The sequence below is a fragment of the Caretta caretta genome, chromosome 8 (genome assembly GCF_965140235.1).
Source record: "Caretta caretta isolate rCarCar2 chromosome 8, rCarCar1.hap1, whole genome shotgun sequence".
NCBI lineage: Eukaryota > Metazoa > Chordata > Testudines > Cheloniidae > Caretta > Caretta caretta.
In genome coordinates, this window is record NC_134213.1 from 4,460,223 (window position 1) to 4,702,243 (window position 242,021).

At 47.6% G+C, this 242,021-nt stretch overlaps 5 protein-coding genes across 19 annotated transcripts; 2 read left to right on the plus strand and 3 right to left on the minus strand.

Moving 5' to 3' along the window:
• Positions 1-21,354: 21,354 nt before the first annotated feature.
• Positions 21,355-37,886, minus strand: MRPL22 (mitochondrial ribosomal protein L22). The gene is made up of 7 exons (XM_048860823.2): positions 37,795-37,886; positions 37,665-37,710; positions 36,879-37,014; positions 33,721-33,786; positions 33,160-33,237; positions 31,207-31,276; positions 21,355-21,637 (listed from the first exon to the last, which is right to left on the minus strand). The coding sequence occupies exons 1-7, from the start codon at positions 37,859-37,861 to the stop codon at positions 21,426-21,428; spliced, it is 675 nt and encodes a 224-aa protein (XP_048716780.1). The 5' UTR covers positions 37,862-37,886; the 3' UTR covers positions 21,355-21,425.
• Positions 37,887-38,021: 135 nt separating this feature from the next.
• GEMIN5 (gem nuclear organelle associated protein 5) lies at positions 38,022-72,325 on the plus strand. The gene is made up of 28 exons (XM_048860795.2): positions 38,022-38,166; positions 39,084-39,238; positions 42,742-42,923; positions 44,060-44,211; positions 44,921-45,037; positions 45,639-45,771; positions 47,165-47,327; positions 47,966-48,178; positions 49,765-49,850; positions 50,591-50,685; positions 51,221-51,357; positions 52,872-52,945; positions 53,523-53,704; positions 54,617-54,756; positions 57,349-57,520; positions 57,794-58,012; positions 58,421-58,534; positions 59,068-59,196; positions 60,065-60,160; positions 60,452-60,589; positions 61,112-61,259; positions 62,126-62,245; positions 62,840-63,050; positions 63,821-64,078; positions 64,992-65,154; positions 65,717-66,281; positions 66,771-66,867; positions 71,671-72,325. The coding sequence occupies exons 1-28, from the start codon at positions 38,022-38,024 to the stop codon at positions 71,836-71,838; spliced, it is 4,572 nt and encodes a 1,523-aa protein (XP_048716752.2). The 3' UTR covers positions 71,839-72,325.
• Positions 72,326-73,750: 1,425 nt separating this feature from the next.
• Positions 73,751-84,754, minus strand: CNOT8 (CCR4-NOT transcription complex subunit 8). Of its 10 annotated transcripts, none has more exons than XM_048860819.2 (8): positions 84,458-84,754; positions 83,568-83,669; positions 82,518-82,644; positions 79,224-79,417; positions 77,466-77,627; positions 76,458-76,602; positions 75,451-75,561; positions 73,751-75,144 (listed from the first exon to the last, which is right to left on the minus strand). In XM_048860819.2, the coding sequence occupies exons 3-8, from the start codon at positions 82,632-82,634 to the stop codon at positions 74,995-74,997; spliced, it is 879 nt and encodes a 292-aa protein (XP_048716776.1). In that variant the 5' UTR covers positions 82,635-82,644; positions 83,568-83,669; positions 84,458-84,754; the 3' UTR covers positions 73,751-74,994. The 10 variants fall into 10 exon arrangements, with proteins under 10 accessions (XP_048716776.1, XP_048716768.1, XP_048716767.1 ...); XM_048860811.2 differs by having other exon boundaries at positions 82,518-82,659; positions 84,458-84,753; XM_048860810.2 differs by having other exon boundaries at positions 82,518-82,714; positions 84,458-84,753.
• Positions 84,755-84,880: 126 nt separating this feature from the next.
• On the plus strand, positions 84,881-110,191 carry FAXDC2 (fatty acid hydroxylase domain containing 2). Of its 5 annotated transcripts, XM_048860806.2 has the most exons (11): positions 88,174-89,315; positions 90,068-90,290; positions 96,208-96,273; positions 97,674-97,721; positions 100,127-100,218; positions 100,340-100,443; positions 102,103-102,224; positions 104,654-104,859; positions 105,678-105,783; positions 106,434-106,600; positions 108,015-110,191. In XM_048860806.2, exons 4-11 carry the CDS (start codon positions 97,674-97,676, stop codon positions 108,169-108,171), a joined length of 1,002 nt encoding a protein of 333 aa, XP_048716763.1. In that variant the 5' UTR covers positions 88,174-89,315; positions 90,068-90,290; positions 96,208-96,273; the 3' UTR covers positions 108,172-110,191. The 5 variants fall into 5 exon arrangements, with proteins under 5 accessions (XP_048716759.1, XP_048716758.1, XP_048716763.1 ...); XM_048860801.2 differs by lacking the exon at positions 100,340-100,443 and having other exon boundaries at positions 88,161-89,315; positions 102,103-102,385; XM_075131241.1 differs by lacking the exon at positions 88,174-89,315 and having other exon boundaries at positions 90,271-90,338.
• On the minus strand, positions 109,806-189,712 carry LARP1 (La ribonucleoprotein 1, translational regulator). Of its 2 annotated transcripts, none has more exons than XM_048860797.2 (19): positions 189,048-189,712; positions 142,316-142,377; positions 138,328-138,393; positions 134,828-134,996; positions 132,877-133,008; positions 132,168-132,320; positions 129,836-129,998; positions 128,745-128,889; positions 128,188-128,362; positions 127,439-127,608; positions 126,587-126,940; positions 122,973-123,096; positions 121,272-121,477; positions 120,993-121,099; positions 120,182-120,333; positions 119,107-119,251; positions 118,641-118,750; positions 117,713-117,840; positions 109,806-116,019 (listed from the first exon to the last, which is right to left on the minus strand). In XM_048860797.2, exons 1-19 carry the CDS (start codon positions 189,529-189,531, stop codon positions 115,798-115,800), a joined length of 3,267 nt encoding a protein of 1,088 aa, XP_048716754.1. In that variant the 5' UTR covers positions 189,532-189,712; the 3' UTR covers positions 109,806-115,797. The 2 variants fall into 2 exon arrangements, with proteins under 2 accessions (XP_048716754.1, XP_048716753.1); XM_048860796.2 differs by having other exon boundaries at positions 134,828-134,999.
• Between the last annotated feature and the right edge of the window lie 52,309 nt (positions 189,713-242,021).

Genomic DNA, 242,021 nt, shown 5'->3' on the forward strand with positions numbered 1-242,021 from the left:
CTAGCTTGCCAGGTGTCTATCCATCTTCCATAAGTAGATTCTGCTAGGCCTAAACTTCTGACTAACACCCCAACGCCTCTAGGGTCTGACTGACATAATCTGCTCCCTTAACTCACAAACCAGTTCCTGTTGCTTCAGGGAGTGTGTCCTTAACTCCTGCTCAGTCTTTTGATCATCCCCATTCATAGAGTCCACGTCACATTTTAGCTGTTTACCTTTGAATGGCAAAATCCCAGCACTGGCAAAATAAGGCTTGCAACTTCATTGGAGACAGCATGTAGGATCCTTGAGGCTAATAACTTTCCCTGATGTCTGGGATGTTCTTATCTAGGAGCTTTTGTCTTCTTCTTGAAGACAGCCCAGACTGAATTAAAGAAAGATAGGTGTATAACAACTATTCCACTTACCCGAAGATAGTTACACAGTCTCTCTGAGTAACAATGTCATATATAGTATTTATAAAATGATGACATAGCCTCCCCACATCTGTCATATTCCAGTTGGGGATCTCAACCGAAGGATACAATCTGCAAATTTGGTGCCTTCATTTGGGTGCCCAGTTGTGCATTTGGGCACTTAGACACTGCTCCAAAGCATACTTAAGCCAGAGGTGAAAGTAAGCTGGTACGCCCCAGTACGGCGTACCGGCAAGAGCTGGTGCACCGTACTGGGGCAGCTCGGCTTCCCCAGGGGGCAATTTAAAGGGCCTGGGGCTCCCAGCAGTGGCTGCAGCCCCAGGCCCTTTAAATTGCCTCCAGAGCCCCGCTGCTGGAGCCCTGGGGTAGTGGCTGCAGGGCTCCGGCAGCTATTTAAAGGGCCTGGGCCCTTTAAATAGCCACTGGAGCCCCATCGCCACTACTCCAGGGCTCCGGCAGCTATTTAAAGGACCGGGGCGGTAGAAACAGGGGAGCCGCGGGCCCTTTAAATAGCCCCTGGAGCCCCGGGCTGCTGCTGCTACCCCAGTGGGGGGGGGCACTTACCTTACAGGGTGGGCTGGGGCTGGCTCTGACCCCCTCAGCCCCGCCCCTTCCGCCCTAGGCCCTGCCCCTTCCGGGGGCTCGAGCTGGCTCCAGAGTACCGGTAAGTCACTCCACTTACTTTCGCCCCTGACTTAAGCCCATGCCTAACTTGAAGCCTGGGAGCAGGGCACTGAAGCCAGTCGCACTACCCATGAGCTTATAGTTAGGGACCTGAAGAAGTACCTTGTGGAGCTGAGGCCGTAGATTGGAAATGAGGGGCCCAAATGCCCATTTCAAGTTTTTAATGGCTGATCTGAGCACTAACCTGTGGGACGCTGTGCCCAAATGCGGGCTGCCGAGCTTGAAAATGGAGCTCGCCATGTCAATCACATAACAAGACAGTGCCAATCAACTATCCTCTGACAATATGCACACAACAAAAAGGATAATGACTCTGTCCCGTTCAGGTGAAGTGCTTCCTAGCAGCAAAATCCCATGTCAGAGTCATGTATTTTCTGGTCATTGTAATTATCATTAACTATTCTGCTTGTTATTTGTTACAGGTACAAGAGGCAGGGCCAGCTCCAATTGCTTGACTTGTTATTATTTCAAATGCCAGGAGGACTGCTGGGCAGAAGACTCTAGTTCACAGTGCTCATTGTCTGGTAACTTTTGGACAGGTTTCCCCCTTCCCCACCCTCATTTGTCCCCTTGGAGCGGCAGGGGACACATCTGTACATCACGCAGACATTCCAAAACGTTCTGCAAAGCAGTCAGGCCCAGTGCTGTATGCCGAAGGCACCAGGATCCTGTCTCTTCCCTCATGAAATGACTCATTAGCTACATTTCATCCGTTCCAATTCCAAAATCCTCAAATTCAATTGAGAAAATAGAATCCCTTTGATCGTTGATTGCCTGCTAATGCATAATTGATCACTCAGACTGGAAGAAAAAAACCCATCACCATTAGCCCTCGATTTAATATGTTCTGGTGCTTCAATTATGCAAAAACCAAACTCTCAGGACCTGACCATATTCCAAAATGAGAGCCAACAGGGGACAGAGAAAAACCCAGACTGAATTTTTCCAGCTGTACAGCTCTCTAAAAGCATAGATGTTACAAGAATCATATTCAGCACTGAGCAATTCTGTTTGTTTTCTGAGCTGTTGCTTTGTAGAATTCCCAGTGTGTCTGTTAATGACTTCAGAGCAGATAAAAATAGACAGCAACGTTCCCCTTTTGGTCATGGAATTGTACCAGTCAGTACAAAGATGGTTTCTTTGTTTGGTTTTTTTGGCCCACTGCACTAAAAGCCTCATGCTATTATATGGCCTACAAGGCAAGCGACTCAGAAAGAACAATTAATGAAGAGTCATTTTGTCCTTTGCTTTGGAGAAGACGAATTCTTACTTCTTTTTTTAAAGGATTCAATTATAAATGTTAAGGATGTGATAGTGGGGAAGGAAACAATGCACAGACATATTTTTCTGCCAGGGGACTTCGATGAAAGCAGTGCTGCTCCTGTGCACTTGGGTCAAGACAGCACACATGCCTGCCTGATCTCAGGTACATTATGAGCATTCAGGAGTACATACACAGGACCACAGGCACTGACTGACCTTTTGCTTTTGCCGGTGAGTACTCCTCTCTGTCCCCTCCCCCTGTGCAAGGCGTGGGCGGGGGCCTCGGGGGAAGAGGCTGAGTGGGGGCGGGGCTGCACAGCCAAACAAGGAGGGGCTTCAGGGGGAAGAGGCCAAGCAGGGGCGGGGCCTTAGGCAGAGGTCGGGTGGAAGAGGGACGAGGCCACAGGTGGGCACTTGGGCCCACAAAAGATTAATCTGGCCCTGCAGCTGCTGAGCACCCCCTTTTCTTTCCAGTGGGTGCGTGAGCCCTGGAGCACCCAAGGAGTTGGTGCCTATGTACAGCACCACAGTTGCACATGACACACACTTTAGGAATGGTTATTTGCCAAATATCCTCCTCACTTGTAGAAATCTAGATTCCATGCAACAGGAACTATGAAGGGAAAAGACTGGTGGACACAGTAACAACATACATAGCGGCTCTAATCCAGGAAGGTGCTTCACTTTAAGCACCTGAGTTGTTCCATTGAAATCAATGGGATTATTTGTGCTTAAAGGTTAGCATGTACTTAAGTGCTTTGCTGGTTCAGGGGCTTCCCCTGAATTAATGGACTTAATGAAAGAGAAGGTCAGGCTGAAGTCAAGGAATCTCCATGGTATCTCTTGGGCTCATCTGTCCTGTTTCTGAACCCAGCAATCCTTGAGAGAAATTCATGCTGGAGAATCATGGTTTTATTGCAAGACTTGCAATGTTTTGGTGACTTTTTTTTTCACCCCAGACCCCAGAGTCAGGTGGTGACCGGAGAAGCTCCGTGTGCTGTTTTGTTTTTGTGAAAAGTAGTTATCTAACCCTCATGGCTGGGGAGAAAAGATTGAAAACATGAAGAGACTCTGAGACAAATCAAAAGAACCTCATGTTTATTACATCACAGCCAACATATGTCGAACTGTCACGTGGGCCTCACCTCGTTTCTTGTCACCTTTTTACTTGGCTAGACTATTATCCGCTTACAAGGCTGAATCTGGTTTGACTGCTCCGGATTTCCCCTTCCTCACTGCTACTCGCCACTGGCCCATTCCTAGTGCACCCTGAAATCCCTGGCACACATTCACCGTTGTTATCTAGCACTTAGAAACTATGGTGATAGGTGCTATAGATATAAATAGAGAAAGACGTAACTCCCCCACCAGTGCCACAGCGCCCTCCCCATATCACTCACCCTTCCTCCATTCTGGTCACTTCCTACAACCCTACCTTACTCTTATTCCCTCCCACTGCCCCACCTTCCTTCCCAGAGTTCCCACCCATGCAGGCGACAGGTCTCGTAATTACGTAGCTCATCATTTTCCTCAGCCTTTCACAACCTTGGATCCAGAGTCCAGCTCTTTTCCTCCAGTCGCTGCATCACCATCTTTGCTGAATTTTCTCCTTTTAATTTTATTTCTCACAGACAGCTGTCAAAAGAAAAAGAAACAACCAAACTCCCTGCACTTCATATACATTTTAATAATTCACGCTGGACTCCAGTTACGGCAAGTTTGATAAACAAGCATTTAGAATCGTTTCCTCTAAGAGCAGAGGCTTTTTAGGAGGGGGAAGTACAATCATTACTCTAAGAATATGCATGAATAATACAGTGCCCTCCTCTTGCTTTTATTGTTTGTCTGATTTTCATGAAATCATTCACCATTGCTCCCTTTGCACTTGCTTTAGCAGAAGACACTGGTTTTAATTGGACTGAATAGTCAGTCGAGATAAATCCTTAATTCATATGTTGAAAAAGCTTTTACAGAGCAACCAGCTCAGCCTGGACTCCATTATAGAACAAAGGGGCATTGAAATGAGATTGTTCAAAAAGTCTATTAAACTCATAGGGAAAAGAGATTGATTGCACATCTATAGCATCTCTCTCTTCAGACGACCAAGGACACGTTCGAGATGTAGATGACAACATCCAGCCCTCCTGCATACACCTATTGTCCATGAAGCACAAACATGTGAATTTCAAAGTTAATTTCATACCTGAAAGATGAGTTGTTCTGCAGATAGACTGTAACTGAATGCCAGGCTACCTGAAAATAGATTTTATTTACAATACGGAGACACAACAATGTCTTCCATTTCTATAGCCCCTTTCATGCAAGCCTTTCTTAGGATGCTTTACAATCCCACCTGGAGTTCAATTTAGCACTACATGGAAACAGCAGAGAATGTGGGAGCTGGTACAAAAAAAAAAAAAATCCAGTTATTTTAATACATGTGTGGGGGCTCAGATGCACATTACCTTTCTACCACAAAGGGCTCACTTTTAAATCCTGGCTTACATCTCCAGAGGAAAATATTCCGGTGATCTCATCCTGATACCCCAGCAGACTCTTGGCAACGTCACTGCCCTTCAGCCTGGACCAAACCCAGAGTTCCTTACTCTGCTCAGAGCTCAGCTGTTGCTTTGCCATGAGCCCCAAGCAAGGGGCAGCTAATTACCATACTGCCCCACAAGTACCTTAGGAAGCTGCCTGCAGCTCTGAGAAGCACAAGCGGCCTTCTGGTTTTCCCCTACTCCATGGAGGAAGAGTGCTGCAGGCCTGTGCAGTGCAATCCCCCAGCATTACTATGCTAGTTGGTATATTGGCGGGGTGGAGACCACTTCCCGCCTTATCATACCTGCTCATGCCGACTTGCACAAGGTGGATATGTAGCAGACCCTTGGGCGCTTCTCCCCCCACGATGCTCCTACCTGCAATCTGGCCTTACAGCCCCATGCTCAGCCTTGCAAGCCAAGCCAAATTTTGCCCTTTCTTATTACCCAGTCTTTACTCAGACAAAGCTCTCAGTGATGTCAATGGGTGTTTCGTGAGATTTAATCCTGAGAATTAATAATGATTATGATCTATATTACAACAGGTGTCTAAAGTCCCTAGCTGAGATCAGGGCCACACTGTGCTGTACGAACACACAGTAAGGCTAACACATGGCCACCAAGAACCAACAATCTAAATGGACAAGACAGACCGAGGGGAAACATGGGCACACAGAAATGAAGTGACTTGCCCAAAGGCACCCAGCCATTTAGTGGCAGAGCCAGGAATGGAAGTCAGGTCTCTAGACTCCCAGTCTAGTGCCCAATCCACTAAACCACATTACCTCTTTTAATCAGATGCTAACTGGAGGTTACCACACATTCTACAAAAATACACAAGTCAGTAAAACTGCACTGATAATCCCCCAAAGACAAATTTCTTCCCGAGATTTTCTGTTCTGCGGCTGCTCAGCCTTGCTGCGTTGAGGGTTCCAGTTCTGTCTAGAAGATGGAAGCAAGAAAATTAAACAATACAAACATTAGTTTAAACAGTTCGGATTCCTGGAAAAGGTCGAGTTATGTGCATTTAATTTTTTTTAGTCCAAAACACCACACATAAAAAGACCAGCTTCATTTGAAATACAGAGCATTTCCGCTATTTGAAAACCTTGCATTTTTAATTCATTTCTTATCAGTAGCGTACTTCTGGGGCAAAGAGAGAACATCAAGTTTTTAATGTGTTTCAGTTGATTTAAATTAATACTTTATATTCAGATTCAAAAGAGCTGGATAATGGACGGGGCTCTGACATTTTCCCACTCTCTCTTTCTCGGGCATGCGCTCTGTGAAATGGAATGATTATTGTTCAAACCCCCGGTGCTTTGCTCCATGATGAATACCCAAAAGATGAAAATTATACACAGTTTAGTCCACTCCAATCATCGTTCAAAGGCCCAGTGACCAAGCTGGAGAGAGGGGCTGCAGGCTTTCAAGATTAAGATTTAGCAGATGATGTGTCAATCCATTGCTTAAAGTGTATGTGTGTGTGTAGGGAAAATTATTGATAATGTAGGATTTTCTCATTAGTTGTGTAATTCTAGCCACCTCTGTTCCTAGAAATGTTGAGAGCCAGCGATAAGAATGAAGCTTTTAATGAAAAGGGGCCTGAGTGATTTCTATTACATTTAATAACCACTTCATCACTGTCACTGGATGAAAGTCCTATATCGGATTCCGTCGCTGACAGCACAGCAGAGCTGCAGGATAGTCATCAGTTAGGAAGCGATACCCCCTCCTTACCGAGCGAAGGGAGAATGGATTATCTGAGGCAAGTCACCTGGAGTCTAGAGAATTATGTCTGTGTGGTGTCATGGTTTCAAAGGCCTCTCAATAAAGAGCTGCCATCATTGTTTAAGAAGGAAAATTTCAGAGGACTCTGCTAAAGAAGCCAGGAAGTATTTCTGGAAGGGCTCTGGCTGTGCGCTTTCCTCTAAGCTCTGTGCTTTCCTCTAAGCTAAGCAGCACTACACACCTACCTGTAACCTCCAGGATGCGCCAAATAGATACAGGCGTGCCCTCTATGGATTTGGATGAAAAAAAGACAGTCTCTGGTTAGTTCTTGGGGTTTTAGCTGTGCTGCTCTTATTTAGAAAATTGCAGCTAAATGTCTAATCACTAAATCAAGAATATACATCTACCTGTAAGCAAGTGGCATTCCCACTCTGCGCCTTACAAACACTATGCAGCTGCTCTAAACTTACCCCTTCCTAGAATGTGCCTTTTCATTACCCAAAACATAACATAGCCCTAAGCGTCCTCCTGGGCTTAGCTGTTTCTAGACTTGCACCCTGCAGGACTTTTCTTTCCCTATCCTATTGTATGCTTTAGCTGGAGGTAATAGCATACACCTGGTCTGGCTGTCAGAGTGAGTCAGCAGAAGAACACTGCGTTTTTGTGCAGGGTCCTAGCACCTGACAAATTAGGTCTGGGGAGGCAAATTGTTGGAAATGCTCTGGAAGAACATGCTCTTCTATTTCCTTTGTTAGAAGAGAGCTATTGAGGGGAGTGCTTTCTCTGGTTGGATGTAACAAGAGTTGCAAAGCATCCCCCCTCAGGTCATTGTAAACATAAACAGGTTCTGAAAGTGAAGCCTGGGTAATGAGGGAACTAAAAGGGGGAATGTGATTAGCATAGGGCTGACTCAACACCAAAAATACTTATGGTGGCATTGCTGTTATTCCATATTGGAAGCCAGAATCCATCTAGTCCGCTGTCCAAGAAGACCAAATTAAATTGAAACATTTTCCTGTCTAGAGCTGAGGAAGGAGGAGGCGAGTCCTGAGATGGAGATCATTAGTAAATAACTGGCTGCCTGCAGAACTTTGCAAAGCTGCCACAAAATGTTTATGCTGTCAGTGCTATGGATTATGCTAGTCCACCAAAACAGCAGCTGTGCCAAAGGAACTACCAATTGTGGGATGCTGCTGCATTTCACCTGGAAGGTATAGATGTAATATCTGAACAAGATTTCATATGCAGGTTTACTTTTTAAAATAATGCAGATGTTTATTGCGCTGCCTCAGACAAAGGGATTTAAACTGCGAGAAAACTAAGCAGAAGTTGAGAGATGTGTGTGAGCTGCAGATGTAAGTTGCAAGGACAACAGTATCAGTTTGTCCTGACAAAATCAGAACTGAAGCTGAAAAATTGACATGAAAACTTCTTTTATTTTGCTCTGGTCTAAAATTTTCCTCAGGAAAAACAATCCTGTTTCCAACCAGCTCTCATTTGAGGACTTCCTGCAAAACAAAGCTGTCTTTCCTTAGATCCCCAGAGGGCTGGGGATAGATATAAAGCTCAAACAAGCCTCAAATCAGAGCCCCCAAAGGGGGTTAATCCAGCTCAAGGGGACATTTTTGTTTCTTTGTTTTCAATCCCTCACTTATGGATCAATCCAGTTTACCAGCGGGAAATCTCCTTCAGTAATATTTGATGAAGGATCTGACCTAGCTTGGAAAGATGTGTATTACACGCTAACTTATGCAGATGATTTGTACGCAGACAAATCTTTTTAGGGCCCAAAACTGCAAGGTGCTGTGTGTCTTCTGCAAATTGCTGAGCGCCTCCAACTCCTTATGAAGTCGAACACAGTCAGCATCACTCAGGATCAAGCTCTAATCGCTATCTGATTGAAAAGCCCAACTGCTAAATGAATAAAATCCCTGCATGCTAGATCAGGACCGAGAAAGATTCCATGCATTGCTGAGAGATTAAGTCTATCAAATGAATAAATCCAGACTGTGATAGATAAAACAAATATCCATTAAAATATAAATCTCTCTTAACATTGCAAAGAGAAATGCATTCTCAACACAGACACAAAAGGCCCCCAAAGAAACAAATATCCAACATAAGAACAGATGGGGAAAGACAAGCTAAATAATTCGTTCAAAACCATCCATCCCTGCAAAAGCAGCAAGCACGGGCCCAAAACAACACAGATATCCTCCACAAAACAAGCAAAATAAAAGCAAACAACAGACATCTAAGAACTGATGGGCACAGGTGGGGAATCCCCAATTTTAAATGTAACACTCTGAAGACAAAAGCAGACAACTTCGGCTGTGAAAAACATCCGATGAAGTGGGCTGTAGCCCACGAAAGCTTATGCTCAAATAAATTGGTTAGTCTCTAAGGTGCCACAAGTACTCCTTCACTTTCCCTTAGGACACTCACCCAAGTCTGAGCTGGGGTGAGCTCTGTCATTTCCACTAGTCCGATTCCCAGACCTCATTGCCTTTAGAGACTAGCTTTGGCAAACACTCTTCCCCTCTAAGAACACTGCAATCCCAAATGTTTTGTATAGGGTAGAATGGTCTTTATTTTGGCAAGTAAGTTTCAGTCAAAATAGGAAAAGTGTTCAAGAAGGTGCCACGTTTTTCCTGTCCAAATTTCTATAGTCAAACTGCACATTTGTCTTAGGCCCTGTCTATACTAAGGAGGAAGCTGTTAGCACAGATGTGTTTAAACATGGTTGCTGCTAGCAGTGTTCTGACATGGCTTTCATGAACCATAGCTCACCTTAAGTGATCACTCTCCTTACAGTGTGTACGGTAACACCCATTGTTTCATGGTCTCTGTGTATGTAAATCTCCCCACTGTATTTTCCATGGAATGCATCCGATCAAGTGAGCTGTAGCTCACGAAAGCCTATGCTCAAATAAATTTGTAAGTCTCTAAGGTACCACAAGTTCTCCTTTTCTTTTTGTGAATACAGACTAACATGGCTGCTACTCTGAAACATGTAGACAGAGATATTTTTCTATCCAGGCTGCAGACTAGCCACAGGTAGAATACAGTATGAATCGTATAGTTTTATAATAGCTATAACAGAAGGGAAAATCCCTGGAAACAGGGCTAGAGCTTTGCAAGCTCTGTTTAAAGAAGGGCAGACTGCTAGCCAGCTCAAACTAGAGCAGATCCATTGTGTATTAGTACTTTCACAGGGAGCAAATATGAGGCCCAAATGGGTTTTTTAACCTAGAGTAGAAAAGCATAACAAGAACCAATGGCTTAAAGTTAAAGCCAGAGAAATTAAAATCAGAAAGAAGGAGCTTTTTTTAAACAGTGAGGTTGATTAACCATTGGAACAAATGACCAAGGGAAGTGGTAGATTCTCCATCTCTTGCAGTCTTCAAATCAAGCCTGGATGCCTTTCTGAAAGGATTTGCTGTAGTCAAAAGTAGGCCCTTGGGCTCAGTGTAGGGGTAACTGGGTGAAATTCTATGGCCTGAATGTATTATGCAGAAAGTCAAATTAGATGATCTAATGGTTCCTTCTGGCCTTGAAATCTGTGGATCTATGATCATCTGTTCTCATGAGTTTTTAGCTGTATCTGCAACAGAACTGGTAAGCAAACCCTTTCCCACTTTTGGAGCTGTATGGTATGCTCTAGATCCATGTTCTAGAGCATAACATAGCACATTCTAGGTCTGTTCTTGAGCAATCCTACTATTCCTCTTCAGTTCTACTGGCTCTTCCATGGGGTCTTTCTCTGAATCTGGGCAAATCCCTCACTTTCTCTGCCTCAGTTTCTCCACTGGTAAAATGCAGATAATTATATTTCTCTACCTCATAGAAGTTTGTGATCAGTAGCTTTTTAAAGTTTATTTCAAGTGATAAGTTACTCCGTTTAAAGAATACAGCATCAATAGTTTGACAATAAAATGCTCAGACTCAAATACTTTGGACCAGATTCTCAGCCGTGTAAATCATCAGAGAATCATAGAAGCCTAGGACTGGAAGGGACCTCAATAGTCCAGTCCCCGGCACTCCAGGCAGGACTATATGATAATTAGACTATTCCTGACAGGTGTTTGTCTAACCTGCTCTTAAAAACCTTCAGTGATGGAGATTTCACAACTTCCCTAGGCAATTTGTTCCAGTGCTTAACTACTCTGATAGTTAGGAAGTTTTCCTAATGTCCAACCTAAACTACCCTTGCTGCAGTTTAAGCCCATTGCTTCATGTCCTACCCTCAGAGGTTAATGAGAACCATTTTTCACCCTCCTCCTTGTAACAACATTTTATGTACTTGAAAACTGTTATCATGCCCTGTCTCAGTCTTCTCTTCTCCAAACTAAACAAACCCAGTTTTCTCAATCTTTCCTCATAGCTCATGTTTTCTAGACCTTAATCATTTTTGTTGCTCTTCTCTGGACTTTCTCCAATTTGTCCACAACTTTGATGTGGCTTCTTTGATGTCAGTTGAAGCAATGTCAGCTTACACTAAGTGAGGATCTGGCCCCCTACATATATATCAATTTTCAGCTGTATCAAAGAAAGTCCCAACTCCAGGATGGATCTGGTAGGGCATTAATATCCAACTAGAGGTGAAAAAGTTCCTTAAAGAGATGATTTTCTCCATCCCTCAAAACACCTCACCTTTGATTTCCAGACACACGTGAACAGCTGCTTGGTACTGTTCATGAGAATTAAACTTTGCACAGTTATTCACGAGAAAGAAATTGGGTTGGTCAACATAACAGCTGCTACTGCACTTGGGCTGGGCGTTGAACCTCTTGCTACTCACGTGAGTCGTCTCACTAGAGCCGCTGAGTAAAGTGCCACTCAACATGGGACATGGAGACAGAGCCCAGCCCCTATAATTGCAAGCTGCTTAGCTAGGGGTTGAAGGATCGCGTAGCGGTTAAGAGTTAAGGCTAGGACTTGGCATGCCCAGGCACAATCCCTGCTCTGCCACATACCACCTGTGTGACCATGGGCAAGTCACTTCGTCTCCCTGTGCCTCAGTCATAAGAACATAGACACGGCCATACTGGGTCAGACCAAAGGTCCATCTAGCCCAGTATCCTGTCTTTAGTGGCCAATGCCAGGAGCCCCAGAGGGAATGAACAGAACAGGTAATTATCAAGCAATCCATCCCGTGTCGCCCATTCCCAGCTTCTGGCAAACAGAGGCTAGGGACACCATCTCTGCCCATCCTGGCTAATAGCCATTGATGGACCTATCCTCCATGAATGTTTCTAGTTCTTTTTTGAACCCTGCTAGAGTCTTGCTTCACAACATCCTCTGGCAAAGGATGACTGTGTGGTGTGTGAAAAAAATACTTCCTTTTGTTTGTTTTAAACCTGCTGCCTATTCATTTCATTTGGAGACCCCTAGTTCTTGTGTTATGAGACGGAGTAAATAACACTCCCTTATTTACTTTCTCTACACCAGTCATGATTGTATAGACCTCAATCATATCTCCCCTTAGCCATCTCTTTTCCAAGCTGAAAAGTCCCAGTCTTATTAATCTCTCCTCATATGGAAGCCGTTCCATATCCCTAATCATTTTTGTTGCCCTTTTCTGAACCTTTCCCAATTCCAATATATCTTTTTTGAGATGGGGCAACCACATCTGCACGCAGTATTCGAGATGTGGGCGTACCATGGATTTATATAGAGGCAACATGATATTTTATGTCTTATTATCTGTCCCTTTCTTAATGATTCCCAACATTCTGTTCGCTTCTTTGACTGCCGCTGCACACTGAGTGGATGTTTTCAGAGAACTAGCCACAATGACTCCAAGATCTCTTTCTTGAGTGGTAACAACTAATTTAGACCCCATCATTTTATATGGATAGTTGGGATTATGTTTTCCAATGTGCATTACTTTGCATTTATCAACATTGAATTTCATCTACCATTTTGCTGCCCAGTCACTCAGTTTTGTGAGATCCTTTTGTAGCTCTTCGCAGTCTGCTTGGGAGTTAACTATCTTGAGTTGTTTTGTATCTTCTGCAAATTTTGCCTCCTCACTGTTTACCCTTTTTTCCAGATCATTTATGAATATGTTGAATAGGACTGGGCCCAGTACAGATCCCTGGAGGACACCACTATTTACCTTCTCCATTCTGAAAACTGACCACTTACTCCTACCCTTTGTTTCCTATCTTTTAACCAGTTACTGATCCATGAGAGGACCTTCCCTCTTATCCCATGACAGCTTTCTTTGCTTAAGAGCCTTTGATGAGGGACCTTGTCAAAGGCTTTCTGAAAATCTAAGTACACTGGATCCCCCTTGTCCACGTGCTTGCTGACCCCCTCAAAGAGTTCTAGTAGATTGGTGAGGCATGATTTCCCTTTACAAAAACCATGTTGCCTCTTCCCCCAACAAATTGTGTTCATCTATGTGTCTGACAATTTTGTTCTTTACTATAGTTTCAACCAGTTTGCCTGGTACTGAAGTCAGGCTTACTGGCCGGTAATTGCCAGGATCACCTCTGAAGCCCTTTTTAAAAATTGGCATCATCTGTACAATGGGGACAAACGACCTGCCCTGCCTCACCAGGGTGTTATTAGGATACATACATTACAGATCGTGAGGTTCTCAGATACTACAATAATGGGGGGCTATCTCAGTAGTTGGATAGATTCTGCCACTCTTGCACAGCGTAAACCGTACCTTGTATCCACTGCAACCACCCATGGAATAAAGTTCTACTCCGGGCCAGTAAGCGTGGTAGAATCGGGCCCTTTATCCTTAGTGCTTTAAGCAGTCTCATTGCCGACTCCACCTTAAGAGCTTTAGGATATGCACAGCATGAGGGAAGCAGGACTCGCCTGTGCTTGCTCTCAAGCTGTTTCATTATACCTGATTTATGACATGACAGTACTAGTTCTCGCTCATAACCTTGAGCTTGTACAATACACAGGGGGAAATTTACTAACTACTGTGTTCATCTTAATGCATCTGGGAATTTTTAAAGTGCATGGGGGGAAAAGACCCAAGAACTGGAAATATCTAAAATAGCTAATTATGAATAACAACCCTTTAATGGCTGGGTACAGCCCATCTCACCATCCATTCTGTTTTCATCTAATTAAAGCTTTCATTTACATGGACAGCATACAATAAGGGCTTCTGTTTGCCTTCTTCTGCAGGCGATAATCAATAGGTGATATATGGACTCATTTCGTGCTTATTAGCTGTTCATGCTGAAGCAGTCTTACTTTAGTAACATGTATAAATGCCTTCATTCCACTCTTGGCCACTCTATGGTTTTGATTAATAACTCAGGACAGAAAACTGTTTTGCACCCTCCCATTAAAAGGAATGAAAGGAGAAGATAATCCAAGCCACCCAATAATTTAGTGGTGACAGAAGAGTCCTCAATTATTGCACTGAAAAGAGGAATCAATGCTGGAATGGAGGATCCAAAGTCAGGGATCAAAGCTCTGGAGAAGAACAAATCCAGAACTGCGTCTGGCTCTGAAGTTCACTGCTCTGGTCCCCCTCTATAACAGGGATTGTGTGTGCCAGGGTACAATAGTCCGTTAACTGCTGGAAATGGCCCACCTTGATTATCACTACAAAAGGTTTTCTGCCCCCCTACCCCCCGCTCTCCTGCTGGTAATAGCTCATCTTAAGTGATCACTCTCCTTACAGTGTGTATGATAACACCCATTTTTTCATGTTCTGTGTGTATATAAATCTCCTCACTGTATTTTCCACTGAATGCATCCGATGAAGTGAGCTGTAGCTCACGAAAGCTTATGCTCAAATAAATTGGTTAGTCTCTAAGGTGCCACAAGTCCTCCTTTTCTTTTTGCGAATAGTCCGTTAGTAATTCCACTCTTGTGAAATTCCTTTGGGCCTGATTATGATCTCACACTGGTATAACCCTGGAGTAACTCCATGAAAGTCAATGGAGTTGAAATGACTTAAACGAGGGGAGAATCAGACCCTTATTTTCCAAATGCATCTATATTTAGCTGAACTTTAAAAGAAATTGAGCAAGTAGTCCAAGTGTATAGAAATAATAATCACTAGAACCTTTTGACTGTGGAACTCTTTTAAGCTACATGAGCCATGTTCTTGGATTATTAACAGGAGAGCGACTTCTCAGATTTACTGTTTATGTTCCATTCCCAGCAGTGAAACTGCTTTCATAGAGGGAGATTTTGTGCCATCCATAGTCATCCGACAGATTGCTTCAGATAGAAATAGCCCATGAACAGAAAAGATGCATGGCATATAACTTGGGTATAACCCCTACCCATTAGTGACATCTTTCTAACTACCCCCAATATGTTGCATGCTTGTTTTCTATAAAGCATTTATACTTCACATATCTATATTTCTGAATTTAACTTTTAACCCTTTCTTGTTGATACTCAACCGTAACAAATTACATCCAGATGGTATCTATTTCAGACCTGTATTTTAGCTGGGGTTGGGGGTTGTTCTAGCATCATGTGCAAACAACACAAGATCAATTCTAATGCTCTGGTGGTTTATTCCCCAAAACTAGAAACCTTTGGATAAAAATGCCACCTCGCATCATAATGAGACACACAGCTTGCCGTCTATAGCGGCATATATGAACATTCATACTGGCCAGCCACGCGTACTGGCCACACAGTCTTCCCATTGGTTGCAAGAATGCTCTACTCTTGAAATCAGCAGGGGGGAAGAATGGGCAAACAACGATTCTCCCCGAGTCAGATTCTCAACTAATACTCCAAGGTGGGCTATGTTAGCCCAACTGAACAGAACTATGAAGCTGTCCTTGGCCTGCTCTTTTCAATGGCAGCCTCCCCTGTGTGTTAATGTACGAGTTTCTTGAAACAAGAAGAGAATGTTGATGTTAGCGATAGAATACAAAATTAGCTCTCTGGTTGCCGAGTGCACCCTGGAGATCCCCTCCATTTCTTACTAGAGCCTTAATGCTCAAGAAGTCAGTCTCTGGCTGCAGTTCCAGAAATCACTCCATCCCCTTCCGTTTAAGAGATTCCCCCCCACCCACCCCCGGCTTTAAGTTATTTTCCCTAGGTAACGCTCCAGCAAAAATTAACTTGGCTAATAACCAATGCTGAGTTGATTATTGTTATTATAGACTCTTTTATTTTTGTTTAATTAGTAATTATTTTAAATTACATGGCTGAACTGCAGCTGGCTAGATGTCGCTCAGCAATCAATGGCCTGTTCTCTAGGGAGCCAGAATTATAGGGGTATTTTCAGCAAGGTCTATAGAACATATGGTAACGTACGTCACACTTTATTTTTGTTGTTCATCAAGGATATTAGGCTTAACCTTAGTTCTATTGAAAAGATAGAGTTCGGCTCACATAGGACTTTCTCATCATTCCTGCTGGCGGATTTTCATATGGCTGGCAGAAACTAAACACCACTTTCTATTTCTCTTGTCCCTTTAATCCAAGGATCTCCAAGTGCTTTATAAACTGATTTTGTCATGCCTGTGATGTAGATGGGATTATGTACCTCATATAGGTGGGTATATGTGAAGCATTCAGAAGTTTAGAGAGTGACCAGGTCGTGCAGTGAGTCAGTGCCAGATACAGCAACAGTGATCAGGGGTACAAACTCCCATATTGCAATAGAACTCAGGAGTAGCAACTCCCAGTACCTAATTAACCCCTAGACCACATTGGGCAACTCAATAAGGATAAAAAACCAGGACCCTCCTAGTTGCCTTTGCTCTCCTGACTAGACAGACAGGATTATGAGCAATGCTTGATCTACACTAAAACTATTTCATTCCAGCAGAATAATGCCCATGAACGTTGGCTAATGGCAGTCAGCATCCAGACATTGACCAGCCACTAGAGTAGCCAAAGGCAACTATTTTATAGAGTCACCTCATTCCCAAGATGGTTCTGCCATGTGCATGTTCTCCACCATGTGACCCTGCAAGCAACAGCTGTAGCTGGGGAGTCCAACAGGAACATCTGCACGGCCACCAGGCTTGCCAAACTCAGCCAAGAGTAAATCTGTGGCTGTGTATCTTATATACAGCCAAGACTAAGAATGGCATTGGCCACTATCACAGTGGTATATTGCAAGATCATATCCAGTTTATCATTCATCACCTTCAGATTGCTTTGTCTTCTATCTTACAAAATAGCAGCCTGATCTCCTGATCATGCTTCTAAACTGATTATGACTTCCCCCAGTTATTGCGGTGAGCTCTCTTGATGGTGACTATTTAAAACCAAAAGGCTGCTCACCTAGCTGAGCAGATGTTTGGCTGAAATTGAAACCACACTGAAGGGTGTTAAGTTTGACTGAAGGATAGGGAACCTTCAATTTTTCAGTGCACTGGAGAACTTGGGGACAGTTTGAAAGGTTTGCTTATTGGAGAAGGATCTGAGCAAAGGTTTCATTGTGCTTCAAATTTCCTTCCATTAAATCACATGTCACTGAGTACAGCTCTAACTTCTAATCTCTCCAGGTCCCTCTTCCTTCATGCATGCTTGCTTGCTCTCCAATGCCTGTATCAATAGATGTACATAATGCTGAGTTTATATTGTCCTATGTTTCATTAATACAATTAGTAGAGGCCCATGTATTGATCCCAAGGTAGGACTCTATTCAAGAGTATTATTTAATTAGAGGTCACTGTCAATGATCACCTTCTGCCAAAGGCTTGTTACAGTACTTAGTACAGGATTTTCTGTCTAGACCTGTCTCAGAACAACTTAACTGAAATTCAGATTATTGACTGGGAAAGCACAGTAGAAAGTTTAAAAAAAAAAAAAAGTACCCCAAAACTTTTTTATATATATCATTTGACAGCATAAAACTTTGTAGCATTAGAGATGTAGTGAATTTTCCACAGCTGATTCAGATTAACTCCTGCATTAAAGCTCTTATGCACCAAGTTAACAAAACCAATTCACTGCTGAGCCATTTCTGTCCTATTATTGGTGGAAAGATAGCAGCCAGCCACACTAATCCAGGCTCATTCTTTCCCCCAAATTATCCTGTTTATTGCATTCTAAGGTGGACAGATGCATCAAGAGCATAGTAGACATTGCAATGATCAGCTGAGAGCACGATGACCTGGTGACAATGGAAAGAGGTGTTATGGAAATGAAAGGTAACCTGTGAAGGATTTTTAGGATATTGGGCTCGTGCTTCTTTCTGATAGAGTTTTTCCCGCTTGATATTTCTTTCATGGTCTTTTTTGCTAAGAAGAAAAACGAGAATGTTCTTTCCTGGGTCTGCTGCAGGGTGCAAAGCATGAGCTTTGTGAGCAGCCCACACCTTAATTAAAAGGACAGGAACATTGACTCTAACGAAGATGTTCACCCAAAAGGTTAGTTCCTGATGCTAATACCCCTACCTAAAAGTTTTAGACCATGACTTGAAATTCCTTTCTGTAGTTCAGACTTGCCTTTTGCAATGTCACCATTTCAGTAGTTCCCCATTTATCATGAAGCATTCCAGGCCAAACACAAACAGCATTTCTAACGGGAAATAAAAAAGGAGGGTTTAGTTTAAGCTTTTGGGCTGCAGTGCATGATAAAAAAAGCTGAAAAGAATATAAACAACACTGCCCCTCGGTTTGCAGATCGCATTTAAGTAGAGCAATGACATTCATATAAGGAAACAACCTTGTATAGAGGTCAGGTGTACATCTGAAGGGAAAGTTGAGGACAACCTTTAGTGCTCAAGAGACAGTTAACTTGAAAGGATATCTGGGAGCAGACTTATTACAGTGCTTAATAAATGACAATTGGTGTTTAATTTGGAGGGGTGTACACTGTAGTTCAATGATCTTCCCTCCCCAGACAAAAGGGACCCCAAACAGATTAAGTCACCTGAATGTGATAATTTACCCTATAAAAGATTCAACAGGATGCTGCAGGAGTTTTAAAAAAGAGTTTAGTCACTTCACCTGGATTGGTTAATGGCAGCTGCTGCTAGTAGCATGTAGCTACTTTGAGGAAGGGCTTCTCCAGTGTGCATCAGAGATTTGCAGAGGAGCGTGCCTTTCCTGTTTTATTAGGGTTGTACCACTCAGGAAAAACTAAAATGGAGTCACATTGGTGATACTGTGATGGGATGCACCGGGCCCTTTAAGGCCCCATGCTGGAGGCCCTGTGGTCCTTCTACACCCTGCCCCAGGAAGGAGCAGCACAGTTGGGTCCTCCGGGCATGCCTAGAGGAGCCTTGTGGAAGCAGCTAATCAGAGCCCAGCAGGCTCAGATAAAAGGAGCTCCAGGGCATGAACAGATCAGTTCCTGGCTGGGACCAGAGCACAGAAGGGGGCTTGTTGCTGGTTACAGGAGAGCAAGAGAACCAGAAAATGGGTTCTGGTGATACTTGCTTTCAGTGAGGAAGAGGATTTGAGAACTTCAGCCCTGAGGTGAGGGTGAAGAGAAGGGGTTACATGGGAAAATGCCCAGGGAACAGCAACAGCAAACTGAAGGAAGTAGTACACAGCTGCTGTGTGCAGGGACTCAGAGTAGTGAGTGGGCCCAGGCCTCCCAGCTGCCATCCTACTAGCAAAGTGGCCTAAGCCCTGAGAAGAGGGTAAGGCTCTGTTGGGAAGCCTAGGTGAAGGGCAGGTAGAGCATTTAACTTTTTTCTACCCAGGAAGGGTTTTATTTTTGATTGAGTGGCTCAACTACTGAAGAGCCATCAAGTGAGGTTGATAGCTTACCAGGTAGGGGGAGGAAAGGCCTGCAGTACCACACCCAGCCACTAAGAGGCGCTCACTACATGAGTGACCCCCGCATCACAGATATGCTGCTCCTATTGCATGAATGCAAGACAGTGTTAGCCAGTGGACAAATGAGCACTCATTGATGGTAGCGGTTTGGGAATACATTTCCTATTTCTTCAGGACCCTTAGCACCTCATATTGCTTAAATTTTAGCACCCAAGATATGCTATGTACCACACCTCATGGCAGAATGATGCTATGCTTTACTTGAGATATTCAAGATTATAAAAACCTATCCAGGAGTTATATAAAAATTGCAGTTTGTTTGTATCCACAAAGCAATCTTTATCATCCAATTGTTATAGAAACTTAAGCCGGCAGGGGAAGACTCTTGTGTGATGGGTGCAGTATAAGAACTGAAATTGAATCTCTTCCATTCCACTCACAAGGGGTAGCTTCCAGAGGTGGAAGGAAGGTCTGGAATACAGACATTCGTGGATGACATGCTACAGATCATTCACCCCATCCCTGCCTCGTGTTAAGGTATTGAACCTTAAACTCACCCTGTATTTGGTCTTTCATGTTCAAAGCATCAGGTAGTGAGGAGAAACTTTTATTGCCTAGTAGGGAGGATATATCCTCATCTATAAAGCAGACCTTGATGTTTTCTCTCAAAGATAGAAGTGAGACACAACAGCAACAAGATGGGAGTTTTATAACACAGCCACTCTATGGATTGTATAATAAATCATTCTCCATTAAGGTCAGAGCATTTCCTTTGCCTCAGTATCACAAAAACTCTCTCAAAGGCACTATTTGGTCTGAAGCATGATATAGAAAAAACTAGTTTCCTCCTAGTGACCAACAAAGCACATAAAAACTTTGTTCCATGTTGTACTCTTGCTACCAATACAAAGCCTCCAATGAGATCAGCTGGAATTCTGTGCATGTATCCGTTAATACCATCATGATAGCCAAAGAATGAGCTTTAACACATTACAAGTTTTCAGCATCGTCCTACCACTCACAAACTAGACAGTGCCACCTACTGACTCAATTTAAAGCTCCCAAGCTGAAGTTGACTTATTTTACTCAGTGGCAGCTGATCTGAAACAGGCTCTAAAAATCATATCCCTTCTTTCTATAATGTGTATGAGCCACTGATATCCAGGGCACTAATGAAACTGCAATTCCCTGCCAGAGACCTCCTGGATTAAGTCTCTCAACATTCTCCCTCCTCTAATCTCTTTTGGAGACTTAATGACAGAGGTCATTATGTACAGGGCCATAAGCATCCAGTACAACTGAAGGGACAACAATCCCATCAATTATCTTAAAGATGTGCTTTAGAAATTGTCAAAGATGCTTCAGAGTAAGGGACACCCATCAATCAACAAATCCACTTAAAGTGCATAGTTGAGACTATCTTCTACAGAGCTTTCCTGTGTGTCAGAAGCTGCTAAGATAGACCAGCACTAGATAAACAGATTAATATTAAAAGTAAATAAAATGGAAGATCTGAGACTGAAATTATGAGCTTGTCTGATTCTGACTCTACACTTTAGTCACATTGTTGTACCTATGCCAGATTAAAGACTTTATGTACATTTCACTAATTAAGGCCCTAAGCCCACAACCAGACCTGCACCAGAAGTTCCTTGTACCCATGCAGATGTACTTACAGCATGAGAAACAAAAACAGCTACTATACAAGGCACTAGTGGATCATTTAAGGACAGACAACTGAATTTTCTGATTTCTTCCATTTTCAGCATAAAATTCAGAGAACAGAACTGGCAATTCAAAGGCTGAGAAAAATTGGTAAGACAGATACCAAAAACACGTTTAAAGAAAGTATCATTGTGTGACTGCAAACTTCTCAGGAGAAGGGATACTCATTGCCTTTCCATGGGTTACACATCTATGGTGCTATAATTAAACAGTAAAAAATAAGCTTGTGAGCCTCCTTGCATCATGCAGTGGATCTTGAATAAGCCAATAGCAAACTGAAAACCAAACAATACAAACTGTCTTACAATCTTATTTTTATTTACACATTTTCAAACTATGAAGAATATATATACAGCTAGATTAGAGTGTCATAGTGTATGAATAATGGTTCTGTTTCGGAGCTGCTGCACATATTCCTTAGCTTGGTCAAATCCAGTCTGTGGTGCTTCTGGAGGGGGAGGTGGGCCTTCTACAAGCTTCACAAAGTAATGGCATTTGACTTTCTCCATGATGCCAAACATGCCTCGGCCATGGTAGCGAATCCGTTTCAGATAGTGACCTTTTCCAGAAAAGGAGTCAGCTAGAAGAAGAGAAAAAAAATGGGAGAGTCTCAGAGTGAATGAGCTACTGGAACCTTTAACTGGACATTGGCAGGATATTTTTTTATAAGCACCCTCAAATTCCTTTCCCTCCAGACATTTTTTCCCATTTTACTGCATGCATAATGAATTGTTATAGAGTAGCTCATGACTGAGAGAATTCTTTAAGACCACTGTAATATTGATTATAAAAAGCATGCACATGTAATTTATTCACTTTCCACAAAGTGAATGAAAACACCAAAAAAGAGAAGCTAATTTGAGGGCCAACCAGGTTTTACAGTGTCCCTTTAATGACTGCTCCAACTTCTCATCAGTAACTATTAACACAAGTTTCAGAGCAGCAGCCGTGTTAGTCTGCATTCGCAAAAAGAAAAGGAGTACTTCTTGTACCTTAGAAACTAACAAATTTATTTGAGCATAAGCTTTCGTGAGCTACAGCTCACTTCATCGGATGCATTCAGCAAAGTGAGCTGTAGCTCACGAAAACTTATGCTCAAATAAATTTGTTAGTCTCTAAGGTGCCACAAGTCCTCCTTTTCTTTTTATAAACACAAGGTAACAGATTCCTGTCTCCTCCATTCTTTGTGAAGACTTAACAGATTCCATTTTGTCGTATCTCCTCTGCCCACAGCACTCACTGTACTTACCAGATATTTTCATTATTTCAACACCCAACCATGCACTCATAGAATTGTAGGACTGGAAGGAACCTCAAGAGGTCATCTAGTGTAGTTCCCTGCACTCATGGCAGGACTAAGTATTGTCTAGACCATTCCTGACAGGTGTTTGTCTAACATGCCCTTAAAAGTCTCCAATGACAGAGATTCTACAACCTCCCTCGGCAATTTATTCCAGTGCTTAACCACCCTGACAGCTAGAAAGTTTTTCCTAATGACTGACCTAAACCTCCCTTGCTGCAATTTAAGTCCATTGCTGCTTGACCTATCCTCAGAAGTTAGAGAGAAATTTTTATCCCTCATAGGTCATGTTATTTAAACCTTTAATCGTTTTTGTTACTCTTCTCTGGACTTCCTCCAATTTGTCCACATCCTTCCTGAAATGTGGCACCCAGAACTGGATACAGTACTCCAGTTGAGGCCTAATCAGTGCGGAGTAGAGCGGAAGAATTATTTCGTGTGTCTTGCCTGCAATACTGCTACTAATATATCCCAGAATGATCTTTACTATTTTTGCAAGTGTTACACTGTTAACTCATATTTAGCCTGTGATCCACTATGACCCCCAGATCCCATTCCACAGTACTCCTTCCTAGGCAGTCATTTCCCATTTTGTATGTGTGCCACTGATTGTTCCTATGTGGAGTTCTTTGCTTTTGTCCTTATGGAATTTCATCCTATTTATTTCAGACCATTTCTCCAGTTTGTCCAGATCATTTTGAATTTTAATCCTATCCTCCAAAACACTTGCAACCCCTCCCAGCTTGGTATTATCTGCAAACTTTGAGTATACTTTCTCTGCCATTATCTAAATCATTGACTCTTCTTGACCTCGGTAGCCTGGCTGGGAGTCTTTAGAGCCTATCTGCTATGCAACTAAGGTCACTTTAAGGTAACATGAGGAAGATCTTATGACATTCCCTCTACAGCACCTTCAGTCCAAGGACTAAGAGTGGCTTAGAGCAGAGATCTTGGGTAGCTGTGCAATGCACTAACCACAAAGCAATAAGGATTGGAGGATTGGGCCAAAAGAAATCTGATGAGGTTCAATAAGGATAAGTGCAGGGTCCTGCACTTAGGACGGAAGAACCCAATGCACAGCTACAGACTAGGGACCGAATGGCTAGACAGCACTTCTGCGGAAAAGGACCTGGGGTGACAGTGGACGAGAAGCTGGATATGAGTCAGCAGTGTGCCCTTGTTGCCAAGAAGGCCAATGGCATTTTGGGATGTATAAGTAGGGGCATAGCGAGCAGATCGAGGGACGTGATCGTTCCCCTCTATTCGACATTGGTGAGGCCTCATCTGGAGTACAGTGTCCAGTTTTGGGCCCCACACTACAAGAAGGATGTGGATAAATTGGAGAGAGTCCAGCAAAGGGCAACAAAAATGATCAGGGGTCTGGAACACATGACTTATGAGGAGAGGCTGAGGGAACTGGGATTGTTTAGTCTGCGGAAGAGAAGAATGAGGGGGGATTTGATAGCTGCTTTCAACTACCTGAGAGGTGGTTCCAGAGAGGATGGTTCTAGACTATTCTCAGTGGTAGAAGAGGACAGGACAAGGAGTAATGGTCTCAAGTTGCAGTGGGGGAGGTTTAGGTTGGATATTAGGAAAAAAATTTTCACTAAGAGGGTGGTGAAACACTGGAATGCGTTACCTAGGGAGGTGGTAGAATCTCCTTCCTTAGAAGTTTTTAAGGTCAGGGTTGACAAAGCCCTGGCTGGGATGATTTAATTGGGGATTGGTCCTGCTTTGAGCAGGGGGTTGGACTAGATGACCTCCTGAGGTCCCTTCCAACCCTGATATTCTATGATTCTAAAGCCTGTCATCAGAAAGTAATTTATTCAGTTATGAGACCTCCAAATGTCCTCAAGGGCTACAGCAGAAGATGTACACAGCTCTGTTGGCTACGGAGTGCTGGGCTTCTAATGTGTCATTTGTGGGATTCGGAGTACTTTCTGGCATTTGGCCCAACACAATGCTTTTTACTATGGCTGTCAGGCGATTGAAAAAAGTAATCACAGTTAATCGCGTTGTTAAACAACAGAACACCATTTATTTAAATATTTTTGGATTTTTCTACATTTTCAAATATATTGATTGATTTAAATTACAACAGAATACAGTGCTCACTTTATATTTATTTTTATTACAAATATTTGCATTGTAAAAAAACAAAAATAGTATTTTTCCAGTCCCCCACTGCACTACAGTACTTGTAATGGGAGAACTGAAAAATACTATATTTTATCATTTTATAGTGCAAATGTTTGTAATAACAAATAAATATAAAGTGAGCACTGTACACTGTGTATTCTGTGTTGTAACTGAAATCAATATACTTGAAATGAAGAAAAACATCCAAAAATATTTAACAAACAATAGAATCCCAATTGAAATTTAACAGTGTGATTAAAACTGTGATTAGTTTTTTTTAATCACTATTAATTTTCTTTAGTTAATCACATGAGTTAACTGAGATTAATCTATAGCCCTACTTTTTACATCTGGTGTTTTACCTTGCTGCCAAGTAGCACATGCAGGAATAAGGTGGAGCTATGATGCAAACAAAATCCCACAACACACTGCACTAGCAACAACAAAAGCTGATTTTGCTCAAATTCCACTCAGCTTTTTAGCACCTCTGCTCCTGAGTACCAGGCTTTGCCAAAACGGACCAGCCAGATACTACAAACAAACTGCATGGATCTGAAGTAGAATATGCTGTTTGCTACATCTGGCTAGAGGTGTGCTAAAGCCACAGCTTCAGGATTTGCCCTAGAACATGTGTGCTTTTATCTCATTCTTGATTTACTTTGCTGTAGATTTTTTCCTTAAGGAACTCAATGGGAACATAAGGGAACACAGTGTAGCACCTTATGAAGTGACTGAGGAGTAAGCAGGACCTGCGTCTCTGGGCAATAAAGGAACTAAGGTGGAATACAGTTTTAAAGCAGGTTTCAGAGTAGCAGCCGTGTTAGTCTGTATCCACAAAAAGAAAAGGAGTACTAGTGGCACCTTAGAGACGAACAAATTTATTTGAGCATGAGCTTTCGTGAGCTACAGCTCACTTCATCGGATGCATGCAGTGGAAAATAAAGTGGGGAGATTTATATACACAGAGAACATGAAACAATGGGTATATAAATCTCCCCACTGTATTTTCCACTGCATGCATCTGATGAAGTGAGTTGTAGCTCAAGAAAGCTTATGCTCAAATAAATTTGTTCGCCTCTAAGGTGCCACAAGTACTCCTCCTTTTCTTTTTGTGGATACAGACTAACACGGTGGCTACTCTGAAACCTGTCATTGTGCAAGGCACTGAATTTAGCTGTATGGAGTGGAAATCTATCAACTTCATGGAAAAAAACTCGTACAGATACAGACAGACATTATCTTCCTTTCCAAATGCAAACAGATGGACATCGTACCAAAAGGACTGAAGGTAAAAAATCCATTACAATCTACATACCACACAGACTATGCTGACAGCTTGTGCCACACACTCTCAAAGAAACTGCGGAACCATCTGATCAACATCCCCTACAGCAAACAGGGAAAGATTAAGAATGAGCTCTCAAAACTGGACACTCATAAAAAACCAACCTTCCACACAAACTTCCTCGTGGCTGGACTTTACAAAAACTAGACAAGCCATTTACAACACACACTTTGCTTCTCTACAAAAGAAAAAGGACACTAAACTATCCAAACTACTACATGCCACAAGGGGCCACAACAGTGGTTCCCTTAACCCACCCAGCAATATTGTTAATCTATCCAACTATACTCTTAGTCCAGCAGAAGAACCTGTCCTATCTCGGGGCCTCTCCTTCTGCCCCTCCACCCCCACGAACATGATACAGTTCTGTGGTGACCTAGAATCCTATTTTCAACATCTCTGACTCAAGGAATATTTCCAACACACCTCTGAACAACATACTGACCCCCAGAGACCTTCCTACCAAGACTACAAAAAGAAGGATTCTGTGTGGACTCCTCCTGAAGGTCGAAACAACAAACTGGACTTCTACATAGAGTGCTTCCGACGACGTGCACGGGCTGAAATTGTGGAAAAGCAGCATCACTTGCCCCATAAAATCAGCTGTGCAAAATACAATGCCATCCACAGTCTCAGAAACAACTCTGACATCATAATCAAAAAGGCTGACAAAGGAGGTGCTGTCGTCATCATGAATAGGTCGGAATATGAACAAGAGGCTGCTCGGCAGCTCTCCAACACCACTTTCTACAAGCCATTAGCCTCTGATCCCTCTGAGGGTTACCAAAAGAAACTACACCATTTGCTCAAGAAACTCCCTGAAAAAGCACAAGAACAAATCCGCACAGACACACCCCTGGAACCCTGACCAGGGGTGTTTTATCTGCTACCCAAGATCCATAAACCTGGAAATCCTGGACACCCCATCATCTCAGGAATTGGCACCCTGACAGCAGGATTGTCTGGCTATGTAGACTCCTTCCTCAGGCCCTATGCTACCAGCACTCCCAGCTACCTTCGAGACACCACTGACTTCCTGAGGAAGCTACAATCCATCGGTGATCTTCCTGAAAACACCATCCTAGCCACTATGGATGTAGAAGGCCTCTACACCCACATTCCACACAAAGATGGACTACAAGCCGTCAAGAACACTATCCCTGATAATGTCACGGCAAACCTGGTGGCTGAACTTTGTGACTTCGTCCTCACCCATAACTATTTCACATTTGGGGACAATGTATACCTTCAGATCAGCGGCACTGCCATGGGTACCCGCATGGCCCCACAATATGCCAACATTTTTACGGCTGACTTAGAACAACGCTTCATCAGCTCTCGTCCCCTAACACCCCTTCTCTACTTGCACTACATTGATGACATCTTCATCATCTGGATGCATGGAAAAGAAGCCCTTGAGGAATTCCACCATGATTTCAACAATTTCCATCCCACCATCAACCTCAGCCTGGACCAGTCCACACAAGAGATCCACTTCCTGGACACTACGGTGCTAATAAGCGATGGTCACATAAACATCACCCTATACCAGAAACCTACTGACCATTATTCCTACCTACATGCCTCCAGCTTTCATCCAGACCACACCACACGATCCATTGTCTACAGCCAAGCTCTATGATGCAACCACATTTGCTCCAACCCCTCAGACAGAGACAAACACCTACAAGATCTCTATCAACTACAGCTTACAACTACAGTACCCACCTGCTGAAGTGAAGAAACAGACTGACAGAGCCAGAAGAGTACCCAGAAGTTACCTGCTATAGGACAGGCTCAACAAAGAAAATAACAGAACGCCACTAGCCACCACCTTCAGCCCCCAACTAAAACCTCACCAATGCATTATCAAGGATCTACAGTCTATCCTGAAGGACGACCCATCACTCTCACAGATCTTGGGAGACTGGCCAGTCCTTGCTTACAGACAGCCCCCTAACCTGAAGCAAATACTCACCAGCAACCACACACCACACAACAGAACCACTAACCCAGGAACCTATCCTTGCAACAAAGCCTGTTGCGAACTGTGTCCACATATCTATTCAGGGGACACCATCATAGGGCCTAATCACATCAGCCACACTATCAGAGGCTCATTCATCTGCACATCTACCAATGTGATATATTCCATCATGTGCCAGCAGTGCCCCTCTGCCATGTACATTGGTCAAACTGGACAGTCTCTACGTAAAAGAATAAATGGACACAAATCAGATGTCAAGAATTATAACATTCAAAAACCAGTCGGAGAACACTTCAATCTCTCTTTGGTCACTCGATTACAGACCTAAAAGTGGCAATGCTTCAACAAAAAACTTCAACAAAAAAACTTCAAAAACAGACTCCAATGAGAGACTGCTGAATTGGAATTAATTTGCAAACTGGATACAATTAACTTAGGCTTGAATAAAGACTGGGAGTGGATGGGTCATTACACTAAGTAAAACTATTTCCCCATGTTTATCCCCCCCCACATTCCTCAGACATTCTTGTCAACTGCTGGAAATGGCCCACCTTGATTATCGCTACAAAAGGTTCTCCCCTCTCCCCCACCCCGCTCTCCTGCTGATAATAGCTCACCTTACCACTCTCATTACAGGTGTATGGTAACACCCATTGTTTCATGTTGTCTGTGTCTATAAATCTCCCCACTGCATTTTCCACTGAATGCATCCGATGAAGTGAGCTGTAGCTCACGCAAGCTTATGCTCAAATACATTTGTTAGTCTCTAAGGTGCCACAAGTACTCCTTTAGTTTTAAAACAGCTTGCCTTGCCCATTAGTACTCCATTAACAAGCATTTCAGTTAAATGTTTCCCTTAAAACTTTAACATTACAAGACACCTTTCTTTAACCCTCCCCCAGAAAGGAGTAACTCACCAATCAGTTCAGTCACTTTCTCCCAAACTGTCCACTTCAGAGGTCATGAATATTATGAAGTGACATGCTAGGGAGGTGGTGGAACCTCCATCCTTAGAGAGGTTTTTAAGGCCTAGCTTGACAAGCCCTGGCTGGGATGATTTAGTTGGGGTTGGTCCTGCCCTGAGCAAGGGGTTGGACTAGATGACCTCCTGAGGTCTCTTCCAACCCTAATCTTCTATGATTCTATTTTTCCCCTTGTTAGAAGCCAATTCCATTGCCTTTTTTCATCATTCTAAGTTCAAAAGCAAAATGAACATTCCATGGCACTGATCATGCCGTGAGAGGTAATAGCAGAAATTTGATAGGGGACAAATGAGAAGACTGCATGTAAGGCTGTGTCTAAAAGCACTTCATTTAGAATCTCTATTACGTTAATGAGAGGTTGACAGAAGTTCAGCTACTCAAAAGTAAGAGAACTGTTGGCTAGTATTCCACATCTAAATGTAAGTTACACACTATTGGAAAGGATAGATCCTTGAAAACGTGACACTACAGCAGTCATACACAGAAAAAAACCCCCACACATTACTACACACAAGACCATCATTGATAAGTATTGGAGTTCAGTGTCCTGTTAGAAACACAGTTACAATTCCACAGTTGGGGGGGTTCAGATTTGCACTTAAAGTGGGATAAAAATCTGGTTATTTCACACTACTAAATTCAGTCTCCATATTTAATTCAATAACTCTTCAGAGGACAACTGAATTTTTCTGTGTTTTTTTTTGGGGGGGGGGGGGGTGTTTGTGTGCAGAATGTCCAGAGAGAGAAGGGCACCAGCTGACTAGACAGCACATGCAAAGGAGAAGAAAACCAAGCAATAGAAAAGACTGAGGAAGAGACGGGACTGGATCAGAGGCAGAGATGGCACAAAGAGTTGGACAGACAGTGCAATAAACGTTTTTAAATAAAAATGTTTTTTGCCCAAAAGACAATTAAGGGTATATAAATATTTTCCTAGCATTTTCCCATGGAAGCCATTGCTGGAGTTTCCCTAGGCCTGTCATGTGATTGTGCATGGAGAAGGACATGTTCCACAAGCAGTCTTAAGATGTGGTCCACACCATAAAAATGTGCCTGCTCTTGAATAAGACGTTTCTAAGGCAAGTTAAAATTAATTTGTTTGGTGGATTACAGACATAGGTGTTAGCATGAATACTGAGGGTGAATGGAAACCTGCTCTCTACTCATCCAGGATTGTCAAAGCTACCTGGTAGCACTGAAACAGTACCAGTAAGACAGACTGAATTCTTTTCTTATTTGCTAAAGTCAAGCCTCCTCCTCCAAATGAGACTGTCCGTTTGTATACAGCTAGTAGAGATTCTATCTGGTATTTTGATGGATGTTTGTCTCTCTTCCTAAAAATGGTGTTAAACGCTGTAGAAAGTGCTGGTAACTGCAAGTACTGACTAAAGGCTTGATTGCCTAATTCTTAACTGCTCTGGGAAGATGGAGTACTGAGGTTCTCTGGTTTTTAACATTAGCATTTTGCTAAAGAATAAAATTTGTAGTTGTGATGGTGTTGGCCCCATGCTGGCCTGTAAGGGCTTAACACAGAGGTGGTGGGCAAACTATGGCCCATGAGCTCCTGGCTCGGGAGGCGAGCTCCTGGCCCCTCCCCTGCTGTCCCCCCTCCCACGCAGCCATGCTGCTGCACGGGCAGCGCGGCTGGCTCTGGCCAGTGAGCTCCTGCGGCTCTGAGCTGCACGGTAAGGGGGTGGGGGGGAGGGGCAGGGGGTTGGATAAGGGGACAGGGAGTGGTTGGATGGGGTGGAAGGGGGTGGGGTCCTGGGGGGGCAGTCAGGGGAGAAGGAGCAGGGGGGTTGGATGGGTCGAGGGTTCTGAGGGGGGCAGTCAAGGGGCAGGAAGCGGAAGGGGGGCGGATGGGGAAAGGGGCCAGGCTGTTTGGGGAGGCACAGCCTTCCCTACCCAGCCCTCCATACAGTTTCACACTCCAATGTGGCCCTCCGGCGAAAAAGTTTGCCTACCCCTGGCTTAACAGAACCCTGGGGATGCTGCAGGAGAAGCCGCCAATGGGAGAGGGGCTGTGAGGAGAAGCCAATCAGGGCCCAGCAGGCCCATATAAAAAGAGCCTCAGGGAAGAGCAAGGTCAGTAGCTGCCTGGAATGGGCTGCAATGCTGTAGCACAGTGGTCCCCAAACTTTTTCAATCACACCCCCTCCTCCCCTCTTCACCCCCCCCGGGAGCCAGGGCAGGGTGGCGAGTGGGGCAGGACAGGGGGGAGCCACGCTCTGAGGGGGGAAGGAGAGTGGAGGGGGAGAGTTGCGTTGAGCAGGATGGGGAGCTGTGCTCAGGGCAGGAGCGGAGCGCCACTGCTACCTCTCTTGCCAGAGCAGCCACTGAGTGCTCCTCCAGGCTCCAGCAGAAGCAGTTTTAAAAAAATAAGAAACAATTTTACCTATGTATAAATTTGATTTGAATTCTACGTTGTGATTTCTCACTGCCATTTCTTGAGCTTCCAGAAGAACCTAGAGCAAAAGAAAATAAATGGTGAACATGAATTAAAGCAATGCAATTTCTCATCTCCATAAAGATACCCGTAATTGTTTCCATTTTTAAACCAGTAGTAGAAACGGATTCTAAAAGGATGAGACTACAAGCAGGGGGCCTCTTTCTCTCTTTCAGAGAAGCTTTGAAAATGGCAGGGATGGTCTCTGGTGTAGTTGTGATACAGGTGCAGATGTAGGGCTAAACTCACCACTGGTGGAAGTGGTCATCTCCATTAGCATCAGTGGAGTTGTGCATGCTTATGCCAGTGATGAATTTGACCTGTACTCTAGAAGGGGGTTCTTTTCCTACATATTTGGATGCAGGTTCAGTTTCAACAAATTAAACACAGACGTATTTTAGCTAAAGGGGAAAAGTCGTAAGAAATTGAGATATAAAGTTTGGAATTTAATTTAAAAGTTAAAGATTGCTTCATGGGATACTTTTTCACTGTTCATGCTAATGCTGTTACTAGGATGATCATACATAAGCAACAACCCTCTCTGTAGCATGATGTAACATATGGGTCCCACAAAAGTATTTAAGAGTTCTTAAGTGATGTAAGCCCAGATTTTTTTTAAAAGGTACTTAAGCATTGCACCACTGAGTGTTGCAAAGCCTAACTGATTTAGGAGCCTCGATCTCATTTTCAAAAGGGGCTGCAATGTTTAAATAGGTTTAAAAATCTGGGCTTAACAGATTCACAAAAACACTAAAATAGTTACAATATTGTGCACTTTCCCCAGAAGTAACAATTTAGAGGGATGTTAAATTTGGGGCACAAACTGATGGTGACCAACTTCTATGCTAAATGGAGATAAAGATTTGCCGAAAATAAATCTTCACTTTAGTTTTTTTTCCAGCAAGTGCCAGCTTTAAATCTTTTTTCTTTTTTTAACCCCTTCACACAACACAAGAAACAGGGGTCACCTAATGAAATTAATAGGCAGCAGATTTAAAACAAACAAAAGTACTTCCTCACACAATGCACAGTCAACCTGTGGAACCTGTTGCCAGGGGATGTTGTGAAGGCCAAAGCTATAACTGGGTTCAAAAAAGAATTAGACAAGTTCATGGAAGACTGATCATCTTGGCTAAGAGCCATTGATAGACCTGAGATGCAACCTGATGCTTTGGGTGTCCTAAGCCTTTAACTGCCAGAAGGAGTGGATGACAGGGTTGGATCACTTGAAAATTGCCCTATTCTGTTCATTCCCTTTAAACACCTGGCACTGGCCACTGCCTGAAGACAGGATACTGCACTATACAGACCATTGGTCTGACCCAATATGGCTGTTCTTATGTTCATCTTCATGAAGGGTCACACTCTAGACTAGAAATGCAATTTCTGAGGTTGTGCAGGATTAACCACTGAAGTTCACTGTTTCAAGGTGAAAAGTGACATGCTTTACTTCAGTATTTTTGTATTGAAAACTGATGCCCCCTCTAGTGAGCAAGTGGGTCACCTGTTTAAGAGGCCTATGACATTTGCAACATAAAGCCAATCATAGAGATTTTCATACAAGACTCAGGTGTTCTCCCTTTTTGTACCCTACAATTTATAAATTCAAAATATGTTTTAAGCTATAAGCTTAGAGACATGAGTTTAAATGTTTTTGAAGGCTGCTCATTATGAACAGAGAACACTCACGCACTCTGCTACCACTGGTTACTAAAATATTGTGTGCAGAGGTCATTAATGCCTGGATAAATTAGAGCAGAATAAATTAATTAGTGTAGCCAATATGACTTGATCAAAATATTCCAGGTGGGCTTAATGGAAAGTCTCTTGAAACTCTGATATAGGTATGAGTTTGAAAAAGTCTGTTTGGACACTGAAGTGCTAAAGAATTGCACAATATACCTCTTTGATCACCTTTGCACCCTTCTTGTCATTGAATTCCAGCTGAGCAAGAGCCTGATCAATTGACATTCCTTTTATCTGGAATTAGGAGAAGTTAACAGAAAAATTAAACCCTTCTGAACAAAAGGGAGAAAAAAAATGTTATTTAAGATTGCAGTGCCAGGAACAATGCTGATATTGTAGTTAAATTTCAAAGATTTTAGCACCCCATTCCCATCCACCACACAATAAAACCTTTAGTGCAGAATTTTTATCAGTCAATTGCCGTACAATTTTTCATAAGGGAAGGATGGTCCTTGACCAAAATTCCTACCACTATCTGCTGCTGAACAGCAGTTAGTTGGCTCTACAGAAATGCAAATTATTAGTCATCTGCACTAGATGAGCAAGCTTATACAAAACCATGGGAAGAGTTTTCCAGAGATTTTACAACGCAAAAGCTGAACAAACTGGCTGAATCAGGCTTCTGCTTATCCAAAGCAATAAGTTAGAAATATAGGAATTAAAAATATTTACACTTTCCTACCAAGAACATTGCACAAAGTTAAAATTTTCTCTTACCAGTTTTGCCAAATACCACATCTTGTCCTTACTGTATTTTATGTCCCTTCGACAGTGGAATATTTCCTAGGGAAAAGAGATTTTTTTTAAAGCTATAATAGTGGTGATTTGGCTGTGAAAGTGAGAAGATGGAATGTTCATAATATCTTGGGAAGAAAAAATAATCTTACAAGGCAAGATGACCACTTCTGCTATTACACTACAAGAACTCCAGGTCAAACATATCTGGTCAAAACATTTTATTAACGCTTCTACACACTGGTGCTATAAATGAACTTAATTAACCCTTCAGAAGCAGGATGGCTTCTCAATCAGTGATTGATAAGAAAAGCTGTCTCCAAAGAGCCACTTGAACACCACTACTGCACCTACAAGGGCTAGAAACAGCAAGTGGAATTTAACACATCAGTGCAAAATTTTAAATAAAAGAAGATGATTTATATTTTAATAAATTATATAATTAACGTTTCATTCATTTCATTACTCACTGCACATATTCTTAAGGCTTAAGATCAAAGGCTCCTGTCCCACACAAAATAAAGTGCATTTTTTTTTAAATCAACTATTCTTTTGAGATGCAAGTGCTTTTCATTTAAGCTTTGCTGAGCAACAATCCAAACACTTGATACTAAATTCATTACTTTTAAGTAAAGAGTTATAAAAATACAGGACTACAATTTTTAGTTCCAAGTGAAATACTTGGAAGAATTTTAAAATGAACCTTCCAAAATTTCCCATACATCTCAGTGCAGGCTGCTAATTTTGAGATCTTAAAGGTAGTACTACTCCTTCCTCCAGTGCCCAGCCTTTCAATATTTAGTTTATCTAGTTACACATTAAACACAAGCCGACAGAAAAAAACCCTAGCATATCTAACTACATTTCCAGCAGGGTGGATTCGATTTAAATGTGCATTCTTGTTGGTTGTTATAACCTTAATACATATTCTTCACAACTCAGAGATAGATGTAGGTTTCAATTTTAGAAGATACACACTATACATTTTTTAAGTGATTTTGAAAACTTTTCAGATTCTTTTACAGATATATCAGAAAATGAATGACTGTTTGGTTATTTCATTTACCAAAGGTAACTGAAGCAAATTATTTATGAAGTCATTGGGAGGTGAACCATCTCCAATTCAAAAGGTTAATCATTAATATTTGGAGAATTTTCTTGGCATGCTCTATTAGGAGGAGAACATCACCAGACAGACATTTAAATAGTTTTATTTAACTAAAACAACAACGTTATATATTCTGGATTTTTTTCTTCAACAGCAAACATAATATTTTAACAAAACAAGCATATGAATTTTTGAATTTAAACATTCAATTTTTTTAAAATCAGGTTTGTTTTTGTTAAAATGGTTTTTAACTAAAATAGTTAAATGAAATATTTAAAAAAAATTAAATCGACTATGTCAGCCAAGTCAACATGAGAAACTTAAAATATTGGCTTCTGCAGCTAACTCAGTCGTCTTCACCTTCATTTTCCTGTTTATTCATATTATGAAAAAGAAAAAACAAGCTTTCCTGCTTTTTCAGGTTCCAAATGATTTCTCAATTTGGAATGAATTCGTCCAAAGGAAGAAAATATTCTTTCTACATCTGCAGAAGAAGCTACTGCTGTTAAAAGTGAGATATCACTTCAACAGTCTCTGAATCCAAGTGCTTAAGTGACTTCCACCAGTTCACTGGTTTGACTTTCTTTAAAAAAAACATCAGCAAATTCTTGAATAGTTCTTATTTCCAAACTGGGTCTCTTTTACGGCCTGCTGCCATTATAGGTTTTCCCTTCTAGTGAAAGAATGGTATGGTAGATCTCAAATCAATGAAGGCTACACTCAGAAAGAGCTCAGGACTTCCGGAATATGCTGCTCAAACAGTTTCACTTTTGTTTCTATTGCCTGTTCCTCCCTTCTCACATTTATCTCCAGACTTCTTCCCCCGAGTCCAGACCTATTCTGCCCCCAATAATCTTTTATTCATTGAACTTTTTGAAACTTTGCACTTTTAGAGAGAGGTAAGGGATTGACTCCCTGTACACAAATTTGCAGAGGGACAATAGGGTTGAGGTCTGTTATCTCTCACCTCCTATACATTATGTATTTATTTTAAAACAATTTTGCTGTTAACAAACATGTTATCTCTGGAGACACAAATCCACAGTTTGAGAACTGCAAAACTAAGCATCTCTGATGGTATCTTCTAGACTGAGCACTGAGTCCCATTGGGCAGATAGAAAGATTAACCTAAATAATCTATACAGAAGCCCCTGAAACCTCATAAGATTGGGTCCCTAACCCATGAACTACTGGGACTCATTTACAAAACTTTTCTTAAACGTTACATGAATATATTGGCTCACACTATAGAATTAAGAATTTATAATCCTTATTCCATGATATCTTTGAGCTATAATACATCTATCTTTAGATAGGTTTTTTTCCCTCAAAAAGCATTTTATCAAAAAATCCAATTTAAATTAAAAAAATGATTTTTAAATTTTTTTTTACATCACTGATTTTTATCCACCCTGATTTCCAGCTTTTAAGTGCCCCAAAGAAGCAAGGTAAGAATGTAATCACGTAATAGGCTTATTTTTCCAGATTTGAAATTAATTGTGAACTCAACTACATAAAACATTATTCTATTTTTCTACCAACTGAATTTGACTCAGCATGCACATAATTAAGCTAGCTTTTCCCACACTATCTTGACCGAGCAGCAGAGGAAGGCAATATTAAGGAAATAATTAGAGAAAGGATTCTCATGTTGCTTTCCTCAGTCAGTTCAAGGCTCAGCATTTAGTTAGCTTGGCAGAGTGACCAACAATAAGTAAGTTAATCTGTAGCTTTGTATTATGCAAAACACAAATTAGTTGGGCAATCAAATTAAACAATAACTGAGGTCCAAGCTGAGACTTGAGGATTCCGTAGCTCTTTCCCATTTCTAAATTCTAAGATTAAATGAACCTCCTTTGCTGATACAGTTATGAATAAAAGATGCCTAAAATACCCAAATCTTGGACTGAGTCTACTAACTAGTTATACGTGATTGCCTTGTGGAATTAGCCAGAGATAGGCAGCAGTCTGCTTGGAAGCAACTATTTGCTACATATAAGTAGGTAGAGAGATTTCACAGGTGAATTCTTACTGCTGGTCTTCGAGGCTCTCCTGGCAGCTGCGGAGGGTAAACCATTCTGTTCTTCTTCTCCCATCTCCCGACATTCTGAAGATACGTTCTTGTTTGGATATTTGACAGAAGAGAAATACTGCAAGATGCTAGTAACCTGCAAGAAACTATATTTTAATTGTTTTGCTGCTGGACCTGTGCAGTGTGATCCTATCCAGATAACTGAAACTGACTGTATGCTAAGTCACTGAAACATCAGCCTGTACCAGATGAGTTTAAACAGCAAAGAAAAATGTGAGTTGGGTAAACTTACATGTATATTTAACATTGGCAACTAGTAAAAGGAAGTTATAAGAGATATGCCTTTATGCCAAGGGCATTTCTCCTGTGTTTTTGAGAAATCTGGGACTCACTGAGATGAGCAGTGAGCCTTCCTGTACAGCTATTCCAAACGTAAGTGCCCATCAATGCCGCCAAAGTACTTCAGTCCTGGTCAGTAACACAGCCAGCACACCCCATTCCAGATTGAAAGACTTAACCCATTCATTTGTCCCTGCATATAAAAATGAACTGGCCTGAAAGAATCCTATCATCGAGCAAGGAGACACTACCGTCTGCAATTTAACTAATTCTTGCCCGCTTTTCGGCTATTGACCTTATAGCGCCGCCCCCCCGCCCCCAGCACACACCCTCCCGAGAGGCGGGGCGGGCCGCCCCCCAACCGGGGCGCACCCTCCCGGGGGGCAGAGCCTCAGCCCGGGAGATCCGACCCTGCCTGCGGGGGGGGTTGGGGGGGGTCAGACTTACCTCTCCGGCCGGGCCCAGCTGAGAAGGCTCCGCGCCCAGGCAGCCCCTACAACGGCGAAGCGGGGAGTTAGTGAGGAAGCGGCGGACAAACGCCTCCCCCCATCCCCGTCCCACCTCCCCTCACGCTCACCAGCTCCGACCACCACCGGCGCCGCCATCTTCTCCGGCTCGCCTCGCAGCAGCTGCTCTCCACGCATGCGCAGCGCCGCCCGCGGCCCCGGCCCGGCGCTCGTGCGCCGGGAGGTCAGGGGTCGTGGTGCGACAGCGTGCGAGCGGCGCTTTGCGGCAGCGCCTGGTAACGCTGCCCGCGGGCGGGTGAAGTGAGGGCGGCTGAGGCCGGCCGCGCTGCCGGGGGAGATGGCGGCCGAGCGGGTGCTGCCCGCCTCCCCCAACTGGTACTGCAGCCGCTGCTGCGACACCTGCGGGGCCGGCCGCCTCTTCGGCTTCGGGGCCAGGAACAGCGTCTACCTGCTGGAGATCGGCGCCGCGCCCGCCTTCCACGGTAGCTTCTGCCCCTCGCGGGGCGGGGACCCCCGTTCCCCTCCTCCCCCCGGGGGGGTCACCCGCCTCCGCCCTCACCCGGCGGCGTGGGGTCCGCGCCAGCCTGCCCCGGGCTCTGAGACCGAGAGCCTGGGACACCTCAGCCCGGGGCCGCGTGGGGGGCACGGGGGACCCCCGGCCCTGGGGCCAGTGAGCTCGCAGTGATCCCCTTCATGGACCTTGCCCCACACCCCGGCCTCTCACTGCGGCTCTGGCCCTAGCCGCGCACCCCCTTCGTCCCTCTCTCTGGAGAGCCCGGGGCACGTGGGAGACGGGGTGGCTGTGCAGATGCATGCACCCTGAGGGCTTATCTGCACTTCAGACGCAGTCGGGTGTGAGATTAAAGGGCAGGCGGTATTTCTGCCCAGCTCTGTATGTGGACACACTTGTTCCAGAGTAACTTGTTCCTGTTCAGCTTAATCCAGGTTTATTCCAGAGCGAGAGGGTCCACACGTGGAGTTACTCAGGAAGGGTCCCAACTCATGGGGTGTTAGAGCCCAGGCCGAGCCTAGGCGTCTATACCGCAATTAAATTGTCCCACAGCCCGAGCCCCACAAGCCCGAATCAGCAGGCCCGGGCCAGAGAATGGTTTTTAATTCATGTAGGCTTTCAAAGCACATTGGATGTCACCTGGGCTTGAGAAACCTGCCCGCATCTGAGCTCGCCAACAAATTTGGTATCTGTTGTGGTGTTCTCATAATCATCCTGCTTTAAACAGCTTTCGCAGCAGTAGTCAGTGGATGTTGCAAAGAATGATGTTTTGACTTCTGTGACATTTAGAAGCTACATCGAAAATATTGTTGTCTAAATTTAGAAGAACAGTTGTGTTTCTGAAGCTGGAATTTGTTTTGTTTATGTCTTCTGCTTTTGCAATCCTAGGGGAACTCGTAGGCCATACTGAAAGGGTTTCTGGTTTCACGTTTTGTCGCTATCCTGGTCAGAGCAACTTCTGCGCCAGCAGCTCTGACGATGGAACTGTGAAAATCTGGGATACGCAGACGCTGACTGTCGTGACTGAGCATACGCTGCATCAGGTATAGTAGCCTATCCCCGTGCCTGTGGAAAAACTCTAAAACAAGGTTCCAGAATCTTTTCTTTTCTTAGGCAAAGACAAAGTTGCACCAGTTTCTCAATGCCTGTCAGACAGCTAGAAACCAGAAGAGGTCCATGGACCAGTTTGGAAACAGAAACTGTAGAATAGAACTTTGAAAGCTGCATTTGTTTAGAAACTCGTTTAAATACCAGCATTTGCCTTTCCTACTGGAAGCAGTAAAGAGCTGTATGTTTTGGTGTGTTTGTAACTGTACTTCAGTCTGTGAAATAACCTGAAATCAAAATCAGAAGGTCTCTCTAATTCTGATTTCTAGGTAGATTTTCAAAAAAAATTATATATTGTAGTAAGATTCCAGGATTGTCACTTTGTGTGTCACACCGAAGCCTAGAATGTCTGCTGAGTCAGTGTGAAGTAATGAAACTGCTACAAGCATGTTTGAAAGCACTTTTGGTTTATAATTTCACCTGATTTAATTATCACTGGGATTTGCAGTCTGTTATCCAGTATTTAAGTTCTTGGCCATTTTGACTTTACAGATTATACCTGTGCAGTAAGACATGTATCTATCCCATGCCAAGAATCCTAGATATCAGAGGTCACTCAACCACCCTTACTCTACAGCTAGTTTGCACAGAATCATAGAAGTGTCTGGTTGGGAGGGACCTTGAGAGGTCATCAGGTCTAGCTCCTTGCACTTAGGCAGGACTAAGTAAACCTAGACCATCACTGTTAAATGTTTGTCGGTCCTGGTCTTAAACCCTTACAGTGAGGGGGATTCCACAACTTCTCTGGGAAGCCTATTCCAGAACTTAACTACCCTTACAGTTTGAAAGTTTTTTCCCTTGCTGCAGATTAAGCTATTCCATTAACGTAAGACAAGAAGTATATGGAAAACAGTTGATCACCATCCTCTTTATAGCAGTCCTTAACATATTTGAAGACTGTTATCCGGTCTCCTCTCAGTCATCTTTTATCATGAATAAATATGCCTGGTTTTGGTTTACTCCCCTACCTTTCCTCATAGGTCTGGTGTTCTAAACCTTTTATCATTTTTGTTGCTGTCCTGTGGACTTTCTCCAGTTTGTCTACACCTCTTCTAAGGTTGGCGCCCAGAATTGAACACGGTACTCCAGCTGAGGTACTCACCGTTGACCAGTAGAGCAGGACAATCGTCTGTCGTGTCTCTTATATACAGCACTTCTGTTAATACCCAGAAGGATGTTAGCCTTTTTTCACACCTTTTTCATATTGTTGACTCGTATTCAACTTGCGGTGCACAGTGATCTGCGCTGCCCCCTCCCCCCCCCCCCAAGATGGTGAGTACCTTTCCAGCAGTACTACCACCTGGCCAGTTATCCCCCATTTTGTAGTTGTGCATTGGATTTTTCCTTCCTAATCCTAAGTGAAATACTTCACACTTGTTTTTATTGAATTTCATCTTGTTGATTTCAAACCAGTTCTCTAAATTGTCATAGTTGTTTTGAATTCTAATCCTATCCTCCAAAGTGCTTGCAACCCCCGCCAGCTTGGTGTAATATATATAATAAACATGTTTTCCACTTCATTATCCAAGTTATTAATAAAAATTTTGAATAGTACCAGACCCAGAACTGACCCCTGCGAGACTCCATTAGATATAGCCTTCCAGGTTGACAGCGAACCATTGATAACTTTTCTTTGAGTATGAAAGAACTCTTCTTTCTTTCAACCACTTGTACACCCACCTTATAGTAATTTCATGCGAGAGTTTCATTGGTTGTATGAAGGAGACTGCATATATGGTGGATTTCTTGGCCCGACTGCCACATCAGCATGACATCAGGCTTTCACCTGCTAGTAAGTTTATATATATTGCATCCTTGACTTCACAGAGGCCACAGTGAAGTGGTTCTCATATTGTGATTATACAGTTGTAGGACTGGAAGGGAGGTCATCTAGTCCAGTCCCCTGCGCTCATGGCAGGACTAAGTATTATCTAGACCATCCCTGACAGGTGCTTATCTAACCTGCTCTTAAAAATCTCCAGTGATGGAGATTCCACAATCTCCCTGGGCAATTTATTCCAGGGCTTAACCACCCTTACAGTTAGGAACCTTTTCCTAATGTCCAACCTAAACGGTCTTTGCTGCAATTTAAGCCCATTTCTTCTTGTCCTATCCTCAGAGGTTAAAGGAAAACATTTTTTCTTCCTCCTTATAGCAGCCTTTTATGTACTTGAAAACTGTTATCATGACCCCCCTCAGTCTTCTCTTCTCCAGACTAAACAAACCCAATTTTTGCAGTCTTCCCTCATAGGCACTGTTCCCTCTAAGCTGTGTGTGTGTGCGCGCACACACGGATCCTAAACCCCATGCACACGGCGAAACACCACACGCACAACAATTTGCACAGAAGAAATGTTTTCCACATACGGCCTGTCAAAAATTTGCACAGAAGAAATTTTTTGCGCACACAGCCTGTGAAAAATTAGAGGGAACATTGCTCATAGGTCATGTTTTCTAGACCTTTAATCATTTTTGTTGCTTTTCTCTGGACTTTCTTCAATTTGTCCACATCTTTCCTGAAATGTGGCACCCAGAACTGCATACAATACTCCAGTTGAGGCCTAACTGTGGAGCAGAGTGGAAGAATTACTTTTGGTGTCTTACTTACAACACTCCTGCTAATACATCCCAGAATGATGTTTGCTTTTTTTTGCAACAGTGTTACACTGTTGACTCATATTTAGCTTGCGATCCACTATGACCCCTCAGATCCTTTACTGCAGTACTCCTTCCTAGGCAGTCATTTCTCATTTTGTATGTGTGCGATTGATTGTTCCTTCCTAAGTGGAGTACTTTGCATTTGTCCTTATTGAATTTCATTCTGACCATTTCTCCAGCTTGTCCAGATCATTTTGAATTTTAATCCTATCATCCAAAGCATTTTAAACCCCTCCCAGCTTGGTATTGTCTGCAGACTTTATAAGTGTACTCTCTATGCCATTATCTAAATCATTGATGAAGATATTGAACAGAACTAGACCCAGAACTGATCGCTGCAGGACCCCACTCAATATGTCCTTCCAGTTTGATCCATGGAGTCTTTCCTGGCCATCTAGCAAACAAAACACTTGTGAACCAAACAGTGGGGCTATAGGGGAGGTGGCCCCATGAAAGGATCGTCCTCTCACAGTGTTGTCTACAATAGTTGATGTCAGTGGTTTTCAACCTTTTTTTCATTTGTGGACATTTTCAAATGAATGTATGCACCCTTTTGGAAATCTTAGACATAGTCTGTGGACTCCGAGGGATCTGCGGACCAGAGGTTGAAAACTCTGGTCTACTGCTTCTGCTACCTTCTAGCTGCTTAAACAGACTTATCCATGTGCTTCCTGCTATTGTGTGTTTGTAAATTATTCCTTTAGACAAAGGGCCTACAGAACAAGCCTAAAGACAAGGCTTCAGTAGGCACCCTTGATCAGTCTGCATTCTATTTTTTCAGAATACAATCTCAGCCTTGCATTGGTCATCCCACGTGAAAGATTTGGTTGTGTCCGGTGATGAAAAAGGCACAGTCATTTGTTACTGGTATAACAGAAATGACAGCCAGCAGTTCTTCCCAGAGCCTAGAACTATATTCTGTCTAGCTTGTTCCCCGCATCATGAGAACTTGGTGGCCATCGGGTAAGTACTAGTTACATTGTGTCTCCCTTTTATTTTGCAAGGTAGATATTGTGTGTTTTGCCTGTAGTACAATTTTAAGCTTATTCTTTCAGAAGTTTCAGTAGTTTGGGGATTTGGCCAGTACACCTTAAAGGATTTTTTTTTGTTCTAGTTGTTTAAGTATTTTATTGACCTGGTATATGACATAGTGGCTTCTAACAACCCGAAATGACATTTATGGTATGTCTACACAGCAAGCGAGATCCTGCGGCAGTCATTCTCAGACCACAGGTCTACAGACTTGGGCTCACGCTATGGGGCGAAAAATAGCCGTGTGGATGTTCGGGCTTGGGCTGGAACTTGGCCTCTGAAGTCTACGGGGATGGGTGGGCTGTAATAAACTAACTGAAGAAATTATTAACTAAGAAAAGAAATGAATTATTTACAAGGTTAAAACGGGAAACATACACACACACACACACAAAGGAGTTAGTGTTAGATTTAAAAAGGTAATATAAGCGTCTATAATAAGCAACTCTATATGTCCTTTAGGGGTGACCCATGCCAAGCAGCATGAAGATCTCTTGCTTTTTTTAGGAATCTTTGCCTCTCAGAGTCCAGACAGCATAAAGGCCCAGTTTCTCCTTGTAAGGGATTTTTAATAATCCCTTGTAATTAATTTTAATTATTAATTATTTATTTAATTAATTTTTAATTAATTTGTAATTTTTAATAATCCCTTGTAAGGGATTTTTTAATCCCTGTTCACTCTAGAATCCAAACTGATGATGAGTTCATGCATAGGCCTCTCCTTCCTGCAGGGAATGAGGCATGCAATCAACAAACTCTCAGTCTTTTGACGCTACACACATTCTTATATCACTAATATCTGTTTTAACTACACTAACCCACAGGCAAGCCAGACTGGTTTCCAGCTGTGCATTTGTCAGTGTTCAGTGATGCTCTGAGCCTTGGCATGAGCTGGCACCTGGTCTGCCAGTGCCTCAGCACTGTCAGCCCTGGGGGCTAGATCCTCATTTGGTGTAGCTCCTTTGAAATTAGTGGAGCTGTGCTGATTTACACCAGCTAAGAGTCTGCCCTGTGTGTTTATTTGAGAATCCAAGTATTTCTCCATGAATTTAAATATTTGTCTTTAGCTATAAAGATGGTATGGTGGTTATAATCGACATCAGCAGGAAAAGAGAAGTTGTTCATAGACTGAGAGGCCACGATGATGAAATTCACTCTCTGGCATGGTGCCCTGTGCCTGGTGAAGATGTGTTACGCAGTCGGCAAGAAGAGCTTCAAGGTAAATAAACGGTTAGGTGCTTTCAAAGTATCTTGTAGTTCATATGGCTATCCAGCTAGTAGCCAGATAAGTTCCTTATTTCATTAATAAAAATACACTAGTGTTAGGGAAAAAGGGTTTCCCTCCCTTCTAGGGTTGGGAGGGTAGCCTTTCCTGGGCTTCTGGTATTAGCCAAACAAACACAGAGTCAGGACTCTTAGATAAAATGAGGCACTTTAATGCTAGCAAGTACGACAGCTGAAGGGCTCACCAATTCCTACACCGAGGAATATGGCAAAGCCCAGAACAAAGAACATGGTAGAGCTTTTATAGCTTGGTTCAACATACTTTGTGATATCTCTTCCAGTTCAAACTGGTCAACCCCTGTTGGTCTGAGTCCTGAGGTATGAACATGGAGGCCCATCTGTATAAGGAATTCTTTCCCCAAACGGAGAGTACAGGTTACACATAGTTCAAATTCTTTCTACCCATAAACATAGGGAAAGGACAGATAAGCATAGAAAAAAGACAGAAGCCTAGCTGTACATGATTATAGGGTTGTTTTCTGGTTCTTTTCTTTATCACTAGCTGATCGAAGGCAGCCAAAGAGTTAAAAATAAAGTTTATCTGACACAGGGCAATGTAATTGCAGTTGTTAATATTTACAGCGCTGTATGTTTTTCATATGCTTTGCTATCATTTCAACACCATTTAATCTTCCCCTTGGAAGAAGGTGAGGTTCTAAATGGAGAGCTTATGCAGGAGGCAGCTGTAACGAAAGGCTGTTACCTGGCGTCAGGAAGCAAAGATCAGACCATCCGAATCTGGAGCTGTGCTAGAGGCAGGGGTAAGTCCAATGGACCTTTCTAGAGGAAATAATGCCAGTGCATGTGGCATGATAAGTCCACTCTCTGTCTGCTAGCCTGCTAGTTCAGCAATGTGATGATGATTCATTTGTATGTTAATAGTGTCTAGATGCTCAAATGTGATCAGGGCCCCATTGTGCTGTAATATGCTCTGCCCCTACTGTACTAAATCCCAGGTTTTGTTGTCAGTCTAGATACTTAGTTTCCTAGGCCACCCAGGGCTGGAGTAAGTGGCGGAAGGGGCACCCTCCTCCACCTCACAAAACATGTTTTACTGAAAGTAAAGAAATCCTGACCAGTTTTGGGGAATGGTGGCTCTGACCATCATTCGAGGGATTCCAAGAATTGAATCTAGAATGCAGAGGACTCCACTCTGAGGAACTCTCACAGTACATTGTAGATTTTAAAAGCAGGGGGACAGGCACTGACATACTGGGAAATTGTTAAAAATCAGTTGAAAGGACACATGGGGATGCACTTGGGGCTTTAGTCTGAGGCTTCGTGTTAGCAAGGCCTGGCAGCCTCTCAGAGGACTGCCTTGTGCTCAGTGGCCAGATTCTAATTAATCTCTTGATTCTGTAGGGGTGATGACCCTGAAGTTGCCCACTCTGAAGAGAAGAAGTGGAGGTGTTGACCCAGCTATTAAAGAGCGCATTTGGCTAACTGTTCACTGGCCCTCTGGCCATCCCACGGAGATTGTATCCAGCTGCTTTGGGTGAGCAGGTTTTACCAGCTTGGACACGTTTTACAGCTTTGGACATTTTAGTTGCTAGCCAAGAAAGCATTGAGTAGGAAACCCTGCCTCCTGCGTGCTGGGGAAGAAGTGATATTGGAACTAGTGTGGGGACAGGATTTTGGCCTTATCATGTGGGTTAACCTTTATAAGACTGGTTTCAGAGTAGCAGCCGTGTTAGTCTGTATTCGCAAAAAGAAAAGGAGTACTGTAGCACCTTAGAGACTAACAAATTTATTTGAGCATACATATTGGACACTACGGTGCTAATAAGCGATGGTCACATAACACCACCCTATACCGGAAACCTACTGACCGCTATTCCGACCTACATACCTCCAGCTTTCATCCAGACCACACCACATGATCCATTGTCTACAGCCACGCTCTACGATACAACCGCATTTGCTCCAACCCCTCAGACAACCCCTTATTCTTTTACGTAGAGACTGTCCAGTTTGACCAATGTACATGGCAGAGGGGCATTGCTGGCACATGGTGGCATATATCACATTGGTAGAGGTGCAGGTGAACAAGCCTCTGATAGTGTGGCTGATGTGATTAGGCTCTATGACGGTGTCCCCTGAGTAGATATGTGGACACAGTTGGCAACGGGCTTTGTTGCAAGGATAGGTTCCTGGGTTAGTGGTTCTGTTGTGTGGTATGTGGTTGCTGGTGAGTATTTGCTTCAGGTTAGGGGGTTGTCTGTAAGCAAGGACTGGCCTGTCTCCCAAGATTTGTGAGAGTGATGGGTCGTCCTTCAGGATAGGTTGTAGATCTTCGATGATGCGCTGGAGAGGTTTTAGTTGGGGGCTGAAAGTGATGGCTAGTGATGTTCTGTTATTTTCTTTGTTGGGCCTGTCCTGGAGTAGGTGACTTCTGGGTACTCTTCTGGCTCTGTCAATCTGTTTCTTCACTTCAGCAGGTGGGTACTGTAGTTGTAAGAATGCTTGATAGAGATCTTGTAGGTGTTTGTCTCTGTCTGAGGGGTTGGAGTGATCACTCTCCTTACAGTGTGTATGGTAACACCCATTGTTTCATGTTCTCTATGTATATAAATCTCCCCACTGTATTTTCCACTGAATGCATCCGGTGAAGTGAGCTGTAGCTCACGAAAGCTTATGCTCAGATAAATTTGTTAGTCTCTAAGGTGCCACTAGTACTCCTTTTCTTTTTATAAGATTGTAACTTCTGTGTTTCCTGGGACTTGTCCAAAGATCACTGCTAATGATACATGTTTGTCCATGAGATCTCTGAGGGAGAAAGCTGTGCGACTCACTTTAACTTTGGTTTGCCACAGGTCGGTGGGTGTACATATATGCGTAGAGCTATTTCTTATGCAGAGGAAAATAAAGTGTGCACTTTCCTTTCACAGAGGTGAGCTGCTGCTATGGGATTTGACCCAATCTGGGAAACGCAAATGGACGCTTCTGGGATCTTCTTCAGAAGGGCAAAATCACACAAGGATTGTGTTCAATTTATGTTCAGTGCAGGTGCACGGGAGAGAGCTACTTCTTTCCATTTCAATGGACAGGGATGTAAGAACCACTTGTCGTCATACAATAGCATAACAATATCTGAGACCGTTCGCTTCAGCTAAATCTGAATATCCCAAATTTTGCTCCTAAGAATTGGGTTGAGCTGGGGCAGGTTGTATGTATTTATGTTGTTGACTTACGAGCTCAGACTTTTATAACAATGAGGTTGATGAATCTCGCTCTCCCTCTGGGCTTGAGGGAGAAGTATTTAACAGTGGGACATGTCAATTTTTCTCTTTATATATACATTTCTCTCTTTGTTTTAACAAGACCCAGTTTCCTTGCTAAAATCACATATATTATCGCTGTAATATGTGGCTAGTAGAGACTAGATAATTTTAAAGTGCTGTCTTGACGGGTGCCTTTCTTAAAGGAGCTAAGAAGTCTGCAATTTTTGGAGAAGGGCCATGAGGATGAGTTAATTTATCCATATGGACTGCTCACCTTTAATGAATGGGCACTCTCTCACATGATACAGAGACGTCCCTATGTTGTGTACTTCTTAGAAGGGGGACCAGGCATCCTTGGTATAGTCTTAAATTTGACCCTTTCAGTATCTGTCTTGCTCAAGTTCTTTTTATTGCCATTGCATTACTAACTCATAGCCTTGGTGTTTCTTGTTTCCCAACTTTCTCCAGGTAAAGTGTTGGGACCTGATGACTTTAGATTGCTGCTGGACTCTGCCTTCTCTTGGGGGCTTTGTCTACAGCCTGGCCTTCTCCCCTGTGGACACAGGCTGCCTTGCGATAGGTGTTGGGGACAGCATGATCCGGGTGTGGAACACCTTGTCTCTGAGCAATACTTACGATGTGAAAACATTCTGGCAGGGCATCAAATCCAAGGTCACAGCTGTGAGTGCACTTCTAGTTCTCTTTTCTCTTGCATTTTGTTTCCTGCTGTTTGTTACAGTTCAGGGCAATTGCACCTGTATTCTCCCTTTGTGGGCCAGCAAGGACACCCACTTTAAGCTTCCAGCTCCTAGCCATCACCTCTCTTGAGCAGAGACCCACATCTCACTTCCTCCTGATTAGGGATTTTAAGGCTGCATCGCTCCCTGCCTACACCGGGATATCCCCAGCAAGCTAGACAGCATAAAAAGGACAGTGTCTGTGCTTTGCTTGCTTTCCGAGGGCTGTGATCAGTGTGTTGCCTGCAGGTATAAGTTACCCCACAGCTCCTTCTAATCAAGCACATGTATTGGTACGGTAAAAAACATTCTATAGAAAACATATTGTAACAGTAAAAGGGCCTACACACTTGCTGGAAAGCTTATCAGAGGTCATCCCCAATTCCAACCTCAGGCTCCGGTAGGTTTTAGTCCATCAAAGCCCATAACTGGGTTTTCCCTGTGGTTATAAGTTCATCTATCTTAAATCCAGAACCAGAACAGAGATTGGGCAAATCAACCATTTCTTTATGCAGCTCGGGGCTTTTGATTTTGGCCTTCTGTAACAGCTAATCAGCAGATAACTGCCCTCTTCTCTGGGCATAGCTTCAAAAGGCTGGGTTTTTGCATTTGCATTAACATCTCCCTGGGGATTCCCCATGAAATCTACTTCACACTTACTGTCCCAAAAGTCCATACTTGTCTGGCACGTTTTCAGTTTAGTCTTTTGAACTCTCAGGTTTTATATCTGTCATATCTCCCCACCCCGAGGATTTACATACAATCCTGGCCCACAATAATACATAAACTTAATATAAAATGATCTTTCAAGTCTATTGCTGGAAATTGCCCATATCTGTCACACTTACTCATTTATCCCTCCCTTCTGGAAAATGTTTTATCCAGCTAATAGATACATAAAGGCAGTATATTGCCCAGGTTCTCACGTGTGGATTCATTTGCAAGCAGCATATTTCTTCGTGTCTAGAGACAGAATTCTAGACACTGATGCAGCTACAGGTGCCTGTGTGAGATGTAGGGAAAAACTGACAAAGGTCCATTTATATAGCATTGTATTTCTGGCCGTTTTTTCCCCATTGTCATCTTCTAACTCTGTCGCTAGGCTTTCCTTTCACAGCAGGGTGCCAAGGCATAGTTAACTGCGGTTATAGTTCAACCACAGCTTAGCAAGAGGTACCTGCTCTGTGGTGAGTGTTAGGGTCACTGATGGCAAGATAACGGTATATGTCTTCAGTAGAAACTGCTTTTGCCACTCTGAGCATTCTAATGCCTCCAGCTCTGTTTCTCCCAACCCACGATAAACGGAGAGGGAGCCTTGCATATTCTCAACAAGAGATCAGTTTAAGTGTCTAGCTGGTGGGCCTCGTAGCAAGGGGTTGATCTATTAAGGATGGTGCTACCTCCCCAATTTCAAGATTTTCCTTTTTTTTTTTTTTTTCTAGATAATCCCTGGAAAAAATGCACTAGGGGATAGGAATTAGCCATATGCCTGTATGGTTGTTTGACCTTTTATTACTATTTTGTTTGCAGTTATCCTGGCATCCGACGAAAGAAGGCTGCTTAGCCTTTGGAACAGATGATGGAAAGGTTGGCATGTATGACACCTACTCCAGCAAGTAAGAAACTAGTTTTCAAGTTGATCGGTGTTTTGATGAGCAAATTATAGTTGCTACAGTGATGGGAATAATGGAACCTTCTTAAACTCCTGGGCAGTTTGAAATGACACTTTAACTTCTTACTTATTGTGATGCTTCTAGTGATGATTTTTCCATTGCATGCATTCAATAGCATTAGATAAAGATAATAAGTATCACTGCCAAGGCTGAAACTCAAGCCTTTCCTACTCAATGTACATTGACTGTCTTCTCTGTTGCAGTGTCCTTATCTTAGGCAAGCTATTGCTCAGAGAGTAGGATTAAATTACAAGTAGCTGTAGAGCATAGTTGGTTGGATTTGGGGTGTGTCCATCTTGCCAGTATCTACCGGCTGTGCCTAGTAGCTGCTGATGTAAGTTTGCTCCAATTGCCCAACCAAATATCACTTATGGGTGCAGACCAGGCATAGAAAATTTCAGCCAGAACTTTCCAGGGAACTAGGAGCATGTGCAAATGTGGCATACAAGAAAAGTCCTGCTATAATCTTAACTTTAGCAAGCAGTGTAGCTGAGGATGCAATTGTGAGGTGTGCTGCTGGTTGCATTTCTGCTTTTTGGCCTGTTGAACTGCTGCTTGTCCATTTTCACTCATGGCCATTGTGCTTTGAGCTTTCTCTGTATGTGAGATTTGTCTGGGGATGTTCACTACACCTCTCTGAAATCTGACTTATTTTGCTCTTCCCTGCTCCTCTCCCTATCTAGCATCAAAAATAGGCCGCCTCAGATCTCCAGCACCTATCACAAGAAGACTGTGTACACGTTAGCCTGGGGCCCTCCGATTCCCCCTCTTTCTTTCGGTGAGTCTTGGAACCATACTATAGCAAACTGGAAGTCCTTTCACTTGTGGAGGATGTGGATGCTGTGGAGATGGCCCTCCTGCTGAGACGGTGTGCACTGGTATGATGCCTGTGCCCTTGGAGATTTTTTAATAGATTCATTCTCAAGAAGGAATGAACCAATAGTGACATATACACATAGACCCTGCAGTCATCACTGAGGATCAAACCTAGGACCTGTAGCACCAAACTCACCAGCCCGTACCACTTGAGCTAGACGAGCAAATGAGTTGACTCTTGTTAAATAACAAGCTCTTAATGTTGCTCAGGGCCAGCCACTAGAGGGAGGTAAACCCCATGCACAGTCAGTGTGTTAAGAGAAGTAAACATCTAGTATTGAAAGTGGCCCTTTTAATGGGTTATAGCAGGAGAATCTCTTACTGCCAAATCACATATGACTCTTTCAATCAGAGGTTGTATTTTTGTTGGGAGCAATTACCCCTACTTAGGTCTGTGTAGGAAAAGGCTATATTTAGCTTTTATCTCTGTTGTATAGGAGGCGATGGTGACAGGCCCTCTGTAACATTATACAGCTGTGCAGGGGAAGGTATTGTCTTACAGCACAATCCTTGGAAGCTTAATGGAGAGGCAAATGACATCAATAAAGTCATCAGAGACACTAATTCAATCAAAGTGAGTATAATTCTTTATGGGTCATGGAGTAGAAATTACTTGCATGTTAACATTCCATCCCTGTTTTTTCTTTTCTGTCCTGCTGATGAATCTATAGCAAATAAAATAAAGCATCTGAAATCCTTAATCTTCCTAGATGCATTTCAGAGACATTTAAAGCATCTAAATACATACACTTTTGCCCCTGAAGAAGTTCTTTCTCTTTCATTAAGGCAAGACAGCAGATCTTCTCTCACAATAAAGCTATCACTAATTGTTTTTCTGTTTTTGTAATTTATTTCTTGTTTTCAGAGAAGTACTTGTTTTTCTAAAATTAATACTTGGTTCGTATAGTGCTTTTCATCTTCAAAGCATTCGAGACATTAATTAAAATCCACAATGCCCCTCTGAAGCTGGCAAACAAGTATCCTTAATACTGTTCTACGGATCAGGAAACCAAGGCAAAGCACTTGAAGCACAGCTCTGCGATTAAAATGTGAAGCTGTTAGCTCTAGGTCCTGTACTCAGACCACACCTCAGTCTCATTTCTGCATTCAACTTCCTTGTGAACTGAGGGAGAGTTTTGCAGAGGCACAAATGGCAGTTAAGACTCGAACATCTGAAAATCTCCCCCAAATATCTTGGCTGAGATCACATAGTGAATGAAAGAGGGTCAGCCACCTGAGAACTCAAAATGCTCCTAGTCCTTTGCTCTCATCATTGGACCTATTAGATCACTACCTCTCTGAGTGCAGTTTACTAATTTTTTTTAATGAAATGCTGTTACAATAAGGTTACTAAGCACTGTGGAGAAGTTCATCTCAAACCATACTGCAGCGGGAGCAGAGTAGGCTAATGTAAGTGATCAGACCTGGGAAGAGGGGTGGTTAATTATGCCTTGGCAAAACAAAGAAGTAAACACAGTGGGCTACTTCCTCACTTGGTATAAATCAGCAAAGCTCCTTTGACGACTTGGAGCGTTGCTGACATACACCAGCTGAGGCTCTCGTCTAGTCTTTCAGACCAAAAGCATCATTAGAGATAAAAGGGGGGAAATCCATGCCCAACAGGAAACAACAAGCATCTTAAATTGAGAATTACCAATAATGTAGGTCTGGATTGGGGGAATTGTAACAATAGTTAAATTCTTTATAAACTCGAAATAGCAGTTATGAGTTTGTTCACAAAGGCTGGGATTTTCAGTGGGGTTAGGTGCCCAGATCCCACTGGATCCCAGAGAAACTTCCTTTGAGATTTTTAGAGTCTGAACTGATAACCCTGAGTCACCATTTCCTGCAGCAATTAGTCCTGCTATTAATAGGACCTATTTTATCATCACTCAAGCACACATCTCTGTTACAAAATATGCTCTGGAAATCAGACATTGGGGATTCTCTTTTTATGGTCTTTTTCTAATTGCAAACTCCCAAGTTGACTACTGGTTTAATTCTCTTGAATTTCATGGAAGGAAAGGGTTTGCAGCAGTTACTGCTAACAGCTCTGTGTTTTTTCTTTGGTATGTTTTCTTTCTTCAGTACAAATTGCCTGCACGCACTGAGATCAGCTGGAAACCAGATGGCAAAATGTTGGCTCTTGGTAACGAAGATGGGTATGTTTTCTTTAAGGCCTAGGTTAATGCTAATGTCATATATGCAATCAACAGCTGATTACGTCAATTCATCTAGAGTCAGCATAGTGACTGCTCTGGTTTATCTCTGACCTTCAGCCCTGTCAGTGTATCTGAGGGAGGAGGAATTTCTTGTTTTCATGTCAGTGAAACAGTTAGCTCTACCTGGAACCAGTTATGCTGGAGGGCAGGTGCTTCCAGCATGGCACTGCTCGTGCACCTCAGTCCTGATTGGTAATATTCTCTACCGTCCCAGAGCTGGGTCTCTCATGAGCGCACACAACCCATCATTCCACTGTGTATGTTGATTTTTACAAGTGACTGATAAGGTTCAGGATGCTTATTTTCACCTGTGACTTAAGCCAGGATTTGAGACAAGTTTATGGAGGTGAAAATCTCATTAATTTCTTGAACCACTCCAAGTCACATTCTGTCATTATACCCTGTTAATGTGCAATAACAACAGAATATTCACATTATGGATGAAACATATATCCTTTAGCAAATCCCAGTTTTCCCTAATTTCTCATGTTGTGTTTTTTGTTTGTTTTAATTTCAGATCAATTGAAATATTTCAGGCTCCTACCTTAAAATTGCTCTGCACCATCCAGCAACATCATAAACTGATTAATGCTATTCGCTGGCATCATGAGCACGGGACCCAGCCAGAGCTGAGCTACATGATAGCTTCAGGCTCAATCAATGCCATCATTTATGTGCATAATCTAAAGAGTGTCATAGGTAACTGCCTGGGCTTATACTTTCAGATGTTGCAGGAATGTGATCCCCCCCCCCCTTTCTGTATTTTCCTTTCCTTACACTCCCTAGGGAGCTCTGTGACTGAGTTTCACTCCTTGACTCCAAAGGGAGTTGATTTTGTTCTTTTCCTCACCTTTTTAACAACAATTAGTTGTTTTGGGGTCCCATTCTCATGTTTGCTTCCCCAGGCAGCAGGGCTTGGGACTGTTGGCAGGGACTGCATGCATAAGCCCTGAATGAGGAGAGGCACCTTGTATCTCATCAGGGATCCTTCCCAGGCCTGCGTAAGGAGCAGAGTTGATAGGCAGCTGGCAACAAGGTTCCTATGGGGTGTAGTACACCCCTCTGATGGCAGGGGGCTCGCTTGTTTCAGTTCTCTGAAAAAGTTGCCTTTTGCTTGTGTCTTGAAATACATGAAAAAAAGGCAGAGAAATCTGAGACACGTTGAACCGTGAGAAATCTCAGCTTAAAAAGAGCTCGCATGTGTCACAGTGCTGCTCCTTTACAACGTGCACGGAATGCGAGGAACCTGTGAGTTGCAATATGGGGAGATGTGAATTAGTGTGATTATGGTATGAATGCAGCCAATAGAAGGCAACTTTATTTTGCTTAGTCCTTTGTGCACACCCTCTCCCAAAGCTCTTGACGACAGAGGTCACTAATAAACCAGTGTTGAACGTTGTAAGCCAAGCTTTCAGTACACAGGGTTGGGGTGCATGTGCAGGGATTCACCTACATCTGCACGTGCAGTTTTGTCCACTGCTTTGTTCAGACAAAGAAAGGCATGCCCCAGGGCTCCTTGCCAACTGTGAGTGTGGCCTGATGTGACAATTTCCATTCTGTTGGAGTGACTTGTCCTCCCAGCCTTACCTGACCTCCATTGTTTGCTTTCAGAGAGCTCTTCAAAAACTCCTGCGATGCTAACAGAGCCTTTTCGAACTCTGGTGGGGCACACAGCTAAAATCACCAGTCTGGCCTGGAGCCCGCACCATGAGGGGAGATTAGTATCTGCTTGCTATGATGGCACGGCACAGGTATGGTTATGGAACCACTTACTATTACATTTCTTTTGCTTTCTAATCCTCCTTCCTCTGCAATGTTTTTAAGTCTGAGTTGACAGCAGAGTATGTGGGGATGACTCCTTTGCCAGATAAACAGTGGTATTGCTGAAAACTTCTCTGCGATAGAAATCTGCCGAAAAGGACAGCATGATTTTCCTCTACAGGATAAAATTGTAAAGTGATAGATTCCTTTGCTTCTTTTGCAGCACCAGAGATGAATGGTGTGGAGAAAGTGAACAAGGAAATGTTATATAAAGGGATAAATAACACAAGGACCATGGTCACCCAAAGAAAAAATTAATAGGCAGCAGTTTTAAAACAAACAGAAGGAAGTACTTCTTAACACAACTCACAGTCAACCTGTGGAACTCATTGCCAGGGGATATTGTGAAGGCCAAAAATATACCGCGATTCAAAAAGAATTAGATACATTCATGGAGGATAGGTCCAGCAATGGCTATTAGCCAAAATATAGTCATGGATGCAAACCCTGTACTCTGGGTGTCTGTAAACTTCTGACTGCCAGAAGCTGGGACTGGATGACAGGAAATGGATCACTTGCTAATTGCCCTTTTCTGTTCATTTCCTCTGAAGCATCTGGCACCAGCAACTGTTGGATACTGGGCTAAATGGACAATAGGTCTGACTCAATATGGCTGTTCTTATGTGTGTTTTTGGTTGGAAGAGAAAATGAAACAGTACAAGTAGTAAGGACTTCCTAATGATGCCTCTGGCACTGAAATAATTGCGTAGAATGACAATGCAGAGAACTGCACGCAACATTTTGGAGAAAGTAGACATCTAGGACTGGTTGGAAATTGATATTTTAAAATTTATTTTCTTCACAAGTTGGAACAGTCAAAATATCAAAATTTTCTGTGGAGTGAAAATTTCTAAAAATATTGATTGAGAAATGTAGAAACTAGACATTTCAACATTCCAGAATCAGAATATTTTATTTCAGTTTGTTGAACCGAATTGAAACATTTATTTTTGTCTTGAATCAATATTAATCGAGTTCTCATAAGCTGCTGCTGTGCCTTTTTGGAAATTGTAGTTCCAGTGCCTACATGTGCCCAGGCTCCTCTGGGCTGCACTCCCTGGCTGAATTACATCTTCCATGATAAGGAGGACTTGTGGCACCTTAGAGACTAACCAACTTAAATTGCTCAAATAAATTGGTTAGTCTCTAAGGTGCCACAAGTACTCCTTTTCTTTTTGCGAATACAGACTAACACGGCTGCTACTCTGAAACCTATCTTCCTTGATGCATCATGGCAGTTTGAGCAGAGGGAAGACTGCTGTGGATTGCGTGATAAATGTCAGACAAAGTTAAACCAAAATGTTTCGATTTGTTCAACCTGACCCCACATGGAATATTTTGCTTAAATTTTCAAACATTTCTGGCAAAACCTGAATTTTTTTATGAAAAATTTTAACTAAATGGGAACTGCATTTTCCACTAGAAAAAAATATTCATTGGACAGTTCCCATCCAGCTCCGTAGAAATTCTGCAATGGAAATGCAGAACTTGGCGCTATCTTCTTATCGATCAGTACTGCGCAACTTACTTATGGGAAAATATTCACACTACACTGATTCTACATTAAGAAAATCACCACCATGATGCCTTAAAGATTAACTAAAACATCTTTAGTGATCTTTAGCCCATGTGATGAAGAAAAGATTTTGTTTACAAACATTCCTATTTTAGAGTCAAATATTTGAACATCATCTCCCTTTCACTTACTTGTCAGATTTTGGACCTAAAGAGGAAAGAGAGAGACAGAGACACACACGCACAAAACTATCTCTGTTTTAGATGTAGGTGATCACATCTCTCAACAGAAGGAAAGTGCAGAATCCTGGCCTGAGAGCAAGGGAATGGGTTTTCGTAGTCTGATCATGCAGTCAAAGTCTGAGTTTACACTGTGGATAACAAGCTTTGATCTTAAATTTCAAAACACATCCAGTTTCAAGTCTGCAATGCTTTGCATAGAGTGAGACATCTCTAACAAATAAAGGCTTCTTAATTTGCCATCCAGCCTTCTGAAGGTATCCTCAGTTTTGACACTGAAACTTTTCAGATGTGTTGTGTTTTGAATTATTAGACTCAATCACTTAATCCTATTAGAGAACTCCTTAGCTCTAGGGTTCTTTATGGGGTCTTTTTCATATCTATTAAAGGATATTCTGTTGTACAATGTTTCTGGACACTGCTTAATAGTTGCTGTGTTTTAAAGCCATAAGTGACTGCATTTCAGTAGTGGTAAACTGATTCACAGCTTCAGTTGATTGGGTCTTTCATCAGCACTTTTGGATCCTTCAGGATGAAAGATGTCACATGAATGTACAATTGTTATCAGTAGCAACAAAAGGGACTATTCAGAAACTCCTTCTATGTGTTGGGTTTGGGTTACTGGTTCTTGAAACATACTAGACTACTTTGGAGACCTCTCAATGTAAAGCTGCTGGTGATGGGTGAAGATGATGATACAGAACATTAAAGGAGTATCAGACTTGTTTAGATATTTGGTTTCCCTAAAAAAGGGCTTTTGTTTTTAGGTGTGGGATGTTCTGAAGGAGGAGCCACTGTGCAATTATCGAGGGCACCGGGGCCGGCTGCTTTGTGTTCAATGGTCACCAGTGGATCCAGATTCTGTTTATACAGGAGCAGATGACTTTTGTGTTCATAAATGGCTAACCTCAAAGCAGGAGTATACCCGGCCCCCTCAAGGTCAGTCTACCTGAGCAGAGGATTCTGTACTGGGGAGGTGTGGGGATAGGAGTAATGAAATAGACAGTGGTAATGTTTGTTCTAAATTCAAATCTGCCCTTTAGTTCTTAGGCAGATCCTCCGTGTCCAGGATCAAGTGGAGCTGTAGATGAGACCTCCAGTGTTATAGTCTAGGAAGTTAAGCCAAAATGGGAGCTCTGATCTCCAGAGGTGACATGCTAATATCTAAGCAGATTGCTCTCTCTTAGACATAATTATTGCAATCTTTTCCAGGCAAAAAGAGCGCAGACTTGGAGAAAAAAAGGAGCTCTCAACCCAAACCCAAAGCTAAGAAGAAGAAAAAGCCCGTGGGGAAGGTTCCAGCAAAGCAGGATGTGAGCGACACAGTGAATGGAGAAGAGCTTATAGACAATTTGTTAGATGAGAATGGGATATCAGACCATGAGGAAGAAAAGGAAGCGCAGGAGTTCTCTGACAAGGTCTCCCTGGCAGGTAATTACCAGTCCCAAGATTGTCTTAGTTAATGGAAGAGACTTAGTAGCCTGGAGAGCTAAGTTGAGATCATAGTCATGAAATAGCATGCCCATGGACCAAATTCTCCTATGTGCCTGGGACAGCTGGAGAAGAGAGGGTGACTTTGTGCCACATTCATGCCCCTCTCAAGTGATCCTGGAATCAGCCAAGTTCTGGTTTCTCCCTTGACCAAACTTGGAGCAGCTTTTGCAGATTCCTTCTAGATTACTGATTTCAGTTAATACTTCAAGCACAAGAAGTTAAACCTACATTGGAACCAAGCTGCTCAACCTGTCACTGACACTACATTAAACCTTGACACTACATCTTTTAATGTCTTTGGCTCGTCCATAGCTTCTTGTTTCTTTCATTCATTTAATCCCACAGTTTCCAAGGAGCTCCCTTTGCATCCACGTGTTTGTTCTGTATCTGACCTGCCAAAACCTTTCACGAATCATAAAACCACTCCTGTGAAAAAGGATCACCCTAAAGAGAAACCAGGTTGGTACATTTCATGCACAAGTGTCATGACACAGATTGGGTTTCAGGGACCAGACAGAGCCACCACACTTTGAGGCTTGTTTCCTGTAAAAGAGCAGCATCCCATATTAATGTTACATCAGCTAAGCAATGTCTGGAGAGAGAGCTCTCAGAGCTATTCATCATATTAGTTCAAACTACTTTTGGTTTAACTGACCCGCCAAGCAGGAAAAATGGCTAAGTTTAGTGTGATATGTGAATGTCTCAGTACATATAGTTGCTATCTTCAGTATAAACCGGGAACATATAGTTGCTATCTTCAGTATAAACTGGGAGGTAGAAAAACATTTGGTTTGTGCATAGTGATTAGTATTCATAAGGCAGAAATACCCTAAAACAGGTGTCTGTGGTGCTTAGACACAGTTTCTAGAGCACCCTAAGTTTCCATTTCTTACTGTGTCATAAGTTGGTTTCTTTTGTGGGAGGGAGAAACTGGTTATGGCTAGTGCTGAAACTATGCAACAATGCCTAAAATGTGACTAACTTAATTCCAGTCCCTGATGCCTCTGTGAAGAAGAGAAAACCTCGGTCTATCCTACCTCTCAGCACATCTATGGACCAGAGGTCGAAAGACGAATTGCATCAGGACTGCTTGAGGCTGGCTACATGTCTAAGATCCAAAGGTACAGGAGATGAGCTGCAGCTTCCTCTTCCTGCTCAGCTAGGGCATCCCCCTACCTCACCCAACCCCAGAAGCATTTTGGCCAAGATTTTCACAAATGGGTGTCAAAGATAGGGCTCCTGGATCCATATCGAGGCACCTAAATATGGCTTTTGGAAATGAACTTTAAGAATCGCCTTGTGAAAATCTTGGGCCATTACATAGAAATGGGTGAACAAATCTTGTTTTATCCTTCCCATAACGCTTCATTCTTCTGCCATTGTGGCCACTTTTTGAGGCTGGGGGATTGGAATACCCTTACCAATACTGGGCACATTCTAATCTGGGGTCTAAACAGTGTAGGGTGGGATAAAATTTTATACCCGTAGGCATGAAAATTCATGACTTTGGCTTTCCCCCTTAACCTAGTCTGTGTTTGTGTTACAGATTATATTATTTATAGCAAACTCAAATATTTATTGATTCATAGCAATGGATTAGTGTCAAACACAAGACTATCACTTCATTGCAGGAGAAGTTGGGCTCTGAGGGAGATGTCTGTTCACACAATGATTTCCTTAGATGCAAAGGGCACAAATCAAAATACTAACTGAACTTGGGTTTGGATAAATATTCTTGCTCCACCCTGAAGGTCCTTTAAATCGGATATAGATGTGGTGTGCATATGAGAACCAATTCGATCTGTTTTGTATACAGGACAGGGAGCAGAAGCTACCTTCAAAAATACTTATAGCAGATAAAGTGGAGTGTAATTATACAATGGATTTAAAGGTCTTTTTCTCCTTTCCGCCCCCTGTTCCCTGGTTGCTCCTGGTTATGTTCACTGCATGTAGATAGCTCTTACTCTCTCTTTATTTTCTCTCTGGTAGGCCTGAGTGAGGGTTTGGCCCCAGACTCAGGGGATCACGTTCATTTGGGGATGTTTACAGATAGAGCTGCACTGTACAGGATGATGGAGGTGGAAGGTAAGTGGGATAATGAATCAGGTTTGAATCATTTCTGATTGTTTCCATTATCCTCCATATATAGAGAGAGACCTGAATCTTGTTTAATTGTGAATTTAATGTCCATTAAAACAAGGGTGCAAGAACACTGGCTGGAGCCAGACATGGTGCCTGGATGAAGGCCTTGTGCTTGCGTCTCTCAAATGCAGACCTCTGTTTTAGCCCTGGGTGAACGCACTTTCCCCCCTGTGCGGCGTAGCACTATTGCAGTCATGCTGGTATCGAACCAAGAGGCGTGTTTGTTTTAAATAGGAAAAAGCCACTTGGAGAATGGGCAGTCGGAGTTGTTTCAGCAGCTAATGTTGTGGAAAGGAGATCTGAACGGCACCCTCCAGTCAGCTGCTGAGCGGGGAGAGCTGACAGACCAGCTGGTAGCAATGTCACCCATGGGTATGTTCTGCCGACATGCAAGCAAACGGGTTTAGCTCTTAAGGGTATCCTAGTGTTAGTTGTGCAGGACCCAGAAGCAGGTCTTGTTCTATAACACTGTGCTAACAATACCTGGATACAAAACAGACAGAAATCCACACAGACAATCTCTGGGACTAGGGGAGGAGGGAAGAGTGCCCAGTGGATTCCTTCTGGGTTCCCAGACAGGGCAGTCCTCTTACTTCCAAGCACAAAAACGAATTGTCCTCTGACATGTGATGGTCCTTTCAGTCATTTGATTTTTGTTTAAATAAACTTGTAAGAACTGATCCTGGTACCATCTAGCCCCTTGGTCGCTTCCAAACCTGTTCCCTGTCCCGTTGCTTAGATGACTCAATTTAGAAGGCTTAAAACATAACGAGCTATCCTAAGGCAGAAAAGGTGGGTATGTGCAGAAGTCACTGAATTTAGAAGTCAGTTTTACAGGGAATCCTTCCTAAGTGTAAGTCCTTGTCGTTAGCTGTGCTACCTTCTGTATTGCAGCTGGCTATCGGGCCTGGGTGTGGACAGTAGAAGTTTTCGCGAAACAGCTGTGCTTTCAGGAACAGTATGTCAAGGCTGCCTCCCATCTCCTCTCCATTCACAAAGTGTACGAGGCTGTGGAGCTACTGAAAACGAACCATTTTTACAGGTCACTACCCTGGACCATTTTGACTGTTTTTAATGCAAATGGAATGGTCTGACTGTTGTCAATTTCACTTCTTGGCTCTGATGTACTAGTATGGTACTGTAATATCTGAATCACAGACACTGCGGTGGATTATTTAAAAGGATCTAGTCAACTTAAAAATCAGACTTCTGTCTGAATTTATTTAACTACTGCTACAGGTAACTCCTAAGATCAATGTAACTGAAAAGGATTAGAGAAAATATATATTAATTTCTTTCTTTTGTGAATTTGGCAGTACTTTGCTTTCAGTCAGTCCCACTTTTTCCCTGGTATAGCCAGTCAGTTTTTTTCTTTTGTTTGCTTGACTGAGAAAACATTTTACAAAATAGAGAAAAAGACAAAATCATAATACTTAGTGGGCAAGGGGACTCGGGCAGGTTTTGTATGTGAAAATACTGTTTAGTTTACTGGATTTCAAAGTGGTGTTCCTTTTTTAAATTAAATAGGATGCAGTGAAATAACAATGAGTGGAAACATTCTCATTACCATTAGTTACTGTAAACAAGATACATATTTTTAAATAAACTTTCCCCCTAGGCACACTGCATTGCATAGCTAGCCAGGTGTGTTAGCATTTTTTGGTTTCCTCAGAAGCATCAGGTATTTGCAGCTACTGGAGGTGGAATTCCGTAATTAATTGAACCAATAGCTTGATCAATTGAGATAAGTCTCTCCTACATCTTGGGCCTAAAATACTTGAGCTAGTTTCCTTTTGAAACCCCAGGGAGACTGCTGCGGTGAAAGGAGTGGGCCTAAGTGTGTGGTCTTGTATGCAGGTAATATTTTAAACTGGACTCTCTCATAAGAGTTTCTCTTGTTTGCCTCAGGGAAGCGATTGTAATTGCCAAGGCCAGGTTGCGTCCAGAAGATCCAGTCCTGAAGGATCTCTACACCTGCTGGGCAGCAATACTGGAAAAAGATGGTCATTATTCCACGGCAGCCAAATGGTAGGTGCCAGCAAAAAGGGAACAACATTGTCTTACTGGCTAAAAGACAGAACATTCCTAGCTCTTCTTGAGAGACTATTCTAAACATAATTGCTGAGTTTTTTGAGAAATTGACTGTTGGTTTTGGACCAACTTCTGTTGGTGAAAAAGGCAGGCGTTCGAGCTCCACAGAGCTCTTCTTCAGGTCAGGGGAAAGTACGGGGAGAGTCACAGCTAAATACAAGGTGGAAGAGATTGTTAAGCATCAGGAGTTAACATGTGTTGCAAGAGACCATTCAAAATTTAGTTGGCATTTTGCAGTTATAGGGCATAAGTGGGTTACAGACTTGTAATGAGCCATAAATCCAGTGTCTCTGTTGAGGCCATGGTTTCTGGTGACTAATGACATGGCCCTGATTACCTTAGTGTCTGAGCACCTCAGTCTGTATCCTCACAACACGCCTTTGAGGTAGGGAAGTGCTGTTAACTCCATTTTACAGACGGGGAACTGAGGCACTACTCCTACAGCGCAGGTTGAGGCTGCTGCAATAAGGAGTGGGAAAATGACATCTTAATACTAACCTGTTGCTAATTAGTTTTCATCTCTCTCTTTAGTTACCTGGGGGCTGCCTCTCCCTATGATGCAGTTAAAGTGCTGGCAAAAAAGGGGGATGTGGCATCCCTTAAAACGGCTGCGGAGCTGGCTCAGATAGTTGGAGAAAAGGATCTGGCGACAACATTTTCTTTCAGATGTGCTCAGGAGCTGCTATCGGCCAGGAATTGGGTGGGGGCACAGGAGGTCCTTCAGCAACAGGAAAGCTTATTGGTGAGGTTGCTTATCCCTATAGCAACAGGCTCCTTCCAGATACAGACCCATTTAGCAACCATTCGCCTTGCATTAGAACAGCCTCCAGATACTGCTATGATCCAGCTGAAGACTCCCTTTGGGGTTCTTCCTGACTGAAAGGTTTTGCCCGAGGTTTATTTCTGTAGCTCTGTGTATGTGATACTTTGCAGAGATAAGCAAAGTATCCCTGTCATTGGTAGTTTGCAATCTAAGCTAGACAGGTATGCATGAGGATATCTTAACATGGAGGAGTGAAAGGGAGAGAGATGCCAAAACACACGAAGGGGGAAGAACTGGACCCTGGGAGAGCATATGTGTCTTTTTTAAGTTATGCATTACCATTGTTGAATTGTCCTGTGACTTTTTAAAAAAAAATATACAGCTAAGATCAGGTGCTGCAGTGGGGTCACTCTACCAAAGCAGAGGTCAGCAGTGGGAAGAATATGTAGCTCAATATCTTCGTAAAAGATACACACTAGCTCAAGCCAAGCCTTAATACAGGAATTAGTGGGCGAAATTCTCTGGCCTGAGTTCTGGAGGAGGGCAGACTATATGATCATAGGGGTCCCCTTCTGGCCTATAAATATCATCCCACAGTAGCTATGTCTGGAGCACGGAACTTGTGAAACAAGATTTCACTGAACTTACTTGTCAAGGGGGTTTATTCAATCTACTCTCGTATCGTTGAAGGTTTTTCTTTATCTTCGGATTTAGCAACCGTTCAGCACATTCTTCCATTTCGCTTGCAGGGACAAAGACTAGTTTTCTGCCTTAACGAATTGCTGTGCAAATGCCTTAGCAAAAGGAATCCAACTGAACGGAAAAGCTGCTCCCTGCCCTGCTACCACAGCTGGGTTGTGAGGAACCAGGACTCTTTCCTGGAGATGGTGAGCGAGGTGTGGCGGAGCGTGTTTGGTGTGAATACCACTGAACAGACCAAGACTGTATTTGAGCAGCTGCACAGTATTGAGTATCCTCCTGCCACCAGCAACACACATCCCAAACAGGTAATTTATCTAGAATCTGTGTGTACTAACACTCACACCTCTGAAAATGGGGACAGGATGAGGTAATAGAATAGAACCTTGGTTTTACTAATGCTGATCTTATGACCGAGCAGTGATATGAACCATTTTTCCCAAGGCTGGGGGGAGGGACGAATCAGACAATGAAAATGATGTCTATGAAAAACAAGTCTTCCCGTTCCAGTGCCTTCATTGCTGTGGTGTGAAGGGCAAGAAGAAAGTGAGGCAGTGCCCCGTACTGCACCTTGTGCAACAGACGTACTGTAATTTTGAGATGTTCCTTTTTATTAAGTTGTTGATTTTTATGAAATCCTCAATCTCCAGTAGGGAAAATAGGGGTTCTACTGTAATGCAAACACAACTGTAACTATAGGGCTGGGGTCACAACAACACTAATCATTCACTGTGTGGCAGACTGGATTGGTTCCCACGACCAGGTTGATGGTTCAAGACCGTATAAAGAGATGTTAGGAGGGGAAGAGTGCTCTTAGGGTTGAAGTACTAGACTGAGACCCAAGAGATCTCAGTTCAGTGTCCAGCTCTGCTCCAGGCTCCGTGTGACTTTGGATGAGTTACTTAACCACTCTATACTCCCGTTTCCCCAGCTGTAGAATAGGGTGCATGCTTGCCATTGTAAAGCCTATAGTCCTGCTTGTCACTCTGAAGTGCTTTGACCTCCTCAGCTGAAAGAGGATATGTACATTGTAGCAGAGTTAAGTGGGGCAGATGTTAAAGTTGGCTGGGGTTAAGTGATGTGTTTTGAGGGACTCTACTGACTTCCTTTCAAAATGAAAACAACCTGCAAGCCTTGCATATGGCTGCACTTCTGTTATCCTGAAGACCCCTTCGTGGCTTGCAACAAAACTCTTAACAAGGACTCTGCTGTTTCCTTTAGCTCCTGTTCCATATCTCCCATGATCTGACCCTAGCAGCGCTGAGCCATGAGACAGCTTCATGGGATGAGGCAGTGAAGGCTATTCTTGGAGCTGTGACCCGCAGCTATGATGCCGGGAACTTTATTCTTATGCAAGAAATCTGCAATCTCCTCCTTCCCAAAGGTAAATCTCCTCCTTCATTTTTCTGGCGTTGTGAGCAGCTCTTCAGTGCGGGATCTTCATAAACTCCAGTCCACTCAGTGGGCTTTGGAGTTCTACTAAGATCTAGCAAAGAATGAGACATTCCCATCAGCACATCCACGCTCACACTAGTTAGGTTAAAACATTATGTAAGGGAGATATAAGATGTAAACCAACCACTAACTGCCTAGGGTTAGGAAGAAACTTCCCCTATGACACGGTTAATCCATCATTGTCCTCTGCAGAGTTACTTACATCTTCCTCTGAAGCATCTGGTACTGCCTGAGCAGGATACTGGCTAAATTGACCCCAGGGGTGATCTGCTACGGCAATGCCTATTGTATAAATTAGCTTCCAAAACATTGGAAGTTGTGGGGTCTCTGTAAATGTTAGGAAGCTGTCCCTATCTGCTCACTTCACTTTGAAGCTAACTCCAGAGTGAATCTGGACCGCTGTATAGCTTTGCAAAATATGTGCATTGGGCAGTTCTATGTATAGTTTTGGAGAAACCCTTTTAACACGGCTTTTTTCAATCCCCTTTCAGGCTGTGATCATCTGAGAGACAATCTGGACAGCACAAACACTCAGAGCATGGCAGCTTACAGAAGTTTAGAGGGCTTTGTGGCTTATGGGCTGCTGTATGATCTATGGTGGAACCTACCCAAGGATTCCCTTGTCTCAGAACAGGCTGTGCTGGATTCTGTGCCATGTCCTAGTGAGCAGACAGCTGTTGACCAGAGCCATCTCACACCTGTCTCTTCCCCTGAAGAAACTGCTAATCAAACTGCAGCCGAGCTGGAAGGAAACCTACCCAGTGCAGACCATAACAGTAGGACAGAAAGCAACACAACAGCTAGCTTAAGTGATTTGGAGGAGAAGCAGTTGAAATTGAATGGCTATAAAATGCTCCTTTCCGAAGTGCATGCTGCTTTGCAGAGCACCCAGAAGGACGTATCTGAGGTCCAGCAGACGTTGGCAGACATGATCCGCCAGCACCAGAGAAACAACCTCCAGGAAAGCGTAAAAGATGGCGCGCAGGAAAGCAAGATGCATGTGAGCTCCGAGATTGAATCGGACAGGCTGGTGTCCCCAACCATCCAGAGCCAGTGGTAGGTTTCAAAACAGCGAGGTGCTGAGTGAGATCAGATTCTGCTTTCTCAGTTTGCAGTTGCTCTGGCCTCCAGCTTAATTCACTCACTGTACGAATCCTGAGAAACTAAAATCACTGAAGCTGTTCACAGGCCATTTCAAAAACTTGAACAAATGAGAATTCACATCCGATGGCAAAGGATTGTCGGAGATCTCCGAACTGAACTGCCACACTCCCAAGCTTACTGTAGATGAATAAATGCCCTTAAAATATACAATGCCTTAATGCTGCCTAGCTTAAGCAATGCATTAGGAGGGTGGGAGAATGGAAAGGGCATGCTGGGTAGAAGAATTTCTGTCTCTTTTGGTGCATGATTTGTTTGGCCTTTGTCATTCAAGAGTTGTACGTGGCCATGTTTGGTTTAGTTCACCCGTCTGCCCTGCTTTGAGGGTGGGGACAGTACACTTAGGTAAAGCAATTATTGTAACGTGTTATATTCTCTTGACAGTAAAGCAGCAGCAAAGGAACCAGTGTCCCTGCCTGAGCTGATAAAACAGCTTACAGAGGCAAACCAGAAGCTGGCAGAATTTCCGGAGAGTTTAAAGGTAAGGTTTAAAGTGGGGTAGTACTGGTCAGTAAGATGACAGTCTTTGGTGCTTGCTAATAAGGTGGTTTCTTGGCCAAAGAAGATAGCACTTCAAGGGCTATGCTACCATTGCGCTCTCCAGTTCTGCCAGTTAACGGCCTCTGACTTCTGTGCACCAGGGAAGCAGCAGTCTAGATTTAGGCTTGCCCAAGTGTTTCATCACTGCACTATCTGATGTCGGTAGAGGGGCAAAGTGCTGCTTTTTGCCTGGATATACTTGTTTGTGCCACTTTAAAGAGACAAGTACTCCATCATGTCTGGACAGGAGAAACCACTTCACTGCAGTCCAAAAATGAATGATAGACACATCGCAGCTTGCCATTGGCTCTAGTCACAACACAAAAGTTGCATTGAGAGAGTTTGGTTGGTTACAGTCATCATCTCGTTGGTTAGACTGTTTGCACTAAACCTGAGAAAAGTTTCCTGGGCCACACAACATGAGTAGCTTCCCTAGTTGGGTGAGGTGTTGTAGACTGTTGTGATGTAATTTTCCTCCTCAAAACATGACGTCTTCAGTGTAGTTAGAAGGTCTTTGAGGAGTCTTCTCACTAGCTAGAACTTTGAACTACACTCCTGTGTGACTCTTTCATGTACTTTTAAAATATTCCTTACAAGTTATGGTGATTATGTAAGAGCATAAGACCAGTCATACTGAGTCAGAGGAATGGTCCGTCTAGCCCAGTATCCTGTCTTTGACAGAGGCCAGTGCCAGATGCTTCAGAGGGAATGAACAGAACAGGGCAATTATTGAGTGATCAATTCCCTGTTGTCCAGCCCCAGCTTCTGGCAGTCAGAGGTTTAGGGACAACCAGAGCATGGGGTTGTGTCCCTGACCATGTTGGCTAATAGCTCTTGATGGACCGATCTTCCATGAACGTATTTTTTTTTTCTTTTGAACCCAGTAATACTTCTGGCCTTCACAGCATCCCCTGGCAAGGTGTTCCATAGGTTGACTGGGCGTTGTGTGAAAAAGTATTTCCTTTTGTTTGTTTTAAACATGCTGCCTATTGACTTCATTGGGTGACTCCTGGTTCTTGTGTTAAGTGAAAGAGTAAATAACACTTACTTACTTTCTCCACACCAAAAAGAAAAGGAGTACTTGTGGCACCTTAGAGACTAACCAATTTATTTGAGCATGAGCTTTCGTGAGCTACAGCTCACTTCATCGGATGCATACTGTGGAAACTGCAGCAGACTTTATATACACACAGAGATCATAAAACAATACCTCCTCCCACCCCACTGTCCTGCTGGTAATAGCTTATCTAAAGTGATCATCAAGTTGGGCCATTTCCAGCACAAATCCAGGTTTTTTCCACACCATTCATAATTTTAAGATCTCTATCCTATCCCCCCATATTTGTCTCTTACTAAGATGAACAGTCCCACTTTTTTTAATCTCTCCTCACATGAAAGCTGTTCCATACCCCTAATCTTTTTTGTTGCCCTTCTCTGTACTTTTCCCAATTCTAATATATCTATTTTCAGGTGGGGTGATCAGAACCACATGCAGTATTCAAGGTGTAGACATACCATGAATTTATGTGGAGGCATGATGTTTTTTGTCTTATTATCTATCCCCTTCCTAATGCTTCCTCACATTCCGTTAGCATTTTTGACTGCCACTGCACGTTGAGCAGATGTTTTCAGAGAACTATCCCCAATGACTCCAAGAGCTCTTTCTTGAGTGGTAACAGCTCATGTACACCTCATCGTTTTGTATGTATAGTTGGGATTATATTTTCCATTGTGCATTACTTTGCATTTAGCAACACTGAATTTCATCTGCTGTTTTGTCACCCAGTTTTGTGAGATCCCTTTTTATGTTTTTCAGTCAGCTTTGGACTTAACTATCTTGAGTAATTTTGTTTTGTTTGCAAACTTTGCTACCTCACTGTTTACCCTTTTTTCCAGATCATTTCTGAGTATGCTGGACGGCACTGGTCCCAGTTCAGATCCTTTAGGGACCCTACTATTTACCTCTCTCCACTGTGAGAACTTATCATTTATTCCTACCCATTGTTTATCTTTTTAACCAATTACTGATCCATTGAGAGGACCTTCCTCTCATCCTGTGGCAGCTTATTTTGATGAAGAGCATTTGGTGATGGACCTTGTCAAAGGCTTTTTGAAAGTCCAGGTACACTATATCCACGGAATCACATTTGTTGACACCCTCAAAGAATTCTAATAGACTGATGAGACATGATTTCCCTTTACAAAAGCCATGCTGATACCCTGTTCATCTGGGTGTCTGATAATTCTGTTCTCTTCTTTAGTTTCAACCAGTTTGCCTGGTACTGAAGTTAGGCTTACCGGCCTGTAATTGCCAGGATTGCCTTTGGAGCCTTTTTTTTAATATCAGCGCTACATTCGCTATCTGCCAGTCACCTGGCACACAAGCTGATTCAAGCGATAGGATACATACTCCAGTTAGTAGTTCTGCAATTTCATATTTGAGATCCTTCAGAACTATTAAGTGAATACCATCTGGTCGTGGTGGCGTACTGCTGTTCAGTTTATCAGTTTGTTCCAGAATGACTTCTATTGATACCTCACTCTGACAGATTTGTCACCTAAAAAGACTGGTTCAGGTGTGGGAATCTCTCTCCTATCCTCTGCAGTGAAGATCGATGCAGAAAAGCTAAATGAATGATCTGCAATGTCTCCCTTGAGTGCTCCGTTAGCACCTCAATTGTCCAGTGGCCCCATTGATTGTTTGGGAGGCTGCCTGCTTCTGATGTACTTACAAAAACAGCAAGTTTTTTTTTGTTGTCTTTTGTTGGTTGCTCTTCAGATTCTTTTTTGATCTCCCTAATTATACTTTTACAGTTGACTTGCCAGAGTTTTTGCGCCTTTCTATTTTCCTCAGTAGGATTTGACTTCCATTTTTTAAAAACTGTTGTTTTGTCTCTAACTTCCTCTTTTACTGTTTTAGCCATGGTGGCTTTTTTTTTTCCTGTCCTCTTACTGGTTTTTTGTTTCTTTTAATTTGGAGTATACATGTAGTTTGAGCCTCCATCATGGTGTTTTTAAAAGGTTTCCATACAGCTTGCAGGCATTTCACTCTTGTGACTGTTCCTGTTACTTTCTGTTGAACCAGCCTACTCATTGTGCAGTTTCCCTTTTTGAAGTAAAGTGTTACTGGAGTTGGGTTTTTTTGGTATTTTCCTCCCTCTGAGGATGTTACATTTAATTACATTATGGTCGCTATTATCGAACTGCTCAACTATATTCACCCCTTGGACCAGATTCTGTGCGCCGCTTAAGGCTGAACCAAGAATTCTCTCTCCAAGATTAGCTGCTCCAAGAAGCAGTCACTGAAGATGTCTAGAAATTTTATCTCTGCTTCCCATCCTCAGGTGACATGTTCCAGTCAATAGGGGGTTAGTTGAAATCCCCCATTATTATTGGAGTTTTTTGTTTGTGTAGCTTCTCTAATCTCCCTGAGCATTTCACAGTCATTACCAACCACCTGACCAGGATGGTGATTGCATATTGCTACTGCTCTGTTCTTCCTATTCAACCAAGGAATTTCTATCCTTAGAGATTCTATGGTACTGCTTGATTCATTTAAGATTTTTACTATATTTGACTCTTTCACAGATAGTGCCCTTCCCCACGAGCACGACCTACTCTCATTCCTGTATATTTGGTACCCTGGTATTACCATGTCCTATTCATCATCATCATTCTACCACGTTTCTGTGATGCCTGTTCTATCAATATCTTCATTTAGTACAAAGAACTTGAGTTCACCCATCTTTGTATTTAGACTTCTTGCATTTGTAGACAAGCACTTATAAAATCTGTCAATAAAGCCTGCCTTCATTTGATGTAATTGAATGGAACTCTTTCATTTGACTGTTCCTTTTCAGCTCCTACCTGTACTTTTTATCAGCTCCTACCCTCTCTGCTTTTGTAGGATACAAAGTATCCTCCTTAATAAATCCTCCCCTAAGGGATGTCTGTCTTCCACACCTGTGAGCTTTCCCCTATGCTTTAGTTTTTAAAAACTTCTGACCTCTGGTTCTGTTTTGGTTTAGATGGAGATGTCCTTTCCATCTAGACTCCTCCGTTCCCAATAAACCTAAATCCCTCCTTCGAACACTATCGTCTCATCCATGCCCTGAAACCCTGCAGTTCTGCTTGTCTAACTGGCCCCACACATGGAACTGGAAGTATTTCAGAGAATGCTACCATGGAGATTCCTGGACTTCAATCTCTTACCTAGCAACAGCCTCGAGGACTCTCTCTCCAACCTTTGCCTTATGTCACTGGTTCCTACGTGTATCATGACCAGTGGCTCCTCCCCAGCACTACACATAAATCTGTAGATGTCTCGAGAGGTTTGCACCTGGCAGGCAATTCACCATGTGTAAATAAACACTTCTTACTAGCCCAGCACTAACTGCTAAAATTAGATGATTAATTAAGGTGATATTTTTAAAAAAATCAATATAAAGCCACCTGTGCTTGTCCTCATCCCCTACCCTTCTGTATTAAAAGGAGAAGTTAGCCGTTCTGATCCTGAATACAAGCTCAAGAAGGAGGAAACAAACTCTGCTAAACACAAATATATTCTGTATTAGAAAATGGAAGTGCATAAAACTGCAGCAAAAGATTTGTTTTTCCCAAGTGCTCTTCCACTTTGTGTCACTGTCAGCAATATTTCCACAGATGGTTTCCCTCTCCTGAATTACTTTACGTGCTAGTACCACCCTGTTTAAAGAGCAGCTAACATCTATGGTTCTCTTTGCAGGTCTTCCCTTTCCCAGATGTGCTGGAGTGTGGCCTTGTGCTACTTCACATTGGATCCCAGTGCCCTACAGAACTGAGTCCAGAACTGCAGCAACAGGCCTTGGACCTGGTTAGGAAATACAGCAGAGCTAAAGTTTATGAAAAGATCAGCAGAAAGTTCTTAACGTGAAGTTATATTCAAGCCCGGGCAGCCTGAGTTACCAGCAGCTACTCCAAGCCAGGGCTGTACTGTTCTTTTTGAAGTGAAGGACTGTCTCTGTGGTCACCATACTTTGGAGGATGCTTTGTTCTAGAAAATGGAGTACCAAAAATCAAGTTTATATACAGACTCCCCCTAACTGTCAGTTACTAATGGCCCTTTACAGCTCCATAATTGATACTTTGTGCTTGTAAAGGTGAAAGCTATGGCCCTTAAACTTTTGGGGAGGGGAAATTATGCCAGAGAAGCCCTTGAATTTACGTAACACTTGTAACACCAAATTAGACATCAACATTTTGGCAGTGAAAAGGTAGCAGTTGCCATCTAATTAAGAGCAGTAACTTGATTTAATTTTAAGCAACTTACTACTTAACCAGTTTGTCTTGGGCACATGAGTTTTTTGTTTTTAGGGGGAGAGTGTTTTGCTTCCTCTCTGAATAAAAGTCTTACCTTTTGAGCTTTGAATTTCATTTGAAAGGTGATTGGGGAGAAAGGAACCAGAGGTTATTTTTGGAAGTGTATTAGAATTTAGCTGACAGTCAAGTTTTATTCACATTGTGCCATATGCTACTTTAGGTTCAGTTCTGTTAAATGATAAATTTTTCATGACTAAACCAAGTCTCATCATCTTAGGGGAAGGTAGGAGTGGCAACCTTTTGTGAACATTTGCTGAAGAGGAAAGTAGCTTCCTCCTGCTACTACACTGATGGTATATTTGGCCCTAACAGTAGTTCAGGTGGGCAGTAAAAGATCAAGGCATTTGGTATGTGTAATCAGTAAGTGTTAAAGGTGAACCAAGTAACTTGACCTGTAATATTTCCTGTACAGCTAGCCTCAGGATTCACATAAGGCTTTGCTTATTTAATTTGAAATGTCAGTTCTTCCCTCTCAGCCTCTCAAGTTTTGCTGAGTAAGAGCACTGCACGCAGCTCGGGTAACCCCTGTAACTGAGACCAGCGAGTGTTCAGAGGGATGGATTTCCATACATGGTGCAGCTAGGGCAAGGAAATTCAAGATGAGAAAAGCTGGAGCACAGGGAATGCACTACTTGTTCTGGTCCAACATGTAAGCTTGACTTAAAGAGAAAGCTGAATAGGAGAGTATTAAAGCTGCTTTGGCAGCATATTCATTATATTCAGGAAAAGATTTATAGAACTGAAGTCCCAAGAGGTGGTCTGATGAACCCCTTGTAGGTAGTCTACGGAGAAGTGGGTAACCCGAGAATCATGGTGCTTGTGTGCAAGGCAAGATACCTGGAAACCAGAAGAGGGTGCTGTTGCTCCATAAGGAAGTCCCTTCACCCTCTGCCAAGGCAGGCATAGCCATGCCATGGAGGAAGCTGCTGCCATCACCATGAGACATGATATAAAAGGGAAACAGTCACCTTCCACTGCAAACTGGCCTTACATGCTGGCAAAGCTCCAAGAGAACACAGCATAAGAAAACTCTGTTCTGTTTTTCACCTCAACAGACCTGGGAGCCAACAGCCAAACTACTTCAGCTGCCATTAACAACCAGGCTCTTGCTTAAGTATTTAGGGCTGGGGTACAGCTACCCTCTAATCATGTATTCATTCCCTTTTCTGAACCGTAGAATCCTCCCAACATAATCGGTCCTAAGATACAAACTAGCCGTCTGGAGTTGGTTAATGGGTATCCCAGAACTGGCAATGTGCAGCACATGAAGATCCATTAATTGTTGGATGAAGCACAGTTGCATTATTAGTCTGTCTGGTCAGTGCTGCCATGCTCATATCCTGCTGCATTTACCTGTAGAGAATTTAGGAAGAGATTAAGGTAGAACTGTTAGTTGCTCCCCACGAGGTGCTGCTGCAAGTTCAGTAATTTCAGTAAGTGTTAGAATGAGGTAGAAAAACCGAAACTTATAACTGGTTAAAAAAAAATCTTTATTTTACAAAATTAAAAACATCAATAGTATTTACATGCATTTTAAATACCAGCTTATAACATTTTAATCATTGCAAAAAATCAAGAATTTTTATAAGCTTGTTAAAATGCAAGACTCAGAAATAGTTTTAATTTGCTCTAGGCAAAAGTTTTGGGGTTTTTTTTAAACATATTTCCAAGCTGTTCAAAAATATAGGTGTGTACTTTTAGAATATCTAATTTTAAAAAAAGTCAGAATTGTGAACCTCCCACCCCGGGGATATTATCTCTATAAAAGGGAAATCCAATTGCTTTGCCAGGCTGTTAAATCACTAAAATATAAAACTAGAGCCACTTTTTACACATTTATGCACCTACTAATCTTGCTCATGCTGAAATGAAAAGGGTAAAATCTTCCATGTTATCAGGTAATACCAAGTGGCTGAAGTCAGCATCAATTTTGGTCCAAACTGTTACAAATCTCTTCTAGAAAAGGCAAACTTCTAGGCCATTTTAAACTATTGCAGAACAGTTTATTGTATTAATATCTATGAGAAGATAGATTAGTCTTACAGGTGGGACACACCTCTCTGGCACAACCGTCCTAAAGAAAGTGGGAAATTGTACAAAGTTAGGAGCTATGAAGGTGGTCAACTCAGCTCCAAATACACCATGTCTGACTGTTACCAAGACACAACTATTTGAATGTTTTAGCTCCAGGGAAAGTCTCTTACATTATCCTATCCAAAACTCTGCCATGAACGAGTGGGTCACTTCTACAGAATACCAAAGATAAAAACAAGCAAAGGGTGAGGAGCAGATGTCAACCTTACAGCCAACAAAAAAATTTAAAATAAGCTTCTTAAAGCACAATCTGCAAATGCGTTTGTGTGTCTGATTTCACTGGCATTTCAGAACCTCAGTTCTGCTGAATGTTCTGGAGTAAAGTCTTCCTTGCAGATTCAGTACATTTTAAAAGGAAGAAAACAGAGGTATATATGTTAATTGTGTCTCTCCTGTCCTTGGTACTAAAAAGATGGCAAGTCATCAATGCTGGCATTGTTATAAACTCCCCTCTTCTAAGTTTGAATCAAAATGAAGAGCATCTTTTGTCTTCAGCAAACCTCTAGTCCTCATGCCAAATGCATACTGTTAGACGTCATTTGCATGAGAGAGACTGCTGGAAACAGATTAGGACTGCAGCTGCCGGGAACATATCTTGCTGAGTGGTACCCAGTTATCACTGCTGCAAGTTGTTGATAATAGCCAAGATGCTCATCTTCTCTTGGGCTGTGTCCACATCCTCATTCTGTTTCTGTGCCACTCCGGTGCCAAGGCCATATAACCGCCCACAGTACTTTGCATCATCAATCGTGTCCTCAAAGAACAACTGTAGGGGAAAAATAATATTTCTCCATTTCTTATAGTGCCTTTGACGCCAAAGTTCAGCTCTGTTAAATGCCACCCTCCACCCCAGAAGTGACTGCAATCAACATACCCACGAGGAGGGGATAGGTGGAGAAGAAATTTTTGCCAACACTACCAAGTCTCACGACTGCTAGTCTAAGGCCTAAAGGGCTGACAATAAGGATTCAAAAATGAAAGTGCCAGGGAGTGCATGCAGGGATGGAAAAGTCAGGCCATAAACCATGTTCCCCCTCATCTTGCTGTTGGAAGGAGAGGGAGCCAGGGATACCTCTTTCATTCGGAAGAATGCCATTCCTGTGAGCAGAGAGTCTGATCCTGCCTGATGCTGTCGTCCAATTCGTTGCAAATCCAGCTGGTCTGCAACTTCTTGAAGGCCTCCCTACAATGAGAGAAAAAACACTGATTTAATAACCTGGAATCTCTCCCCTCCCAGTGCTACCACATACCATGCTTCCTCTAGACGTGAAGGTTAATGGCTGCCTTTAGAGTTAATCACAGCTGATGTACCAATATTGATTAAAAAAACAAAAGAGCCTGAACTGAGTGACACATGCTAGGTCATCTGAGCACCGGAATGCCCGAGTTCTCAGTTCAACAGCATAGAAAGAGTAATATTTAGCAACTAAGGGGCTATTTATCTTCCAAGCACTTTGCAAACACTAATACAACCTCAATGCAGCTGGGAAGTAGGTACATGTTCTTCCCATTTTGAAGACAAGGGAAGGAGGCAGAGAGAGGTTAAATATTTGCCTAAAGCCACATTGTCAGAGTTAGGGTGAGAACTTGGGCATGCCAGTGCTCAGATGACATACCACAGGAAACAACAACTCAGCTCTGGAGAAGGGAAAAACTCGGACTGTAATCCAAACAATGCTTGGAAGTTGATGAACAGATTTCAGCATTTAGCAGTTATCCAAGTCATGCAATAATTCATTTAAAAGGAAAATGCTGATCCACATCTTTTCAAAGACAGGAGAAGTATGCCCAGTCTAAGCAGGCTTCAGAAATAAGTACCCTATGAATCCTGTGAACTGTTCCCTAATTGATTAGTCAAAAGAGCAGAGGAGGTAGAACAAACCTTTCTGTCGTATGTACATAGTGCCATTACATGGCTACAGCCAGAGGAATTATCCCTCACCACTAAATTTTAAAATACTGTACATCTGCAACCAACCCCTGTTTTGGCTTATTACACACTTATGTATAGAATGTTATAAACAAGGCAAATTCCAATACGTTCTTAGCTCAGCACAGTTACTGACAGGAACTAAATACCTTAAGGTTTTTGCAGCTCTTCATTAGGTATTTGACATCATAGATGGATGGGAAGAAAAGGTTCAAGATATGGAAGAACTCGTGTTCCTCCTCTGGAAGCCTGGAGTCCGTTAGCAGTTTCACCATGTAGCCAAAGTCATAGCCACTGAGAGAGAATTGTGCAAAATCTGGTAAGTGAGCAGCAGCCACAACCAAAAGCAATATCCCCCTCCTCACAGTGATGGCTCTCTATTGCATATCATTCAGACCCTAACATCTCAGCTGCTTATAAAACTTCACTAACTTCCCCACATGGAAGCGTAGGGCTCACCTCAACCACCAACGATAAGGTAGGACCCCCTACCACTTGCCTTGTCTACACTAGGATTGTACAATGAGAGAAACACACAAAAAAGCTATATTGTTAGAAGAAAAACACCCTTTTTCCTAGTGTAAACTTGGCCTCAGTGGCTGGAGCAACGTGCAATAGGTAAGAAGAGAAGGCATAAAGCCTAGGGTCCCATGCCTTGCATCCTCACTTCCAGGAGGGATACTTGGGTGAGTGACAGATCAGAAAGTGGCTATGCAGTTAAGTAGTTCAAGAGGCCAACTACAAGAGGGGCAATTCAGCTACACAGACCTCTTCCCCTGTCCAGTAAACATACATCCTAATGATACTCATAAAAGAGAGAAAGCAGTACTGTGGTAGGGTCAGAGAAAACAAAACCTTTAGTTTACAATGCACATGAGTTCAATAAACAGTTCCTTATTCTTTTACTTCAGTTTTCTGTTAACTCCTGCTTTCAAAGGGGAAAGTTTTAGAAGTCCAGAGTTTGCCAGCACTGGCTACAATCAGGTTTACCTAGCTGAAAAACTGAAACTAGAGTGTGTTAGTTATAAATTCATCTCCTTAAAATCTGTGTTTTATTCATTAAGATCAAAGGTGGGAGTAAATCTGACAAGATTATTCATTTTGCTGCTTCAATATTCTCTGATAAGCAACGCACTTTCAATTCCTCTTGCACCAACCTGTGAAATGAGAGCCATTTCACATTCTCGCAGAGGACCACCCCTGAAGTCATGAGCAACTCTGCAAAGTGCAAGGTATCAATCCCTTCATCCTCATGCTTCTGGAACTGCAGCCCAGAGTTTGCAAGGAGGTCTATGGAATCCTGTGAGTACATGTCCTCCCTAAAAGAGAAAGGCAGCTTTGCATTAGATGTGCTGATCTGGCAGGCTCCTAGCTACAAAGAAGTATTCTCCAAATACTTCAGTTCAAAACACTGACAATGGCAACACTGGACTGTTTTTTATGTCTCAGGGAACTTCGTATCAATTCAGATTACAGGTAAAAATGTTCTCTAAACTGCTGGTGCAACTGCAACCGCCACCTACGATCTTTCTGGCTTGTGCAGCCCCAACAATAAGCGATTCTGCAATTGTAACTTTGTTATTAATTCCACTGCTGATGTCCAAGCCAGAAGAACCCACCTTTACTGTGTCGGCTGACAGTTTCTGAGCATTGTTCCCTCTGCAGCTAGCAGAAGCAAAAAACAGATTTTTGTCTCAGAAGTGCGCAGATGTGGCTCAAATACAGTCAGCAGAGTTGTTATAGTAAAGGCCATTGCACATCTCTGCATGTATTACTTTCCTTAATCTCCAATGCCATTTGAGAAATCAAATTGTATTTTTTTTCACTCCCAATTATTGCCTATTCTGTGGCCTCTCAAACAGGACCAGGAAGGGGGAGAAGGGATGTATCACACAGAGCTCGGCAGGAACAGGATTTTCTGTTTCACAAGTTAATTTTTTTCCCCCCTTCTGAAACAGAACGAGAACAAAGTTTTTGAAGTTTCCCACAAAATGAAATCTCAAAACAAATTTGTTTTGGGTCAATCAAAATGTTTCTTTCATACGGACATTTTTAATTTTAAAAAATGTTAATATTAAAGAAATATCAAAACAAAAAGCAGTTTAAAAAAAAATACTAAAACATTCCATTCCAAAAGTGACAAACCAGAACATTTTGACATTACTGAAAGGCTTTTTTTTTTTTTGTTCAAAATTAAATTTTGTTGGAATTGATGCCATTTAGCTTTTGACAAATTGCCATTTTCTGCAGAAAAACATTCTGTCACAAAATTTCCAGCCAGTTCGACTATCGTGCACACCCACCCTTTCTTTATGGCTAGATGTGAAAGGGTCCTGAAACTTATTTCAGCTGTTACATGGAGTCATGATATGGAGAAGATTGAGAACCACTGCCCTGTTCCATTTGACAAGATTAGTGCTGCTGGATAGCTAATGGAGTTTGGTTAATATTTCTTGGCTTAGGTCACATCTAATACTCCAGCACAGCTCTGGGAAAAGGTATAGATTTTAAGTGTTGCAGAACCAGAAGAGAGAGCAGATCTGTTATTTCTGGACAATGGAGATGGAGTTTAAAGAAAATCATAACCTGGAAGAGTCCTTCAGGTTCCAAAAAGCAAATGTAAGGTACCTCAAGGTCTGGACCTAAATTATCTAGTGGTACCATCAAGCAAACAACATGTTACAAAGCTCGGTTCAAGAGCAACATTTTAACAAGACTTGTAATACTCCTGAAAGTCAAATATCTTCCATGGTGTCAGAAAGGCTCACAACTTAGTCCTTTTATGCTGAGATCTGAATTTTCCTGGTGCAGCCTCAATTGCTGGCAATGGACACGCTGAAACATGCTGTCGCCTGGTCGAAGTATAATGGGAAGAGCGGGGAGTAGTGGATTGTTCTCTGACTCAGAAGACTTACGTAAGGTTGAATTTGAAGTTAAACTGCCAGGTGTTGATCCCAGAAGGATATTCCCCCTTCTCATTCGTGAAAGTTAGGCCCAGCTGGATGATTTTCAGGAGATCAACATTACACCGAAGAAGTTGATACTGATAATCTATGGAGCTGCGGAATTCACCAATTGGCCTAACTACGACTCCTGGAAACTCTGTGTCCTAGGAAAGGAGCATGAAAAGTTAAACCTTGCTATAGTAGTAAGTTGCACATTCAGTCTGACACTAGCAGCTCTCATTACTAAACTTCCCATCCTTTATTTATTTATTTATTTATTTTATATATAATTACAGTATTTGCTTTGCCAGCTTTTTCTCAGTGCTGTTTGCTACACAACCTTAAACCTCTATACACAAACCATGAAATCCATACTTGGCCCCCTTAGCAATACAGATGCAGTACAGCGAGCAGGAAGGAATACTAATACATAAGATCTTATAATATTTAGAACCAAAATGTAAACTCAGACAGGATGAGAGAGTAAGGTAAAGAAAACTTCCCCATAATTCAGCCATCCTGAACCTAGAACGATAGCTCCACGTAAGAAATTTTGCCTAGCCTTAAGATATACCTGCTTTTACAAATTAGTAAGTGTTAATGATTCCTCACATTAAACAAAGGTTAAACGTTTGTATGAGGGAGGTAAAGAATACTTGAGCTGAACAGCTTTTACAGCACACTTTGGAAATTCTAGGGGAGAAGTGTGCACACACAACCCCATCAACACAAACATACATACACAGACCAAAGAACAGGGCCCTTAATCTATTCTGGGTACACATACTCAAAGTGATATTATATATCACATGATTCAAGTATTCCCATGGGATATACAAAAATGGGATATTTTTCATTGACTGTATACACCCATATTAAAATTTGGGGGATGGATGATGTAGCTGATAAATCACAGGATGCCCACAGCTGAATTGTTCATGTCTACTGCAAGCATTTCATCTCAGAATTTTACAGGCATTCCCATCCATAACAAAACTTTCGGTATGGAATGGTAACACTCGGGCCAACGCGTACAATACACTGACAATGCAACAATCACTCCGTATTTCTGTTTCTAATCTGTCTCTTCATTAATAATAAGCAAAAATCACTTTTTTTTTTTTTTTTTGGTTTGGAAGTCAGGAAGCTGGGAGATAAATTCAGGAAAACCACACTCAATAGGTTTACACTCATTTCCTAATGAAGAATTTTTCTTTTCTTTGCTATGTTTTTGAAACCAGCACCACACACCGCATACACTACACTGCTACTGATTTAAACACTTGTAAAGGGAAAGTACAAAAAATTAAATACCCCTCCCTGAATGGTTTTGGTGCTTCTTAGGGAGAGCTGCCATTTTACTTTTACTTCCCAGCCAGAAGGCTAGTCTGCTCACAGTTTTAAAGTCAAATCCCCCAATTATATCTAACAACTAGAACACCTGATGGACAATTTATATCCTTTGAACAACTAGAATAAAACTGGATTAAGTGAACAAAAAGTTTAGAGAATGCTAAGAGAAACTGCAATTTTAGACAATTTCTATTTCATTCACAGGCCTCCGTTAAAAAAATAATCTTTCTGTGGTGATACAGTTTGTTAGCTCCTGATACTATTCACTTATCAATGGTGCCCTTTCTTTCAGTTTATAATGTTGCTGCATATATCTTGAGACTTTTTCCCCCTCCTGGAATAAATCCTTTATCTCCCCAATATTTGCTAAAACCTATTTTATATCGGCGGACTGCGTATTGTCCTCAAAACACTTTAAAAATCAGTACAGTGGTTATTTGTTGTGTGATCTCCCATGCTGTGGCCGATAATGATTGCTTTTGAGAGACACTACTAGACAACACCCCAGGTGCCCTAAACTGATAAGAAACTTCTGTATGAACAAAATGTAAAGAAAAAGGGACATTAATAATGGAGAAAATATATATGAAAAACAGTTTATCTGGCCAGTAATGTTTTTGTGTTCCCTACTATTATTTCAGATTTGTGGGGTAAATTCCACCCACAGATATGCTCATGAATCTTCTAGAGTCTAATTTAATGGGAAACGCAAGTGTATACAAGAGAAGAACCTTATGTATACAACCTTATGTATTTGACAATCTCCCTTCTGCCTGATTCTACAATGGCAATCATGCAGAGGAGACACCAGTGTGGCCATGGAATTGTCATGTAACAAACTTCAACTTAAACTTCAACTTTGAAAGCTCAAAAAGGAAGAGGTTATAGATGGGAAAGGAGGAAGCTCCTGCTTCAGCACCTTTACGATCCATCCAGACGTGTGTGCATTTCAGTGGTGATGGAACTGATTCATATTTACACACTTGCATAGTGAGGGTCATTAAAAATTGTCTCTTTTCTGTACCACCGCATATATGGAGCTCTCTACCTTCAAAAGGCAAATATGGCTACTGATGGTAATTATCCCATTTCTAAGTGGCTACTACTGTACTCAGAATTGAAGTATGCATTCCTAAAGGAATTTGGATACCTTGGGTTTTAGAGACACTAAGTGAAGATAAAGGTTTTTTTTGTAAATACTGTAACTATGACATATGTCATGAAGTAAAACTTACAGCTGGGGGAGGAGGAAGGGGGGGGTTTAAGGGTCTGAAAGTTCCCCCTACAAAACGCCCCTCCTGAAACTGTTTCTCCACAGGATTCTTGGGCCTTTTTAAACAAATTTATCTGAACAAAAAACAACAACATGAAATTCAAGCCCAAATCATTTCCTTTCCTATAAGGCAGCAGTGCCTGGCCATTATAAAAGGTGACCAATCCTATTAGCTAACAAGTTGTGACTTGTGTGCCTATTGCCATATACCAGCATGAAGCCAATATGAACTAGCCATTCAAAAGAAAAATATGCTAGCTACATTAAACAGCTTATAACTAACTAAGCATCTTAATTATTTTTAAACTCTATAAAATGAACAAAATACCACATTCCTACTTGTTAAGCATTAACGGATCTCAGCTGCTCAACATGGCTTCAAGCCTCACTGTATACTTATGTGATTTCACAGAGAATCTACATAAATGCTAAGCAAGATATTGAAGAAAGACCATATATTAAAAAAAAAACAAGTAAAATTTTAAATGCCAAGCAGCTTTCCAACTGTTCCTCCACTTACTATTTAGCTTAAATTGACATTAGAATACACTTATATTTATATACGAGCAATCAAGTTACCCGCATTGAAATTCCTCAGTTTAGTCAGGTAGGTGATCACTGAAGTACAGCATATTTACCATTGCGATGTAGCTGTAGCTGAGTACTATTTCTCTAATTTTCCTCATTTCTTCTTCCAGATTGTTTGCCCATACTTCACAGATCACCTGACTGTTCTCCACAATTGCTGCTGGCATCTTGCAGGAACTGGAGTAGAAACACCTGATGTCAAAGTTGGATGGTAAGTAGGGTAGTGTAGAACCGCAAGCTGTGTAACCTAATCAGCACAGTGCAGTAAGCACACACACACACACATTACTTTATATTAATACATCTCGACAAATCAGATCACAACAACAAAGTTAGAATGGCATGTTCTTAGTTTGGGGTATCAGCTTCAGGTGGCATATTTGAGTTATTAAACTAAATTCTTTCCTGATTTTAGAATATTCTTGCAATACGCAGTAAGAGAAAGAAGCAAAACCTGTTTTAAATTGGCAGAAGGTATCTAGGACTACTAAGTCCAATTGATACAAGTGAGTGTCTCTCCTTTTTTAGGTCTGCACTCCAAGTGTAAGGCCTATTTCTACAAGCCTAAAAGGAACTAATACCTTAATTCTGTACAGCTTTTGCAACAGTGTTGTTCTGTTAGGGCTAGAAAGTAAGAGTAAATAGCTCCCTACTGCAGTGTTATTGAAAGATGTGTGCTGCTCTGTTTTAATTCCCCAAGGCCTGTTCTACAAAGATTTTGTAGAAGTTTAACTATTCCGGTAAGGAGTGAGCTTTTATGTGGATATAGTTACATAAGTACAACCTCTAGTGCGGACAGTTATAACAGTAAAGATTATTCTGATACATTTATGGGGCTAAACACGTGGGTATAACTGCACTCATATTAGGGGATTGTGCTGATAGTTAAAGCAGTATGAAAACCACGTGTAGACAAGCACCAAGATTATAGCAAGTTACAACATGAAAGGCATCTAGAGTTATTTACAGAAGCTGCAGTGAAACTAAACAGTCCACCAAAAACTTTATGAAAGCACGTGCTGATCAATATTGTTTTACCTGCCAAGGAATTAAACTTTTGTTAAGTTTAATATCATCAATGTAGGCCTTTTGGTTCTTACCAACTCTAGTTTTTCCAGAATGTCCTTACTGCCATGACAGATAGAAGAGGAAACACACCACCCTTGAGATTATGCTGTTACCATCTTTGGCTTTTTGGCAGCCTATAAGAGATGAAATACTATCTGTGCCTCGTTTAGGGTGCCCAGATAGCAAGAATGAAAAATCGGGACGGAGTGTGGGGGATCATAGGCACCTATATAAGAAAAAGCCCTGAATATTGGGACTGCCCTTTTAAATCAGGACATATGGACACCTTAGCCTCATTATTAGTGGGCAGGTCTCCACGTAAATGGCAAACCTATTGGCAGCCTCAGCCTTAGCCTCATTATTAGGGGGCAGCTCAGGAATGGGGTACACAGCCGAAGAGGAAGTTTGCACCTACTGCTTCCAGCACAATCTGCCACCAGTCAGAAACACCGTGTTTACTGTTCCCGAGAAGAGGGCAGGCACCCTTGTGCTCTGGGACGAGGCCTCCACCAAACGATCTAGCAGCACGCAGGAGACGCTCTTTGCCTGGGACTGTCTCGTGGAGGGGCATGCAAATCCCCTTTAAGAAGGGGGGTGGGGGGCTAAATCAGGCCACGGGAGGGCAGCGAAATAGCCCCCAGTAACCTCCCACGTTCCTTCCAAGAGAGGAGGTTACACTTCTCACAACGGAAATAAAAAGGCACAAAAATAATCGAGAGGCTCCCGTCACCCCCCCTGACAGCACCCATCGCTAGCCACGGGGGGCAACGGGTGGGGGGGCTCTGCTCCCCACCCAACCCCTTTCACCCTGGCAGCCCCCCCCCCTCTTCCCCAGCCCCGCCTCTTCTTCCCCTCCCCCTCCGTCCCTCTCCCCGCTCAGCTCCCCTCAGGGAGCGTCTAACGGGGCCTCCCCGCACGGCACCTGCTCTCTCCGCCAGGGCCGTCTCCTCACAGGCGCACAGGCAGGGAGCGAGCGCGGGCTGGGGAAGGGAAGCTGGGCCCTGAGCCGCCACTTCCCGCCGGCCGCTCTAGCCGCTCACTCGGCCGTGGCTTGTCTGCTCCTTCCCCTCCCTTCCCCCCGCCGCGTCCCGAGGCGGGCTGGCGGGCGGCCGGACCTCGCCTGCGCAGCTGCGCCAGCGCCAGAATTTCTCGCGAGAGTTGAGGCTCTGTCGGGGAAGGGGGCACGCCGCCCAACCGCCCGCGCGCGCAGCTCGTTCCAACGGCGGCGCGAGCTTGGTCAAGCGATTAGGTAGGGCGGCAATAGGCTGCCCGAATGCGCGTGCGCAAGGGCGTGGCGGGGAGCAGAGCGTCTTGTTCGGAGGGCGCATGCGCAACGGTGGGGGAAAAGGGCCACGGCAGCTTCCGGCCGTTGCTTTCCTCAGTGGCTCCGGGCTCCTGCTCAGCGCTCGGGGTGGGGCAGAGCAGGGTGGCGCCTACAGCCAAACGCTTGGGGGGCGCGCGCTGCTGCTGCCGTCGCCACAGCGAGTGGGCGGCCCGGCCTGGAGGGAGGCTAGGGGGCCGGATCCCAGGTAGGTGGACCCCTGGGGGGGGCCACAGGGCCCACTCCCCGCAGCTTCCAGCCGGGGTCCTGGGGACCCCATGCCCTGTGAAGAACATAGGAACAGCCCTGCGGGGTCACACCAAGGGGCCATCGAGCCCAGTGTCCTGTCTGCCGACAGAGGCCAGTGCCAGGAGCCCCAGAGAGAAGGAACAGAGCAGGGCATCACCCAGCGATCCGTCCCCTGTCGCCCAGTCCCAGCTTCTGGCAAACAGAGTCTAGGGACACCCTCCCTGCTCATCCTGGCTAACAGCCACGGGTGGACTTGTCCTCCATGAACTTATCTAGTTCTTTTTTGAGCCCTGTTATAGTCTTGGCCTTCACCACATCCTCTGGCAAGGAGTTCCACAGGTTGACTGTGCACTGTGTGAATAAATACTTCCTTTTCTTTGTTTTAAACCTGCTGCCTATTAATTTCATTGCGTGACCCCCTATTTCTTATGTTATGGGGAGTAAATAAGGCTTCCTTATTTACTTTCTCTACACAGGTTGTGATTTTATAGACCTCTGTCATATCCCCCTGAGTCATCTCTTCTCCAAGCTGAAAAGTCCCAGTCTTATTAGTTTCTCCTCATACGGAAGCCATTCCATACCCCTCATCATTTTTGTTGCCCTTTTCCAATTCCAGTATATCTTTTTTGAGATGAGGTGACCACATTTGCACACGGTATTCAAGGTATGGGTGTACCATGGATTTATATAGAGGCAATATGATATTTTCTGTCTTATCTATCCCTTTCTTAAAGACTCTCAACATTGTTAGCTCCCAGCTGGGGCTCTGGGGGTGACAGGACCCAGTTCTCCCCTTCCTCTGGATGTTAGCTGGGGCCCTTGGGGCAATGGCAGCACATGAGGGTATCCATGCTATGCTCCCAGCTCGCAGCCATCACCTCTCTTGGGCACAGACCCTCGTCGCTCTCCGTCCTGATGGGTGTCCAGGCTGCGCAGTGCCCTGTCTACACTCAATTCCTAAGCAAGCCAGGGGATGTCTGTACAGGAAAAAACCCTCATGGGTAGCGAGTCTCAAGAGCCAAGGTCAGCTCACCTGGGCTTATGCCAAAACGTCCATGTAGATGTTCCTCTAAGGAAGTACATTTATTCCTAAGGTGAAAAGTATCATGCTGAAAACATACTGAAATAAGAATATACACACATAAGCAGCTTACCAGAGAGCACCTGTAAGGGCTCTCGCAGGTGATCCGTCTTTCAAAACTTGCCACGGGGATTTTCTGTGGTCACAAGTTTTTAACTCGGAACAAACACCCCCGTGAATCTCTGATTAACTCCTTTATACAGTTTAGGCCTCTGATCTTGTTCTCATGAAACAGGTGAGCAGCAGACAAAAGTCCCCTCCAGATCCAGCTGCCAAAGCATAATTCCTGTCCGAGAGGACTGTGCTCTCCATTTTGCCTCTGGTTTTGCTGCTCTAAACTGGATTACGCTTGAGTCTGTCTCCAAAGCAGATACCTGCCTCTCTGCGTCTGGCTTTACTGAAGGAGCAGAGGCCCTTGAATGACAGGATCGATGGGTCCCATAGTTGTTACAAAACATGACAGCAGTTGCTGTTCTCTTCCCACAATTCAGGGTTAGGTGGCTTCTTTTCTCCCACTGAATCTCCGATCAGTGCCTTACTTGGACAAAAAGAAAAGGAGGACTTGTGGCACCTTAGAGACTAACAAATTTATTTGAGCATAAGCTTTCGTGAACTACACTGTGAGCTGTAGCTCACGAAAGCTTATGCTCAAATAAATTTGTTAGTCTCTAAGGTGCCACAAGTCCTCCTTTTCTTTTTGCGGATACAGACTAACACAGCTGCTACTCTGTTACTTGGACAAGTTTCTGGAATTTGTTTCCTTTCATGTCAGTTTTATTTCAATATCCCAGTCCTAACGTTGACCCCTTCATACAGATATCTCTTCAAGCATTATGAAAGTAATTTATTTAACTATCCCCTTCCAGCAAGCGACCTCTTCCATGTCATCATATTCTCATGGTGTCTATCTCTTGCAAAGAAATGGAGTTTTTCTAACTCAGTGTTTATTGAACTTGATCTTTGAGGTTGTTAGGGATTCAAACCTTATCTTCCAGATTAGTTGTTTTTCATTCCCTTTTTGCTTTCTCAGCTGCAGCATATAGACTTTGAATTGCATGAGTTATACATTACATGCACTATGTACTCCTGGGGGAATTCTGTGTCAAAAAAGTAAGAATTCTGCACATGATATTTTAAAATTCTGTATATTTTATTTGTCAAAATAACATAGTATGATTACACCAGTTTCAATTATTTTGGTAATTTATTTCAAAATACCTGTCAGCGAGTATGTCTGTAACAATACAGACCAAAAAAAAAAAAAGATTCAGAAAATGTTTTTTGACAAATAGATTCCTTATTAGGCATATTAATACAGAACTTTGAGTAATAATTCATTTGAACTACAATACAGAACTTTATATCCTTCACCCCTCAGAAGCCGTGCAAAGGCTTGGGGGAGTCAGGGGTACTGAGGGAGAGGGAAGTAATTGCTGGGAAGGACCCTGGGTGTGGGTGGGAGAAGTCTGGCACAGGTTTTTTTTTGGGGTGGGGGGATTGTTAGGGAGTTGGAGAGCCTCTCCCATGCAGACCCTGGCTGACTCCTAGCCTCTCCCATTCAATCTGAGACATCTGCCCCTGTCCCCATGTGTCCCTGTATCCCCCCGTCCCCATGTGTCCCTACACCCCTACTTAGCCACCCCCCCCAGTCCCCAAGTGGCACTGCATCCCCACTCCCATTCAGCCATCATCCCAGTGTGTCCCCCCACTAGCTCTTTTGAACCCCAGTCTATGTGACCCCCTCCTAGCAGCCCTGTGTGCCCTGTTCTGTCTATTCCCCCCCCACACCCCATATCCTGTGCCTCCTCCCCTGGCCCCATGGGCAAGGTGCTGTGAAGAACACACTGTCCTCCCTATCCATGGTTGGCTGCTCTGGCCTGTGAGCTGGCTGCCTTCTGTGTTCTGGCACCACAGCAATCCCTGGTGGGTGAAAGGCATAATTGCAGCACCTCTCCAGTAGAATGTATTTTCTGCAGAGAAAAAAAATCTGCAGGGCACATGAATTCTGTGCATACGCAATGGCACAGAATTCCCGCAGGAATTGGCCCTGCCAAAACAGAACCGTCACAAGCAGTACTGAGTGTATGTATGGCTGTATGAAACCATTGCAAGGACATAAAACAGCCAATCTTTTCATGCAAATAGTTTCCTACATGGGTCCAAAGTTTGTCAGTAGCAATGGCAGTTTTTTGTGATTTGGATACCTGTCCACTGGGAACCAAACTAATTTCAGATGGGACACTGAATAGCTAAGAAATAGGAGATGCTTTTGGTTATTGTCAGCCTGGATTGGATTCAAACTAGCAACTTAGAAAGTGAAAAGTCTTTATCTTGCCCATTACCAACCCCCTGTACTATCCAGTCCTCTGTTGGGAGAGTGATTCATTCAAAAACAATTTCTTCTTTAAGTGACAGTTAAAGGAAAACACCAGAGTCTGGAATTTGGTGAGATTCCAATGGCCTTTCACCTACTTTTTCATGCATGCAGGATAACCATCCCACTACAAGAACCAGTCATAATGAAGCTCAGCTCAGCGACTCTGTTCTCACTCAGGCTGTGTATTTCCATTCTCTGTGCTGTGCTTCTGCTTGTGAAATGCAGCATCACTTCTCCTAGAGTCTACGAGGCTACAGAAAACAACAAAAAGGAAAGAGCCCTGTCCCACCATGGAGAAGTTAGTGTCAGTCAGTCGAAAATGTTTTTGAAATGTTACAGCAGTTTAGCGCTGAAATAAAGTCACAGCAAGTGACTGAGGTACCAAGTGGCCCTCTAGGGGGAATGGAGTTTGAAGAGGTGTCATGCCCCTCCTCACCCCCCCGAACATGGCTTGGTGAAAAGTTCTGTGCGGTTATGAGTACCAGGTATTAGCCACAGACTATGGGACATTTGTGATTCTCATACTTGTGGATCTCTCTGAGCTCTAGCCATCATTAACCGAGAGGCTGTTTACTTCCTTGCAGACCTGGCAGGGCTAAGTGGACGTGTGTTGTGGTGTGTCTGTTTCTTCCTCATATAGTAAAGCCAGAAAGTGGTGATGGATAACAGCACCTCTCCTAGAGCTTGGATCAGCTGCCACACTATCTACTGGAATAAGTCGCATTTTCTGGGACCACACCTGCATACTAAAAGTGAGGGCTGCCACAAGTGACTTCTTACCAGACCTGCAGTACCCAGTGCTCTCATGTACACTACAGACTTCACTATGTGTAAATACTATTGTTAAGAACGAGGGAATGCCAATTTAATCTGTTCTACATAGATAAGACCGATATGCTATAACCCTTTTAAGTCATTGTTTTCTAGTCCCACTTATGCAATGTGAGCGAACAGTCATAAGAACATAAAAACAGCCATACTGGGTCAGACCAAAGGTCCATCTAGCCCAGTGTCCTGTCTTCTGACAGTGGCCAATGCCAGGTGCCCCAGAGGGAATGAACAGAACAGGTAATCATTAACTGATCCATCCTTGTCACTCATTCCCAGCTTCTGGCAAACAGAGGCTAGGGATGCCATCCCTGCCCTACAAGTCAGACTTGGGGGCCAAGACAGAGGGCCAAGGACTTAAGCAGCGTTGCCCAATAACTCTCCCTGGTCCCAGTAAATACACTTTTGACCTCTTGAATTGCACTGGTTTTAAATATTTGTGCTTAGGGCACTGGGTGAGGGCAATATGCATAATCTGCAAACTTATTTATGTGTAACTAATGAAAACAAAAGTGAAAAGATTTTTAATGATGTTGCTAAATTACTTTTATAGCAAAAATAAACTCCTTGAAGAATGTGCTCCTCTCAATCACACACATACAGTCTTTCTCTCTCTCTCTTTCGGTCATACGCACACACTGTTTCTCTCTTTCTCTTTAAACTGTCTGACCAAAAGGGTGTAACAGTTGCCAGCACCAGTAATGACCTAATGCTGGCTTCACATGACGTGCCTGGGAGGAGACAATCAGCTGCTCACTTATAGACACACCTCCCTCTTCCTTTGCCTGAGGATGTGATAAAGGGACCGACAGCAGTGGTGAAGAGCAGAGAGAACTGAGTTGTGGATTGGGCTCTGGCCAGCGACCCAGGGCCCCCTTCTAGGCTGCAGCCAGCAGGAGGTGAGCAAAGAGGGAGCAACCAGCACCTTGGGGCACAGTGGTTTAGAGGTACTTGATGGACACTCTAGGGATGGCAACTCCATTAAGAGACTTACAGCCAGTTGTTAGTTCTATGAATGCATTTATTTAAAAAAAAATATTTTAGGCTTTTCAGAGTGGGGACTGCGTCTGTCGTTCTGTTTGGACAGTGCCTGGCACATAGCAGCACCAGAAGCACGTTAGCTAGCTCTGTGTCTACCCTTAGAGAGAGGGTGTCTACTAAGCACCTTTTAAGGTATGTGGTTCCCCAAGGTGGCCAGTGTATAGCTGCATCCTGTGGTGTCACAGATAGTCATCGTCTTTTCACAGGTGAGATGATTGTTCCAGCAGCTGACTCTCAGCCTGTGCTGATGCCAGAGGGATCAGGAGAGGAGGGCTAAGGGAAAGGAGGTGTGTTACGGAGTGAATCCATTGCCACAGACATGCCCAATTATTCAGCTCCTGCACCTGCCAGCAGCAGCTGGGTCTCCAGTTGGTGTCTGCAAAGAGGGCTGAATTGCAGGCTCAGTGTAATTAGAAGAGGGCAGCTGTTCGACCTCAGGTTGGAACCTAGGTTGGTAACAGTAAGTTGGGGTGGAGGGGCGGGGATCAAACTGATAAAATAAGTTTTTGAAAAAGCGTCACTGATGCTATAGCTTTTAAAAGTTTTGCTGGCCGGTGTCACTGAGCCTGTGTCTGGCCTGCCACAGCTTCCTGGCTGCCCAGCTCTTCCCCACCTGGGGAAGTGAGCATCACTCTGGCGCCAGCTGGCAACCCCAAGAGGAAGCAGCAATTTTAGAGCTAGCACAGCAAGGCTAAGTGCCAGGGGGAGCATGATCCAGATGCACTGTGTGAAGAACATCATCTAGTATTTCCTTGTGATCTTCTGGATGGAATCAGGGATATCCGTGATGGACAATCTTGCAGCTTGTCTGCAGAGCTATACCCTGACTGCCCAGCTCGCTGAGATCATGGGGTACATGAAGGGCAAGCTGGGGAACAAGCTGATGCATCACAACACCCACCTGATGGAGGCCCTCAAACCACCACATAAATACATACCAGAGATCGTCCTTGCTGGGAAAGACATGGACTCTCTCCAGGGCTGAGCATAGGTCACTGTGTTCAAGATGGTTTGACAGATGTACAGGGAAGAAAAGCCAACTGTCTGCGAAGATAAGGGGCTGAGTCCAGCTGTCATGAGTGTCTGCCTGAATTAATCAGTGGTTGAGGGCTACTCCCTGTACACCAGAACTTGGCATTGCAGTTGGGGTGACCAGACATCCAGAGCCAGATGGGCATCTCTTTTTGCCTGGCGTGATTTCAGTGTTGGGTCTATGCCCAGAGACTAGGCAAGAGTAACATAGTCTGCAGTTAGGGGCAGTGCTGTTGTGAATGTGGGTGGGTATGATGGGAGAAAAGGCACAAGCCGGTTTGAATCTGGAGATGGGAATGCCAAGAATCCACTCCTGAAGGGTGTCCTGGGGAGAGCAGCAGCGCGTGCCCTGCCGATGGGAGGGAGCCTCAACAACTGGAGAGTTGGCTATTGGGTTAAGAGAGCCAGTTCTGCTGGATAGAGACATCTGGTCTCCCTGGCTGAGCCATCGGTGTCACTGGCTGGGAGGGGAGTCTGATCCTTTAGCCCAGCATGTAAGAGTATTAAATGCACAGCATTGACTTTCCAGGAGCGCCTTTCCACATCAAGGCAGTTCCCAGGCCGCCCTTGGTGCACTGCCACCTGGGCTCTGCAAAGCTTCTGCTAAATGAAATAAGGATGATACATTCTGTCTTGGGCTCCCTGGGAGCGGCCCTTTCCCTGGGCTGGCACCTGCATGTCTGTCTGATAGTCCAAAAGAGGGATGGGACCCCCACCCCCTCTTCTTTGCCATGGCCGCCTCCAGCTGCAGGAGTGGCTGCAGCTCTGCGAGCCCAGTCCCCAGCTTTTTCCTTATGCTGCGCAGACATGACACAGGGGGGCTGTGCCCAGGAGGGAATGAGGCTCAGATGCAGCGGGCGGGGCAGGATATGTTTAGTGAAGAACACATGCCCCGTTGCCCATAACTGATGCCGTATGCACACTAGCTCCTCCAGCCCCTCCAAGCACTGACTTCTCTGTCCCCAGCCCACCTACCCTGCCATCCGATGGATGTAAGTTGCACACAGAGATGAGGAGAGCTGATCCTGTTTTGCTAGACCCGATGCCTCTCTGCTTCGCTTTCCGCCCAAACAGACTGGTCCCGCTGTCTCCCCAACCTGATGTGCGCTCACTTTTGTATTGGTGTTGCAAATCCAGCCTCATGGGACTTAGGAGCTAGGAATGTCCTGCCTAATGAATCTCATGGAGTTACTTCCTGGCCTACTTATTTCTTGTCTTGGGTCTCACCTGAGTCTAGCCCCCGAGAGCAGGTGGGAGGAGCTGTGATATGCGAGGCTGGTGTGGGGACATTGGTACCTGCCTCTGGCAATATCTGCACTGGGGAAATTTACTAAAGAATTTCCCTCTGGCGCAGCTGCTGTCACTTCCACAACGGTCTCCTTGCTAACACTTATCACGAACATGGGGATTAGCTTTCAACTAAAGAGTGCCTCATGGAAGCGCCCCCGCCCCCCGGAGATGCTTTTTGCTATGGCAGTGCCAGCCCGTGGCGTATGAAGACCGGAACAAAACTGTGTGTATGGCGTGAGAAGAAAGCTAGCCAGCTCTGGAGGGGCTAGGAGCTGTCTCCGTGCACTCTGTTGAGCTCAGGAAATGTGCAGTGTATTTAAGTCTTGGCTTCAGTTTGCTGTGGGTTTCACTGCAGTGGGTTTGGATTTGGCTAACCCGTGTTGCAGTATCTGCTGAGCTCAGCTGACTAACAGCAGCTGCCCTTTGCCGTCTGTGGTGTTCTTTGCAAGGTCTTGCAAAATGAAGTTAAGCTGCTGATCAGGGCTGGGCCCTTGAACTGCACATCTGAGTCTGGCTGACCCTTAGAGGCCTATCATTTGGGGGCGTGGCTGTCCCTTCTCATTCCCCCGCCCCATTGAGGGGGACCCACTTTTCTCTCTTTGTTTGCTTCCTTCCACAGCCAGTGCAAGAGGAGTGGAAGCGAGATGTGTTCCAAAATGGTTGTGAGCAGAGACTTAGGGGGCTGCTGTGGGCAAGCAGGTGCTCAGATGCCCCAGAGGTGGTGCAGTATGAGAATCTAAAGCACAGACTAGCAGGCAAAGCCAAGCACGTCATTCTGCTGCCAAAAGACCTGCTGCAATTCCAGGCCAGGAAATTCTCCTGGGTATCCATGTGCCTGCAAAGAATCACACCATAGTATCACCTTTAATACATAAATTGGATGCCTGGGCCTCTTTCAATGGCTGGAATGGTAAATTCTGTGAATATGGACTTGTTGGTCCATAAATGGCTGTTGTAGAAATCCAGACCCACTTTGCAGGAATAATTATTCAGATTATTGAACGTTTTATAGACTTTTTTTTAAGTTTGACATGTGATCATTAGACATGCCTGTGGCTTAAATTCTCATAGTATATTTCCCAGAGGGCCTCCCCCTGCATGCTCTGCCTAAAAGCCTGTGTGGGCGGGAGCTCAGGGCTTCTGCCCCATGGCAGGATGGTGGGGCTGGCGGCATCTGCTGCAAGGAGCGGGTCTTGAGCTTTAGCCCCATGCGGAGGGGGCATGATGGCTTCTGCTCTGCATGTCTGAAAATATTTACTGGAGCTCTGCTCCAGACAGCTCTGGCTGAATTTCAGCCCTGGCTGTGCCAGTATTTTACTTCAGGGGTTGAGGACTTGGTGCTGCTGGCTGGGATTGGCTTGGTTTTAATAACAGTCTCAAACGCTTTGTAAAAATTACTTTAAAAGGCGGATTTAAAAAAATAAACCAGCGGCAGTTCTGGCGTCTCATTTCACATCAGACTCTGCTATGACTGCAGCCCGTTGAGAGGGCTAATGTTTGTTTGATTGACTACTGCCTGGTTTATATGCTAGTGCAAATTCAGCGGCCGGTGGCGTCATTATTTCTCTGTTTAGTGGAATAGCCCCAGCTCAGTGGCATACGTCACTGTTTAGTAGGTGCGTCCTGGGCCATCTCAGCAAAAATACTGTGTTGTATGGTGCTGGAGCAGAACAGGATCTCGCTAAATTTGGCTTTTGCCTTTAAATGTAATACTGGATCTCGCAGTACCCTTAAGTCAAAGAGGAATGCTGCACTTTGATTACAGGGCAGGAGGGGACCCGGCCGTGAGGCATACCAGGGGTTCTTTTAACAGTTCCCCCAAAGCTCAAGAGATGAAATGATGTTGGGCAATCCTGCTGCCTCCTCTTAAGGACTCAAAGCCAACTTGCAATCTTCCTGGCTTTCCGACTTGTTGGAGACACAGTTTCGGGGGCATTTAAGCCACTGGATCAATATAGAAGACATGTTCTCAAGCACCAGCTACCAAGCAGGCTGTTGTGCGTCAGGTCAGAGCAGTGAGGCTCCCCCTTTTATACACCTAGCTATCTAGGACCTTATAAAATTGTCCATCCCTGTAGCATCTGAGCAATCCTCAGGAAAGACTTTACTCAGTCACAAAAGGCCATTGGGCTAATACTATACTGTCCTAGTAAAACGGTTTCAGTTAATATGTTCTTCATGGAGCATCCATTTCGAAAGGGTTTGGGTTTTGACCATTTTCCTGTATGAACAGCATTGAGATGAAGTGAAGTGTCAGAAAGAAATTGCTTTTTAAGCATAAGCTATTTATTGTACAAGCTGTTTCACTAAGGCCAGTGCGTGCAGCTGTACAGATAGATAACATTACAGAGATAATGGGGCTGTATTTGGATGGTGCATAACAGCACAACGTGGCTTGATAAGTACATTACAGAGGGCAAAAGGCGTTTTGCAAAATAAGATAATTTGATCGTGCGACAAAGATATTTACACTTGTTATTCTCAAGACAGCAGGATCATAGAATCATAGGATATCAGGATTGGAAGGGACCTCAGCAGGTCATCTAGTCCAACCCCCTGCTCAAAGCAGGACCGATCCCCAACTAAATCATCCCAGCCAGGGCTTTGTCAAGCCTGACCTTAAAAACTTCTAAGGAAGGAGATTCCACCACCTCCCTAGGTAACGCATTCCAGTGTTTCACCACCCTCCTAGTGAAAAAGTTTTTTCTTCTGCTTGGTAGTCTGAAATACCAACCATTTAGTGTGTTGATCAGAACCATTAGAATCAAAAGTCATTTCCTTTTTTCAGAAGAGCCCTAGCTAGCAAACTAGGCTGCCAGGTTGGAAACAAACAGCATGTTGAAGATTTTACAGATTGGAAAGAATAGCGTCCCATGGCCCAGGAGGGAGTGGGGAGTTTGAATTCAGGAGGAAGAGGCTAGCAAACGGGATGAAGACACTAGTTTAAAATCTAAACAGCTTCCTCTTATGATGCATCTTTCAATAGCTCTTTTGGGTCAGCGCGTCAGAGCTAGCTCAATGCATTTGCAATTCTGAGTTTAGAAAAGGCTGGTTCCCCACGGTTAACACTGAGCACAGCTAGCTCATGCCCTTGTGCTCCAGCTAAGAGGCGGAGAGGTAGAATTGCTGGATTCTCGTCCCACCCCCACCACAGTCACTGGGCAAGTCATTTAGGGCCGGATTTCAGTGCTGCTGAGTGCCTGTAGCTGCCGCTGAAGTCATTAGGAGCTGTGGGCATGCAGGAGCTCTGAGAATCAGACCTTCCCTTTTTAACCTGTCGGTAAATAACACCCCAGACAGAGAAGTGGGTCTGATTTTGGACTATAAACCTTCAGAGCTGAAACACTAACAAGCTTTAAGGGGGAGCAAAAAAAAAGGGCATTAAAGTTTTACAATTTCAAAACAGAAATGTTGTCTCCAAGCTAACTGGTTGATTTTTGTGCTTGTTGGCAGTGTGGTCCTTTGCCAGGAAACTCTACAAAAGCAGCTCCCACCAGAGGGAATATTAGCATCATAAAGGTAATGCACCATCACCTTCTGAATTATTTATTTTGTCAGCACTTTGTGCTCTGTGTAATATAGCCTGTTTCCTCCTACCATAAAGGAGTCAGCGTGTCACAGTCCATTCCAGTTGAACTCCCCTCTTAAGAGCTCTCCTTGCGGATCTCGGGGGTGTGGGCATTTCTCCAGCTTATGCTAATGGGCCTTGGATGGCCAGATCCAGGAACAACAGCATTGAGCTGAGGAACTCTACAGAACCCTCTGTACTAAACCAGTGACTTCAGCTGGGCCCTGAACGCAGACTAACCCTTGCGTTGCATCTTTTACTGATGCACTGGCTGTTCTTGCCTCATAAACAGACAAAGCTATGCTGTTCTTTCTTTGTTAGGGGCTTCTGTTGGTATTCTGGAGAATGCAGTTTAGAGAGTTTACTGTGCACTCAGACCCTAATCTTGCAGGTCCAGCAAAACTCCCATGGACTTGGCTGCAGTGGGGTTCTACCACAGTAAAGATTGGAGGGTACACCAGAAGACCTAGTAAAAAATAAGGCCTTTTTCTTGGCTACATTGCTTTAGTTCTAAAAGCACAAGGAGCTCAAATTCTGCCCTTTGTTCCAGCCATGCAATCCCATTAATATCCCTGGGGTGGCCAGGGTTTAACCAAGGGCAGAATCTGGCTCATGGTGTCTATGTACCGGGTGTTATATTGTCTTTTATTTGAACATTGAAGAAGATTCAGTGAAGCTGAGGTGAGATTAATCGTAAGGACTATTTTGTTAAGCAAATTTGTTGCTGGGAAAGGTTGGCCATCTAGGAAATGAAAACTCCCCAGCTTAGCCCTGCTGTAGACACTGCACGTGCACCAAAAGTACAAGGTTCCTCCCGCTAGCACCTGACCTCTAGGAGTGCAAGGTAGTTCAGGCTCTCTCTCTTGATTCAATCCTTGGCCTCTCTGCTGAGCCTGTCAGCAAGGGGCCTGGTTAGAGCCATGGGCCAGGCTGGTTATGATGCTGACACCTGCTTAGCTTGTATTTGAAGAGCCAGCAGATAGTAACGATTTTCAGTTATTGCCCCCTGGGCTGGATCTGAAGCAGTGACCTAAAGGTGAAAATCTCCCTTATCATGTTACCAGTGTTTGGTGCACATGTCCTTAGGGGCTGTAATGTAAGGGAACAGGGTGATCTATCATTTTAATCCCTCGCCCCCCTGACTTACTCTGCTGTACCAGATTGTTTTGTCCCGAAGGCCTGGGACAGCCATTGAACACAGCACATTCCAGACCAGTCAGGCCACCGGGAGACAGCTGTATCCTAACATGTGAAAACTTCCTTGGGGGCTGCTTTCCCATCCTCTTTTCCTCCCCCTCCCCTTTTTCTTTTCAGCTCCCCATTCACTCACTCGCATCATTTATTATTTTAGATGAAGGGAGATGCTGCACGTTCCACGGGGGGCTCACGGCAGAAGCAGGTAAAGACTCAAAGCTGCTGTTGTCTCAAATGTTATATGGTGGCCAAGTGCCAGGGAGCTTCCTGATTGGCTCCTGGTGATGCTAAGTGAATAGTCTCTGCCCTGGCAGATGCCCTGTGGCTTCTGTCACTTACCCCTGGACAGGGCAAAGCACTAGAGAACTTAGAGGAAGGAATAACCTGGCGCGGAGATGGATTAGATGAACAAAGAAATCTTTCCCACAACGGCAGCTTCATAGATTCCGTAGCTGACGCCGCTCTACGCTCGTACTGTGGAGTGGTTCTGTTAAATTTAATTGATGTCTCCTTTGATATGCGTGAGAAAGGGACAGCCATTAAACAAGGCCCTTTCTAGTCAAAGGGCCTCTTAATACAGATATAAAATCATAGAATATCAGGGTTGGAAGGAACCTCAGGAATACACAAATTGCTGAATCTCTGTGACTGAAGCCCAGGACTAGGAGTTATACACGAAAGGTTACGTTTGTGGATCAGTCCCGGGCTTGCAGTATAACCTGGGCAAATCACACACTTTCTATGCCTCAGCTCTAAACTGAACAGTTATTGGAGGGGGTGTTGTTCCAAGCAAATAAACAAGATTGTGTCAAAGAAAATACCAGGTGCAATCATCAATTTCTACTCCCAGCCGCAACCACCTACAAGGCCTCAAACTTTGACTAGCCCCTTGGACCGAAAGGGCTAACACCATTTCACTTGGGAGTCTTCAGTGCAAATGACCTAAATTCTATCCAGTTCCAGCTAATCATTTCCTAAGCATCCTGGAGCAGGAGCATTAGAGAGGCTGATGTTGTCTATTTCTGTTGGAGCGACAGCCAGGCGCATTGCACTGAAGGCTGCTAAGGAAGGGGGACTCGGGGTTGTTACCTTACACCACATATCTGCATTGATCCTGTCGTAAGGGATTAAACTTCTCTTGTTGTTGCCTGTCTCTTAGCAATGCCACAGGACCAGATGAGTAGGGAAACTAATGACAGGTTTCAGAGTAGCAGCTGTGTTAGTCTGTATTCGCAAAAAGAAAAGGAGTACTTGTGGCACCTTAGCGACTAACCAATTTATTTGAGCATGAGTTTAATAACATCAGCCACACTATCAGAGGCTCGTTCACCTGCACATCCACCAATGTGATATATGCCATCATGTGCCAGCAATGCCCCTCTGCCATGTACATTGGTCAAACTGGACAGTCTCTACGTAAAAGAATAAATGGACACAAATCAGATGTCAAGAATTATAACATTCATAAACCAGTCGGAGAACACTTCAATCTCTCTGGTCACGCAATCACAGACATGAAGGTCGCTATCTTAAAACAAAAAAACTTCAAATCCAGACTCCAGCGAGAAACTGCTGAATTGGAATTCATTTGCAAATTGGATACTATTAATTTAGGCTTAAATAGAGACTGGGAATGGCTAAGTCATTATGCAAGGTAGCCTATTTCCCCTTGTTTTTTCCTACCCCCCCCCCAGATGTTCTGGTTTAACTTGGATTTAAACTTGGAGAGTGGTCAGTTTGGATGAGCTATTACCAGCAGGAGAGTGAGTTTGTGTGTGTATGGGGGTGAGGGGGGTGTGAGAAAACCTGGATTTGTGCTGGAAATGGCCCACCTTGATTATCATGCACATTGTGTAAAGAGTTGTCACTTTGGATGGGCTATCACCAGCAGGAGAGTGAATTTGTGTGTGGGGGGTGGAGGGTGAGAAAACCTGGATTTGTGCTGGAAATGGCCCAACCTGATGATCACTTTAGATAAGCTATTACCATCAGGACAGTGGGGTAGGAGGAGGTATTGTTTCATATTCTCTGTGTGTATATAAAGTCTGCTGCAGTTTCCACGGTATGCATCCGATGAAGTGAGCTGTAGCTCACGAAAGCTTATGCTCAAATAAATTGGTTAGTCTCTAAGGTGCCACAAGTACTCCTTTTCTTTTAGGGAAACGAATGTTATTTAATTATGCAAGCCCAATGAATGAAGTGGGCCATAGCTCACAAAAGCTTATGCTCAGATAAATTTGTTAGTCTCTAAGGTGCCACAAGTTCTCCTTTTCTTTTTGCTGTTTTGAGCTATTTTATCTGTTCATCATAATGACCTGTTACACAAGAGAAGGGAGGAAGTCACAGACTGATTGCTATCTGGATCCAGTTTAAACATGTATTTCTTTTACCATACAGATATAGACTGTAACATATATTCAGAAAGTCTCATCCTGACCCACCTAGCATCTGTGGACAGGGTGGATAACAACTTGGCTCTACTCACTTCTGTAGAGTGCTGGTGACAGAAAACAAGGGATCCTAGGACTGGATCATCCCTTGATCTCCTGTGATTTAAAACACAGGCTACTCCATGACATAGGTGTAATCACTTCTGTTTCCTGCTCTCAGGCGGGGAAGCTCTGGGACTCTATGAAGATAACTGGCTTCATACTGGGCACTGGCCTGCTGCTGTTTGCTGCCTTCAGGAACTCTGTCACCTGGTAAGACCACTCACCTGATAGCTTGAGAAGCAACATTTCAGTGGGTGGGGAGATAAGACAGATGTAATTTTTGCAATGAAAAGCTAAACGCTGCGTGTAATTCTTGGGCCCTTCTCCCCAGGCACTTGCAGAAGTTCTGGGGGGCTTCGGGCAATTTCTGGCAGGCACAATGGGAGAAAGTTCTCCACCTGCTTGGAGGAAACCAGTGGGCAATTTTCCTTCTAGGTGAGTTGTTTTGAATGCCAAAGCTCGGCTGCAGGAAAGCCAGATTCCAGCTCTCCCAGAGCTCTGTGTACCAATGGCGTGCATTGCCGCCAAATCCATGCCATGCCTCCCCAATGATCAGGGTCCAGCTAACATTTTGGGACCACCCTTTCCACTGCAAGTATTTGTAACTGCCAAACCATCCAGGACTGATGTAAGGTTCCCACCTCCCTCATTAGGCTAAAGTGAAATTACACCCCAGGTCTCACTGGAGTAGTTATTACCAAAAGGATAGAACTGGCTTTATTGTAAAGCTAGACACCTTAGTAATATTCTAGCTGGGTGGCACCCGTATTACAACAGGAGGAAACCTGGCTGCAGCGTCGACAGCCTGGCGATAACGACTTGGTGGCAGGGGGCAAGGTGCCTTGTCCCTAGCGCAGGCCTGTATTATTCTAATCTCATCCCCACTCTACCCTTTTATCCCATTCAGGAGCTGTGTCTTTGCTCTGAAAACCTTATGCCCGGAGACACTCATTTCTGGACAGTGCCTAGCCCCCAGTGCCCTGGTCTCTGTTCGTGTCCTCCAGGCACCACTGCAATATCAATCATTTCTGATGGACAAAGGCTCCCCTTTTTTCAGCAGTATCATAACCATAGGGGTAGCCTAAATTCTTCCTTACCTGTAAGGGGTTAAGAAGCTCAAGTAACCTGATTGGCACCTGACCAAAGGAACCAATGGGGACAAAAAGAAAAGGAGTACTTGTGGCACCTTAGAGACTAACCAATTTATTTGAGCATGAGCTTTCGTGAGCTACAGCTCACTTCATCAGATGTAGCTCACGAAAGCTCATGCTCAAATAAATTTGTTAGTCTCTAAGGTGCCACAAGTACTCCTTTTCTTTTTGCGAATACAGACTAACACGGCTGTTCCTCTGAAAAATGGGGACAAAAGACACTTTCAAATCTGGGTGGGGAGAGGTTTTGTTTTGGGTGCTTTGTTTGTGTGGCCTGTTCGCTCTTGGGACAAAGAGGGACCGGACATCAATCCATGTTCTCCAAATCTTTCTGAACAAGTCTCTCATTTCAAACTTGAAAGTAACAGCCAGGCAAGGCATATTAGTTTATCTTTGTTTTCTCAACTTGTGAATTTTCCCTTTGCTAGAAGGAGATTTATCCCTGTTTTGTTGTAACTTTGAAACTAAGGCTAGAGGGGGTTCCTCTGTGCTCTTTGAATTTTCTGCTACTCTGGAAGGTTAACTACCAGCCTAAGTTTACAGAGGTGATTCTTTTACCCTTTTCTCTTTAAATAAAATTCTTCTTTTTAAGAACCTGACTGATTTTTCCATTGTTCTAAGACCCAGGGGTTTGAGTCTGTAGTCCCTTTGTAACCAATTGGTGAGGATATATGTTCAAACCTTCCCCAGGAAAGGGGGTGTAGGTTTGGGGGAATAGGACTCCAAGTGGTCCTTTCCCTGATTGTTTGTTAAATCACTTGGTGACAGCAGCCATCCCAAGGCAAGAAAGGAATCTGGGCTTTGGGGAAGTTTTAACCTAAGCTGGTAAGAATAAACTTAAGGGGTCTTTCATGCGGGTCCCCACATCTGTACCCCAGAGTTCAGAGTGGGGAAGGAATCCTGACAAGCCATCTCTGCCCATCTCTCTCTCCTTCTACCACAGGCACGGCCTTAGTTCCAAGCCTTGTTTACTGGTGCTTCAATGGACTCCTGATGGTGGCAGATGGGACCGGAAAGCCCAATTTCATCACCCGGTACCGAATTCAGTTGGGCAAAAACGACCCTGTAGGTATTTCTCGCCGTGCCTGCCGAGCTGGACGAATACCACCTGCATTTTCTTAGAGGAAGAAGGGAGGATGGGGGAGGCAGAGCTGTCAGTCTCCTTCACCCCACCCTCCCAAAACCTCATGCTCTTCTACACTGGGGGCTGGCGGAATAGAATCAAGGCAAGAATTCTACATGGCATGCAAATGTACAGGGGACAGATGGTTCTGTGGTTAGGGCAAGGCTTAGGATGCAGGCCAGCTGCGGTCAGTTCCCAGCCCTGGCACAGATGCCCTTCGGCAAATGTTTTAGGCCTCAGTGCCCCCCATGCAGTTAGATGTTAGGTGTCACACTAGCTATGTGCCGAGAAAACTCACTACGATGTCCCAAGTCTGAGTTAGGCACCTTAGTCTGTGATCCACAAAAGCTAGCTGGGGTTGGGAGAAAGGGGGCTTCCTAAGCTAGCCAAGGGGAGATGCCAGGTAGAAGCACGGCTGTATGAGCTGTAGCAGATATGCTTCCTCCAGCGACGGGAGGGGTTTTCCGGTTGATGTAGGTAATCCACCTCCCTGAGTAGCAGTACCTAGGTAGACAGAAGCACTCTTCCATTAACCTAGCTGCATGGACAGCAGGGGTTGGGGCTACATAGCTACAGTACTCAGGGGTGTGAAGTTAAGTCAACATAGCTGCAGGCAGGGGTGTGAAAAACCCAGCCCCTGACAGACATCACTATGGTGACCTAGTCCCCGCTGTCAACATAGCAGAATGCTTCTGTCCATGTAACTAATGTCTCTTGGCAAGGCTGTGTTCCTACCCCATTAGAAACACCCCTTCCCAGCAGTATAGGCTACAGCGACACCACGGGGCTATACTGGTGTTGCTACGCCAGCATATAGTCTCCATAGAGTAGAGACAGCCTAAGCCTGTGTCTACACTACAGAGCCCACAGCAGCATAGCTCTGTTGGCAGCCTGCACTAGGTCACCGAAAGCCATGAGCGAAGGCACCAGAAGCTATGTCTACACTAGGGGTTTTGTCCACATTGCTAGGGTATGTTTCCCCCCATACACACAACTCTAACTTATGCAGTTGTGATATTAAGCATAGACCATGGCTAACTCCTCCTTTCCCCCTGCCTTTGACAGTAAGCAATCAGTTGCCCCAACGCCCCAGTATTTTTCACTACACGCAAAAAAGGCAAGCACCTATGTCAGCGTGAGTTGATTGCTAAACTGAACAGCGGTTAATAAGCGTATGTTGTCAGACTTCAGTGTTAACGCCCCAGTTTGGTAAATGGGAAAAGTTTCATACCTCGGGGCACTGCCAGGTTCAGGCAGACAGCAGCTGGCTGCTATTCATATCACATTTGGAAGGTTTCTTCATAACTGTGTGGGCTAAAGAGTTCTTTCAATGTCATTTCAAATGCTGGACTGTAGTTAGGTAGCACTTTAAAGCAATTCACAGTCACGCTGCTGTATAACTGCACTGTGCACACAGCCCTGGCCACAGTGATCAACAGGACATGGGGAACTAAGTCAGAGAAATCACCGCCAGATGCAGGGAAGGGTTCTACCCCTTTCCTAGAGCCGTGGGGCTGCAGGTTAAAGCATGTTACAGCTTTTGTGCAGGTGAGCTGAGACATATTCCTGTAACACCAGACTCAGACCCCTGGCCCTGGAGATGACCTCAAATTGTACACTAAGGTCTTTAATTAAGATTATAGAAAGGAAAATTGCAGCCACAGCCATTCAGCTGTTTGTCCAGGGAGAGCAAGCAGGATCAGGAAGTCATGGGGAAAGCTGGAGGGAGACCATTCAATCGGGGACCCATCAACCCTGAGAAGGGCACTTGGCTTTTTTTATTGCTCCTCCTTGAAGCAAGGTGGAGCAATGCACCCCGGGGGCTGTGGTTGGAGACAAGAGTCGGTATCTGCCACTGCCAAAAGATGTCTTTACAGAGAGAGAGCCCTGACTCACTATAACACACCCACCTTTTTTGCAGTGAAGACAAAGCCTTGAAATAATAGTGGTGTCTTACATCAGCGTGGCCATGCTGAGCCATCAACACCGGAGATGTGCTCACTTAATTCCAGCCTTGGAGCTGCTCAGGCTGGCGTAGGGAAGTATCCTGCTTAGACAGCAAAGGCTGATCAGCTGCTGGGTACCGAAAGCGTGTTTGTCAATCCTACCTCTCGCCCCTCTCCTTCAGTTGTGTGCTTTGCCAACAGCAGAGCCAGGCACTCAGCTGCCAACGACACAAAGAATGAGGGCGCTGAACTTTAGGCAGATCAGTTTCTTGGTTATTTGCCTACTTGTGAAACTTGGTCCAAAAAACCCAAAACAAACTAACTTACCAACATCCAAGGCCTGAGTCCTGGAAAGGTTCCCTCTCCCCAGAGCCCAGAGCTGCATGGCTCCATGGCTAGCATTAGCAGAGTCTCCTCTCTTGCAGGTGGATCCAGCGAAGCTGCGGCAGGCTGTTCACACAGTGCTGTTTAATCAGGTTTTCATCTCTCTCCCAATGATGATGCTCATGCTCCCCATCATGAAGTGGCGGGGACAGCCCTGCAGTGAGGAACTACCCACCTTTCACTGGTTTCTCCTGGAGTTGTCCATTTTTACCCTGGTGGAAGAAATTCTCTTCTACTATTCACACCGGTGAGTTGGGCAAGAGAACTAGTCTGTCCTGCAGCTGCTTCTTCCTCCTTTAAGCTCCCTAACAAATGGGGACCGCTCTGTCCTGAATTATGACCGTTCCCTCAACAAAACACCTCCATTAACCTTGGCCAGTCAGTGGCACCAGCCTTTCCTTTGGGAGCTCTTGGTGGTGTAACGCTACCAGGGGCCGTGTTTAACCAGATTATGAAAGTAAGAGGATTGAGATGGACTAGCCCACAGGCTGAGGGATGGAAAAGGCAAGTTGATTTTATAAGTAAGCTATAATCTAAAGCAGTCGAGTTGGAGGGAGGAGGCTGTAACTATTGCTTATAGGAAGAACTATACACCAGCCAAAGAAAATCTAGAAAGAGTGTATTGTGTATATGTAGACCAAAAAGACTGAACTCCCTGGTCAAGGACCATGACCTCCTATACACGTGTACAGCGCTGGGCACGATGGGACCCAGCTCCCAACTCTCCAGATCTCCTGAGCACTACTATTACATACACACACACACAAAGATGCAGAGTAAAATCAAAGAAAAAAAATACCTACCTCATAAAAAGAGAGAGGCAGTTCAACAGCAAACAAAGCAATTGCAGGAATATACACAGGCTGGGTGAATTGCCCAAGGACACCTGGGTTCTATTTCGGGTTCTGCCTTGACTCATGAGTCCTGACGGCTAGCCCTGGTCTTTAATTCACTTGGCTGCTCTAAAAACCTATAGATTAGAAAAGTACTGAGGATGCACCCGGAGTGACATTGGTCTCCGGGTTGACTGGACTTGAAGACTTTGTTCTGGTTCTCTCCATGCAGGCTTGTTCATCACCCGCTTCTGTACAAGCGCATACACAAGAAGCACCATGAATGGACCGCTCCCATTGGTGTAGTCTCCCTCTATGCTCATCCGGTCGAGCACCTGGTAAGCAGGTCCTCTTGGGGTCACTGCCCAGCAGCCTATCAAGTAAACCCAACCCGTTGCTGTGGGCTTTGCATTTCCACTCGGTGAGGATTTGTGGGAAGGGAGGAGAGTAGCTACACTTCAGACTCTTCCTGTTGGGAGATGAAGCTGGGATTTGTGGCATCTCCAAAAAGCTGCTGTAGTAGAAGTGTCTTGTGGCTCCTTGCAGTGGGACTACAAGCTCTTAGGGTAGAGCCAGGTACAACAGGGTCAATCTACTGTCAAGACAAACTTTTTGGGAGCCAGGGCCTCTGGCAGGTTGGGACTTGATGGAATGGGGCCTCCTTGAGGCTGGTGGAAGATATTACTGCATAGACTGAGTTACAGTGGGAGTTGGCCTCTGTCACCTCCTTTATCCCAGTCTCTTAGGTGCATTGGCAGAACACTCCCAGGGACTCCCACAGCAGCACTAGCTAACTTACAACACCTCCACAAGGCGCTCAACTCCCACTATTCCACTTCAACCAAGTTCAGCAACAGCAGCACCGGGCTGCACTAGGTTCTAGGTGCTCCCATAGCACAAGCAACAAGAGGAGACGCCGGTTGCGACCTTATGAACAGAAGGTTTGGGTGTGCATGTTAACGAGGCAGGGCTTGTGTCTGAATTCCAGTTTTCCAACATGTTGCCTTTGCTGGTGGGTCCGATAATCCTGGGATCCCATGTTGCTTCCATCATGGTGTGGCTCTGCCTTGCTATTCTGACTACATCCATCTCGCACTGCGGCTACCACCTGCCTTTCCTCCCCTCGCCAGAGTTCCACGACTTCCACCACCTCAAGTAAGGTCACTGGACACTATCCATATAGCTGCTCCTCCCCCCATGCTCTGTGGACTGGGTCAGCCCATCAGTGGTGGGGATGGGCCGTAGCCCATTTGTGAGGGCCAAACAGTCTGACATGACTGCTAGTCAATCTCTACTCTGGGACTCCATCTGCCCCACCTCAGTCTGGTTCCCCTGAAGGCAGCTTGAATGTATCCAGCCTCCTCACCCTTTGTAAACAGGAAGCACTGAGAGGTCAGAGCAGAGGACTGGGCCTTGGACAGTTCCTGCTTTCTTACCTCAGCTCAGCCACTGACCTACCGTGCAACCTTCAGACAAATCACTGACATTTTCCTTTCTGTTTCGCGGTCCGAGGAGCTGGAAAACTGGCTACGAAGCAGAAACCCAAATGCTGAACCTGAGCTCAGGTTTCTTGGGTGGATTAGACAGAGAAAATAATGTGTAGGGTCCAGAGAAGCAGGCATAGCCTGGTCTTCCCTAGCAGTGATCTAGGGCATCACAGACAATGCTCCGTGGAGCATCTTTCTGGCTGCTTAATTCCTTCTCTGTCCAAAGGCAGCAATGGAAAAGCCAGACAGACATTCTCACAGCTGAAAAGCCTGACACAGCAGGAACCTGGCTTCGCCTGGTCAAAGTGCTGTGACACATAATTGTTAACTCCCACCCCCCAGGGGAGGTGACGTAGGAGCACCTTTTTACAAAGGTAGCAGAGCAAAGCAGTGTCAGGCCTGCAGGTAGAGTCCCGAAGGAGGTCCTGGTTCCCAGGGCTCTGCTCAGGTCCCTGACCAGGCTCCTTGGCTAGCATCGCTTCCTGAGCACTGCTTTCCCTTTCCTGCAGGAATGGGGAGGACAGTTCAGTTCCAACCTAAGGATGGAGTGATACCTGATGTATCAACCAGTGCATATCACCCCATCTCTTCAGGACACTGATCATGCTGTATGCCAGGAGCACGGATCACTGGGGACATCAGACCCTATGGCTCATAGCCAGCTCATAGCTTCCTTGGCCATAGGTGCGTGTACAGGCAGTCTGGTCTTCCTGTGGCCACAGGAGCTCATGTAGCTTGGAGTTGTGGCTGTCTGGCAGAGTCCCACTCTCTCACTCCCTGGCTGGTGATGGCTGCAAAGGCAGCCCGCAGTGCCTAGGGATGGAGAACACCCCTGGCTCAACACCTTTCCTAGATGACTAGGTAGCGGAATGGGCAGGTTCTGGGCTAAACCCCATCCAGTCCTCCACAGGCTGCAGAGCAAAAGGCTGGGAGAGACAAAGAACGTAAAGCAGGATTGGCGGGGCTCTGATAGGGACACAGGCTATGGGAGGGGGTGAAAGGGAAGAGATCTGCATGGCCTACCTTGTTTCTCGACTGTAACCTGCAGTACCCTGCGTGGTCCCTTTGTGCTTGGCTGCCAGGTTCAATCAGTGCTACGGAGTCCTGGGGGTGCTGGACCGCCTGCATGGAACAGACACGCTCTTCAAGCAAACCAAGGCCTACGAGAGGCACGTTATCCTGCTGAGCCTCACCCCTCTCACGGAGAGCATTCCCGACTCACCCAAGAAAGCCAAGTGAACCCGCCTCCCCTGCGGCTTGCACGGGGGAATCATGAGAGCTAGGAACCATGATTATGCCAAGTAATTTTCTAATGAGAAGCAGGTTATTGTTCATCCTAAGTATCAAAGACAAAGCGGAACCATAACCCGTTGCTGGTGACATTTGAACTCGCTTCCCTTCAGTCCCCCGCAGCCTGGAGTGCAGAGCTCAGCTCCAGGCAGCAGCCCTACAGCTGGGGAGCCTCCTGAAGTGAGCGTAGCGTTTTTTTAGTCCCCTGGATCAAGCTGCCCACAGACTGCCCCATGCAGGTTTCCTTCCAGCCCCACAGAAATGGCTGCTGTTCAGATCTCCCATTTCCTGCTTGAGGCTTTTGGACCCAGGACGAAATCTCACCTGCATTGCATGGGGAGTCACAGGGGAATTCAAGAGCACTGCACTCCAGGCATTCAGCCTGCCCTGATCTCATCCCAGCACTCTGGGCCTGGGAGAATCAACCCGAAGACCACATGGAAACACGCTTGTTGGGGCAATGTGGCCCTTCGTAACCACTTCACCAGCACCATCAGCCCTGAGAGCTCAACATCCCACAGTACGGTTACTCCCCATACCTATGAGATAAGGGCTTCAGGCTTCAAACCATCACTGATCACCAGCAAGGGTCAGGCAGATGCTACCCCCACACAGCACAGTGCTACATTACTGGGAGCACGACACAGGTTTTATCGTTTTAACAATTAATACGGAGGATGAAACCAAAATGCAAGTCACAAAGGGAACTTTCTAGGACGGAGGTTCTGGGGTTGAAGTCTCATTAGCATAGCTAGTAGGGGCTGACTGCTCCATCCCACCAAGACTCACCTGAATTCCAACACAGCAAAGTAGGCAAAGGGAAACCCCTAGGATTGCATAAAGTTATACGTGATGGAAGAGCTCCCCGACATCACTGTTCTCCTGAGCTGTTTGGTAGGGAGAGCTGCAAATCCCTTAAACAAAATGGTCTCCCTGTCAGAAAACCACTACACCATTAGGACACAACTGAAAGTATCACAGAGCACCCAGAGCAGCGAGTGCTGAAAATCAGGCCTGAGGTGTGTTGGCAGAGCAGCATGGGGGCTTGGGACAGGAACAAGCAAGGGAAGAGTGCACGGGATTGAGACTGAGCAGTCCTACAAGAGCTCTTCTGCGGAGACCTTGTATAGTGCCCCAGCATGGGGGCTTGGGACAGGAACAAGCAAGGGAAGAGTGCACGGGATTGAGACTGAGCAGTCCTACAAGAGCTCTTCTGCGGAGACCTTGTATAGTGCCCCAGCATGGGGGCTTGGGACAGGAACAAGCAAGGGAAGAGTGCACGGGATTGAGACTGAGCAGTCCTACAAGAGCTCTTCTGCGGAGACCTTGTATAGTGCCCCAGCATGGGGGCTTGGGACAGGAACAAGCAAGGGAAGAGTGCACGGGATTGAGACTGAGCAGTCCTACAAGAGCTCTTCTGCGGAGACCTTGTATAGTGCCCAGCTGCAGCGTACGTGTCGGGTGCCATCCGTGTCTCACCTTCACGAGTATTCATTCCCCATGAGACGTGTCTGATCTATAACTCAGACCCTTAGACCCCAGAGCAAGGAAGGTTGCAGGGACAGGAGAGTCCATACCACACGGTCTTTTGAGGTTTTTATTTTTATACGTTTTTTTGTATTAAAAAGGGAAAAGCATAATGACCACAAATTACAAAGGACTAAAGCGTTACTAGAATAATGAATCACAGCAGCCTAGACAGCAGACACTCCGAATAATATTACTGTTATAATACAAAGCTCTCATTCAAGTATTTTACATTTTTTTGTTGTTGTTGTGGTTGTTTTTCTTTTCCTTTTAAATGGGATGATGATCCTGGCACACAAGTCAGGATTATGTACTATTAACAGAAGATGGATCACAGAGTGGGTTGTGTTAACAAGATTTTCCTCCCCAGTGATGAGTGGTCTGATAAGTCATTTTAAATTTGTCTCGACAATAAAACGCAGCTGAAGAAGGTTGCAAAACACTTTTTCTCTTTCGTTTTTGGGAGTAGAGGGATGAGGTTGGGACAGAGACAGGGCCTGGTTGGAAAGGGCAGCCAGATCAAACTTATATCCCCTTTTGTTCTGGCTGAGTGATGAGCATCTAGACAAAAACACTGGAAAACCCAGCCTGCCCCAACCACCACCAGTTAAACTCAGTGTCAATTTCCAAGTCAGAATCCATGGGCTGGGGTTCCAACCCCAATGGTAGTACATTCCACAGGGACCCCCCAAGGCTGGGATTGGCAAGGGAAGAGAGTTCAGCCATCCTTTCCCACAGGCACACAACACTATGCCAGGAAGACTCCAATGGATGAAATGATACCAAGCCCCCGTCTCCCAGGGATATCATTGGTACAAGCCAACCTACTGTACAAGACTGATATTCTGGAGGTGATGAGAAGTGGGAATGTACCACTGAGGAATAAAGAGGAGGGGTTGGGGTGTTAGTTGAAATACATCTAACGTTTGACATGAAAAAGCGTCTATAAAAACCGAAATGGATAGGTTTAAGCCCATGCCCTTTCACGCTCAGAGCTTCCAACAATAGGGTGTGCTTGTCACAGATACGTCGGTCCTATGTTCAAGTGTCTTCAGAAACTGAAGATGTAAACGACTCTTTGAAACGTTACCCCTAGAATTTTTTTTAAGTCACTCCACCCAATCCACATCAGAGATGAAACTGTTTTCAAAAAAAAAAAAAAAAACAAAAAAAAAAACAACCCAAAACCCACACCCACTCTCCTCTATTATTATAGGAATTGGAAATTAAAACTAAAAAGTCAGTGAGGCATTTAACATCAAGTGTAGCAACCCTCTCCTTATTAAGAGCCTAACGTTGATTCCAAAAGAAAGCGAGCTGACAACCCAAGGTCTCGGAGAAGAGACACACGGAGGATATAGAGTGTTGCAAACAATCTGCTACATATACAGGTTTGTGTGTGTGTTTGATAAAACAAAGTATAGATCAGAAAGGCATTAACAGCTAAAAGGCTCCCCTCCGCATTGCCGTATTGTACATGTACAGAAGTATGGCAGAGTATTGAGGTTAATATGTCATTTGTTACAGTACAGTCAACCAATCAGAAGCAGAGTGAGTGAACCTGGACAGAACCCAACAATTACAGATAACCACCGGGAGGGGGAAACAAGCCACGAGGAGCAGACAGAGCAGCAGCTCCCTATACACATTTTCCTTTAAAAAAAACAAAACCCCCAAACCACCCGACCTCTGTAAAAATCCTGAACCACAGTGCTTTGGATCCTGCCACAGCTGTCTGTCTGTAAGATGGACACCAACGTGCAGGGCCCGAGAGAGGAGATGCACATGATTTAACAGACATTTCTTCCACCTGGAATAGCAAGGCCAACTGCACCCCCACCTGGGGGCCGTGGGGCAGACTTGGCTCTGCATTAACAGCTGCCTCTGCCGCAGACATGGCAACTGCAAGCTACAGAACCCATCAGCACATGCGAGAACCATTTTTTTTTTTATCTGTTTTTTTAAAAGGAGGTGGGAGAGTCAAGATGGACCATCCCTGACTAGAAGGGAGTTAAAGTTCCTCTCGGGAAAGCCGTGGTGGGGGAAGGAAATCAGGCCAATGCAGAGGTCAGACCATCTGCTCTTCTCTAGACGGGAAACCAATTTCAACAGCCGCCACCCCTCCTCGCAGGGGCGTTCAGACACATGCAATCCTCTAGCTGTAGATATATTCTACATAGCAGAGGTGGGTCTCACTTAGCTTTGGGAAGGTGCCTCCAGAGACTCACCCCGTGTGCACCATGAGGCATGGCAGACCTCTCTGGGGTCAATTTTAGCATTCAGTCACCCCTCAGCCCTGGTACCCACTCGGCAGGCTGTGGGGCTCTGTGCCTGTGGACACAGGCTAGAACCCTATGGGGTCAGCCCTCATCTGAGCAATGCTGCCATAGACTCGTACTCCTGGTGCCAAATACTTCATTGTCCTCCCCCCTTTGGAAAGGGGTATACATTGTACACTGCAGGGAGTAAAGAGCAAAAGTCCCCTCTCCCTCTAGAGCATAGGGTGAAACAGGACCTTGCTGCCTTGATTTATTTCAGTCTTCAGGACCACACGCATGACGCAATGCAGCTGCCTCTCTCGGGTTCATTTCCACATCTCCTCTCCCTTCCCCGGGGATCTGGGCCTGCCTCACACAGCAACATGCAAACACAGCTCACACTTGACCCTATTGTAATCTGCTACAATTCCACAGCATGTCAATCCTGGGCTGTTGCACAACTGCTGGGATCTCTCCTCTGGGCAAGCTTCTCCTGCAGAGACGTCTTTCTAGGCAGGTCCCATTTACACGGACGACAAATGACAGACCACTGACTAAAATGGGAAACAAACTGCGCTGGGCTGAAATTTGAGAGGGTGTCGCACAAACAAAGACAGAACAGCAAATCAATCAGTTTGGATCTCTGAAGCTCTCTGGGACGTTCCTGGGCACTTCTGCCATCTTCAATGGCTCCTTTAGCCTGTTGGATTTCACAAGCAACCACTCCTCAAGGCGAGCCCATTTCTCCTAATTCCTGGTTTGAGTTGTTCAGATGCAAACAACTGGTAACAAAGAGACCATGCCCCCCGCCCCAACAACAGAGACAGCGGTGTCTCCGCAGTCATTCCTCAGTGTCCTCCAGGCTCTTCCCTACCACCCCCATCTAAATCCCAGCACACCTGCAAGAGTGAGGGTTTGGCTCCAGCTCACAAGACGAGGGAATTTCAAAGTCAAGGCTGACACGCAATAGCGCTGCACCTGCATGTTGCGGCTCACATGGCCAACTGGGCACTCCGTGCTATCCCAGACACGGCAGAATAAGGCAAGGACACTGGGGCAGGCCTCTGTGTTTAAAGCATTAGCAGGCTTTAGTTGCGGAATATACCAGGATCTTGATTTGAGGGAACACAAAGTACCAGCCACTCAGTTCCCTTGGCTCGGCTCTAGCTAGCGACAGCAGCCTGGCTGTAGAGTCACCCAAAGCTGCTCTGAAACAACCAGCATCTCTGCCCCCGCTCCCCACAGCAGCCTGTTTTAAGCAGTATAACTCTGAGAAGCTGGTTGCTTTCGCTGGACAGGGCCATTAGCAGCTCACGGACCTCTCATTACCTGCCTCTGGCGATGCTGATACCCAATGGTGACAAACTCCAGGTGATCCACCCAGCTTGCTGTACTGAGCTTTGCTCGGAACTGCTGCCCTCCAGCCCCCCTCCCCCAGCACCGCTGGGCTTCCTGTAGGTACAGGGCAGGGTTCCCAGCTACTAAGCAGCATGCAAGTCCTAGAGACACCCCCCCTTGCCAGGCATGGTGCCCTAGTATGTGACAGCCCTAAATCAGCAGGATGCTCAGAAGTGACATGCCATTGCACTAAAAGCTGATGGGGTGACAATGAGCTGGGGGGGAAGGTTCCCCCCCACTACCCAGACAGCAGCGGGCCAAGGCAGCAGCATCTGCAGACAGACATTGTTTTCAATATTTGTCGAGCAAGTTCCTCCCTGGCTTGCAAGGCCAGCACACGCAGGAGATGCAGCACAGAACCCAGCAAAGCACACGCAGAAACACATGGAGGCGGAGCATATTACCAGCAAGGGAAGTACCCCTTCCCCTCCCAGGGGATCCACCTCTGCCTTCAAGCCTGAATTCTGCACTGCCTCCTGGCTGGGATGCAGAACACCTGTGAGCCACAACTTCCTTCTGCGCCATCTCAGCCCCGTCTGCTCCCCACCCCGGCCAAACCCCACCAGGCTCAGCTTGTCTTCCGGAGAGTCCGAACGCACGCGCTGGGGGATGAGGCGCCCCCCGAAGCCGGCTCCTGTAGCGCACCGCTGAGTGTGATAAATGCCCCAGCGGTGCTGTGGTCGGGCGAACAAAACCCAGGGCTTCGCGACAGCTGGAGCATGGTGCCTGCCGTGCACCCTAACGGGGGGAAAGAGGAAGTTTGAATGCACCAGTCTGTAACAGGGAAACCCGCACTGAGACCGCATTTCGCAGGCAGCCTGCTGAATTGAGACCAACCCCACCCAGCCAGCCCCTGGGGTCAGCGCTCGTCCAAGATGGGTTCTCGGTATCCGCTTTCCTCAGCTGCCATGGCGTAGCACGAACATGCTCTGGGACCGTCACGTTACTCTTGGCTCCACGTCTCCCCTCAACAGTGAGAAATCCGGCCACTGGGGCTGTCCCCCTTCCTGCTAGCCTCCTACCCTCCCAGCTGGCCGATAACCAACCTCTCCCACCCCACCCCCCAGCGCTCCCCCTGCTTGTTGGGCTGGCGGAGGAAGAAAGAAAATGACAGTGCACCTCTAAGTCTGAGTGAGGCAACAGCACGGACAGTTGCTGTAGCAGGAAGGACGCTACAACAGTATATACATCACATCGGCTTCAACTACGTAGGCTAAGTCTTAGATTAAGCTGCGTCAGCACGGCGTCCTCTCCAGAGCGGGGCCTACAGCCCACCTCCAAGGGAAGGGGATCGTCCGGCGTGGTTCCTACAGCGTCCCTCTCGGCCGCAGGGAGCAGCTCCGGTGTCTGTGTCAATGCAACCGGGTCGCCCGGGAGACCGCCAGCCGTTCCCCGCAGGAGTCCCACAGGGAGGCGGTTACGAAGGGGCTCTTGCCCCACGCAGACGCCACGCCCCGAGGCCACGTGAGGAAGTCCGGCGGGGCACAGAACTCCCACTCCACAATAAGGCAACAATTATTTTCAAGGAAGAAAGCCAAGGGAGAGCAGTCTGTGGAGAGGGTTTGGGTTTTTTTTTTGTTTTGTTTTTTGTGGTTTTCAAAGGGGGAGGAAGAGAAAGCTCCTGCTTCTAGTGCAGTCAGCGTTCCTGCACGAGCCTGCAGATCCCGTCATCGCACAGAAGGGTCGAATGAGCCCACTGCGATGTCTGGTCAAGGTCCTTTGGTTGACTTCCAATTGTCCATGATGGAAGGGCTAGTTGGGTGGAGGGAGAACCCACCCTGGGAAATGGAACTGGCGGGAGGAGGGGCAAATACAATCAAGTCTTTCTGTATCGGTTGGGTTTTTGTTTTTAAAACGCATCCTTGTATCCGGAATGGGTGAAGTCAGCCGGGTCAGGAACGTCAGTGGTTCCGCAGGCCGACTCGACGCGGAGCTTCGTAGCTTTCCGAGCAGGCTGCATAGCTGACCCGAAGGGGTGCGTGTCGGGTCGGGGAGGGGTGAGGGAGGTGGGAGCTGCGTAGCGCAGAGTGATTTTGGTAAATCCAGACGAACTTCTATCAATAATTTAAAACTTGATATATATATAATAAAAAAAATATCTCCCCCTTCCCAACCCACCCAGAAAGAAGCTAAGACATGAAAGTGGGGGCGGAGGGGGTCCGGCTTCAGTCAGTGACAGACAGCAAGCAAAGGATCCTTTTTGGATTGGGATCGTCTTGTTTTCCAGCCACAAGAGAGGTTGTGTGCGTTGAAGTTTCCCCCAGCAGCCTATTCTTGGACACCCACGTTCCAACTCCCTTGCAGTCCCTCCCCACCGCACTTCTCCCCTCCCCCGGTCAAATTCCCCACCAACCCACCCCTTCCCCAATAGGAAGCAGAAGCTCCAGCTTCTCTACTTCCCCAGTGTTTGAGATTCCACAGCCGCTGTGGCAAGGGCATGGTGGCTCAGGTTTTTGGCATCCTCTCTCACAGGCTGGCTGGGCGAGGCATGGGCTTGGCTGGATGGGGAGTGGCTGACCGGTTTGCTGGAAGACTGGGAGGGGTAGCGCTTCCTTCCGTCTCCTCCCAGCGTTGATGGGAATCTCTTGTGACCACCTTCCTCTCCCATGGGTGGCTGAAAGAGAAAGAACCCTGGCATCAGAGCAGCTATCTCAAAGCAAGTCACCCCCACGCACGCTGCCGCGGTCTTGCCTCCACCACCCCCTCGTATCCATATTCTGCACCTGTCACCTGGGAAGCCCCATCGACAGGTACAAGAGCCCTCCCTGGATCCCAGGGAACAAGGGGGACAGGGGAGTTAACCTTAGCTCAGCCTCTCCATCTGCTCACGCAGGTGCTCAGGGGGAGGGCTGCACTCTGGCTGCATTAGGGAGCCAGAGGGAAGAATTCTTGTGGGGCGAACTGGCTTCAGGCCTAGGCCGATCCTCGGCCTGGGGCAGTTTTCGGCCTCCCTTTCTTGTTATAATCCCCAATTCCTCTCCCCAGGAGGCAGCAGCTCGAGCTGCTTTTGCTTCCTGCTGAGTCATGACAGCAGGCAAATCATTCGCGCTTCCTGACACGAGGTCCCACTGGGATGCGGCCTGCTCTAAATACACCGATGGTGCCAACCCACCACCGCCAGGATTCATCCCCTAACTGCGTGCAGGTACGGCATCGGGGCCTCCAGCGAAGCTCAGCTTCGCAGGTTCCCCCTCTTTGCCAAGCCTCTCTCAGCAGAGCAGTATGGTCCAGCAGTCCGGTGCAGCACGAGGAACCAGCTCTGACTACCAAACCTGGCTCCACCAAGCAAGCCAGCTAACTGGGTGCTGGGTTTTTCTCATGGACACAATGGGGAGGAGAAATACTTACCTGTCTCCCTGGGGACGGGGGGGTTAATAGGGTTAATGTTTGTACAAACAGGCTTAACCTGGCTCCCAATATGCAAACCCAGTGGCACCCTCGTGAGTGCTGGGCACGGGCTGGCAGGTACAGAGGAGTAACTGATCCGACGCAAACAACTCCTATCGGAGAGGCCTGTGATAACCCCTGAGAGCTGAGCAACATGCCAGTGGGGCAGGGTTAGCTTTCCTGGCTCCACCATACCAGGCAGGCCCCTCTCTCTCTCCTTATCTAACACTGACTGTTCTTCTGTCCTGCCCCACCTCCAACACCCATACGCTATCTGTGCAGCAGCCTCCTGCCCAGCCCCCCCTTATTTCAAAGTTCATCTGAAATTCTCTCTCCTATCTCCTGCCCCTGACATTCGCACGCATGTGCTGCCAGCCCCTAGGCGCTGTCGAGCTGTACATCAGCTGCTCTGAAAGTCACTGACTCCTCCTCAGAGATCTCGGGAGAAAACGAACCTTAACCCCATTCACAATGTGTGGGGGAGCGTCCTCCGGCCTCCCCCACACACCGCCTGGCTACAAAAGAGCATGTGGGATCAAAGCAAGGCCCATGCTTCTCTCCAGCAGGGAAGCAATTCACAGCTGTCCAGAGCCGGGGAAGCAAAACCAAGCTAAATATTATTCCCATGGAGACCGAGTAGCCAAGGAACAGCCCTGTATTCAGGGGGCCCTTCGACACAGAAACAAGGGGCGTGTCTTTATTCCCCCACCCAGCTGCGATGACCTGAACCCCACACTAGGGGTTGCTGCTGAGTTAAACCTGGCCCCAATTCTGACTGAATTTCCACCCACCGCCCCTGCCCTGGGAGAAGTGGTCAGGGATAGGGATGGAGATGGGGCGGGGGGGGGGGAGAGAAGGAAAAAGAGAGGAAGAGCTGGGGGGGGCAGTGGGAAGAGCCATCAGCCGCAGCGCCTACTCACGTCCACTCGGAAGTCCTCCAGGCGCTTGAACTTGCTGAGGTATTCTTGCAGCTTGCGATCAATGTCCAGGTTTTTGGCTTTGGAATATTTTAAGTAGGCCCAAAACTTTTCCAGCCCATAGAGCTGCCCTGTTACGAGACACAAAGCTACAGTCATCAGAGCGGTCCACGAAGGGCTCCCGAGAGCCTAACAAGCACCCTCCACCCGAACACAGACACTGTGCGAAGGGGCCTCTCAGGCTCACTGCGATACACTGGATCTCCGCCAAGGGCGCACGGGATTGCCTGTAACCACGTGGCACCCACCCATCGGGTGCAGAGACGCCTCAATAAACCCTTTGGGTCTGGCACAATGACCGCGTGGCACCAAGAGTGTATCTTGAGGTGAAGTCGCAGAGGAGGGCCTGTCTGCTTTCCACACACTGAGACCGCGTTGGCCTGTCGCTCCCTAGGCCAGCAGGGGCTGTGAGCACAGCACAGACGGCATGGCTGAACCATGGGAGAGGAGAGGACCCCTCTCACTACTGGGTCACCCACTCTGGGAGACAGTGACTAGCTCTGGGTGCAGGGGGTCCTGTTCAGTCGGAGGGTTGGGTCACTGCAAGCCCTCAGAGAACCTGGAGGACCTGGTCCCACAAAGGGTGAATCTGGAGAACATCGACTATAGCCTATTTCCATTAGCCTTCCCAGCGCCAGGCCCCCAGCCACCTCCGTGTCCCGAACAGCCAGATGTCCCTTTCAGCCCAGAGTCACCGACGGTTCCCATGTGCTCTACTCCACACAGCCCTTGGACGGTTACAGCCAGCGCTGCTCCCCGGTCACCATTCCCACAGTAAACCTGGAGCACGGCTGGACTTCCCAGAGGAAGCCCGTCACAGAGAGCAAGGCTGGATGACAAGCTTCAAGGATCGGCCGAAGGAACCACCTACCTGCTTCGTAATCCTTGATGGTTTCTTCTTGGAAATCCTTAAATATGTCCGGCCGGAATTTCTTCTCCAGCCCGTAGCTGTAGTATCTGAAAAGGCACTCCAGGCCGTACCTGCAGAACACAGCGGCAGCCACCGGCTCGTGAGCGCCACGTGCAGACACCAGCTCAGCGCAACTGTGTGAGAAGCCTAAGCTAGCCCCGGGCTCCTGGGCCCAGCCCCGTGTCAACAGGGAATGACGCCATCTCTCAGGGCTGGGAACACTCCCGAGGGACACACCGCAGCTGATACCCTGCTTCTGTGTGAGGTGGAGCTTGAGCCTCTCCCCTGTTCCTTCCCCAGGGTTGCACCCGCTCCCTCTGCTCTAAGACGCACCAGCGTTTACTCCCCGCCCCACTCACGCGCTCTCATCCCGAAACCTGAATGCGGCCTCCCGTCCCAACTCACAGCACAGGTGACCATGCCCTACCTGTATCCCTCCTTGCCATCTTCCAATGCCAGCTGCTTGAATTCCTCGTACATTTTCTTGTTAAAATGATCTCGGAGGAAAAACGACCAGAAGCGGAAGAGCGTGTTCATCTCCTGGGACTGACCGATGCCCAGGCGTTTGCGCTCTGTTGGGGGGGAAGGAAAGCAGTGACTCTGGGTTCCAGGCGGACGGGTAGACTACCCCTGCCAGGAGCAGCAGCACAGGGATGAAGTGGGAAGATGCCCTGGAGAAGCTTACGAGGGCATCCAGCCCTAAACGTAACCCACCACTTAGGAATAGCCATAATGGGTCAGACCAACGGTTCATCTAGCCCAGTGTCCTGTCTTCCGACAGTGGCCAGTGCCAGGTGCCCCAGAGGGAAGGAACAGAACAGGGAATCAAGTGATCCAGCTCCTGTCACTCACTCCCAGCTTCTGGCAAACAGAGACTAGGGACACCATCCCTGCCCATCTTGGCTAATCATAGAATATCAGGGTTGGAAGGGACCTCAGGAGGTCATCTCGTCCAACCCCCTGCTCAAAGCAGGACCAATCCCCAATTTTTGCCCCAGATCCCTAAATGGCCCCCTCAAAGATTGAACTCACAACCCTGGGTTTAGCAGGCCAATGCTCAAACCACTGAGCTATCCCTCCCCCCCAGCCACTGATGGACCTCTCCTCCATGAATTTATCAAGTTCTTTTTTGAGCCCTGTTATAGTTTTGGACTTCACAATATCCCCTGGCAAGGAGTTCCACAGGTTGACTGTGCTGCCGGTTGGTGTAAGTTCCACAAAGTCAGTTCCCTCTGCGTGCACGGAGACGCGATGCTAGCTACCAGTAACCCGGTGCCCTCTTTAGTCTACAATGCAAGGTGAAGGAGGGTTAGGTTTGGTTTGTCCGTTCCATGTCCCTGCCCTGGTTTAGGCAGCAGCAGCGTCTATTATGCCAGTGCAGAGATAGGTCACCCGTGCAGTTACGGTGTGTTGCTGCACAGGGGGTGCCCCCACCCTCTGCTAGGCAGAGCGAGAGCTCCAGCAGCCCTGGGGTGAGCTCAGCGGGGCCTCCCCCAACCCACCATTAAGGCAGCGCCGACGGTACTTGTGATACACATGTTGCGTGAAGCCGTTCTCCTTGAGCAGCTCGTGGGAAGGATGCTGGAACTTGGGCAGCGACTGGGGGGTGCAGCCGTAGCTCCCGACGGCAGGGGTTCCTTCCGAGGGGCTGGAGCTGAGCACAAGACACACCACTCAAACCACCTTTTCTTCCTTCAGGCACCAGCAGGTGCAAACCCGAGCCACAGCATCACTCGTGGGATGAGAGGCTGCAGCCCAGCGAGACAGGGAGCGCCCCGGGGCCGGACAGCACAGCAGGAGGAAAGCAAGGTTCACGTGGTTTGCACAGTGGCCTGCAGCATCCTGCTACCTGATCGTACGGGGGATGGCATGGAAAGGGGCTGTTACATGAACTCCTCAGGCCAGGGCCCTCCCTTGTCTTCGGTCTATAGCCTTGTACACACCCAGAACACTACAGAAATCAGACACTATTCGGAGCAGGCCCCTCTGACACGAGCGCACGTTGGTTTAGCTTCCCACATGCATTTAGCTGCTCTGATGAGTCCGTCACGCAGACGGGGGACAATTCTTTTCCTTCCCTTTAAATGGAGCCCCAACCCTGTCACCAACCGTCCTGCAAAGGCAGCTCCACTGGGTGAGCGTGCTACAGAGGGAAGAGCCCTTTAACCCCGCTGACCGCCATGCTTCTCGGGCCAGAGGGCGCTAAGGCTGCACCAGGGCCAGACAGCGCCTTCCCACCGCACTGCTCCTTGGTTGTCAGCTCTACAGGTCTCTCTCTGGCCCCTTCCCATCCTCCTCGGCCCTTCTGAATACCTGATGGAGGCAGTGCGAGGCCTGTGTTCCCGGGAATCCATCACCCAGCCAACATGGCATTCCATGGGGGGGTTTGAACTGTGCCTCGTCTTCCTCTTCCGGGGGGTCTGCAAGGGACAGCGGCGTAAGTGTCTTTTCTCCTGGGTTGACCCCTTTCCCCCCCTGCCTCCCCAACTCCTGTGGCCACCCCAGACAGGAAGCAGGAGTCCCAAACACCTCCCGGGTAGCTGAAAGCATCGTCACCCGCACACGCAGCCCGAACCCCCTGGGACATCTCACCTTGGCATCTATCGTCCTGCCCTCCTTCACCACGGGGTAGAACCGGGGCGTCTGCGTTGGGTCTTTCAGCTGAGGCGTGCGAGGGGTCCGGGGGGTCCTGGCGTTGCGATAGTTGGGTGATTCTGGCACAGTGGTTGGCAGAGATCGAGCGATGGTTGAAGGCTCCGGAACTCCAAATAGCTTATTGGCCAAAGCGTCGGTAGGAACTGCAGGAAGGAGAGGGGGATGGGAACAGCCCCCAAAAACCAGCTCACACCGAGCTCTGGCTGAGGGGAAGGGGCCCCACTGGTTGTACTTGGAACCACACGGTGGAGCTCTCTCTCTCCAAAGCCTGTTCAGGAGATGGACCAGACATGCAATCTGCTGTCCCCTGCTCCTGGAGGAGCAGCCTGCAGCTCAGACCTTTCACCGAGCGCCTCCAGAAAGACAAACACCAAGCACCAGGGAGAAGGCTGCTACGACAAAGCGGCAGCTGCCTCGGGTGGAAAGCTGGGAAGAACCATGTGGGGCTAAGAAGAGTTTTGGGACTAGGGCTCTGTGGTTCTGCCAGTCTCCTCCTGCAGACCAGGGAGAAACCCCTTCCTAATGAGAACCCCATCCCCCCCCCCACACGGCGGGGGGAGGGAGAGGAGACCCCATCTACCACTTCCCCGGCCAGAACACTGGACCCAGCTGCACCTTCAACCTGGTCCTACATGCAGATCCCTTCATTTCATTCATAGGAAAGATACAGCCAGTAAGTCCGACTGTGAAAGTCACCTCTCCCTCAGTGCAACAGAGGTCACCTGGCAGCATGACCCACAGGCGAGACCCGTTAAGACCCTACATTGCCTGGGAGACCCCTGAATTTGGGCTCCTTCTTCTCCCGGGACCCTGAGTGCTCTGCTCTGTGTTTCATGGGGCAAGCGGCGTCACTAGACCGGGGAGGCGTGCTAGGCCACGCCTCTATGGGGAGATTCCTGGAAGGATTCTGCAGCATGCACCACCTCTGTCCCAGTGGAAACAGGGAGAGGGGAGCCGGAGGGGACAGGACACTTTGCTCCTGGTTGAGGGAGCAGCTCCAGCCTGAGGAGTTGGGCGGCTGGTGACCGTGGAGGGACCCATCTTGTACTGCAGACGTGACAGGTGGGATGCCCAGTGCAGGGCAGGGTCCCCCTCTGGTTCAGAGGCTCCCGGGCAGGATGGTTGGTGAGCAACCCCCCCACCCCAAGACACACACACACACCCCCCCCCGGGGTCACTGGAGCACTACGCTATGCCCTTATCCCGATCCCCGGCTCGGCAGCATGCCAGCCCCAGCGTGACTGAGGCCCCCGTTCAAGGTGCTCCAGCTGGCTGGCCAGCAGGGGATGGGTCCCAATAAGCACAGCTCGTTACCCACAGCACCAAGACACCCTGCCTCCCCTGCCCACTTCTCATCAGCTGCTATGGAGCCTGCGACTGCTCAGCGGAGTCACTCCAGGGACAGCTGCCAGGTCAAAGACACCAGGCTCTCCGCAGCAGATCAGGCTCCAGCTCTGGTAACGCTTCCCATCATTTAGGTGTATTGGGTAACGCACATTCGGCAAACGTGCTCACGGCGGCACAATGCCACCGGCGCCCTCTCTCCAGATTTCAGGACCTGGAGCAGGACCAACCAGCTTTGTTCCCTAGAGTTAGAAGTAAGTTACACAAATACGTCCTTAATACCGCATCTCTTACCTTGCTGGAATCTGGGGGGTCCAGGCGGGACTTCCTGGTTTGGATCGACGGGGGGCTCTGGGGTCAGAGTATCAAACTGCTCCCGGCTGATCATATTCACCTTCTTGAAGTTCTCAACCTCTTGCTGCATTTAAAGATGAAGAGAATGGAGTAGCCAGCACAGCTGCCCTGCCCACGACAGGACGGTTCACCCCGATTCAGCTGAGAGCCTCCTCTGGGGTTCCGCGCTGGCCCTGAGCAGACACTTCATCTGTGGCTCATCCCAAATCTATCTGTTCCCTCCCGTTGCCAGCACAGCCTGGACATGCCCTCACCACTGCCCTCTCCCAGCAGGTAACTCTGGTGAGAGGTCAGTACTGCAGCGCCAGCCCATTTAGACTAGGAGGGGGAATCCGACTTAGCCTAGGACTTGCTTTTAAAGGGGGCCCCACCCCTTTGTCCTGGTGCCAGTCACGGAAGTGCCAGCTCCGAGCGCTGAGGGGCACGGCTCACCCCTCTGTGCCACGGACAGGACGAGGGAACCCTTCCATTTCCTCCCTACAGGAGCGATTTGCGGTGCATGTGACACCCAAATCCACGTGCACCCCCCGGGCTAGAGCAGCTCCCTGGCATCTCTCGCACTTCTGCTGTCCCAGCTATGCATTTCTGGAGACGGGAAAGGGAAACCCGCCCGTGACAATGTCCTGCAGGGATGGGGCCATCACCTGCTCTGTCTCATTGCTCTTAGCCAGCCCAACTCTCAATCCAACCTGGAGGAGCTCTCCCAGAGCAGCGCCATGCTCATCTCTAGGAGCGACGGCCTGGTGCCAGGGCACAAGCCGAGGCCGCAGGAGATCCAGGTTCAATTCCCAGCTCCGGTCACTTCCTGGTGACCTTGGGCAAGGCACTGAAGCCTCTCTGTGCCTCAGTACAATGGGGACCGTAACAACGCTTCCCTACCCTCTTGGGGTTGCTGTGAGGATAAATATACGAAAGCGCTAGAAGACACTGGCATTACCACCCCCTTCCTGCTCCTTTCACACTCACCCACTTCAGTTACCTCTAGAATGTCTTACAGCTCCCCTGGGTTCCCAGGCCACTCAGGGACCAGCCTCCCCAAGGCCTCCAGCGCCTTCTTCACCCCCCAGCCCCTCTCCTCTCTTGGGGTACTAATACAGGCTCAGCATGCTCCCAGCAAGGGCCCAGGTGTCCCACTGGACTGCACGCACCACACGCCACCCTCTTACTATGTGACTCTGCCCAGGGCTGCCCAAACAGCACCTCCCTCGGGCCCTCTGCTCCTCACCCCGACCACTTCCGCCTCCCCATTCTCAGCTTCAATTTGCTCCCCGTGGCACAACTCTATTTCCCCTCATGGTGTAGTACCAAGCACGGCCCCGCGTACGCCCGGGGAAGCATCACTGAAGTCCAAGGCAGTCATTTCTGTGAGCATTACTCAGTAAAACTGTTCTTCTGCAACACACTGCAGACTAAGGCCTTCTCGGGGGCGAGGGAAAGCATGTTCTTATCCCGAGTGAGGTAACCTGGGTTAAAACAGCAGCGAAGACATGGTACCTTGGCTTCTAACTCCAAGTCAAGCCCACAGGGGAGTCTGGGTTGAACTTGAATGGCTATGGCCTGGTCTCCACTACAGAGTCAGGTCGACGGAAAGCAGCTTATATCAACCTATCAGTGACTACACTCCGCCGTTGCTCCCGCCGATGTAAGTCACCCACTACACCGACCTGGTAACTCCACCTACACGAGGGGTCCTGCTTAGGGTGATGTTGTTTGGGCGAGGCAGCGTCCGTGTAGACACGGTGTTGCTTACAATCGCCTGTTGGCTGTCAGCCCCGGGGCAGGGAGGCTCCAGCTGTCAGCACCCCACACAGTTAAGTCAGTGGAAGTGGTGTCATGCACCACCACCAGAGGGGGTGTAGTGTGGACATGAATCACAGCAGTGACTGTACGGAGACCTAATTTAAGTCTACTTAATTTTGTCGTCGAGACAAGGCCTGGCTTGAGTCAAAAGCCAAGTTCTGGGTCTTCTCTGCTATTTTAATCCCCGTTAGCTAACCCGAGTGAGAAACATGTCCCCTTAGTGCAGTAGCAACCCACTGACGGCATGTGCTGGCCACCGGCTTTCGCCCCCTGAACGGTTGTGCTGCTCGCTGGGTTGAAGAGAAAGTCTTGGAATCGGCTGCCCACAACGTGGCACTTCAGAGAGAACAGAGACCACCTATAAAATGCCAGAGTCTCCGGAGATACGACAGGTCCTTGTGGCAACAAAAACAGAGCAGGGGCTATGGGTCGGGGGGAGGGGGTCACTGGAAAGAATAGTGACCAGGATTGTATTACCAGAGACGCGGTAGGATACCAAAAATAAAAGCGACCACAACACACAGGCATAAGGGGGCGCTTTAAACTGGCACCTCCTGACTTCCGAACACTGCAGCCTCCACGCAGGAACGTTTTGGGGGGTGGAATGATCCTGACCTGGCTCCCATGTGCATGGGGAGACGAGTGTGGGGTGGTCTCGGACAGCTAACGGTACTGCACCTGCTTTCCTGCAGAGGCGTCGGCTCCTCCGACTTCACAGAGGAGCAGAAGCACTTTGCAGCTTGCTCTCCTCAGTCCCTCCCTTCCCAGCATCTAGCTGCCTCTCCCTCAACAATGTCACCCTGACTTCCGCAGCTACAGCCGGTACTGTCACGTCAGCTTCCAATCTGGTTTCCCACAGCCCAGAGTTCCTGGGCACCAGGCCCCTAGCCACGTCTGGAGGGCAAGCCCTAGAAAGGCTTACACACCACCAGAGATGATGTGATGCTCTACAAGGCCTGAAACAGACTCCAAGGTGCAGGCCACTGGAGCGTGAGGAGGAAGACAGAACAGGGGGATGGGAAAGCGTGAGTTTTAAGGAGCAATTGTCAAGTACAGAATGCAGCATGAACAGAGATGCACAAGCAGACAGTGGGAGCAGCCCAAAGGAGCGAGGCCGGGACACAGTGAGAACAGAGGTGAAGTGGGGAGGAAATGAGAGAGTCTTGGGGGAGATGGCCAGGAGCACAGATCTGCTGTAGGTCGAGAAAGGAAGGGGGAGATATGGTCCAAGTGGCAGGAAGGGACAAGGAACTGGTGTGGCTGGCTGGTTCCTGCCCAACTGCACCCATCCCTCTAACTAAAGCCATTTCCCCTCCCAGGTGCTGTGCTAGGGCAGGATGAAAGAGAGCCTGGGAGCCCTAAGGGAGGGCTCTCTAGGGCAAACTCGGGGCTGGGGGCGAAGCTAGCCATGCTGCTACCTGTGACCCTGTTCGGCGGGTAGGAGTCCCAAATCCAGCACTGTTGGCTGGACACCTTTCATGAGCACCATGCGATGCCCTCGCCCAACCCTGTCGCAGGGCTCATCTGTGATTTTCAACCAGCGCAAGACACAGTACAGTCGCGCCTGTTTCAGTCTGAACCAGGTTTATTTCGTTTCGCATGAGCTGGTTAGGAAGAGGTTTTAAGTCCAAGTGAAATAAGCCAGCTACTCAACCTGAAATGAGCGCGCCCCCCACGTATGGTTCGCATTGGATTAACTAAGCCAGGGGTAGGGTCACCCAGACACACGCTGGGACACAGGTTCTAGCTCTCACCTTGATCTGCGAATATTCAGGCTCAAACTGCTCCGTCCACAGGTCCTGCTCATAGTAATACAGCCCATCATTGATGACCTTGGCTAGCTCAGAGCTCATTTTCGCCCTGGAGGTGTGATTGCCTGTGCGATCCCCCCCGGGATGCCGGCGCAGGTAAGGGGGCGTCTGCGTCACAATCAGGATCTTGTTCACATCCCTGTCGTCGATTTCGTAGTCAGAATCCTCATCTGACCAGTCGGTGAAGGTGTTCTTACGGCCGTCTATCTGCTCCATTTCCTCGTCAAACAGGAAGTCCAACTCCTCAGGCTCGTCTTGGTCCTTCTGTTTCTGCGGTGCTTTCGACTCCTCCACTTTCTAAAGGCAAACGGAGGAGAGGATGAGTTGGAGGCCCTGGGGGATGCAGCTAGGGCTCCAGCAGAACAGTCACCGCGAGGCCCGCTGGGTTTTCAGGTCAGGAGCCAGGGAGAACTGCACATTTCTGCCCTGGCGAGTTAATACTGCTCCAGCAAGACCCTGGTGCTGACTCAGCACAACACATGGAGTGACCCTGCCGTCCCAAAGGCTGCTGGTTCTGTGCTGCTGAAAGAACAGGGTCACCTTCAGCTCACTGCTTTTCCCTTCTAGGCCACACGAAGCTGACAGCCCACGTTCAACCAGGAAAGCCACCCACGGGAGTCATGCCCCAGAAGCCAGTCAAGTACTAAATCTGCTCCTGCCTCATTGCTAGAGCTGGCCAGACAACTGCCAGCAAAACCCAGCCATTTCCCAGACACTGCCCAGCGCCGTTCCCGCCCCGTGGCGTTTCTCAGCTCAGCCTGCTACATGGGGAGAGCCACACACGCCGCACAGTACCTTGGGTCTGGCTGGGGAAGGCCTAGGCCTCTTCTTCACTTCAATCCACGTCTCCGAATCCAAGTCCGGTAAGCTGGCAGACAGGCCTTTGGGCATTGTCTTCAGGTTACTGACCTCCTCAGTCTTCGTCGGCACAGGGCTGGCAGAGCGGGGAGAGCCGGGGGCAGATTCTAGATACATTTCGGGACAGACAAGGGTTTTATACATGGCATGTAAGTGTTTGCACATCCACCCACGCAGGTAAGGACGGCCCCAGGGCAAGTGGCATGAGTCTGTGCACATTCAAGGGTCTTATTCTCAAAAACCTGGAAGGAAAGTCCCAGAGAAAGCTGCCTCCACAGCAGCAAACACCAAGTCCAGAGAAGGGAAAGGCCTTGCAGCAAGGAGAGGGCTGCTACGGGGAACCCTCTTGCCAAAATGCAGGATTGCTCCATGTGTCGTATTCTCCACAGTTTGCCATGTCTAGATTGAAAGGCTGAGATTTGCAAAGCCACTCAGGGGATCTGGACACCCACTGAGTTTACGCAGCCCTGAGAAGTGTCAGCCCAAAGGGTCTCGGGTGCTTGGGCCCCCCTCCATCCTCAGCAGGACCCTTCCTGGGAGAGTCAGGGTCGCTACAGGACAAACTGCCCCAAAAACACCATCCACCTGCTATTAATTACATGAATTCGTGACAGCACTAGATAGCTTCGCCTCCCACACTCTCCCCGGTTACACGCACCCACTCACCCCAACGCTCCCCCTCTTACCTGTCTCCTTTTGGAAGCTCTGCCGGGGGACGAACTCGGGGCAGTTGATGAGCTGAGAGAAGTCAGTCTGTGTGTAGTCTGCCATGGGGGGGCCAGGGAGAGGCCATTTTTCTGGCTGCTCCTTTCTCCTGATCTTCTGGTCCACAATCTCCACCACCTTGCTGTCCTTCAGAGCCTGGAGACCAAGCCCCCCGAGCGGTGTTAATTCAGAGACGCCCCTCAAGGGGCGGCTGTGAACCCCAGCCTGGAGGCTGGGGCTGCCTTTGCAGGGAGGTGGAGACAGAACCCTGGCGTCTGCACCGGGCAGGGAGCAACGTGCTCCCATTAGCTCACGTACCCTGGGGTTCCACCAGTGGGGCAAGGCAGGAAGTCCGACTTGCTTGGCCTCACCTTGGGCAAGTCCCCCAGTGGCCGCAGCATCTTCCCGGAAGTCAGCGGGAAAGTCAGGTTTGAGAGAATCGGGGACTGGACAGGAGGGGAACGGCCCGAGCCGAGCTTTGCCCAGCAGCCCCGCAGACCACCCTGTTCCCAGAGGCGACCCCGTCAGGAGCCCTCACCTTGACGATGAGGCCAACGTCCGTGGTCAGGGCCTGCACCCGGTGGAAGCTGGCGATCAAGGTGATGGGGAGGAAGCCTTCCGTGTCCATCTTGCGCCGCAGGAAGAAGTCCCGCTCCAGGTTGTCCACGCTGAAGTAGTACTCTCTGCACGGAGTACCGGCAGCGAAGGAAGGAGATACAGACTATCACCACCTTGCTCAGGCACCGCAGACCCCACGAGCCACCCCCACCCCCGCCAGGATCTCCAGCCTTTCCTGTGACAGCGGGCGCCCTGGGAGCTCAGGCCAGGCCCTGAAACCGCAGAGAGATGCTGGAAGCCAGCCCTGCGCGGCTGCCACCTGCACGAGGAGCAGCTCGTTAGTGGCGCTGGGCAAAGAGGAGCTCAAGCACAATCTCTGAAAGGGAAGTTACGCGACTCTCTGGTAGTGGCTCAGCTCTGAGGGGGCCTATCAGTTCATGCATCTCCCCAAAAGAGGGCTGGACGCCAGAAAAGGCACCACCCTTCTACTTCTCTGCCCCCTCGCCTCGATAGCCAGAGTCCTACACCTGCAAGCCGGCTGCTCACAGCCAGACTGTTAGCTCTTGCTTGTATCCCAGGGTACCTGAAGGCCCCAGCTCAGCCAGGGGTCCCGTCAGACTCAGTTCTCCGCAGAGTCCCTGCCCCACAGAGTTTATCATCTAAACAAAGACCATGGGTGGGCAACAGACCCAGTTTACAGGTGGGGAATTGAAGGGCACAGAGTCAAGAGCCTTGTTCAAGGGAGTCTCTGGCAAAGCAGGGAACTGAGCCCAGGTCTGGAGTCAGTCCCATGGCCTAGCCACAAGCCCCTCCCCCCTTCTGGTTTCGGTAACTCCATGGCAGACAGAAGCATCGACTCCCAGGCTGCAGCCCCTCCCAAGGCTACGTCTGTTGAGTATCCCAGGTAAGTTGGGTGCCACATTTTGAGCTGAGTTCAGCCCCCAGTGCGGGCTCATGGAGCTTCGCTGCCCCATGTTACGCCACAGCACCACATCAAGAGAGGACAAATCCCAGTCCCTGGCTCTGCTGGCTAGGGACGCCCCCGGCCCCCAGGGAAGGGGCAGCACTTACATCTGCCGCTTGATGTAGTCCTTGAGCAGCTCCTGATCCACGCTGTACAGCTCCGTGCTGCTGACGTTATCGAAGTAGTAGGTGATGTTACTAGCATACTTCTGGGTGCGCGAGCCGTCTGAGCTGTCAAATTTCCGGTAGCCATACTGGTAGTCAAAGTGTGCTGAGAGAGAGGAAGAAAGGCAGGCCTTTCAGGGGGCACGTGACATCTACTGTCCCCGGGTCTTTGTGATCTTCCTGAGGGCGTGGCAAGGTGATACAACCCAGGCATTACTGCCATACAAACAGCAGCGCTCTACCAACAATCCCAGCTTAGGGCCCAGAACACAGCAGCAGTCAGGACAGTCACAAGAGAGAACTGCACAGGAACTACGAAGGGGGCCCCTCCAATACGGATTCCTGTCCCGAGGCAATTCCCTAACTCTGTAAATACCACGGCAAACAGAACAAGGGCTGATGGTAGGTGTCCAGACACTGCAGCGATTCCAGAAGAGACACCTCCAGCTTTGCAAAGCCCCTGCTGCTACCAGCCATCTCCTTAAAGAGCAAGGACAGGGACCCAGACAGCATGGGGAGCTTGAAACCCCCCCCACCCGCCCTGCTTTAGCCATCAGGAGAGCGTTCTGATTCAGCTGGAATGCTGAGCCTTTCGGGTGAACAAAGCACTGGCCGTTGTCACAGCAAAGTCAGCTGGATTTTCGTGGCCCCAGCAAATGACAACTCACCACCACGTGAACTAACAGGCTCATGCAGCCCCATCCCCTGGGGCCTGTCCATTAACCAGGAGTCCTCTCTCCCCATGACAAACATAAGGAAGAGGACTGAGAAGCGAGGGCCAAGAACTCCTGCGCATCCCTGACCCCCAACCCCACCCCCCTCCATGCGGGGGGATACAAAGGAGGTGGGGCGAAATCAGGTGCAAACAGCGGATGTGGGGAAAAAAATACTAAATGTTCATATTAAGACAAGTGCAGCCAGGCATCCCCTGGGCTTAGGCTGCGTTCACACAGAGGAACCCCAAGGGGGTGTCTACGAAGTCTAGGAGCAGCTGCAGCTCTGGGCTGAAGCTCTCAACAGCACAACTCACGGCAGCTCTGTAATTAGGGGCACCTCGCCACGTTTTCCTTTCACACCCCGTCTTCTGCACTCCCTGGCCCAGCAGGCCTGCCGGGGGTTTGGAGCCTCTTGCTGGAATGGGCATGGCTGGCTCCTCCGGAGCAGCTGTCTCCTCCCCACCCCCCCAAGAGACCCCTCACTGGGAGCAGCTATTCCGTCATGCTCATTGCACAGACTGGCACCCAGCCAGGGGTTGGTGAGGAACTCATTTCTCCGAGTTGGGCAGTGCTCTGGCAGCCAGAAAGGCAGGGGATCACAGAAAGTTCACAGCGCTGTATCTCAGGGCCTGAGGACGACGGGAGGAAAATTTAACCAAACTAGTGCTTAGGCTCATACTCAAAGCAGATCCAGCCATGCGCTGATGGAGGAGTTAGCCTCCTGCTGAGAGGAGGCCGGTAATCCAATGCCGGCCTGGGTTTTGCCGGTACCAGGTTCAAGTCCCTGCTCTGCCAGGCTTCCTGTGTGACCTTGGGTAGGTCAGAGTCTCCCTGGGCCTCAGCTCCGCACTTACAGAGGAGGATCACCTGGGCGTTAGCATATGCATCCCCCTGATTGTGAGGTGCTCACGCGTTACCGCAACGGGCACCGTATAAACGCTTCAGGAGGGCCAGTCCTTAACCATCACTCGGGATGCTCATCCAGACGTGGCTTGTGGATCCCACGACACTTCTCAAAACACCAGGCAGCCCTGGTATCCTGGCCAACGTGCCCTCCACATCCAAAGCCGCGTCCGAGGGGGAGAGTTACTCGTGACCCCGCCCCAGTGCTGCACTAACCGACGGTCCCTGAACTGCCAGGACCCAGGTCTGTCTGGAGAAACGCCGAGGTACCCAGAGCACAGACGATACTTTTCTCCGTCTGTGCATGATCCATTTCCGTGGCTGACCTGTACCAAACTAGGGCTGTTTATCAGCTGCCACATCTACCATTCCACGTGATGGAGTTACGGTATTTTCTAGCCTGTGGTGAACGCTTGCATCACAGGTGACATGAAGACACAGGGCTGCGAGGAATGAGATATGCCTGACTGTTCCCATGAGCACTCAACCACCATCACCCGCAAATACTTTCCCGAAGAACAAACCAGCTCCAAGCCCCACTCACTCCAGCAGCCAGTCAGTCACTGGCCCCTTACAAAAGGGCTCCGAGAATAAGGTGCAGTCCGCTGCTGACTGCATCTTGCCCAGTTAGACACCCAGAGCAGGGCTATACGTACAGCGAGTGCCTCCTCTTCCTCGGCTCCGGCCCCGGCCCCTGCCCCTGCCCCGGCCCCGGAAGGCTCCTCGCACTGCTCCTCCCTCGCTCTTGACACTGGAGGTTTCGTCGTGATCAGGCCAGTTCCGCTCGTGCTTGTTATCCGGGTGCCAGCCTGCAGGGGAGCAAGGGGGACACTAGAGGTGAGGTGAAAGCGCCCTCTGCTGGCTCCGATGTGCAATTAGGCCTGGGGATTGCGCCCCCATTGCCCTCTGTCCTTCGGCAGGTACCAGAGTGCCCTGGAAGGAGTCTAGCATCTAAAGCAATTACATCCTCTTTGTAATGCTCCCTGAACAAGTGACACGGCTAAAGCCCTTCTCTGCGCCCAGATGAGCTCTTTACCTTGGGGGGCAAATGCTTCAGAGTCCAGGCTTTCCCCGACCCTCTCCTGCGTTGGAGAAGAGTGGCTGGGAAAGGGCCCATCTGGCATTATCGTACCATGACCGACACGGTCCCGAGAGCTTCCCTTGGGACGTCGTCCGTAGCACGCCCTTGACCGCAGCGTCCAGGCGCCGCTCCCTGCAAGCGCTCAGATCCAGCGATGGCTGGTGGAAATGCCACGGGGGAACCCCAGGTAGGCTGGGAGTGCTGCAGCAGCCATGCCACCAGGTGCCGAGAGGGGGGGAGCTACCGCCTGCCCCTGCCCTCCACCCCCAGCCCAGCCCACCCACCTTTCAATTCGCTGCGGTTGTTGGAGGGGTGCCTGTGTTGCTCATTCTGCCGGTTGTTCCGAGAGGCCGTTTTGTCCCTGGGCGCCTCCGCCTTCATGTCTATTTGCAGAGGGACCCACTTGTGCTTGTTGCCTGAACGAGGGACAGGATTTGGGCATGACACAGCTTTAAAAGGAAGAACAAATCTTTGCTTCCACCTCCGCCCTCCCCTTCTCCCTGCATGTTCAAGCAGGGACAAAATCTAGGGTGCATCCAATTCCAGGCCAGAAGGCGCTTGGGCCTCTCACACAGATCCCCCCCTCTGTGCGGCTCCTGCTGGCCCGCTGCCCTGAAAACAGCCTCAGGGAGACTGCAGAACCATAGCACAGGAGGGCTGGGTGTGGCTCCCCTCTGGCTCACCAGTGCTGCTCCCTTCCCCACAGTCTCTGCCGCTCTGGGGAGCTCAGGGCCATGGGGCTGCTGCTCGAACCACTGGACTTCAAAGCTTTCTGCCCCATGCGTTCGGCGCTTGCACATGGCCCCAAAGTCACTCGTAGACCTCAGACCAGACCTGGTGAACCTCAAAGCACAAGGAGGAGACCGAGACGGTTCTTGCCATTGTGTGCACTCCGCTCATGGCCGGATTTCCTGTTGCGCCCTGGGATCGAAGCAGGCTTCCCCCTGGAAAGCCATCTCCTGGGGTCGAGTGCAACAGATGTCTCCCCACGCACAGCCAGCCACCGCCCCAGGAAAGATGATGAATGGGGCCAGTCCGTCCATCCGAGAGGCAGGCTATGGTCTTCCCAGAACTCATCGAGGTCGAAAGAAAGCACTGAACCCAGGGGTCCCTGTACCCACGGGATGGGGGCGCCACGGTCACGCTCCTTATGTTCTAGTTCTGATGCTTTTTGCAACCTGGGAAACTTACATGAGCATAGCTACATCTCGCAGGGCTGTGAAAAATCCACTCCCCCGAGACCCAGCTCTGGTGACCTAGTCCCCATGCAGAGAGTGCTAGGTCGACGGATGAATTCTCTCAGGGAGGTGCATTAACTGCGTCAATGGAAGAAGGGAGTCTCCATGCTGAATGATGCAGCTGCGTTGCTGTAGCAGAGTAAGTGCAGACATCCCCTGACTCTTTGCTACCCCAGCTACCCTGAGATGGAACAGGAGAGACGCCAAGACTCCCGGAGGGCAGAGGTGGCCGATGCACAGATTCCAGGCCTAGCACCGGCTGCCGCCTCAGATCCAGGGACACAGCCTCACTCCCTTCCATGCCTATCCATTATCTCTTGTTTACAAGCAGCTACAACAGAGCCTAGACCAGGTTCCACGTGCCTCTAACATCGCCCAGCAATAGACCCAGCTCGCCAGCTGATCCCCAACAGCAGTGATGAGCGAATGCCCTCTCCCCAGAGGCTGTAGAAAAGGAGAAACTTCCCCTGGAGATCAACCGAGCTGGACTATTTTGGATCAAGCAGAGTAGGGGAGCGAGTCCCAGAGCAGAGGGACCCTCATGGGAAATACCCCTGCAAACAACTGATGCGGATCCAGCACCCCACTCAGTAGCCGTGATTGCACTGGGGGGGGAGAGGGAAGAGGGAATCGGTGGGGGGAGAGGAGGAGGGGAGTCTCAGGTTGGCAGGTGCCAGGCCATTTAGGGCTTCATAGGCCAAAAGCAAATCAACAGTAATTCTATCCAGAAGGGCAGCCGGGGCGGATGGTGAAACAGCAGGACTCTCTGCTTAGCAGGCGCCACCCCTTGCTTCTGCACCAGCTTGTGAATGGATTTCAGATGCAGCCCGAGGGACGCAGGTTACAATCGCCCATCTGGAGGTGGCCAGAGAACTGGGACAGCCAGGGCAGCATGACATCAAAGGTCATGACATCATGGAAGCTGGCTCGGCCAGAACCAAATCCCCAATCTTCCAGCAGTCCCCTGGAATCTCACCCACCCCTCTCCCATTCTCACCTTTCTTCTTCTGGGCCAACTTCTGGTTGTCGTCGTCCCCGTTCTTCTCCTCCCCAGACTCATCTGATTTGGTTTTCAGGTTCTCTTTGCCATCGCTCCCATCCCCTTTCTCCTGTTCTTTCATATCTTTCTTGAGGGGCAGCTTCCGGAGGGGCTGGGGTTTGGGTGGCTGCTGGAGACAAGAGCCAGGCAGGTGAGGCAAAGGATGGTGGGAGCGGGCTCAGGACAGACAACGCAGAGCTGGTCAGATCCACCTGCCAGAGCCATGCCCATCTAGCCCCGCAGAGGGGAAGCGGGAAGGACAGTTACTAGTCTGGGGATGGGATCCCAGCATCTCACCCTGGGGAGACGACAGGCCCCGGTAAAGAGCAGCTCAGCTAGCAAGGGCTTGAAGACAAGTCGGAGTGAGCTTTGCATGCTCTCTCGTCACCCCCAGTGCACACTTGGGCACGGTACCGACAAGAGTTCATCTGGAGGGGGAGCAACAGTGGGGAGAGGATTCCTAAAATCAGGGAGTGGACATAAGGGATGCTCACAGGTGTCTGTTGCATTAGGATGCTGGGTCTGGTAAAGATTCGCACCACAGAGGGGAGAAGCTGGGTAGCAATGGGGCACTGACTGACAGCAGCTATTGCATGGCCAGGAAACTAAGGCTGAAAGGAAAGTGCCCAAAAATAGAACAGCTTTGACAGCTCCTGCATCTGGGCTGCAGCAGCACGGGGCCATGCCCCTCATGAGGGCCAGCGTTAGCAGGCACCAAGCCATGGGCCGTTCCGCTGCTCAGCCAGGAGCTCTCCGCTTTCACCTGGGTAACTCGACCCCTGCACCAGAGATCCAGCTTACTGAACTTCCCTGCCCAACTCACTGCGCCCAGGGTTCAGAACAGGATCCAGGCTCCCCGTCCCAGAATAGCACCGCTGAGCGAGGGAGCCCAACATGCAGGGAATCCCTAAAAGGAAATCCTCCGCACCCGGGGCCACAGCAAGCTATTCCTGGCTGCCTCCTGAGCCGATGCCCAGCACCCCAAAGAGTCGCTCAGCTGGAGCTTCCAGCGCTACAGCAGGAGAGAGGCAGTGCCCACAAGGCCATGACCTGAACTCCAGCTCTGACACCCCCCCCCCCACACACACACACAGAAAACACCGAGGAATGCTCTTGGCTGAGATTCCCCTGGGGCCTCCTGCCTCCGAGATGAGCAGTGCACAGAGGGGCTCTCCCCCATAACATACCGTCCAACACGCGCTAACACATGGAGAACATACGTGGATTACAGCTAGGGAGCAACCTGGAGGGCGTGAGCCATCCTGGCACACTGGCAGCTCCAGTGGCTAGACACAAGCTTTGCGGGGAGCTCTGGTCAGGCCCTTCTCCCAGCAGAAGAAATATCTGTGCTGCTACACCGCCGAGGGGGCTGGTTAAGGCAATCATGAAAGTACCGTTTTAACCAGCATGAGGTCACCGGCTTCACAACCGGACCACATCCTTCTGGCCTGCAAAGGTCCCCATCTCTCTCTGTTTCTGAGAGTAGTGGGCAGAGGGAACACAGGAAGAAAAACAAACAAACACTTTCAGCTCAAGGGTTAATTCTAGAGGACAACAGGGCAGAATTGGGGGGTCAGGGAGGAACTCCAGGCTGAAAGAGGAGCTGGGCTAGAGGAGAGATGCCACCTCAGCTCCACTTCAGGAAGCAGCATGTTGTGATACCAACTTCAGAACAGCCGCACAAGCTGAGGGCATCCGGCTTCATTCCTCCCTTGCTTGAGAAGGCTGCAGGAGCCTGGTACGTTGGGAGGTCGGGTTTATAAAGCAGCATCCATCCCCCCAGGCACAAAGGTCACTGTAATTGTGCTGAGTTAGGGTATTCTGAACAGCCAAGTGTCTTCTCAGTGGGTAGATGAAAGTGCTTCCAACTCACACTTTGCACAGCATGTTCCTCACTGACTGCTCAACCTGCTCCTTTAGCTTTTTATTATTATTAAAGGGACAATCCATGGTTCAGATTTGAGGATGGACTTGTAAAAGCAATCTTTTACCCAACCTAAGCAACACACCCAGGCTCGTGTTTTGTTTGCAGTTCTGACGAACGGAGGTTTAAAATATCCATTCCCCTGCTCTTCCAACCCAAACACTGCAGCCTCCAGAACTGGAAGGCAAAACCACCTAGGAAAGTAAGTGAAACAAGAGCTGCATGATCTATGCTTTAGCTATTTATTTTTAAGAGGAGATTCTAGCTCTTACGGTTGCAGGGATCACCTTTAAACATCACTCTAGCATAAACCTGATGCAATGCCATCTTGGTGAGTCTGCCCGCAGCCTCAGCACCACCACTGCTGCTCAGAGCTTTGCTCAACAGCAGCAGCCTGAAATGAATAAGTGCTTGGGTCAATTTCATGGCAACAATTCAGAACCTCCCCCCCCCCGGGTTACAAGGAAAGGGCCAATAACGGCCAATTTCATGTTGCTGCTGGGAAAAGCAATGAGCAGCTGAGACATGTACCAGTGCTTTTTCCCTGGGCAAAAGGTCTTTATAAGAAAGGAGGCTAAATTTAGCACACAACACCGCTCCTCTCCAGTAAGCAGAGGGGGCTTCAAACTCAGGAACCCACTAGCAGGAGACTACAAATGATAGACCATGCCCCAAGCAGGGTCCAGAGGCATCACCTTGGTGGGAAGCTAAGCAAGAGCTGGTGAGAGAGGTTGGGCTTGAGGGCTGCCTAAGGGCAGCTGGGCCTTTTAGTACATTTAGTTCTCTGGTTACTGGGAGGCTGCCAAATTTGTCAAGAACCAGAGGGAGTATAAGGGAGGCAGAGGGGATCCATTAAAGGTGAGTGGAGTACACAGAGACTTAACGGGGGTGGAGATAGAAGGGAAGCAGAGCAGGAGCTGAAGGATTATGGGGCAGGTGGTAGAGAACAGTATGAAGAAGAAACAGAGAGTGAGAGCGCAAAGAGGAAAACAGACACTGAAAACAGCACAGGGAAATATACACTGGCCTGTTGTGACAAAAGAAAAACGAAGGGAACAAAGAAAGCAACTCACACAAAAACTTGCATTGTATAGGCATTAGAATCTGCCCAGAGGACGACAGTTAAGAAAGATACACAAACAGTACACAGCTGTTTATTGCTTGCATTCCGGGGAGTAGCAGCCTAGCTCTGTCCACTGTGGCTAGCAGGACTAGTCCATCAACTAGCAGGTCTCAGGTAACTTTTCCAAACCCTGCTATAATAATCTGTGGTGTTATTGGTAAAATAGGCACTGAAATGTGATAAAGGAAGATTTCAGCTGACAGTGTCTATTTCAGCTGTTTTAGGGACAGAGAAGCCCTTAGGAGACCTCGCTTCCAAAGGAAAAGCCCACAGGACGTCTTGGTCTTGAGTGGTCAACTTTTCTAGAGTTCTCTGCCCCCAGAGAGAAGAGGGGACATCGCTCGTTCGCCAGGGAAAGCTCGGATGCTGCCGCGTGGTAGAGTGTTTTGTTTGCAGGGTCGTGCTTCTTACCTGGATGCTCTTGTGGGCTATTTCTCCAGGGGTCGGCCAGTTCGTGGCATCACCAAAGTCACCCACCTTTATTCAAAAAACAGAGAGATCTCGTTAGTACAGTGATCTCAAGCGCTGGTTCTGAAGGGCTGCTTCCTCGCATTCAATAGGCCAATATCCCTTCTCCCCCTTCCAGAGCACAGGGCCTGGGCTAGAGGATCGGACTGACAGCCTCTCACCCCATCCAACAGCATCCAGTACCAGATGCTTCAGAGAAAGAGACAAGAAGCATCCTCGTGGACACCTATGGACTAACATGCCTAAAGGAGCGGTTGCTGCCTACCTCAGGGGGATCCGAGGTTGGTTTATGCCCCGAAGCCTCAGGGTATATAGCCCTTAAAATCCACGCTTCTTAGACAGGATAATTATTATCCACATGAAGTGTCACCCTCTTTAAAATTCTGTTAAGCGCTTGATCTCAACGACCTGATGGGCAACAAGTTTCATGGGCGAGTTATACACAGCGTAAAACATTAATGCCCGGTGGTTTTAAATGTACTGCCTTGGATTTAGTTGAATATCCCCCTATTCTTAAGTGACGGATGAGCGTACCCCAGACCCACTCTGGGCGGTTCACTGTACCTTCCGACTGCTAGCTGGCCACAGACAGTTTGATGACCCTGCTTTTAGCTCTGGGTCTTTCAGCTCAGACAAAAGACGGTCACGTGTTCAGAGCCACAAGGGTCAGGTTCAAGCCCCGTGGCCAACAGCTCACCCAGATGAGCGGGGTAGTAAAAACAGAAATAGCAGCTGCTGATACCCCTCTTTATACACCTCACTACTGCGTGGAACAATCATCTCTTCCCTAGGCTCTTTCCAGACCCCCAGGCAATTTCATTGTCAGTCTCTAAATCCCCTCTATTTCTACAATCAAATGTCTGGAGCTGAACTCCTACATCCCGGGGGGAGGGACAGCTCAGTGGTTTGCGCATTGGCCTACTAAACCCAGGGTTGTGAGTTCAATCATTGAGGGGGGCCATTTAGGGATCTGGGGCAAAAATAAGGGATGGTACTTGGTAGGATGATTTAGTTGGGGATTGGTCCTGCAGGGGGTTGGACTAGATCTCCCGAGGTCCCTTCCAACCCTGATATTCTAGGATTCTATGATCCTGGTGCCGCCTGGTGAGGTCAGACCACAACTGCAAGGCTCCGCGGGGTTTCAGCACAGCCCCGTTTCCCCCGAAAGAGGAGCAGAAACAGCACCAGGGCCTTCGGTGCTGTTAATCCAGCTGGGATACCAAATTCACTTTCAAATTCATTCTAAAAGCTCATGCCACCTGGGGGCAGATGACTGCAGGGCTCACTCACATTAAACAGCACAACTGCAATCAAGTGCTGCCAGAGCTCTGTGCTCAACTGACGGCAAGAACAGGCATCTGGTTTCCATTCAATCCACCCAGAGCAGCCTCCAAGGCCACTCACAACACACCATTCATGCGCCTTCCCTTGTGAGGCTGGAGCTTGCCGGTGAAGCTGTTTGGTTTGCAGGGCAGTTATAACACCATTTACTGGTGTCTCCACTTGATCTAGTTTTCAAACCTGATGCTTTGAGAACGAGAGGTGTTTCCAGGGGAAAAAAGGCAGAGCGTGGATGTCGCTTCCCAAACAAGCAGGGGAGGAACATTAACGCTCAAGAAAAAGGACCAGAAGATCATGCTCTGGGGAAAGCACAGTTGCCCTTTGGAGAGGAGCAGTCAGTGATGAGTGCAGGCCCCCGGCGTTCTCAGGGGGAGAGTCACACAAGACGTTATGCTATTCTGCTTGCAGGGCAATTTTCCGTATTCTCACCCAACAGAGGATTTGTATTGGCTGGTTGGTTTAAAAGGAGAGTTGAGTGGCATGGTCCAGCTTCTCTGCCACCACACCGTTCACTTCAACAGCCCATTCCTGCATTCAGCAGATCCCAGCCCGCTCCCAGGCCAGGGGGATTTCAAACCTGCTACCCAAGGGCTGTGCCACCTTAGCTCAGCACCGGTAGCGTCAGGATCTCCTGCCCTGCCTGAAGGATCTCAGGCATCGACAGGACTTCGAGTTGACGGAGGCCCTCGTCACTGTCCATTGTGGCAAGCTTAGTTAGGGAGGGTCTCGACATGAGCTGGGGCCCGACTCCCTGACGGAGGTGTCGAGCTGCCCAGCACGGGTCCGGGCTCTCCTCCGGCCCTCTCCTTCCCCTTATGGGAAGTAGGAGATCTTCCCCTCGCAGACCTCTTGGGCTTCTTGGCCAGGGCCGGGGATCGGCGCCAACTCGTAGATGGCACAGGTGGGGCGCTCCGTACCAACACTGCAGTGCTTGGGGCCGACTCGGACTTCTGCTCCAGTGCCGGGGTCAACGCCAACTCCATCAGGAATGTTGTGAGATGGAGGACTCTCTTTTTTCGTTCTGGGTTTGAACGACTTACAGATGTGACAGTTGTCACTTGTGTGTCCTTCTCCTAGACACCTTAAAACAACCGATGTGCGGGTCGCTGATGGGCATGGGCCGTTTACAACTATCGCATGGTTTAAAGCCAGATGATGGGGGGCATGCCCCATAGGGTGACCAGATGTCCTGATTTTAGAGAGAGAGTCCTGATTTTGGGGTCTTTTTCTTCTTATATAGGCCTCTATTACCCCCCACCCCCGTCCCGATTTTTCACACTTGCTGTCTGGTCACCCTAATGCCCCGTCCCTAGGCTGAGTCCCATCCAGGACCAACGAACGAGAACGAATACGAAGGGTGAATACTGAACTATACACAACTATTTTACAGAGAAACGCTCGTGAGACACACTGAACTAAGCAAAAGCTAGCCGAAGCAGCAGACATTCCCACACCGTCACTGACGGCAAGAAGGAACTGAGGGTGGGGGGGAGCCGGTGGCGCCCCGTATACCGTGCCATGCGGGCACCACTCCAGGGGGCGCCAGAGCCGGTCCCCTACAGATACTGCTAAGGAAAAACCTTCCAGCACCGGTGCATGCGGCGAGCACACACACCTAATATGGAACGGACATGAGCAAGCTCTCGAAGAAGAAACAACCGTCTCCGACGGACAGCATGGAGCAGGTCCAAGCGGGTGGGGAACGGTGGTTGTTCTAGGCACCCACACGGCACTGTGCATCGTCCATCCACATCACCGAAATCGACCCATCCGCACATGCATGTGGGCTCTCACCCACCCCCGGGAGGCAGGCAGACATTGCACCCAACACACAGGTGGGCGGAGGGCACCTATTTAAGTTGTTCCCGTCACTGTGGCATCGAGGCACAAGACGGGCACGAACCCTGCCTCTCCGGGTGCTGAGAAGCTCCGCTGTGGGAGAGCCCTAGGAGATGCTCTGACGACAGGGGCTAGGCAGGTGCCGAGCAGGACTGACAACCCCAGGGTCGCAAGCTCTTGTAAACACAGCAGCTGGGAGAAAGGTGCCCTCTGCAGCACTGCCACGGCCAGAGCTGGGCACTGCCACGGAAGCACCACACGCTGTGGGAGGCACGCTAAAGTTTCCAGCGGCCACCCACAACCGGAGGCTGTGCACAGCTGCGGGGTGCGTGGGTGAAGAGTCATCCCCAGCTGCTATGGAGTGGAAATGCATGCACCACCCAGAGAGCCAAGTTTGCTCCCCGGTGAGGTAACAAAAATACTGCCTTAAGTGGCATGGGAGGCAGCGTGGTCTAGGGGACAGAGCAGTGACCTGGGAGTCCACGAGACCTGGGTTCTGGTACCAGCTCTGCCACTGAGCTGTCAGGTGACCTTGGGCAAGTCACTTCCCCTCCAATGCTTTGCCTGTCTTGTCTGTTGCGGCTATAAGCTCTTGGGGGCAGGGACCGCATCTCCTTAGGTGTACATACAGCACCCAGCACACCGGGTTGAATCTCGGCTGGGCCTCTAGGTGCTGCTGCAATACAGAAGACAAGCAGCGAGAGCCAGGTAATACACCACCAGAAACAGGAAGATGTAGAGGCAGACATACCTTGCTTCCTTTCCGCTGCCTGGGGTTTGCAGCCCTCACCACTTTGGCTGGAGTCGTATGTTCTGTGAAAAATAGAACAGAGGCGTTAATACGCAACACCAAGGGTTGCTAGAGCGTTCTCTCCACTGTCCATTGAGGTTGGCAGGCCACATGCTGGCACTGGTTGAGTTCTCTCCCTACCTGGGCCACAGTCCCTCTTAGATCTTCCCAATGACCCTTCTCTTCCCCACAGTGCATCCAGGTGAGCTACCCTTCCCCTCCTCCTTGCTAAGGGCTGGATGGGTACTTCCATCCACACATCAATCAACCCGACTCAGGTCGGCAAGCACTGGATCTTAGGACCCTGCTCCGGGGTGGGTCAGAGCCACTGTGATTTGGGTCGAAGCCCTGGCATTTTGCAATGTGGAAGCAGGGCCAGCTGCATCTGCACACTGCAGTATGGACACGTTAGCACAGCTGTGAGACCAGATCCAACCACTGTAAACGCAGGTTACCAATGCAGTGCAGACAAACTCACCACAGCCTTGGAAATCCCGAGTCCGCAAGCCCAGGTCCCAGTGTCCTGGGCTTAGCACGGAGCACAGGCAAACCCTACGTGGCCACTTCTGGAAGCTCCCAACCCCTCTTGTGGGAGAGGAGGAGGAGATCCCAGGAGGAAGTGTAATAAATGGGACAGGTTGGACTGATCTGCCCCAGAACGTGATTCTGAAAGGAGCGCGCCTGCTCTCTGGTGGATTGGCGGAGTGCAGCGTCTCTCTGACTATTCGATCCGGAGTCCACCCTTCTCCGCTTTGACCCAAATCACTCAAACGGAGAGTCCCCATTTCACCTCTGGGGGCCAAACCGCTGCAGATGTTGAGCCATAAAGACTTCACCTGCCACAGCCACAATCATGGAGGCTGCAGACCATGGTCCAATTCCCAGCACCACCTACCCTTCCCCAATCCACTCATCACCCAGCTCTGCAGGCAGGGAGAGTTACGCTCCGACTGACAGCCAGTGTTTCCTACAGGCCAACACACTGTTCTCCACCTCTACACTGCACACCCCACTTCAAGAGGGCTCCGTTTACATAACAGGATCTCTCCCTGCAACGCACGAATCAGGGTCAGTCTCACGAGTGCAGCTTTGCTCACTAACGGGGTGCCCAGTCCTGCCCCAGCCTGCTCAGCCCAAGCGAGAGGTGGGAAAGGAACCAGGGACACTAGCCCTTGGCCACCTGCACCCTGGTGTCTCACCTGAATTTGCAAGCAGAACAGGACAGCTGGGAATTGTGTGTGTGTGTGTGTGTGTGTGTGTGTGGGGGGGGGGGGGGGGGGGGGGGGGGGGAGGAGAGAGATATTTAATACAGACATCTAGGAAGTGTGAGCACACAAACCAAAGACAGCGACATTACTGTATGGCGGTCAGTCAGGGCCCTTCACGTTAACATGGAGGGACAAAGGCTCAATGCCACCCCCGGTTCCAAAAGGCTAGTAAATACGGACACGCCTGCAATGGATATTACTGAGAGAGCGAATGCCAGGACGGGAAACAAGGCAGAATTACACCCAGCACGGCAGGGCTGACAGGAACGATGACCAGGGAGCGAAGGAACACAATGGCAACTGAATTCGGAGGGCTTTATGGTACCAGCAAAGCGCTCCTAGTGTGGAGGAAGAGAAACCAGCTTTCTACCGGTGCAATAAACCTGCCTCACCTCCCAAATGAAACACCTATACCTGTATGAGTGCACGGTTTGTCAGTATAGCTATATCCACGCTAGAGACATCTGCAGTCTCGTCTCTGCCGGTCACGGATCGCACCCCTGACCACATAGCTATGCCTATATTCCAATCTGCAGAGTTTGAAGTATCCACACAAGGGCCCACCTGAACAATGAAGCTAGGGGACCCTGTTAAACTATATGCAGGGATGTGCTACAGTCTCGTACAGTACAAACAGGATTCAGCCAGGTTCTGCCGTCCACCTGCAAACCCCATCACAACCTAGGCTACAGCTACAAAGCTTGTTCGCATGGTTAGCAGACACGACCACATGGTGGTTTGAGCTGATCTACGCTGCAGGACGGCACACCACTGGCTGTATTGCAGGCAGGGGGGATTATCCTGCTGCAATTAGCATCTGCAGCAGGACTGGTTTCTGGGATGGAGACCAGCCGGGAAACCTGTCCTCAACACACAGCCCCTCCCACACTCAGCATGACTGCCAGCTTGCTCAACTTGGACGCGGCTCTTTGGAGGAGGGGCAGTTAAGTGCCACGCAAACTTAAATCTGCTGCTTAAGCAGCAAAACAAGCGTGCCCTTGAGCAGCTGGGCACCAGCATGGCTTGATGAGCTTGACTTTTCCCCAAGAGGGTGGTGGAGAGCTTTTAATGAGGGACACGTGGCTCTTGCTGCCCGGCATGTTGTATGTGCGCCCGGCTCCTTGCAACTGCTCTGATCTCGCACAGTCCCAGCAAAAGGCAGCAGCTGTGCGAGCGCCCTCTGCTAGGCAGCAACTGGAGAGACAGAGCTCCACAAGAAGGGAGCAGCTGAGTCTGCTCCTCCACCTGCCAGACAAACTGCTGTCTCCACCGGCCCTGCTTCCATCCCCTCCCCAAGCAGGTGGGCAGAGGGAATCAGCTGCCCTGGACTGGCCATGACCATTCGGATCGGGACTGCAGAGTTTCAAATAGCTGCCCCACTGGGAGGGACTGCAGCACGGCTCTGTGGGGGATTCCTGGCACCACAGAAGCTGGTAATACCCCCTTCCACATTGCATGCATGGACCCATGGCGCAGCCGTGTAAAGACCAGCATACGAGCATGCAGATGCATCCGCTGCACGCAGAAGCCGCAGTATTGCAATCACAGGACTCTTTTGGGGCTGGCCTGGAAAGGGAAGAGGTTCAGCCATAACCTCTCCAAAGGCATGCCGGGTGAGCACTACCATGTGTCATGGTTGCCACCATTCATTTCACGGTGCCGGTAGGATAACTATGGTCTCCATTCATTAAAATGTCACAGAAGGACAGACCAGCATCCATGACCCCCTGCACAGGTGAGGAAGGATGGGCTTGTGGATAAGGCACTTGACGGGGGCTCAGATCTGGGTTCAGCTCCTGCGTCTGCCACAGCCTGCCTGTGTGACCTTGGGCAAGTCACAATTTCTCTGTGCCTCAGTTCCCCATCGGACATCAATCATCAGCTGTAAAATGGTGACAATGCACCATGTGTGTTTCTATGTACAGAACCTAGCACAATCGGGTCCCGATTGTTTATGTTTCTCCCACCCTTTGTCTATTTTGAATGCAAACTCTTTGAGGCAGGGACTGTCTCCCAGCACTGTGGGAGCCTGGCACCTCTGGGCACTAGCATAATGACGACAAATAACTGCACAGGAGCGAGCGAGGGAGGCAGAAGAGACTGTAGGGGGAATTAAATGCTTTTCTTCTCACCTACACTTGGCATTTCCCACTCCTCCCTCCCCCCCCCGGGAGAAAACCCTGTCCCCCTCTAACATCCAGAAGATGCCCTGGAATGCCCTGCATTTTTATGACTTCTAGATGGTAGGACAGCACTGGGGAGGGGTTTTTCAGCTCCAGCTTCTCTGTGCCACTGACCCCGCAGCAGGTTTACTACAGCCATACCTGGGCTTAACTCCAGCTCCACCCCTCACCTTTCGCAGGTGCGGGTCCCAACATTTCACCCCTAGATGATTTTCACCCGCCAAGTCCATAGAACTATATCTGCACTTCCTCCCGGGCACTAGCTGTTCTGCCCAGAGGAAGGCTCATGACCCAGCACTTGAAGAATGTTTTTAAAACTGTTTGAAAACGATTCAACATCTCGGAGTAGAGCCTGGGCCAGGGGGAGCATAATGCCGCGGTTGTAACATCTGGCTGGAATTTCAGTTGTGAAATTGTTTTACAAGGTTTGATGCGAGCTGGTTCAGAGAAGATGGCTTTAAAAGCAGGGCGGGTCACATACGCGACCTCATTCATGCTCGCAACCATGTTATATTGTACGTTGATAGTGTCTCTAAACCTAAATATTTTTTTTTTAAAATGACTTAACTCCTGAAATTTTGAAGCTGGTTTCCCGTAGGGGGGTTATTTCCCTCCCCCCGCCTGCTCCCAATGGGTGTTGTGCTAAAAGTGGGATGGCTCATATGTGGCACATGTGTGCACTTAACTACAAACGCACTTCAACTCTATGCACCCTGCTCCCTGCCAATACTTCTCCCCACCCCTCTGCCGCACACTCCCGGTACCACGCACTGCAGACAGCCAGGGATGAAAATGAAGGTAACCCCTTAATTCCGTTTTACCACCCTGCAAGCTCCATAGCAGCCTCCCAAGCAGGTAAGAGTTCACTCAGACCAGAATCAGTTCTGCAAATAGCAACCCTGCACGTCCATGAGACAGCCAGCAGACACCCCCCCACCCCCAAATCCCCAGGAACCGTCCTCTGCCGAGTGAGGGGAAAGCGAAAGGTACTGTGCACTCGGCAACACCCATTCCGGAGATGAGCCCACGGGACGATGGTCACTGGTACCCCTGCAACACTGGCTCAGTGGCTTTATTTCAACACGGGGAAGGGCAGTAAGAGAGGGGGCTGGAGGAGCACGAATATCCCATTAGCAGCCCCAGGCGACTGCAGATTAGAAGTGGCCGGGGCCATGCCGCGGGAGCCGCGCTGCGTCACAGAACGCCCCGCCTGGTTACCTCTGGACGCTCACTGCTCCTTGGAGCCAGCCTGCGTTACACAGGTGCTCAAACCAGGACCAAAGTGGTCCTTTTCAGGCCATAAAGCCCAAGAGCGGGGCCAGGACGCCGAGCTGTGCACATTGAAATGCCAATGAGCCAAAATAAGAAGTGGCAAAGCAGAGTTTGCCCTGTCAATTCCCCCTTCAGAGGGTTCCCGAGTGGGATTTTGCATAGACAGCAGCTCCCTGGTTCTGGAATTCTCCTTGCTAACTGGCGCTCATCCACCGCCCTCTCACAGATGGCGATGCCAGAAAGCGGAGCCTGCAGCATACGTACCCACCCGGTGGAGCGATGCTCACCATTAGGCTTAGTGTAGGAAGCAGAACTCTTTCCAAACAGCCCCTGAATTCCCCACTCCACGTCCACAGATGTCACAGGCTAAATATAGCCTCTCTAGGTGCCTTTTGAAGGGACAGAAACCCAGGGCCTGCTTTTCAACAACATCTGGAGCTCTCCCTGACTTCAACAGTAGCAGCGAATGTTCAAGCCCTCTGAAAAAAAATCAATCCGCTAACACATCCAATTAACTATAGGGCACAGTGTCTTCAATTTACACTGTTAGCGGGAGTGTCTGAGGGTCAGGGAGACCCCCTCCTCCCCATCCCCTTCCTGCTGCCATTGTAATAGATATAATCCATCCAGCCCTCCCCCAGACTTCAGCTCTCCCCCCACACTGCAATCCTGCACCTACAACTCAGTGAGACACCCCAAGACAAATCTGGTCCACCAATTTCATAGGTATGTCCCCAGGTACACTCAGCAGCACGGATGAGGACACTGTGAGGCAAGGCCCTCTTCCCCAACTAGCAGGAGAGGGAGGCATGGTCGAAAGGAATGAACACAGCACTGGGAGCCAGGAACTCAGCTATTCTGGCTGCCTTGAGAGCCATCATTTAAACTGTCATTTGCTCATCTGAAAGACAGGAATACTACTCCCGTATCACATGGAGGTGCTGAGAGGAACGATGTTTGTGGGGCCCTTGAAAAACAGAATGTGCCGAGCATGGTCTTGCCATGAGAGTTTTGAGCACTCTGTTCCGCTAAAATCCAAATGGAGAGAATACACAGGATGACAAGGAGGTAAATTGTTACCTCCGGACAAAGGGATCGAGCATGAGTTTCATTTGGCATAGGCAAGACCTGAGTGGATCGCACAGAGCCCCTTCCGACAAACGAGAACACAGAGGGAGCGTGACCCAGCCAACTGTTGCATATCACTATTATCTACACACATATGCAGCAGCCGGGGAGCCTGCCGAGCCACTACCAGGATAAGCCAGTGCTGAGAGTATGAGCAGCTGCACACTTCACCATCCTCCGCTCGTTTAAATCAGCCCGGCGGATCCATGTGCCACCAGGAACAGGCGTTTGTGCCAGATATTTTACTCAGTCGCTTGTTGTGGCTGGTTTGCTCAGCTTACTGCAAAGGCTTCAGCAGAAAGTAATACTTCTTTTTAAACCAATGCATATGGAGAACTATGTACCATAAAGCTTTTTGGAGAAGACATTCCAGTGAGGTCTTTCCTGCCTGCACCCACGCATAGTAAAGAGCCCACGACACAGGCCTGACAGAGATCACCAGCCTGGACGCGTCTGCACTATGAATATCCCCAGCTTATTCCTCGGCACATAAAGACTGCTGCACTTGTCTACGCAGTCCCTGAACCACCCGTAAGCAGCTCCTGATTTTGCAAATGGTATAAAGGGCCTGCTAACAGAGTCACTCGTGAATTCCAAATTAAACCCCGGCCTGAATCACTCCCTTTCACACGGCCCTTTCTGTGCCTTTATCATACGCCCAGGGAACGCTAGAACCCCCTAGGAACATTCGCGGCACTGTACTTTGTCCAGCTCCATTACGCTACAGCGTGCACAGGGAGAAAGAAAACCAGCACAGCAAAAATGCCGGAGGGTGGCAGACCCCACCCAAGCTGGCCCTGCAGAAACCTACCCAGCCCAAACTTGGTACACTGCAGGCATTGATAGGGCAGCTTGCATGCTGAGGAGGGGGTGGAGTGTGCGATCTTTAGGGAGGAAGATACCTCAGATAGAAGCCTTCACTAACTGCCTCATGGCTGGACTGGACACAGGTACCGGGGGACAGGGAGGAACCAAAGTAACACAACTGCAAACCTGATTTAAGAAGTCAGGAGACTTCTAGCAACAAGATGACAGCTCCCTGGCGAGGGTGGAGCAGAAATGCAGCTTCCTGGGAGCCCTATCATTTGCACCAAATGGACTTGGCTGAAGCTGCACTAGACTCAATTATTGCAAGTGACCTCAAAGCCACAATTCCTTTCCAAGTGTATGTGGGCAATGCCTGCTTGGATTACCATGTGCCTGCTTAGTATTAGCTTATTACTGGTGTTCCCAGAACTAGAGGCCAGAATAGAGCTACGACCCCATTGTGTTAGGTGCTGTACAAAACACTTACTTGAGAGAGTCCCCACCTGGAAGAGTTTACAGATCAAATAGACAAGACAAAGGATGGGAAGGGAAGCTGAGGGCCGGAGATGTTGCTCAAGGCCACAGAACAAGTCAGTGGCAGAGCGAGGAATAGAACTCAGGCCTCAAGCCGCAGCCCACGTGCTATCTACTTCCCCCCCACGGTCTCGCTCCTGGGGAATTTCAGATCCCAGTACAGCCTCACCATTTCTGGGTCTTGCTGTTTTGCAAGCTGGTCATTTCAGTGGGCTGGGTGGGGGAGAATGACACAAAACTGGTTTGGCTTCCCTAAATGGTTTGAGGAGAAAGTAGCATTGTCACAGGCAGACGCCACAAGAGGGGAAGTCCACCCAGGCTTGCGGGCTAATGAACGCCTTTCAACTGTACGTGCCAAGACCACCACTGGAACCGGTACCAAGCACAACGCAGCGGCACAGCTCAACTCAGGCTCACCGGCGTTTGCAACACGCTTTGAAGATGAGCCGCGCGACGGAATGGCGAAGCATTACGCTCAGGCTAGGAGACAGGCTGGCTTATTACCTGCTTGGGGAAATCAAAAACAGAGCTTCAGCCAGCCTGGCTTCTTCGACAAGCAGCTCACAACAGCTTCCTAAGGGGTCGAATCGATCCGCGAAGTCCAGCTGGGGCCAGAGCACAGGCCGCCCAGCTAGATCACGGCCCTTTGCCACGCAGTTCCTGGCAAACTATTCCGACAGCGCGGAAAAGGGCCACCACCACCCAGGTATCTGCTGAGACTGGGCATTTCAAAAGGAGCCTAAGACAGACAGGTGTTCTTCGCCCACTGAATGCCAACAGGAGCTGAGCACCTTGCATACCTAACTCCCTTAGGCTCCCTTGAAAAGACCAGCACTTTAGATGCTTAACAAGATTTCTAAAATCCAGACATTTAAATGGACAGAGACCATCCCATCACCACGACTGCCCAGGGCTTCAGGGAGCGCTTACTCCACACAGTATCCCCGGGGCGGGGGCACTCATGTGTACATGAGCCACCGGTGCAGAGCCGGGGGGGGGGGGGGCTACAGGGCTCAGCTCCCTCCCCCAAAAAGCCCAGCTGCCCTGGCGTCCCCAGTGCAGTAATGTGCTGCCGTCAGCCCAGCCCGAGGAGGTCAGGGATTCTGGCAGTCTGCCACGGCTGTCCTAAGGAAGGAAATGGTGATTTTTAACAGTTCATCTCTCAGCCAAATCTGAGCAGAATTTAACTGGAGAAAGAAGAGGCACTTCTCTAACCCAAGGAGCCTTCCCGCCGTGAACACCGCAAGCCTGCTGCAAACAGTGGAGGTGCAAGAGCTTCTTGAAGAATCCTTTATAACGGGAAAGTGTTAGACAACCTAACCCTAGGTCAAATCAGCTCTCCCATATAATACAATACACAAATCCTCATGGGTCAGGGCACAGGAAAGCAACCAACGGGGGGGAGAGGGGAAGGAGACGCTCTCTATGGACAGCTTATTCCTTAACTCTCTATTCAGAGGAGGATGCAAGAATCCCTGAAAGCAGCTACCAGATGCAGGACAGTGGACTCGAGGCAACACTGGATATTCCGGTTAGACAAGTACTGGGCTTTGCACTGACTTGACACCCACCCTTGCCAGGCAATTCATGCAGCAGCTGCAAGCACCAACGCTGGGTGGAGTGTGGGGGGCGTGGAACTTGCCCTTTTTTTGTGCACGAGCTTTTTTAGGTGGATTAAGAATCAGCCTGTTTATTGCTGGTGATTTTGTTTGTGGCACTGTCTACTTTACTTCAACAACCAAGGAACACTTTGGAGAAAGGACATCTTGGTTAAAAGTGAGGAGAGGCTTCCCTCCCGCCCTCCATCTCTGCAATCCAGGTAATGCCGGCAAGACTCCTGCACATGCAAGGAAGAACCGATCCCACACTGGGGATATTTCTAAAAGATAACAAATTTTTTTTTTTCCCCAGAGTCTTAGGTCAGCTTTATACATTCTAAAAACAAAATACAGTCAGAGCCCCAAGGTTTAAAAATTCTTTAAGCACATAAAGTCAGAACTGAAACCTTCTTTAAACTGCCAATTTGCCCCAGTTACAGTCATCAGTGCAAACCCTTAGGACAGACAGGCAAAGTTGCAGTTATTTGCTCAAGTGCAACGTAGCTTAGTTTCATGGGAGCGGCAAACTACACCAACACAAACTGTGGCCTGGCCCATCTACACTAGCAAATTGCACCAGTGCAGCCACTCCGCTGTCAGAAATCCCCAGTAAATGAGGTGCGACAGTCCTAGAGAATGAAGCTGCCTATTCATTCACACAACAGATACTGCACAACTACAGAACTAGCTAACTATTGTCTAAATCAGCCTCTGTATCAGATGACTGGAGGACAGGTAACGTAATGCTAATTTTTTAAAAAGCCTCCCGAGGTGATCCTGGCAATTACAGGCTAGTAGGCCTAACTTCAGTACCCAGGCAGATTGGCTGAAACTATTGTAAAGAACAGAATTATCAGACACACTGACAAACACGATTTGCTGGGGCGGGCCGGGAGGGTGGGGGGAAGTCAACATGGTTTTTGTAAAGGGAAATCATGCCTCACCAAGCTATTAGAATTCTTTGAAGGGGGACAAACAAACATGTGGACAAGGGTGAGCCAGTGGACACAGCGTACTTGGAGTTTCAGAAAGCCTCTGACAAAGTCATTCATCAAAGGCTCTTAAGCGAAGTGGACAGCTATGGAATAAGAGGGCAGGTCCTCTCATAGGATCAATAACCGGTTAAAAGATAGGAACCAAAGGGTTGGAATCAACAGTCAGCTTTCAGAACGGAGAGAGGGGTAAATAGTAGGGTCTCCCAAGGTCAGCACTGGTCCCAGTGCTTTTCAACATGCACAGAAGTGATCTGGAAAAGGGGTAAACAGTGAGGTGGCCAAGTTTGCAGATGAAAATTATCTTGAGGTTTTCGTAAGACCAAAGCCGACTGTGAAAAATTACAAAGGGATCTCACAAAACTGGGTGACTGGGCAACAAGACGGCAAATGGAATTCAGTGCTGATAAACACAATGTAATGCACACTGGAAAACATAATCCCAACTATACCAACAAAATGATAGGAAGTAAATTAGCGGTTACCACTCAAGAAAGATCTTGGTTTCACAGGATAGTTCTCTGACAACATCTGCTCAATTTGCAGCAGCCGTCAAAAAGAGATAACAGTTAGGAATCACGAGGAAATGGACAGACGAGACAGAAAATATACTGCCACTGTATAAATCCATGGTACACGCATACCTTGAATACTGCACACAGTTCTGGTCACCCCATTTAAAAAAAAAAAAGTTTAGAATTGGAAGTAGTATAGAAAAGGGCAACACAAATGATTTGACATATGGAACTTGAGAAGAGATTTCTAAGCTGAACAATCCCGAGTCTTTTTAAAGAGATGACTCAAGGAGGATACGATGGAGGTCTATAAAATCATGACTAGTGTGGGGAAAACACATAAGGCATTATTATTTACCCCTTCACATAACACAAGAACCTGGGATCACTCAATGAAGTTAATAGGCAGCAGGTTTAAAACAAACAAAAGGAAGCCTCTCTTCACACAACACACAGTCAACCTGTGGAACTCACAGCCAGGGCATGTTGTGAAGGACAAAAAGTACAACGGGGGGTTTGAAAAAGAACTCGATAAGTTCCTGGAGGAGGATAGGCCCATCAATGGCTATTAGCCAAAACGCTCAGAGACACAACCCCATGCTCTGGGTGTCCCTAAACCTGACTGCCAGGCGGTGGGACTGGATGACAGGGGATGGATCACTCGCAATTGCCCTGTTCTGTTCATTCCCCCTGAAGCACCTGGCACCGGCCACAGTCAGAAGCCAGGATACTGGGCTAGATGGACCATTGGTCTGACCCACTGTGGTGGTGCAGGCCGCCCTACTACCTACCTCCAGAGGGGAGGGACCCGTCGTCACCTCTCTTTTGTGACCACCAACCAGCTTGGTCACTCGTTAGTGCCAGATACAGCGGTGGCGAATGAATGCTCACACTGGGCTGTAGAAAGTCCAGTAAGCCTAACGGACCAGAGAGAACCTCATTCTCACCAGCCTGTGATTTGGCTGGAAGTCTGGCTCTGTGCTGAGGAAGGGGATTGTGGGGCGGGGCAGAAAGACAAGTGCCGGCTCCCACCAGGCTTGGTTTCCTGGCTGCCTGCTCTCAAATAGCACTCAGTGCCTCCAGCCAAGGTTTGCAAGTTAACACCTCACGCGGGTGTGGAGGGTGCCCTTGTTTGGCTGCAAACAGACCCTGCTCAGCAGTGGGAAGGCTCTCTTCCCAATCGCAAAAAAAAAAATAGTAAAAAAACCCACCCATTTTCATTCAAAGAAAAAAAGCAGCAATGTGCCAGGAGACCTTACGATGACAATGCTACTGTCTCCCAATGATACTGATCCAAAGGGGAAACAGAAGGCCTACAAAGCTTGGGAGTCACAAGATATGGCTTAGAAAAACATCTCCAGTTACACTCCTAGGATTAAAAAAAAAAAAAAATAAAGGCAAGGCATATATAGCCTTCCGATTCAACGCATACATCAACAGTGGACACAGGCTCCCTTCCCTACAGGCAGGTTAGTCCAGAACGATCCCTTACAGAATTTCTTGCACCACCCTCTGAAGCTTCAGGAGGCGGTCACTGTCAGGGACAGGATAGCGGACATGATGCACACCTGGTCTGATCCAGTCTGGCAACTGCTATGTAACTTTAAAGGAGAGTCTAATGTAAAGAAGCAGACACAGGAATATTAACAGGAGAGCCGCTGGGAGACATCTGCAGGGAGCATGGGTGCCTCCTTCCCCCCCCCCCCCGATTATACAAGAGCTTTCTGAATCCCAAAAGCACCTGTGTCTCAGTGATCAACGCTCCTGTGGGAAGCCGATCATTTGGGCCAATTTCCAAAGGCTAAGTGCTGCATTGTGGGATGCAGTCCGGTGCCATCTGCAATGCTTGTGGCTTCCTGTACATGCAACACACAAACCTGTGTGTGGCAGACCCAAGGAAAAGGCTTTGCCCGAAGCATCAGAGTGGAACAGCGCAATCAAGGCTTGGAGAACACCTGTTAAGCAGCAGCAAGCAACAAATGCTGCAGGCGCTGGAAGCTCACAGCATTAAAACCGATTTGCTGCAACTCCGAGGGTAGACGGATCCCTCTCGCAAGTCCTAATGTAACAGCAAAATAAGCCAGGAGCTGCCTGCACCTCTCTACAATGTAGAATTTAAATTATGCAACTGCTGCAAGGATCACCTTCTAAAAATAACTTCAGAAAGGGTATCGGACAGACACGCAGGGAGCATGTGGGAGGTCTCCTATCTCAGCGCCCTGGAGCTCAGAGATCTCAAGCGCCATGACAACACGGTGGAATCGAAGTTCCGAATACAGTGCAACGATCAGACCCGGGGGGCTGGGAGCAGGCCACCGCAGTTCTATCCTCAGCTCTGCAACAGACTCTCTGTATGGTCTTGGGGAAGGTGCCTGACTGCACCCCTTTCTTGCTGGGCAGGCTAAGCAAGGGCTTGCCTACACTGCCGGCCCTGTAGCGCCATAACGTAGACCAAGGGTGGCCAAACCATGGCTTGCAGTCAAAATGCAGCTCACAGAGGCCCCCCCAGGCCCTCAAGCTCCACCTACCAGATGTGGGGGGGGGGGGGGCGAGCGGCTTGGGGCTTCTGCCCTACGGCAGGGTGGTGGGGCTAGGGGCTGCTGCCAGGTACAGCTGGTGCCTGCTGAGAGCGGGGGGCTGGTGCTTGCTGAGAGTGGGGGGCACAATTTAAAGGTTCAGCCGTCCCAACAGCTTGAGTCATGCCCTCCCCCCCAGGCATGTCCCTCCCTTACCCTCGGCAGCCCCACCTTGCAGCTCCCAGGTGACCCTACATGTACCCTGCCCCCCATCACCTCTGGTTCTGCCCAGCAGGGAGGGGAGGTCTCAGAGCTTCAGCTCCACGGGGCATGCCTGCCGGGGCACAGCTCTCGAACTTCTGGAAGCATGGCCTACATTCCTTGTTCCTAAAGTACACGTTTACATTTAGCCGTATTAAAATGCCTATTGTTTGCTTGAGTCCAGCTTACGAAGTGATCCAGATTGCTGTGTCCATGATCTGTCCACTTCATTATTGATCAGTCCCGCAATGTGTGTGTCATCTGCAAACTATGATTTTACATTTTCTTCCAAACCATTAAATAAAAAATGTTTAAAAGGCATAGGGCCAAGAATCAATCCTTGCAGGACCTCGCTCAAAACGTACCCATTGATTGGGTGATTCTCTGCTTATAATTACATTTTGAGACCTAACAGTAAGCCAATTTTTAAATCCATTTAACGTGTGTCATGTTAATTTTATATCTTTCTAGGGGTTTTTTTTTGGGGGGGGGGGTCAAAATGTCATGCAGTACCAAGTCAAATGCCTTACAGAAATCTAAGTATATTACATCAACACGATTACCGTCATAAACCAATCTTGCAGTAGCAAAAAAAAAGATCCTGTCAAATTAATTTGACAGAATCTATTTTCCACAAACCCATGTTGATTGGCATTAATTACATTACCCTTCTTCAATTCTTTGTCGAGTCCCCACATCAGCTGCTCCATTAGCTTGCCCAGGATCGAAGTCAGACTGACAGGCCTATAATTACCCAGGTTATCCCATTTACCCTTTTTAAATAATCAGCACAACAGTAGATTTCTTCCAGTCTTCTGGAACTTCCCCCAGTATTACAAGACTTATTGAAAATTAACACTGATGGTTTAGCAAGTTCCTAGGCCAAGTCTTTTAAAGCTCTTGGATGCGAGTTATCAGGACTTGCTGATTTAAAAAACGACATAATCCCCCCCTCCCCCCCAAAAAAATAGAACAGAAAATGTATGGAACACGTCTGCCTTTTCTGCATTATTAATTCTACCATTTCCATCCAGTAATGGACCAACACCAACATTAGCATTCTTTTTATTCAAAATATATTTAAAAAACGCCTCCTTTCTGTCCTTAGCTCCTCTGATCATAGATTTCTCCTTGATTAAGATTCCTTGTTCATTCCCACCTCTGCACACATTCCTGGTGCCCCTCTCAGAGCAAGCGATAGACATGGCATAGCTAACAGAAAGGCTGTGTGTGTGCATACACGTACATGCAGTATTTGACCTCGCTTAATCACAGGCCCCAACCTGCACTGAAGCAACAGCAGAGGTATCAGGTAAACCACCTTTAACTTATTTACTCTGCAGAGACCCATCCATGTATTCTGATAACTTTAAGGTGCATTAAATAATTCTGTAAGTAGGTACTTCTCAAATCAACAACGTACTGGCCCCAAAGAGATATTAACTGTATCAACAGCTACTTTAACACACTAGTAAAGAGAATCCTCTACCTAATATCTATTCATCCTATGGGTAATTCACAAGGATCATATGGACAAGATTTCAAAATGCATTGGAGGGGGGGGGGAATGACAGGGGAAAAGGAGGACACAAAAGAGTCACATGCACACATAATATGCTCATTTGTTTCCTAGTAGTACCCCCATACCCCAGTCAGGACTGGGGGCCCATTGTGTTAGGCACTGGCATTGTACAACACATGCATAAACACAGCGTCTGCCTCAAAGTGCTCACACACAGAGTTTTTAAAATGCAAGTAACTTAACTACTGCAGCACAACTTTACACACACACACAGGCCTGATCTCACATTATGAGCCAAAAACCTGCCCAAATGCCATTAAGAATCAAATGCCTTGTGAGCCAGTGCGTAATTACTGTTTTTTCTGCTTTCTGGTGGGGAGCAGAGGCGCAGGGAAGATGACCTCAATTGTACTGAAGACACATTTAAAAAAAATAATCAAGTTATCTCCAACTCAGGACAGAATCCGATGAAGTTACAGGCACATTATAAACCCTAAATATGTGGGCTAAGAATAAGAAATGCAGACAGGTTCCCATAGCTGCTGTGCTACCGAAAGCGTGGCTAAGAATTAGTCTGTGCACATGTAGGAGGGGGAAGGGGACAAGAATAATTTTTTCACTGCAGCAATCTGGAAAAAACCTTAAATTCTCCCTTCCTCTACCACCCCATTCTACAACTAAGCTCTTCACCAACCAGGATTTCTATGAATCTTTACCCATAAAGGTGCACACAGCACGTGCCCGCCGCTGTGTCCCTCCTGCGCCAATCCCCGCGGCACTGCCATCACCCGGGGTGAGATGTGTCAGAGAAACTCCGGCTCCTGGAAGAAGTCCCCCTGTCCCCCCCCCGCCAGTTTAAATAAATCAATGTTTTTCCAGGAAAGCTCACATCAGCTGCAGTGTGTGGTCCCCAGCAAGTTTCCCGCTGGGTGTGACAGAAGAGACAATGCTGTCGCTGACTTTCCCACGGTTATTCAGAAAGTCAATGGCTCAGCACAGGCTCCATCAGAACTGGGGACCCACGCTGCACCCCAATCACTCTGAACCGACACACCACAGTAACTGCTTTGGGAAGGGGACCGGGTGGCCCTTGTGGGACGAGTCTGAGTGGGCAATTCGAGCATGCGAAGGACAGAACGTCCAGCAGCAGTCAATGGCGGCCTGGACTTTACGAACGTAGATGAATCTCTGGTCAGCAAGTTGTGCAACCGGCAGGGTTCTCTGCTGCCACGACAGGCAAGGGATCGAGACACACCAGCGCCCGTGGCCTGATGCCTTGGAAGGTACCTGGAAAAGCTCTCCTGCCAAATGAAGAGTTAATGAAAGGGGGGGTAGGGGGAGAAGTTGGATGGCTCTTTTCACCCCTGGAAGAGGACTGTGCTCCCGGCTGAATGCCACATTAGCCCTCCCACCTGTGGCCATCCATCAGGAGGTGTGCTGGGGCTGCGGGACAGCTCCTGGGAAAAGCCAAGTGTTTTTTCAGCCGTCACTCAGGGAGCTGAGGAACCGGGAGGACACAGCCACAGCATAACTCAAGACAGCGATTGTGTGGGTGGGAGGGAATTCCTTGAGATGATCCTACCCAGAAAAGAGGAAACCCCCATCCCAGGGGTGTTCTCCCCTCAGCACTCCGGCAAGGCTCAGGGAGGGAGCTCAGAGACAGAGGCTGTACAGAGGGCAAAGTCACTGGAAAGTCTAAGGGTCAAATCTTCCTCCTAGCTGACAGTTCACAACCCAAGTGAGCAGCATGAGCCAGCAAAACCCCAGCCAAGGGCAGGACATGCACACAAGACCACACTACTCCAGGCCTCCCTGCCACACGGAGAACACCCAATTTACAAAGGCTTTAAATTTAAAAAAAAAAAAAAGGGGGGGGGGTTTGGGAGAGGGGGGAAGAAGGGGATATGACCAAACAGACTCGGCCTCCACACTCTGGGGGAGGCGAGGGGAGACAGTCTCCTCCGCTCTTGCCTACCTCTGCAGAAGCCCACACTGCTGGTGTCTGCCAAACTCTAATGCAAAGCTAGTTAATAGTTAATTATTACCCATTCAGATACCCGATCCCAGCGCGGACTGACGCCCAGGAGAGGATAAACAGTCACGTGACTTGAAAATCCTCGCCTTATGTCAACTATATTTAGTTCTAAAAACCATGACCTGACAGGACCACCCCCGAGTGAAGAGAGTCAAGCTACTGTCTCATCAAGATCCTGCCACTCCATGTGCAAAGTTAAATCAGCCTGAGTGGAGTTAGGTGCAGAGAACTGCAGACTTGTTACATGACTGACAACAGCCAGGGTGTGGTTTCTGCGACACAAGGCTACGCCATTCCACTGCCCAGAACGTGGAAATGGGAAGGGAGACAAAGTGGGCTGTGGCAAGGAATCATGCAGCAGATTCTAAGCAGGGGAGACTAAGGGGCATAACAGATGGTACTTAAATTATGAGCCCAACCCAAGCTCCCGGGCCTCGGCTACTGTGACCCACTCTCCCCTCTGTGACCTGCTGCAGCAGCTGTATTCAAAGATGCTTTGGTTTCTGGGCCCCAGCATGCAGGGGGCTTGCAGTGACAAAGCACTCAGTACTGGGGTATTCACTCCTGCCAGAGACCAGGCTGTGCCCACCCTCTGGCTCAGAGTCTTCGCTTTGTGTGGGCATTTGCCAATCTTGTACCCACTCAGCGCAGACCCTAGTACAGAAAGGTGGCAGCTCTGAGAAAGGAGGGAAAGTCCAAGGAGCTGTGCAGAGGTCATTTGTGCACCACAGAATTACCTAAAGGGTGCCCAAGGTGCGTAACAATAAAAGCTAATTCTCCTGCAGCCAAAGGGACTATCGTAATTTCCCCCCCAGGAGCACGCTTCCAAGAAATAAAGACTCCGACCCGGATATTATTAATCTCTTGACACCACAAGATGGGTATTCTCAGCCCGCATTCCTCTGCAGCTGATGGGACACAGCACAGCCATCGGTGCCCAGAAGCTACATGTCAAGAGGTCACCATATCACACAGCCAAGCCTGGAGCGCGACACAAATTCAATCCCTTTAATGGCCGTCAGACCTCCTCTGGCGCTGCAACAGGGGAACTTGCAATTCGACAAAACCTTGTTCTGAAGCATCCCACCTTTCGCCGTTAAGTATTTAACCACCACCGTGTTTCCGACAGAAACAGAATGCGCCCCATGCGAGCGGCACCACCAGGTCAAGTTGCTCTTGGAACCTTCGATTCTGCAGCTCTAGACTTTTCTGAATTAGACGGTGCGACTTGGGCATTTATTCCATCACCAGCCAGAAAAAGAAAGCACAAGGTGTAAAGAAGCGGGATTCTCCCCAGAAAAGGCATTTCTAAAGAAGGGCTTCAACTCTACCCCCTTCAGTAAGTGCCCCTACTTTTCCAGCACTAATACTTAAACAAGCACAGAAAAGGAGGCCACTTTCTGAAAGTCATGCCCCAGATCTTCTACATTCAGGATTCAGCTGCACAATCACAGGTTACTAGTAGATATATTTGTTTCACTAATTTAAGACAAAACTGGATTGTGCGGTAAGCATATACTTACACAAAAATAGCGCATGCTCTCATATCTGGGACTGAATAATTTTACACCCATCCAACACCCAGCACTTGACTCTTGTCCAGAAATAAATATAGCTAGACCAAGGGGCCAATGATCATTTTAAAAAGGTCCAAGACCATTATCAGCCAAGCTATGAACATATGACTGCCTCCCCTTAACTCCTGCCCTTTTTAAGGCAGATCCCAAAGCACTGATTTCTAACTCGGGGGCATGAAGTAACTCATGTTACTCATGAAAAGTCATGTTTAAATTGAAGAGGGAAAGAACTATCTGCCCACCTCCCCCCATCTAGACAGAATAATTTCTAGAGAACCTGCTCTCTTTTGTGTCCCCCTGTGTATTTTGGGGGGAGGGGGTTACTCTAAGAGTGATTTATGAGCTTGTCACACAAAAAACCTGCACCAAAAATCATTTAAAAATAGAATTAAACCAGTGCAGACTCCTTCATGAACTCTCAAACAGATATAAACCTGGTTTAACAGCATTCACAAAGGCCCTTTTCACTGCTTTCATGAAAGCTGTATGGCTACACCAATTTAGTTAAACTGGTGCTAACTCCTGAGTGAAGACAGGCTTACAGAAGCTCGGGAGCAGACTTGTGTAATTGTAGTCATACTTTATTAATATTCTGTCTCTGTTCTAGTGGCTTCCTTGGCACTCCAGTGCAACTAAAAATCCTCTTTTGGAAAAAAGATTTATGAAAGAGTCCTAATGAAATTTCTGTACAGGCTGTGACATAAACTGAAGTCCTGGCTGCCTCATGATAGGTTGCTGGACGATGTGACGCTTCAAAATCAGTTTCATGGAGCACAATGGCATCAACATGCAACACCACACTGTAGCATTCAAGGCGGCGTGTCTCGTTGCTGAAGCGAGTCTAGATCCCCATAGGGGCAGGAGCTTCAGTTATTTGTTCTTCAGCCGTTAATCTATTGGGACATTGTTATGCAACTTCCTAGCTCTGGGGAGCAGAATTTTCTGACACAGGCATTACCAGACACCCTAAAAATATAGCTGGAACATTTTCTCTGCAGCTTCTCTAACCGACTGGCAGCTTTGGTTTTCCAGCTTCTCGAAAATCCTGTTTGGGGACAGAAGCGGCTTGAGGGGGAAGAGAGGGAGGAGCATGGGAAATGCAAAGTTACTACACAATGTGTTAACTCGCATGCAGGAAAGGATGTGCTGTCCAACCATCATTTATTTGCCACTTAGTCCTTCCTGCAGATAGTCATCAGTCACTTTCCAGCGAGGAAGTGGAATAGGTACAGCTCTGAGCTGGGGCAGCAACTGGCAGGCAGACAAGGACCACAGAGTTTGCGCGGGGGGGGGGGGAGGGGAGATTTGTAGTTACTGTAAAGATAAAAATAAAGATTCTTGTTAAAAAGCTGGTGGGAGGGAAGGGAATTGATTATTAAAAAATGCGCCATGAGGAACAATCCTGCAAGGACAGGGAGAGAGATTATCTAGTCTAACAGGCCTTTAAACTTCCATGGTTCGAAGGTGCCCACTACTCATCTCTCAGATTGCTTTACAGAGAACGTAGCAATAGCCTATTTCCCATTGGCAGCTGAAATGGAGAAGCTACTTTACGGCTCTTTTTAAAAGAAAAAGCTTTCAAAAACTGTTCCAGGTTTTTATTATCACTGTTAAGAATCGCCCGCAGCCCCAAAATTGGTCTGGATTCTTTAACCACTGTGAGCTGCCTCCACAGCGTGCAGACTTGGCAGAATTAGATTTTTTTTTTTTAATAATTTCCACTGATAGAAAGAATAACCATTAGCATGTTCAATTTAAACTTTCACTGCTGTGGGAAATTATAGGGGGTCAGACAATAACTCTTAACAACAGAAGACGCTGAGATTCAAAACGTTAAAGCTCTCTGAAGGCTGCATCATCATCATCTGCAGCTCCAGGTTTGTGACAGCCGGAGCCAGCTGTTTTAGCAGAGCTGTAAATATGTGCTTTATGCTGTACTCATTGCAACTTGTTTTCTACACATTAAAGGTGGGTCTCTAATAAGTTCTGAAGAAGCATTTTTCTTACTTTGATTACAATCAAATATTTTTCCATTTGTCTCTGCGCATACAGTGGAATTGATCTTTACCGACACTTGTCCCTAAAAATCTAACCTTTTCAACCCTATACATCTTGCAGCAAGAGTTCCGAGGCCATGGACACCTGTAGCTAAGTCACAGCCACGCTAGTAACCATAGCGGCAAAGGAAGTGCTTGTTTTCGGACACAGCTTGCACTCAGGAAGAGATGGTTCAGGATTTCTGAAACTGCAAGATCAAGATGGTCATAGTGAGCCGGACAAATGATATAGACCAGCAATGCAGTAGGTAGGAGGGATCTATACTGCACTTCAGGTCACTCAAACCATGTTAAAATTTACTTCACTGTACATAGTCCTGCACCCAAATCCCACCTTCATTCCCTTTTGCATTTCCAGCCTAAAATGCAAGGTCTCTCTTAGGTATGGCCTCCCAGACCAGACAGTTCAGATCCTCTGCCTTCTTCTTCCTCTTACCCAAAGTCTTTGTTCCTTCAAAGGAAATGCCAGCATGCAGCCTCTGAACAAAAGTTTCCTCTTATCCTTAGCAGGTTAAGCTACTGAATTTGCCTGGAGACACAGAGGGGTCAACAGTAACACCCACCACTGACCCCAGGGTCAGCAACACCTAATGCGATTCAGTGCATTTGGGGTGAGCACAAGAGAGGGAAGGACGGGGAAGGGTTAACGTCTGACTCACCTACAAAACCTGCTGGAAGTTTAGTACATCTCCTTGAACTAGGCCACCTGGGTAAACAAGGTGCTCTTCCCAAAAATGGGATAAAAACACTCATCTTTAGGCCAGTAATTGCAGGATGTAACAGGAAGTAGCACTAGGACTTTCTCCTGCCGGTGAATACAGAAGCATGTCTTGCGAGAGACTCAGTCAGTGTTGCACCTGGGAGCTGTTCCACCCTTTTGCAGTCTAAGCAACGACAGGGAAATTTAAGGATTTTTTAAAAGAAAAGAATACGCTTATACAGCAACATCCCCTCATGGGAGGCGCTCCCCTGGGTTTCACTGCCATCTTACTGTCATCAAGCATACTCTCAAACCCCTCATGTCAACAAACCCCAAGAATGTAGGTGCATCTCTTGCAAACACACACCAGAAGCCATTGCCAGAATTACAGGAATTTAAAGAGGGGGAGAACAGACAGTTTAAATAAAGACAGATCTTTACAAAACATGAAGAACATGCTAATCCTTTCTTGCAAGGCGGCCACCACCCACATGTCCACACACAGAAAAGTCTTCAACTAACTCCAGAGCACGAAGCTAACAGGAGTTACTCACTGCAATATCATCAATATGTTAGTAAAGGGAAAATCCCAGCCCTCCTGTTCTGGCAGACTAATGCAGTAGTGCGCAAACTTTCCCAGTCGTGCCCTGCCTCACCATTAACCAAATCTGTCCGTGCCCATGACTACACAGCCAAGGCTTCCTCACAACGGAGCTTGGGCTAAAGGTGAGCTGGGGATGGGCTGGGGCAGAGAGGCAATGAGGGCATAGTGGGGCTGGGGGCAAAGCGGGGCACTCCCACCCCGCCCTCCATGGGTGCTGGCAAGGGCCCCTCCTGAACATCCCCATCGGTGGGTGCAGAGGAATGTGCCCCACAGTTTGGGGACCACAGAACTAATGCTCAAGTAGCACGTACCCTCAGTGTGCTGTGCTATGTCTAAATTGCTACAAAAGACCTGCAGCATGGCCGCAGCTGGCCCAGGTCAGCTGGCTCCGACTCATGAAGCTGTAAAGCTGCAGTGTAGATGTTTGAGCTCAGGCTGGAGCCTGGGTTCTGATATCCTGTAAGGGGGGGTGGGTTTCAAAGCATGGGCTCGGGCCAAATGTCTACATTGCTATTTTTTGCCCCACAAGCCTAAGTCAGCTGACCTCAGCTCCCAGACTTGGTGCCACGGAGTATTTAAATTGCAGTGCAGACATACCCCCAGAGTACCAAAAACTGAACCCAAACCTACCAGGTTTACATTTCAGGAGGGGCCATTTCAACTCAAAGATTCCACCCACCTCAGACATCGACACCAGTGGCTATGGGAAAGGCTCTATCCACAGAAGAAAAAGCTAGAGATATGGCACAAAATGGAATAAAGTGGGAGGAAAAATACTCCACCAGCCCATGAAGCGTTTCCCCTGGAACTTTAGAGCAGTTTTATTTCCAAGCACTATTATTAAACAACCAGGATATGGGCACCACCACCCACCCACCTCTATTGTGCTTGTGACACTAGGTACAGGGCAGAACGTCTCCAGAACCCATATATTATCAAGCACACACACGGGAACATAGTATGTTGCTGTGCCTATAAAATGGCTATTTTAATATTTTGGCTCAAGTTCCAAACCCATGTGGATTATGCGTCTTGATTATAAGAGTTCAGAATTCTTGTCAGCCAAATCAGACGGGCTCCTCAGCCTAAACCAGAGTGCGAATGCCAGATAGCGAGGAACTCCTGGACATGGAATTATCCTTGAAGATGGGTACCAATATATTTCAAAGAGACATTTAGTGCCATGGTATCATGGCTAGTGGCCTTTATGGAGTTAATCCCCTGGACTAACCTCAGCAATGCTAGTTTGGCTCAGACTGTCCCGGTTAGTCTAACACCCATGTCCCCATTCCGCCCACCCACCCACAACACACAAAATAAAAATTCCACCAGTGTTAGGCTGGTACACATTAAGCAAGTTCCAAGGAGACCCTTTCCCCACAGCCAGAGGTTCTCCTTTTGAACTTGCTGCATTTACAGTTCTGGGAGTTTGAAGATAGCAGGGTTTCAAGATAAGCTTAACACACAGAGAAAGTATAGCTGCTGTCTTCAAGGACTTTCTGAACGATGGCTTTGTGTAGGTCCCCGACTGGCTGCCCAGAGAGCGAAAGACACGGCCAGACACAAAAGTAGCAATGTTTTAGGGCTGGCAGATCAACCTTTTCCCTATTCATGGTTTTTAACAAAAGTGAGTGAGTGAGAGTGTGTGTGTGTGTAAAACCCAAAAATTTAAACCGTAGGTTGCATTTTAGGCAACGCTACTTTGTCAGATAAGTTCCATTTACAGAGAAGCACATATTACTACTATTTACTGCAAATATGTACTTCTGCCCCCCCGCCCCCCACCCCACCCCACCCTCTACAGGGTCTCTGATACATTCTGTTGCAGGCTACTAGAGCAGAAAGAATGAAATGTCTAGCAAAGCAGCTCTGCTAATCTGTGCACCCTCGATGATTTGCACTAGCACCAGTCCAATAAATCAACTGAGCTCTTGATCATGCCCTAGAGAAGAATCCTATGGAAATCATGTCCTTCTAATGTTGTCAGATGCATTATTATTTACGTAGTGATAGCACCCAACATCTCAAATCTGGACCAGTGATCAAAAGTGCTAAACACACAAGACAACATGACCACCACCTCCAGCAGCGCAGTCTACAAAGTTCTCAGTCTCCAGCACATTCTGAAAGCGAAGGAAAATGGGTTGGGGGAAAAAACCTGCAAAGCCAAGGTTTACATCCCAGTGCCAAGACCAGGATCCGTGATACCCTGCAGCAACTTATCCTCGCTGGAGCACTGCAGAAGAAAAAAACAACTTCTCATTTTCTTTTCTTTTGATGAAGCCAACAATAAATTTGCCCCAAATGTTAGTGATACAGACCTCGAAAAAAAATAAACTTTGGTTATTTCACTAAAAATCACTTATTTTTTAATACACTGAGGTCTATCCAGTACTTATATAGCCCTCATCACTGTAACAGAGACCTTCACAATCATTAATGGATTTTATCCACACACTCCCAGTGAGATAGGGAAGTGTTATTATCCTCATTTTACAGATGAAGACTAAAGGCATAGGACAGATTAAGTGACTAGCTCAAAATCACACAGGGACTTGGTGGCTAAACTGGGAACTGACCGTAGGTCTCCTGTGTCCTAACCACAAGGCCACCCTAATGTCAGCCTCTCGCCAACATCCAGATTTCAGGGGCTGTATTTGGTATTTCTAGCAGAAGACCAGTCTTTGCTCGCCAGAGACACCACGATGGAGCAAAAGCCACCAGCAATTGTGAAGATGCAAGAATTAAGACGCATCTTAAGTACTCTCTTGCCCTGATGATTACAGCCTCTCACTTCCAAGAGTGGAATGCGCCCTCATACTTCCTCAAACTTGCTTTCTTGCCAAAGCCTGTCTACACTGCTCTCCTCACTACTTACTAAGAAGTCCTCACAGCTCTCTCTCGCCTCAGTCACATTTGTCGAGTTATACTGTGTATGTTCTTTGGGCCAGGCGAGCTTCGCTTTCATGTGTTCTGTCAAGTGATGTGCACGGCAAGGCAAATACCCATGCCATTATTAATATATGTACATTGGAAATAGCAAGCTTTTATTGCAAACAAATCAGTTAAAAACTTAAATTGAGTGGACAAGGAATTTCACTTTTTTTTTTTTTAAAGGAACTATGAGATCAAATATACAGATTCATGTACCTAGAGATCTAATAATGTTTGTGTTGGACAAGTGAAAAACAACTGCATAGTATAAAATTCTCTGAGCTACATTTTTATGTTTAAACTTTAAAGTAATGTGTTGAATTATCTTCAAAATAATAATAATAAAAAAACTCACTACACACCCAAAATTGTTACATTGGAAAGCTTCTTTCAACCTGGATCCTAAGATTTGCCATACTGCGGTGGTTTCAAGGGAGGCAGCCTGGCCTTTATTAGGATTATACAGAGGTGTTTGAACATGTCAATAATATATACAGAGTGTGTATTAAAGGGGAGAGAGAGTCAGAAATCAGAGCTTTTCTTTTTCTCCTTTTTAAAAAACCACCCACAAATGCTGATGTAGTGGAAGCGTATATGTTTTTGCTGAGTCAGCCTTCAACTGTAATCAATCTTTAGAAGTGTAGTTTTGGGGTGGTGTCCCCCCTCCCCCACAACAGTGCAGCGGGTCTAGTGTACACACACCAGAATGAGCTACAGCTAGGAGAGGTACTTGTGAAAAAGGAATCTACGATACAGCTGGGGTTTGAATTATATTTAGAAGGTTTTGGATTTATTTGGGTTTTCTTAAAACTAAAAGAGAGGAAGTCCTTTCTTCGCACTGCCAAGTGGAAATTGAGGTCAGTGTGTCACTGGCTAGAACCCTTCATCAGTTCAATCACTTTTCATATGAAAGCAGGATTGTTGGGGTATTTTTTGGGGGGAGCAAAAATAACTGAAGAAAGGGAATTAACAACACACAAGCCTGTACTGGTTGGACACTGTCGTCATTTCTTACTTTTTAAACTGGGTTCTACAAGCACAGGTTGTGGGGACAAGTCCTTTTTGTACCAGCAGACAGCGGGAAGAGAAAAATACACTTGCAATTTCTCTCCCTCTGTGCAGGGAGCAGGTGGAGGGAGCCTATTCAGACCTGCCAAGCACTACAAGTTCTATTAAACTGAAATCTGCCCTGAAAGTTTGAGAGACCGTTCTAACTCCACCCGAGCTTGGTTCCGTTGGTTATGTATGGGATGACATGGAGGGACTTGAGGAAACCAAAACAAAAAGAAACTTGCATTTTCCAGTGTCCCTCCATCTGCAGAGACACTGGGGTCAGCAAGAGCCAGGCCCAGCCCCAACAGCAACGTAGCATGGGCACCTGGAAAACCGGCCGACGGTAACACGAACAACCTGCTAATGGAAGGCAGCATCCAACGTGTACCACGCCACATCCGACTGACGCCCTGGTACGCCTTGCCGAGCCCTGGAGGGGGAGCAGTCCCTTTCCCAGTCCAAGAAAGGGACAGAAAGCAGCCTCTTTGCAGGGTCCTTCCAACTGAGCTACTGAAGTCTTCAGAGCCTGCTAGGCCACTCAGACAACCGGGTCACCCAATCCCTTCTTCCCCTCCTCCCATGAATACCCAGGCTCCTTTCAGCCACAGGCAAAAAGCCCTCTTCACACAACACATGAAGACCCTGAATGACTTTGAAGGGCAGGACAGAGAAAAAAAAAGTTTCCTGAGGTACAGTGGAAAGGAACAGGTAAATCATTAATTCCTCCCTAAGAGAGGAGGCATGGGTCCCTGTCTGAAAAAGCTGGAGGCTCTGGCTAAACACACAGCTACCAAAAAAGGCATTTTGAAAGGTAGGGGCCCTTTCAAACTCTCCTGAGGTACTTCAAAATAATACAGGTGGGAGCACATCAAGCCAAGGTTCTCCCGGGACGGACACACACACCCCGACTTCAGCTGGAAAGCCACCAGAGTGCTGCAGCTGGGTTATTATCCCTTAAAAGGGCCCAAACACTGGCTTGTCCCCAGCCCATCTGAAAGACAGCAAGAATGTACCAAACAGGTTTGAGTTTTCTATCCTTGAAGCACGCCCTGAAGGCGCCCCAGATTCAAGCACAAGGAAGAGATGCCCCCCGAACTGCACACAGCAGGAGGAAGTCACCCTCATGCCAGAATCCCCCCCTGCCTTTACATGGGGTAGGGTCACAGGAAGGGTTGATTCAGTGAGAGCAGCATCTCTGGAAATGAACAGCCTCCTGGTCTGGTCCGCACCCACACACAGCTTGGGGGAGAATCTGCGATCCTCTGCAGGTCTTTGCGATCACCAGGGTTAAGGAAGTGAAGAGACTTGCTAAGGATTTATTTAAGGTCTTCTATAGCTCATCTTGCTGCAACGTCTAAGCACAAAGGTCAGGCTCCCACAGGTGAACAAAAGCACCCATTACCTGGGTAACAGGTTCCAGTTGAGAGAAGAACGCTCCACTTCTTTGCTTGGCTGAGGCCATTAGGCCCATCTGGGGCAGTTTAATAACCCCCCCTTACGGTAGGTCAGGGGAATGTTGGCCCAGCCAGTCTGCACTGGAGTGCAGAACCCAGGCCATTTAGATGCTTGCAATTAATTCTTTCACACACCAGCTGGGGACTCCAGGCCTTGGCAACCATAGTGGCTGCTGGATCACTGGCACATGCCACACTAGTGGCAAAGCCTGCATGGGATCTCAGGGGATTGCCCTTCGGGTTCCTCATCCAAGTGGCCAGCTGCATGCTGGTCAATCAGCTGAGTTCTCACTGCTCAATGAGGTAGAGCCAAAGGAGATTCCTGGTGGAAGCACTTGTAATCCCAGAGAGTGGGCAGGAGGGAACTTCAGCACTGGGGATAAGGATGGGGCAGGGAACCACTGGCTCCAAATCTTCAGTTTCTAGAACCATAGAATATCAGGGTTGGAAGGGACCTCAGGAGGTCATCTAGTTCAACCCCCTGCTCAAAGCAGGACCGATCCCCAACTAAATCATCCCAGCCAGGGCTTTGTCAAGCCTGACCTTAAAAACTTCTAAGGAAGGAGATTCCACCACCTCTCTAGGTAACACATTCCAGTGTTTCACCACCCTCCTAGTGAAAAAGTTTTTCCTAATATCCAACCTAAATCTCCCCCACTGCAACTTGAAGGTGGTGTGCATGAAAATGCATTCATGGCAGTAGACCAAGACATGCCCTCAAAGCCCAGAGTGTGTAGAAACCCGCAGGCTGCCACCTTTGTTCAAGCAGCAATTTGCCTCTTCAGTTGTAGGCTCAGTGTCTTTAAATACGGTGCTCTCCCAGCCCACGGTAGACTGAAACCCTTGACAGAGAAAGGGACAGGACAGACTGACCCACTAAGTAGAACAACAAAACCATTTAAACAGCACCATTCATTCCTCTTTGTAAGTACCACCTAGAGCAGCAGAAAGCCCTGCTTGGTGTTACTATTTGTGTATGGTTTTTGGTTGTCCTTAATGAACACATTACTGTACACTGACAAATCCAGGATCAAGGGAGGCACCTTGTCCTTTCTCTACCAGAAGGCACCTGGGGGACAGAGTTTTAAAACCACGGAAGTGCAAAATATACATCAAATTTGCATGCACAATTACTAACAGTGAACTGAGATTATAAAGGGACCAGAACTGTCCATGTGCTCAATTACCCATCTGAAATCCTATGAGGTGCACAGCTGAACGCCTAAGTTACCTGTAAACCTGATTTCTGAACTAGATGTTGGAGGACTGAACAGACTGGAACCAACAAGAAACTAGGTAAGCCACCACTGCCATAGTCACCACTGTTCAGAGGATGTGAAAAGTCGTGCTTATTTTGTAGTGATTTCCCCCCCATAGTCCCACTTCTGCACTTGGAAGGAAGTTAGGTGGTCCTGCTAGAAATCTGCCATATTGGTCACTGTTTAGGCCGTTCAATTTTAAATCCGATCTGCTGTATGGCTGGCTGAGCAGGTGGGTGGCAGGAACTGCCCAACAATTTATGCCCCTTCAGAATAAGGGCTCTTTGCAATGGCCAAAGGCAGATGTCGCTCACATTTGCCCTGGCACAACTCTGCCAAAGAAATGGCATCTGTGCTGCAGCACTTCCTCATTTTCCAGTTCTCAGTACCCCTTGATTTGCAGCCATTCATCTGTAGGGAAGCTGAGAACACCAAACTCATTTCACCTGTGACTAAAAGGCAGCCTTGAACTCAGCTTCCCAGAGCGAAGAGCCAGACTTTGAACACAAACAGCATCTTCCTCCTGCCCACGGTAGAGAACAGCCACAGAACTATTAGTCAACTGCACTTGTTTATTTGCAAAGCTGAATAGCAACCTGCTTGGAGGACATCTGCAATCCTGAGGCATGGGAAGCCAAAGGCTGCCTGACAGGATATCCCTCTGGGATGCACCTTCCCCAGCTCCTTCCTTCAAGCACAACTGACAAGATTAGAAATTAGCCTGCCAATTAGGAACAGCACCTCATGCACCCAGAAGAGTCTAAATCAGGCAACACTTTCTTTTTCCACACCTGCCACAAGGGGAGGCAAGCACAAACGCAGGTGGCTGCTAGGTCAAAGATGAAGACAGAGGCTGCTCTCGGAGGAGCATGCTTAGCAGATTTCCAAACCGAGGTTTCTGGGAGAGTCAGACTTCCCCTTGCCAGCCCACCTCCCAACACACACAAGGTAGATTAAAAACAGGAAGCACAAAAATACAGAGACATCTCCAGGTTTTCACAACCATCTGAAACGGCAAGGGCCTTACCAAGATGTTTGACCCAGACAGGCTTCTTAGCCATCATTTTTTTCCTTGATACAATTAGATGTCTGCAATCCTGATCAACACGCTTGTGCCACACCACATCACGCCAGGACAAATAATCAGCAAGTAGTGGGTGGACAACATCCTGAAGCCTGCGAAGTGAGGAAGCACCAGGAAATTTAGGCCTCACATTTCCTTCCCCTTCCTCTGCACCTGCACCGGATTTTTCAGCTAGGGGCCACAACAGCCCAAGTGCCGGCTTTCAAAAAGAAGAATTACATCATTGCAGGCACCAAGGACGCCTTTTTAGTAGCAACAGCCATGCCAAAGTGGGCATTCAAAGATGCCAAGCAAACTAATATCCTACCCTATTCAGGGTCTTATACTGCACCAACCAATGCAGTTATCTATGTGCTTGCCTCTATGATAGGAGTGTAGGATAACTAATCCCTAGTTTATGAGCTATCAATGATGGAAAGCCAGCACTGTAACTAGCAAGAGCTTAGGAAGGGCACTCCACATCACTTACAAGACTGATGTATAAATGTATGGACATGCATGTACACATGCATCTTGTATCTGTTAATGTTTGTACACAGCACCAAAACTGGCCACACCTCCAGTGGCCAGCACCAGAGACCCAGGGCTGGGGCTAATGGGAGTGCTATAAAATTTAAGCAATCTAGGAAGATCTTTACTTTTTAGCGTGTGGTGGGTGAAGGGGAGGGCACTGATTCCCAATTGTTGTCTGCAGGTTTTGGTTTTTGCCTTTTTTTTTTTTAAATATAAATAGAAAGAGCTTGTATGAGACCTAGGGCAATAGGGCATTGAAAACAAAACAAATGGAGTCAAAAAGGCCCTTCGCCAGTGCTGCTCTCTGGCCTCCAGAAGAAGCTGACAAGTCCAGGAGGACACCCAATCTGCAAACGTGTGTTACAAAAGGCAGGCATATTCTGTGTGTTACTCCCCTCCTTACTGCAGGAGCAAGCTGCCCATCAGGCTTGTTCAGAACAGTCACTATGCTCCGTTGGCACCCTGGTGCCAAATTCAGACACCCTTGTTTGGTGTCTGCTTTCCACTCACTTTAGCCGAAAGGTAAGAGCTATAGCACAATGGGCCTGAATCACCTGGTGTCTGTCCTCCTCCTTCCCTTCTGCCTGGAATCCAGAGAAGTGGGATCCATTTGAAAGAGAACATGAAGAAGAAACTGGGGGATGGGAGTGGCTGAAGAGAAGCTCATTAGGCCTGATGCAAGAGGAACACACCGACTCGTTATTACTGCAATCCATGATTGTAACCGTCAACCTGGTCAACATTGCCACAAACTACGCTACGGGAAGAGACAGGCTAGTTCTGTACACTACACAGGCTCCCAGACTTGCCGTTACCTTTCCATCCCATAGGGCAGAAAATCTTAACACACCTTATCTCACCTGGGTGTCCCCGCTAGAAGGCACACGCACCTGGTGGTACCTGGGACCTGCCATAACATCAGCATAGCAACACCTCATGCAGGTGGCACAGCTATAAGGTCCCTGCATCATACAAGAGTGCGACAGAGACCCACACACATTCCAAGTGTCAGCTGCCATAAGGATGAGAGTTTAAGTATTTCGCATTTACACACTTTACATCGTCACACCACCTAATTTGTCCTCGCTATATGCCTGGTTGGTAACTAAACCCACATTTTGCAGAAGAAGGAAGACACAGAAAAGCACCTCTCTTGGACTGCACTGCCTTACTGGGACAGGGACTTGGAAGTAAAATCCCATGGAGTGGTGGGAAGCACCCTGGCAAAGGTGGTGACCAGGACCATTATTTTCTGCAGAATAGATTGCATTTAAATTTGATTTCGTTCCTACTCCTTATGGCTGTGAAGACAACCTTTAACAATGCAGTTACAGAGAAGCTTCAAGTTACAAACAAACTCTCCCTCTACAAATAGGCAGTGAGCGTCAGTATTTTTTCAGGGTACCACCTCAGCTTGGATAAATACCACTTTGCTTCTCCTAGAGAGCCAGGAACAGATAAACATCATTGCTGCTAGGGATGTAAAATATTAAATGGTTAACCGATAAGTATTAATCTTACTGTTAATATATTGCAGTTAACATTTAAAACAGATTGGCAGCAGCCCCCAACCCCAAACCCTGACTGCAGCCCCGACCCCCGTCGTGTTAACGATTAAATAGTTAACAGATATAATTTTAATTGTTTTTAAAAGTACCTGTTTAAACTACATTTACATCCCTAATTACTTCAGCAGCATGGTTTGTGCCTGCATGTTACAAACCTCTTCAGAACAGTGCCCAATCGACAGGGGGGCAGGGCCTGGCAGAGGGCAAAGCAGGAAACCCAAACCCTAAAGGTTAGCGTAACCGACTCATTTCCTTTTGGATTCCCTGTCAGTTTCCCACTCCCCTCCATCATGTCAGAGACTCGCCTGCCATGCAGTCTTGGGCAGGGTCGATTTAAGGCACAGAAGCGCAAGGTTCCATCCAATTCATCCCTAATTTTGAAGAGTCTTGTGGGTGGGGGGAGGTGGGGGGGAAGAGGACCTTCACAAAGTATTTTAAAATTTTCAGAGGATGTTAAACACAGTACATTTGACCCTTAGCTGACAGTTGAAATTCAGATTATGGCCCTGAGGTGAAAAGCAGCCTGAATAAAGAGCCTCAGCCCTCTGCTCAGTCATGGTAGGGCCACCATCTTGGCCTGGACACCAAGACTGAAACAGTGAAGGCAGTGTCCGCACTCGAGTTAAAACCACACAAACCTCCCAGCTGCTCCCAAATCTCTCCCCTTTCCTTCCTCATTGTCTGTCAGAACTTGCAGGGGACTGCTGGATCCCCCACTTATTTCCTGGCCTTCTCGAAAGGAGGATTAACTCTCACACATGCAAATTCTCAAGTTGTCAGCCCCATGTTCAAAGCCAACGTGGTCATTCATACCATTAGAAGAGTCTATACCAGCGCACAGGTTTCCAATTACCTATTGGAAAACGTTACCAATTTCCTATTGACAATGCAGGAGTAGGAGAGAAAAAGGATCAAATCTATTGGACACGTTTTTAATCTAGAAAGGACTTTGTGGTGTCATTCCTGCATTCTTCAGCAACTACCTCTTTCCTTGAGTCCACCTCCCGAGAGCCAAGAACAGCTGAGGTACTCAAACCAAAGTCAGACATTTAAATAGGAGTATATGCCTACGCAGGGGAGGTCTCACCTCTGAAACGGAGGGGTTATCTACACATGCCGTTATTCAGGAACAGCTATTCTGGAACAACTCTACCTGTGGACACTCTTATTCCAAAATCCTGTTTAGCTTAGCCCACTGGGATTCCAGAACGAGAGTCCACATATGGAATGACAAGAATAGCTATTGTGCTTTAAACTCACCCTCCACCTTAATCTGAATCAATTTTTAAACAGAGATAAGCCCTTACTAGGGTGACCAGATGTCCCAATTTTATAGGGACAGTCCCTATTTTGGGATTTTTCTTATATAGGCTCCTATTACCCCCCACCCCCATCCTGTCCCAATTTCTCCACACTTGCTGTCTGTTCACCTTAGCTCTTACTGCCCCTGCTGGTGATCTTTTCAAAGCCACTCCAGGAGGGAAACCACTGTGCAGGGGTGGATGTTTACTTAGGACCATTTGTTAATGGAGGCTAGTTGCAATTCTGGCAAGCAGTATAAAAGGTGTTCCCCCACAGTGCACTATGCACCTCAAGCTTCGGAGAAGTTAATTATAAAAGCCTTGATGAGGAAAAGGCAAAGCAAAGACAAAGGTTTTTCCACTGCATTCTAGGGGCTGCACTGATTCCATTAAGGTGTCTCCAAACAGATAACCCTGTAATTCCAGCACATGCCCAAGAGAAAGTAACCGTACCGTCACGGCTGCTTTTTCTCCCAGCCATTTATCAGTTCTTGTACTGGAGTGTACCGACACTGGATGTTCCCGGAGTTAACCCCTCCCCCAGTCCAGGGCCGATAAGACCTGGCAAACTGGATAAGCAGTAAAACCCTGCTGCCCATGCCACAGAGACAGAGTGCCCCTCTATCAAGACAGGAGCTGAAAAGCTGCAGGGAAAGTATAAGGCAGCTTAGAGGGAAGAGCAAGAGAAAAGGAATGTCCGATTACCACTGCCATGAAGCAGCTGGTGGCCCGGCTCCCTGCCTCAGTCCTTTAATCACCCATAAGCCTAAAGTGATACCCTTTGAAACATGCAGCCATCCAGCTGGTCAGCAGAAGGCGGTCCCTGTAGGGAAGCTGGGGAGAGGGATGCCTAAGGGGGAATAACACTGCCTTAAAAAGAAAAACAAAAGAAAGTGCCACACTGGTCGTACTACTGCATATTAAAAAGGAAACAAAATTATGAGGCCGCCACGGCTATTCCCAATAAAAAGGGACAATTTAGGACCAATCCAGTGGTTTTCAGGGCCTCAGTGGCGGGTAAACTCTGGAGATTTATCCCACCCCTCTGATGCCAAAGGAAGGCTTGCCAAGGAGACAGCTAGAAAGGGCTAGGGGGAGAAAAAATGGGGCTGAATGGAAGGGAATCTTCCAATCTCAAATCCAGTCGCGTGGCTAGGGGGCAGTAGCTGCTCCCCCCCCCCAGCATTTTGGCGTCGGGTCCTTCACTCGCTCCGGGTCTTCAGCAGCACTTCGGCGGGGGGGGGGGGGGGGGGGGCGTCCTTCAGTGCCACCGAAGACCAGAGCGAGCGAAGGACCCGACGCCGAAGCGCCGCCGAAGCCCCGGAGTGCCGCCAGGCGAGTACAACCGGGTGGTGCTTTTTTTTTTTTTTTTTTAAACCCATCTCCAGTCCCCCTGTTTTCTCCACCTGGCTACATCACTGCTCAAATCCCTGTGGCTAGATTTCCAGCATCCAAATAGAGTTAAGATCTGTTCATAAGCACAGCCAATTACCCAAAACCAAAGTACCATGGTCATCTCATGGCCTAGGACGGTCTGAGAGACCCACTGGTACGGCTGGCATCAGACCATGCTTCCAAACATCCCTAGTAGACAGTTAGTATTCTGCCAGTGACCTGCCCAGGAGCCGAAAAGGGCAGAGCTCATTGCACGACCCGTGAAAAGACCACCTTCTCAAAACATAACTGGGGGGTGGGAAAGCCAAGGGGACTTTCAGGCAGGCAAGGCAACCAAGTAACCTTCATCTACAACCACCACTTGTGCTTGTTTTTACCGATACCCCGAAGTGCTACAACGCCACTGTAGCATTGGAGACACTTGCTACAGCAACAGAAGGTGCTTTTCCATTGCTGTAGTAAATCTCACCCACCACCCCCCGAGAGGTGAGAAATCTTCTGTTGGCCTAGCAAGCATCTATAACCAGGGCTTGGGTCAGCTCAACGCTGTCTCTCAGGGGCGTGAAGCCATGCAGCAAGGTCGACCTAAGTTTCAGGTCGAGACAAGGACTCAGATAACCCTCCCTCTTGTGTGTGATTTCTGGTTCGGCTTTAAACCAAGTTCTGTAGTATCTCTGAATTATTTCTCCATTTTGTCCTTGTGTGGTTCCAGTTCTGTTGTTGTTATTAATTAGTTCAAGCCAGATTTCCACTGAGACTTCAACTGCAGGGTTATCAGCCTATAATCTGTCAAGTCCCTCTGAAACTTCCTTCAAATTGCTTTTGTAAATTTAGGCCCTTGCTTAAAATATGGGCCACATTTGTATCAAGTTCCTTCTCACCATCAGTGCAAATGTCAACACAAGTATTGTACTATGATGCATATGAAAAACACACACAATCTTCCCATGCACGATTGCAAAGGTTGTTGGGAAGCCGACACAATAATCCTCTTTTCACACAACCAACTGTAAGGCCAACGGTGGAATTTCTGAACTTCCACAACATGGTTTAAGAACTTTGATGTATTATTTCTCTGTCAAGGTTTAGACAGCATGCAGGGCACCCACACCTAAGCAGCTCAGAGTGATGATTGCACCTGTGAAAAGTTACAGGGTTTTTATTTTCGTTGTCCATGCAAATGACAAAGAAATCCCTGATCTAACTTTTCTCTGCCTTTCTAGCAAAGAAAGCGACTTGTGCACAATATTCTGCCATTTCCTTTTCAGATAAAAAGGAACAGCTTTAAGTAGGAATGTGTTTCCCTTCCGTATTGATGGTGGCCACGACTAGGTCATTTCTCATGTTCAACTAACTATCTTCCATTAACGTCATCCTTTATGCTTTTGGTTCTTTGCTTTAATTTTTCTGCCATTTCTTCATTTGCAGTAACTTGAACACAACTTGAGTTTTCCTTGGACATACTGCTCCAGACAGGTTCAAAGTGCTTCAGTCACGTCTTAAAACTTCATCTTGTGCTACACGGATGGCAACGTTATCACAGAAGAAGAAAGTTGCAACTTTCTGATCAAGTTCAAGTCTTTACTTTTCAGTAGCTTTTACGATACTTTATCTTTTTCCTGTTGGGGGATTCAAAGACGAGCAGACATCGCTTCTGAATTAAGCTAATTTTTATGAGAAGCTGGAAGGCCTAGAACAGGGACTTGAAGATACCATCATGGCTTCCTTTCTAGCATGGTGGTATAAAAAGTGTCTGGCTTGCAGGAACAAATTCGAAGTTCCTGTTCTTCCAATTCCATAGCTGATGTTCCACTTGACCATGAAGAATCTGAAGCAGCTCATTTTGGAGATGAGCACAAATCCCTTCATCTCATTACTTAACATCTTGAATTTTACTTAAAACTATAAATCAGTTTTCGTTACTTCACTCCACTGAATCACTTGTTTGTTTCAACTTCTTCACCTTCAGGCATAGTGAGCCAGATTAGTGTAACATTTAGGTTTGGTAATCACTAATTACCGTTTTGCAGTATTGACCAGCAGGTTTCACGTTTACTACAGTTGGAATAAGAACCCCCCATGGGCTGAATTCACAACACTGTGAAGACTTCGAGGGGGTGGGGGGGGGGAAATCAATAGTGAACTAGCCAGTTTTGTATAGAATCACATCATCATATGTCCTACTCACATTCCCATAGCTTTAGTTTAGCAAACTTTGCCCCTCTTACAGCACGCAACTCCACCTAGTCGCTATCACCAACAACCTGACCCACTCCTCTTCTCCTCTAGGTTTCTGGAAATTCTGTAACTTTGTCTCCTAACATACTTTATGGACACAGTAAGAACCTTGATGTTCTCCACACTCGCCTTTTAACCTTTTAGAATAGCTCCAAGTTTTAATTAACAGAATTAAATTATAGCCTAATGCATCTAGTATTAAAAAACATGTTACGTTCATACAGGTACTAGACAGCGAGTTCAAAAAAACCTCTACTACTACTGGGAAGGTGGTGGGCAGGGAGGACAGAAGAGAATCTGCTGGGTCTTTTCACCAACTTGGGAAGGAGAAGGGCTTCCACAACTGTTTATTAGTCAATAAACTATTCTGTTGCACAGGTCCGCTGCCAGTGCACCGAGGACTGTGAAGTGACTCTGTAAGAGAGGGGCACACATCACTGCTCAGCTGGAAAAAGTGTGCTCCAAATGTACCCTTGACCCAGACCTAGTCTTTCCCCAACCCTCCAAAAGTTAAGACTGATGCTTTAACCCCAAGATACCCAGCTGGCAAACCAAAGAGCAGAAGATAAGAGTCTACAATTGGCATGAAGGTCAACCTCTTCCCAGCACTTTCTACAGATGCCATTAGAGTTCAAATTTCTCTTTGCGTACAGCCCCAAACCCATACCGAGCAGTCAGCATCCTGCCCATCCTACACCAGACTCTTTTCAGATCCAGCCAACACCACTGTATTTGACTGGAAGGGTAACTGTTGAGCAACAGATCAAACATTCCCCCTCCATGACCTTCACCCCAGGGGAGCGGGAAACTGACAATAACCCAAGTTTCCCCACACAGAAAGTCTCCCGCCTCTATCGATTACCGGCACTCCACCACCGCAGGACAGGAAGCTAGGAATGTAAGTAGGCACACATGGCTAGGGAGAGTAATCACACCAGCCACACATTTTTAAAGCACTGCACCATCCACCACAATTCAGATACTATAGAGATGTGCAAATCAGGGACTTGACTGTGCATACCCAAAAGCACATGCAAAGTTCACAATACTGGCATTCAACACACATACAGCATACCTACTCAAAGGCTGAAAAAAAGAAAAACAGACCCTATGTTTCTAAATCAATGGAACTAGTCTAACTGCGGCAACTGCTGACATTGCCAGCATCAGCTCATGCTCCCCATGGTAAATCCCAGGGCACAGGAACTACTGCATTAAACGGGTCTTTTCCATTTCTAACGGATTTGATTCTATCAGATCACCCAGTCCAAAAGCGCCCAAAGCCATAGGGAGGTCTTGCAGTGGCAGCTGCTCTTCATCATTTCCAAGTGGAGATCAAAAAGGATCAGAGAAGAGATGACAGAAAATCATCTGCATTTTAAGTTTTAAAGTACACTCAGCTGCCAGCCATGTTGTTGTCCGACAGCACCCCAAATGCAAGAAAGCTTTGGGGAAATTCCCACTGCAGTGAACTTCTGGAACAAAGCCGTATTAATCAGCTACTAATCTGGAGGTAAGGTACAGGTCTGAGACCAAGGTCACTAATTCTCAGCCGCCCTCCCTCTCCTTGCGTAACAGAATACCCCTAGCCAGGATTCCACTAGTTTTTCCCCCACACATGTGCAGAAAGAATTTTGTCATGTGCACCAATATGGACATGGTATGTGACATCACCTCCATACTGGTGCACATAACAAAACTCATGTGGCGGGGCTGGGGTTGAGGGGTTCGGAGCCTGGCAGGGGGCTCAGAGCCGGAGCAGAGGAGTGGAGCCTGGGATGAGGGGCTCAGGCAGAGGGTTGGGGGTGGGTGGGCTCTGGGGTGGGGGCTGGAGACGAGGGGTTTGGGGTGCAGGCTTCCCCGGGGCTACGGCAGGGAGAGAGGATTCCCCCCAGCTCTCACCCCATGGCAGCACCTGGGCTGGGGCAGGGTGTGGGGGGAAGAGGGGAGCGCCTCTCCCCGCCACAGCAGCTCCAGGGCTGGGGCTAGACACCTCTCCCCTGGCTGCGGCAGGTCCGAGCCAGGACTGGGTTGGGGCCAGGGCTGGGAGAAGGGCGCCTCTCCCCTAGCTGCGGCAGGTCCGGGGCTGGGGCTGGCGGGGAAAGGCATCTCTCCGTGTCGTAGTCTGAGTGCCCGCGCAGCACTTAATAGGCTGGTACGTGGCCACACAGTTTAGAGGGAACCGAGTTCCTAATCCAGTCAGCGTTGCTTTGGCACTGCATGCAGAGTTCCTACCCCACGTGACAGGGACTAATCAAAATACAATGAAGGGCTGGGTGGGGAAGAACAGACCCCTTTAGTTTTTATACATTATAACCCTCAACAGCTCAGAGCTGTCTTGGAACTGGCATGCTGCAGCCTTCCAGCCCCCAGAGCAGACATTCGCCTGCTTGGGAAGGGGCCCGTGCAGGCATCGATCCACACTAGTCCTCCACAAGCCATCCCATCACAGTGCAAACGATGTGCTCTTTGCAAATTAAGAGGAAACCCCAGCTAGGATTTCAGAAAAACACAGCAGTGACATTTTCTGAAAACTTGCAATTAAAGGATGGGCCATGTGTTTAGAAACATGTTGACACTGAATATGGCCACAAACCAGCCTCCACAACCATACCTACCAAGCCAGGCATAGGAAGCCATACACCCTGCACAGTCTCAGTACAGCCACCAGTAGACCCAGTTTTCCAACAGGCTAATCCCAATTTTCACTCTAGGCTGGGACAGCTTTTCAACCTAGCAGCCATTCTGACACACACAGACACCTTCCATGAGCCAAAACTCCCTCTGCAAAGAACCCTGCTACCCGGCTTATTCGACAGCCACATTCAGCTCCCATTCGTTCTGACCAGAGATGTTCAAACACACAAACAGCTGTTTTAAATAAGCTCTTGCTGTGTCACATTAACTTGTTACAGACCTCTCATCTGCACTCTCCCCCTCGCTTACCTGCTAAGCGGTTATGAGACTATCACTGGCTACCGGATTTTACTTCAGCAGCTTCCCCAGATTTACGGTTGGGAATACGCTCACCAGGTACAAAGCTCTGCATAGTTTTTCAGTAGAATTTTAACCCTTGGATTCAGAGAACACAAAGTTGGGACCAAAACACCGATCTGAAGTGAAGCACACAGCAAAAGCAGATGGAAACACGAAGAAGTGGAAGATCACACATTTGCACAAGGCATCCACACCTCTACTTTAGGCCAGGTAACAGCACAGGAGATGTCTGCGGATGTTGGAGTCTTCATGCTACCAGCATAACAATGAGATATCCTAGCACATCAACGACAGAAGATTTCAGCTCTACAGTAACTGCTCAGCCTGCCCAGGGGATTCACGAACATGGTTTTACAGCACACCTTCCATACCCAAGAGAGCCTCAGTTGCATACCAAAGTCGGAATTAGAGCTGCAGAGAGTGAAACCAACATATAGGTGAGCAAATATGGCAACCATTAAGCACTCAGCAGCTGGTCATACAGCCTTGGGCATGAGAGCCTGTAATATTAAAACGGGGGGGAAGCAGGAGTGTCCCCCATGGCCACAACAGAAGTGTATGTCAGAGCTAGGAATGGATTAGAACCCAAGTATCCGGATTCATTGAGGTCTTGAGGTTTAAAAAGAGCACAGAATTGGGAGACCTTGTTCTCTTCCTAGTTCTCCTAGAGGTTAAATGCATGGCCCTCAGCAAGACAACATCCATGCCTCGGTTTACCTGTCAGTAAAATGGGGGCAATACTTATCCCACAGGAATATTATGAGGCTTAAGTTTCTGTTTATAAAGCCTACCAAGATCCTCTAGTGTCTGGAGTTAGGCAAGTACTAGGTTTAATTTTTCACTAAGGTTCAGAACTTTCTAAAAAAAAGTCACCCTATTGACAGATGCAGGCATTATCTGCAGCTGGAAATATGGTGGCTGTGCCCTTTAAAAAAAATTTACAGTAAAGTGAAAACACATGATCTGCCCTTATAACAAGTTCTGGTGGAGTTGGAGAAGGGAGGTAGACTTGGAACGTTTAACAAAAATGATTGAAAAAAGGCAGCCCTGTATTTCAGCCACTTAGCTCTGTCACTGCACCCTGTCTAGGGTGGTATGTGGTGTGTCCCAAATACAATTTCACATTACTTACTGGAATGCCAAAGGATATGGGATCATAATAGGGAAAGGGTGACAGAACCCTGCAACCCATTGCCCTTGTTGCCCATTTAGTGTTGCAGACATGTCTGTGCTCAATTCATTTGTGTGTGTGGATATCAGAAATATTACTGGGTAGGATTTTCAAATGGGCCTAAAGGAGTTAGGTGTCCAAGGCTAATCTCAGCCTGAATGATCACTAGTTTCACAATCTGCACATACCACAGATGCAATGCCAAAAAAAGCTGGAAGGGTTTAAAGCAAAGATTGATAAGAATCACCTGAATTAATTCCTTAGTACTGGACATCTAGAGCTTAGCATCATATCAGGGAATTCTCGACTCCCAGCAACAAGGGGTTATGAATCAGCTCACTGAATACACTGCATTCCCCAACCTTCCCTGAAACAAACAGTGCCGAACAGAGCAAAGGTCCAGAATAAAGCTGAAGGGCACAGGTGTGTGGGGGAGGAGAAAAAGCCCTTTAACCTTTCAGGGCAGGAAGTTCCAGTCCCCTCACACAAAAAGTTACTCAAACCTGAGTTGTGGGATCAAGACTAAAGGCTATTTCAGAAGAAATGAAATCAAGGGGAACAGAGCTCTTGCTGTGACGTTAGGTCTTTGTTGCAACAAAGCCAACAGCACTACACAGCTACATGCCGTAACAGAATAAGAGTTGCCCAACACCTTGGAGATCAGCGCGTGCTGGATTACCAAGCATTGGCTACTCGGCACAATAGCAGTGACTAACTTTCTAGAGTCTAATGAAAAGTTACCTAGATGAAAGTGCCAACGGCAAAGCAATCTTCTCACTTGTGTCTCGTCTCGCTGGTGGGAGCTGGTTCCAAGTGCTTCTCCCCACACCTTTGTGGGATGCATCCCCACGGACAGTCAAGGAAGGATGAAAGGGAGCGTAATTGCAGTGTAGGGTTATGCTACCTCTTCCCGCACCTCTCATGTGGCGAGTGAGCCTCAGCTGTGCTTACCCACACATTATTTTATGCCCTTTCCAAACAAGAGTCAGCGGACATTGATGCTTGCTACAAGGAGCTAAGAGGTGTCTTTTGGAAAGCTTTACTTGGCCTTCAAGATCAGCTAGAAAGAGGGCATACACCAGACAGTGAGCTAGAAACTGCATTAAAAAAGAAACAAAAAAAACCAAAAAAAACAGACCACTACATGCTATGTCTACACTAGAAAATGCTGTACAGATTTTCCAGCAACAGTGCACTTGCACCAGTGCAAGTAATAGCATTAAGAGTTAATGTAGACAGAACTCAGCCATTTTTGGCACTGTCATGAAAACCCAGCGGGTCTTGGTTCCAACAGAGGCTGTAAAATATAGTAGTGCTTAAAGAGCAATAAGTGCCTTGATACAATGTTTCTTTAAGCATGTGCAGCAGTTTTTCCACAACTGGGTGCTAGGAACACATGAAGCCTGTCCACCCGAGCGCATACATCGTTGCAAACACCGATGCAGCTGCACAATTGGGGGAAGATTTACACAAAATATTTTAGGAGGAGATTTGTTAAAGGTTTCTCCTCTGGTCATATTCCTCTTCTCCAAAAAATTACCTAGAGATAAATAAAATCTCGATACATTGTTTTTGAAATTTATATATTAAAACTGGTGTAGAGCCACCTCTGGAAACAAAATCACTACCCTTTTCCTTTGCAAGATATTTTTCCTTTCTTCTGTATACACTCTATTATTATAGGGTCGTCTAGGCGAGATAAGCTACTGACTTTGTTTATTTAGACTATAACAGTGAACACATAGTAAGTTGTGTACCAAGGGGCTACAATTACCTGGATCTTGTTACAAGACCGTAATAAGGAGAAAAAGGAAAGAAACCATTACCAGTATCCATGTAAGTTATGAGACCATTCAGATACAAGTCTTCCTGCATTTGACAAACATTACCACTGTGCTAATCTTTAAGAGCCCAACTAAATATTTCCCCGGCTTCCTTATACCTCTGAGTCACTCCCCGAATACATAACTAAACTAGTCAAAATTCTAGGCAGAGAGACTTTGAGCATACAATACTAATGGAATCTCAGCAAATTCACTGCAACTTCTTCTATGCCATCTCAGCAGGTGCAGTAACCCTTCACCTCTGGAGATCCTGCTGTAAGTCCTGCTTTACAGTATCCTGCCAGAGTCCCAGTACACATACCTCTCAAAGCCACTATACAACACGGGAAAATTACCAACTGTGTGTGGGGAATGCCCAGAACTGGAATTGTAGGGGTATTGCAAGTCTGAATTCAAATACCATCAGCACAGAACAGTGTCGAAAAGCTCAGATTCTGAGCAGAGGCCTTTGCCTAAAGAGCATCTTTAGTCACTTAATTCTGTTCTACTGGCTTATAGCATATGCATGATGGAGTTTAATTTTTTTTTTTTTAAACTATTTAAGGCCCCAAGTCTGCAAAGGCAATTATGTGGAGGGAACCTTGTACCTCTGCAGAGCTCTGCTGATGTCCACAGGTCTCCACAAGGGCTCACACAAGCAGACTAACTTGCAGGGATCAGGTCTAGGATACTTTACACTTCTAGAACTTAAATGCAGCTTTGAAAGCAGTTCTACAGTAAGTTCTTAGTCATTCTGGGTATTTTGAAAAATAACTTTAAACTGCCTCAAATATTTGAGCTTTAGAACGCCACCATTAAACATGTGCAAAAATCAATTTGCTTGGAAGACCTTTAAAGACTGTTCTAACATGCAACTTAAAACTTTACCTAACCAACATGTATCTGTGAAATGGGCATACAAGCGTTGTAACTTTCCAGGAGCTTTTGGTGAGTGTAAGAAACCCTCTACCTCAAGTAGTTAAAGAACTTTTCTTGCTGTGACTGAAACCTACAAATGAAGGAAATATATTCAAGATGGAGCCCATCAGGAAGCTCAGCCATGAATCTGTCCATTTGGGTAGTTTATGACAACCATGTTTGTAAAATAAACACCTTTTTTCCTCCTGTTAATTAATAGGCAGCAAAAAAAAAAAAAAAAACACAACCAAACAATGCCCCAAGAGCAAAGAGCAGAATAATATTGACAAGGCCTGTATTGTGTGAACTATAGACAAGGCTGCCAAGCTCCAGAAAATGCCCTACTAGTCAATTTCACTGTTTAACACCTTAAGGAATACTCTGACTGAGTGGAACAGAATTCAGGTTGTTACAATATTATTTCCTTTCAACAACTAATTTTCCCCACAAGAATAAGTTGTGGAGTTTCTTCCCCCCCCGTCCCCTCCAGAAAAGCCTAGTAGTGTTGCAATTCAAGTGCTGAACACTGGTTGTATCTTTCTTGAAGTACATTATTTTTTCTTTGAAAAAACAAAGATTTTCCCATCCTGATAACAGGACCAGTTCCAAAACATGCTGTCTTTTGTCCTTTAAAACCTGAAATATTAATGCATAAGAGATGAAGGCAAGTCAAAAGACTTTTATTGCAGACCTTGGGTATACTTTTAATCCATTCTCACCGCAAGTCTGTAGTCCTATAGCTTTGGAGTTTAGGATAAATATTGTAATTCACAAAGCTCTACACAGAGGATATGCGCAGAAAGTAACAGATGAAGTCTTTTCTGCTTACATCACAACCAACAAGATCAGCCTCCTGAATCACAAAAAGTTTGTACTGCACTTTGAAAATGCTAGAAGTGCTAAAAACTCTGGCTATTTCAGAATGCGGCCCACCAAAGCAGCATTAGGAATCCTCACCGCTGCACGAAGGTGTGAGGAGATCAACTTTAGGTCATACAACAAGTTGTAAACTGAGGCAGCAAAACAGTCAGAACTTTGTTAAGACAAGTCATTCTTATATCATTCCATGGTTTCACAGACTAGAGCAGTTTGCCTCCATGGAGATTTTTGCTGTGCACCATTAAGTTATCTCCTATATGCTCTTTCCCACTAAAAAAAGTATTCCAAGCAGATACTGCAGAGTTGTCCATCTTTCAAAGATCAATAACTATGATGATACATCATGTTAGATGGTACCAGCTTTTGCAAAATGATGGCACATGCACTGATGAGAAACCAGATGTCATAGCTGGGAATGTAATTTAAAGTTTGCAAGGGAAGGCTGAAAAATTAAAAAGCCCTCATAAATGAGAGATCAATTTAAAATTCTCGGTATTTTCTCCTGGCAGGGGTTCCCTTCATGCTAAAACAGTTTATTTCTCCTGATGGAGGAAATATCTATTACAACGTGCAAGGAAATGCAAAGCATTCAGCATTTCCAATCTTGGCCTAAAAAGAATGGTGGAAGGAAGAATTCACAATGTAAAAGGCAGTTGTTACTAAACTACAACTGAACCACCCCTCCCTCCCCCCAGTAACTTTTGGGGGAAGAGGGGCTGAAGTTACACCACAGAATCAGCATTGCAACATGCACGATTACCAGAAAGCTACTCTGAATTTCCTTTGGGCCAAGGATTTATTCCAAAGGAGGGGGTGGGGAGAGAGAGTGTTGTTTGTCCAGCATATTCACCCTCCCTTTCCCATCCTCCACACAGATTCAATGCTGGGAAGGGAGGGTTACGCACTCCGGCTATGGAACTGCACAGAAATGAAGGATTGAGGCCTACATGTCACCGTGCCAGCAAAGCAAGGGAGACAGGAGTCAAGGGCCCAGCCGCATTAAGCTACAGAGAAATATGCACACGTGGGGAGGAGGAGGAGAACTCCGTTTCCCCACACACCGCAGAGCCGCTGTGAGAATGGAGAACACGTGGGGTTCGAGGGGAATCCCCCCCCCCAAAAAAAGACACAGCGTGCTCCGATCAATGGTGCACTGGATCAGACACATGAGAGGCAGGATAGGGAGTGGGGGATGGGCGAGGGCTGGCAGATCCCCTCCCCCCCCCCCAGCACAGCTTGTCTGTCACCCTCTAAAGCTTTGCAGATTCTTGCTGGGGCGCAAATCGGCGGGAGAGGGGGCGATCCGTGCCGGGAAAGGGGGAGAAGAGGAGAAGGCCCCGCGGCGAGCCGGGGGGGGGGGGGGGGGGGGGGTAGAGAGAATCACATGCTCGCAGCAGAAGAAACCACGTTGTCTTTACTGCTGCAGTGGAATGCCGGGAAGGGGAGGAAGCGCCGAGCGCAGCCACCCAGCCCCACACGCGCGCTGCCCGGATCGAACGCTCAGTCCGCCGCCGTGGAACGTCCGCACCGCGGCCTGGAACGTTGCAACAGCGCCGTGGAACCTTGGGCACGAAAGCAGCCGCCCTCCCCTCCCCTCCCCCCCCGGGCCCCAGAGCCGCATGGCCCGGCCGGGCCGCTCCGCTCCGCCTGGGCTGGGCTCCGCTCCCCCTCCCCCGCACACACATGCTTCTCCGCCCTCATGGCTCCCACAGGCTGCAAGCCTCCTCTTTTCCCAGAGAGCCGGGGCTGCTACAGAAATCATAAATCCACGTTCCCCAGATGACCCCCGCCCCCCGGGCACCCTTCCCCCCCCCCCAAAAAAAACGTGCGCCCGGCGAGGATTAAGGCCGAGAGCGGCGGCGTGCGATCGGCTCCCCCTCCACGCTCCAAGGCCACATGACACGTTTAGTTCTCCCCACGCCGGGTCGCAGTCAGCGCGTCCCGATATTCGTAGCACCCGGGCAAACTTTGGCACGCGAATCCAGGCAGCCAGCGAGGGCACGGAGGGCGCTTTCTGTTTCTGGCCCGTGCCAAACAGACTCATTAAGCATTTACAACGTGGGAAATACGGCAACGCTAAACTGGGGGGGTGGGGGGGGGTGATCTATGATCTATTCTGAACAAACCTCCCCCCCTCCATACACACACACACACACACGGGGCCCCCTTCTCAGCATTTGTGTCACGGCCCCGGGGGGTGGTGGTGGAGGGGGGGAAGCCTTTCATAAAAAAAGGCAGCTCCCGTGTGCCCTGGACGAGCGTGTGTGTGAGCCCGAGGCCTTCGCGACCACGCTTTCCTCCGGCCGCCCCCAGCCCCACGCACCCCACCCGAGCTCACTCCCCCAGCTCGTGCGTGGGGGCTGAGCGGGGACAGGACCCCGAGGCAGGGGGTAGATGAAACAGCGACGGGGCCAAGTAGGGTGGGGTTGGAGGACACACAAAAAAAAAAAACCCAGAGTCACCGTACTGCAGACCAGAGATCCCGCCCCCCCCCCCAACCGCGCCGCACCCCGCCCCGGGGTCACCCCCGGACCCACCTGGGGGGGGCTGTCCGTTGACTGTGACCACGGCCACCGGGGCGTTTTTAGTCCAAGGGTTCACCTTGGGCGGGGGGGCCTCGATGAATTCCTTGCGCCCGCCTCCTCCCGGCTCGCCGCCCTCCTCGCCGCCGCTGCTGCCCCCCGCCTCGCCCAGCAGCCGGTTCTCGCCCCCTCCGCGCTGCTGCAGCAGGTTCTCCTTCTCCTGGTTGTTGCTCTCCTCCTTCTGCTGCTTGATGCTGGGGGGCTTGGGCGCCGCGCTCCGCCGGGGCTGCTCCCCCGCCGGGCCGCCGCCGCCGCCCCCCTTGGGGCCGCCGTCCGGGGCGCCCCCGCTGCCCTCCTCGGCGGTGGCCTTCTCCCCGTGGGGCATGAGGGGCTCGCCCTTCTCCCGGGCCCCTTCCTGGGGCTTCTTGATGAGCAGCCCGTGCTCCTCGGCGGGCAGCAGGCGGTTGCCGGGCAGGAGAGCCTCCACCTGGGTCGCCATCTGCGCCGCGCCCCCCCCCCCGGCTGCTGCTCCAGGCGCTCCCCCCGCCGGGCGGGGCCCTGCTCAGCCGCACGCCGCCCGGAGCAAGTCGGGGGGCTCCCTGCACCAGCTCCCCCGCCCGGGGCACCCCTCCAGCCGCAGCAATATGGAGAAGCACGGAGACCACGCGACTGGCACGGGAGCGCGCCGGCCGGCGGGCGCGCGCACCCCCCCCCCCTCCTCCTCCTCCTCGCTGCCCGCCGCCGCCGCCGCCGCGCGCGCACGTAGCAGCGCCAGCTCCGCCTTGGCAAGGGGTGGGGGGGGGGAGCGCGCACGCCGAAGGGGGACGGCCCGGGCCGGCGGCGCGCACGCGCCTGATGCAATTCGCGGCGGCGGGAGGAGCCCCTTAAAGGGGCAGCGCCTGCGGGGGGGAGGAGCCCCGGGGGTGCGGGGCAGCCTGCGTCTGCGGGGGGCCTGGCTGCTGGGCCGCTCCGCTCCGGCCTGGGTGCTTGCTCTCCTCCTCCTCTTCCCCCCCAGCTCTGCACCTGCACCCCAGCTCCCCTCTGTGCAGACCCCTGGCTGCTCCCCAGGACCCCCCCCCCGTCCCGATTTTATAGGGACAGTCCCGATTGTGGGGCCTTTTTCTTATATAGGCTCCTATTACACCCCCCCCACACCCCCTGTCCTGGTTTTTCCACACTTGCTGGCTGGTCACCCTCCCTCCCGCCCCAAAGCTCCTGGGCCCTGCACTCCCCAGCCCGTAGCTGTCTCCATATTCCCAGCACGCCCCTTGGCATGGCCCCTGGGGACACTTTTAGGGGCAGGAGTGGGAAATACAGCATGGGATTTGAATAGCTTGTCATCCTACTTTAGTATTCTCCCTTGTATACAGGTACATACGTTTGAGGCGGTTCTGCCAATTATCAACTAATCTGCAGTATTTTCCATACCAGACATTTCAAACCACTGTATAATTTACCTGTTATTGGTGGTTGTCACCATGATCCTCCCAAACTCACATTGTTTCCATCCAATTTAATGTAGTTCACGGGGGGGGAGTAGGACTTCAAACCAAAAAACCCCTAAGAAAAAGGATGGCGTGGGGGGCTGTCTCCTTTTTATTGCCACAGCCGACAAGACCGGTCTAATACCGCAGTGATTCTCAGTCAAGGTATCCTATATTCACGACAAGCCTCATGCGATCCCATATTCTATATTTAATAGCTAAGGCAATGCTTTACTTCTCTCCAGCACTACCTTCCATCTAGAAGAACTGGTATTTAATGTATAATAGGAGCTGCACTCACAGAGTCGAGACACCCCTAGGAATATTGAAAGCACGACAAGCTGCAGCTTCAAGGTAGTGGTGCATGGGAAAAAGGGAAGAGGGGGGTTTTAAAGTTAGCTGTTAGGAAGAAAAGGGAAAATGAAAGAAAAGTCATGAAACAAAAACAGGAAAGAAAAGACATTAGACAAAGTCTTGGATGAAGAGATGAACTTTGCACTTTTTTATGAAGGACAATAGGGGTTAAAGTTCTAACAGACCCCCAGCCGGAGTTTCAAATAGCCAAGACCCCTCCACGGAGAATGTTTTGCCTCCAGCCGTCAACAGTACTTGTAACTCGGTCATTATGTCCCCTTCTGTGCCCGACCCACAGAGCATGCAAGTCCATTGCAGCCTCCAGTTCAGAACCTGGCTCTTAGCTCAAGCTGTAGAGACCTGTGCTTTCCACTATGCAGGTCTCCAATTCAATTCCCCATGTGGTGTTTGTCAAAGAGAGACAATTAGGTACTGTTGTCAGGAGCAGTTCAGATATCATGGTGGCCCATGGGGCAAGAGAACAGTCCTAGGGGTTCCTCTAATCTACCTTAGCTGGCAATTGAGTGCACTGTGCTCCCACCATCCTAGAGCTGGATGTGGGAATGGTGCGGGACCCAGCTATGCTGGCTCTGGGCCAGCTGATATGTCGTGTCCCCCCCCACACACACACACACACATTGGGATAATTTGCAGCTGGCCAAATCTAGATGATTTCTGACCCCTCTGTGCTGCCAAAGAGGCACAAAAGAATCAGAACCCAGGGGAGAGTCTGGTTTGTGGTCTCTAAGACAAATAGGGCATTATAGATTAAAACCAACAACTTCAATAGTGTTTAAAACCAAACCGGAAGCCATGCAGTGTGTGGAGCACAGGGATAACATGCTCATGTGGATCAGCTGCATTTTCCCCGCTAGCTAAAGGTTCCCAGTTATCTCAAGGATCAGCCCTAAGTAAAGTTCACTGTAGCAGTACAACCTAGCGGTGCCCAAGTTGTGCATGACTGAGGTGAGGTCCACATCAGTAAGAAAAGGTGGCAACCTCCCAGCTAGCTGCAAATGGAAAAGAATGTGGGACCAACACTGTTGCCATCTAGGAATCCAAGACCACGCGGGTGGTTGGACAAGCAAGAGGCACAGAAGTGCCCCAAGATCATCTTTGAGCATCTTTGGCACAGAGCGGGCAAACTCCAGCAAGAGATGGAGTCATTACAAGGCCCTGTCAATTTCTTTGTTTTTCCTTCCCCAACCCCCCATTTGACCATCATCACCTCTCTCTTGTGTGGATGAAGTCTCAGCCAGTTCATTCTTATTGAAGTCCTTGGCCAAGCACTGGAAAAGCAAGGAAACTGCCAAGTCTGGATCTGATGAAAAGGACACAGATGTGAGTGTCACCAGCACTGAAAATTTCTCAGTCTGCTCTAGCTGCTTCAAACAAACAATAAACAGGAGGGGGATGACAAGATGCAACCATATGGGGTCCCACATGAGAAAGCCATTGGGGCTGGGGGAGAAGGGAAATGAATCCTTACCCACCACCATCCTCAAGAACCTGACAAGTGACGCCTTCCTGATGAGGCCACATATAGAGAGCTCACGTGTAAAACCCTGCCTGTCTATGTGACTGTCCAGGTAGAAGCATCAGTCAAATTATAGCTACAAAATTGCAAGGAATGCCTACAGCCACTGCAACTGGTCCTATTTACCCTTCCTTAATTCCAGCCACATTGTGGTCCCCTGTGAAATATTTGTCCTGTCCATGCCACACCTAAGCTTGTCACGGTAACAATCTGTCTGCTCTGCACTGTACAGTCATTCAAACCCACCCGCGGGGAGAGGGTGCCATTCGGATGTGATTATTTCCAGGGCGCGGTGCAAGTGACAGATAGGCATCTACTGCTGCTGCTACCACCCCCTCGTTTCTGCTTCTGTCATACTTACCTGTCAGTGTTTTTGGGGCACAGCTGTTTCTATATTTAGTCTGCAAAACTGACGCCTGGATACCAAAAGATGATATGTTTATGATTCTGCTTTCAGGCCCAGAAAAGAAGGAGCATGTAGACACACGTGCTGGGGTCCTTGCCCATACCTAGGGCTGTAGGCACTACAGTAATAACGAATAATAAATATAGGACAGACACACTCAAACATACATTATGCCCAAAAACAGTATACAGAAACACACAACTAAGTCTGCACTGGCATGCACACACCCACGAGGATGCACAATACTTGCACACGTTTTATTTCAGTCTCTTCCTCCTTTAGCGGGATGTTCAGAAGATGCGAGGTTACCACCCAAGCAGCACCTCTATATTGTAAGCTGTCATTTCCATTGCAAACTTTGGTTTTCAGCGGATTAGTTATTCAGCAGGTTTTTTTTAATTTGGACCGACATGGCTGGGTTTTCGCTTTATGGAGTTTCTATGGTAAGAGTATAAAAATCTGAAAACATTTCGCCCTGTACAACCTGTGTCTATTTACAGAGAGTATATTATTTACAGAGCACCTTCTGTGTCTCTGTTATTGGCACTTAGGTCTTTTACCTGCCTGTTCTAATAGGAGGAGACGGTCTATGATAAATTGGATTGCTCTAACCCATGTGGACCAGCCAAACAGCTGCTCTCGTCTTCATGGTTCTGCGAGTGATCACCTCTGAGTCCCTGTAAAGCAGCATTATGAGACTGCTCCAAGAAAAACTTAAATAAGGTTTGTTAAATTAAATCTTAGTGAGGCTTTGTAAGGACAAGCGGAATGGCGGGGGGAGAGAGAGCGGCTAACATCTTAATGCTCAACAGCGATTGCTGAGATGGGGAACGTACCATCAATACCACTGAAATGCACTGGACTCACCACGTGGAGTGGAAAGATGAAATTTGAAGAACTAGAAGCTGTGCTTTCTTTGCTGTATTTCAGCACAGAATGCACACAGAATGGCAGCATTCCCTCGGAAGTGCCGGGCTTTAGAGAGTTTATCTGCCGATTTCACTGATATTTTTAGGGCCAAATTTGCAAACAGTGGTGCTCAAGTGGTACATTCAGAATCCGTAATAGTGCTCTCAGTTACCTGTTATCATGTGTGAGTTAATGCAATTTTGGCACCAATCTTTCAGAATTTGGCCTTAAGGATGAACTGTAAAGCAATGAAAAACGAAGGCTAGATTTAAGTACTAAATGACTCCATTAACCAGGCTGTGTGGGCCATTCAGCACACAGGCATATTTTACCTAACTCTTTAAAATCATTTTTTCCCCTCTCTGAGATTCTCTTGGTCCTTCTTGAGTCCCTGAGGGTTTCCCAGATCTGTGAGGTCACAGTATGATGCAGCCTCGAGGATTGCAATGAGACTTCTGATAGTATGTGTCACATTCTGGGATAGTTTTAAGAAACCAGGAAGTAAATCACGAAAGTTAGTTACAACTAGATAGACAGGCCCAGGCAAATGTCAGAGTATCCAATCTAAGCTTCTCCCAAGGTTCAAGGATGTTCATATATGGGATTTGGTTTGCCCCATTTCTGGCTAAAAAAACCCACAATTCTCATTTTTGCTGTGCAGGGCATCTGAATTCTTGAAAGCCTAGTCTGGCATGCTATGCAATTCCTATTGGTTTTAATTGGCAACATCGCTAAACACCCATGTGATGCTTTGAAAATGTATCTCAATATAGTTCAGCAGGTGTTGTGTGTGTGTGTGTGAGAGAGAGAGAGAGAGAACATTCTTCCTTGGGAGCCACTTTTACATATCTATGAAGTTGATACATGGCCTTGGTCCAATTACTGTGCTTTGCTGGTCTTCTCTCAAGCATCACTGTTCTTTAAGGGAGGAATGTTCTGAGCCCATTGGTTGAGGAGAGTTCCTTCTACCTCTCTGCAGGTGAGCTGTGTTCAGAGCAGGCAAAGACTAAGTTTAGTGTAAACAGACTCCTAGCAACCTGCCCATACTCCAGTTCTATCTCTATTTCCTCAGCTCGCAGATGCTAGTTGAGTTCTTCTCCTCCATCCCCCACTACCCAGCAGGGAAGACTGACTGTGCTACAGTGGAACCGAACTAGGCTCAGTCCGTTAGCAAACCCAGTAGGGCTGGGGCATATGCCAGGAGCCCGCCTCCCCACAGCAGCACTGTGGCAAGGTGTATGGAATGGCCACAATAACACTACTCCTTCGGCCTGAGCGGCCAGCCAATATTTGGAGCTCTGCCAGGTTGTTTCCCATAAGAGGAGAAAGTGATGTTCCGATGAGTCAGGTACTTCTTTGGTACAATCCTGTTTCATTACAAAGAATGCACACAAAGCCCGGTTTCCCTGAGCACAGGAGAGACAGACCACAGCAGGCAGTTTCCTTGCTCATGATTTTCAAGCCACTCCTGTTGCCCCAAGGAACTCCTGTCTGCGCTCCCACTCAGGGCCATGTTCACAACTGCTTCTCTCACTGTCTGCTGGCTTTTTGCCTTTCTTTCTGCCTCTGACACACAGAGACCAAGGCTGAGCCACTGTATTTGCAATCAGTTGCCAGCCTTGCATATGGCCTACTGCCTTGGATGGTGGTTTCCATTGTCTTCAGATATCTTAGTCCATATAGGAGCTTACTTTGGTAAGTTACTAAATGAAGCTGTACTAGGGTAAATCCCAATTTGCCCTGGTCCAGCACAGCTGCATTAGGGAGAGCAGTGTTGCCATCTCACAATTTTATTGGGAGTCTCATGAGATGCAGTGTTTTTCTTAAAATACCCCAACTAACATGTTTTAATTAAACAGGATTTAAAAACACGTTATCATTTTAGGCCTTGTTTAGAGTTTAAAAAAAAAAAAGGTATTTTTTTTAAATCAAGTTAGCTAAGATGACTTGAAACACCCCTGGATGCCCAGTGTAGACACAATTTAAACACCTTTACAATCATGTTAGTTGGTGGTGGTGTAGCCTAGCCCAGTCCCTCTCCTCTCAGAGTCGATCATTAACACAGGTTTTTTTAAGGAATTAAATGGTGTCTCCACTAGGTGCTATCTGGTGTTCTAAATTGTTAGATAATTGCATTAAAAAATCCCCCAAACCCTGTTTTTTCCTAGTCTAGAGTCTAGACAACACCTAGATTCTAGGGTTGACCATGACATCTGTTAAATGTTGTCTACATTAGATACTAACACCTTTTTAAAACACCACTTGGCTACCAAGTTTTAATTAACACAAGTGTTGTTTTTAAAAGTGTTCTCATCTTGGGTGGACAGTGTTTAACACTTGTCAGCTGGTCATGGTCAACCTTAGGGCCTTGACTAGACTAGGGAACAAAGTAACAATGTGTCTGGTGGTTTCTTTTTTTCCCCCTCCAAATTTTGCCAAAAATTTTCAATTTTCTCTCTGGAAAATCTAAACAAAAATGTTTCCCTTTGGCTCAGGAAGACCCAAATCAAAACATTTTGAGTGTTGAACCACACTGAACCTTTCATTTTGAGTTAGTTTGATGTTCAACTGCCAAGCTGCAATGGTGCATGATGGAAGATGTATTTCAGTTGTCTCATATGCCTCATTCTTCCCTATGAGCCAGGCTCTCTGGCTGGACTACATCTCCCATGATGCACTGCAGCTCTCCTCTGGCTGGAATGACGCAGGGTGATGTAGTCTAGCAGGAGAGAATAGGGACATGAGACCACGGCTCAGATGCAGATTAATATTGAACTGGCCCAAAATGAAAGGTTTTGCCAACTCCAAATAGAAAAATTTCACAGTATTTTGTTCCAGAAAACATTTTGATATTCAAATTTGTGTCCCAAATCAGGATGAAGACACAATTTCCTGTAGGACAGAAATTCCAAATTTTTTATCAGCTCTAAAAAACACAAGCAGGTGCAAGCAGATGTCAACCTCAGACACTGTGCCATGCTGCAGGGAGCTGCGCCAGGCGTTGTAGAATAGGTGAAACAATCCATGGGCCCCATAATGCTACCAGGGAGCGCCATGTGTGGCTGCAATGCACTGTGGCCACCGAAATCAGGATGGCTAATGTTTCCGCAGCAGCACTGTGCTTTCATTTGTGCAGTTCCATCAGTTAGTTTCCCACCAGTTCATGTCTCCAGTCCAGACGCAGCCATGCACAAAAGCAAAATCAGCAGCCAAGCATGCACACAAGTTCTATTCTGCATTTTAACACCAATGCACAACAGGCAGATTATAACTGGCACTCCCATAAAATTCTTTACCTGCAGCCATGTGATTCTCAGAAAGGTGTAAAATTCTTCCCTATCAGATGAATAACATTGCTTCCATGCAGATCCTTATAACTCAAAACCCCTCTGATCACCTTGAAGGGCAACCGTATCCAGACCAATAAATGGCTTTGGGAAAATAATTTTTGATCCATGGAATAAGAGGATCACTGCAAATGAATCCTGTTGTATTCCCATAGGCGGGCTTTTGCTGAGGGGGACACCATGGGCCAGGTTCTCAGCTTCGCAGTCTGAGTCTTCCAGGCCAATATCTAGATGTGTTGCACGTGCACTATTCAAGAGACCCGCTCACACTTCCCCTCGCTCAACAAGTGCACACATGGCCACAGTTCAACAGGCCATTTACACGCAGCTAGAAACAAGTGTTGTAAACAACCTCCTTCCCTAGGGAGAGCAAGTCGGGAGGATCCACTGCAGCTTGCAAATGTTTTCCCTGCCACTAAGAACGAGTCACCAGGACAGCAGTCAGCGAGCATCCCAGGCGTTGTGTATTGGAAAGCTGCTGTGTAATCTTTGCCATTATTTTGCTGTAACTGGACTGGGGAACACGGGACAGGAAGGGCCCTCCTGGGTCATCAAGTCCAGTCCTCTGCTATCGCAGGCAACCCCCTAATATCATCCTGTTAATAAATTTACCAAGTTCCATCTGAAAACTAGTTTGGTTCCCCCCCTCACCAGTAGTCCCACTGGAAATACTGTTCCAGAACCTCCCTCCTCTACTTTCCAATTTCCAGTCTAAATGTATTCCTGCCCAGTTTATACCTGGGGTTGGGGGGAAGCGTGACATAGGTTTACACTAGGATGTTGGCCACAAGGTAGCTGTGTCAGTGCAAACCCATAATAAAGGTGCAGTTTAATCCATCAGTTTGGCACCAGATGATGCTATATCCCTCTCTGAGCCCTGAATGATTAGGGGTGGTGGGTGCGAACTGGTTACCCTACACTTAGGGAGCCGAAGGATGCACTGGATGAGCCTGGGGACTTGTGGAAAAGTAGCATGTGATCATGTCATCAAAGACGGTATCAGGTGTATGCCAAGGGGGCTGAATTAAGCTGGCACAGGTAACCTGAAGACTGGTATTAACTTTTGAATGCTGGCTTTGCAACCACAACGTTCTTTTAGTGTAGGCTTTTTAAGTGTTATATGGATGGAGGATGCAGTTCAGGAAGCTCCTGGAGCTCTGATGCGTGGGTGGGGTTTTTATTCACTGTACACTGGTATTCTCTCGTCCCTGCTCCAGAGGTCCTGCGCTAGGCTCAGTTTTCCAGCTTTTTCTTATCACAGACCTCTGGGGCCGCACACCCAGGAGCTGGACTGAGGAGGACAGCTGGGGGAGAAGGGAAAGGGACACTCCCACTTCAGCTAGCTTTCCCCCCGCACTGAAATATCACTGAGTCATCGCTGCGTGCTCTCCGTCACTCTCTCTGGCCTGAACATGCAGCATCTCCATGCTCCCTGTTTAGCTGCTAGGGCTATTTCAATAAGAAAGCAGGGGAAAGGAGATCAGACGCAGCCCTCAAAACACATCAAGCCACTCTGGCTTTTTGGGCTCTAAATGGAAGTGTCCTGCACTGGGTTCGACTGGAGGGATCAGGGAGGTTTGGGTGGGAGATGAGCTACCTCAGCCTCACAGGCAATTCATTTGCTTCCCCAGACATTAAGCTCCTGCATCATCGAACCCACCAGATCACTGAAGTGTGAGCTGATCCACGCCCCCCTCCCCCCTATCCCTGAAATTGAAGATCCACTAAGCTAAGTGTCCCCCCCTCTGACCCTTATGACACTGTGGCATGCCCAGCTAAACAACTCCAGCCTTGCAATAACACCCTGTCAGCAACTGGTCAGTGAATCAGAGGTAAAAGGGTTTCAGTAATGAAGTAAAGTGCAGTGCCAGCAACAGGCCATGGGCTACTATTGTACAATCACAGGCTATGGTACACAGAGCAGGGATTAAGAGATCTATGTCAACAGCGTGCCTGTATACATAAACATTGCAGTGGAAAGGGTTTGCGTTGGTGCATTATCCCCAATGAAGTCATCTGTGATAAAAATTGAGCGTGGAGCAGGTTGGCACACAGTGAGTAACTCCATTTTAGCCCCACCCACTGCCCCACAGGATGGCAAGAACCCTGGCCTGGCGTGGGGGGAGGGGCTCATTGGGGGGCGCATCCATCCAGGGGGAAGCCAGCACACAGGTACAGTGTAAGCCAACTTGTCCACCCTGCACCAAAAACTTCCCCCTCCAAAGAATAAGCCCCAGTAGGCCAGATTTTGCCCGGCCCCACACCCATGCAACCCCTCTGAAGGAGTCAGTGGTGCTGCCTGGGATCAAACAGAGCAGAATTTGGCCCTGTGTACTTAACTGGGGTCATGGTCGCAGAAACGTACAAAACCAAATTCTGCCACCTTCAGTTGCACTCTGGCAGCCCCCTTTAATAAACTGCACAGAGGTAGCAGGCTTTGCTTTGCTGACTTGGCTTGGAGGCCTAATCCAGCACTCTGCATTGCCATGCAGAAGAACCTCTGAGGAGCGACTAGACTGAATAGCTCCGACAACAAGCCCTGCCCAGTCAACCTCTGTTGGGAAGCTGAAAGCTATAACACAACTGGAATGGAGAAGAGGAAAGAGACCCTAACACCCGGACCTGCCTTCCTCCCTGGGAATGCACTGAACAGTGTGTGTCTCCTATGAAATGTTTAGCTCATCCCATTTTTGGCCATGCTAGCTAATGTGATATACATTCATTCCATAATTTCAGGGTCGCATTGTTCATGTCTATCACAGCATGAACATTTAGTAGGAGAAGATTCCAGCCATGGACTCTGGGTTTAGAACAATGACACAGCACCTGAAAAAATGTAAGCAATGTCCTGGCTGTACACGGATACTTAAAGAGCTCCAGAATCCAGCCTGTCTGCAGAGGAAAGCAGTTATTTAGTGAATGCGTTTAAGCGCTGCTGTAGCCATCCGAAAATTGTCCCTGCATCAGAGAAACGCCAAGCACAGTAGCCACAAAAGCACAAACCAGGGTATTTGTAATTAAAACCTCAATGTAGTGTGCAAACTTCTAGAGCTTCGAGAGGCAAACAAGTTTAGAGCACACTAACTAGCATGCAGCGGCAAACCCACTGGATACAACTCTGACTCAGCTTTCATACAGAACTGGCATTAGGATGGTGAAGGAAAAGGCTTTTCTGCGCATGCAGAGGCCCTGTTTATGTTGTTGTTATTGTTATCGGAGATGTACCAAGGGTTAACGCAACTGAAGATGACTTTGTCACCCCTCTGCCTCCACACTTCCCCAACCCCTGGGACCTGACAGCAAAACGAGGAATGGTCATATCTTTGAGAATAAACCACTGCGGGGGACTTCCTCTGGTTCAGAGTTGTGTCAGTGGAAATTAACATGGTCACAGGATGGCATTCCCCAGCAGCTGACTAAATACCCAGGCAAGGCCGAGAAGGCTATTTTCAATGCTGGAAAAAGCGATGCTGGGACTGTAGTCTAGTGCAAGCAGTTTATTTTTAGTAACGCATGTTAAATAACGGACACAGTCAGCTCTGCAGCGATGAGTTACTGTACCATTATTCAGTAGCTGCATTCTGATCCAGCCAATCAGCGAACACTTCATCCCAACAAAGCACAGTTTTGGACCCAAAGTTTACTCTCAGTTTCTCATGGGCTAACCGTAGTTTGGGGAAAAGTTTCTGCACAACACTAGGCAAGCCACTGCTATGATGCTAAAAGAGTTATGGATGGTGCTGATACATATGGTAATGGAGAAGTACTAGAAAAGATTCTGGGGGAGATAAAAACAAGGCATCGGGAATATGATGCTACAGACAATGCTTGTTCACTGGAGGGGTAACTAATAATGACACACTTGAGACCACTGCCTGCCATGCTGACCAGTATGATCTCATTGTTTCCTTGTACTCCCCCTTGGTTTGTCTGTATCCATCTGTTGTCTCTTGTCTTACTGGTACATTGCAAGCTCCTTCGGGCAGGGACTGTATTTTTGTTGTGTTTGTACAGCGCCTAGCACAATGGTGTCCTGCTCCATGGCTGCAGCACCTAGGCACTACTGTGAAATGAAATGAAATGAAATAAAATAATAATGGGCTCTATGCCCACTGCAGGATGACCTAGTGGCTAGAGCACTGGCCTAGGACTCAGAAGACCTAGGTTCTATTCCTGGCTCAACCACGGTTCTGCTAGTGACCTTTGTAAAGTGCTGTGAGATCCACAGATGAAGCGAAGGGTAGGTACTGTTACCCATCACCACACCCAAGATGGGTGTCTTCTTTCAAAAGCACAATACTCCCCATGGGTTTTTCTTTTCAATCTCCTTCCTCTGAAACTGCAACACAGATGTGCTGCTGGACCCGAAGGCAGGATGCCATCAGTGCAGCATTTGTTTGTTTTGGGTTGGTCTACTAGGAAGGTACCAGGAGAGCAGGAGAAAGGGATCATTATCCCACACTATGCGGGGAAAGGCTCACGCAATGAGTGCAGTAGCTGTAGGCCAACAACTCTTGCTCTGTGTTCCTGGACAAATCCTCACACTGGTCTTCACTCCGCTCCACCCTCTCCTTGTGAAATGTCCTCTCCCAGAGCAAGCAGGGTGATCTACAATAGATGCTACACTTGCTCTCTGTCTGTTATCTGAGATCCATTGTGAAGTCAACTGGCCTTTGACACCAGCACACGTAGACGTAAAGGTAAACCTGCATTCAGTCAATAGGGCTGTCTTGTGGAAGGCCCTACGAGGCACCAGTGTTCCCAACATCCTCCTGAGGCTAATTCAAGACCTACAAAGTGGCCCAGGGATATGGGTTCAGTGGGGCACCTATAGGCCTGTCAAGTTTTACGCTAGTTCCAAGGTGAAGCAGGACGTGTTCTGGCCTCAGCCCTGCTCCGTCGTGCAGTGGACTGGCTCCTTGAATATCTCCACAAATATCAGTATAGCGGTCAGTTCCACTTCTGTCACCAACCTGGATCATGCAGATGATGTTGTCCTCTGCAGGCAGGATGCAAACGATCTCAGAGGCACACTAGAGAGCTTCCAGCACGAGACAGTGGCTCTGGGGCTAGGGATTTCTTGGGCAAAAACAAACATCCAGCGTGTCAATGCAAAAGTTGTGATACAAGACATCTGTGCTGCTGGACAAACCATGGAAGTAGTGGATGACTTTATCTGCCTAGGAAGTAAATGGTCATCAAATGGACGCATCCTGCCAGACATCCTAAGGAGAATGAGTTTAGCAGCCTCAGCCATGAAGGACCTGCATAGGGTCAGGAGCCAAAAGAAGGTGAAGCTATATACACAAATACACATTTATCAAACCTGTGTACTTCTGATCCTCTTATATGGCTCTGAAACATGGACTTTGCTTAGACAACACATCAGGTGGCTGGAGGCATTTCAGATGCGTTGCCAGCGCCAACTACTAGGTATAAGATGGTTTGACTTTATTAGTAACAGGGATGTATCATTGAGAACTGGCCTTGAGAGGACTGCAGTCATCACCGACCGCTGCCAGCTGGGCGTTTTCACTCATGTTGCCCACCTTGGAGACAAAGTCCCCACACATCAAGCCCTGCAGATCAGATTTTGAGATCAGAAGGGGTCAGTCACTGCTCAGCCACAGACTGGCGGCAGTCATGCGGTTGCCTGTGATTAACTTGGCTGCGCCAGATCAGTATTAATCCTGTGGAACTCGTAGACGCCTGGAATAAAGCCACACATTGTGATCTCTGACACTCCGTGCTATGGACCTCCACTGTCTTAGCATATTATTGTTGTTTCTCTGAAGCATCAGGAATGGGCCCAACTAGAGATGAGCGATGGATAGGGTGGGCCAGGTCACCACGCATTCTCTCTCTCACGGGCTTGGCTGGCTGGTTCTTGCCCACATGCTCAGGGTGTAACTTGTCGTCATATGTGGGGTCAGGAAGGAATTTTACCCCAGCTCGGATGGGCAGTGACCTCAGGGGCTTTCCTCTTCCGCTGTAGCATGTGGACATGGGTTGCTTGCCAGGGTATCGCTCACTTAATCATTTCGCTGCTATTGTAGGAGCTTCGGGCAAAAAAGCTGCCTTTTGGTGCTGGAATAATCAAAGCCAGGGCAGAAGGTTCTGGCTTGTCCCGTCTCTAGCTCTAAAACCCCATGGCAAGGATTTCCATAATGCAGTGCAGTCAGACCTGAAAAAGCAGTGCCTAGCTAACAGGCTTGTGTAATCTACAGCCTTATATCCCGGTCTGAGAGAGAGACAAATGCAAATTGAGCCATTAAGCATCTCCTGTAGCCATCTCTGCTTGTCTCTGTAAAGCCACAGAGAGGCCCAGGAGAAAGCAGTCACTTCTCCCACTCCTTGAGGTAGCACCTCCCAGACATACACAACTCCCCCTGCAGATGCACTGTTTTCCAGCACACATATTTCCCTGGAAGGTATTTTTGGCTGTTTCTTTTCCTAGTATCAATTTTATATTAGGGTAGGAATCAAATTAAGAAAAATGAAGACGTGGGGACCTACCCGTGGGCTAGGTGCGTGCGACTCTTTTTATTCTCTTCTCCGCTGGCCATCTGTTTCATCGCCTCTCTACTTGGGGACACTCTCTCTCCTGCTACAGGATTATCGATGCTGTACAGAACAGGGCCCCTTTGGGCAGAGATCTTGTGTTTCAGCTTTCCTGTAGAGCACCATGTACACTTACTGCATGTCACCGTATAAAGAAGCAGTTTAAAGAGGACTCGTGAAAGACTTTTTGTGCAATTTTGATGCCTGAAGCAGCATTGTTTATGCCAGTGGTGCCCAGCCTTGTTACAGAAGAGGGCCACGTAAACCTAAGCACAACCGTGGGTGGGCCAAACAGAGTCTACGTATTTTAATAAGATTTAAAGTCACCTGTATTGATTTAGATTTTAGTTCAGCTCGTTTCGTATGTATTTAGATAGGTTGTTTCTATGTACAGTATTGACTATTTACACGCTTGTGTAAACTAAAATGATATAAACACAACGACAATACACTAATGAATTGGCTGTTAGTATGTTGTGTTGAAGCAGGCCGTTGGCTTTATGAAACGCTCTGGTGGGCCGTGTGCGGCCCATGGGCTGTAGGTTGAGCACGCCCAGCTTATACAAGAGTGGTGCAGGTTGTTTGCGTGTGTGTTTTTCTACTTTCTTTTTAACCTTAGAAATCTCATGATTTGAAGGCTGCTCTTCCCTGGTTTTGCTGCAGGACTTCTTGGGGTCTGATGTGTGGACTGGGAGAGTCCTTTTAATTGAAGCACGAGGGGGGACTGTCTCTTTAACAAAGAGCTCCTTCCTCCAAATTGGTTGAGACTTTTAAGGTAAATCAAAATGAAGCGAACGCAAAGGTCTATACAGTCCGATGAAAATCTCCATTCTTCAGCTTCCCATTTCTTGAGATGTCATAACCCCACTAGTCCTCCAGACCCCAGAGTGGTCCCAGGCAGCTAAAGCCACAACATAAAAACCAGCAGACCAGACCAGCAGCTTTCAGGCCTTCCTTATGCACCAGAGAAAAGGAGAAAAAGGCGCAAACCTATTTCCACTGCAGGCTTTGTAGGTTACTTTTACATTCTTTACATAGCCAATTAGTATTGATTGTTTAGATTACAGTAACAACCAGACTATGGTAGGGGCTTTCCAAACACAGTCCCTGTCCTAAAGCGTTGACACATTAAACCAAAAAATGAAGTGTTCTCCCATGAACTGAGGGGAAGGGGCCACCTTCCTCACAGCCTGCAGGTCTTGTGAGAGTCTCTGAGATATTTGTGAGAGTCCCTGTCCCTGGAGAACAGGTGGGAAGCACCACTGCTTTTCAAGAGTGGGTTTATTGTCTTTTTTTTCTTCCCTCTCCTGCACATGCACCAAAGCCTTGATCACACTGTTACATCCCTGGGTCTTTTGAGCTCAGAAGAGCTATGCACCCTGCAGGGAAGCCCCAGAGAACTGAAATGAACCGGCCAAAAGGGCTGGAGGGGAAAGGAAAGTCTTTTAGAGGGAAGACCCAAGTACAGCTGGCATTAACTTAAAGCTGGGGACAGAAATCTGTGCTGTAGACAGTGAATGTTCATAGCGCTACGCACTTGGAATACACAGTGTCTGAAGCAGTGACTCTCAACTTTTCCAGATGACCGTCCCCCTTTTAGGAGCCTGATTTGTCCTGCGCACCTTCAAGTTTCACCTCACTTAAACACTACTTGCTTTACAAAATCAGACATAAAAATACAGAAGTGTCCCAGCACATCGTTACTGAAATATGGCTTCCTTTCTCCTCGTTACCATACCATTATACAACAAATCAATTGGAATATAAATACTGTACTTACATTTCAGTGTATAGTCTATAGAGCAGTATAAACAAGTGAGTATCTGTACGGAATTTAGTCTGTACTGGCTTCCCTAGTGCTTTTTATGTAGCCTGTTGTAAAACTAGGCAAATACCTAGATGAGATGATGTACCCCCTAGAAGACGTCTGTGAACCCCAGGGGTACACGTACCTCTGGTTGAGAACCACTGGTCTGAACTTAAGGAAGTAGAAGACTCTGTGAGGTGCCTGCTAAGTGAACAGTCTTGTGAGCTGGCTTCTAATTTAAAAGCCCTGCTGGCCAGGTTGCAACAGGCGCTGTGTGTGTTTTATACTTGTGGGGGTGGGGAGCGTCTATAGAGGAGCCTGGGCTCAGCGCACAAGTGGAGGAAGATTGGCCTGCGGGGCTGGGACTCCTGGGCTCATTCAGCACCTTTGCCATGGGCTTCCTGGGAGAGGCAGTATTGCCAATCCCATGCATGAGTCAGGTTGGGGTGAGGAACCACACAAGAGAAGGGGCAGGGATGGGGAGTGTTGTGGTGTGGCGAGGGCCCTGCGGCGCCTTAATCCAGCCCTGCATGCACAGAGGTCGGTCCAGGATTTACCTACCTCCGAGGGTCAAAGGTTTGTAATAGGACCGAGGTTCTTGGAGGGAAGGGGCGACAGAAGTGCCATGTTATCCTTAAAGCTGCAAAATGCTAGTGTTATTTGTGTTATAGGCGAATGGTTATTGGAACACCTCTGGGTCACCCTGAACTCTCCAGGGCCTCCTCACACGTCCCCCGGAGTTTAATTAAGCTGGAATACTGACTTTTACTCAGTGGCTAGCACAGCTGGCTTGCCCCGGGCTGTGGCTATTCCTTCTTGGCTGTGGACAGGGAGCTTGTTGGTCTGCACTGGGTCATCGAACCGGCCTCCGACCCCAGACCACCGTGCTTCCTTCGCAGTAGGGTCTGACAGCATCATCCTGGCCTCTCGCAACCAGTGCACCAAAGCTGGGAAGAGTAAACCACCTTCTCCTTTCTTTGCTTATAGTAAAAGCAGGTGTGCCCTTACCAGTTCCCCAGCATACCTCACACTGCTCCAGGGCTCCGACATGGTCAAAGCACGCCATGTTCATTGGGCTGTTCTGAACAGCTGCAATATCTGGGAAGCATGGAAGACTGATGCTCTAAGAATCGTACATCTGTGCTAACACTTGCTTCGCTTCAAACACATGCAGGCATGTGCATCACATGGCAACTCTCCTTGTGTTTTTTTCTGCTCCTCTTATGGTCACTGTCCACTCCAGAGCATATGTTGCACTGGGCATGGCTAATTACGATGTCTCACTAACCGTCTGCACAGCCTTGCTCCTGGGAAGAATGTCTCTCTCACACACATACACACACACTATGTATATTGAACCCTCACAAGCCCAGTAGATCATCAAGTCTCTGGTGTCAGAGTAACAGCCGTGTTAGTCTGTATTCACAAAAAGAAAAGGAGGACTTGTGGCACCTTAGAGACTAACCAATTTATTTGAGCATAAGCTTTCGTGAGCTACAGCTCACTTCATCGGATGCATACTGTGGAAAGTGTAGAAGATCTTTTTATATACACACAAAGCATGAAAAAATACCTCCTCCCACCCCACTCTCCTGCTGGTAATAGCTTATCTAAAGTGACCACTCTCCTTACAATGTGTATGATAATCAGGTTGGGCCATTTCCGGCACAAATCCAGGTTTTCTCACCCTCCCCCCCCCCAACACACACACAAACCCACTCTCCTGCTGGTAATAGCTTATCTAAAGTGACCACTCTTCTTACAATGTGTATGATAATCAAGGTGGGCCATTTCCAGCACAAATCCAGGGTTTAACAAGAACGTCTGGGGGGAGGGGTAGGAAAAAACAAGGGGAAATAGGTTACCTTGTCTCTGGTGGAGTCTCTGTAACTTGATGTCTTTAACTCATGATTTGAGGACTTCAGTAATTCCATTCTGTGGCCTGCGACATGCAGGTCAGACTCGATGATCATGATGGTCCTTTCTGCCCTTAAAGTCCCTGAGTTTATGATTCTTATTGCAGTGGGTTTGAAGGCTTTTGTTAGGCAAGTTCCCCTGAGGATACATAAATAGTCCTCTGCAGTAGTGTGATTAGTGTTCCAGCCCTGGTCATCCATTGGGCTTTATTGCCTTAATTTTAAATTTAATAATTTAGTTTATTAGGCCTTGTTAAGGCATCCAGATGCCTTTGTGCATGTGGTGACAAACATTTTTGTCATCAATAATCTCAGAGGTTCCCAGCGCAGTAATGGCGCACAGGCTGACAAAGTGGTGTCTGGCAGCATCTTTGGGTCAATCTCCAAAAGACCATGGACTCAGCTTCCCAAGAAGCTTTAGCCAGAGATTCCCTCCACAGGGCGTTACTCCTCTGGCTCACCCACTACACAACCCTTCCAGGCCAAATTCATCCCTGGTGTAACTCTCTGGGCTCCACCAGAACCCAGCCTCATTACTCAGCCTTCCCCACTTTACTGTTTGCCTCTATTGTTCCACTGTTTATCTCAGTGATTGTTCAAGGCTGACTAGTCAATACTCGCCCCCTCCCTTCGTTCCCAGATTGTAGGTTGAGAGGTTTTGCGCTGGCTGGCTGAATCCCTCTCCCCCTTGACCACTTTTCAGCCTTCGCTTTTCCCCAGTGATTGAACTTTCCCTTCGTGCCCTTGAGCCTAAGGATAGAATTTGCAAAAGTGCTCATGTAACTCAGGACCGCCAGTCCCAGGAACATCCTTGGCCCCTGTGCTCCTGAATCATTTAGGCCTTGCCTATATGGGGAAAGTTAGTGGCAGAACTAGACCAGTATAATTAGACCACTCCAGTTCTATTGACATAACTTGCCACAGGGATGCTCTTATTCCAGATTAAAAGTGCCTTTTCCCACTTTAATTATTAGAGCTGAGTGAATAGCCAATATTTTTGGTTCTCTGGCAAGGCTGAAAAATTAAAAATACAATTGTTTCCGATGGAACCAGAAAGAAATTTTCAGAGCATTTTGGCAAATTGAAAAGTTAAAAAAAAATATTAGCTTCAGGTCCAACAAAATGTTTCATTTCAACCCCAAATGAAGCCTTTTGTGTAGATGTCGAGCATTTTTTAATTATTTTAATTTCTTAAAAATAAAACTAAAGGAAATTTTGAAACAAAACGTCATTTCAAATAGAAAAATCGAAAAACGCTTCATTCTGGATGTGTCGAAACAAAACGCTAGGATTTTTTCAGAATTTTTGTTTGTTTTAATTTTAGCTTCAACTGAAACAATTCAACAAAATTGACACACAGTCACAAAATGTTTCCTTGGCACCAAATCCCCATTTTTCACCCCCCAAAACGTTCCATTTGAAAATTTTCTCCCAGCTGTAATAATTACACCGCTTTCAAAGTGACATAAGCAAAACCAGAAAACAGCAAACCAGAAAACAGCACTCAGATTCCTGAATCGGTGCATCTACGTGGGGAGCCGTACTGGATGGCTTAGGCAGTGGTGCTATAAGGAGGGCTTTGGGATATATGGCCACTGGGAGGCATTCATGGACAGAGGACAGTTCTCTCGGGATGGACTTCATCTGAGTAGGGAAGGAAATAGACTTCTAGCATGGAGGCTGGCACAACTGATTAAGAGAGCTTTAAACTAGGGATTTGGGGGAGATGGTTGGGAGATCTCCAGGTAATCTCCACGCCAGATTTTAGCATTGAGAGGGAAGAAAACAAAGTAAGAAAGGATACAGCCATGGGTAGGAGAATGGACATAAGGGGGAAGGCCAGTGTGGATACCAGTCTAATAGGTCATACTGGCTGTAGAATGACCGTGCCTAATAGGGTACAGAATGTGAGCGAGGCCAAACAGCAAAAATTAAGATGTTTGTACATCAATGCGAGGAGCCGAGGTAACAAAATGGAGGAACTAGAGCTACTGATGCAGGAAGTGAAACCAGATATTACAGGGATAACAGAAACATGGTGGAATAGCAGTCATGACTGGACTACCGCTATTGAAGGGTATGTTCTGTTTAGGAAAGACCGAAATAAAGGTAGATGATGAGGTAGAATGATGAGGTAGAATGTAAAGAAATAAGAAGCGATGGAATGGACAAGACAGAGTCCGTCTGGGCAAAAATCACATTGGGGAAGAAAACTATTAGAGCCTCCCCTGGGATAGTGCTTGGGGTGTGCTATAGACCGCTGGGATCTCATTTGGATATGGATAGAGCCCTCTTTAATGTTTTTAATGAAATAAATACTAATGGAAACAGCGTGATCATGGGAGACTTTAACTTCCCAGATATAGACTGGAGGACGAGTGCTAGTAACAATAATAGATTTTCCTAAATGTGATAGCTGATGGATTCCTTCACCAACTAGTTGCTGAACCGACTAGAGGGGATGCCATTTTAGATTTGGTTTTGGTGAGTAGTGAGGACCGCATAGAAGAAATGGTTGTAGGAGACAATCTTGGTTCAAGTGATCATGAGCTAATTCAGTTCAAACTGAATGGAAGGATAAACAAAAATAAATCTGTGACTAGGGTTTTTGATTTCAAAAGGGCTGACTTTCAAAAATTAAGGAAATTAGTTAGGGAAGTGGATTGGACTGAAGAACTTGTGGATCTAAAGGCAGAGGATGCCTTTAAATCAAAGCTGCAGAAGCTATCGGAAGCCTGCATCCCAAGAAAGGGGAAAAAGCTCATAGGCAGGAGTTGTAGAACAAGTTGGATGAGCAAGCATCTCAGAGAGGTGATTAAAAAAAAGCAGAAAGCCTACAGGGAGTGGAAGATGGGAGGGATCAGCCAGGAAAGCTACCTTATTGCGGTCAGAACATGTAGGGATAAAGTGAGACAGGCTAAAAGTCAAGTAGAGTTGGACCTTGCAAAGGGAATTAAAAGCAATAGTAAAAGGTTCTATAGCCATATAAATAAGAAGAAAACAAAGATAGAAGAAGTGGGACCGCTAAACACTGAGGATGGAGTGGAGGTCAAGGATAATCTAGGCATGGCCCAATATCTAAACAAATACTTTGCCTCAGTCTTTAATAAGGCTAATGAGGATCTTAGGGATAATGGTAGCATGACAAATGGGAATGAGGATATGGAGGTAGATATTACCATATCTGAGGTAGAAGTGAAACTCGAACAGCTTAATGGGACTAAATCGGTGGGCCCAGATAATCTTCATCCAAGAATATTAAAGGAATTGGCACATGAAATTGCAAGCCCATTAGCAAGAATTTTCAATGGATCTGTAAACTCAGGGGTTGTATCATATGATTGGAGAATTGCTAACATAGTTCCTATTTTTAAGAAAGGGAAAAAAAGTGATCCGGGTAACTACAGGCCTGTTAGTTTGACATCTGTCGTATGCAAGGTCTTGGAAAAAATTTTGAAGGAAAAAGTAGTTAAGGACCTTGAGGTCAATGGTAAATGGGACAAAATACAACATGGTTTTACAAAAGGTAGATCGTGCCAAACCAACCTGATCTCCTTCTTTGAGAAAGTAACAGATTTTTTAGACAAAGGAAACGCAGTGGATCTAATTTACCTAGATTTCAGTAAGGCGTTTGATACTGTGACACATGGGGAATTATTAGTTAAATTGGAAAAGATGGGGATCAATATGAAAATTGAAAGGTGGATAAGGAAGTGATTAATTGGGTGGGGGACGGATAGCTCAGTGGTTTGAGCATTGGCCTGCTAAACCCAGGGTTGTGAGTTCAATCCTTGAGGGAGCCATTTAGGGATCTGGGGCAAAAACTGGGGATTGGCCCTGCTTTGAGCAGGGGGTTGGACTAAATGATCTCCTGAGGTCCCTTCCAACCTTGATATTCTATGATTCCATGAACAGGGAGACTACAGCAGGTCATACTGAAAGGTGAACTGTCAGGCTGGAGGGAGATTACCAGTGGAGTTCCTCAGGGATCGGTTTTGGGACCAATCTTATTTAATCTTTTTTTACTGACTTCGGCACAAAAAGTGGGAGTGTACTAATAAAGTTTGCGGATGACACAAAGCTGAGAGGTATTGCCAATTTAGAGAGAGACCGGGATATCCTACAGGAAGATCTGGATGACCTTGTAAACTGGAGTAATAGGATGAAATTTAATAGTGAGAAGTGTAAGGTTATGCATTTAGGGATTAATAACAAGAATTTTAGTTATAAGCTGTGGACGCCTCAATTAGAAGTAACGGAGTAGGAGGAGGACCTTGGAGTATTGGTTGATTACAGGATGACTATGAATCGCCAATGCGATATGGCTGTGAAAAAAGCTAACGCGGTCTTGGGATGCATTAGGCGAGGTATTTCCAGTAGGGATAAGGATGTTTTAGTACCATTATACAAGGCCCCTGGTGAGACCTCACCTGGAATACTGTGTGCAGTTCTGGTCTCCCATGTTTAAGAAGGATGAATTCAAACTGGAACAGGTACAGAGAAGGGCTACTAGGATGATCCAAGGAATGGAAAACCTGTCTTATGAAAGGAGACTCAAGGAGATTGGCTTGTTTAGCCTAATCAAAAAAAGGTTGAGGGGAGATATGATTGCTCTCAATAAATATATAAGAGAGATAAATATCGGAGAAGGAGAGGAATTATTTAAGCTCAGTACCAATGTGGACACAAGAACAAATGGATATAAACTGGTCATCGGGAAGTTTAGACTTGAAATTAGACAAAGGTTTCTAACCATCAGAGGAGTGAAGTTTTGGAATAGCCTTCCAAGGGAAGCAGTGGGGGCAAAAGACCTATCTGGCTTTAAGATTAAACTCGATAAGTTTATGGAGGAGATGATATGATGGGATAATATGATTTTGGCAATTAATTGATCTTTAAATATTCATGGTAAATAGGCCCAATGGCCTGTGATGGGATGTTAGATGGGGTGGGATTTGAGTTACCCAGGAAAGAATTTTCTGTAGTATCTGGCTGGTGAATCTTGCCCATATGCTCAGGGTTTAGCTGATCACCATATTTGGGGTTGGGAAGGATTTTCCTCCAGGGCAGATTGGAAGAGGCCCTGGAGGTTTTTCGCCTTCCTCCGTAGCATGCGGCATGGGTCACTTGCTGGAGGATTCTCTACTCCTTGAAGTCTTTAAACCACGATTTGAGGACTTCAATAGCTCAGACATAGGTGAGAGGTTTATCGCAGGAGTAGGTGGGTGAGATTCTGTGGCCTGCATTGTGCACTAGGTCAGACTAGATGATTATAATGGTCCCTTCTGACCTTAAAATCTATTAATCTGTGAGTAACTATAGTAGTGTAAAAAGAAAAGGAGTACTTGTGGCACCTTAGAGACTAACAAATTTATTTGAGCATAAGCTTTCATGAGCTACAGCTCACTTTATCGCATGCATGCAGTGGAAAATACAGTAGGGGGATTTTATATACACAAAGAACATGAAACAATGGGTGTTACCATACACACTGTAACAAGAGTGATCAGGTAAGGTGAGCTATTATCAGCAGGAAGGGGAGGGGGAACAAACAAAAAAAACCCCTTTTGTAGTGATAATCAAGGTGGGCCATTTCCAGCAGTTGACAAGAACATGTGAGAAACAGTAGGGGGGAAAAATAAACATGGGGAAATAGTTTTACTTTGTGTAATGACACATCCACTCCACTGTAGTTCCGCCAGTAAATTTCCCTTGTAGACAAGCCCTTAGGTGCTTTTGAAAATCGTGCCCACTACTGCTGCAGTTGGACTCTGCAGATTGCCCAACTCTCTTGAGGTTGGTAGCTGTGTCCTGCTGTCCTCCTTGGTGATGTCCTAGGCTGGAGAGGCCAATTCCCCAGGGAATGGGACCAGATGCCACCAGCCAAGCTGGCAGAGTCCAAACTGAATTACAGCAAGCACTGGTTTATGGAGGGCTGCCCCTTTAATATCTCCAGTCTCGGGCCTGACCCGCATGAGGGCAATACACGCAGAGGCAGCTTCTCGGGTTTGGCTTCTCAGGGACAAGCCAGGGGAACAGAGCCAGGTTTGTGCTTGGCTTTTTGGTTAGGCTCTGCTGTCTCACTCAGTCCAGCCATGTGAAGCTCTGCCACTTTCCCACTGAAAAGCACCATACAGCTAAATGTGTCTCCTGGGTGCCGTTCAAGCTCTCCATCTTGCCCCCCAGATTGAGGCCCATCCACCTTGAAACGAGACACCTCCCTGCCTTGCCTGCTCAGCCATCCACCTCGCTCTTCCCTCCTGCAGCTGGCTGGATCAGACAATGCTCAGCTTAGCTGAAATGACTGAGATTCAAGTTTAACCCTGCTATCGCTGCCAAGGGCTAGGGCCCCGAAGGGACACAAAACCGGGGCAAAGTCACAGCTCCCAGCCCTCCCAAATGTGCTGACTCACCGTGAGGATAGCAGCCTTGGAAATTCCTGAGGTAGAGCTGAGAGATCAGGGCAGGAGATAACGATCCTGTACTGACAGCTGCCCTGTATTTTAATAATGAATAAAACAGTGTGAGGCACCTTTCATGCAGGGAAATCAGTGCATTTTATACACATTCATTCATTCATGCTTGTAAGACCCCTCGTGGAATTGGTATTAATAGCCCCATTTTATAGATGGGTAAACTGAGTCACAGAATCACCATGTCAGAGCTGGGAATAGACCGCAGGGACCTGATCACTGCATTCCATTCCATGCATGTGCACAAGTCCCAAAAAAGTCAAATCCTTTGCCAAGGTCTCCCCACTCCCAGTCGTTGCCCTGTAACTTTTATGCAACGTCCCCTGCATTTGTGAGTTGATGCTCCTGAATCTGGCCCTTATTTTTCATCTTCTCTTTCTTCTTGGACTCACCCTGGGGAGGAAGTGAAAAAACCACCATGGGCCCCAGAGTACAGACATGGCCCCAGGAGTAAGCTAAGGCACCAATTAGGTGGTCAGATGTGGGATAATGAGAACTGGTCAGAGAATGAAAAGTGTTTCTGAGAAAAAGTTTGACAGAACAAAAAATATCTGTTTTTTTCTTTTTAATTTGCAAATTGTTTTTCAATGAAAAGCTGGGAAAAAATTGGTTATTTGCAAACCAAATTTTCTTCATGCTACGGTTGGTTTGTTTTTTAATTAACCTCCCCCCCAAAAAAAATTTCAGATGAAACAATTTCCCCCGAAAAGTCCATTTTTATCAGAACAAAGTTCTGATGGAAAATTTCTGACCCCCTTTGGCAATAACAAGCCTTCCACGAGGCAGCGACAGCCGAGTCTGCACACAGACTTGCACCATTTTAACAAAAAGTGTGGTTTTCAACTGGTTTTGCTAAACGGAAGCAAGTTTGTGTGCGGACGCTATTAAATGCTAAGAGTGCCTCACAGCGGTTTAGCTCAAGTCAGGAAGAAATTGACTGAAGGTTAGGGGGTGGATGCATTACGAAAAAAGCTGGCTTGATTTGGGTTTTTTTAACTGAATGTTAGCAAACAGGTGAAAATCCTAAGGTGGGGACAAGGCTAACTTGCCATTTTAACATGGGTTAGCTGGTCAAGGTAAATCTTAGGTTCCCCGCACCTTGACTATGTTAAACTGCAGCTTGCCTTGTCCTGATTAAGACTATGTCTACACTTACACACTGCAGCTGCAGCCCTGGAGCACTTCAGCGTAGTTCTCTGAGGGCTCTCCTGGTGCTGCAATTCATCCACCTCCCCGAGCTACGTCAATGGAAGTGCCCTGTCTACACTGGAGGTGAGGTCATCAGCTTAACTATGTTGATCTGGGTGTGGATTTGTCACACCCCTGAGCAACACAGCTGGGTTGACATAAGTTTTTAGTGTAGGTCGGGCCTAGGATTTTTAACACGCAGCAAAGACACACGGTCTTTCCTAGGGTGGACGTGGCCCCGTGGAGCTTCTACCAGTGTAACCAAATCAGCGTGGACAGGGTCTAAGTCTCATGAGAGGGTAATAAGGGAGATGTCAGGAGCTGCCCTTGGGTTTCACCAGGGATTCAGCCGGAGGTGTCCAAGGGCAATGCCTGGGACGATGGTTCCATTCCGAGGTGAAAGGGCTCCATGGTTAGAAAAAGAGACAGGCCCACGCCCAGACAGGCCTGGCCCCACGTCTGCACCTTGCTGCTTGATGAGCCTCTCTCCGGAGAGCAGCGATGCGCGGCCGCTCCCCCGATGAGAGGAAAGCCCTCAGTCCTGGGAGCCTTTGGGCCTGACTTCCGGTGCCCGGCCCATTGTGCAGCCATTGACACCCATGCCAAGCGGGCGTGAAGTGCCGCCATCCCAGGTGAGTGGCATCCTGCATTCGCTCTGGGCAGGTTTAAGGGACAGGATAACGAAGAGCCAGGCCTTTCAGTTTCCACGACGGCATCCTCATTTATGGCCTGCTCCGGCTCCCAACCAAGTCAACGGTGCCGGCCTAGGAGCCTGGTTCTCGTCTCAGGCCAGTTAAAGTCAGAGGTCGTCCGCTGAGGTCAGTGGGGCTCCCCCAGTGACAAGTGGCACAAATGAGCTCAGGGCCAAGCCCTGTCACTGCTGGCCCAGCCCACTCAGGCAGCACCAGTCCCCTAGCAGCTTGAGCATCTTCGCAAGCAGGCTGACTAACCTAGTGAGGAGGGCTTTAGTCTAGGTTCACCGGGCGAAGGAGACCAAAGCCCTGAGGTAAGTGCGGACATGGGATACCGGGAGGAAGCATGAGCAGGAGCGCGCGAGAGGGGAGGGCTCCTGCCTCATACTGAGAAAGAGGGACGATCAGCGAGTTATCTCAAGTGCCTATACACAAATGCAAGAAGCCTGGGAAGGAAGCAGGGAGAACTGGAAGCTCTGGAACAGTCAAGGAATTATGATGTGATTGGAATAACAGAGACTTGGGGGGATAACTCACATGACTGGAGTACTGTCATGGATGGATATAAACTGTTCAGGAAGGACTGGCAGGGCAGAAAAGGTGGGGGAGTAGCACTGTATGTAAGGGAGCAGTATGACTGCTCAGAGCTCCAGTATGAAACTGCAGAAAAACCTGAGAGTCTCTGGATTAAGTTTAGGAGCGTGAGGAACAAGAGTGATGTCGTGGTGGGAGTCTGCTATAGACCACCGGATCAGGGGGATGAGGTGGATGAGGCTTTCTTCTGGCCACTCACGGAAGTTACTAGATCGCAGGCCCTGGTCCTCATGGGAGACTTCAATCACCCTGATATCTGCTGGGAGAGCAATACAGCGGTGCACAGACAATCCAGGAAGTTTTTGGAAAGTGTAGGGGACAATTTCCTGGTGCAAGTGCTGGAGGAACCAACTAGGGGCAGAGCTCTTCTTGACCTGCTGCTCACAAGAATTAGTAGGGGAAGCAAAAGTGGATGGGAACCTGGGAGGCAGTGACCATGAGATGGTCGAGTTCAGGATCCTGACACAGGGAAGAAAGGAAAACAGCAGAATACGGACCCTGGACTTCAGAAAAGCAAGCTTTGACAACCTCAGGGAACTGATGGACAGGATCCCCTGGGAGAATAACATGAGGGGGAAAGGAGTCCAGGAAAGCTGGCTGTATTTTAAAGAATCCTTATTGAGGTTACAGGGACAAACCATCCTGATGTGGAGAAAGAATAGTAAATATGGCAGGCGACCAGCTTGTCTTAACAGTGAAATCCTTGCTGATCTTAGCCCTGGTCTACACTAGGACTTTAGGTCGAATTTAGCAGCATTAAATCGATGTAAACCTGCACCCGTCCACACGATGAAGCCCTTTATTTCGACTTAAAGGGCTCTTAAAATCGATTTTCTTACTCTACCCCTGACAAGTGGATTAGCGCTTAAATCGGCCTTGCCGGCTCGAATTTGGGGTACTGTGGACACAATTCGACGGTATTGGCCTCCGGGAGCTATCCCAGAGTGCTCCATTGTGACCGCTCTGGACAGCACTCTCAACTCAGATGCACTGGCCAGGTAGCCAGGAAAAGAACCGCGAACTTTTGAATCTCATTTCCTGTTTGGCCAGCGTGGCAAGCTGCAGGTGACCATGCAGAGCTTATCAGCACAGGTGACCATGATGGAGTCCCAGAATCGCAAAAGAGCTCCAGCATGGACCGAACGGGAGGTACGGGATCTGATCGCTGTTTGGGGAGAGGAATCCGTGCTATCAGAACTCCGTTCCAGTTTTCGAAATGCCAAAACCTTTGTCAAAATCTCCTAGGGCATGAAGGACAGAGGCCATAACAGGGACCCGAAGCAGTGCCGCGTGAAACTGAAGGAGCTGAGGCAAGCCTACCAGAAAACCAGAGAGGCGAACGGCCGCTCTGGGTCAGAGCCCCAAACATGCCGCTTCTATGATGAGCTGCATGCCATTTTAGGGGGTTCAGCCACCACTACCCCAGCCGGGTTGTTTGACTCCTTCAATGGAGATGGAGGCAATACGGAAGCAGGCTTTGGGGACGAAGAAGATGATGATGATGATGAGGTTGTAGATAGCTCACAAGCAAGCGGAGAAACCGGTTTTCCTGACAGCCAGGAACTGTTTCTCACCCCGGACCTGGAGCCAGTACCCCCGAACCCACCCAAGGCTGCCTCCTGGACCCGGCAGGCGGAGAAGGGACCTCTGGTGAGTGTACCTTTTAAAATACTATACATGGTTTAAAAGCAAGCATGTGAAAGGATTACTTTGCCCTGGCATTCGCGGTTCTCCTAGATGTACTCCCAAAGCCTTTGCAAAAGGTTTCTGGGGAGGGCAGCCTTATTGCATCCTTCATGGTAGGACACTTTACCACTCCAGGCCAGTAACACGTACTCGGGAATCATTGTAGAACAAAGCATTGCAATGTATGTTTGCTGGCATTCAAACAACATCCGTTCTTTATCTCTCTGTGTTATCCTCAGGAGAGTGAGATATAACTCATGGTCACCTGGTTGAAATAGAGTGCTTTTCTTCAGGGGACACTCAGAGGAGCCCATTCCTGCTGGGCTGTTTGCCTGTGGCTAAACAGAAATGTTCCCCGCTGTTAGCCACAGGGAGGGGGGAAGATTGAGGGGGTAGCCACGCGGTGGGGGGAGGCAAAATGCGACCTTGTAACGAAAGCACATGTGCTATGTATGTAATGTTAACAGCAAGGTTTACCCTGAAAGAGTGTAGCCACTGTTTTATAAAATGTGTCTTTTTAAATACCGCTGTCCCTTTTTTTTCTCCACCAGCTGCATGTGTTTCAATGATCACAGGATCTTCTCCTTCCCTGAGGCTAGTGAAGCTTAGAAAGAAAAAAAAACGCACTCGCGATGACATGTTCTCCGAGCTCATGCTGTCCTCCCACACTGACAGAGCTCAGACGAATGCGTGGAGGCAAATAATGTCAGAGTGCAGGAAAGCACAAAATGACCGGGAGGAGAGGTGGCGGGCTGAAGAGAGTAAGTGGCGGGCTGAAGACAGGGCCGAAGCTCAAATGTGGCGGCAGCGTGATGAGAGGAGGCAGGATTCAATGCTGAGGCTGCTGGAGGACCAAACCAGTATGCTCCAGTGTATGGTTGAGCTGCAGCAAAGGCAGCTCGAGCACAGACTGCCACTACAGCCCCTGTGTAACCAACCGCCCTCCTCCCCAAGTTCCATAGCCTCCACATCCAGACGCCCAAGAACGCGGTGGGGGGGCCTCTGGCCAACCAGCCACTCCACCACAGAGGATTGCCCAAAAAAAAGAAGGCTGTCATTCAATAAATTTTAAAGTTGTAAACTTTTAAAGTGCTGTGCTTAAAGTGCTGTGTGGCATTTTCCTTCCCTCCTCCACCACCCCTCCTGGGCTACCTTGGTAGTCATCCCCCTATTTGTGTGATGAATGAATAAAGAATGCATGAATGTGAAGCAACAATGACTTTATTGCCCCTGCAAGCGGTGATTGAAGGGAGGAGGGGTGGGTGGTTAGCTTACAGGGAAGTAGAGTGAACCAAGGGGCGGGGGGTTTCATCAAGGAGAAACAAACAGAACTTTCACACCGTAGCCTGGCCAGTCATGAAACTGGTTTTCAAAGCTTCTCTGATGCGTACCGCGCCCTCCTGTGCTCTTCTAACCGCCCTGGTGTCTGGCTGCGCGTAACCAGCAGCCAGGCGATTTGCCTCAACCTCCCACCCCGCCATAAACGTCTCCCCCTTACTCTCACAGATATTGTGGAGCACACAGCAAGCAGTAATAACAGTGGGAATATTGGTTTCGCTGAGGTCTAAGCGAGTCAGTAAACTGCGCCAGCGCGCCTTTAAACGTCCAAATGCACATTCTACCACCATTCTGCACTTGCTCAGCCTGTAGTTGAGCAGCTCCTGACTACTGTCCAGGCTGCCTGTGTACGGCTTCATGAGCCATGGCATTAAGGGGTAGGCTGGGTCCCCAAGGATACATATAGGCATTTCAACATCCCCAACAGTTATTTTCTGGTCTGGGAATAAAGTCCCTTCCTGCAGCTTTTGAAACAGACCAGAGTTCCTGAAGATGCGAGCGTCATGCACCTTTCCCGGCCATCCCACGTTGATGTTGGTGAAACGTCCCTTGTGATCCACCAGAGCTTGCAGCACTATCGAAAAGTACCCCTTGCGGTTTATGTACTCGGCGGCTTGGTGCTCCGGTGCCAAGATAGGGATATGGGTTCCGTCTATGGCCCCACCACAGTTAGGGAATCCCATTGCAGCAAAGCCATCCACTATGACCTACACATTTCCCAGGGTCACTACCCTTGATATCAGCAGATCTTTGATTGCGTGGGCTACTTGCATCACAGCAGCCCCCACAGTAGATTTGCCCACTCCAAATTGATTCCCAACTGACCGGTAGCTGTCTGGCGTTGCAAGCTTCCACAGGGCTATCGCCACTCGCTTCTCAACTGTGAGGGCTGCTCTCATCTTGGTATTCATGCGCCTCAGGGCAGGGGAAAGCAAGTCACAAAGTTCCATGAAAGTGCCCTTGCACATGCGAAAGTTTCGCAGCCACGGGGAATCGTCCCAGACCTGCAACACTATGCGGTCCCACCAGTCTGTGCTTATTTCCCGAGCCCAGAATCGGCGTTCCACAGCATGAACCTGCCCCATTAGCACCATGATGCATGCATTGGCAGGGCCCATGCTTTCAGAGAAATCTGTGTCCATGTCCTGATCACTCACGTGACCGTGCTGACGTCGCCTCCTCACCCGGTATCTCTTTGCCAGATTCTGGTGCTGCATATACTGCTGGATAATGCGTATGGTGTTTAATGTGCTGCTAATCGCCAAAGTGAGCTGAGCGGCCTCCATGCTTGCCTTGGTATGGCGTCCGCACAGAAAAAAGGCGCGGAATGATTGTCTGCCATTGCTTTGATGGAGGGAGGGGCGACTGACAACACGGCTTACAGGGTTGGCTTCAGGGAGCTAAAATCAACAAAGGGGGTGCCTGTACATCAAGGAGTATTTCAGGCAGGACTTCACGGAGGGTTCCAATAAGAAATAGTGCACCTAAGTTATTGTTCTTATTGGAACAAGGAGGTTAGCCTGGCCTCTGATTGATACATGGCTAGATTTACCTCGCTGCACCTTCTCTGTGAGTGACTGCAGTGTGACCTAGAGGAATGAGTCCCCTAGACAGGGGAGGAGGCAAATGAGTACAAAACAAATCTGGTCTATTTCTTGTTTTGATCCACTCCATCTATCTTTTACATCTTTGGCTGGCAGCAGACGGTGCAGAAGGACTGCATGCCATCCACATCTCATGGCTGCTCGGCAGAAGATGGTACAGTACGACTGCTAGCCATCCTCATCTCTTGCCTGCCCGGCAGAAGATGGTACAGTACGACTGCTAGCAATCCGTATCGCCTGCCTGCTCACCATAAGACGGTTCAATAGGACTGACTGCAGGACTAAAGAGAATGACCTGGTCAAGTCACTCCAAATTTAGTCCCTGCGCCCATGTCTTCCCAGGCGCTCCCAGCCGACGTGGCCAGGAGCACCTCGGACACAACGAGGACAGCTTCCAGTCATACTGCACCGTCTGCTGCCAGAAGGCAATGGGTTGCTGCTACTGTGTAGCAAAGCCGTACCACATCTGCCAGCACCCAGGAGACATAGGGTGACGGTTACCTGAGCGGGCTCCATGCTTGCCGTGGTATGGCGTCTGCACAGGTAACTCAGGAAAAAAGGCGCGAAACGATTGTCTGCCCTTGCTTTCACGGAGGGAGGGAGGGAACAGGGGCCTGACGATACGTACCCAGAACCACCCGCGACAATGTTTTAGCCCCATTAGAGTGCTCCATTGTGACTGCTCTGGACAGCACTCTCAGATGCACGATTGCATCACTCTCAGATTGTTTGCTATTGCTCTGACGCAGGGAGGGGTGACTGAGGACACAGCTTACAGGGTTGGCTTCAGGGAGCTAAAATCAACAAAGGGGGTGTCTTTACATCAAGGAGTATTTCAGGCAGCACTTCACGGAGGGTTCCAATAAGAAATGGTGCACCTAAGTTATTGTTCTTATTGGAACAAGGAGGTTAGCCTGGCCTCTGATTGATACATGGCTAGATTTACCTCGCTGCACCTTCTCTGTGAGTGACTGCAGTGTGACCTAGAAGAATGAGTCCCCTAGATGGGGGAGGGGGGGAAGCAAATGAATACAGAACAAATCTGGTCTATTTCTTGTTTTGATCCACTCCATCTATCTTTTACATCTTTGGCTGGCAGCAGACGGTACAGAAGGACTGCATGCCATCCACATCTCATGGCTGCTCGGCAGAAGATGGTACAGTACGACTGCTAGCAATCCGTATCGCCTGCCTGCTCACCATAAGACGGTTCAATAGGACTGACTGCAGGACTAAAGAGAATGACCTGGTCAAGTCACTCCAAATTTAGTCCCTGCGCCCATGTCTGCCCAGGCACTCCCAGCCGACGTGGCCAGGAGCACCTCGGACATGACGATGATGGCTACCAGTCGTACTGTACCGTCTGCTGCCACAAGGCAAGGGGTTGCTGCTACTGTGTAGCAATGCAGTACCACGTCTGCCAGCACCCAGGAGACATAGGGTGACGGTTACCTGAGCGGGCTCCATGCTTGCCGTGGTATGGCGTCTGCACAGGTAACTCAGGAAAAAAGGCGTGAAACGATTGTCTGCCCTTGCTTTCCCGGAGGGAGGGAGGGAATGGGGGCCTGACGATATGTGCCCAGAACCACCTGCGACAGTGTTTTAGCCCCATCAGGCATTGGGATCTCAACCCAGAATTCCAATGGGCAGCGGAGACTGCGGGAACTGTGGGATAGCTATCCACAGTGCAATGCTCCGGAAGTCGACTCTAGCCTCGGTACTGTGGAAGCACTCCGCCGAGTTAATGCACTTAATGCACTTAGAGCATTTTCTGTGGGGACACACACACTCGAATATATAAAACCGATTTCTAAAAAAACGACTTCTATAAATTCGACCTTATTCCGTAGTGTAGACATACCCTTAGAGCATTTTCTGTGGGGACACACACACTCGAATATATAAAACCGATTTCTAAAAAACCGACTTCTATAAATTCGACCTTATTCCGTAGTGTAGACATACCCTTAAACACAAAAAAGAAGCTTACAAGACGTGGAAGATTGGACAAATGACCAGGGAAGAGTATAAAAATATTGCTCGGGCATGCAGGAGTGAAATCAGGAAGGCCAAATCACACCTGGAGTTGCAGCTAGCAAGAGATGTTAAGAGTAACAAGTAGGGTTTCTTCAGGTATGTTAGCAACAAGCAGAAGGTCAAGGAAAGTATGGGCCCCTTACTGAGTGAGGGAGGCAACCTAATGACAGAGGATGTGGAAAAAGCTAATGTACTCAATGCTTTTTTTGCCTGTCTTCACGAACAAGGTCAGCTCCCAGACTACTGCACTGGGCAGCACAGCATGGGGAGGAGGTGACCAGCCCTCTGTGGAGAAAGAAGTGGTTCGGGGCTATTTAGAAAAGCTGGACGAGCACAAGCCCATGGGGCCGGATGCACTGCGTCCGAGAGTGCTAAAGGAGTTGGTGGATGTGATTGCAGAGCCATTGGCCATTATCTTTGAAAACTCATGGCGATCGGGGGAAGTCCCAGACAACTGGAAAAAGGCTGATGTAGTGCCCATCTTTAAAAAAGGGAAGAAGGAGGATCCTGGGAACTACAGGCCAGTCAGCCTCACATCAGTCCCTGGAAAAATCATGGAGCAGGTCCTCAAGGAATCAATTCTGAAGCACTTAGAGGAGAGGAAAGTGATCAGGAACAGTCAGCATGGATTCACCAAGGGCAAGTCATGCCTGACTAATCTAATTGCCTTCTATGATGAGATAAGTGGCTCTGTGGATGAGCAGTGGACGTGTTGTTCCTTGACTTTAGCAAAGCTTTTGACACGATCTCCCACAGTATTCTTGCCAGCAAGTTAAAGAAGTTTGGGCTGGATGAATGGACTATAAGGTGGATAGAAAGTTGGCTAGATTGTCGGGCTCAACGGGTAGTGATCAATGGCTCCATGTCTAGTTGGCAGCCGGTATCAAGTGGAATGCCCCAAGGGTTGGTCCTCGGGCCGGTTTTGTTCAATATCTTCATAAATGATCTGGAGGATGGAGTGGATTGCACCCTCAGCAAGTTTGCAGATGACACTAAACTGGGAGGAGAGGTAGATACGCTGGAGGGTAGGGATAGGATACAGAGGGCCCTAGACAAATTAGAGGATTGGGCCAAAAGAAATCCGATGGGGTTCAACAAGGACAAGTGCAGAGTCCTGCACTTAGGACGGAAGAACCCAATGCACCGCTACAGACTAGGGACCGAATGGCTAGGCAGCAGTTCTGCGGAAAAGGACCTAGGGGTGACAGTGGACGAGAAGCTGGATATGAGTCAACAGTGTGCCCTTGTTGCCAAGAAGGCCAATGGCATTTTGGGCTGTATAAGTAGGGGCATTGCCAGCAGATCGAGGGACGTGATCGTTCCCCTCTATTCGACATTGGTGAGGCCTCATCTGGAATACTGTGTCCAGTTTCAGGCCCCACACAACAAGAAGGATGTGGAAAAATTGGAAAACGTCCAGCAGAGGGCAACAAAAATGATTAGGGGACTGGAACACATGACTTATGAGGAGAGGCTGAGGGAACTGGGATTGTTTAGTCTGCGGAAGAGAAGAATGAGGGGGGATTTGATAGCTGCTTTCAACTACCTGAGAGGTGGTTCCAGAGAGGATGGTTCTAGACTATTCTCAGTGGTAGAAGAGAACAGGACAAGGAGTAATGGTCTCAAGTTGCAGTGGGGGAGATTTAGGTTGGATATTAGGAAAAACTTTTTCACTAGGAGGGTGGTGAAGCACTGGAATGCGTTACCTCGGGAGGTGGTGGAATCTCCTTCCTTAGAAGTTTTTAAGGTCTGGCTTGACAAAGCCCTGGCTGGGATGATTTAGTTGGGGTTGGTCCTGCTTTGAGCAGGGGGTTGGACTAGATGACCTCCTGAGGTCCCTTCCAACCCTGATAGTCTCTGATTCTATGAAAAGGCCCCTGTTTGCTCCCAGGGCACACTCCAGTGACCCCACCTAGCGCTCAGTGCTGCCCGTGCGATAGGAAGGCTGCAAATAGCTCTGTTCCCGTGACCTGGGGAGATAGCACAGTCAGCATGTCCGCTCAGGGCTCCGGGGAGGATACGGCCAAAGAGAATGAATGAGCCAGCAGCGCTCTGCCCACGATAAAGCCCGCTCCGCATGCTGCAGGACCGGAGCGCGTAATCAATGTGTAGCAGCCACAGTTGTTAACTGCATCTGCCCAGGCTGGGTGGGGCGGCAGAGACACCGAACGGGCAATGCACCAGAGATAACTCGGAGCCCTAGAACACAGGCAGAGAGAGGCCACATATAAAGCAGGGCAAACTTCCCACTGTTGCTAACACTGGTGAAGCTCTGGGAGGAAGAGGGTTGAAACCCCTAGCGTAGACAAGGCTCCCTCCACTGCCAGCTCTTAGCAGGGTCAGACAATGTGGTGTTTGAAATGCTGGCTGCTGTGGGCGTCCGTGCTAGGCCCCTTCCCCATTGCTACCATAGGGAGAGCTAATCCAGCATTAGCAATGGTGGGAGACAACTCCCTGCCCCCAATAATGCAGAGCAGGCTGGAGAAAGAAAGAGACTCAGGGAAGACCAGCGTACGTTGGGGCGAGGGGGACAGAGTAGGGGGGTTTCCAGCTTCTCTCCAACATGCAGCTGGGGTTCACTGCAGGCACCCAGTAATGGGGTGGAAGCCTTGCCCAGCGGGTGTAGTGCGGAACTGGGTAGCAGGGCTCCTGTCCTGTATTCACCCGGCCCACCAAGGACCCCTGGGTAAGTCATTTCACCCCTCGGTGCTCCTGGCTCGCCATCAACAGACAATAGTAGCTACCTCGCAGTGAGGTGACATGTGCTGAGATCCCATGCTCCTCGGCCGGGGCGTCAGGAGGATCAAACGCAAGCTCTGTCGTTTAGGAGCAGGAGACCATGCACGAACCCTGGGCTGCGCTCTCTGGTTTGTTATTGTAGGGTTGCTGACAAGCCCAAGGAAGCGCACACTGGTCTGATGTCAACAATAACAATATTGTATAGTTGATCGTATGTCCAGGGCTACACCTCTGCTGACGAGGGCGGGTGCAGTGCTATGTGGATGTCTCTGCAGATCACCCCAGAGATGAGATCCATGACTTCTGTAAAATCTCGACGAAATCAAAATCTGCTTATACCAAGATACTGCCTCCACCATGCTAGAAACTATGGGCCGAGTCTTACTCACACCATGTCAATCAGGAGTAACGCCGCTGAAATCAGTGGAGTTACCCTGGGATTAAAATTGTAAAAGGCAAATTAAAACCTCTGGATGAAGTAGGGGCGACTCAGGGATTAGCCTGGATTTGCTGCCCCCTGCTGTCCAGAGGGAGCCAAGCCGTTTGCAAAGAGCCAACTCCTCCCATTGTGAAACTGCTCTCTGCACAGAAAGGCTCAGAGAGACAAGGAGATTTTCTCAGTTTGGAGCTGCTGTTTGGTCTCCTCAGCTAAAACAAGCCCTTTCCTCTCTGGCTGTGCAAGCAATTTGTTAGCAAAGCCAAAAGGTTCATTCGCAAGCCAGCCAGTCCAATGCAGGTGAACAATCTCCTTTCACAACAGGGCCCGCGATCTGAATGCACGAAGTCCCCAGCCTGGCTTCCATCCAGAAACAAAGCTCAGGGATCTCCTAAGAAACACACTAGGACATTTGCAACCTGTCCCAAGTAATGTATTTACCTGCACAGTACAGGTTGAAACGCCCTTGTTCTGTCCAGTACGGCACTCGCAGCTGGGCAAAACATCCCAGCCCCCGCAGGAAAGGGAGAATAAACAAACAAATAAATCAACCTTTTCATTGGGTTCACGGAAAGGGAAACATTAAGTCATTTTTTGTTGCCATGTTTCCTGCGCAAGCTATTCTGTCCCCTCCTCCTCCCACCCTACTTTCAGCTCTGCGAACTCCCCTGCTGGCCCAAACTACCTGATGTGGCATTCAGAAAAAACTGCAGGTAAAACTGTCCCTTTTGGGGTGATTTTGACAAAGCTGATGAGGCACGCAGGAAATTGCTTGTAAGTCTCTGAAGTGCCCGAAGTCTCACACATAGGTCAAGGCTTGAATCCCAAATCAGCACCACCAGGTAGTTTGGCAGTGCCCTAAGGGTCTGTAGCTCATACATCTGCCCAGAGACAGCCCCTTGCTCTAAGGTGGCCCCCAGCGCCAGAGTATTTGAGCTTCTCCCAATCTGTAGTGTATTTATCCTTACAACATCCGATGAGGCAAAGCAGGGCTATTGCTCCATTTTACAGATGGGGACCTGCAGCACAGAGGCTGAGTGACTTGACCAAGGTCACACCGGATGTCACTGGCAGAGCAGGGACTTGCTCCAAATACTTGGCCAGTGTCCTAACCACTGGACAATCCTTCCCTTCAACACACACACACACAGAGAGAGAGAGAGCGAGAGAGAATGCATGTTTGAATGTACATTTTGCACTTGATTCATTTCAGTCAAGACCAGACTGGTCAGTTTCACACTATGGCTCTCATGCGCTAGACCAGGGGTTCACAAACTTTATTGCACCGCGACCCCCTTTGGACAACAAAAATTACTACATGACCCCAGGAGGGGGCGCTGAAGCCTGAACCCGCCCGAACCCACCGCCCTGGGTAGAGGGGCCAAAGCCTCAGCCCCGCTGCCCCGGGCAAGGGGCGCAAAGCCAAAGCCGGAGGGCTTCAGCCCCAGGCAGGGGGCCTGTAACCTGAGCCCTGCCACCCCGGGCTGAAGCTCTTAGGCTTGGGTTTTCGGCTTCGACCCCGGGCCCCAGCAAGCCTAAGCCAGCCCTGGCCACGTTGGGGTCCCAACCACACAGTCTGAGAACTGCTGCACTGGTATAAGGCAGCAAACCTTCTCAGAGAGGCATTTAAATCAGAAATTCAAATTAAGCCAAGACAGAATGCAAAGGCCGAGGGACAGCAGCACCACCGTTACTACCTTAGGTATAATAAGGTATAATACAAGCGCTTTTATTGCTAGATTTCAATGTTCATTACCCTTCGTCAAGCCCAGCCCTGGAGAGAAGGGATTAGGTGGGAATCTCAGCGGTTACTCTGAAACCTGTCATTAAACAAAGTCAGTTTCTAACCCTTAGAATTCAGATAAGCCCTTGAAAATGTGACCTGGATGAGCGTACACCCGAAAGGCTCGTAAACCAGAGAGCAAAGGAAAAGAACCACCCAATATTTATTTTTTTAAAATAATAATGATGATGGTTTTTAAGCCAATCACATGATTTTGGGGGCCTGAATCATGATTTTTAAATGCTGGGCAACCCTGCAGCAGGCTGTACATCCTGCTCCCTACCCCGCCCAGGATCCCCAATGGTTACTACCAGGCCCCCACTCTCTGACTCAGCTTCCACACGTCCCTTAAACAGGGGGACACGGCTTCCCCCACGTCACTTCTCTCACCCATGGCATGGGGGACCTGAGGCAGCTACTTTGCTGCTGAACAGGGATTGGTGGTCATGAGAGCCTAGAGCGGGGCGTCTAGCTCCCCACATTTCAGGCCTGTGCTGCCCAAGAGTGCCCCTTGCCAAGCCATCTCTGAGCTACATGAGCAGGAGAATGGCACCTCCAAGGTCTCGTTGACATTGAGCCCCACTCCAGCAGAGTACCGCTGCCCAGCAAACGCACTCCCAGGGACATGCCAGCAGATTCAGTCACTGCGCTGGACTGAGCCCATGAGCAGCCACAGACAGAGCCATTGTTACGGGCACGCAGGCCAGGGGGGCGCAGGCAGTGAGAACCCAGAGCTCATCATGGGACCCTTGCTTATCCACAGGAACAAAGCTGTTTTCCCTTGGGAGAGGGCTGGCTCAGCCATGAACGCTGCTTTGCCCACTAGGGGAGTGTGGGGTCCTGTGAAGGATGTGATAACTCTGTTAGAAGCCACCAACACTTTGTAGGGGCTGTCTTTACGCTGCTCATCTGCACAGCATCTGGCTCAACAGGGCCTTGATCCTTGGTTGGTGCCTCTGACTGCACGACCACACAGAACACGACACTGGTTAATTTCATTTGCAGTGTCGTTGCAGTCTGGATGATTTTGCATTTTCATGAACGCTTTATGCCTGCAGCCCTTTGTATAAGAGGGTATGTCAGGCTTGACAAAGCCCTGGCTGGGATGATTTAATTGGGGATTGGTCCTGCTTTGAGCAGGGGGTTGGACTAGATGACCTCCTGAGGTCCCTTCCAACCCTGAGATTCTATGATTCTATGATCTCAGCCATTGTTTGCCTGGGATAGATGTAACAACCATGTAAACAGACACACACCTCTTATGGACTTGCTAACGTCTCCAGAAGGGTGGGGGTCCCACCTGGGCGGGCCTCCTGAGATCTGTCAGAGCAGAGCTCCCCTCCTGCAGACCTTATAAGCCAACGCAGTGAAACTTTTGGTGCTCAATTAACTAAAACACAAAACGTGGAACTTCCTGCAAAGAACTTCTTTAAGCTGCATTTCACTGGAGTCCAGCTAAGATCTAAGCGCAAAAATTCACCGTCTTAATAAACAAATCCTACACCTTCAAAAGAAAGCCATGGTAGGAAGTGTAGAAATGAACAAGTCAGGACTCCGGGCAGCCGCTGCAAAACCCCTCATCACCCACTATCACTCCCCCAAAGGTGTGTACGCTCCATTGGACCAGCAAGGGAAGGGCAGATTTTACTAATCTGTAATTCCCGCCCCGCCAAAATGAATATTTCTAGGATCTTCTCAAGAGCTAATTCGCCACATGTAAAGCTCCCATTAACGTCAGCAGGAGCAGCAGCCATGGAACTAAAGGCCCAGTAGATGCCACCAGCCCAGGCGTCTCATGAACCCTCCAACCACACTACAGCTATCACCCATTCATGAACACACTTTCAGTGAGAGAACACCCTGCTGGGGCCTTGAGGAGAAAGGGTGAAGGCCTGTGAATCTGAAGCTGTGGGATCCAGTTCTATCTCGGCTACTTGATCGGCTGGGTGATGGTTGGCAAGTCCCTTCCCTTCTATCTAGATTGGGGCAGATGCTGTCTCTTACAACATGTCTATGCAGGGGTTAGCACAGTAGGGTGCTGCGCTCATTGGGGGCCCCTCGATGCTATTATAATACCAATAATAATGCCTAATCCAGCAATGAGGAGCCCTCTATTAACCAAGCAGTGTGCAAAGCTAAAGGGCACCCTACCTCAACAAACTACTATGCCTGACTCCGCGGGTGTGAGTCACCACACAACAGCAAATCAGCATGCAAACACAGAAGGAAGTTCTGTCTTCGGTTCCAGTGTGTTAAATCTAGAGTCACTCCGCTCAGGCCAACTGGGTTCACACTGGCAAAACTGAGCAGAGCATCTGGCCCACGCGGAGGAGAAAACAATTTTAAGGGAACAGGATCAGAAGGAAGGGGAAGCAGACGCCAGTTTCAAGCTGCTCTGTTGCTATCCTAGAGGCACCGTTGAGGCTGAGTTGAGTTTTGCACTTAAGGCAGGGTTCAGTGGTAAAGCAGGAGACACACACCGTTGCAAAGAAGGAATCGAGTCTCAAAGCTGGTCCCTCCCCTTTTGGCTTCACTTGAGCTCACGATGGGACTTGCGGGTTGTTTCTGCTCCCCGCCGTGGGGGTGTCCCGCTGGTTTGCTTGCTCGCTGAGTCTCTCCACTGTCTGTACGGCAGCATTGTTCCTTCCAGCCACTGCCCCAGCCGGAGAAACAGCAGTTCTGCTGCAGTCCCACCAGTGGGACAACAGCACCCCCATCACCTCTAATGCTAAGTGCTTCAGGAGGGGAGGGGAGGGCAGCTGTACATGACACCTGAGGTCTCACCGGCAGAGGCTGCCCAAACATGTGTTGTTTCAGCCCATCTCCTGGCCTCACCTCTCCGCTCAGCGCTGGGCACTTCCAGGTGCTCCTGGCAGAGGGGACGCTGCAGGCATCTTGTGCCAATGCGAACCCCCTCCACCTGGCTTGGACTCTCTGCCTCTCTGGGGGCCCTGCACGCAGCTAGCGGATGCCAGAAGAACCCTGGGCTAAAGCCACCCCCTTGCCTGGACTGGCATGTGGTGCTTAAAACATTTTTTTGGAAACTGGTTCACAAACATTTTTCATCTCCCCCCACCCCCCTTCAAAGGCAGGTTGAGTTTGAAGCTTGGCCACTTTGGCACCAGTCTTTTCATAAGAGGGCTCAGCAGAGCTTTTCGTTTAGAGACGTTTGCAGCCTTCATCTTGCCCCCACAATCCTCCTCATCCTCCCAGGCTGACCTGGCGTGTGCAACATTATAACCCATCGTTACAGCTCACAGAACTGGAAGCCAGGAAATTCTAACCCCACCTGGCAGTGACTCCGTCTGCAACTGGGGGCAGATCATTTATGCGGCTGGCCTGAGGGCCCTTACTGGTTTAATTTGAGCAGTGATACTGACCGACCTTACTCACCGAGAGCGGGTGAGGCTGCCCTTTGTTAATATTTCCCTTACACTCTGGAGAGAGAAACCCACAGCTAGAGAGTCTAGTGATGTGTGCAAGTGATCAGCCAATCAGGCGATAGGTCGGGTTGCTCATGTGATTGCTACAGGTGCATGTGTAGCAGGGGCAAATGCACGTGCAGATTAGGCGTGCAGTGGGGTTTTGCAGCTGTGCACACATCTTTCGTGAAAACAGAGGCCAGCAAATATAAGGGCTTGTGTCACTAGCTAGGTGAGGTAAGGGCAGTGCAGGCAGACCCTGCGGTGTGGGGAAGTTGCGTGGGGATGATGCTGCGGGGGAGGGGATACACGTCTGAATGATCTCACGGAGGTCCGGGACGCACATTTCCGTGTTGTGTTTAAGCAGCCAAGCAAGAGAACAATGAAGCCGCTTCCAGGGACTGGCTTGGCTGGGGCAATAGCCTTGGGCAAAAGGGGCTGTACCCAGGGTTCAGGTTGCACTCCAGGCCAGGTGGGCTGCTGAATGTAAAGTGCAGTAAGAGAGCGAGGAAGCGCAGGTGTTACAGGCACACGGGGGAGGGTACAGCCCCTGTCTGCAGAGGCTTCTGAATGGCAGCGATGCCAGCAAGGCGTAAGCAGCCCTGCCTCCCACTAGAGGACATTGTGTTCCTGTGGCCTATGCCCTCGCCTTTGATCCTGCACTGCGGTGCGTCCTGTGATGCCCCCTGAGCCCGCCCCTGAAGACGCAGTTTCTCCTCATAAATCTGCTCTCTCGTCACCTGCTCCACCCACGCGGGCAGGAGCAGCGGAGTCCGAGTTCAAAGCGGTGCTAGGAAGTGCGATTTGTCCCGCTGCGGGTTGTCGTGGCGTCCTAGGACAGTGCCTGGCCCACCCACTGCAGGACAGACCTGGGCTTCTTGGTCTCCAGAGCCAGGATCTGCCACTGCCACTGTGGGCCTGTGGCTCACAGCCCCATCTCAAAGGCATTATATTATCTTAATCAGCTCCTCCCCACACAAGACTCCTTCTCAGAATGCGGAGCCAGCAGCTTCCAAAAATCCTCCTCCACTCCCCATTCTAAATTTTCCCAGGAGCCCTCTGGCTGGGCCAGATTTTGGAGCTGTGCAATGAACATTAGCAAAGAAGTGCAAGCACTGGTTTGTTATTGTAGGGTTGTTTGAGGGCTTGGCGGCTTGCATAAAGTATTTTCTTGGGCAATAGAGCAGTCATGCTTTCTACTAAGGGTACACAGGGAAATACTTTGTAAAGGGTTAAGAAATGGTTAATAAAGTTGTAATAAATGGTTAATCAGTCATTGCAGATTGTAACAGAATCTAGTAGGTTGCTTATAATCATCTGTAGCACCTTCTAGTGACACGGAGAGACCCATCTGCAACATACTGCTCGTGTCTGTAACATGCGTCTATCACCTGTTAAATATTTATCAACTCTCTATAAACGGCACCCTTCATATAAAGGGTGACACATTTGCTTTGTAACCATATTTAAACAAGTACATCAGCTTTTTAAACTGATATCGGTATGGGGGGTGGGACTCTGTTGAAGTCAGGGGTCTCCTATGAATCTTTAGGGTCCCTTTCATTACTGGGGAGGGGAATTCTAGGGGTTCATGGAGGCGAAGCTCTGATCACACTCACCAAACTCAGGCATAGTAGGGGCGGGTGTGAAAATGCCCACTGCTCATCACAACTCTGATTCCTGAGCCAAAGCCCCCTCTGCTATTATAGACCTGATCTCCCTGCCCCCCAACTCCACCAGCATCCCTGAGCCCTGCTCTGCAACACCTCCTGCTGTGGTGCCATAAGCTTCTTCTGAGAAGGCAGAACCATCCGTGGCAAATTATGCGGCTCCAAAGTTTGGACAGGGAGATATGGGAGGATGTACGTTGGTATTGTACAGGGAAAGAAGACACCAATCAAAAATGAAGAGACTAGACCAACACGCAGGCCTGTGAAGAAGATAATGAGGCAATGGGTTGCCCATGTTACCTAAAGAAGGGATGGCAGATGGAGAACAGGAGATGGATCATCAGGTAAGGAGATGGGAAGACACGTGGGGGCTTTGGGGGACCTCTGGTCAAGTCTGGCTCGGGCGGGCAGTGTCATAGTGAGCTCCATCTCCAGCTGTCATGCTGGCACACATCCACGTTCCTGGCACGCACAGAGCTCGGGTTTGGATAAAGACAGTACAGAACGCACAGCTCACCCTTTAAAGGCGAAAGGATCCAGCGAATCCATTGCCATTCAGCCACGCTGCTGGGGCTGTAACGCTACGTCACCATGCTTGAATCCTCTCTCTTGGAAGGGTCAGATCAATGACCAGAGACCTGGTCTCGTGATGTCCTCTTGCAGTAGCATTTGTGTGGCATCATCACACCCTGACACTGGGCCACGACTCTGAGAGTTAACCCTGGGATCACGTGATATGGGACAGACCAATGAAAGGTGGTTCTGGCTTGCAAGTTTCGGGTCAGGTGCCACCTGCAGAACAAGGCTAGCAAATGGAATTGTAGACTTACCAGTCCTCTGTATACCAGGGGCCTGCTTCTCCTCTCACCTTCACTGGTGAGAATCAGGAGGGATTCTGCTGACGTCACTTGAGTTACACGGATGCTGGTGATGGGTGAATCAGGCACTCGTCTTGATTCCCATGGGGGTCACCTGCCTGACAGCCCTGCTGTAAAGACACACAATGAATAACTAAGATACCCTGAGCCTTTCCTGCACTGACCCAGCAATTTCTTCCACTCATTTACAGCAGGTGTCCACTGGGTGGCACAGAAAGCCTGCGGTGAGCTGGCTGAACAGACTCCCCTAGCTCAGCAGGTCTTCAGCGCCTGCAGTTGCGTATTTTGGCTGTAGCTGGGGCTGCTGCGAGCCCCAGGACTGACTCTGTGGCCCAGTGAAATGCGAGGTAAATCAGCCATGGATAAAGGTAAATGGGAGCCAGAGACTAGCTGAATGCAGGAGCAAATCCCGCTTGGTGCTGCCAAGGTCACAACTTCAGAACCCCCATTAGTGTTTGGGAAGAGGATCAGTTACTGCCTGTGGATATCTCATCTCAGACTGCCAGCCCAGATGGTGGGATCTCTCCCCTCTCCTCCCCTGTGCAGATGATTGGAAACACTCGCTGACGCTGGGGCCAAGGTTTTCAAAGGCAGGCGCCTAAAACTCGACTCTGGGGGCACAGAATTTTCAAAAGCACCTAGGAATGGGAGTCCCTTTGATTTTCAGTGGAGCCTGTGCTCCTAAACCACTTAAGCACTTCTGAAAATTTTCCCCCTTTCAACCCTTCAATCCTTATTTAGGCTCCTGCTGTTCAAGGGTCCTGAGTCTTGTTCTAGTCCCCGAGGCTGCTCTAAATTACGCCAGAGGTCAGCTCAGTCCCGGATTAGCCCTAGGGCCAGGGAAGCAGAATGGTGGCTCACAGCCTCCTTTCCCCTGCACTGGGTCCGATGCAAAGAGCAGCATGGCCAGACCCAGCGCCCTGGCTTCTGAACCCACTGGATGCTAGCCAGACTGACGAGCATGGCTCCGGGGCATCGGGTCTGGAACGGCTCAGCTCCGCTGCGCAGGGTAAGTGGTGAGCACAGGTGGCGTTCGCCAGTGCCTGACGCTTCAGCCCAGGGGGCTGACTCAGCAGAAGGGAGTCCAGGTGCAACAGCCAGGGTCCCACCCCAGGGACCCAGCATAGCTCCAGAAATCAAAACACACATGCAGGAGCCAAAGGAAAAAAGAGTCCGAGAAATGTCTCTCCTCCAGGCTGCAGTTCAGCCCAGGGGGAGCTCAACTGCCCCACGGGTGCCAATTTCGAGCCCTTCCCCTGAGCCTCCGCCCACAGGTAGGGGGCAGCTGAGCTGAGGTTAACCCCTTATACACCGGGGACCAGGTAGTGCCTCCAGAACCTGCTGCCCCAGTAGCCTGCCCCGTTCTAGAAGGAAGTGGCTGAGGTGGCCGAGAAGCCAGGCCTGCGAGCTGTGGTGGTGGCTTTCCAGGCCAAACCCGAGGGCCCGTTCTCTACGGGAGTTTACATTTACGGCACCAGACCTTGGAGCCTGGAGCTGCTCACTGAAGATCCACTGGCTGGGATATTTGGTTCCTCCTGGGTCATGCTCTCCAGCCACTGAGGGACAAGCCCCTTTTGCTCCCAGACATTTGCCAAGTGTCTGAGCCTTGCTCACGCCTCCTCTCCCCCTGCTGCTTCTCAACCTGGCCTCCCAGCGTCGCTCCGCGAATGTCCAGAGCGCCAACCTGCAGTACCTCGGCTCTTCCCATCCGGAGCCCCTTTATCGCTCTCCCACTCACTCCTGATCTCTTCCAGGCTTGGCTCCCCCCTAGCTCTGACCTGTGGCCACTCCAGATCGCCCCTCCCCCACGGCATATCCACGCATATTGTGCTGACATTTGCCCCCAAACCGATCGTTCCTGTCCAGACGCACAAACGTTCAAACCGCCACATGGTGCTCCCCTTCCCCAAGTGGACAGTGAAGTCGCCGGGCTCCTCGGTCTGGATAAAGCCAGCAGGCTTTCGCCCACTGGCTCACATTGGGCTCTGACTCACCACCCAGGCACACCCAGCGCATTCATTGGTTGGCCTGGCACAAGACAGGGCAGAAGTTTGCAGGGGGAGGGAGGTTTCCTTGCTGCGCAGCAGACACCTGTCTCCATCAATGACGTTCACTGCAGTTCCCCAGGGCCCTATTCCAGGGGTTGGCATCCAGAACTTGCTTTCTGCTTTACAGGTAGGTGGCAGTCCAGATTTAACCCTGCCAGCCTGCGCGTGGAAATGGTACTTACCACCCCCAGCCTGTGCTTGCTCCTACTTTGATCAGTTAGTGATCCAGAGCTCCATGGGCTGCATCCCAGCTCCTTCCAGCCCCTTCCTCTAGTGAGGGATTTTCCATGCGCCTGCATGAAGGGTTACATTGCTCCTTGCAGCCTTCGCTCACTTTCTTCACCTGCTTCTATTCTTTTCACCAGCTCTCCAGAAATAGATTTACTTGGGGCCCTGAGAGTACCAGGCCCTGCCCCAGTCAAAGGGTCTTTCTATGAAGTAACGAGTCACAGGAGCTCGGTTACTTTCCCCAGTGCTAGTGAATTGCAACAGACACATAAATCCTGGGAGCAGCAAACTGCAGTGACAAGGTACATTTCCCTTCCCCGGCCGCCCTGCAGCTGGGACCATAGTAACCAACAAGCCTTCCCCTTTGGACAGTCGCGTCCCTGGGGACTGCAGTGTTTTTTACTTGGGTTGTTGATGATTCATAACTATAGACAGCAAGGACCCATCCACGATCAGTGTGAGTGGCAGCAGAAGGGGCCAGTGCTTTGAGAGCCATGGTGGCCCAGTCCAGGGGTGTGGGCACAGGGTGGTGGAATGAACAAAGGGCTGTGAAGGAATATGCATAGGAAGAGCACATGCATAGGAAGAGTCCCTGGAAAGGGTCATTTCTTTAACGTTGGATCAGCTGAGGCTGCTGGAGATGTATACATGGTCCACAAGGGACATTACCCCCTTCCTGCCCCGCCCCCAGACTACTGCTGCTGGGAACTAGGAGACAAGAAGGCCTCTGCAGCCTGTTAACGCAGGTGACTAAGTTCCTTGGGGTGCAGAACGGCCTTGCACCCTGTCATGATCCTTCCTGCAGTCAACTGAAGGTCAGTGATCGCTCCAGCCCTCTTCAGTCCTTGGTCAAGACAATCTGAGAATGCACGTAGATTTCAGAGCGATTTGAAACATCAGCGCTTAATGCAAACGCTCAGCTCAGTCTTAACTACGGGGTCACTAGTGCTCCTCTTTAATATAGCACTGGAGAGCATGCAGCCAAATTCTGCCACTTGCTCGGCAGCACAGAGACGATGCTACTTTATGCAGGGTGGATCATGGAGGGATGCAGTCAGGCTGCGGATGGGGAGTTTTGTGTGAAGCACCCGTGGGTGAGTAACAAGATTTCAGAGCGCTCACAGGGTGAGGGCTCTTTTGACCGGAGTCAGCTAAGTCCTGGAGCATCTCAGCCCCAGGTGAGACACAACAACTGTCTTCTCCTTGCAGCCCTCTTGAGCTCACCCAAGGTGCCCTGGTGACACGGGAGCCAGCCAATCATACCAGAACTTCCCAAAGTTTGAGGGCTTGATTCTCCATGGCATGGTGATGGCTGGACAGTAGCGCAACCCGCCTGAAAGATGGGGCAGAACCGGGCCTTGGGCGCGATGGGAAGCCAGGTTTGGTTCAGGACCTTTTCACTGTGTTGATCTGGAACCCCAGGTGCTTTCTTCCTGAGGGAGAGCCTGGTCTAGTGTGCATAATGCAAAGGGGAAACCGGACGAGAGGGAGAGGAAGGTAGGGCTCAAAGGGAGGCAGCTGTTGCTTCTCTGTACCTGGATTGTAACTAGAGCTGGGTGAAAATACAGACAACTCAACAGAGGCCTGGGGGAATCTCATTTCAGGTCTTGTTATCAACCTTAAATCCACACCAGGTTCCCCAGGCTTTAGCGGGAGCCTGAGACAAGTTGGGAGCGAGTTTGGGATGATTTATAGATTGAGGTGGCATCTCCCTTCCCCCGCCCTACATTCTCAATCCTCCAGTCCCTAGCTCTGCCAATGCCCCTCAATCCTGAGCACAGCTTGGCCAAGCCGCTGAATTTAGTTATGAGATGCTGGGTCTTCTGATTGGGGAGGATGGCTTGCAGGCCTGTGAGGAGTGAACCCCAACAGTTGGCAAATCCCCCTCACCACCCAGCAGGTAAAAACAGCTGCATTTCAACTCGCCCTGTCCTCACAGGAGGCCCTCTGGCTCCCATCTGCTTCCATGCCCATCTAGGAGGGCACCGCCATGGCTTGTGAGCATCCATGACCAGCTCCTTGCCAGCTGATGGAGGTGTGGAACTCCAGTGCCATAACGTAGCCAGACAGGAAATTCCTTCTAAAGAGGTGTGATTGCTGGAAACGTCTCCCTGAGAGATGCCGCAAGCAAACATTACAGCATTGCCAACCCTCATGATTTCATCCTGAGGTTCACACTATTTGGTGATTTTTCTTGAAGCCCCAGGTCCTGGAGTCATGTGATTTCATTAAAATTTCCTCTTTCACTAAAAAAAAAGAAAAGAAAGACATTTCTAGCTCTCATAGTTGGGACATAAAACTTTAAGCCGTGTCCCAAGTGCCCTGTGACACATGGGGACTCGTTAATAATATTGTAGCTGGATCTAACACAGGTGAGTGTCTCTGTCCCATGAATGGGAATGGACATTTCCCCCTTGGGCTGTGTCTGGATAGCAGAGCCACCCATCCATGGAAAGAGAGAGGATGCCCTTTCTAATAGTCACTCCAGGGTTGCTAAGAGACAATGCCAGAGTGAGTAGCCTTGATGTACAGCTACACTGCAACAAAAGACCCGCCGCACAGCCACGGCTGGCCCGGGACAGCTGACTCAGACTCTTGGGGCTCGGGATTCAGTGTAGATATTTGGGCTCAGGCTGGAGCCAGGCTCTGAAACCTCATGATGGGGGTGGATCTCAGATCCCAGGCTCCAGCCAAAGCCCAATCATATACACTGCTATAAGCTGAGCCCTGGGAACAGGAGTCATTTGGCCCAGGCTGTGAGGCTTGAGTCCGTGGGTTTTTTATTGCCGTGTAGATGTACCTGTCACGCTGTCTGGAGTGGCTTAGGAGCATGCGTGCTACCTCAGGGCAGACTGTTCAGGAACAGGGCACAAGCCCCAAATTGTCTGTGTGTTCTACACTTCGGTTTCACCAACCAAGAAACAAGTGTAAACTCCTCCGGCAGGCTACAGCCTTACCAAGGCAGATGGGCATTCCGCTCCATCTCGTCACCCAGGCAAGCCTGCCTGAGTTGTAGATGGTCACTTTTCACCAAAGATCACAAAAGATTCAGGTTACTCCCAATCCCAAAAGGCCCGTCACTGACCCCAGGTTAATTTGCACCTTAGATCTCACACCAAAGACAACGCTTATAGCCAATTGCATAGTAAACTAACTATTTATTAACTGTGGCCATGCCTAAACTACAGCTTATGTTGGCAACCACCCCCTTGAGTGACATAAGTTACACTGACCTAAGCACCAGTATGGACAGCGCTATGTTGGCAGGAGAGCTTCTCCCACCAACACGGCTACTGCCCCTTGCAGAGGTGGTTTTATTATACCGATGAGCGAGCGCTCTCCTGTCGGCATAGAGCACCTCCACCAAACGTGCTGCAGTGGGGAAGCTGTGCATGTAGATAAGCCCTAAGGAAAAGAAATGAGTGTGGTCTGCAAGGTTAAACAAGGTAAACAGACCTACAGAAATGAGTTGCACCATGGTTCTTAGCGAAGGAGGAGAGGATCTAGGGTTTCGAGGGTTGGCTTGCTGCCTCTCTGAGCCTGTGTTGTCCTCCCCTGGGTCCCGGGCAGGCTTGCCAGGTGCAGAGCGGAGTGTGGGTGCTGTCACCAGGGCGACGGAGGCGGTTTCCCATGGGATTACCCCAACAGGAATGGCTTGCTTGGATTGCTGCAGCTGACATTTACTAGGTGCGAGTGGAGGGGCGGGCCCAGCGCTGGCCCTGAAACCTCACAGGAATGTTAATTGGCTAAAGCTGTGGCCAATGCAGAGAGGTGTGGAGCCTGCCGGCCCAACCTCTGTTTGCTATTAGGTATTGAGGGTTTGATTTTGTATTGATTTTTATGGGTGGTGCCGGCGGCTTTCCGCCTTGGCTGCTCTTCAGACAGGACAAGCGGCAGGAATCCCATTGGCTTGCAGAGCGCAGGAGATGACTTGGTGCTGGGTTTACAGAACAGGGCTTTTACAGAGCAGCCTGGCGGGACGGATCCTCACCTCACTGGTTTTTGCAAGGCTACATAGTGCTTCTATCCCGCCTGTCCATGGGGTGGGAGGTGTCTCTAGGCACTTTACAGCTGTAAATGAATTAAGCTGCGCGATGCCCCCTGGAAGTCAGTAACTTGAGCAACCCTACAATAACAAAGGACCATGCACAGGCAACCACATAACAACACACCATTTTCTGTAGCCTTGGACATACGATCAACAATACATTATTATGTCAACAACAATCCAATGAGTGCAGCACTCATGAGTGACCCTACAATCACAAATCCATGAGTGCAGCCCAGGGTTCACGAATGACTCTTCAATGACAACCCAGCGAGAGCAGCCCAGGGCTTATGAGTGACCCTACAATAACAAACCAGTGTGAATGGCCCAGGGCCCGTGAGAAACCCTACACAGCAACAAACCAACATGCACAGGAGCAGGACTTTCTAGGGGAAAGTGGGGGAGCAGAAGATGGAAAACAACACATAGGGCCATCCGGACACAGGCAGGGAGGTGCCTTTGAGCAAGGCCAAGTCTGGCGGTGGGGGAAGCTCTAGTCTGGGGGATGGGCCTCTGGCAGAATGACATTCCTGCCTGATACACTAACAATAGCATATGACAAAGGACGAGGCTTCACCAGGATATCAAAGGCCTTGGGTGCATTGAGAAGTGGGACACCTAGTCCAGATACTATCAGCTAGATACCATGGTGATAGACGCTTGATAGATAGATAGATAGATAGATTAGATAGATAGACAGAGGGCATGTAGGGATAGATAGATAGACAGATAGATAGAGGGGGTGTTTGGAGACAGATAGATAGATAGAGGGGGTGTATTGGGACAGATAGATAGATACAGGAGGTGTATGTAGATAGATAGATAGATAGATAGATAGATAGTGTCTGGGGATGGATAGCCAGACTGATGGATGGATATTGTTGTGATTTCCCTTCATGAAGCAGGTTGGGGCCTTTAAGTGCCCTTCAATATAAATATTAAATAACAAGAAGGAAAGCTTTTGCCACCGGCATCCTGGCCGTTGAGTCCTGGTCTGCGAAGTTACAGCAGGAATCCATGTGGACTGAGAACCCTCCTTAGCCAGACCCGTTCCTTCTCCTTTTCTCCAGCTCCGTGCAGCACACTCAACCAAGTGCCATCCTGCAGGAGTCCGGGTGCCTCTCTGAAGCGAGGCGCAGTGCAGAATGTAAGCTGGGGGACAGCTGGAGAATAGGGACCTGGAGACATACCGGCCTGGCCGGAGTCTTGCACCATCTCCTCCCAATGCCACTCGGGCGATGTCAGTGGAGTTACTGTCGATTTACAGAGATGGCAGATCCAAATGAGGCTGCAGCTTTGCTGCTGGCTTTGCTGCACGGCCCCGGACAAACCACCTGGGCCAAGGTTTTCAAAAGAGGCTGGTGATTGTGGGGACCAAACTTGTGTCAGCTTAAAGGGGCCTGATTTACAGAGACTGGTTAAAAATCAGGCCCCTTGCAGAGAACTCAAGTTGCACCCCAAAAATCACTAATCACCCTCGTAGAGCTCTGCCTTGGCCGCTGCCTGCCTGTCCCCCCAGCTGTGGCTTTGCTTTGGGGTCCTAGGCTGCAAGTTGCTATCAGTTCAAAATGCAGAGATCGCCGCCTCTTGCTGGTCACTACTGTCCTGTTGGTTCTTTGGGCTGCCCTATCAGTCTGTCAGTGTCCGCATGGCATCACTTGTCCGACAGCGTGAGCTCCTGGGGCAGGCAAGGCTTTTTGTTCTGTTTGTACAGCTCCTAACAGAGTGGGGTCCTGGGCCATGAATGGGCCTCCTAGTGCTACCGTAATACACCTAATAAATAATGTACAGCACCTGGCACAAT

Excerpts from the sequence above, each read along its gene's own strand:
- MRPL22 (XM_048860823.2), bottom strand. The coding sequence starts at position 37,861 with ATGCGTGGAGAGCAGCTGCTGCGAGGCGAGCCGGAGAAGATGGCGGCG. Across the intron at positions 37,711-37,794 it reads GCCGGTGGTGGTCGGAGCTG|GGGCTGCCTGGGCGCGGAGC; the intron begins GTGAGCGTGAGG and ends TCGCCGTTGTAG. Across the intron at positions 33,238-33,720 it reads TGTGGTATTTGGCAAAACTG|ATAAAAGGAATGTCAATTGA; the intron begins GTAAGAGAAAAT and ends TCCTAATTCCAG.
- GEMIN5 (XM_048860795.2), top strand. The coding sequence starts at position 38,022 with ATGGCGGCCGAGCGGGTGCTGCCCGCCTCCCCCAACTGGTACTGCAGC. Across the intron at positions 53,705-54,616 it reads TAATCTAAAGAGTGTCATAG|AGAGCTCTTCAAAAACTCCT; the intron begins GTAACTGCCTGG and ends GTTTGCTTTCAG. Across the intron at positions 66,282-66,770 it reads CCAACCATCCAGAGCCAGTG|TAAAGCAGCAGCAAAGGAAC; the intron begins GTAGGTTTCAAA and ends TTCTCTTGACAG.
- FAXDC2 (XM_048860802.2), top strand. The coding sequence starts at position 97,674 with ATGAAGGGAGATGCTGCACGTTCCACGGGGGGCTCACGGCAGAAGCAG. Across the intron at positions 100,219-102,102 it reads TTCAGGAACTCTGTCACCTG|GCACGGCCTTAGTTCCAAGC; the intron begins GTAAGACCACTC and ends CTTCTACCACAG. Across the intron at positions 105,784-106,433 it reads CTCATCCGGTCGAGCACCTG|TTTTCCAACATGTTGCCTTT; the intron begins GTAAGCAGGTCC and ends TCTGAATTCCAG.
- CNOT8 (XM_048860821.2), bottom strand. The coding sequence starts at position 82,634 with ATGCCAGCAGCAATTGTGGAGAACAGTCAGGTGATCTGTGAAGTATGG. Across the intron at positions 76,603-77,465 it reads AAATGGCTCTCATTTCACAG|TGGCTATGACTTTGGCTACA; the intron begins GTTGGTGCAAGA and ends ATTCTCTCTCAG. Across the intron at positions 75,145-75,450 it reads CATTCTTCCGAATGAAAGAG|TTGTTCTTTGAGGACACGAT; the intron begins GTATCCCTGGCT and ends TTTCCCCTACAG.
- LARP1 (XM_048860796.2), bottom strand. The coding sequence starts at position 189,531 with ATGGCGACCCAGGTGGAGGCTCTCCTGCCCGGCAACCGCCTGCTGCCC. Across the intron at positions 123,097-126,586 it reads CTGAATATTCGCAGATCAAG|CAAGAGGTTGAGAACTTCAA; the intron begins GTGAGAGCTAGA and ends CTTTAAATGCAG. Across the intron at positions 118,751-119,106 it reads GATGGCAAGGAGGGATACAG|GTACGGCCTGGAGTGCCTTT; the intron begins GTAGGGCATGGT and ends TGTGTTCTGCAG.